Here is a 233,298-nt window from a genome sequence, read left to right as displayed (position 1 = left end):
TACTTTTTTTTGAAGATATAAAACATTACATATTTTTCAAATTAAAAACAAAAAAGGATATTAGAGTTCCAAAATATTACAAAAAAAATGTGAAAAAATATAGGTTTTATAAATATTAAAATATGAAATTAACATTTAAAAAACCATAGGTTTTACAGACGTTATAGTTAGGAATTAGCATTTAAAACACCTTAGAAATTCACCGAAAAAACCATAGGTTTCAGGGACTTTATAAATAGTTGGAGATTTGACTCATAAAAAAAAACAGAGAAATTCGCCCGTTGTAGTTAGTTGAGCTAACTATAACTCGCACGCCCGCAATGCACTAGTGATAACGGCACATATTACATCACTCTTGACATGATCAGTGACATCAATGATGACATCTCAAATGTCATCACTGATGACATCATCCACCTGATAATCTGATGCACATACTGATGGCCTAATATAAACTTTGATACACGCACTCTAAAATACAGACGACTATTTTTGAAACCATACACACAACAATGCCAGACACTACATACCACCCACTATTTCCTAGGTCTACACTCACGTCCACTCACTTATACATGCAGTTACTCATCAATACTGTACTATAATATGCACTCATACACCTATACATACAGTTTACAGTCCTCCACTCATCCATAAAGTTACTCATACACCTAGTCAGTCATGCAAAGAATCAATCACATACCCATTTACTCATGTATACAGTTATACACACCAACTGTGTTATTTATACACACACCACATCACTTATTTATGCAGATACTAACACATACTTACTGTCTTATACAATCACTGATACAAGCAGACATTCTTTCATTCACCCACTCCTTCAAATAACTTACTCTCAAGTAATTTATATACTCCAACTCACATATACTGCCTTAAAACATATGTAGTTACTCACACATATACCAGTGAGATATTCATTCACTCACCAACACACCCATACACACACTAACTCACCCATACAGCCCTTCCCAGATGTACTTTTGAATCCATACAACCAGTGAATCACCCACTCAGACATGTATGCACAGTCATACATCCCCCCCACCCACCCACACAGACACTCAGGCACTCATACAGATACTCAGACAACAAATCAATAACCCATATAGACACTCATGTAGCTACTCACCAACCCATGCAGCCGCTTATACACCAACTGAGACACTAATACAGACTTTCACACAGTTTAGTCACTAACCCATACATTCAGTAGCACATGTTTAATCACTCACTTATACAGTCAGGCACGCACCTACTAAATAATCCATTCAGGGACTTGTAAATTCACTCTTTCTTCAATACTCTTTGGCATAGATGTATATCAAAAATATTTAAACTTTACAGAAACACACATTCACTGGATGATGTCATAAGTGATGTCATCAGTGATGTCATTTGAGATGTCATCAGTGATGTCATCAGTGATGTCACTGACAATGTCATGAGTGATGTAATGTGTGACATCATCACCAGTGCATCGCGGGCGCGCGAGTTATAGTTAGCTCAACTAACTTTAACGAGCGAACTTCTCTGGTTTTATATGAGTCAAATGTCCATTTAAATATAACGTCCCTGAAACCTATGGTTTTTTCAGTGAATTTCTAAGGTTTTTTAAATGCTAATTCCTAACTATAACATCTGTAAAACCTATGGTTTTTTCAGTGAATATATATATATATGTATATATGCGTGAAGCTGCTGATTGACGGTGTGATTAGATATAAATATATATATATATATTCTCCAACAAGGTATCCCACCTTTGAGGACGACGCTTGAATGAACCAGCGGATTCTGTGAATTTAGCAGCAATCCTTTATTCGTGACAACCGGACATGAAAGTGCTCGTAAATTTCATGGCCCTACGCGTTTCGGAGCTCCTGCTCTTTGTTCACGGGCTACTGGCAGTGTTTTGAAAACGGATTGCGCTGATGGAAAACAGTCCTCTATTCTTTGTTGTACCTATTAAGGACTGAGAATGGAGGACAGGAAAGGAGCTCCGAAACGCGTCATCAGTCATCAGTGATGTCATCAGTGATGTCATGAGTGATGTCACTGACCATGTCATGAGTGATGTAATATGTGACATCATCAGCAGTGCATTGCGGGCGCGTGAGTTATAGTTAGCTGAACTAACTATAACGGGGGAATTTCTATGGTTTTGTACGAGTGAAAAGTCCAGCTAACTATAACGCCCCTGAAACCTATGGTTTTTTCAGTGAATTTCAAAGGTTTTTTAAATGCTAATTTCTAGCTATGCCTACAGAGATAGGACATGTGAAGAAAGAAGGAAAAACGGACAGAAAGAAAAAAAAGAAATGCAGAAAGAAGCAACAGAAGTCCTCAAAGATGAAGAAAAGTGCAGGAAAAAGTATAACGTGCAGAAAGAACAAACAGAAGAGCAGAAACAAGCCTTGTTGAAAAATCATCCTGTACCCTCAACTTTTTCAGATGGATACTGGTGGTAACTGAGTCTGACTAACCAGTCCTAGAGCCAGTGCTATGTTAAAAGACACTCAGAATACAGTGAAAACACCTACATACACTAGGGCACACTATGCGTTGGGGTCCCCCTGTGATTAACATGACCTCCTCTGTAAGCCCCTAGTATATAATAGGGCAGGGGATTAAAACTACCTCTTAAAACGCACCACAGGGCGTGTTTGAACACGTCACCTCATGCCCCGTCCCCTCCCTTCCCCACTTTGTAAACACGCCCTGTAGCCGTTTTAAGTTGGGAGATTAAGTCCCCTTGAATCCTGAGGGTCCCTAGGGTCCAACTAGACCACTAGGTACCTCCAGTAAGCGCCACAGAGCTGCGTTGCATGGAGGTGTAAAAAGGGGCGTGGCCTCAGAACTCCTGTCTGCAACGCAGCTCCCTGGCGCATACCGGAGATACCTGTTGCGCTAGTTGGCCCTCAGGGACCCTCAGTATTGAAGGGGAATTAATTCCTCAACTTACAGCTGGCCAGGGGGCGCGTTTGCAGAGAGGTGTAAAAAGTGGCACAGCCTGCACCACCTCTCTGCAACGCAGAGCAGTGGTGCTTACTGGAAGCACCTGGTGGGCTAGTTGGACCCCAGGGTCCCTCAGGATTGAAAGGGAATTATTTCCCCAACTTAAAAACGCGCCACAGGGCGTGTTTGCACACGTCACCTCAGGCCCCGTCCCCTCCCTTCACCACTGTGTAAACGCGCCCTGTGGCCATTCTGAGTTGAGAGATTAAGTCCCCTTGAATCCTAAGGGTCCCTAGGGTCAAACTAGCCCACTAGGTACCTCCAGTAAGTGCCACAGAGCTGCGTTGCATGGAGGTGTAAAAAGGGGCGTGGCCTCAGAACTCCTGTCTGCAACGCAGCTCCCTGGCGCATACCGGAGATACCTGTTGCGCTAGTTGGCCCTCAGGGACCCTCAGTATTGAAGGGGAATTAATTCCTCAACTTACAGCTGGCCAGGGGGCGCGTTTGCAGAGTGCTGCAAGGAGGGGGCGTGGCCTCCGGCGCGATGCCAGTCTTTTTTTTTTTTAGAAGGAGGGCTGTGTGGCCCCCTTTCTTTTTCTAATTTATTAGCCCTGGGGACACCATCCCCCAGGGCCTGCACACTAATTTTTTTTGTTGAAAAAAATTAATTTGGCCCTCCCAAGGCCTTAATCGGCCCCGGAGACCCCAACTCCCGGGTCATGGCCTATTTTTTTTTTTTTATTCTTTAGGAGGGGGGCTGTGTTGCCCCACTGCTCAGGCCACTTATGGCCCCGGGAACCCCATCCCCCGGGGCCGCCTTTGATTTTTATTATTTTAAAAAAATATATATTTATAGAAACACCTAGGACATGCTGGACAAACCGTATGTACCTATCACCATGACGATTTGCGTGATATTCATTAAAAGGCGACTATGCATACAATGAATCCACGTAGAATGTATTCACACCGCTAGTGAAGCTCTGACATGTCTGACACCCTACCGTGCCTAATCCCGGCGCCCCCGCTGGTGGGTACTCTCCAAGTAGACACCCTTGTCGTTTATATATACAAACATGGGTAGCTATTGACGGGCACATTTAATACACATGCACACCAAGCCACTCAAAGGGGATTCGACAAAAATTCGACCAAACTATGCAAGAAACCCCCTCACAGTTAATAAAACACACATCCACCGCCGGATGTGTAATACTTTTTATTTTACTCTCTGGAAAGGGGACAAACCTCACTTGAGAGTCACAGCGTGCTCCTGGCTGAGCCCAATGCTGTGTTACACCCACCAGTGTCCGCCGAGTGCCACAAACCTCTGTGTTGTATTCCACCAGCTAGTGCGTATGCTATGACACTCTCTAGCCCATGTGCACTGTAACACCACCCCGTGAATGTGTCATGCCACACTTGCCTTCGCACGGGTTATATTGCCCCATCTAACGTGCCTTCCTCGATGCCTATGTTAAAAGCACAGCGCTATGCCATACATATTATAATCTGGGATCCATATCTTTGTCACAGTGCATATGCAATGTTACACTACCCAACACATATTTTATATTACAACTTTAGAGACTACTTAGGCTATACAACACTGCCCTGTGCATATTACACTCCAAGGCGCATATCACATAGCAAGTGCTAGTGCCTGTGCTATCTCGCGCTCTCCAATGAATCTGTCATTGCGCACAATGTATTGCATATTATATTTCAAGGCCCGGTTCATCTTATATCACACTTTTTGGTGCATAGTTTATACCATATACTATATCTAGTTTTCATTTTCAATCGTGCTCTCAGGACTATGTTCTATATAACACTGCGTCCACCTACCCTTTTCACGGGCATTACATTTTGCGATGGGGGGTGGAGGGTCAGGGGATGTTTCTGCCAAGTGAGCCCAGAGTCACAGTCCCAAACGTCCTCTTCTTCCTGACTAAAAGTGAGATTATGCTGCATACTTGTTCATATTTTAAGTAGTTCGCACAGACACACATTTTAAAAACAATAAAGTTCCTAATAGCCACCTTCTATGAACAGTTAGCTTGCTGCCCCATCCACCTCCTCCCTATCCTCTGTTGTCTGAATCCATGGACTAGCCTCCTCCCTCCTGCCATGCATGGTCTGATGTGCTGCCACTGCCCTCCATTTAGCATGATGTACCAGTCCACTCCTCCTGCCCTCCATTGCCCAATTTTATGGCCCATCATTGACCTCCTGCTTAGCCTCTGTGCTTAGCTTGCTGCCCCTATTCTCCTTCCCCCTGTCCTCCGATGTCTTTGTGCATGCCCCTGCTCCATCCTTTTTGACCACCATGTTCCATGGACCTGCCACTCCTATCTACTCTGAGTGTTCTGTTGAGCTCCCCTCCCACCTGCCTAGCATTGTCAGATGACTGTAACCTGTCCCTGCCACCTCCACCCTGCCTGTCCATATGCCATGCGCCTATCCCCTTCCTCCTGTCCTTCATTGTCCATTTTACTGCCACACCCTTCTGCCCTCCCTGGTCTGTTGTGCTGCAACTGCTCCTCCTGCCTGCCCCGTGCGGTCTGTTGTGAGGCCCCTTCCCCTGAACTCTCTTGTCTGTGCCCAGGTCCTGACCCTCCTTTCTATCCTCCATGGTCCTTTGTGCATGCCCCTGCACCCTTCTTCTTGCCCATCATAGCCATTGTGCTGCCACTTACCCTCTCGCTTGCCATGCATGGTCTTCTGTGCTGCCATGGCCCCTCCCACCTTCCCTGTGTGGTCAGCTAGCTGCTCCTGACCCCCTCCCACCTTCCCTCCATGGTCTGTGTGTATGCTATCATAGTCTCACTGTTGCTCTCCATGGTGTGTCTTGTTTCTAGTGCCCATCCTGCCTGACCTCCTTGGTCATCTTGCTGCTCCTGCCCTGCCCCCTTGCCCCCAGCCCTCTGTTTCCATGTGCACACCCCTATTCCCTCCCTCCTGGCTTGTCGGTTCCATTGTAATGCCCCTGATCCGTCCCTCCTGCCCTTTATGGTTTGTTATGCTGCAGCTTTCTCTCCTGTCTGTCCATTATGGTCAGCTAGCTACCATTGCCTCTTTCCCCTCTGTTGTCTGTTGTCCATGTGCATGGTCCTGTCCCCTCCTTATTGCTTTCTATGGATTGTTGTGCTGCACTCCCGTCCCGCATGCCCTGTGTGGTGTATTGTGCTGCTGCAAACCCTGATGCCTGCCCTGTAGGGTCAGTTTGGTGCACCTCTCAATGTCCCTCCTGTCCTCTGTTATCCGAGTCCATGTCCCTACCCCAATTCCTCCTGCCTACCATGATCCAATGTACCATACTTGCGAACATTTTGAACTTGGTAAGAGGGAGATTTTGAAATAAAACTGGGGTATTGATTTTCCCCTTTGAGTTACATTGAAAAAGAGAAGATTGTAGACAGGAAACAGATCAAGTAAAGCCCATTTGAGCTTAAAAACATTGGACGTTTCCTGGCTGAAACGGGTCTGTTGGCATGTATGGTTGTATGACCGCTGCCTCTTCCTTCTGCCCACAATGGTCTATTATATTGCCACAGCCTCTCTTGCCAGTCCTGTATTGTTGGTTTGTTGCCCCTGCCCCCCTTTCCACTGCCCTCCATAGTCTGTTGTGCTGCCACTGCCCTTCCTGCCTGCCTAGTGTGGTCAAATTGTTGCCTCTGCACTCTCCTACCTGCCTTCAATTTTCAGAGTCCGTGCCCCTGACCTCTGCCTCTCAACAGTATCCCAATGAACAACTAGATTGCTAACATTCTTTATCTATTACAAAAGTGTGGAACGCCTGACGTCATCTTGATGTAATCAAAACTGTAATGCCTAGAGCATTTCCTTTAGAAATTACATATATGAGAGGGTCTTATTTGCATCAAAATCATGGTTAGTGCTCTAAAAAACTAAAATGAGGTCATATTTTCTGAGTTTTCAAATAGCGACAAAGAACTTTTAAATTATTTGTAATCTTAGTTTTTTTATCCAGTTGACCACTTGATTAAATGTTGCATCCAAGGGGAGAGGGTGTGGTGTTACTTTCAGAGCTGCAGACTTTGCAACTGGGGAACCAGGTTGGAGTTTCTGCTTCAGCTCAACATTCTGTGATTCTGGTCAAATCACTTAATCTCCCCATGTCTACAACCAAAATGAATTTGATCTTGTGTGATGTAACCGATGCTCATGTAAAGCACTCCAATACCTGACAAGTCTGCACTATATAAAACTGCAAATACACAAAAAACAAGTGTTTTGCACACTTCTGTCATTGGGCTACATTTGGGCTACATCTGGGTGATATTTGGGCTACATTTGGGCTACATTTGGGCTCTTTTGTCTCTGGTGGCCATTTTAGGAGATTTATTTGTTATGAAGTTTCCTAATTTCCTCATTTACTGCAGTCTCCTCAGTAGGAAATACTTTCAGTTTTCTACTTTGATTCTATCAAGAAGGTATTCAGATATGTCACACTTTTGCCATAAATTCTGAATGTTAGCACTCTAGTTGCTCATTAGATCACTGTAGTAAATCTACTGCTCACCACGGAAGTCTGCTGCTAGTATTAGAAGTGCATGTTTCAGTCTGCATATCAGAATTTTTGAATGAAATAGAAGAGGATTTGAGAAGTCACTCAAAATGTGCCCTAATTTTTCTTTCTTCAGCACTAATCATAATTTCTATGGCAAAATGAACCCCCTCATTGTGTTCCTTTTTAAATTAAATGTTTTAAGTGTTACCAGTTTATTCCAATCAAGATGGCTTCAGGTGTGCCATACTTTTGTCATAAGTAAGACAGTAAGCGCTCTAGTTGTTCTTAAGAACACTCTGGGACATCCTGTCAATGGGCTATACTTGGGCTACATCTGGGTGATATTTGGGCTACATTTGGGCTCTTTTGTCTCTGGTGGCCATCTTGGGAGATTTATTTGTTATGAAGTTTCCTAATTTCCTCATTTACTACAGTCTCCTCAGTAGGAAATACTTTCAGTTTTTTACTTTGATTCCATCAAGAAGACATTCAGATGTGTCACACATTTTCCATAAATTCTGAATGTTAGCACTCTAGTTGCTCATTAGATCACTGTAGTAAAGCTACTGCTCACCAGGCAAGTCTGCTGCTGGTATTCAAAGTGCATGTTTCAGTCTGCATGTCAGAATTTTTTTATGAAATAAAAGAGGATTTCAGAAGTCAAAATGTGCCCTAGTTTTTCTTTCTGCAGCACTAACCATAATTTATATGGCAAAATTAACCCCCTCATTTTGTTCCTTTGTAAATTAAATGTTTTAAGTGTTACCACTTTATTCCAATCAAGATGGCTTCAGGTGTGCCATACTTTTGTCATAAGTAAGACTGTTAGCGCTCTAGTTGTTCTTTAGAGCACTCTGGGAAGCTGCAGTAGAACACAAAGGAATCAACTGACAGTCTCTGCCCTTGTTGGATGTACATGTTTTACTCAGAATGTCAGACTTCATTCTTACATGACTGAGAAAGATGATGTGAATTTACAGAAAATATGCTCTTAGTTTAGCTTATAGATCACCTTCCAAACCTCTGTGGGAAAAGCATGAGAAAATAGTTTTCTCTCAAACATGGTTCATGATATCACAGCAGAAGGCTTTTTCACATGGTAAAATCACCTTAGAACTAAGGGTGGGCGTAGTGGGCGTAGTGGGGCTACGTGAAGCAGCACGTAGTGTGCCCAAATCTACGCACACTACGCGCTTCGCGTAGCCCCACTACGTGCCACCCACCTCCCGCCCGCCCTTCTTTTAAATAATATCAGCAATATAAAATAAATTAAAGTAAAGCGACTTACCGTAAGCGCGGCGTCTCCGGGGCTCCCTCTTCTTCGTTTCTAATTTCTTCTGACAAATGCGTATGCGCGGACGCCCGCGCATGCGCATTTCTCGCAAGAAATGCGCATGCGCGGGTGTCCGCGCATGCGCATTAGCCAGAAGAAATTAGAAACAGAAAGAGGGAGCCCCGGAGACGCCGCGCTTACGGTAAGTCGCTTTACTTTAATTTATTTTTCATTGCTGATATTATTAAAAGGAGGGCAGGCGGGAGGTGGGTGGCGGGTGGCAAGCAGCTACGCTTCGCCCTCGGCGTGTGCGTAGCGCTGCCCTGCTTCGCCTACTTCGGAAAGTGCGAAGCAGGCAGCGCTACGTACACTACGTGGGCGAAGCGTAGTGCTACGCCCGGGGTTACTTAGAACACACCACAATTCCTAAAATGAGTATGGTACCATCAACAAATGATTTATAATGTAACTAAAGTCTTAAAACCTTCTATTAACTGCAATGCTTTTTAATGAGGTGCTATCATGTATATTGGTCCCAAGATGGCTGCCAACACTTCTTGGATGAAGTACTGACAGCCAATCAGATCTCACGATGAGATGTGTCGTTAGGCTCCGCCCAGATATGTATGTGATTTTACTTTTGATTTTCTCAGGAACTACTGAACAGATTGACACCATATATGCAAAATGCACATCCCTGTGCTGAGGACTACCTCTCTGCCAAATTTCAAGTAATTCTGTTCAGCCGTTCGGGCTGTACCTTGGACTAAAGGTCCCTATGGAAAATTGCATGGGAAAAACGCGTTTTGGGACCCCCCTTTTTTCTCAGCCCCCACTTGACGAATCCCCCCGAGACTTTCAGGGTAGGAGCGGAGCGGAGCACCCCACCTATTTTGAAAGTTTCGCGAGGATTCGTCAACCGGCACCAAAGTTATTCCAAATAGAATGTTGCGGATTTCCTATGGAAACACGGTCCTAACTATAACTATCTACTGGCGACCGCCAGTAGATAATATATATATATATATATGTGTGTGTTATTCAGCGCCAAGATACCCGTAGTGGTGAACGTGCGCTTTACAAATACACGTGTTGTGTTATGTTATGTTATGTGTGTGTGTGTGTGTACCAATAGCATAAAATCTAATTTAAAAAAACATTCTATTATAAATTAAAACATTAAACTATTTAATAATCTTCAAACTTTAATTTCCCACTCCAGTGACTGCAACAGTAGGGAAAGTGTTGGATAGCAAAGAGGTAAAAATTACCATTCCCACTCCAGTAAGTGCAACAGTTGGGAAAGTGTTGGATAGCGGAGGGGTAGAAATTACTATTCCCACTCCAGTGAGTGTAAAAGTAGGGAAAGTGTTGGAAAGCAGAGGGAGAAAAATTACTATTCCAACTCCAGTGAGTGCAAGAGTATGGAAAGTGTTGGATAGCGGTGGGGTAAAAATTACTATTCCCACTCCAGTGAGTGCAACAGTTGGGAAAGTGTTTTCTAGCAGAGGGGTAAAAATTACTTTTCCCACTTCAGTCAGCACAAAATTAAAAACAAACAACATTTTAACAAAAATAAAATATTTAAAAAACAAAATACTTTAAAATATGAACGAAAATTCCTAACGCTAAATAAAAAATCTATATTTTAAACATCTTTATTTTTGCAAACAATATTAATGACTTCTATATTTTTAAAAACGATGTTTCTTACCTTAAATTCGATATTCTTGAACACAATATTCTTGCTGTCAATCCCGATATTTCCAACTCGATATTTGGGTAAGTTGACATTTCCAACTCGATATTCTGTCTCAGCACAGTTTGGACGCATTCTAAAATTTACACTATGTTTTAATTCTGGAAATATGTCAAAATCCATGGGCATTGCGTGGGAACACCCACTGCAATGCACATGGCAAGCCCACCTGATGCAGTGTGAGGTAACGCAGTGACTTTCGCTGCGTGGCCCTACACCTTATGTACGATGCCATGTAAGGCCACGCAGGGTGGTTTTGCGTGACATTGTACATATGCGTCTGCACTCTGCCCGCCAGAGTGTCAAAAAAGGTGACTCTCTGGTGGAGCGCAGGGTTTGCAATTTAGTAAAATACATATTACAAGCCTTTTACTTCTAAAATATCAATGCTTAATTTGTAAAAAAACAAAAATGTACATAGGCCCAAAGTTTTTCTTAAGATCCTGCCATTGGCTGTGACAAAAGCTAGATAACTGATTGTCAACGCTGCTTGGTTTTGATTCCACTTCATGCCTATTTCTTTCACCAGCCTATCTCTTCCTGTCTCTTTAGCACTAACTTGTAAGTCCCGATTCGCTCATGCATTCATCCTTTTTCACAGTTTTCTTATCGTTCTCTTCTTTCATCGTTCTCTTTTCTGCCTTTTCTCTGTTGTACTCATGTCAATATCTGATAATACAAAATAACGTCCGCATACCCAAAAATAAGTGCTGGTGGCCTCTAACCTGCAACCATCACTTCAATGTGAGCAGAGGGAATGTGTAGCTTGGATTAAAACTATTTAAATGTCAGCATGTTACTCATTGCATAATTTAAGCCAGTGGTCGCCGGTTGGGGGCACAGGCACTTATTTTTTGGGGGCCAGCACGTATTCCCCCACATCAGACAATTTCAGAGGCTAGAGGAAAAACGAACAAAACAAAAAGACAGAGGGAAAAAACACCGAAAATCCGTAACCAAGATAGACAGCAGAAACCTTTAAGAGTGAGATACCGTGACAGGGAGTGACTGGTAGTGAATTAAAGAGTCCTGAGGTGGATTTGGGTCTGTGTACCCTTGCTATTCACACTCTGCCATTTTATAGCACCAGCTGCGGTTGTCTAAGCAGAGCTCTGAGCACCGGCACCTATTATTTCACAAATAAAGCACTGATGTTACTATTGTTTCAACATCAGCTTATCTAGCTTTCTGTTAAATAGCTCTAAGACTGTATTAACAGTTTAGTCAAATACACAGAAGGGTGCGGGCCATATAATGGACAAAAGTGTCTGCTTGCGAGTTTGGATGATGGGTTGCTCCTTCACAAATGAAGCGGATATCTCACCTGCCTTATGACAAATGCTTCATAACCTAGGGCACTTGCAATAAGGCAGATGGGATATCTGTCACAATGTGACAGAGTAACCCCTCTGATAAACTCTAAATCAGGCCCAAAATGTTTTAATCCCCACTAAAGAATCTACCCACAAAACTAGATTCAATGATACTTTCAGACCCATCTATGTCTCTTCCTTTCTTCAGTGCATTCCTGAGGACCAATGTTGAAGTCTTCAAGAGCTTTGAGTTTGAATAGCAAATGAATGCTGATATCCTCCTGCTTGTTATTCATCTGTCATCTCCACTCATTACTAGGTAGCTCAATGCAATCCAACATTGTCTAGTCTACAGAAAGCTCACGCTGAATGGACAAGATGTAGAAATAACTATATTGTAATGTTCCCTTTGAGCCAATTCGCCATTCCCTTAATCTCATTGTTTTGTCCCTCAGCATCCACCAGTTTTATCAGCCCAATATGTAGTTTCCTGGTTTGATGTCAACCTTTTCTTTCGGTCTCTTATGAACAAGCAGATGACATCATGTAATCTGCTTGATTCCTTCATCTACTGAGAAACCTTATATCATTCCTGACTTATCTTAGAGCCTCCTTGGCCGTGAGATTCATGTGCTAAGTCTAAGTCTATTGTTTAAGGTTAGCATATGTCTACTCCCTAGTTTTACTAGGGCCTAGTAAATTGGTCATGCCATCTTAAGAAAGCCTGCTTTAGTGGGTTATTTGCATGCGCGTAGGCATAGGTTTATGCTATTTTTCAATCTAAACTTTTCATTGTGAGGCAGGCCACAAGTTAAGAGGGCTTATCATGTAAGGATATGATATTTCCATGATGTATCCTGAAGTGGCATACACACAGAAGCATGAGATCATTATTTGTGAACATCAAGTTGGAATAGTACACGCTCCCATCAAAAACTGAACACAGGTAAAAGTAGTCAATATCTAACTGGATTTTTCCAACAACATCATTTGTTAGGCGATGACAGCATATTTTCTGTTTCTTTTTTTTCAATACCAGAAACTATTCATTGAATCCACGTCCCTATGTATTGCCATCAAGGCGTTGCATGGCTTGCACCTGAAGATGTGTTTGGTATGTCCCCAACAGACTTCTGCGGTCTTCTGCAGCATTTAATCTTGTGATTCCCAAAGCCAAAACAGTAACCGGGGGTTGCAGACATTTTGTAGCTGCACGGCCAGGCTTTGGAATTCCATGCCACCAGAGCTTAAGAAAAAGTCAGAGCTTCTCTCTTTCCGTAAAAACCCTAAAAACTTGGCTGTTAAATAAGTAACATTTCCAGATTTGAGCTCTTTTCCCATTCTCAGTTCTTTTTCCTTTCCTTCTTCCCTCCATGTTAGAGCACTAGCGCCTAGGCACCCTTGGGTACTAGTGATCATTACAAATAAAAATTTCATTTAATTTCATTTAAGATTGGGGTGATTAAAAGTAGGCCTACGGTGGACCGATGACCAAAAAAAGCTATTTTCCTGATATACAAAAATATACTTAATAATGCTACTGATCCTATGCTGGCCCTTAAGGCAAAATGGGAAGCGGAGGTTGAACAATTCAAGGAGGGTGAGTAGGAGGAGGCATTGGGAGCCCCTAAAGAGATTGCAATCATATCCCCTTTCCGACTGGTCGAACTACACATATTGCGCTGATTATATTAATCCCACACTATACTTCTCATCATAGGTAGGACCCAAACAGCGAACTGCTTGCTGGGCTGTGGGGACGAATGGACTTTCACACATATTATTTGGGACTGTCCATGAATAAGACCTTACTGGTCCACCATTAGGGACATGATACACATGACCACAGGATACCAGTTGCCGGTCACAATCAAATGTTGTATATTAAATATTTGGGGAGATGTTCCGCCTCCTCGATACAGTAAAATATGGCTCTTGCTTGGGCTGGGAGTGGCAAAGAGAAATATTGCTCAAAAGTGGGGGGCTCCGGACCACCCCCAAGGCCATAGGATTGGCAAAATAATAAGGACTGGTGCATGATCACCAAGAAGACAATATTCAAAAGCAGGGGGCGCCCCAAGAAATGGGACATGGTATGGTCCGCTTGGAGGACACAGGGTGGGGGAGGAAGTGATTGAGATGGAGACAACTCTGGGGATGAATGAACTACAGACCATGGTACAAAGCATTGACATTTATTGTTTCCAGATGCTGCCATATACACCGTGTGTTTTGGGACTAAGTATGTTTTTCTGATATGTGCCTCTGGAGACAAGATGCTATTTGTTGGTTTATTTATTTTTCTATTCATAACACTTAATAAAAATTATTTTATTTAAGAAAAAAGTCTGACTACGACATTCTGCAATTAGACATTTCAGGGCATTCTTGCTGCTCTGGCATTTATTTTGGAAGCTTTTAATCTACAGTTTTGACCAGTTTTAACTGGAAAACGTCCAACAATATGGTTGGGGACTTGGACTCCTGGAATGTCCGGAGAGAATCAGATTGTAAGACCTATAGTAGTGGATGGTTGGACACTGCTGCAGGTCCAAGCAGCGCAAATGTGGCTTTTTTGTTTTGTGCCCTACCTTTGGCCTTCACTGTGCCATTAAACGTCCATCAGAATGGGTATCATCAAGGACTACATGCATCCTTGTGTGAGACAAAACCCCTCCCCCTCCATTGGCCAGTCTGGAGCTTCACTGACCTTTAGAGCAGAGCGGTTAGTTTTTCAACTAAGGAGTGTACACCCGGATACCTTACCAGACCACTATTTACATAACGGGTAATCCCTTTGGAGACTGCACAAAGCACAAGTTTATTTGATGGGACCACCTTTCACTGGATACGTATAGGGTCCACGGTGGAGCAAGCACGAAAAACCTGGATTTTTCATTAGCAATTTGAAGTCTGCAAAATTAAGGAAAGGCTTGATTTCCTTCACGTTTTTGACATTTTAAGACATGGTTTTCAAATAGCAAGTATTATCTGAGAAAAAGAAAAGGTATGCTAAAGAATCCTTTCAAACTTTAAATACTGAAAGATTTGAAGACAGTGACCATGACTTACAAAATGATGTCATACTATACTGGAATCCACAGGTGTAAATGTATCACTTTTGGGTATTAACAAAGATTCCCAATCAATGGTGCTTTTAACAATATTCACAGTGGCTGCGTTGCCATGAATATTGTGTCATTGAAGTCATAGGGATTGTGAAAACGTCAAGCGTCACACAAAGAACAAGTGTAGCAAATGAGCCACACCCATTCAGCAGGTGACTGATAATGGTGCACTAGGTGTCAAGTGCAACATTTTGGAGCACATTGTCGCAAATAAATGACTATAGCCTGGGTGGCAATGTACTGACATTTACAGAGAGCACGTTTCCCAATCAAATGTCTCTAGAATTGGCCAATAAATTTGAATCAGACATCCAATTTTGCTTCTAGACCTATATGGCCCACAAAGGATCATGTGAGGAATTCGGGTTTTAACCCATATTTAATTTTAACATTGCCCTAGTAACATGTGTTGATTTGTTTTGATCCTCTTACAATCTTTAGTCCCATCACACTTTAGAATTAAAAAAAGTGCCACATTTGTGTTTGCATTGCTGCTGATACATTTTGAAATGCTTGTATAGTTTAATTAGGAGTATTTAAATTGTGTTGTGTTAGAAAACATTTGAAATCCTAAAGCCTTTCCTTTCACAGTCCCTGTACCCCAGCAAGATTGTCACTTACTTTTCCTTACAATATCACATTGCAAAATCGGCTTTGCGGTCAGAGAAAGAAAAGAAAAGTAAAGGCCAATCTCCATGTCACAAGAACAAGCAACAATTTCTCAGAAAATATTGTCTGACGTTTGACCGACGTGTCAGAAGGCATAGCAATTAGGACAAGATGAATAAATAAAGGGCTCTTTATTGCCCACTCACATTCTGAACTCCAGCCTGGTTATTTTGGGGGTACTGCAGCACCTCCTTCATTCCTATATCCAGTGCAATGTTTCCAGGAATACACTAGGAAAGTGGCATCAGTTGCAGCTTTTCAGAAGTAATTCTGGGAGTGTCATGAGACATCTTTTATTTCACCAGTGTGGAGGTACAAAGCAGGGCACTACTCCACATAACTCTGCATTGTAAAAAACATAACCAGTTGAGGATATAAACATTTTTCCCTGAGAAGGACTGTCTTTCTCTACATGCGCACACATTTTGAAGTGCTCTATTTCCCTTCCCTTTCTGGAAGGAGAGCTACACAATCAACCTCTGACAATTTCCAAGGTGAGAAGAGGCATGAGAGGAGTTGTGAATGCCTACAAACTAACACATTTGTAGGCCTTCACAAACTCTAAATGCAATTTATGTCTTAACAACTTCCCATATCTCATCCCTTGCATGGGGTTTACTAATGTATCATTGAACGCTCTCATGGAGTACAATTATGCAGAAGTAAAACCGTTTACACCTGCCTCGTATCCTTTTGTGGAATCAAGAGAGGTGGAAATTGAGCCATTTGCCACATGTAACACTAGGATTGTGACTTTAAATGTCTTTTTGAGTCAGGTCCAGTGTGTGATATGAAAGGTAAAAGGGAAAGATTATGGGACAGTTGTAAACTAGTGGGGATTTAATAACGAGAGAGCTGCGGTTTGGCTGATAAGGATTTAGCTTATACAATATGTGCAATATATTCATGTTTCTTTTATAGAGCTGTGCAAAGCAGTGCATTACTTCGATCAGATTTACCAGTGTTTTTGAAGGCTAGGAGTCATTTTTAAACGTATAACAAACGCATACTGTGAAGGGCATCACACTTAATATGCTTCATTTTGTAGATTTCCTTTCCTTAATAGGTTTTTGCTATGCATTTAAAGAACTTGACTAGACTGTTTCTTCTTCTCTCCACCATATCTTCAAAAATATGCGCACATTTGAGTTATGACTTTCCTACAAGAACTAACAGCTGTATGTGCAAATCATGCATATAAATCAATTACCAAGGCCTATGTACTATAACTGTACCCATTAATTAAGCTATGTCAGATGCTATGAACCATGAAGTTCATTACATCTTTAGCATTCGAGCCATGTTTTATTTGTGAAAATAAATACCCAGTTTGCCTAATAGTTAATGATATAAAATCAAGTTGTTCCAAACATTCTTATATTTCATCCAATTCATGTTTGCAATTTTATGAATAAATCATTCACTGCTTAAAGGGGACCATTTTATATATAGTTACTGGTATGTTAAAATGCACTTGAGAGCGTATTATACGAGACATAGGAGCTTTAAGATTATCACCGTAGCACATACTCCAAAAAGAGATATTTAATGGGGTAAAGGCTGGAAAGACATAAATGCTGTTGAATTTGTCCTGGCTGACTGGAAATGTTGATGATCGTGCTTCTATGATTTATGGGTATAACATTTTCCAGTCATTACATGATTGCGTTTCAGCTTTGTGACATGATTTGCATATGTGAATATCCGAGCAAATTAATTTCTGATGAGTGCTGGATCTGCCTGGATAAAAGGAGCTTGCTTCTTTACAGTGATCCAGCTGCTGCTAACTGCAAAGGTTTTTTTTTTTTAAAGAAAGATGTGTGGTAAGTGTGACTGACTTGAATCACATGCATAATCGGCAGTCTACCCAAGAGCTTAATCGTCAAACTTATCTTTTAATTCATAAACATAAAATACTCTTGTGCTTTTAATTTTAAATATTTTGACCCAAGCTCAAACTTTGCTTTCCCTGATCTGAATTATATGCATAAATATTTTAATTAAATTCTAAAGTTTACCACACTTAAAAATGTAATATTTGTAAGGTTGGTTATATTTCTGTTGAGTCTGTCAAACAGTATTTATCAATATCAAGTAATTGCTGGATTGTATGGATGGACACTGAGCTATTCTATATTCCACAAACCTTTTTTCTTCGATGTATAATATTGCGTGTATTTGTGACAAAATTATGTCAGTCATATAGGACTACACATTCATTCTCTCTGTGTACTTTCGAATGCCCTTGAATACAAAATGAGTTACCAAGCGACCCTACTTCCCTTTCTCCAAACAGGATTCTTTTCAATGTTATTTCCTTTTCCTCAATCCACATTCGAGACTCCCCTTCTCTGCCTCTCTCCAAATCTCTTTTTATAGCTTGACCAGACTTCCATATTTGTACACGAATTTATCCTTTTTACTACATTTGTGCTCCAATAGTCTTGGCAAGGAAGCCCCTTGGTCATGAATGCGTTTCGGTCCAGAAGGGTGGGTCAGTGATGATATTGCCAGGCCTGTAAAATGGCATGATGTAGTGTAAACCTGTGCTATTTGTGTTTGTGGGTACCATCTAACATGATTCCAATATTGCTTAATTGCTTTTTCTGTGTAAAGGTACCATAGCGAGATAGTGTATGTCAGCAAACAGAGCCACTTTTGAACCATTAGCGTAACGAAATTTGAGCCTCCCACCCCCCTGCAAACTACATCGAGGACCCCCCTCTGGATTCAGTCAGTAGCCCTTTTTGCCAGGATACTATGCTGAGAGGGACTCTCCCTGAAGCTTTGAGGCCCCTCCGCAACACAGGGGCTGTGGGGGCCTATGTTACACCACTGTTTTGAACTGGACTGAGAGAATAATTGTTTAATCACAAAGGCTCAAACATTAGGAAGGTGCAGGGAGGCAACAAGGACCCCGGGATAATAGTGAATCTCCATCCTGCCCCTGCCTGCCGGCAGGTACCAATGACTTGGCCTGTGACCACTTTTGGAGTTCAGATTAAAAGATCTCAGGCCGCCTTTTTTTTACAAACAAAACAATTTTCTACCAACATAATTTGAACCCTGTTTGTATTCACATTTGTTACAGGTGAAAGCTATCATTAACAGAGCCTTTGGAGTCACCTAATCATCACTAGTTCGTTCCTGTGCCATCCACAAAACAGAAAAAAACTGTTCCTGAGTGAGATCAAGAATGGCTCCAGGACCCTTCCGTTTCCAGCCCTCTGTCCAGATTGTGGGAGCCTCATTACGGAAGGGCCCCACCTTCTCTCTCCCGCTCCAGGAGCTCTTGTGCAGTGAGCCCATCTGCCTCTAGGATACCTACCTTGCACAGCCCCTGCACCCCAATATCGCATCCTGCAAAGGGCCCGTACTAGGTTGGGCCCACTGCACTTGCGTGGGTGGTTAACAGGTAGGGGGCGCGTGTCAATGACCGTCTCCAGCACCCATGCCACCGCAACTTCTCTATGCATTGCTGCCTTTGATGCTGATGTTTGACTTGTTGTTTTGTTAGAATGCCGTAGGGGACCCATGGATTCCCCGCCAATGATGACCTCACCCACCACAGGCCAGCATAGTTCACCTACTATCTGCCCCCACCTGCTGGGTGCATTGGCACAGCCACACCAGCCAATTCTCCAGAAACATTACGTTACCTTCTTTGGACAGGTGTACACCATCCTACAAGAAAAAACACTCCCCCTTGATGCAAATATGTTGTATTGAAGACAAACTGGCTGTGTTCAGCAGTTTAACTACTTTCTTGTTTAGACATTTTGCAGACTCATTGAGGGCTGCCTCTCCAATTCATTCTCAGAACAATGTGAGACCATGCTATTGTAGCTCACAGGAACCTCCTTGAGAGTCAATGCATCACTGAGACTATCAAGACACACACGTCTTTGCGCCCTATGGTAGTCAAATCATTGTCTCCTAAATGTACAATTACCACCTCTGGGAACGAAAGCTTCAGTGGCAGTAATCTATCCAACGAAGACCTCAGGTCAACTAAACACAGCCATCTTTGCCCGCCAAAGGTTATAATAAATCCAGCCCCTCTGGCATGTGCTGTGTAATGCCCAGCTGCATAATAGTCTTTGCACACTCCACATAGAAATGACCTAACACCAGCCCTTCCATAACACAGATTGTTTCCACGTTGACAAGAGAGTGTGAACAATGAGCCAACCACATCTCTTCAACATGTCTTCCACCTGCCTTGACAGGAGGGTACCACACGAGGAATGGCAAAGGATTGATGACAAATCATCACATGTTCAATATCAAGTACTGCTTGTAACAATCAGACTTTTACCTCCCAATCCTTTGGACTGCTTATTCTCACAGTCCTACACCTGCAGCCACGTGGTTGCCCCGCTCCTAAAGGATTGAGGGCTGTACTCAGCAGGGTCTAACCCTGCCAAAGTCAGAGACATACTGAGGCCTTTGGCGAACTGAAACTTAGTAAGGGGTGTCCCATTCTCATGAATGAACAGAGAGCCTCCGTCGTCTTTGGGCACTGCACCATATAGACCTCCAGGTTCCCCAATGGACAGCACTCATTTCCCTGTGCAGCAGAATATGTTCTATTCTACCCATCTGGTCAATCTTTGAGTGAGTGATGGCTACTGCCAGGGAGCCGTTTGGGCATCCAATTTCCTCCACCGACAAACCACACTGTTTATCTTTCTTACTATTTGCCACTAGCTCTCCTACGCTAAATGCCCCATAGAATGCCAAGCTGCTCTGAAAAGGTGTAGCTTGGCAGGGGAGCTGCACATTCTCTCTAGGCTGGCGATGATTTTCCCCAGTTTTAGCAGGTCTTTGGGATGCCTAACATCTTGTGTGATCCCCTCTAGTCTCTACCAGCCCCTCAGCGCTCTTTGCACAAGGAAAAACATAGTCCCATCTACTATTGAAGAAGGAAAATACTGGGGTGAGCTGCCTAACGTACAACACTATCCTCCCCTCCACACTTAAAGTCCCCAAAAATGCAATTATAGACTTGGGTATAAACAATTTTCCCACCCCATCTTTTCTATGAAATCTATGGCAAGTGCAAAATGCCCCCTCATTATAGGCACACCTTGTCTTGGGCTCTAAACCGTTAGCCACGAGGTCTGATAGGATGGGGCACCAAGCCGTCAGAGTTGGTCCTGGAACAGAGAAGAGAAATCTGCTGCTTCTGGGTGGTGATACCTGAAGCCTGCATCCTAAATCGAGACAGAGCATCTGCTGCATTGTTCAATATTAAACATAAACAAGAAAGGGAGTGAAGAGGTTTTGTAAGTAGTGGACTCACCCTCCTCTGTAAATCATGAAAAAACAAAGAAAGTTCACACTTTACTTGTAGAATAATGCTATCTTTCCTATACCAGTTCTATAGTGGGTGTATAGAAAATTGTTAGTTTTCCTAAAGATGTATAGGAAAACACAATGTTTTGTTAAAATAACCCTCACACACCAAAAGGTCCGTTGGTGGCATCTTCATCATAGGGTTCTTCCCACCCAGCTGCGAGATGGGGCGTGCTGCAACCGACGTTGACGTGGAAGTGCTTATTAGTGAGGTGATAGATACTATGTGTTGGTGTGAGAGTGGAAGGGTCAGAGGGAATAAGGTGAGATAAAAAAATAGATGCCTGTGTGGAAACTAAAATCAAATACTCCCTATAGCTGATATTAGTAAAAACGGGGAGTGGAGTGTGTATGGTATAATGAGCTGTTGCCTCCCAGGTTTACATGTTTCAAAGCCATCCCCTTGGCTTCTCTTCAGGGCCAAAACAGTTGATCCCTGCACCACTCTTAAAAAAAACAATGTGGTCTGCCTGATCAATGTTGCAGTCTTGTGTGCATATTATAAAACATGCACTCATACAATACCCAGTTTGTATATTTTTGTGAGTCAATCTGGAAGGATAAAATAAACATGGTTATCACAGTGAAGTCTTTTAGTAACACTACCACATCACCAAACTTGTGGAAGGTCAAATTAGTGATATATACACTAGTGCATGACTACTCGTAATTCATTCATGTGGGTGCCATGCTGCCCTTGGTTATGACGTACAAGACAATACGAGACAAATACCATAAAACACAAACTCTATAGTGATCCATATCCATGGTAGTTAGATCCATGTATAGTGATCTTGTTCTATCTCCGTGGTGTATATGCGGGAGAAACATAATGCGATTAATTGCCTGAAGAGATACTATATGGGATATAAGTACAAGGACAAATGTAAAACAGAGTGGAGTCAGACGATAGCCCCATGAGTCTGGCTCATGTTCAATATGCTAGGTACATGTTTTTACGTAAAAATTACATTGAGCCTTACACATAGCAGTATGTTTTCTTTTAACAGTCTCAAGATCATCTTACATTTTTCTGCCTGCCGGTTAATGAAGTCTACTACAGTCATGCTATCCAAATGTAATATCATGGGCTGGTTGCGAAACTGGTCTGGCCAGATTGTAAGGGTGACCAGGATGGGAAAGAGTTCCAAGAAACCTATTGCTGCCACCAGACCTGACTACACCCAGTCTTCTTGCTAATGTTGGGCTCAACAATAAGCACCCAGGATGGCTCCAAAACCTATTTGTCTGCGGAGTCTATAAATAAACCTAACTCCCTGGGGTGATGGTGTTTGTGTTTCAAACTGACATTGCCTATGCAATGGACCTGCAAAACAGGGGCCCATGGGTATGACACGTAATGAAAAATTCAGCTGACCCACTACAACCTGCAACGTCACTTTCTTGACTTCAAGACACTTGTTCATGGCCCTTGTAAATGCTCTGACCTTTTCTGAAAGAAACCTGAACACTCCTGCCTATCCAGCTCTATCCTGTGAGATTCAATTGTTGTGAGTGGGCCGAATGTATTCGTTGGTTTTTTCAAAATGGCACACCAAGACCGCTACACCTTCTGCAAGGATTCTGAAACCATACTTAAAACCATACAGTGACTGAGTTGCTGTATGCATTTAACCATGTCACCATTACCTGTCAATTCACTGAGGTGGTGGCAATGACCATAAGGAGCTGTTCATTCATGCTTCTTTAGGCCCCTGTCTTTTGACTTTTTAAACACTTGGACTCAGGGTACTATGGGAGGCCACAGATGGAGCAGCACTGCTTTAACTTGAACGTCCCCGGGGCTCTAGAACATGACTTTTTGTTAAAGACCCACCATATCCCCTTTCTTGCTCCTCCCCCCACGTATCTGGTTGCCCCGTATGCTGCCCAAAATGGCTGACTTGGGGCAGCTTCAATCTCCTGCACCCTCATGAAATGCAACAAAATATTCACTTCAATCTGATTCCCATGCCAAAGTGGACCTGGTAGACTTAATCCTTCTGAATTTCTTATCGTAGTCTCTCGATACCGTCCCCCCAGACTAGTCATGTGTACACACTAATCTGTTCTGGTAGCAAGCATATTGAATGCCCATTGTAGGGAATAACTCACTCATGAGTGTCTAAAAGATTGTGAAACCCTTGACACAATTCAGCAATGTTTCCTCCACCTTTTTCTTGAATTGCAAGTGCCCACAATCCCTAGAATGAGAGCATTCTTTGCACCTCTTACTTTCCTCCCTTTCGGGCAAATCAGAAATTAGTTAACATATTTCTACATAACTTCCTTTCCAAATCTTCTCCTTCACTTCCACCTTCAATTGCCTGCCCAATTGGTCTTGCTCACAATGCACATCCCCCAAACTAAGGCTCAGTAGTGGTGCAACTGTACCTGCGGGCTTAGAATCCTTGGTAGGGGATGGCGCCACAACTGCACCTGTGTAGCCTGCACACACCTCTTGCATTTTGGGAATCTGCAACTACTGGAATCTGCACTCCCTGTGTAGCTACCGCAAACCCTCACCAGCTACTGCAGGTGCGCCACCTAGCCTAGTCTGATGACCTTGCCAATATTGCTCACCTGAATTGTATAGATGGGCCACCAACCTCTTAACCCTCTCAAAGATATAGCTCTCAGCAACTCCAGCTAATGCGCCCTCCATAAGGGTAGAAGATAACATCCCAACGTTTGAAAGCCGTGGCAGCACATTAGCTAAGTTAGCCACCAGATCTGGGTGCCGTGCGGTAATCGCTGGGGTCACCACTACTGCCATGCAGCTATTGCCACTTTGCACAATACTATTATTTGTAGTGGGCAATATCACTGCAGGCTGTCCATGCTGACCATCTACCTTGCTTACTGCGCTGCCCAGGACAACTCCTGGTGTGACCTGCGAACCATGACCACCTTAACTACCTACAACCTGCTTTCTACCCTGCCTTTTTATTGAAGGGAACAATGCTCTTGGAGGTACACCTGGCCGCCTAGGCCTCTCTGCCGGTGCTGCTGGCTCATGTGCCTCCCCCCCTGTGGGGCTGGTGAGTGAAAAAGCGCTAACAAATCATTCATTGCATCCATCCAGTGCATCAGTACCTCCATGTCTACTGCAAAGCGTGGGTTTCTTATCCCACCAGGCACGGTAGCCAGTAATTACAAATGACAATTGCAACAAAATATTACCTCTAGGCAATGCCAGTTGTGTGCAATCCACCATTCACCCTGTCCTGTTTGCTAATCAGGTTAGCTTTAGCCACACAGCCTTCAGTTGTCAAAGCTATCCTTGACTTTAAACACCAAGCCTGAGATACTGTGGGGCTGCAATGCCCACTAAAAACGCCCACCACAGAGACTTGGTCAGTGCCAAAGAGACTAAAGAATGATTGGTGTTGATCCCAGCAACTAGGAAATCACTGCGTGCAAGTGCACAACACAAAACCCCTTACAGAGATGAACTGATTATCTGTATAGTTGCTAATGATTTGCACACTCTCTAGGCTTTAAACATAAAAGAGCACAAACAGCAAGCCAATTGTGGCCCATGGAATGGGCCTCGACCGCCCCATGTGCCCCGACCCCTCAATACAACCTACTGCTGCTGGGCTTCTCGGTGCCCTGCAGTGCTGCCACAATCTGGTCAGGGGAGAAACAAGCACTCGGCCTGTGTGGCTCCCGGAGGGCAGAAATGCGAGGCTGGTTGCAAATTCCGGGTGGGCATCCTGCAGTAAGCCGTTGGTGTTGTGAGGCTGCGACATGGAGTTGAGCACGGATGCCCACTCTACGCTGTGCTGCCCCTTTTAAAGGCAGATCGGAAACTTCCTCTCACCCTAGAAGGGCTATGCACTTTCGGGGAATATGTAGGAGCGGCCACGCTCTGCCAGGCCCGATGCGGCTGTACTTGGGGCCTACAACCTCACTGTCTGCTCTCGGCTGCCCCCGCCATAATGGACAGCTCTCCCAAGTTGGGAGATCCTCGTCGAGTATGAGTGTAACAAATGGATGTATCATGCATAATACAGACTTAAATCACAAAATCCGGACACTTGCCAAATATGGAAAATATTGATCTTTACCACTCTAGCGCTAAGGTTCTACAAATCAGTTTTGTATTCTCTATAAGGCTTGGAGATCTTTTTCGAGATAAATAAATCAGAGGATAGGTCTAATTATGGATAGGCCTTAGAAAATTTAGCCTGAATGGACCTCCAAATATTCAAGGAAATTTCAGGTAACTTGCAAATATTCGTAGTATAGTTAGAACTTCCAAACATACACAGAAACTTGAAGCAGGGTTGAGAAACCAGGTCTGAATCCATACTTTGCTATGCCCTATAAAGGAGGCCAATTGCTTGCATAGATTGCAGGTTTTTTTTCTCCAGTAGAAGGGAAGTGTTTTAAGCCATAACAGAATATTTGCACTACATGCTTGCAGTCTTGCCCACCTGCCACTTTGTTTCCTTGCACGAACAAAGTAAGCAAACTTTATCAATTGCTGCTATATTTATGAAACAGGCAGTTGAATGGGCACAATAAATGGACTACAGTCCAGTCTATATATCTTTAGGCTACAGCCTTTTTTCTATGTTCATGGAAGTAAAGAGTTTGCCGGCAGGCCACGGCGACACATTCATGATGAGTGCAACATTTCTTTCCATTATTTTAATGCTTATTAAAATATGATGCACTTACTCTGTATGTGTCGTCCAAGAATGCAACAGTCTATTGACTTTTGACATGGCCTGTCAACATACCTATATAGCAGTAGTTCTGCATGTATTCTATATATATTTTTTATTTCACATTTTTTATTAACATTTTACAGATTGTAATCATGAATCTGAAAGACAGGTAAAAATTAGTGAAATGGGGTACAGTCGAGGAAAGAATTATAGTATGCCTGTTGGGCATCCTTTTATATAGGGGTGGGCGGAATTTGCGGAATTAACCTTCGCAAATTATCGCGAGAATGTTTAAAATTATCGCAAACAAGCAGAAATATCGCAAAGATGCGGAAGTTTTTTTCCGGCATGTTCGCGAGATTTTCTGCATGGTTGCGGGTCGCCAACTTACCCATGTGGTTGCTTGCGGGCGCGGCCATCTTGTTTTGAGTTGTTCTCGCGGTGCATGATCGCGAGAAGAAAGACGTGATCGCGCGACGCATGACGTCACTGCGGGCGCGAACTGTCGCGAGACAGCGCAAATGGCTAAAAACAATACAACATCTCATGGAGAACGCGACCGGATCAAGAAAACTTGTCGGCGAACGCAGGGATTCAGGTAAGGCGATCGCGCGCGCGCGAGAATGTATCATTTTACAGCGCGAGCAAGAAACAAATTATCGCCAAGCTGCGGAAACCGGAATTTTTGACATTTTCGCGCTCTCCGCGGAACGCAAAAATGTCAAATTATCGCAATTTCCGCGAACGGAACGAAATTTTTGCCCAGGCCTACTTTTATACAAACATTGTAAGAGTTGCCCCTGGTAACAGTAGCAGCAAACAACTTTATTTATTTATGAGATTTTTTGTGCGCAACTAATACCCTAAGGTGTCTAGGCGCAGCGAGATACTCTAGATTACAGCACAGATCGGAGCGCGTTCTCATTGATTAAAAAGCCAGGTCTTCAGTAATTTGCGGAAGTTAATAAGGGTGGGAGCGGTTTTAATGTGCAAAGGAAGTGAATTCCAGAGCACAGGCGTTGTTACCAAGAATCGCCTGTCACCCCAGGTGGCCGTTCTTGTGCGGGGGACAGTCAAAAGATAGCTAGCTGCTGATCTTAGATTCTTTTTGGGGATGTACACCTGAAAAGCCTCTTTTAGAAACTTTGGTCCTGTCTGGTGGATGGCCTTATAGGCTATACAAAGAGCCTTAAATTTGATCCTGCTCTCAACCCTTAACCAATGAAGATGGCGTATGGCTACAGAAGTGGAATGACGCCTAGGGATGTTAAGCAGGATCCGTGCTGCCATGTTTTGGACGGACTGAAGCTTGTTTAAGATGTATTTGTGTGTACCAAGAAAGAGAGCATTTCCATAATCTAATTTTGAAAATACTAGTGTGGTAACTAGTGTTTTTCCTGCGGATACTGGTAAATACGGCAAGAGTTTTTTTATTTTCTTCAGTACAAAGAAAGTAGCCGAAACCACCTTGTTAACGTGGCATCCAAAAGATAACTTATTATCAAAAATCACTCCCAGATTCTGGTTATAACAAAACAGTAAGTAAGAACAAAATAAGTGACAAACTCGATCTCCTAGCGTACACCTGCAAAAGCTATTGTGTGTCTTCCACACTAGGTAATAAGAATGTGTGTGCATGTGTAGGGGAGCACCTATTGTGTGCTACCCACTCAGTATGGGGAGTGGCTTCATCACGTTTCTTCCCCAATATCCCTGATGAGGGTATTGGTTACAAAAACAGTTATGGAACAGTCTGTAGACACTGCCAAAATCATCATCATGGAATAACTAAGGGGTCTGTGGGCACCCACCCCACCACCCTGCTTGGCACTAGTATCTTCCACAACTACTCTTGAACCTACAGGGGTCTCTTGTCTGTCTTAGCCAGTATCTTGAGTAATATGATGATATTGTAGCCTCTACGCCTGTCATGAGACTTGTCACGAAGGACCATTATTTCTGCTCTTGTCCATTTCTGAACATATGACAATCACTGCTTTACATCTTGGGTTGCCTGGTCTTAAGACCATTGCAACAACCTGTTTAGCCATGACAAATCCTGGATCGTACAGGCACATGCATCAAGCACAAAACCGGTCGCAAACGGGCAGATTCTCAGAATCTGCCCCTTTGCGACCGGTATTTTTGCATTTGGGATGCATCATCCCAAATGCAAAAATCGCTATTTAAGGAATCTCAAAATTGGGATTCCTTAAATAGCGATTGCATTTAAGGAATCCCTAATTGAGATTCCTTAAATGCAATGCATTACAGTTTAAAAAATAGCGATTTCGCTATTAGCGTGAGCAAATTACCATGAGGCTGGACCTCATGGTAATTTGCGAAAACTTAGAAAAATGCACTTATTTGCATTTTTCTAAGTTTCATGTTGCCCACACACATGCCCTTAGAGCATGTGTGTATGCAACATTTGTGCAGAGTGAACATACATGGGTGCAATAGGGTGTCATTTTGACACCCTTGCACCATCGAAATTGCAGGAGCAATTTGCGAGTACCTACTGGTACTCGCAAATTGCTCCCGCAATCTCTAATTGGAATGAATGGGAAGACATTCCTTAATTGCGACTCGCAATTTGCTAGTCGCAATTAAGGAATTTGTGGGAATCGCTATTTCTTTAGCGATTCCTACATGCATAGGGTTTTGCTATTCCTTAATTGCGATTCCTTAATAATCGCTATTAAGGAATCACAAAACCCTATGATGTTGCATGTGCCTGTATAACCCTGAAGGTTTGCCTATCGGTCTTTCAGGTCTATGGAATTCAGCTAGAAGGCACAGCAACATATCATGGGGGACTGAATTGCTGGACACTTTCATTGATAACTTTAATACCTGTTATTAAAACTGCATAATCAGTGGACAAGTCCATGCCATATGCATAAAATGAGCCCTCGGTGACTGGCAATGTGGGCAAGCATCCACAGACCTAAGCCTGATGAAAGTAGATCAGTTTAGTATACTTAAACCAGGAGTTCTTGGTAACTGTTTTAGGCTATGACATTATTTTAGCCCATTATTTTCAAAATGTTGCTTGCCCAGTGTCCTCTCCCAGCGCATCCTCATATCACTCAACATTCAGAGCAGAAAAAACGGCATCATAGAGGCGATATATAGCACACCTACTCATACCATGTAACACCATCACCTGGGGTACCGTGTTTGTTGGCAGGTCTACATCACCTTGCCCCCATGTGTTTGGTGCCACCCTCACAAGCACCCCATATGTGGAAGGTGCCTGTTCCCCACTCATCTATAGGAGTATCATATGTGTGCATGGTACCATTTAAGTAAAAATCCCCTACCAACCTCAACTGTGCATCAGTCCAAGGATGATGATTGTGCATTCTGGCCCCCTCCCGAAATTCCGGGAGGAGCCGTAAGGGAAACTCCGGTGCATACCAAGTACGGGACCACAAATGCCTACACAATCACTACCAGCATTGTTGTGCTACTCTATGATAGGGAAAGGACAGGAATGTTCCATATCTAATATTATAAGGTGCATTCCTCTCTTTTCCCTGTGCTGGCGCACAATGTGGTGCCTTGCATCAACACAAGGAACCTGTGCACCATGGTGGATGCGTGCCTGCATTGTAAGCAGGATTGTTTTTGTGCAGGTGCAGGAAGGGACACTTTTCTGCACAAAAATATTCCTTAGAGACATTTTCCTCTTTCTCTGTGTGCTGTAGAATCCAGCACACAAAGAAAGAGCCAGTAACTTAGAGAAATAAAGATATATCTCCTTGTTACACCTCACCTGAGGAGGTATATAATTTTGACGCTTTCCCAGGTCAACCAGTAATAACAAACCTGGGAATCCACCAAAATCTATGGGTGGATGCGTGGGACCACCCATGCTTCACCCATGGAACACCTCCCTGGGGCAGAGTTACACAACGCAGTGATCTGCGCTGTGTTGCGTTCCTCTAGATTTATCAAGACATGCAAGACATGGCCTTTTAATAATGCCCTACTTTTAGATCCAACATTCACGTCCTCCTTTGTTTATTTTTTTAATGAATATTTCCTCTTCAATCACTCAGATACTTTGCCTTTTCATGTGGTTTGGGACGCTTTCAAAGCATCCGCTAAAAATTTTGTTATTAGATTTATCTAAAAAAAAACGTTAAAAGGCACAAGAAACAACCAAAATAAAGAGATTGGAACATTCTTACTACTCTTCCAAATCGAAAGCTTGTTTGTCTGAACTTATAAATGCTAAATTTCAGTTTAACAAAGATACAACTAATAATGCTTCTAACTTTTTGCTGAAGTCTAGTGCAAAATGTTATGGGGGTCAGAACAAAGCTGGAAAATTGCTAGCTAATTATTTGAAGGTTAAACACAACAAACTCAATATAGAATCTATTTATGATAACAACCATACATTGAAGTTCAAAGATGAAGATATCTTAAATAAATTTCTCCAGTTTTACAAAAAACTGTACACGTCTGAAACTCTTTATTCTGATCATTCTATTTCTCAATTCTTTTCTAATATTCAACGCACTTCTGGCACATGCCCAGATCTTTCACTCTTAGAATCTGACCTTACGCAAAATGAGCTTCTTACCGCCTTGCAAACACTCAAAAGAGACAAGGCACCCGGCTCAGATGGTTTCACTGTCGAGTTTTTCACCCACTTTGCACTTTTAATTATTCCCAAATTATATATCCTCATAAATGCTTTTTTAAAATCAGGTGAATCTTCTGGCACTTTTTCAGACGCCCTAATTTGCCTTATACCTAAAGATGGCAAGGATCCACAACATTCTAAAAACTATCGACCCATTTCTTTGTTTAACATCGATTATAAAAAAAAATCAAAGGCCCTTGCCTTGCATTTGGAATCTCAATTACCTGACCTATTAGGAACAGAACAATCTGGTTTCGTCAAGGGACGATTCATTACAGCTAATACTCGTTTATTTTTTGTTATCCTCTCCAAAGCTTCCAATCTTTCACATTCCTTAGCAGCAATAGCCCTGGATGCAGAGAAAACATTTGATAGAGTTTAGTGGCCCTATCTTTTTCATACACTTAAATGGTTTGGCTTTGGCCCAAAAATAATTGGTCTGATATCTATTTTGTATTCTAACCCGAGAGCGGCTGTTGGTGCAAACGGGGGAATATCTTCCTATTTTCCACTTGGTAGAGGTGTCCGACAGAGTTGTCCACTTTCTCCGTTTCTTTTTAATCTTGCCTTAGAACCTTTTTTTGTTAAGAATTCGCCAAAATGATAATATCCATGGTTTTAATTTTAAAGAGACTAACATCAAAATGGCAGCTTATGCTGACGATGTTCTTTTATTTCTCTCACAACCCCAATTCTCTCTCCCCGCCTTTTTGGAGGCGGTTGATTCCTTTGCATCCGTATCTGGATATAAACTATACAGACATAAATGCGAAATTCTACCTTTAACAAAATATACCTTTAAGGCTGACTTTACCGCTTCAGGTTTCGCATGGAGTCCCCAGTTCATTAAGTATTTAGGTCTTCATTTTACTCCCTCAGTTTCAGGAACAATATCACGATGTATGGAAAATTGTACAGAGAGATTGTCTTTGTTAACGACGAAATGGCACCCTTTATACCTGTCTTGGTGGGGTCGCCTGGATACTATAAAGATTATGCCATCTCCTATAATTTTATATAGAATTTCTAATATTCCACTTTCTATTCCCTTAAAATATTTTAAGAAATTCAATTCCATTTTATCCTCCTTTCTATGGAATAATAAGAAATCACGCATGTCTATATCAAAATAGGTCGCCCAAAATCAGAGGGGGGGGTGAATTTCCTTGATTTTCCCACTTACCATAAATCCTTTCTATTGCATCAGGCTTCGAGATGGCTCTCTGAGCCTCTTATAAACTGTCCTCTTTGGGCCACGCTTGAGCAGTCCTTCATTTCCCCATTTTCATTTCAAGAATATCTGTCTTTTACACGTAAGCCGCAATCTGTATCCACTCCTGTAATTAAACATACCTCTAAGATTCTATTATCTGTTTCCTCCTTGCACTCCAATGATTGGACCTCATTTCTCAACTGCACCATATGGCACAATGTTTTCATTTTAATAAATAATAAACCTCTATTTTGGAAATCTTGGAGGAAACGAGGTCTGATTTGGGTACGTCAATTGTATGTCCCGGATGAGATTATATCCATGCTTCATGTGAACCTACCTCTGCAGATAAGCTACGCACTCTTCTAATTAACAACTCTAGGGCTTCTGTCATATATAAATTCTTACATAGTTCACTCATTCCAAGAGAAAAAAATAAAGTAGAGCTATCTTGGGAAAAGGATTGGTCTGTGGAGCTTTAAGACAGAATTTGGCTTAAACTTAAGAAGTCCTCTAGAGCTGCGAACACCACACAGACACTCTTTTTTATTTACAACAGGCTCCTACTTTCCCCATTCATTCTCAATGCAAGACATACTGCACTTTCAGATGTATGTGGGACGTGTTCCTCGTCACTTGCGGATTTATATAATCTACTCTTTACATGTACATTTGTTCACAGTTTTTGGGAAAAGGTATGGTCTCAAATTAATTTGATCTTTGGCTCCCGTCATCCTCTCTCTGTTTCACATATCTTTTTAGGTAGTCTATTCCCTATTTGGGAACATTTTGGTTCTAATGTAAACATTTTAGATTTGTTGTTAGCAGTTGCCTTTCAGCAAATAACTAAGAATTGGAAAGACTTTACTAAATTGTCGTATCAAGCATGGTGGTATGCTGTCTGCTACAATCACAGATTGGACACAACTTTTGTATACCCATTGCATATGGCATCCAAACGTTTGGACCTTTGGTCGCCTGTTACACTGTTTATTGATGCTAGTGCTCAACGCTCTCTGTTTCTCACTCCCCTCCAGCAAGAAGTGACTAAACCTCTGTGACTTCCTTCATATTGATATTTTATGGTTTAACTGTTTCACTTTGTAGTGCGCATATTAACATAGAATGTAATACTCATTTGTTCACCGATTCTTTATATGATATTGTTATTTTTCCTACAAATGGCATGTTTACTTGACTTACATTTTTTATCCTTTGTGTTTATCAAAACTGAATTGCTTTATTATATGTAAATTTTCTTTTTTTTTATTGTCCTTATACTTTCTGTGCTAGTATTTTCTGTTATCTCAATAAACTCACTTTTGAAGTAAAGCCATGCAAGACCACTCAAGGTAACCTTGCCTGGCTTGATAACACTAAGTTAAGAGTTGTATCACTCCTGCACTATAAGGGTGACACAAGTCTTTGATAAATTTGGCCCCAAGACTCTTAGCTGCTTAATGAGTAAACTACCAATGCCAAACCATTATAATGACACAGCCTTTTCTTCTGACCAATGCCGCAAAGCTGAAATCTGGTAGAAGTCAGTCCATTGTCTACAGCACAAAGAAGTGTTTCAAAATCCAAATCTCTGACATGATATTCAAAAAAATGCATGCAGGAATGGCACATTTTGAAAACAGTTTGAACATGTTGACCCAAACAATTTAATCACAGTAGCTTATGGCTGATATATCATATGTAGAAAGAAGGCTTCCATCTGCAAAGTCCCTTAACCTGGCTAGAGTGCAGCCCTCACCTGCTGTAGCGTTTGCTGTCCTATTCTACAGGAATAAGAGCTGAAATGTAAGGCGTTGACTCATGCCCTTTTTAAGGCTCGACATAGCCCTGTTTAACAGATATTTAGACAGAGGCACACCCTCATAGTAAATTTGGAAAGCAGATGCAGAGCTCTAGGGTAGATGCCTACAGATTTGTCCACTTCAGCTACCTGGCATCAAGAGTGTCCCACTAATGTACCGGACTATGGAATCGTTGATACTTCTTGAAAAATGGGAGTGCTAGGAATAAAAAGTCCCTTTTAAGCCAAATGCCATATCTGTGTTGTGTTAGATTTGCTTTGGCTACTAGCTCACTGTTCTGCTTGGGTTTTCGGATCAGATAGAACCTGCTCATCAGAGCCTCACTAACCCAGCCAGAACGTTACCCCCTCCCTAGAACCTATTTACAATCCTGCAACCACATATATCTATCACCTAAGGACAGGGGATTCCTACTATACATACCAAGACCTCTTACAATCGGCGGCCTCGCGATCCCATACGGATCCAGACCTCTCTGCCCATACGACAGTATCACAAGTGGCGGCCTCGCGGTCCCATACGAACCCAGACCTCTCTACCCAGACGGCAGTCTCAGCACAGTCGGCGGCCTCGCGATCCCATACGGATCCAGACCTCTCTGCCCATACGACAGTATCACAAGTGGCGGCCTCGCGGTCCCATATGAACCCAGACCTCTCTACCCAGACGGCAGTCTCAGCACAGTCGGTGGCCTCGCGATCCCATACGGATCCAGACCTCTCTGCCCATACGACGGTATCACAAGTGGCGGCCTCGCGGTCCCATACGAACCCAGACCTCTCTACCCAGACGGCAGTATCACAAGTGGCGGCCTCGCGGTCCCATACGAACCCAGACCTCTCTACCCAGACGGCAGTCTCAGCACAATCGGCGGCCTCGCGATCCCCTACGAATCCAGACCTCTCTGCCCATACGACAGTATCACAATTGGCGGCCTCGCGGTCCCATACGAACCCAGACCTCTCTACCTAGACGGCAGTCTCATACGACAGTTCATCCTATGATTACCATAACATACAAAAAGGGAATCAGTCTCACTATTCATCAGATCACACAAGAATTGCCAGTTCGAGCATAGCCTGTTCTCAGGTTCGAGGGGCTCCTCTTTCCCTTATTCAGTTACCACTTACCTGATCAGGGTTAACATCTGTTCATGTAGCCGCAGCTGACTAGAAGAATAGGCTACCCTCTTATACAAGAACACGCAGCACATGTTGGTTCACTACAAACTGGATACTTTATTACTCATTACATACACAATCACATAACATTACGATATAACACATAACCTGCAAAGAAAAGTGAAAGATTAAGTTGTACACTCTAATAAGAAAGGGTCGACATCACCTTAGTAGTATGTAGCCTGCACTCAGTAGTCATCTAGGTTCCCTTCTCATCTGTGCCTCGGCTCGCCTGGAATCACCCTTCTCCGAGTCACTGGGACCTCTTCCTTATCGGCTACTCTCTCCTCTCTGGCTATTCTGCTAGGAAAGCATCTGTCTCTCGGTTCTTCTCCACCTTCAAGATGGCGTCTGTCTTCCCTGGAATAAGTAGTAGCTTTACTGCTAACGGCTAGATGCCGCCTACGGACTGAACATGTAACTGCCTCAGACTTTCACTAATATAGAGGTGCGTTTCCTCATGGAAAATTCCGGCCCGTAACCTGCCGCCCACCAAATTCTTGTACCTCCCCGTACCAAGGACACGTTCCCAGCCGGCCGGCCTGATGTAGTGTCTTCGGCATGAAGAAAAATACAATCCTTCGATAAGGGCCGGCCTGAACCGGTTCTCTCCAAGCGAATAACACCTCATAACTAAAACATTACGTTTGACCTAGAAGCATCCCAAGCTGCCGGAGCAGAAAGAAAGATGGAGTCTCTCCCGTTTGAGGCCTACCAGGCCTGAATTCAGTACAGCTCCGTGAAATACCCTCACTACAGGACAGGTTATCCCTAATACTAACGAATCTATCCCCTAGGCTATGTGTGCGAGCCCTGATCTATGGGGAAGAGCACAGAATCATGTCGAAGTGCCTAGTAAATAGGCTCCATTCACTACTCTAACCCTTAGACTTGAATGGTAAGAGACTGAAGTCACATTTAATCATCTTTTCCTCACAAGAAGGCCGGGAAAATCGAGCAGAACATTTCACCCTTGACTTCAGTCTATTATACATTCATTAAACGGAACTAATATCTGTGGAAGAATAATATGAAACAAGACTAACTGATCTATGTCTAGTACCAGGTGTGCAGAATTGAAGTAGTGAAGGAATACACTGAATAAAGCAACAGATAGAAATCAAAATGCCGATAGTAATCAGAATACCTCCTAATATTTGACGTAACATATGTAAATCAGGTAACCAATTAAAGAGCCAGTCAAACCAGCCCTGGTCAATGTGTTTTCTAACTTCTTCTGTCAAGTCATGTAATTTGTCAATGTGAGCTTGAATGGATTTTGTATGATCCGACAAGTTAAAACAACAAAGACCCTCAAAATCAGAACAATTGTGTCCATGTTTAAGCAAAAGATAATCAATGGCCGCTCGATTTTGCAAGATAGCCTTACGTTCACCCTGGGCGTCTAATAGCATGTCAGACAGGACTGTAGAAGTATGATTGATGGATTTTACCATCCAGCAGGCCATTTTCCCAATAGATTTGGCATTATAAACTGCCAAAGCAGGAACACCAACAATTGAAATAGCCAGGCTAAGGTATTCAGACTTGGAATATAAATGCAAAGATGAGTCACAATCCTCCTGTAACCTCACTGTATCTCGAATCACACGAGAGTTGGCATTCGGATGTGGAGAAAACATTAGTAAACTCAGTCTAGTAATGGCACAAGGGCCTCCAGAAATATTTGCGGGGATATATGGCCAGGAAGTATTACCACATGAGAAAAGCCATCCGGCAGGTAGTAACATCGTGCGATAGTGACTGGGGGTAACTACCATACTCTTGCAAGTCATGTTATTCTGAACAGAAGTACATGTTTTCGGTGTCCTTTGAAGGCAAAAAGTGTGTTCATGAGCGGTGAATGAAGAGGCACCTTTCAATTTTAAACGCATACATTCAGAAATCGCACTAGGATCACAAGTAAGAAAAAAAACATAAATCACCCTGTGTGATATTATAGGTAACTATTTGGGACTGGATGGGGGGTATCGGGTCTGACAGTACAGTACACAAGGGGCAATACTCATGGGCAGCGAAATCGCCCAGAAGAACATTGGGGCGAGCATTTGATATATTGAAAATATGAGTCAAAGTCTCCAATGAAGCAGGGACAGCAACTAAACAAGTTGCTAGAATATCCGTCACCGATCTCATCGGTGTCAAGCAGAAAGGAGGGGCTTTAGTTACTTTCTTGGCTAATGTAATCCAAAAGTTCGACGACGAATCCCACGCAGCGAAGGAACGCGACACTCGGGTTCTCAACTCAGCCCGGGTTGATGGGATCCCTCCTCTCTCGTCGTACCAGCCCAAAAGGAGTCCAACGCCGACACATCCTGCAGCAACAGTCCAAAGAATGATCTGAAAGAGAATCAAATACAGGCATTATTCATTCTCGTAAGTAACATTTGTCAGCCGGGACTGCTTCCCAGCTATCTTTCCCTGGTCTCATAACTAAAATGGTGTTGTCTTGACCGGTCGCAATGACTTCTGCTTGTTCAGGGGGATTCTTAGGCGACTGCACCCAAACTCTGGCCCCAGGATTATCCGTGGAGCCAAAACCTTTCTGGCCTCGTACAGTTAGCAACGTTGGGGCAGTGCCTTTTGTCATCTCACCACTGAAAACAGGCATTATTAGCAATTGAGCCACTCGGTCAGTTTGATGTATCAGTAAGTCAACCTCACTGCTATTCAGCAGGAGCACCTTAATGTCTCCCTGATAATCACTATCAATGATTCCTCCAAGCACCTGAATGCCTTTTACAGCCAGCCCCGATCTAGGGGCGATTAATCCGAAATTTCCAGTTGGTATATGAACACCAACACCAGTTTCAATGATGACCCGATCCTTACTTTTTATAACGGTGTCATCCATGGCATGCAAGTCTAAACCTGCCGACCCTGGGGTCGCTCTACATGGAGCCAAAGCTCCGGGAGTAATCTCCCAGTACATCACAGTCTCTCTGATTTCATTGGGTTTAGCATCAACATTCGGAGGAAACAAACGCATAAGTGGGGATACAGCATTTAGAAAAGGACGGTTATTTAAAATCAATAACGCTTGAGGCAAAAAGTCTCGCCAATTCTTATACTTGTCATCTGTTAATTTGCGCAATTGGTCTTTCAGCAGGCCATTCAACCTCTCCACAAGACCCGAGGCCTGTGGATAATATGGTATATGAAACACCCATTCAATATTGTTTTCCACACAGAATTCCTGTACCAATCTTCCACGAAAATGGGATGCATTATCCGATTGAATTTGGAATGACACACCATAATACATCATAATCAATTCCAATGTTTTAATAGTATTCAATTGGGTAGCTTGCTTACGGGGAGGGGCCACCAACAGGCCACTGTATGTATCAACAATGGTGCAAACATATTGACAATTCCTACTCATAGGAAGTGGACCAATGTAATCGATCTGCCAAATTTGAGCGGGCAATTTCCCGCGATGTAAATGACCTTTAACAATTTGGGGCACTTTGCGCTGCCTGATATGCTGACAAATGGGACAATGTAGAATAACATTTTTGATTAAATCTAGGGGAATATAAATTCCTCGATCAGCAGCCCACCTGCTAGTGGCTTTCTCTCCAAAGTGTCCTGCTTTCTGGTGGGCCCATTTCGCCAATCCCGCAATATCAGAATCTTGCGTGTCCACCACTGCCTCAGCAATTTTAGATTTCTCATCTGCAATATTATGAAAGAATTTGTCAAGAGAGTCTATCGGGGTATGAGCATCCACATGGAAGATTGTAACAGTACTCTGTGGGAGCATTTCCCAAATCTCCTGCCATAATTCTTTCCCCCACAGTTCTTTTGAATGGATTTTCCAACTATGGGAATGCCAAGTCGGTAACCAAACTGCCAGTCCATTGGCAGTAGACCAAGAATCGGGAAAAATATGACATGTGCCAGGTAACTCTTGTTTCAGAACTTGATAAACAGCATAGAGTTCAGCAAATTGACTGCTCTTACCCTCACCAGTTGTACTCAGCAATTTTTGTGTGATCGGATTATAGGACACTGCCTTCCAATGCCGTTTCGTCCCTATGAACCTTGCTGAACCATCCGTAAACCAGACATGATTTCTGTCCTCTGCGGACAAATCATCAAAAGGTTTACCCCACTTAACAGGAGACTCCTGTACTAAAGGTACGGAACATTCACTCTCAGTCTCAGTTGATGGCGCCCGTGCCACCTGCTCATGCAAAGATGCAACTCCTTTTTGTCCCACACGTGCCCTGTCTTGTATATACCATTTCCATTTAATCACACTCGCCTCTTGAGCGTGTCCAATTCGGTGAGTTTTCGGCGAACTCATAACCCACTGCATAATAGGAATCTCAGGTCGCAAAACTATATCATGTCCCAAAGTCAATTGCTCGGTATCCACCAGAGCCCAATAACATGCAAGTAACTGTTTCTCAAAAGGTGTATAACGCTCACCAGCATCAGGTAACTTTTTGGTCCAGAAACCTAACGGTACTCTACTCTTGCCTTGTTTCTGCCACAAACTCCAATTCGCATAAAGGCCTTGTACAGACACATTCAAATCCACCTCACCATCACCTACAGGCCATAAGTCTAGAGCATGCTGAATTGCTTCTTTTGCCAGACTGAACGCATCTTGCTGTGGTTTACCCCATTCAAATGCATTCTTTTTACGAGTGACCTGGTACAAAGGGGCCAATATTTGACTCAAATGAGGAATATGCTGGCGCCAAAAGCCAAATAAACCAATGAAGCTTTGGGCTTCTTTCCTATTTCTCGGAACTGCAAAATCAAGAATTTTCTGTTTAACCTGAGGAATCACTTCTCGGTGCCCTTCATGCCAATTAATACCCAAAAATTTCACAGCCTGGGACGGACCTTGTAAATTATCCGGGTTGATTTCCCAACCTTTCTCACGCAAGCACTCAATGACTCTATCCAATTGAGTCTGAACTTCCTCTTGTGTTTCGCCTTGGATCAAAATATCATCAATATAGTGACATATCTGAATTTGCGGATGAACCGGTACCTCAGTCAAATGCTCTGCCACCAGCCGGTGACATATCGTAGGACTATGCACATAGCCCTGGGGAAGACTTCTAAACGTCATCTGACGCCCGTTCCACGTAAAACTGAATTGTTCCTGACACTCAGGGGCAATCGGAATCGAAAAGAAAGCATTAGCAATATCAATGGACGCATACCATGTACCTGGATGTTTTTGGATTCTTTCAATTAGGGTAATAATATCCGGTACTGCAACAGTCAAAGGGGGTGTGTGTCTATTCAATTCTCGATAATCAACAGTCATGCGCCAAGAATTATCACTCTTACGTACAGGCCAAACAGGATTATTCCAAGCAGAAGTAACTGGAGTTATAACTCCTGCATCCACCAACTCCTGAATAGTGGTACTAATCTCTTCATGACCACCTGGAATACGATACTGTTTCTGACAAACCACTTTTGTCGCCTGGGGAACTTTTATGGGGGGCATTCTTAAACGACCAACCCGTACAGGCCTGGACGATATATAATGTTTAGTTCCAAATTGGTAACATCCATCATCTAAGTGCAAAGTCATTCCTTTCAAAATATCAATTCCAATTATGAATTCTAAGAGTGGCACCACTAATACAGAGTATTCTTTTCTAGGAATTCTACCTATTCTCATTTCAAGTAAAGTTTGAACTGCGGGAGTTTCCTTTCCACCTAATCCGGTAATTGTAAAAGGCTGACCTTTAAACTTCTTTGATTTTCCATGAATAAGAGTGGCCTCCGCTCCTGTATCTACCAATGCTCGGGCCCTTTGGATATTACGATGTTTCCAATAAATATCAATATCTACATAGGGTCTATTATCTCTGTGAGCCCATCTGTGTACTGGAGCTTGACCTATTTCCTAGTCCTTTTTACTGTGTTCTGTGTACCAGGATAAATCAGGATAAAGACTCTCACGTTTCCCAGGTATCGATACCTCCTGTTCATATCCATTTCCATTACGAAATGGATTACTGTTCTCTGCATTGTACTGCGGGTTTCGATCGGCCAATATGTGTCGATCCTCTCTCCTTCTCAACTCAGGGGATTGATCCCTATCATCTCTACGTCTGCTGTTAACATAATCATTTCTCCCCCTCTCTCTTTCCCCCTCTCTCTCCCTGTCTCTCTCACGACGGGGGGACAAATCACGTACATAACGTCGATCATCACGACGATCAGAGCGCCCACGACGGTCGTCATCACCGCTACCGTCAGAAAAACCACGATCACACTCAGTTGTCCGAACACGCCGGGCACCCTCCTTTCGATCCAAGCCACGTTTGCGAAACATTTCCCACAAACGAGAAGTAGTCTCACCATCAATGTCCTCCTTCCGCACACCATCGGCCATAAGACCAAGAAACATATCACGTCTAGTAAGTTTATTGTCACCAGGAGTACGAGTGTCAGGCCGGGACTGCCGTTCAGGTTTAAACCACTCACCCAACTCACCGAGTTGGCGTACCGATTCCAGCACCACTGATAACATGTTACCAGTCTGATTAATCAATAAAGTCATCATGACCTGCTTATAAGCAACAGGGGAAGAACGAATAATACGATTCCGCACAGAAGATGTCAAGAAACCATCAAGCAACCTGTCAGCAGTATTTAGAAAAATCGCCGTTTTCATCACCTCCTCTTTGAGACGTTGTGCAGCATCGCGCAAAGTATACCACGGTTTGTCATTCACAGGCCAGTCAGACTCAGTAGGATATTTGTGATTACAACCCTCAGTCGCCAATTGAAGCAAAGAAATTTGACCACCAGCATTAAAGTTACGAAAATGATCCTGTACAGTAGAATCCGAACTCAAGGAACAAAACTTCAAACAATCACCAGCTTCCAACATAATGCCAGCAGCGCCCAGTTCATAAAGGCGCACCATCCATGTGAGTAAGGTCTCACCAGCTCGCTGCCGAAATCGCTGCAAAATATCACTAATTTCTTGTTGAGTAAAATCCTCCAAAGAGTCTAAAGCAATACCATTCGGAGCACCGGGAGCCTGCTGCACCTTCCGCCGAAAAACTGGATGCACCGAGACCGCGGGACGAGCATCACAAGGAGCTCGACCAGTACACGTAGAGGAACAATCAGTGGAAGAAGCATCGACCCCGCTCGAAGGACGAGCGCAATCACGGGGTGCACCATCAGAGGCGCAAGAAGCAGACTTACAATCACGGCCGGAGCGAGAGGACTCGCGCTTGGCAGACTCCTCACCCGAGGAAGGAGAATCACTCGAGTTCCAGATATTACCATCCCATTCATCAGGATTCCAATCCAGTCCGGCTTTCGCCACGACCAGACGCACCTTTCGCGTCGAAACCCGACCACGCCGATTCTTGTATTTATAACGAGCAATTCGCACAGCCGCCCTCTCGGCAATAGTTTGGTACGTCTCAAGTTTATCAGCAAGCAACTTATTTTGACATCGCAACAAAGTATGAGCATTCTGAATCTCAACAAAGTTCGCTTCCAAATCCTTATGCAAGTTCTGTAACTTCAACAACCTCTCATGCAGAATTCTGTACGCAGACAGAACAATCCAACCTCTGCGCCCCAAAACGGGAAGCTCATCACCCTTAGATACCGGCGCCTTCTGTAAACAAGTAATCACATTAGCCGGCTCCGCCAGCTCCAAAAAAGAATTCCAATTCTCACTCAAACCAGTAGAATCAGCCCACTCACGGGCTAAGGCTTCATAAGGCGTTGAATCCCAACCGGGAATATCAACGGGCAACTTAAAAGTAGATTTCGATTTTCTAGAAAACATCTCGGAAAAGAAAGAAAAAGGGAAAAAAGAAAAAGAAGAAAAAGAAAAGAAAATAACAAACAATTATATACAAATAATATTCAAACGAAACCACGCACGCACCGAAAGGAAACACGATACAACCACAACGCACACAGGTTTCGTAAACGGTTCGTGACGCCAAATGTTCTGCTTGGGTTTTCGGATCAGATAGAACCTGCTCATCAGAGCCTCACTAACCCAGCCAGAACGTTACCCCCTCCCTAGAACCTATTTACAATCCTGCAACCACATATATCTATCACCTAAGGACAGGGGATTCCTACTATACATACCAAGACCTCTTACAATCGGCGGCCTCGCGATCCCATACGGATCCAGACCTCTCTGCCCATACGACAGTATCACAAGTGGCGGCCTCGCGGTCCCATACGAACCCAGACCTCTCTACCCAGACGGCAGTCTCAGCACAGTCGGCGGCCTCGCGATCCCATACGGATCCAGACCTCTCTGCCCATACGACAGTATCACAAGTGGCGGCCTCGCGGTCCCATATGAACCCAGACCTCTCTACCCAGACGGCAGTCTCAGCACAGTCGGTGGCCTCGCGATCCCATACGGATCCAGACCTCTCTGCCCATACGACGGTATCACAAGTGGCGGCCTCGCGGTCCCATACGAACCCAGACCTCTCTACCCAGACGGCAGTATCACAAGTGGCGGCCTCGCGGTCCCATACGAACCCAGACCTCTCTACCCAGACGGCAGTCTCAGCACAATCGGCGGCCTCGCGATCCCCTACGAATCCAGACCTCTCTTCCCATACGACAGTATCACAATTGGCGGCCTCGCGGTCCCATACGAACCCAGACCTCTCTACCTAGACGGCAGTCTCATACGACAGTTCATCCTATGATTACCATAACATACAAAAAGGGAATCAGTCTCACTATTCATCAGATCACACAAGAATTGCCAGTTCGAGCATAGCCTGTTCTCAGGTTCGAGGGGCTCCTCTTTCCCTTATTCAGTTACCACTTACCTGATCAGGGTTAACATCTGTTCATGTAGCCGCAGCTGACTAGAAGAATAGGCTACCCTCTTATACAAGAACACGCAGCACATGTTGGTTCACTACAAACTGGATACTTTATTACTCATTACATACACAATCACATAACATTACGATATAACACATAACCTGCAAAGAAAAGTGAAAGATTAAGTTGTACACTCTAATAAGAAAGGGTCGACATCACCTTAGTAGTATGTAGCCTGCACTCAGTAGTCATCTAGGTTCCCTTCTCATCTGTGCCTCGGCTCGCCTGGAATCACCCTTCTCCGAGTCACTGGGACCTCTTCCTTATCGGCTACTCTCTCCTCTCTGGCTATTCTGCTAGGAAAGCATCTGTCTCTCGGTTCTTCTCCACCTTCAAGATGGCGTCTGTCTTCCCTGGAATAAGTAGTAGCTTTACTGCTAACGGCTAGATGCCGCCTACGGACTGAACATGTAACTGCCTCAGACTTTCACTAATATAGAGGTGCGTTTCCTCATGGAAAATTCCGGCCCGTAACCTGCCGCCCACCAAATTCTTGTACCTCCCCGTACCAAGGACACGTTCCCAGCCGGCCGGCCTGATGTAGTGTCTTCGGCATGAAGAAAAATACAATCCTTCGATAAGGGCCGGCCTGAACCGGTTCTCTCCAAGCGAATAACACCTCATAACTAAAACATTACGTTTGACCTAGAAGCATCCCAAGCTGCCGGAGCAGAAAGAAAGATGGAGTCTCTCCCGTTTGAGGCCTACCAGGCCTGAATTCAGCACAGCTCCGTGAAATACCCTCACTACAGGACAGGTTATCCCTAATACTAACGAATCTATCCCCTAGGCTATGTGTGCGAGCCCTGATCTATGGGGAAGAGCACAGAATCATGTCGAAGTGCCTAGTAAATAGGCTCCATTCACTACTCTAACCCTTAGACCTGAATGGTAAGAGACTGAAGTCACATTTAATCATCTTTTCCTCACAAGAAGGCCGGGAAAATCGAGCAGCACACTCACTAACCCTAAAAGCACTATAAAATGCCAAGCAGGCTATTGCTTGGAACACCAGTAATGCTTGTGACATGCTGCAGAGAGTGCACCTTAGATATGCACCAATTTGTCTTTGTCAGTCAGTCTCCTAATGTCTAACTGGTCCTCTCCAACCTTCGACAAACAATTAATGCCATTGTGAAATGAAAACTGTGGAAACATTCCAACACCTCCCCTCACCCGAGTTCTCAAAGAAGTCCAAAGCTAACATGATTGCACACATAGGTGGTGACCACTCATCACACTTCATCTGCTACTAAAAACACTACCAAGAGGCTAAATCAAAAATCTTATTCTACTGATGGCTTTCTAAGAAAACCATGCAGTGCTGAAAGCCCTTCCTAATCATTCCTGGTCTTTGGGCCCAGGCTGGCAGCAACACATTCTAGTAAGACACGGCACAATGATTGCAGAGATTGGTGGAGAATAGAATAGCCTCTTCTGCTGTATCTGGGTGGAAATGCCTGAATACTGCATCTTGTCATAATATAAAGCCTTGGTAGCATTATAGAGAGCACCGGGTATGCATGTTGCCATAAATAAACTGTTATTCTTGAGGGTGAGCAGGACAACCTGTTTAAGCTAACCGAGGACATCCTTCAGTTGGCTTCTCGCTGATTGATAAATTCTACCACTGACATACTTTATGACCAAAATATCAGTGAATGAGCCTGGAACTGATTTTCTCAAACATAAACATCACCAGGATAAGAGGTAGCTCCAAAAAAGTGATATTCCTCACCACGCCTAAGGAAAACCATTCATCTAGCCAACACAGCCCACACCATTTTTAACAGGGATAGCTCCAAAACATACATGTCTGGTTGCATCTTAAACCGATCCATGTCCACACTGGTTATCCTAAGGTATGGCCATACTATGCTGCCATTGTACTCTTCAAGTCAGCAGATTCCCAAATGTAATGTCACTTTAGTATACAAGCGGCATCTTGTATATTTGACCTTTAGACTTGACATAGCATGTGAAAAGGCTTCCCAGAGGGATGATGCAAATGGCAAAGTGAAGCTGATCTGCTAAAACCTTAAGCGGGTGCGGTGTTGATGTCTTGCCTCCATAGACATACAGTCTAATTGACAACTAAAACTGTTGAATTTTTTTACTCAGCAAGTTACAGGCTCCATTCAGATTATCAGTTTCAAGGTGCAGGAAACCCAAACAGTAGCCATCATGGTGTTCTTGACGTTCACTGATGCTACCCCCAGAATATCCACGTTAGACATGAATGTGGCCAATGAGTGAGTAACATGGAAAAAAGAAGCAGGCACCCCTTACACCCCCATAGCCTCCCTTAAATGTGCCCCCTTTCCGGCAGAGACTTTAATGACAGTGACAGGGGAAGGCATCCCCCCACAGACATCCACAAGTAAACCCTAATAACTGTTTTACTGAAACACAATAGTACATCAAAGGCATTGAGATATTCTGTTTTGCAAACCGCCTGCACCACACAAACCTTAGGTTTCATCGTAATAAGCCACAACTAACATACTGACAGAAAGTATAGCTTCAGCCACATGGGCTGTTCAATCCATTCTGGTGAACTACACTTCCGACAGGTAAGGTCGACTCAAGGGGGTCATCCACAACCTCAACAATTGGTGGAGGCTACTGCAAATTCTGAACAATAACAATTGAATGCCTGAATGAATGTTTGGGCTTTCGCAGGGATAAATCTTATAAGTATCTTTACCCCGAGGTGAGCTTCATCGGATTTCAATCAGTTCAGCAGAATATGGCGCGGCTTCTACTTTTCCTTGTGGCCCTATGGGGCAGGCTTCCGGCCTCTAGCTCCATTACAAGCAAGAGCCTCGGGACATGATTCAGTGAAGATGCACTGATCCATTCTGACAAGTGACTGATCATGAATCGGTGGTAACGTGTTCCCTCTCTGATTATAGGCATAGCTATACTCAGGTGAAGGCTTCGTTTGGATAGCAACAGGATCAGGCTCAGTCCTCGCCAAAGAAAAGAAGTATCTTTTTCACATAACTTTGCTCTCGTGCAGCACAAATATTTACAACAGCTTGTTTCACACCCGTCTTCCTGGCGAACGTCAAACACGGTGAATGGAAATTAGAGCCCGTATGTTTACTGTGTTAGGCTAACCCTGATGGTATGCTAGGTCTCTACGCTCCGCTGACATCAGTCAGGCGAAGAGATTGCAGTGTTTTGTGACTCAAAGCCATATTTTGTTTTGCACACATGCAAGTGAGAAAAAATATGCAAAATGTTCCTGATTTATGTTGTAACCAAATACTGAGTTTTCCTGAAGTCCCCACATTCCAATGCGATTATTAATTTTGAATCTTGTGTATGTTTCTTTAATATCCACTTTTGTTAGCAATCACTCTTTAGTCAATTGCATCAGTTAATGGTCATCTTTAATTCGGTTTAAATCTTCATCTGAGTACTGTTAGACCATCACACTACTATCATTACTGTTATGTCTTGGTAGGAATCCCAATGCATTTCGGGACTGGCCCTTCATCAGGGTTATCAATCCGTGCAAGTAGTCCATGTCCGACACAGATATAAAGTTAACGTTATACCTGCGCATGATAGTAGTGTGATGGTCTAACACTACTCATATGAAGATTTAAACCGAATAAAAGTTGCCTCTTAACTGAAACAATTTACTACAGTGTGATTACTAGCAAAAGTGGATATTAAAGAAACATACCCAAGATTCGAAATTAATAATCGGAGTGCAAAGAGGGGACGTTGATCCCTTCAGGAAAATTCAATATTTGGTTACAAACGTTTACGCCATCTGGTCAGTGGGCAGTACCCACCTGCACCCAGCACCATACGAAAAGAGCAATTAGACGGTTGACCTTTTCAACATTATAGGAGTGCGGCTTTTCTATCATTCGGAATTCGTATACTTTTCTGACTTATGTTGCGCAGTTGACCCATGCACATGGATTTTGTATTTGTGCAGTTAACAACTGGCACCTGGACTGGTTCGTCAAATTTGCCTGGAAGTTTCTTATTCAGATATTTATGAAAACACGGATGTACTAACCTGAGACCTCTCTCCCGCAACACCTTGTAGGACAAATTACTGGCCAGGGTCAGAGGAAGATACAAAACAGGTAAGGGTGATGTTCCTACCACCAGGAGATTGTGCAGAAAAACGTATGCACTGCATACACCACACATTCTTACTCTACAGGTTTGCTTGCCTTTCTTTTATGAGTGGTGGAAATGGCAAACCAGATTCGCAGAGGGTGTTTTTTAAGGTCTGTCCTTTTAACTGTAGTGCCAACAGGACAACACTCCGTCCAAGTGGCAGGAAAGACTCAACGTGCAGCTAAGTATCAGGTGCAACACCAGCCATCTAATTTCCACATTTAACCGCAGTGCACGAGAAGTGTTACCAACAAGGGCCCACCTGGCGGGAAACATCCTTTACCACGCAACCATTACAACGCGGTATGGTTACATCGTGGTTTTAATAACGCAAGTCGTTACACCGACTTGCACTGGAGGGCGCTGTAGGATAAGGAATAGTGTGAATTACTTTCCAACACCTTCCCTACTGTACGTAGACTGGTGTTGGAATAGTAATTCACACTATTCCTATGTCCAGCGCCCTCCAACGCAAGTCGATGTAACGAGTTGCGTTGTTAAAACCGCGATGTAACATACCGCGTTGTAATGGTACACGTTGTTACATCATACATCCCACCTGGCCAGATCTGGATGGACGGTGAAGCTGGGTGAGGAGATTCCCTGGTAGACGTCTGGAAATTCTGGCCATCCAAACTGGCATGACATCCTCAAGCAGTAGTTTAGAAACTATACAATATATATTCCTACAAAGAGCCTACTACACCCCGCTAGCCCTTAGGAATTGTGGTCCATGGCAAAAGTCAAACCGAGCCAGATGTGGGGTACCAGCGGCAACTTACTTCCCTTGGCCTGGTTGTGGAACAGGGTACTATCCTATTGGTAGGAGGTACTGTAGCTGCATCAGTACTATCCACTTTGTCTACCATTGTGGGCTTTGAGTTACGATTAGACCCTAAAATTGCTCTTCTATGATTGGTGAAGGAGCTTCCCACCACCACACAAAGCAAGCATTAAAAATGCAATAGGTCTCACCTTTAATTACGTTAAAGCCATTTGCTTTGCTATACAATACCATTTGCAAAGCAAATGGCTTTAACTTAATAAAAGGCGATATCTATTGCATCTTTAATGCTTGTTAAAGGAGGCCTCGAAACGGGTCTCTAGCGGGTGGTCTGATTTTTTCCGGACTGCAGTGACAGCAGGCACATGATGTGCGCTGCCCACACTGCTCACTTTTCACTAGTGGAGAAGTTACGGCATGACGTCATGGCAGGTGAGCGTTGTAGGGGGAAGGGAAATCATTTAAAGAGAATCATTTTCTCTCTGGATTCCCCTTCTATTTTTGAAACTCAGTAGCAGCAACATTGTCGTGGTGTCACCAGGGCTTTAAGTGGAAGCTTTTTCAATATTATATACAAGCCATAGTTGCTGCTTATTTATCGTATGCAACTGACAACTATTGACAAAACCAATAGTCCTGACTTGTTTTAGGTATGATGTTACTTGTTGTATCATATACACGGGTGCAATGACAGAAACAGCAAAATAGAAGTCGGGGGACACACTATGCTAAGCACAGATTTTTTGCTTACTGTTTTTAAGACACGCCCTTGATTACATTGGCCACGCCTCTTTGAGTGACACTCCAGGTTTTTCATCCCACTTAAAGCCCTGAGTAGGTCACATTCATAATTTGAGGCAGGGTAGATTAAGTCATTTGGCCAGAATCACAGGATGGTGATCCCACGCAGACACTCAAACCTGGCTCCCCCAGGCTGCTAATTACAAACACAAGCAGGGTTCAAGTCAGCAGCTCTGCCTGCAACGCTACACCCTGGGTAGAGGGAAGGTGCCAGGCAGAATCCATCCACCTCTAGGGGGCCGGCAGAGCAATTTTCGATTGAGAGCCGACACGAATCTTAAAATATAAAATGAAATGCAGCAGACTGCTCAACAGGAGCTCGGGCATGGCAGAACATCAGTTTACTAGGGAGAATCCCAAACTCTGGGAACCAATTACCAGGCATACGCCGGTGAACACAGGCCAGTGAATGTAGCTGGCGCTCGCAGGCTGCAGATTGGAAACTCATGCAGCAACAGGCTCAGAGTTGGGAGCTGTGGCCGAAACTAAACATCTTGAGTGGAGCAAAGGTGACAGGCATAATCCACTTGAGAGCTCGGCTCGTTATGGGCTGGAGGTTCTCTCAGGACTCCGAGCCTGGCTCGAGCTTTCAGTAGCATGCCCAGATGTAGCTCAATCACGGAGATGCGATTGAGGCCTCGGCTTCCGTGTGTTTGGAAGTTCAGAAACTATGTTTTAACTTTCATAGCCAGTGCGGCACTCCTTTTTATGTACACATTGTAAATGAATGCATGATGAGGGCTATCCGTTCCCAACTCCCGTTTCAATGTATACTTCCGTGTTAATGTAAAATATGTAACTTATTAATAAGGAATGTATGATCAGCGTAGCCTCCACTTCCCACTCAAGTTAACCATGAGACGAAAAGGCTTGAGAAGAATTTCTGCAATTTTGATGCTCAGTAGCCAAAGCACTTGAACTGTTAATCCTGTGGGAGAGGCGGGTCTAACATTCAGTGAACGGATGTGCCATTGGGCAGCACATCATTGTGTGCTGGGATTCTCAAGCTCTGTGCCTGTCCCAGAGGGATACATTATCATTTTGTTCAGATGGTCCTGTGACAGAGGCAATGAATCAAAGCCGATACTTCTGTTACAATAATAAAGAAAAAAGTGGGAACATGTAAAGCGAAACATTAAACCAAAGCAGCGCGGCCCTGACATCATAGACAAAAGGCGAGAAAAGAAATACATGAGAAAACAAGATGTGCGGCATCAATATTTATTATGTACGTAAAAAAAAGGAGTTGGCCGAGTCGCGTGGGATAAGACTTGCGGCCACCATTATTTAGCAAGTAAAACAAGAGCGGTATCGCAAAGGCAGCCGCGTGTTTATTTTTGCATTGCGCTTTCACTTTAAGTGAAAGCGGAATGCGAAAATAAACACACAGAGGCAATGAATCAAAGCCGATACTTATGTTACAATAATGAAGAAAAAAAGTGGGAACATGTAAAGAGAAACATTAAACCAAAGCAACGCGGCCCTGACATTATAGACAAAAGGCGAGAAAATAAATACACGAGAAAACAAGATGTGCGGCGGCAATATTTATTATGTAAATTTTAAAAAACGAGTTGGCCGAGTTATGTGGGATAAGACTTGCGGCTGCCATTACTTAGCAAGTAAAACAAGCGCGGTACCGCAAAGGCAGCCGCATGTTTATTTTCGTATCGCGCTTTCACTTTAAGTGAAAGCGCGATGCGAAAATAAACACGCGGCTGAGTTTGCCAGAGCTGAATGAGAAGAAAAAAGTGCATACCGACTAATGGAGGCGTGTGTGTACTTCCGCCGGTAAAAGATCCAATCCTGGTGGGTGGGGCCAAAAGGGGACAGGGTGGCAACCAGGAGGGATTGAAATGCCTCCGGTGCAATCATTGCACTCCCTTTTGCATAATTTGTGATGGCAAATACCCGCACGAATGGAAACTGCGGGTGGAGCTGAGACACGGCTTCGGAATCCGTATTGATTCCAAGAAGCCCTCTGCATGGCGAGGGCAGCGCATGTGCTGCTTTCGCCAGGCCGAGACCTAAAAATTATAACGTTAGCACTTTTGCTAGCTATGAGGATAGTGTCATGCTATTGAGGGTGTAGACAATGCCTGCAATTTAAACAATAGCTTGGCCCTCTCATACACTGCAATGAACATCTCGAATTACATTCCGAATTCATGCCCCCCTCCTCTAGACCTGGAGACATTTGGGGCCCACTAAACATCTACTTATTAATGACTGCAGCTTACACCTGTGAAATGCTACAATACTACACGACAGTACCTAGTTTAGTTCTTACCTGTCATTAATAACTGTAATGCGCCTTGTCCAGCTGTTATCTTTCTCCATATGAATGCATATTATAGACCCCACTGTAGGGGCCTCCACAGATAACAGTGGCCTTGGATTTTCGCTATTTTATCGATTGTCAAACTTCTGTCATATATTCTGTACCTTGAGTTGTATGATTGCCTACTACGTTCCTCCATTTAATTCACACTGTCATGTTGTGGGTGTGTCTCTGTGTTCTGATTGCCTTTGTATCCTTTTCTGGAAAACAATAAACATATCAATAAAAAAAAGTATCAGGTGGAAGCTTGCTAATACTGTTGCACTATTGTTGCAGCAAGAGAGATCAGGCAAGTACAGCTCTTGCACTTACCGTGTGACCCTCCTACAGGCCTCTGAAGTGACGTGGGGCCTTTGTGTTCATGTAGCCTTGTAGCTGTGTGAGTCTTCAATGGCAGATACATATTTTCGGTCTACAATTTCAGCAGGCACACAATTTAGGGTCTCAGTAATAAAGCATTACTGCCTGCTGCAGAGGGTTATACCAGTTATTAAAGGCCCTAAACCTGACTCATAGACCCCAGGCAGATGGGCTATAATAATATTTGAACATTCCACCAGGGAGAAACAAAAAGGCATGCAGTTGAAGGTTGGAGCAGAAGACCTATGACAACCATTACTGGACCACAGCCACTTGATTGTCTTTTACACTACATTGTGTACCAGCTGAAATTTTAGACTGAAGCAATGTCCCTTTTTAACCCTGGAAGTGTTTGACTTCAGGTTTAGTGATAAAAGTTCTGCCTGTCTCCAGCGCCAGAGAATGAACATGAAAAAAACAGGACGAATTTGCATGTCTGTGCAGCGCCTGATCAGGCTTGGCTTGATGCAAACCGAGGTCTAGTCACTCCATGCATGAACCTCAAATTAGATCATTTTCCTGTCTAACCCTTACAACTTTTCCAGCATCTCCTAGTCTTTCTATGACTTTTCTCTTGACATTTGCACACAACAGCTTTAACTCCCTCTCCTCTTACCACTGGGACATAAGTCGCACAGATTGACTTACGCATCTTTTCTGCTTCAAGTCAATGTTTAACATCTCGAAACAAAAATAATCCTCCTATCCCCTCATTAGCATTCGTTGTGCTTTCTGTCATGATCCCTTCCCTGTTACTAGTTCCTGGACCAGCACAGGGGACGGCCTATAGATGGTGAAAGTTGGTTCACACTGGAGCGCAGTCACAGTTTCCCCACAATGCACCCCCAGAATAAAGTGTTGACAGACGATAGAAGGTGTGGCATTGTCAATTCAAGATTCTCTGAAGTCATTCATAAATGCATAAAACCTCATTTAAGTCACTAATATTCTCATTCTAAAAATCCTCAGCTTTAAAAGTAGGTGGTGGGGAGCAGAACAGTCTCTTGTTCTTGCTCCCCACGCATAGGGTCCCCAGGCCGGCTGCGGGCCCATAACGTTCTTTCTTTTCCCACCCACCATCCCCCAAGGCAGGTATTGTTTGTAGGTTGGTTTCCCGGGTTGGGTATTGTGTCAGATTATTTGGCCCCTTTCCTTCCAAAGTATTGGCAGGGGACAAGAGCAGGTTTATCAGCGTTTCTGTAGTAAGGTATAGATAAAACATGGCTTCAAATTTTCTCTCATTTAGATATTGTCGTATTTAGGGTGTCTCTGGTCAGGCGGTAAGGTCATGATTGGTAAGCATAGTCTTTGGTCCTCAACGGTCAGCACCATGTAACTCCAGGGGGTAGTAACAGCCGGTAGGTAGGCTGTCAAGGTGCGTGGGCCGGGGGAGTCATCCTTCCCAGTGGGCCTGGGGTCACCACCGCACGCGCATGCACATTAAGGTGCCACTATGCAGATGTCTGCAGCCCCCACGTAATGGAGTGTAAGGCGCAGGGCGTAGGGGGGGCCCTGGGGAAAGTATCAATCCGATAAGCTGTAACCCCCTGCGCAACCTTATTAGTATACGGGGACCAGGGGAGCTGCCAGTCATTGACTTTGCCGTAGGCTCTAGAGGGGACACGCAGAAAGTAAATAACAGGTATTGATAGATTTACGGCAGGAGTGTTTTGTGTATTAGACTGTGTTAAGGTTAGCCGTGGAATATCTGACTGTCAAAATGTATCTGTACTTTCTGCGTAAAGTTGCTGTATATAATGTTTTAATTTGTTTTTGTAAATGTTAATAAATACGGCCGGGGGGGGGTTACTCCCCCCCCCTAATCCAAAAAGTAATACTAGCTGTGTGGTTTCACAAGTGTTACACTGAAGGGAAGGGAAATGGCATCCATAACCACAGGGTCAGTCGTTAGAGTAGGGGACATGGGTAAGTACCAGACCATAAGTGTCTGGTGTCAGCCATTTTGATAGACGGCATTTTGACTGTTGTCAGCACATCTGGAAGGGGCAGTATCAATCAGCGAAGGAGCCATTCCCTATTGTTTTTTTGTTTTTTTACCAAACTTTGCCCACCACAGGGTTGGTGCCCTTGGTCTGTGCAGCAGCTTCGACTCTGCGAGAATATAGCAACACTGATAGGATACCCAGGCAAGAGCTGCAGGGAGGAGACTACAGCTTGGAAAAGACTGAAAAGAAAGTGATAGCTGGGCACGTCACCCCTTCCCTTCATGGAATCACAATACGACTCCATCCGTTAGCGTGTGCACCAGCAAGAAGGAAGAAGGATCTCTCTGACTTACACCATATATTTCATCAAATAAGGCTATTTTGAAAGGGTGTTTCTTGGTAGTAACAGGCATAAAACTATAAAATATCACACAAATCCCATGTGGATCTGTGGTTTTGTATCATTTTATCATATTTAAGCCTGTGATAAAAAAGTAACACCCTATGGAATGGATTTTCAAATGCCCTTTATTGACAAATTGTGTGCACGTTGTGCGATTAAAAGTAAATCTTATCAAGGCGGTTTTTTTTCCTATTATTTGACGCAAAAATATGTTTGAATGACCAATTTGTTTTTACAGTTGTACAGGAGCAAAGTCCATCTTCTGTCTTTCAGTGAGTCATGCAAGAGGTCTTAGAATACACCACTCAGAGGGGCATGGATTTCGCCCTTTAGTTCCAGTTCTAGCCCAGTCACTGCATACCAAAAGCAAGGTGTGTGGAAAGAGATTCTTTGTGCCAGGCTGATCACCATTTATTTATTTTTGTTGCATATTTATATAGCGCTAACTCGACCCGAAGGTATTGGAGCACTGTACATGAGCACCGTATTTACATTACACATTCAGGCACAGGGAGATTAAGTGATTTGCCCAGAATCACAGGATGTGGACGCGACCTCGAGGCTGTCGCCATCCAAGGCAATGGATCAAAACGATGCCCACTCCATGCTTCTGAACTCAAGGAGAGTGGTACACCAGTCAGTTGTCGGTAGGCATGGTTGAGGAGGCTAGATATGTGGCGCTCCTTCCACTGGACCTGCCCTTTGTGTCGTCCACCCACAAAGATTACCACCACTAAGTGAACTACACTGCTGGTATTGTTTTAATTTCTTAACAGATAACGCAAACGAGGTCATTTCAAATTCAATTAATTGTTCAGAGACTGATTTCAATTGGCTGGTAAACAAAGTCTTGAGTATTAGAAGGTGTTCATTAGTTTTTGTCTGCAAAGCCCTCTTTATTCATCTGTATGTGGAATTTTCATTACAGCATTTTGTAAAATTACGAAATAACCCTCAGCCAAAAGGATGGTAACAAAGCCCTACACGACGAAGGACCAGCGTACCTGAACCACCGCCCTCACATTCCACGTACCTACCACACAACTCTGAACCTCCCAACTTGCTCTCGCCTCCAACCCCAGGATCCACAAGACCAGAACCTATCTCACAGCCAAGACCTGAAACACCCTGCCCCTGCACCTCAGACAATCAGCGTCATTGACCCAATTCAGGAACGACCTCAAGACCTTCTTCTTCAAATGATCCTCCACCCAGTTCGACCAGCAGCCCCCATCAGGGAACCAAAACCAGCCCTGGCAAAGTGCTCGGCCGGCCCCCGGGGGATTGGGGATGCGCCGAGCTATTTGCCAAGGGTAGTTTCAGCCGATTTTGTTACAGGGGCCAATATTGCAACTATGCTGTAAAAACGGCCCTGTAACAAAAACGGCTGCCCAAGGGCCCAAAACCGCCCCCACCCCTGGTGGCCCGCCAGGGAAATGCCCTGTGCCCTCTACAGCGAGTCCGGCCCTGCCCCCTCTCTGAGCGCCTTGAGACCCTCTTGAGTGAGTAGTCATGCTTTACAAGTCCCTGATTGATTGATTGGTTTAACTCTGCTGCAGGAGGTTGCAGAATCCCACAGGTTCCTTGTTGAGGTGAGAAGGGGGGAGAGAGACTGTTGTCCTACAGTTGTTGCTCAGGCCACCTTTTAATCTTTTAAAAATAACTAATGCTATTTGCACATTTTGTTACATTGCACTGTGTTTTTTAAAAAACGTGGGAATCAGTTTCGTCGATCATTTCATAGCGCGGAGCCCATTTTAGACTGGGATCACTCTGATTGGGTCAGCGCTATAGTTGTTTCGTCGCCCACTATAAAACACGCAATGGCGCGACCGCGCACTTGATGAGAAGGGGGGAGAGAGACTGTTGTCCTACAATTGTTGCTCAGGCCACCTTTTAATCTTTTAAAAATAACTAATGCTATTTGCACATTTTGTTACATTGCACTGTGTTTTTAAAAAAACGTGGGAATCAGTTTCGTCGATCATTTCATAGCGCGGAGCCCATTTTAGACTGGGATCACTCTGATTGGGTCAGCGCTATAGTTGTTTCTTCGCCCACTATAAAACACGCAATGGCGCGACCGCACACTTGATGAGAAGGGGGGAGAGAGACTGTTGTCCTACAATTGTTGCTCAGGCCACCTTTTAATCTTTTAAAAATAACTAATGCTATTTGCACATTTTGTTACATTGCACTGTGTTTTTAAAAAAACGTGGGAATCAGTTTAATCGATCATTTCATAGCGCGAAGCCCATTTTAGACTGGGATCACTCTGATTGGGTCAGCGCTATAGTTGTTTCGTCGCCCACTATAAAACATGCAATGGCGCGACCGCGCACTTGATGAGAAGGGGGAGAGAGACTGTTGTCCTACAATTGTTGCTCAGGCCACCTTTTAATCTTTTAAAAATAACTAATGCTATTTGCACATTTTGTTACATTGCACTGTGTTTTTTAAAAAACGTGGGAATCAGTTTCGTCGATCATTTCATAGCGCGGAGCCCATTTTAGACTGGGATCACTCTGATTGGGTCAGCGCTATAGTTGTTTCGTCGCCCACTATAAAACACGCAATGGCGCGACCGCACACTAGATGAGAAGGGGGGAGAGAGACTGTTGTCCTACAATTGTTGCTCAGGCCACCTTTTAATCTTTTAAAAATAACTAATGCTATTTGCACATTTTGTTACATTGCACTGTGTTTTTAAAAAAACGTGGGAATCAGTTTTGTCGATCATTTCATAGCGCGGAGCCCATTTTAGACTGGGATCACTCTGATTGGGTCAGCGCTATAGTTTTCTTGTCGCCCACTATAAAACATGCAATGGCGCGACCGCGCCGCCGGCGCGCCAAAGGCAAGCCCGACTGCGCCCGTCCGCGCCAAGACCGCGGCAAGCGCCATGGGCTCTGTGCATGGTGAAAGAATCAGCTATCAGCATGACAAACTTATGACATTAAACGCTGGTAAGTGCCTGCTGCTGGCCCTATTGCTCGATCATGATACAGTGGGCCCCAATTGCTGCATAACATGTGGCCTGAAAACAGTTTTTAATCCGGTTACAAGCACCATTGATACTCTGAACAATTCTTGCATCTGGCCATTGGCTCACCCCACTGGCAACATTGACTCATTAGCAGTGAACCCAAATTCTGGAAACATTTCAAATAGCGCTAACGAACTGAACTGTGTCTTATTTAATACAAGGTCAATGTCAAAACATAAATATGAACTAGAGCATCTTATATCAGCCACTAGTCCGGACCTGGTTTTTCTCACGGAAATCTGGGCATCCGTCTCCTCTGCTCCAGATTGGAATATCGCTATCCCTCCGGGATACTCACTGGTGCAAGTAGATAGAACAGGAACGGTCGGAGGAGGTATTGCGCTTATCTATCGCTCCCACCTCAAAATTGCTTTCAAACAAGAATCCACACTAGAGACCGAAGCTATGTCCTTTATTGTAAAATTTAATAACTCTGAACTTCTTTCTGGTCTACTGATTTACAGACGACCAGGAGCAAGAGCTCCTTTTACTAAATCCCTACAGACTTTTCTAGAATCTTGTTTTGATACAGCAACGCTTACGGTCTTAGGTGATTTTAATTTCCACTTAGATGACCTAAACAATTCAGACTCAGCTAATCTAATTGATAACATGGCAGGGCATGGGTTGCGGCAAATCATATCACAACCCACTCACTTAGCGGGGCACATATTAGATGGAATCTTCACTAACAACGACAAGATTGAAGTGAAAGATATACAACAAGTCCCGTGGTCGGATCACGCAGTAATATATTTTAAAGTGAACTATTACCTCTCCTCAATTGGACGGAAAGCCTGCCCTCGGCTAGTAAATACCCGTCCTTGGAAGGACATACAAAGTGAGGAATTAGCTGATACCCTGATAAATAGCTTGCCCCACCTGGAGGATAGTAATGGAGGGGCCACTAACTTCGATTCTTGGATTTGCAAGGCAATAGATAAACTAGCCCCAGAGAAATACTCCCAACCTAAAAGATGCTTACTGACCTCACCTTGGTACACAGCAGAATTGAAGCTTGCCAAAATTAAATGTAGGCGGCAGGAACGTCTCTGGAGATCCGGTTACAGTTCTGTACTAAAGAAGGAATATAATCAAACTCTGGAACAATATAAATCTTTAATCAAACAAGCTACAACGACATACTTTACAAACAAGATACAAGAGGCAAAAAATTCCTCTAAGGAACTTTTTAAAATAGTGACCTCCCTTACTAAGAGCCCCAACGATATTATCTTTCGCCCGGATCAAAACTTCGTTGACAATCTTGCCCTTTTCTTTCAACGTATGATTCAAGACGTATATAATGAACTCCAGAAGTCTCAGTCTGATCCTGGGAAGAATATAGGCAACCCTATGGAGGATCCTATATCGCTCAACGGCCTGTCCCAATTCCCTTCTCTTAGTGAAAAACAAGTCAGTGATGTTCTACTTCAAATAAAATCTGTTTCTCCCCTTGATCCCTGCCCTCCTCGTATATTCCATCTGGCCCCTACAGCAATAAGTGCATCTTTGACTCCCCTGTTAAATAAGATCATTAGTTCGGGAGTTTTCCCTTTAAGTTGGAAAAAGGCCTGCATAAGGCCCATTCTTAAAAAATCCTCACTTGACCCACAGGATATTAAACATTACCGTCCTATTTCCATCTAAAATACTAGAAAAAGCTATCAACCGGGAGCTAATGGAATTTATAGACACGAACAGCTCCTTGGACACAACACAACATGGATTCAGAACACGTCACTCAACAGAATCAGCCTTAATAATGGCAACGGAGGAAATCCGTACAGTCATGGATAATGGGGGCAGGGCTATCCTTGTCCTTCTTGATCTAACGGCGGCATTTGACACCGTTAATCATAGAGTATTACTAGAAAGACTGAATCTATTAGGCATTAAAGACTCTGCTCTAGCGCTTCTTCATTCTTTCCTCGATTCCAGATCACAGCAAATCCATTGGAATGGAATTCAGTCTGAAGAATTTTCTCTCCCTTGTGGCGTTCCTCAGGGATCAGCACTATCCCCCACACTGTTCAATCTGTATGTAACACCACTGGCAAACCTAATAAAAGATCATGGGTTAAAGCTAGTATCTTATGCAGACGATACTCAGCTGGTGGTGTCTCTGACGCAAAGTGTCGAAGTCACTGCGGAGAGATTCAGAAACTGCCTCTCCAGTTTGATGAGATGGATGAGCACAAATTTTCTCAAGCTCAACACCGAGAAGACGGAGGTAATTGAATTCGGTCACAAACCGTCTATCTGGAACCACCTCTGGTGGCCACCAGAAGCAGGTATCTGCCCAGTTTCCGCACCCAAAGTGAAGAACCTAGGATTTCTGGTTGTCAAAGACCTTTCATTAACTTTTCAAGTCAACCAGGTTACCTCGACCTGTTTCCTGATGATCAAGATTCTCCGGAAGATACTGCCTTTTATCCCTCTTTCCTTAAGAAAAACTGCAGTGGGGGCTTTAGTCCTGTCCCGTATAGATTATTGCAACGCATTATATTCTGGGATGGTGAGCGACAGCTCTCGAAGCTCCAGTCCTTGCAAAATGCGGCAGTAAGAGTACTGTTAGTTCTCCCGAAACATCATCCCACATCATTAAACATGAGGAGACTCCACTGGCTCCCTGTGCGCAATAGGATACAGTTTAAGACCTTATGCCTTGTACATAAAGCTGTACATGGAGGAGGTGCAGATGATATGAAGTCTCTTTTCCCTCGCTATGCTCCAACTCGCACACTCAGATCCACTAGTATGGGCCTAGTCTGCCTATCGAGATTTAAGAGGGCCCGGTGGGGAGGCAAGGCCTTCTCATTCCAGGCAGCAAGATTATGGAACACTCTACCAACAGAACTACGATTAGGAGCAAATGAGATCCTGTTCAGAAAGGCCTTGAAAACCTGGCTCTTCACAAAATCTTAGACCTTCGCCGCTCACCTCCTTCTTCACAGCGCCAAGACGCCTCGGCATAAGTGCGCTTAATAAATATCTCAGTCAGTCAGTCAGGTGTGTTGTTATCTTGCATCAGACCTTACTTCTGCTTGCTTCTGTGCATCAGCTGCTCACAGGATGCTGATGTGTCATGACTAATGAACAGAGATCCCAATCCAAATCTGACCAATCTGTAGTGAGCTGGTGTAGGGACACTGATGGCTATAATCAAGCCGGAAAGATGAGCCCTTCTGAAGCACCACTGCCCATCCTGCACGCACCAGGAGTCAGCCGTGGAGCGATTTCCTAACTGTAAGCTGGAAGTGGTTGGATGTGAGAAGAACAACATTTGCTGCAAGTAAACCTTGCAACGGTCTTCCATGAGTAATGATGTTTGGCATCAGCTAGGGAAGACAACAACAGTGCCCCCAACTCCTTGCAGCAGCCCATTCAGAATCTGCTTCAAGGGAAGATTTCCTTCACTGAACTACACAGAACGTACACATCTTGCGCCTTTCATTAGATGCTGATCAATAAGCGCTTTATAGAATTCTTTGTCTGTGTTTATGAATGGCTCAATATTATCAGTTCAAGGGTCTTCCACAGATCCATTTTTTTCTTGTCGAAAGCTCTCAAATTCCAAGTGCTTTATAGTTCAGTGAAGGCCCGCTACCCACATGAGCAGAAGAATAGATTTTTGTGGCCTGATGCAGAGTTGTAACGTGGACACTGTTGTGATGAACTGCGTGGTACACCACTTCGCCTGTGCCACAGCAGCTTTTGTATTCCTCACTTTTACACTCACCAAAATGTTACACTTGATGGGCCCGATTCACAGAACTAACTTAAGACAAAATCCTAAACTTACTCCCATTTTCGTATTCACAGAAGGCACTTACTCATTTTGGTATTCACAGAAGACACTTACTCACTTCGGTATTCACAGAAGTTAGGAGTCCTAACTTTAGGACTCCTAAATGCCTTCTGTGAATACCGAAAGTCTTAAAATTAGGATTTTTCTCAGTTTAGGAGTCCTAAAGTTAGGACTCCTAAATTTACTACTACTAAACTGAGAAAAATCCTAAATTTAAGGCTTTCTGTATTCACAGAAGGCATTTAGGAGTCCTAAAGTTAGGAGAACTAACTATACTACTACTAAACTGCGAAAAATCCTAATTTTAAGACTTTCGGTATTCACAGAAGGCATTTAGGAGTCCTAAAGTTAGGACTCCTAACTTCTGTGAATACCGAAATGAGTAAGTGCCTTCTGTGAATACTAAAATGAGTAAGTGCCTTCTGTGAATACCAAAATGAGTAAGTGAAATATGGGTGGCTAATCCTTTTCGAAACCTAAATGATTCCAATACATTAACTCTGAAATTCTTTCGACGCGTGCGATCAGTAGTGAATAAAATGGTGAGTTTCAGACTTGTAGGAAGAAAGCACTCATTTTTATTTTAAATAAGTTGATGCTCAAAATACCCTTCTGCAATGTCTTCGTAACATATCCCAACAAATAGGTAATTCTGAGCATTGCCTGTTGATTTGTTTGTGTATCTTCAAATCTGACATCTCCCTTGTCCTAAAATAACAATGTTGACAACCATACAGGGGGGCTGGGAGCTGTAGCAGCCGAGTTCTGCCACACCTACTGGTTGAACAAATGGGGTTCATGTTTGTGCAAAACTGCAGGGTTACGCAATAACAAGAGGGCAGCGTGTAGCTTAAGAAGACAGCGACATCTGCTGGCATCACTGGAGCAGATTCACTATTGTCTTAATGAAGGACACGTTTTGAAGTGGCGACTATTTTGGAGCCGGGATTCAAGGCAGGGAAGGCAGATTGGCCTCTAAGGGTCTTTGGACTGTAAACAGGATTCATGAACAAGTTCTGACAATGTGCACAGAGGCTCTTCTGGCATTGGTGAAGGCATTCTTGCTGGTGTGACAAAGTGATGTCCAGCATCAGTGTTTGACAGTAACTGTTAGTAACAATACAATTGAACATTTTCACCCTTCAGTCCCTTTGGAATTACGTAATGAGTGCGTTTTTATCATCGTTCCCTACAAGTACTTTTGCAAATCTGATATGTTTTTCTTCCTTTAAACAGATTTATATGAGCTAAAATTGAGCAGCTGATCATCATGTTTTTACTAAACATATTTTGCTTTTCTGGTTCTTCCCTATTCCTTTATGTAAGTAAATACGTTGTGTTCCACTTCTCTTTTCCTTGGTAGGGTTGTAAATCAGTGTTCACAGTCACCTGCTGATTTCACACGTATTCTACCTATGTACAATCGCACATTTTTAATTATGGGCAAAAGAGATTTCAGTAAAAGTGAAGATGATGCGCCCATGAGTTATGAGGAATAAAATACCACCTGCTTAGGTTAAAAGAATAATGCAAGTCACCTCAGAGTTGCACCGGCCTCTTCCTTTATTTAGTTATGGAACTCCTTGGTGATTTTCAATATCCTTTTAAAGTGTAGTATGGGGCACTCCACCCTACCATAGGAATGTATTGACATTTCCCCAAGTCATGACTGTGTGCGCATTGAGCTCGCCTGCTTTGCATTTGGGCACCCACTCTTGTGGAAACTGTAGCATCAACTAGTCACTCGAGAATGCAGAAGTTATACCTATTTCGGGCAAAGTCCGTTCTTCTATGTAACACCTATGCATCCATACCTTGGATGTTTATTCCACAGTGATGTGCACCTGAGTCATTAAGGTAGCTTCACTGACTAATGCTTCCCCTCCATCATATGGACATCACAGGTTCCAATATTGCTGTGTCTACTTAGGGACCAACTCTGATGTGGGCAGTAAGGGCTCCGACCGTTGGTCGGAGCCGTCCTGCCCACATCGAATGTGCTGATCGGATTCCTTTCCGACCAAGCCATTCTGATGGGCTCAGTCGGAACGGAATCTGACTCGGTTTTCCGAATGGCTTACGACAGGCTCGGAGTAGCTGGCCGCCATCCGGAAACCCTTCAGTACTCCCTCAGCTGGAAAGAGCCGGGAAAGAGTACAGGGAAGTTTCACACTGCCTTTTTGTGCCAGTCTTTCCGCCACAAAAAGGCAGTGGGAAACTGTCTTTGGGGGCCCCCTTCAGGGTCCCCCTGGGTTCGAGGCCTAGGGGGCACCTATGGTGCTCCCCTGTGGATCCCTGCAGCCTGTGGCAGGCACCAGGGCGCAGGGATGAGCTGCACCCCAGCTCTATCAATGAGAGCATGCATTCCGTTCGGAATGCATGCTCTCATTGAAAGGTATAGGCATGCAACCGAACAGGGTGCGGTTGCATCATACTTGCAGGTCTGTAACCGGCGACAGGAGGTCGTTCGGTTACAGTTCCTGACCAATGTCGGATGGACTCCGGTCCGTCCGTCATTGGAATCAGGCCCTTTGTATTTCATCCTTCTAAGGTCGCAAAAATGAGTGCTGCTGGGTAATAACGATAGCAATCTTTACTGTGCTTTAAGATTTTCATGAAAAAGCGCTATATTTTGTCAACTGACTATTGGTCCTATAAATCATGCAAGACAGGTATAGTGTACATTAGAATTCTAGGTTTGTGTGCGAATGGGGTCGCATTTGCATGTATCACTCTAAATAACCATTTTCTGCATGTCTCTCTAGGAGACACAGAATACATTTCTCAAAACTGACCTATTAAATATCTTTTATCCTCGTATAAATGATGATAGAGCCCCATATGGGGCACAAATCAGTGTAAAACTGTTACAATTAAATACCATGGAATGAGAGAACATGACTGCACAATTCAACTAAAAAATGGAATGAAATTAGTTCAAACTGAACAGCATGAAAATGTGCATGATAATGAGAGTTCTTCATTTGTGATTTGCCAGATTGAACTAAGTGAAAGATGAAATAAACCAGCTCATTGAACTGAACAACAGCAAACGGACTAAAAGAGTGTGCCTAGGGCAGTGGACACTGTACATGCTTCTTTGAGTTCAGAGTACTAAAAAAAGCAATGAATCTTAAATGCTGACGCAGGTAGCTTCCCAACAAAGATAGGACCAGCGGCAACTTAAATTGGACCACAAACGTGCCAGTGTATGGATGTTGCCAGAACAAGACGGCAACCAGTAAGACATCATCTGTTCCCAGGAGTGCATGCTTGAAATAACATTCACATGTGCGTACACATAAACAGCGTAGGCTTAAAGAAACATTGCAAGGAATTCATCAGAAGAGCAGTGGTAGGTGACCCCTGAACAAGCTCGGCATGTCTCTGGGTGTTCTCGACTTTTTTTTTTTAATTAAGGGAGAGATGTTTACCACTATAATTAAGAAACTAGTGGGTGAATCATCAAACCGGACGTCAAGAAACATTCATTTATCGATCAGTCACTCACATATTTTTGCAATGAGTGTCTCAGACAGAGTCCAGTGACTGTCACTGAAAAACAGAAGCAAAACATGCGATTAACTAACACAGCATTATTTTTTAGCAGAAAGGGGTCCCCTCTGGCACAAAAACTATGCTGCAAGGTAATTTCCTCTTTACATGTGCGCTGCAGGAGGAAAGAACTGGAAGAAAAAAAAATAGTTACCCTAGTTACTGCAACTTCAGGAAGGCACAGGGTTTGGTGCAAATCGATATCTACAAGGCTTTGCAGATAGATTAAGCATCAAAATCCATGGGAACACCCATGAACCACCCATGGAACGCCTCCTTGATGCAAATAAATGCAAGGCAGCACATTGCACAGCATTGCTTACAGTCCAACACAAATCATGATTTGCGCTGGATTGTAAATACCAACCCAACACTTTGCATCAGGTCTGAGTTTAAAAAGTAATGCAAACCTGATGTAAAGGGTTTGTAAATCTGGGTCTCATTACTTGGAGGACATTCTGACAAGTTGGTTTTGGAAAGCTGGAACTTCAGTAGGTGCCAGTTTAATTTATTCAGATTAAGAAGATTTTATTGTAAATAAATATTAGCTTTCATACATTTTCAATTCAGTGGGTTTACTGACTTTGCACTCATGCATGCATGCATCAAGGGTCCAACTGAAGTCTTTTTGTTCTGGGCTTTTTTTAGGCCTAGTTGAAATTTAAGCTATGGCAACATATTTTGCACCGTTTTTTTGCTATGCTTCTTGCGCAAAATTACTGAAATTACCCATTACACCATTGGGCACTCTCATTTGCTTACTTCTTAGTAAATGACTTTTCTTCCCTTTGTTTTTGTTCTGACTTTTTTCTTTTCCGATTTTTAAACGATTCTTTACAAATAAGCTTTGGCACAGCCAATAGCTTGGCACCCTTAATATAGAGGCGAGATTCCCTGTGTGAGTCTATAATTAAGGCTCTGAGGAGCTAATGTAAATGCTATAAATGTGGCATCATTTAATGTGGGCCTCACTTCTAATACAGAGAACACAAACTTTTATTCTCTAGGCCTAGGGACATTATACTTTGCCATCGTTATCAAAATCACACCAATCCTTCCAAAGAGTAATACATCTACAATTTATGCTTGCACCTCAATGATTTTTCATTACAGAAAAAAATCTAATATTAGAGCAGCATTCATTGCCTGCATAACAGGCAATTGTAGAGTGCCTGGAGAAATTGTTCACACCAATCCATATTAATTGTTATACATTTGCTTCTACGGTTTGCAGGTGAAACATTCACGTTAAAGTGAAAAATCTGACAAATGGAAAAACTGTGGCGTGTAATGTTGGACACAAAGAGGGTGGATCATACGACAAACATACCTCTGACTTCTCCCTTTTCCTCATCCTATAGATGGAGCTTCCGATTGACACAGCAGAAAGGCCACTAATGCCCCAACCTGCTATTTTATATATGTGGAGGTTAGTCCTTCCGAAAGCACATGCAGCACACATTCTGCGGCACACATGGAATCTTTTTTTTAACTTTTTGGCAGGTTAATTTGGAGCAGGTGAAAATAGCTGCTGCACGGATTTCATCTTTGTCTCCTTTCTCTGGTCCTAAGCCCCTAGGCCACTCAGAAGTCCCATTGGCATTACTAGATGGAGCATTGGTATTCTGGGGTTTGTGCTAGATTATCTGGGACTGGTGAGATGTTGCTAAGAGTATGAATTTGTTTAAACTGTTTCAAGACTATTCAAAGCAAGTAGGAACTTTATGGATCAGAGTGGTAACTATAGGCTTGATTCAGAACCCTTTCCAAGACAGCTCATCAGAGCCATTCAAAACAGTGCGAGCGATATGAAGTATAATGAGTTGAACTGTTATTTCAAGCAAGCACTTTACAGTTCGCCCATTATAATTGTAAAATTATTTTTAGTGTTGGATTACATTGCTTCTTCTTCTTTAACACTTTTATACTGAAAGTATGTCTGCCGCACTTCTGTGTAATTCTGGAGCACAAGCAGTCAAAGAAAGATTGAGGTAGAGCACAGACTAAAAACAAGCCTAGGTAAAGCAGCACATGTATCTAACCTTTGATTGCTGAACAATAATCTATTGACTTTGTCAATGTTATTTTTTCTCCAGAGGGCCCCCGTGCTTGGAGGCCATCTTATACTTTCTTTATTAAGGCTTAGAAATAGTTATTCCGGGATGGGCACAATGCTTGCACAGTTATGCCCGCAAACATGCATTACGGCCATCTTTATATGGTTTTTCATGAAGCTTAAGAAAAAGCATGTTAAGATGGCTACCTTGCATGTGCCTGAATGTGCACAAGAAGAAACGGTTGATGGATGGAATTCTGGACAATGCAAACATTCACCCCCAGTCACAAGGATCTAGGTTATATTCATCATTCTTTTGCTCACCACACCACCCCAGTTTGGACCCAGCCATATACAAATCAGTCTTGGACCTGTTCCATTTGGAAACAGTCCAGCCCGAACTGTCAAGCCAGGTCCTCCCTGGACCAGAAAGAAGCATCCTGGGACCAGTTTCAGGGCATCACCCTTCATCAGCCAGGCTATCTGGAATCCAGTGGTGTAGTGAGCATGGGACCCACGTGTGGGCATACTCTTCCCACTTAGGGCGACATATGCAAAAGAAACAATTGATGGACAGAATGCTGGACAATGTAAACATTCACCCCCAGTCACAAAGTCAAGACTAATTTGCATATAGCTGGGTCCAAACTGGAAAGGCATGGTGAGCAAAAAAACGATGGATTTAGGCCCAGATCCCTGCACCGGGGTGAATGTATGACATTGTTCTGCATTCTGTCCATTAATTGTTCTTTTTGCATTTGTCATCCTGAGTGGGACGAGTATGCCCAGATGTGGGCCCCATGCTCTTCATGCCACTGGAGTCAAGCTATCTTGTCTGATGAGGGGTGAATTCCCGAAACCGGTCCTAAGATCCTTGTTTCCAGTCCAGTGAGGACCTGGTCTGGCACTTTTGGCTGGACTGTTCCCATTGGGCACAGGGTCAAGACTGATTTGCATATGGCTGGGTCCACACTGGAATGGCATGGTGAGCAACAAAAAAAAGGAATAGGCCCAGTTCTCTGTACTGGGGTAATGTATGATATTGTTCTGCATTCTGTCCATCAATTGTTCATTTTGCATTTGCCCCCCCCCCTGAGTGGGGCGGATATGCCCAGACATGGGTCCCATGCTCTCCATGCCACTGGAGTCCAGCTATCGTAGCTCATGAGGGGTGAAACCCGGAAACCGGTCCTAGGATGCTTGTTTACAGTCCACGGACCTGGCCTGGTACATCGGGCTGGACTGTTCCCATTGGACACAGGGTCAAGACTGATTTGCATATGGCTGGGTCCAAACTGGAATGGCATGGTGAGCAAAAAAGCGATGAGTTTAGGCCCAGATCTCTGTACTGGGGTGATTGTATTACATTGTTCTGCATTCTGTTCATCAATTGATCTTTTTGAATGTGCGCACAGGCACACACACACACACACACAGTCTCTCTCTCTCTCATCTTGGAATGCTCAAACATTCATTCAAATATGGCCACCCATAGATGTATTATTGGCAGATGGTGGACAGAGCATGGTCGGAAAAAGTGGGTGTTGGGGGAGATCTAATTTTTAAATAAAGAATGAGGTGGGAGAACAGTAGGGGAGCAGCTACAATAATAAAGAAAGAGAGCGAGAGAAAGAGGAGAGAGCGGACGCGAGAGAGATTTTTCCTACGTACGCCTCCCCTAGGAAGGCGTATCTTTTTGGCGCATACCCAGGTCTACCACTATTGCTAATTCTGGGAATGCATCAAAAACTGTACATTGGAACTCCCACACAGTGCCCAGGGAATGCTTTCCCAGGGCAGGGTAACACAATGCAGCGATTTGCGCAGTGTTGCATTACTCCTGATTTATGAAGCCACTCAGGGGCACGCAAAGTGACCTTGAGTAGCTTCATAAATCGCATTTTGGGTTTGCGTTGAGCATGTACCACGTCGCGTGGAGTAAGCGCAACGCAAACCCCGTCATAAATATGCCTCGAGTACCTAATGCAAAACCATGTAATACTCCAAGGCTTTCTTTTGCTTTGATTATAACATGTAGAAGTCAGTAAGACTTTCACAAACACTACTCAAAAACAACCACGACAAGAATGGGGTGTTGATGAAACAATACCTAGAAATCACAGCTTTCTTTGAAATTGTAAGTCGAGTAAACAATTATTAGCGACAGGGAAGCATTTTAATTTAAAAGCGCACAAAGTCTCGCTGTGAGAAAATTACATTTTAATATGCGATTAAGCTACACATACCTAATTTCTAATAAAAAAAATAATTTCTTTCTTCGGATGATTTATTGCCTTGGCTGCGTGGGAGCGTTCCTAATCAAACTCTACACTTGAACCGTGGCTTCATATACCGAGATGAAGGCAAACGAAGGGGGTGTGAAATGAATGCAGCAAAAGGGGGAACCTCAGAACAACAGCCTCATGCCTGATGCGCCCTGTTAGCACGGGGAAAGGACAGTGGGTAAATGCCAGCTGCAGAAAAGGCGGGCTATTAAGGTGTGGAACTTCATATCACTCTCAATCTATAAAACTTTTACTGCCCACTCGTATTTGCACAGAGATTACATTTCCGAAGCTCGGTGTCGAAGACACATGCTAATAAGCTCACAACTTTTAATTAAGCAATATGTAAAAGTAGATTCCCATTAAGCTGTGATTTGTGGCGTAGTTCATTACGGTGGGTTCCAGCCACCAGACACTTATTCGATACAAATCAAGCAGCCTGCATATTATCCTGCGTAATGTGAGCATATTTAAGATATTTTATCGCCAGTTCAGAGCATAGGATTAGAACATCCATATTTTTCATAGAACAGGGCCGATGACTAGGCCCTAACAAGCACTGTTTTATTACTACTCGGTGAAGTTAGCCCAGTACTTTGTTTACACACGCACTTATCCATCAGAAGAGAATTCTGCAGGAACGCTGAATTAAATTAGATTCTATTAGATACCATGTAGCTTAAGCAGCAAGTGCAACGCACAGGCCCCAGTATAGGACCGACCGGAAAATGTACGTTAATACCGCAAATTAGTAATAGCACCACAAATTGGTAATAGCGACACTTTTGTGATGTTACAAGGGGCTCTGGAAATATGCAGCAGGGAGGGCCAAATTATGTTGCAGGGTTATGTTAACGATACGCGAGCAAGGCAAATAATGCGGCGTAATGCGTCTCATTTGCACATGACGACTTATGAGGCAAATGTGGCGAATCAATAATTATGCGAAAAACTCCGCAGTAGTACAATGACATAATTTCAGTGGCCCTGGATGTTACCAAAAATGAATAACATGCTGATGTGATGATGTGTGTCTTGAATTTGAAATTGTGGGATCAGCATCAGCTTTTACAGGTAATAACGGGCATCCTGTTATGTGGTATTACTGCATTCACAATGAGGTAATGCCAATTTACATTTAATCACAACAGTCATGTTCATCGTAAATCGTTAATTCCCCATAAACGCTAAGGGCCTGATTACAAGTTTGGCGGTCTTGGAGTGGGCCGCCACGCCAGCGCCTGCTCCAAGCCTGCTAAACTCATAGTCAGTCCATCCGCCGGATTACGAGTTGTAATCCTGGTGGTTGGTCCTGCGGCAATGGTCCCACAGTGGTGCCTTTCCAAGGCTCATAGGAATGCCTTAGAAAGGCACTACCGTAGGAGCGCCGCAGCCCATTCCTGCACTGACAGAGGGCCTGATTATGAGTTTGGCGGTCTTGGAGCGGGCCGCCAAGCCAGCGCCCCACTACAAGACTACGATAGCCGAAGTCAGTTTGTCTGTCAGATTACGAGTTTTAATCCTGGTGGGTGGTCCTGTGGGGGCGGTCACACAGCAGTGCCTTTTTAAGGTTCATAGGAGAGCCTTAGAAAGGCAGCCCAGTAGGAGCACCACAGCCCATTCCTGGACAGACAGAAATATGCAATGTCGTGCATTTCTGTCTGTGTAGTAACACGGGGTGCAAAAATACAGGGGGCACATCATGTGCACAGAGGAAATAGGAGACCCACTATAGGATCCTTAGTTTCCTCACTGCCACACCCTTTTCATGGTGGCTTCATCACCTTGAAAAGGAGGGCATTGAGGAAGCTCGTGATATGCTGGCGGGGCCACAGCGGCACTGCCAGAATATCACTTTCTCAGACCGCTGCACCACTGCCATGGGATCAATGATCCCGTCGTAGCAGCAGTCCAGTGAAGGTCCAACCAATGTACTTGTAATACAGTGGGTGGACCGCCAGACTGGAGGTTCATGAACCGCCAACACAGTTTTGACAATCCCACGGACCGCCAAACTCACAATCGGGCCCAGAAATGCGCAATGATGTCATCAGTGATGTCGTCAGTGATGTCACTGACCATGTCATGAGTGATGTAATATGTGAGGTCATAAGCAGTGCATTACGGGGGCATGAGTTATACTTACAATTAGTTAGTAACAAATAGTTATGTGGTTAGATGGAGTAAGAACTATACTGGGCAGATAATCATTGCTAGAATGGATTGAACACTTCTGCTCTTAAGATAGGAACTGAACACTGCAGTAATGATATATCTGAGTTAATGTTGACGAAGAAGGCCCTGATGAAGTCAGAGGTGATTATTTACCAATCTGACTAAACAGGTGTCGGCTACTGAAGGCTAATGAAGCTGTTCAAGTGATGATACAGTGATTATAAGATCATAATTGTGAACTGAAGAGGTGTGAAGAATTTAGGAAAATAAAGGAACAAAGAAGACAGAAACTCTTTTTGACACGTGGATTGTGTATTTATGTTGGCTGCTCGGGACATTGTATCTATTTAAGAGACTAGGGTTCCCTAGACAAGTTAAGAGTGTTGGTGGCAGCTCTTTCCCTTGGAGCAGAACTGAATCTTAAGAGTAATTGGAAATAATCTAGGTTTGCGCTGGTGCCGAATCTAGCCTGTTTATGACATATTTAACTTTGTATTAGAGGCACTGGTTTTTCCCTGACAACACAAGAGATATTTCACTGGATTGATCTACTATGAATTCTAGGAAGGATAGAGATAAAGTAGGTGAGGATTAGTTTAAGAACCTGAGTGCAGGAGTTGCAGTTAACAAGGCGGTAATTCAGGGTAAAAATGAAACAGAAAGGGGGTTTGAAGATGAAGTTTATTAGATTGGAGAGGCTGAAAAAATCAGAGACCTTAAAGTGGTGTAATGGAGCCACATTAAAACAATATCAGAAACTTGGCATGGTGCCACGTGGCCTTCGCTCAAAGATTTTTCCCACATACGGTGATCTGGAAGATGATCTTCTATCTCAATGGGAAAAATAGCTCATAAATAATTCAAACAATCTCATGAAAATCCTAATAGAAAATGCCAGTAGGAAAGTTGATCAAATAGGACTGATATAAGGCAGAGGTTTCTTCCTTGTGGTTACAGTAAGGAAGTAATTACATAAGCAAGCAACGGATCACACATTTTGGTTCACTCCGATACTCTCAGAGAGAAGAAGACCAAGTGTAAGACTAACCAATCGGAACTTGTGAGATTAATCACTAATTATCACCCTTTCTCCCACTAACTATATAGCATACTGGACAAGCACCGGTCATTGTTGACATCTGACAAAATGATTCAACCATTTGTGAGAGACAGATGAGTTTTACATATAGAAAGGGTAACACATTACAGAACTTGGTGAGTTCCAGCTATCCCACGCAACATACACAGGAAACATGGCTACACAAGAGGAATAAAGGTTCCTATAAGTGTGGATGTTGTAGTATGCACAAACTAGCCCTGGATGGCGTAACTGAGTTCAGTTACAACAAATCACGGAAATATTGGATTTAATTACCACATAGATTATAACACCAAATATGTGGTATATGTAATAATCTGCAAATGTGGCTTGATGGAGGAAGAACTATACTGGGCAGATAACCATCGCTGGAGTGGATTTAACACTTCTGCTCTTAAGATAGGAATTCAACACTGCAGTAATGATATATTCGAGTTAATGTTGACAAAGAGAGTCCTGATGAAGTCAAAGGTGATTATTTACCAATGTGACGAAACACATGTTGGCTACTGAAGACTAATGAAGATGTTCAAGTGATGATACAGTGCTTATAAGAACATATTTGTGAACTGATGAAGTGTCAATAAATTGAGAAAATAAAGGAACAAAGAAGAAAGAAACTATTTTTGACAAGTGTATTGTGTATTTATGCTGCTCGGGACATCGTATTTATTTAAAGGACTGGGGTTCCCCAGACAAGTTAAGAGTGTTGGTGGGCACTCTTTCCCTTGGAGCACCACTGAACCTTGAGAGTAATTGGGAATACTCTAGGTTTGTGCTGGTACCAAACCTAGCCACAGTTTATGACATGTTTAAACTCATATTTTTGTGCTAAGTTTAAAGAAAAACCATCTTTCAGACCTATTTGCCATTTTTGCGGTTATTGGGGACATTGCGATGATGTCATTAACTGTGACAATCGCGCCTTTCCCATAAAGTGGAAACACATATATGCACACACATTACAGTAGTCTACACACTAGAGGTTTAATACTGTACACTTCAAACTCATGTTTTTCTAGTGTATTTCTAGAACAACCATCTCTAAAAACAACTTTTTGCTTTTGCAGTGACTCCGGGGATCGAGATGACGTCGCTTATCTCCAGCCCCATGGTTGCGATGCGAAAGCAGAAAGCAAAAGCATGTATTTCTAGAACAACATCTCTAAAACCTATTTTTTTCTTTTTTGCAGTGACTCCAGATATCGTGATGACATCGCTCATTGCCATCCCCGTGGTTACGATGCGAAAGCAGAAAGCAAAAGCATGGATTTCTAGAACAACCATCTCTAAAACCTATTTTTCTTTTTCGCAGTGACTCCAGAGATCGCGATGACATCGCTCATCGCCATCCCTGCAGTTACGACGTGAAAGCAGAAAGTAAATGCAGGATTTTAATAGCCACTACCACATTCAAAAATTATAACCATATAATTAATTCTAACCATCACAGTAGATAAATGACTATATAAATAACTCTATAAAAACATTTATCAATATCTCTATAACAATGCATACTAATAATTCATTGAAATATTTTTTTATATTTCCACCAATATTCGTGACGACGTTGATAGCAGCGACGTCCCTGCGACTGTACATGCTGCGGCCGCAGTGGCGGTTGCGGCATCAACGCAAATATCACTCGCGCTTAAAAAAATCAATTTTGGCCACATAACTTATGTCACTAACACCGCAATTTCTCAACCATGGGATCAGAGCATCTCAACCCTGACCCCTTATGTGGGCTTTCAACTACATTTTCGGCCCTGGGAACCGTTCCTGATAGCCAAAAAGGTGGCCACAACTTTCTATTCAGGTTGCGACCAGCCAATCACAGCATTCCTATTGGCGCATGCATCCACGATTCATCGCGAAACCAGTGTGAGATATCCGCAGCCAGAGATATCACTATAATTCTAAACTTCCCTTTCTCAAAAACTACTGAATGGATTCATACCAAAAACAAAAGGAACTTCCTTGAACCGACACCTACATCCATGCCAAATTTTGTGTAAGTCCATTTAGCGGTACGGGCTGTAAAGGTGGCAAAAGGTTTCTATGGGAATTAACATTACAAATGCAACCTTATTCCGCACCCCAAATTCTCGGTCCCTACTGCACGGATAACCCCCAAACTTTCCCAATCAATAGTACCCACTGTGACACTTTTTTTGTGTGCAAAATGCAGATTGGTCAAAAAATGTCAAATGTCAAAGTTATAGCAAAATAGCCAATCAAAGGTCCTAACTATAACTACCTACTGGTGACTATACATATATATATATATATATATTCACTGAAAAAAACATAGGTTTCAGGGGCGTTATAGTTAGCTGGACTTTTCACTCATACAAAACCATAGAAATTCCCCCGTTATAGTTAGTTCAGCTAACTATAACTCGCGCGCCCGCAATGCACTGCTGATGACGTCACATATTACATCACTCATGACATGGTCAGTGACATCACTCATGACATCACTGATGACATCTCAAATGACATCACTGATGACATCACTGATGACATCATCCAGTGAATGTGTGTTTTTCTGAAAATTACATATGTTTTATATATGTATATCTCAAGGTCGATGGAAGAATAAATGGGCATACAAGTGTCTAAATGGATGATTTGTTTTTGAAAAATTGATTGTATAACTGACTGATTAAGTGTATCTTCGTGAATACATGGCTTAGTGAGTAATGTTTAAATATGTAAATATCTGTATCAGTCTCTCACTTTGTGTATAGGTGGCTGCATGGGTTGGTGAGTAGCTACATGAGTGTCTATATAGATTATTAGTTGGTTTTTTGAGTATCAGTATAAGTGTCTGATGTCTGTATGGTTCGGTGGGGGTATTACGTAGTGCATAGGTGCATGAATGAGTGACTCACTGTTTGTATGTGTTGAAGACAGCATGTGTGCAGGACTGTATGGGTGGATGAGTGTGTGCATGGGTATGTTAGTGAGCGAATAACTGTCTCAATGGTGTCTCTATGAGTAACTACATATGTTTTAAACTAGTATATGTGACTATTGGTGTATATAAGTGAGTATATGTGAGAGTGAGAGATTGAAAGAGTTCCTGTATGAATAAGTATGTGTTTCTATAAGTGATTGTTAAAAAGACTAAGTATGTGTAAGTTTCTGAAGAAGTAAGTGTGGTGGTGTGTGTATAACTGTATATGCAGGTAAACGGATATTTGATTCTCTATTAGCATGAGTGACTATGTGTGTGAGTAACTTTATGGATGAGTGGCATTGTGTAACAGGATGTATAGGTGTATGAGTACATATGATGAGTGAGTACATGTATGAGTGACTGTATAGGACTGTTGGTGAATGAGTGGATGTGGATGTGGATCTTACAATTACTGAATAGGTTGTTGTAACTGGTATTGGTATGTCCATTGTTTTGGAAATTTTAATTTCTATTTTTGAATGTGTGTATCAAAGGTTATATTAGGGGGAGAGGAGGTCTGCCACTCTATCACAAGGATGATGTCATCAGTGATGTCATGAGTGATGTCACTGACCATGTCATGAGTGATGTAATATGTGACGTCATCAGCAGTGCATTGCGGGCGCGCAAGTTATAGTTAGCTGAACTAACTATAACGGGGGAATTTCTATGGTTTTGTACGAGTGAAAAGTCCAGCTAACTATAACGCCCCTGAAACCTATGGTTTTTTCAGTGAATTTCTAAGGATTTTTAAATGCTAATTTCTAGCTATGCCTACAGAGATAGGAAATGTGAAGAAAGAAGGAAAAACGCACAGAAAGAAAAAAAAGAAATGCAGAAAGAAGCAACAGAAGTCCTCAAAGACGAGGAAAAGTGCAGGAAGAAGTATAACGTGCAGAAAGAACAAACAGAAGAGCAGAAACAAGCCTTGTTGCAAAATCATCCTGTACCCCCAACTTTTTCAGACGGATCCTGGTGGTAACTGAGTCTGACAAACCGGTCCTAGAGCCAGTGCTATGTTAAAAGACACTCAGAATACAGTGAAAACACCTACATACACTAGGGCACACTATGTGTTGGGGTCCCCCTGTGATTAGCATGACCTCCTCTGTAAGCCCCTAGTATATAATAGGGTAGGGGATTAAAACTACCTCTTAAAACGCACAACAGGGCGTGTTTGAACACGTCACCTCATGCCCCGTCCCCTCCCTTTCCCACTGTGTAAACACGCCCTGTAGCCATTTTAAGTTGGGAGATTAAGTCCCCTTGAATCCTGAGGGTCCCTAGGGTCCAACTAGACCACTAGGTACCTCCAGTAAGCGCCACAGAGCTGCGTCGCAGAGAGGTGTAAAAAGTGGCACGGCCTGCACCACCTCTCTGCAACGCAGAGCAGTGGTGCTTACTGGAAGCACCTGGTGGGCTAGTTGGACCCCAGGGTCCCTCAGGATTGAAAGGGAATTATTTCCCCAACTTAAAAACGCGCCACAGGGCCTGTGGGCGTTCTGAGTTGAGAGATTAAGTCCCCTTGAATCCTAAGGGTCCCTAGGGTCAAACTAGCCCACTAGGTACCTCCAGTAAGCGCCACAGAGCTGCGTTGCATGGAGGTGTAAAAAGGGGCATGGCCTCAGAACAACTGTCTGCAACGCAGCTCCCTGGCGTTAACTGTTGGGCTAGTTGGCCCTCAGGGACCCTCAGTATTGAAGGGGAATTAATTCCTCAACTTACAACTGGCCAGGGGGCGCGTTTGCAGAGTGCTGCAAGGAGGGGGCGTGGCCTCCGGCGCGATGCCGGTGTTTTATTTATTTATTTTTAAGAAGGAGGGCTGTGTGGCCCCCTTTCTTTTTCTAATTTATTAGCCCTGGGGACCCCATCCCCCAGGGCCTGCACCCTAATTTTTTTTGTTGAAAAAAATGAATTTGGCCCTCCCAAGGCCTTAATCGGCCCCGGGGACCCCAACCCCCAGGTCATGGCCTTTTTTAAATTTTTTTATTCTTTAGGAGGGGGGCTGTGTTGCCCCCCTCCTCAGGCCACTTATGACCCCGGGGACCCCATCCCCCGGGGCCGGCCTTTGTTTTTTTTTTTTTAAATATATTTATAGAAACACCTAGGACATGCTGGACAAACCGTATGTACCTATCACCATGATGATTTGCGTGATATTCATTAAAAGGCGACTATGCATACAATGAATCCACATAGAATGTATTCACACCGCTAGTGAAGCTCTGACATGTCTGACACCCTACCGTGCCTAATCCCGGCGTCCCCGCTGGTGGGTACTCTCCAAGTAGACACCCTTGTCGTTTATTTATACAAACATGGGTAGCTATTGACGGGCACATTTAATACACATGCACACCAAGCCATTCAAAGGGGATTCGACAAAAATTCGACCAAACTATGCAAGAAACCCCCTCACAGTTAATAAAACACACATCCACAGCCGGATGTGTAATACTTTTTATTTTACTCTCTGGAAAGGAGACAAACCTCACTTGAGAGTCACAGCGTGCTCCTGGCTGAGCCCAATGCTTTGTTACACCCACCAATGCCGTCCGAGTGCCACACACCTCTGTGTTGTATTCCACCAGCTAGTGCGTATGCTATGACACTCTCTAGCCCATGTGCACTGTAACACCACCCCGTGAATATGTCATGCCACACTTGCCTTCGCACGGGTTATATTGCCCCATCTAACGTGCCTTCCTCAATGCCTATGTTATAAAGCACAGCGCTATGCCATACATATTACAATCTGGGATCCATATCTTTGTCACAGTGCATATGCAATGTTACACTACCCAGCTCATATTTTATATTACAACTTTAAAGACTACTTAGGTTACACAACACTGCCCTGTGCATATTACACTCCAAGGAGCATATCACATAGCAAGCGCTAGTGCCTGTGCTATCTCGCGCGCTCCAATGAATCTGTCATTGCGCACAATGTATTGCATATTATATTTCACGCCCCGGTTCATCTTATATCACACTTTTAGGTGCATAGTTTATACCATATACTATATCTAGTTTTCATTTTCAATCGCGCTCTCAGGACTAAGTGCGTCCACCTACCCTTTTCACGGGCATTACATTTTGCGATGGGGGTGGAGGGTCAGGGGAGTTTCTGCCAAGTGAGCCCGGAGTCACAGACCTAAACGTCCTCTTCTTCCTGAATAAAAGTGAGATTATGCTGCATACTTGTTCATATTTTAAGTAGTTCGCACAGACACACATTTTAAAAACAATAAAGTTCCTAATACCCACCTTCTATGAACAGTTAGCTTGCTGCCCCATCCACCTCCTCCATATCCTCTGTTGTCTGAATCCATGGACTAGCCTCCTCCCTCCTGCCATGCATGGTCTGATGTGCTGCCACTGCCCTGCATTTAGCATGATGTACCAGTCCACTCATCCTGCCCTCCATTGCCCAATTCTATGGCCCATCATTGACCTCCTGCTTAGCCTCTGTGCTTTGCTTGCTGCCCCTATTCTCCTTCCCCCTGCCATCCTTTTTGACCACCATGTTCCATGGACCTGCCACTCCTATCTACTCTGAGTGTTCTGTTGAGCTGCCACTCCCCTACCACCTGCCTAGCATTGTCAGATGACTGTAACCTGTCCCTGCCACCTCCACCCTGCCTGTCCACATGCCATGCCCCTATCCCCTTCCTCCTGTCCTCCATGGTCCCTTTTACTGCCACACCCTTCTGCCCTCCCTGGTCTGTTGTGCTGCAACTGCTCCTCCTGCCTGCCCCGTGCAGTCTGTTGTGAGGCCCCTTCCCCTGAACTCTCTTGTCTGTGCCCAGGTCCTGACCCTCCCTTCTATCCTCCATGGTCCTTTGTGCATGCCCCTGCACCCTCCTTCTTGCCCATCATAGCCATTGTGCTGCCACTAACCCTCCCGCTTGCCATGCATGGTCTTCTGTGCTGCCATGGCCCCTCCCACCTTTCCTGTGTGGTCAGCTAGCTGCTCCTGACCCCCTCCCACCTTCCCTCCATGGTCTGTGTGTATGCCATCATAGTCTCACTGTTGCTCTCCATGGTGTGTCTTGTTTCTAGTGCCCATCCTGCCTGACCTCCATGGTCATCTTGCTGCTCCTGCCCTGCCCCCTTGCCCCCAGCCCTCTGTTTCCATGTGCAGACCCCTATTCCCTCCCTCCTGGCTTGTCGGTTCCATTGTAATGCCCCTGATCCATCCCTCCTGCCCCTTATGGTCTGTTATGCTGCAGCTTTCTCTCCTGTCTCTCCATTATGGTCAGCTAGCTACCATTGCCTCTTTCCCCTTTGTTGTCTGTTGTCCATGTGCATGGTCCTGTCCCCTCCCTATTGCTTTCTATGGATTGTTGTGCTGCACTCCCGTCCCACATGCCCTGTGTGGTGTATTGTGCTGCTGCAAACCCTGATGCCTGCCCTGTAGGGTCAGTTTGGTGCACCTCTCAATGTCCCTCCTGTCCTCTGTTATCCGAGTCCATGTCCCTACCCCAATTCCTCCTGCCTACCATGATCCAATGTACCATACTTGCGAACATTTTGAACTTGGTAAGAGGGAGATTTTGAAATAAAACTGGGGTATTGATTTTCACCTTTGAGTTACATTGAAAAAGAGAAGATTGTAGACAGGAAACAGATCAAGTAAAGCCCATTTGAGCTTAAAAACATTGGACGTTTCCAGGCTGAAACGGGTCTGTTGGCATGTATGGTTGTATGACCACTGCCTCTTCCTTCTGCCCACAATGGTCTATTATATTGCCGCAGCCTCTCTTGCCAGTCCTGTATTGTTGGTTTGTTGCCCCTGCCCCCCTTTCCACTGCCCTCCATAGTCTGTTGTGCTGCCACTGCCCTTCCTGCCTGCCTAGTGTGGTCAAATTGTTGCCTCTGCACTCTCCTACCTGCCTTCAATTTTCAGAGTCCGTGCCCCTGGCCTCTGCCTCTCAACAGTATCCCAATGAACAACTAGATTGCTAACATTCTATATTTATTACAAAAGTGTGGAATGCCTGACGTCATCTTGATGTAATCAAAACTGTAATGCCTAGAGCATTTCCTTTAGAAATTACATATATGAGAGGGTCTTATTTGCATCAAAATTATGGTTAGTGCTCTAAAAAACTAAAATGAGGACATATTTTCTGAGTTTTCAAATAGCGACAAAGAACATTTTAAATTATTTGTAATCTTTATGTTCATCCAGTTGACCACTTGATTAAATGGTGCACCTAGGAGAGAGGATGTGGTGTTACTTCCAGAGCTGCAGACTTTGCAAGTGGAGAACCAGGCTGGAGTTTCTGCTTCAGCTCAACATTCTGTGATTCTGGTCAAATCACTTAATCTTCCCATGTCTACAACCAAAATGAATTTGATCTTGTGTGATGTAACCAATGTTCATGTAAAGCACTCCAATAGTCTGCACTATATAAAACTGCAAATACACAAAAAATAAGTGTTTTGCACACTTCTGTCACTGGGCTACATTTGGGCTACATCTGGGTGATATTTGGGCTACATTTGGGCTCTTTTGTCTCTGGTGGCTATTTTAGGAGATTTATTTGTTATGAAGTTTCCTAATTTCCTCATTTACTGCAGTCTCCTCATTAGGAAATGCTTTCAGGTTTTTACTTTGATTCCATCAAGAAGGTATTCAGATATGTCACACATTTGCCAGAAATTCTGAATGTTAGCACTCTAGTTGCTCATTAGATCACTGTAGTAAAGCTACTGCTCACCAGGCAAGTCTGCTGCTGGTATTCAAAGTGCATGTTTCAGTCTGCATTTCAGAATTTTTTTATGAAATAAAAGAGGATTTCAGAAGTCAAAATGTGCCCTAGTGTTTCTTTCTGCAGCACTAATCATAATTTATGTGGCAAAATGAACCCCCTCATTTTGTTCCTTTGTAAATTAAATGTTTTAAGTGTTACCACTTTATTCCAATCAAGATGGCTTCAGGTGTGCCATACTTCTGTCATAAGTAAGACTGTTAGCGCTCTAGTTGTTCTTTAGAGCACTCTGGGAAGCTGCAGTAGAACACAAAGGAATCAACTGACAGTCTCTGCCCTTGTTGGATGTACATGTTTTACTGAGAATGTCAGACTTCATTCTTACATGACTGAGAAAGATAATGTGAATTTACAGAAAATGTGCTCTCAGTTTAGCTTATAGATCACCTTCCAAACCTCTGCAGGGGTGTGGAATTTTCCAAATAATCTAGTTGTCCAAGGGACAAAATGCCACTGAGATCTACATGTCCTGTAAAATCCACTTGTCCCACCTACCCCCGTTCCACATCAAACCTGAGAAGAAGTGTGGCTCAATGATTAGAGCTGCAGACCCTGAGGCAGAGGTCTAGCCTGGGACCAGGGTTCAATTCCCCGGGTCTTGGGCTCAAAAAATTCCACGGACCTGATAATTCTCGCCTCTGTGCCTATTCCAATCATGGAGTCCCACTGTGCAACTCTGGGCAATAGCTTGCTTAATCTCCACAACGGCCCCCACAATGCTAAGGATGCCTGGCCTCTACCTTGGGGGTGCCCAGGAGTGGATGCCTCACAGGGAAAGCCAGGATGGGTTCCATAGCGGTATTCGTACAAGTGCCTTGAGACCCTTGCGGGTGAGTAGTGCGCTATACAAGTATCAAATTTACATTTTTTTCATTTAACCTAAGGGCTCCGGCTGACAGAGAAACATTAATATATTTTTGCTTTATTAAAATCAGTAAACCATTGAATGCTGTGCAATAATAATGCTAAAGGAAAACTTGTCAAGCGATATTATCGCGTCTCTGCCCCCCTGCGCCCCCTCCCCTTAACCCTAACGGCAATTCTTTTATTTCTATTCCCCTTTTTTTCCATTTGTTTTGGCTGTGTATTTATTCCCACAAAATACGTACATTTCAAACCATACATAATGTACTAATTTACCGTCACCCTTGGCTGTGTATTTATTCCCACAAAATACGTACATTTCAAACCATACATAATGTACTAATTTACCGTCACCCTTGTAAAAACGTATGGGTGGGATATAAAAGGTGTCAGCCAGCGTGCCTCCTGCCATTTCCCCCTCACTTTTGCAGCTGGCCAGACGTGAGCCCTACGTTCCTTGCGAATCGGTAAGTTGTATCGAAAAAGAAACAGCAAAGTTGGGAGCTTCCTTTAATAATAAGAATCGTTTTTTCGCCAAATGTACCCTCTTTGCAACATTAATCAATTTTGTAATGTATATGTGTCGGTGTGTTTACGCAGTTATGGACTGAAAGTTAATAGCTCACTATTCTATATTAGGACTTTAAGTTATAAATTGCAAGTCACCAACGGATGTCTCTTTTGAAAGCATTAATCTGCAGATCTGTTCCCATCCTATGCACTCTGTAATCGACTTCGTACATGTTCTTTGCAGCAGGCATATATTTACCCTCTGCACTAACTTCACCGAGGTCACAACCTCAACTATACAAAACACGGATCTCTTTCCAGTATGGTAATTCATCACACAAGTTTCTTACACATTTCTGTGAGGCCTGGTAATTGCCCGCGGAAAGAAACGCTGCAGCGGGTGCTTCGAAAGCTTTTAGTGCTGGCTAAATAATAAGAATCGTTTTTTTCGCCAAATGTACCCTCTTTGAAACATTAATCAATTCAAGCGGGCAAAACTACTTATTTTACCTGAATGCTTATTGCAAGCCTTGTGGCGGCCACGGACCAGTGTTGCCAGATTTTTAGACCCGTCCCAAGCCCAAAGCCGCTCAAATAGAAGCCCAAAATAAGCCCAATCAGACCAGTTCCAGCCCAAAAACCAGCTCAAATTAGCAAGTCTCCAATTAAGCACAAATTGTCATCAGAAACAATTTTAACGACAAATATACATTCTATTCAATATACAGATGGTGGGAGGGTGTTAACTGGGCACCTGCCTTAATGCTATTAATTTTTAAGACCAGTTCTCACTACGACTTCTAAGAGCCCCTGCAGCTCCACTCTGCCTATTGCTTAAAGATTCAGCTCCCCCCCCCCCCCGAAATCAGCTCCAGTTTGTGCGGCAAACAGTGTGCGTCAGTGCGCGCCTTGGCATCAGCGACGTGGTGAAGCACGGAGTGTCAGATCCATGCCAGGACAGTGGTAAACAGACGCACGCGGTGCTGCCAGCAGGTGCGTGCGATGTTGGGTGGCCCCTGCACGACCGTTTTCGAAGCTGGGCTGGCCTACGAACAACTGATATGGTCAGTTTTGGTTTGGGTGTTAAAACACTCTTTACCTATGTCAACTTCCTGGCATCTATCAATATTCATCACTTCCTACAAATAGGGTGACCAACTGGCATGGCTGCAAATTCAGGATGGTGAGTGTAAAAATTCAGGACAAAAATTCAGGGCGGGAGGTCAAAATTCAGGACAAAACATCGGGACAAAAGGTACGTTTTACAGACACATCAAAGGTGGTCGCGTAATAGTGTATCATACACTATTTAGACCATAACATGAACTTAGGCCTAAATCCTCAAACAATTAGTATCGTTTTTAAAGCCACTACCCGAGGGCACATGAGCAAACTTATGTCAAGAAAAAAGAAACTATATATTTGAAACTAATGAAACTCGAGCATAACATCATGGAACTCCAGAGAAAATTAAAACACAACCCAGACAAAAAACAAATCCCTTACCTGGAAAAACTAAAATACAAATGCAACAAAATCTTAACTAATAAAGCTCACTTCATTGTCAATAAAAATAAAGGTAACACATTTTGTGGTCATAAGAAATCTGGAAAATTACTGCCAAGCAAAACTCCCTCTGCCTGAAAATATCATCTATTACCAACAGTCAAGGAACACCATCCACTAAAGAAAAAGACATTTTCCCTCTTTCAAACAATTCTATCTGAAATTTTACTCTAGAAGCACCCACACTACCTATGAAGTGTCTTTACAATATCTCATTAACCTACCTATATTCAAAATAGACAATAAAATCAAAGCCTTTCTAGAGGAACCAATTTCTCAACAACAAAATGTATTAGGCCATAAAGTCTCTTAAAGCAGTGAAAGCACTAGGTCCAAATGGCTTTCCCACCTGCTTATACCACACATGGGGCCCAAATCTAATTCTTCCCTTCAAACACCTTTTTACCCACTTCGCCAACTCTAGTTCAGGTAAAGGTGCAACATGTGAGGCAACTCTAATTGCCATCCCAAAAAACGCAAAAGATCTCACTCACCCCAAAAACTACCCCCATCTCCCTAATAAACACAGATTGCTAAATATATGCTGACATTCTAGCCCTTAGATTTGAACCTATTGTTAAATCAATCATACACCCTTTTGAAACTGGCTTCATCAAAGGCAGATTCAGCTCTGACAACATTAGAACATTTAGCCACGCTATCAAGTGAGCACTCACCCTCACTCACCCTGCGCTATAGCAAGAGACACGTAGAAGCCTTTGATAAGGTCTCATGGTCCTTCCTACATGTGGCCTCCTAACTGCTTTCAGGCTCGGCTCATGCTTTACCAAAATGACACTTGCTCTAGATGACGAGCCCCAAGCCAGATTCAACATAAACAAACATCTTTCCAGCAGCTTCAATAGCTACCAAGTCACAAAAGAGGTTTGCCCCTAACTTGGCCACTATTCTTCATATCTATGGAACCTCTTCTTTTTAGCCTGATGGAATATACTAAGATAGCAGGAATCCACTTGGCTGCTGGTCCTCAAAAAGTTGCGGCATACGTAGGCGACATTTTGATAGTCACAGACCAGACAGAAATAGCCAACCCAAACATTTTGAAAGTGATTAACTATTAAGCTATCATATCTGGCTAGACACTCAATAAGAAGAAAATAGATATTCTTCCTCTCAAAATTCATCCAGATATATATCACAACAAGTAACGTTACACCTACAACAAGCCAGAACCATTTGCTTTGTTAATGGTTGTTAGTTTCATAAAATAAAAATGCAGCAACCATGGCTTAATTGAATATAATATTGAAACTGCACTTTTCTAAAAGGATGAGACGGAAAGAATTCCCTGCCCCAATCTCTCCCTCTGTCTATTGCTTAAAGACTCAGCACCCCTCCCCGAAATGTTTTCTTACACCCCCCCCCCCCAGAAATTTGGCTCTAGTTGCACCTCTGACTCACTCACCTGAGGTCGGGCGGGCGTCGAAGTCCGGACTCAGCAACTGGCCTGAGTGACCACCAGTGGACCACAGTGGGCGGCAGCAGCAGGGACACCACGTGCGTCCGACTCCAATGTCCAGTCCGACTCCTCATGAGGATTGATGAGATGATGCTTCCTAGCTGGCATCCACCGTTGAGCCGAAAGTAAGAGCTCCGTCACTCAGGCTGAGGTCACGCATCGTGACGCACGCACGCAGGGGCTGGCCAAAAAATGATTCCCAGGGCCGTCATTGGTAGCGTTTTCACGCGCTACTGGATTGACGGCCCTGGGGGACCCCCACATTGGCCCGCGCACTCACGCGACGGACTCCTTGTGGTCGGGTGTAGTAAATGCGCATCCAAAATCGGCGCCCGCCCAGGCCAAAAAAATGCGCACAACCATCCAAAACAAGCCCAAAAAGTAGCCCCCCGCCAGGCATGGTTTTTTCCCGCACAACTGGGAAAAAAGTCGCCCAATTGTGCGGGAAATAGCCCAATCTGGCAACATTGCCACGGACTACTGCTTGCAGAGGCTGAGTGACGTTTCACTCCCCCAGCCAATCACTGGCTAGAGCCCAGTCATGGGCTGCTAGCCAATCAGATGCCGCCAAAGGCTCTCTGCAAGTTTCGGATTGGCTGTGAGCCCCAGAGTGCCCACAGCCTGTTGTTTTAATGTAATTAAAACGTGATTAATGTCTACATGTCCTTCGGACATAAATAGACAATAAATCTTCTTGCCCGTCAATATAAACAACATGGTTCGGGCGTAGGGCGATATGATTCCACCACCCCTGCCTCTGTGGGAAAAGTATGAGAAAATAGTTTTCACTCAAACATGGTTTGTGATATCACAGCAGAAGGCTTTTTCACATGGTAAAATCACCTTAGAACACACCACAATTCCTAAAATGAGTATGGACCCTCAACAAATGATTTATAATGTAACTAAAGTCTTAAAACCTTCTATTAACTGCAATGCTTTTAATGAGGTGCTATCATTTATATTGGTCCCAAGATGGCTGCCAACACTTCTTGGATGAAGTACTGACAGCCAATCAGATCTCACGATGAGATGTGTGGTTAGGCTCCGCCCAGATATGCATATGATTTTACTTTTGATTTTCTCAGGAACTACTGAACAGATTGACACCATATATGCAAAAGGCACATGCTTGACCTGAGGACTACCTCTTTGCCAAATTTCAAGTAATTCTGTTCAGCCCTTCGGGCTGTACCTTGGACTAAAGATCCCTATGGAAAATTGCATGGGGAAAACGCGTTTTGGGACCCCCCTTTTTTCTCAGCCCCCGCTTGACGAATCCCCTCGAGACTTTCAGGGTAGGAGCGGAGCGGAGCGCCCCACCTATTTTGAAAATTTCGCGAGGATTCGTCAACCGGCGCCAAAGTTATTCCAAATAGAATGTTGCGGATTTCCTATGGAAACACGGTCCTAACTATAATTATCTACTGGCGACCGCCAGTAGATAATATATATGTATATATATTCACTGAAAAAACCATAGGTTTCAGGCACGTTAAAGTTAGGAATTAGCATTTTAAAAACCTTAGAAATGCACTGAAAAAACCATAGGTTTCAGAGGCGTTATAGTTAGCTGGACTTTTCACTCGTACAAAACCATTGAAATTCCCCCGTTAAAGTTAGTTCAGCTAACTATAACTCACACGCCCGCAATGCACTGCTGATGACGTCACATATTACATCACGCATGACATGGTCAGTGACATCACTCATGACATCACTGATGACATCTCAAATGACATCACTGATGACATCACTGATGACATCATCCAGTGAATGTGCGTTTTTCTGAAAATTACATATGTTTTATATATGTATATCTCAAGGTCGATGGAAGAATAAATGGGTATATAAGTGTCTAAATGGATGATTTATTTTTGAGAAATTGATTGTACAACTGACTGATTAAGTGTATCTTAGTGAATACATGGCTTAGTGAGTAATGCTTAAATATGTAAATATCTGTATCAGTCTCTCACTTTGTGTATAAGTGGCTGCATGGGTTGGTGAGTAGCTACATGAGTGTCTATATAGGTTATTAGTTGGTTTTTTGAGTATCAGTATGAGTGTCTGAGTGTCTGTATGGTTCGGTGGGGGGTATTACGTAGTGCATAGGTGAATGAATGAGTGACTCACTGTTTGTATGTGTTGAAGACAGCATGTGTGCAGGACTGTATGGGTGGATGAGTGTGTGCATGGGTGTGTTAGTGAGTGAATGACTGTCTCAATAGTGTCTTTATGAGTAACTATATATGTTTTAAACTAGTATATGTGACTATTGATGTATATAAGTGAGTATATGTGAGAGTGAGAGATTGAAAGAGTTCCTGTATGAATTAGTATGTGTTTCTATAAGTGATTGTTTAAAAGACTAGGTATGTGTAAGTTTCTGTAGAAGTAAGTGTGGCGATGTGTGTATAACTGTATATGCAAGTAAATGGATGTTTGATTCTTTATTAGCATGAGTGACTATGTGTGTGAGTAACTCTATGGATGAGTGGCGTTGTGTAACAGGATGTATAGGTGTATGAGTACATATTATGAGTGAGTACATGTATGAGTGACTGTATAGGACTGTTGGTGAATGAGTGGATGTGTATGTGGATCTTAGAATTACTGAATAGGTTGTTGTAACTTGTATTGGTATGTCCATTGTTTTGGAAATTAATCAAAGGTTATATTAGGGGGAGAGGAGGTCTGCCACTCTATCACAAGGATGATGTCATCAGTGATGTCATCAGTGATGTCATTTGAGATGTAATCAGTGATGTCATGAGTGATGTCACTGACCATGTTATGAGTGATGTAATAAGTGACTTCATCAGCAGTGCATTGTGGGCGCGTGAGTTATAGTTAGCTGAACTAACTATAACAGGGGAATTTCAATGGTTTTGTACGAGTGAAAAGTCCAGCTAACTATAACGCCCCTAAAACCTATGGTTTTTCAGTGAATTTCTAAGGTTTTTTAAATGCTAATTCAAAACTATAACGTGCCTGAAACCTATGGTTTTTTCAGTGAATTTCAAAGGTTTTTAAATGCTAATTTCTAACTATGCCTACAGAGATAGGACATGTGAAGAAAGAAGAAAAAACGCACAGAAAGAAAAAAAAGAAATGCAGAAAGAAGCAACAGAAGTCCTAAAAGACGAAGAAAAGTGCAGGAAGAAGGATAACGTGCAGAAAGAACAAACAGAAGAGCAGAAAGAAGCCTTGTTGCAAAATCATCCTGTACCCTCAACTTTTTCAGATGGATACTGGTGGTTACTGAGTCTGACTAACCAGTCCTAGAGCCAGTGCTATGTTAAAAGACAATCAGAATACAGTGAAAACACCTACATACACTAGGGAACACTATGCGTTGGGTTCCCCCTGTGATTAGCATGACCTCCTCCGTAAGCCCCTAGTATATAATAGGGCAGGGGATTAAAACTACCTCTTAAAACATGCCACAGGGCTGGTTTGCACACGTCACCTCAGGCCCCGTCCCCTCCCTTCCCCACTGTGTAAACACGCCCTGTAACCGTTTTAAGTTGGGAGATTAAGTCCCCTTGAATCCTGAGGGTCCCTAGGGTCCAACTAGATCACTAGGTACCTCCAGCAAGCACCACAGAGCTGCGTTGCAGAGAGATGTAAAAAGGGGCATGGCCTAGACCACCTCTCTGCAACGCAGTACAGTGGCGCTTACTGGAAGCACCTGGTGGGCTAGTTGGCCCCCAGGGTACCCTCAGGATTCAAGGGGACAGCTACAGCGGCGACATCCGGGATGCGACGGCAGCGGATGCGATGGCGACACGCTTCTTCGGTGTTGCGGGATGCTTCTCGTGATGCGGTGCAATGCGACAGCTACAGTGGCGACACCATTGTTCCGTGATGTAACGGCAGCGGCTGCGACACGCTTCTTCTTCTTGAGTCGCACTTCCAGCTCCTTGCGACACGCAGTCCCTCAGAAGGCCCAAATACAGCTACAGGCACTTCCAAAGAACTCTTGGGGAGCTGGTGGTTGAAGTCTGTTGTCCCTGAGACTTCAGCAGGAGACAAGCTGTTTTCCAAGCCCTTGGAGATCCTTCACAAGTTGAAGGAAAATGCACACAAAGTCCTTTCTCCTTTCTTTGGCAGTCAGGCAACCACTGCAGGCCAATCCCCCAAGCAACACTTCAGCTTAGGGACAGTCTCTCCTCAGTTTCTTCTGGTTCCACTCCTCAGCAAAGGTTTCTTCTTGTTCCCAAAGTGATCGACAATTCTTGGGTTTGGGTCCCAATATTCATACCAAGTTTCTCTTTGTTGTCTGAAGGCAGAGAGGCCTTTGACTAGTCCAAACCAGTTCTGGTCAGTCCTGGAGCACTTTGTTTACATGACTCCTACTTTCCTTTCAGAGAGCAGGGTAGAGACAGCAGACGCACCACTGGAGGTGGAGCCAGCATTGTGGAGGGAAGGCACAGCCCTATTCAGTTCCCAGGTGCAACTCCTCCCTCCCATCTAGATGCAGATCTCTCTATTCACCTCTGGGCTGACTCACCCTGTCTCCTGGAATCCCCCAGCCCTGTCACTCAAACTCCAGACAAGGAATACACAACCTAGCAGAGGCAGGTTTAAATGGTTAGACAAGAAAATACCTACTTTCTAAAAGTGGTATTTTATCATTCTGAGTTCAGGCATACTAAATTCGAATTTCTACCATGTTCCTTGAGTCAGTTAGGATTATAAGATGTAATAATCAAACTGCCCATTCTGGCCTATGGAGAACAGGTAGCCTTGCAATAGTGAAAAACAAAAATGGCTGTGATTCACTATTAGGACATGCCACACACACACCAGGGCGTGTCCTACCTTATACTTACAATGCACCCTGCTCTTGGGCCTACCATAGGGGTGTCTGATATGAAGAAAAGGGAAGGTTTAGGGACTGGCAAGTGGGTGCTCTTGCCCAGTCAGCATAACAGTACCAGACTGCACGCAGGCTGAGCAATGGCAGGCCTTAAACACACTTTTACAGGCTGCTTCTGTGGGTGGCACAACCAGTGCTGCAAGCCCACCAGCAGTATTTGGATTACCAGCCCTGGGCACTCCTGGTGCACTGTACTAGGGTCTGACAGGTAAACCAAATCAGCCAATCATGGAATCACTAATCCATACATCAATTTACCATAGAGAGCATATGCACTTTAGCACTGATCAGCAGTGGTAAAGAGTCATAAAACAGCCAACAACAGGTCAGAATAAATACAGGAGGAAGTCAAAAAGTTCAGGGATGACCCTGCAAAAAGGGCCAAGTCCAACACATATCCACTCACAGACCCATACAGCCACTCAAAACACCCATTCACAAATCCACTCACTCACGTACCCTTAAAACTACTCATGCCTATGCATACACCCATACAGACACTCACACAGCCACTCACAGATCAATACAGCCACCTACATACCCAGTCACTGACCCATACGGCTGCTCACACACTCACTCACAGACCCATACAGCCACTCACATACCCACGATACCACTCACACACCTACTCAGAGGACCATACAGCCACTCACACACCCACTCACCAACCTATACAGCCACTCACATACCCACTCTTTTTTTTTCTCTCAAAGGTTACAGGTTACAGTTAGGAAATACAATTGAGAAATCTTTCAAATTCAGTAAAACAATTGTAACAGGGAAGATATGGCTAGGAGATAACATTAAAAAAAATGAAATTCACTGAAAAAAACAAAGGTTACAGGGATGTTATAATTAGGAAATTGAATTAACAAAATCTTAGATATTCACTGAAAAAACAAAGGTAGCAGGGATGTTATAGTTAGGCTAAGATTTCATCCATGCAAAACCATTGAGACTCAGCAGTTATATCACCTGAGCTAACTTTAACTTATGGCCCCGCAATGTACTGCTTGTGACCTCACATATTACATCACTCATGACATACTTTTTGTGGCTTTCATTGGTACACCCCAGTTAGGCCTGTTTCATGACCAAGACAGTTGCAGTGGGAAAAAGTTTCCTTGCTACACCACTGTTTACTGGCAAGGCATAAATAAATATGTAGATATCAGCGCTCTGAAGCTACTAGAAGAAGCCAGCAAGCGCTTTGCAACACACCTAAAATATGTATGACTGATTTTTTTTCCAATTTGAGTGTTCAATAGGTGAGTGTGTGGAACGGCGGAGGCTGAATGAGACAGGATTGGAGGGAATATATTAGGAGAAAGAGCCATTGCAGCACACATTAGCAAAGTTATGAGGTATTAGAAAAAAGCAAGGAGAGATGGGGGTGACCTAGAAGGGGGAAAAGATGAAAAGCAGAGCAGGGGGCAGAGAAGGGAGAGTGGAGGGAGGCAAAGCTGCTGGTTAGGAAATGTGAGAAGCTAAAGTGTCAGTGAGAGAGGGTTGGTGGAGAGGCAAAGGTGAAAGAATTGTATGACAGAGACAGAAAGAAAGAGGAGAGGCAGAGTCAGCAGAAGAGAGGGGTTAAAACAGAGAAAAATGAGAGCTGGGGAACAGAGAATAAAGGGGAAAAGCGAAGGAAGGTGGGGAGGCAACACTGAAGAAAGTGGGAGAGGAGAAGTGTAGAAAAGAGCGATGGGGCAGAAGAGAGAATCAAGCCTGGTAAGAGTTACAGTGGAGGGGTAAGAGGACAAACAGTATTTAAGGGGAAAGGAAATGATCAGGTGAGAGGTGGGTAGCAAAAGACAAGAAGTGGGTAAGTGAAGGGGTGAAATAAGAAGAAAAGGAGTAGAAGGGGTTTAGGAAAGAACGGAAGAAGGAGAGATGATGGAAAGAGGTAAAAAGAAGTAGGGTGGAAGAGGGAGGAAGGCAGGGTGAGAAACGATAAAAGAAAATGGACAATGGGGTGGGTTTGGGAGGGAGGTAATATGGAGGGCTGAATATGAGAGGCAGTGAGAGAAATGAGGGGGTGGACACAGGGAGACAGATTAGGGAGAGAGAATTGAAGGGGGAAGTAGAGAGCGAGGGAGCGGCGGAAAGGGAAGAAGTGGAAATCAGGGTAGTGACATAAAGGGCAGACAGAGAAGAAAAAATGGAGGGGGTGAAGATAGTAAATGCGAGAGATTCAACATGAGAGAGGAAGGTGGTCAGGGTGGGGAGGGGTGGAATGATCACAGTAAGGAGAAGGCAAAGCGAAGGAATGACAAGAGAAAAAAGGCAAAGAATAGAGGGGGTGTCGTCAGAAAGAAGGGATGAGGAGGGATTGTGGGGTGAATGAGAGGAAAGTTCAGTTGAGAAAGAGGGTGTAGGGCAGCTGAGTTTGGGAATGAGAAGTGCTGGAGTGGAAAAGAAGAGCGCAGGTCCAACCAGGACATGGGAGGAGTGGAGAAGAGTGAGCAGATAGGAGTAAAGGAGGGAAGTAGGCTGACTGTAGGGCGAGAGAAGGGTAGTGAGCTTTATGGAGGGAAGGAGATGAAGAGGGAAGGGATGAAGAGGAGGGCTGTGGGTAGTCTTGATGAAAGGGTGGGATAAAAAATGGGATCTTTCTAAAAAGGAGACAGCAGTGGGAATAATATTAATCCACATTTGTAAAGTGTGAACAATCACCCGTAAGGGTCTCTAGGCCCTGGGGGCCATCGGGAAGATTAAGCAAGCTATTGCCCAGAGTCACATGGTGCCGGGCTAATCTGCCGCCGGCGCAGGGGATCGAAACGTGATCCCCAGATTCCGGTGTCAGTCATCCTGGCCGCGGCGCCACACCTCTTCCCAAAGAGGGAGGGTCAGTGGATAGCGTGGGGGCAGGCTAATGCAGGAGGGAGAGTAGTGGAGGAGGAGAAGGTGGGCTAGTAAGCAAAATGGGAACAGTGTATAAGAAAGAGGAGTACGGAGAGAGGGGACAGACCTGATAGATGTCACAAGAAGGGAAGGGGAGAGAAAGAGGAAAGGAAAGGAAAGCGAAGATCTGGGTGCAGGAGATGAAAGGATGTAGAGAAAAACAGGAATTGAAAGAAAGGGTGTCTAGGTAGGGGACGACATGAGGGTGGTAGAAGAGAAGTAGGGAGTCACAATGATAGCGGAGGTGGTAGAAGGCGAAAGTACATTAGAGGGGAAAGAAGTAGGGGTGTGTAAAGCACTCCAATAACTTTGGGTCGGGTTCACACTATATAAAACTGCAAAAAAAAAGCTAGACGATAACTAAAGAAGAACTTGTAGACATGAAGGGAGAAAGAGGGAAGAGAAGAGTCGGGGAGTGGAGGCTGTCAGCTGTAAATGAATGAAGGTGGGATGGGACGTGTTGGGTAGAGAGGAGAGGAGACGAAGACGTTAAGTGGACAGAGGAGGTGAAAGAAATTTTACAGAATTTAAAAACAAACCTGAGAAAGTGAGTTATTTATTGAGCACTCTATCGGTCTCGAAAAGGCCTCTTGGCGCAGTGGTTGAACTGCGGTTGAAGGAAGAAAATGTACACTATGAAGAGCTACATCAGGGAGAGAAGGGTTGAGTAATGCCAGATGAAAAGTGGGTGGGGTAGGGAAGAGCGGGGACCACACTCAGCTTTAAAGAAAAAAAAAGTTGAAACATAAAGGGCCTGATTAGGAAGTCGGTTGGAGTTGCCTCCGATTGACATCCCTGCGGTTTCGGAACTGACCAGCCTCGGATCAGTGGTCCAAAACAGCAATTACGATGTGCCCACACTTCTCTATGGGAGCTTGTGCGGCGGTCAGAAACCGGCTGCAGCACAAGCTCCCATACAGAAATGGCAGTCACTGTAAATCCCTGCACCATGTGGCACACAGTGCAGTGATTTACAGAACCTCCCAACAAGAGGCTGTGGAAGAAGGGGAGCCCTGCCATGGGCACTCAAAATCGCTTTCTGACAAGCTTTTCATGTCAGAAAATCTGACATGGAAAGCCTGTTGGAAACCGACATCATAATCCCAATGGCAGAAACACTGTCCATACGGGATTATGTGGTGGTTCCGACTAGCCCATTGGCTCCTGTAGCCTGTTGGAAGCCAGTCGGATTAACCGGCCAGTTTCAAATTCGACTGCTGTCATTGTGACATTGCGGTCGGATTTGAAACCTTGGATGTTGGTCAGAAAGCCTCCAACCAGCGGTCGGAGGCTTTCCGACCTACATCCAAATTAGGCTGAAGTTGGCGGCGCGCTCAGCTTTAAAGTTAAAGAAACATCTAAAACATAAGGCACAGTGACCCTGAAGTGGGCATTGCGCTCAGCTTTAAAGTTAAAAAAAAGAAGGCTGATACAATGCGCAGTGTACCTGAAGCAAGCGCCGTGCTCAGCTTTAAAGTAAAAAAATAAAAGCTGAAACAAAGCGCTGTGTCCCTGAAGTGGGCACAGCGCTCAGCTTTAAAGTAAAAAAAATGAAAGTTGAAACATAAAGCGCGGTGTCCCAAAGCTGATGCCGTGCTCAGCTTTAAAGTAAAAAAAAAACTTCAACGGCACGCCTGATGCAGCAAAAGGAGAGGGGGTTGCTTGAATACTAACTTCTGGAGTATGCGACAGATGTGGGGAGGGCTTCTAGCGCAAAGCAGAAGGGAGAAGCCAAACTAAGCAAGCAGTGACTGGGGGAAAGCAACATGTATAGAAAGAGTTCTTGCAAACAGCACATAAAGAATGGTAGCATAGGGAATCTGTAATTGGCCAGTGCTCCTCATATATATCAATATGTACACATACACTTACCTTGCACTGTAAAGGCATGCGTGGTAAAGGGATGTGTAGTAAAGGCATTGCATTATAAAGGCAATGCATGGTAAATGGTGCATGGTAAAGACATTGCACGGTAAGGCCTGCATTGTAACAACTGTTTCCTATTGCCTAGCTAAAAGGTTGACTTCCCGGGTTGTCAATGCATGGGCTGAATTCTTCTATGCAAAAATGTTCTGGGACATAGTTTCCCAGTACAGTGCCTAAGATGTTGTCCTAGAAATATTGGTTTGCTGCCATTCAGTGTCTATCAATACTACTACCACCTCATGGCTTATTTATTTTTGGAGATAGTTTTGCTCTCCAAAGGAATTACTTGTCCTACAAGTTCAATTCCTGGTAGGTCAAAAACATGGTATTCATTTTCAAACAAAAGTCACATGTCATGTGTGTGCTTGCCTTGTGAGTTTCACACCCACTTACTTATTTAGCTTGACTTTCCCAGCCCGCAACAAAAGTACCAAAATGCAAATAGAATGAAATAAAATAAAATATTTCAATATCATTTATTTGTCAAACAAAGGCATGTTAGAATTGAAAAAATGATCATCATTCATTTGGTTTTTATTCAGGTTGAATAGGGATCAAATTCTTTAAAAATATATATAGTTTGAAAAAGACCACTATTTGGTCACACCGCCTAAAATTGTCATTAGCATATCACATAAATAGAATGAGTTCAGTAAAGTGCAGACCACAGATCGCCACTCAGGGACCCAGCACGATGTAAATTGTGATTATTCTTGCTGGGTGTGTAGACCGGACACGAGTTTCCTAAAAACAAATAAAGAAAACACTGTCAACAGTCAACCAATATATTGAAACTACAGACAAAAATAAATTATTGTGCATAAAACCTTCTTTTGCATGGTTATTGTTTGATTGAGTTTTTAATAGGTTTGTCAACCCCTAATAGTAATGATCCAATCCTCCTTTAAAAAAAAAGGAAAAATAAATTTACACTGATTTCATTACATAGGTTGTGCATCACACTATTTTGGACAACAGAGCTGGGCTAAAACATGTTTATGAACTGCAAGTTTAGTTAAGAAACTCACTTTACATGCACACTGCGAGATGAAGAAGTTTCCCATCAGCTTTTGTGGGACATGTATTGTTTTCATTATTAGGAGTGTTCTTTTCAAGACTAATATTATAATTTATAGAACTGATTTATCCTGAATTAGTTTGTTTTTGTAATGAATCGGTTGATTTTCCCATTCTCCCAGGTACATTTATTTTCTAAAGAAAAGGTGATTTGCAAAGTGTTTCAAAGAGAATTTGGGTCAAAGCATTCTTAGTTCACTTTTATGTGTACTAAGTCTATACGGCTGGTCGCTCCTCACCTCCTGCTGCTGCCTGCTGATTACGGACGCCTCCTGCTGCCTGTATCTTCGCGACTGCTCCTGCTGCCTCAAGCTTGCTCCCCCGGTCCTCTGCTTACCCTGCCTCACCGCCGCCGCTGACCTGCTGACTCGGTAGGTGCCCCCTCACTCGCGCTTTCTCCCCCGCCGCTGCCCCGGTTCCGCTTCTTCCTTTCCCGCCGCTGACCCCTGACCCCGCCCCCACTCTGTGCCCATTGGTCTACCGCCTCCCAGCTGACCCCCCCTCCCGGCTCCTTACTTATGACACCCCCTCAGCGACTGAGCGCCGAAGGTGCGCCAAAGGTAAGCCCGTCTGCGCCCGTCCGTGCCTGGCCCGCGCCCAGCACCAGACCCCCTGGCGCCCGCGTCCGCCAACCCCCCCGCAGGACCTACGATGCCGCCACCCTCATCGCACTCAACACCGCCCGAGCTCCCGGGTGCTACCAAGCATCCCCGCGACGCACCCGTGGACCCTTCGCCTGCCGATCCTGCAACTTCTCCTGCCTCCGAACCGGCACCGCACTCATCAAGACGGACAACAGCAACCACCTCAAGTGCATCCTGATCAACACCCGCTCCGTCCACAGACACGCCGTGGAACTCTGGAACCTCCTCGACACCGCATCTCCAGACGTCGCCTTCCTCACTGAAACCTGGATGAACGCCTCCTCAGCCCCCGACATCGCCATAGCCATCCCGGACGGCTACAAGATCATCAGGAAGGATCGCGTCAACCAGATCGGAGGGGGCATCGCCATCGTTCACAAAAGCACCATTCGCATCTCGACTGACTACCCTCAGAGGCACCCTCATCTACAGACCCCCGGGACCACGCGCACAGTTCTGCGAAGACATCGCGGACTTCATCAGCCCTCATGCCCTCCCCTCCACTGACTACATCCTCCTCGGGGACCTCAACTTCCACCTGGAGAACAACAACGACCGCAACACCACCGCCCTGCTGGACAACCTCGCCAACCTCGGACTCAAGCAACTGGTCAACACCCCCACCCACTACGCCGGCCACCCGCTCGACCCCCTCTTCTCATCCAGCAAGCACGTCACCTTCAGCCACTCCACCGGACTTCACTGGACTGACCATATCTGCGTCCACTTCAGCTACAAAAAGAACACGGTCCACCACCACCCGGAGCAGGTTCCCCACAGAAACTGGAGCAAGATCACCGTCGACCAGCTCGCCACCTCCCTCAGCCAGAACCCACCTGTCAGGACAACGGACCCTGACACAGCAGCCCTCGACCTCACGCAGTGGCTGACCTCCTGTGCCAACGACCTCGCCCCACTGAGGAACCCACTCACCAGGCCCAGAAGCAAGAAGGCCCCCTGGTTCACCAACGAACTCAAGGACCCCAAGAAGGCCTGCCGCACCCTCGAGAAGGCCTGGCTCCTCGACAAAACCGCCGACAACATGACCACCCTCAAACTCGCCACCCGCAGACATCACTAGCTCATCCGCACCACCAAGAAGAAATCTCTGAAGGAACGACTGGACAAGAACGCCCATGACAGCAAGGAGCTCTTCAACATCGTCAAGGAGTTCTCCAACCCCAGCACCGGCAACAATGACATCACTCCCTCGCAGGACCTCTGCGACTCCCTCGCCTCGTACTTCCACCGCAAGATCACCGACATCCACAACAGTTTCGGCGCTCCACCCCCGCACCCATCGGTCGAACCTACACACCCCGCCGCCATCCTCCAAACATGGACCGAGGTGACCCCCGAAGAAACGACACGCATGATGAACACCATCCACTCCGGATCCCCGACCGACCCGTGCCCCCACCATGTCTTCAACAAGGCCGCCTCTACCATCGCACCCCACCTCCGAGACATCATCAACACCTCCTTCGACACAGCAACCTTCCCGGAGAGCTGGAAGTATGCCGACCTCAGCGCCCTGCTAAAGAAACCAACAGCGGATCCGACCGTCCTCAAGAACTTCTGCCCCATCTCGCTCCTGCCTTACCCCTCCAAAGTCAGCGAGAAGGTCGTCAACAAGCAACTGGCCACCTTCCTCGAGACTAACGGATCCCTCGACCCATCGCAGTCCGGATTCAGAGCCAACCACAGCACCGAGACCGCCCTCATCGCAGGCACCGACGACATCCGAGCCCTGCTCGACAACGGTGAAACAGCGGCACTCATCCTCCTAGACCTCTCCGCAGCATTTGACACTGTCTGCCACCGCACCCTAGTCCAACGCCTCAACGACACCAGCCTCCAAGGGAAGGCTCTGGACTGGATCATCTCATACCTCTCCGGCAGAACTCAGAGAGTACACCTCCCTCCGTTCCGCTCTGAGGCAACCAAAGTCATCTGCGGAGTCCCGCAAGGATCGTCGCTCAGCCCCACTCTCTTCAACATCTACATGAAACCCCTCGCTGCCATCGCACGCCAACACAACCTCAACATCATTTCCTACGCCGATGACACCCAGCTGATTCTCTCACTCACCAAAGACCCCGACACCGCCAAAGCCAGCCTACACGGAGGGATGAGAGACGTCGCCAAATGGATGAACATCAGCCGCCTGAAATTGAACACGGACAAGACGGAAGTCCTCATCCTGGGACCGTCGCCCTCCGCATGGGATGACTCCTGGTGGCCCCCGGCCCTCGGCACCGCACCCAAGCCAACGGACCACGCACGCAACTTGGGCGTCATCCTGGACTCCTCCCTATCAATGACCAGACAAGTCAACGCCGTCTCCTCATCTTGCGTCCACACCCTCCGAATGCTCCGCAAGATGTTCCGATGGATCCCAACCAAGACCAGGAAGACGGTCACCCAGGCCCTCGTCACCAGCAGACTAGACTACGGAAACACCCTCTATGCCGGTACAACAGCCAAGCTTCAGAAGAGACTTCAGCGTATCCAGAACGCCTCCGCCCGACTCATCCTGGACGTCCCACGACACAGCCACATATCGAGCCACCTGAGAGGCCTGCACTGGCTCCCGGTCAACAAGAGGATCACGTTCAGACTCCTCACCCACGCACACAAATCCCTCCACGACCTGGGCCCAAGGTACCGCAACGACCGCCTGACCTTCTACACGCCCACCCGCCAGCTACGATCCGCGAATCTCGCCCTCGCCATCGTCCCTCGCGTCCAGAGAGCCACCACCAGAGGAAGATCCTTCTCCTACCTGGCGGCCAAGACATGGAACTCCCTGCCCGTCCACCTGCGGCTGACCCAGGACCACCTCGCCTTCAGGAAACAGCTCAAGACCTGGCTGTTTGAGCAGTAGCAGACCCCCTCCCCCAAGCGCCTTGAGACCCTTCCGGGTGAGTAGTGCGCGATATAAATTCCATGATTGGATTGGATTGGATTAAAAGTAAACATTTGGTGCACAAGAGTCCTGAAGATAATCTACATTAAACTACAATGAACACTGTTGCACCTGATATTCTTGCGGGTTTTTGTCTTCCCTAAGATGTTTTGCCTTTTACCTCCTATTTTTGCTGATTCTTTTAGTTTGCCGTAGGACTCTGAGCACTTTACCTCTGCTAACCAGTGCTAAAGTGCATGTGTGTTTACCCTACACATGGTGACATTGGTGTATACCAGATTGCCATATTTGATTCACTAGTAAGTATCTTGTAAAGTGGTGCAACATACCAAGGGTTTGTAAGTCAAATGTTACCAGTGGGCCTGCAGCACTAACTGTGCCACCCACATGAGTAGTTTTTCAAACCGGTCTCAGACTTGCAGTTGCAGGGACTGTGAGTGCAGTTTACTGCTACTTTGACTGGGCATTTAAAACTACTTGCCAAGCTCCAAACTCTCCTTATATTGCATATGAGTCACCCCTAATGTAGGCCCTAAGCAACCCAAAAGGCAGGGTGACATGTAAGTAAAAGGAAGGATATGTGTGTTTAATCTAAATATGTACTGGTAGTGACAAACACCTAAATTTGTTTTTCACTACTGTTAGGCCTACCCCTCTCATAGGTTAGCATTAGGAATTTCTTAAAACAATTTTAAGCTGTAATTCCTGATCATAGTGGAGAATCTATGGAATAGTAATGATAAATCCTCCTCACTGGTGAAGCTGGATTTAACATTTCTGTTTTAGAAATGTCACTTTTAGAAAGTGGATGTTTCTCTGTACGTACTGCTCTGTGTGCCTGACAGCCTGTCTCCAATAAACGTCCTGGGTGGGTGACAGGTACACTTTTAGCATTCCCTCTAGATAACCACAATACAGAAGGATATGTATTTCTGAGTACCTATCTACATGCCTCCGCATTCTGATGGCCCTGTCTGGACATGATGGAGGGGGGGGGGCTAACACTTCACTTGAATAGGCTGTGTCCTGTCCCCACACAAAGGACTGATTACCCCTCACAGATAGCCTGGCTGAAAGGACTGGGTTGCAAGGGATAATTGTGCACTTCAGAGAGCGGCTTTGGAGTCATCGCCACATCAAAGGCACTTTTGGGTACAATTACTGGGTCTCTGACCCCCTAAAATAAGACACTACTGGACTTGTAACTAAGTTCTGCCAGAAGAACTGCTGTGCTGCTTAAAGGACTTGTTAGACCTGGCACCATTGGCGTTGGTCTCCCTTCCATTTTTGGCTGTTGCCTCCTGTGTTTTTGCTGTGTGTTGGACTCCGCTTTGCTGGTCTAGATGCTTTGGGCACTATGCCACTGCTGTTCAGTGCCACAGTGCAAGTGCTCCCTTTGTAAATTGGTGTTATGGATTAGTGATTCCATGATTGGCATATTTGAAATACTTGTCAGACTCTAGTATAGTGCATTGTGTGTGTTCAGGGCCTGTAAATCAAATGCTGCTACTGGGCTGTAACACTGATTGTGCCACCCTCAGAAGCAACCAGTAAAAGGTGTGCATTCTGGGACTGCCATGTCGACTTGGCAAGTTCACTCACTTGCCAGTCCCTAAACCTTCCATTTTCTACATATTAGTCACCCCCTAAGGTAGGGCCAAGGTACCCCTGTGGGCAGGGTGCATTGTATGTGAAAGGTAGTACATGCCCTGATGTGTGTGGCATATCCTGATAGTGAAAAACTGCCAATTTCGTTTTTCACTATTGCAAGGCTACCTGTTCCCATAGGTCAGAATGGGGAGTTTGTTTATAACATCTTATAAACATAACTGGCCCTGGGGCTTAGTATGCCTGAACTAAGAATGTTAAAATGAATCTGTTAGCGAGGGTGATTTTTACATTGTGTGTTTGAAAATACCACTTTTAGAAAGTAGGTATTTTCTTGCCTAGCCATCCAGTGTACCTCTGCTAGGTTTGTGTATTGCATGTCTGGCTTTTGGATGACAGGGGATGGAGAGAGGCAGCGGCTCCAGAAGTCTGATGAGTCAGGGCTTGGCTGAATAGAACTGAGCTGAATTTAGAGTAGGGGGAGTAGATTTCCTTTCACCTGAATGGGCTTCTTCTGCCTTCAACAATGCTGTCTCCACCTCCTGCCAGGAAGCTGCACCAGTGAGGACAGAACTGGTTTTGGTTGGGTACAGACACTCTCTGCCTTCAGAGAACAAATGATTTTGTTGTTTAAAAAGATGGGCCCAGACCCCATACTTTTAGATCACTTCTGGGAATTAAGAGGAACCTTTGCCAGGGAGACTAGCCTGAGAAGCTAAGGAGGAATACTGACCCTGTGTTGTTTGTTGTCTGGGGTTGGCCTGCAGTGGCTACTTACTGCCAGGGAAAGGAGAAAAAGGACTTTGCTGTCTCCTTTGTTACCTGAATGAAGAAAAGATCTCCAAGGGATTGAAACTGAGCTTGCCTCCTGTTCTGAAGTCTCAGGGACACAAAGACTTCAGCACCAGCTCCCTTGAATTTCCTTGCTGGGTATTCCAACCTGCAAAGAGGTGCTTGCTGCTGTTTAGGACCTCTAGAGACTGTTTGTTGCTGGGAGCTGGAAAATTAACCCAACATCGAAGAAGCGTGTTGCATCCTCACTTGTTTCCGATGCATCGCCGAAGAAACCATTGCAGCGCCTGCCGCGGCTCGAGAAATAGCCGTACGACGCATTGGGTGCAACGATCTCCGAAGTCCTGGGTCACCGCACCGATCCCGACGCAAGCCTGCTGTGCGGCTGCACTAAACCACGCATCGTACCGGATAGACGAATAGCATTGAGGCGCCAAGACTGTTGCATCGTTGGGGGACGCAGTAAGAACCCCACGTATCACCTCCTCTCCTGTAAGGAACCGATGCATCACCTCCACTGCGCTGCAGTAAGGAACTGACGCATCACCTCCCCCGAAGCAAGGAACCAATGCATCACCTTCCCTGCGTGTAAAGAACCAACGCATTACCTTCCCTGTAGCCTGTTTTGCGTGACGCATCCAATGTACTTTGTGAGACAAGTGTCACATTTACACTTGCACTGAACTGAAATATTTCTATCATTCTAAAGCCTTATTTGTATTACTGTAGTGTGAATTTTTGTTGTTTGGTCTTGTTTTGGTTTAGATAACGATTACTTATTTTTCTAAACTGGTGTGGTGTCCATTTGTAGTGTTTTCACTGTATTACTGTATGTGTTCACAAATGCTTTACACACTGCCTCTGAGAGAAGCCTGTCTGCTCGTGCCAAGCTACCAAGGGGTGAGCAGGGGTTATTTTAGGAGTGCACCCCCCTTATTCTGACTAGAAGCAAGGATCCCTATTTGGACAAAGGTACCTACTTCTGCCAACTAGAGACCACCATTTCTAACAAGACTCATCTGGGTTGCTGATATGGAAGGGCTGCTTTTCTGCTTGCTGACCTACTGCCTGCTGCTTTCTAACTTTGCTGAAGGAGAGACAGGCTCTGCCTTCAGTCCAAGTGTGCTTCAAGTGCTTGTTGGCTTGCGTCCCGTTGCTTGAGACTCAGTGATATCAAAGTCTATCCTCCTGCTCCTGTACCTGGATAACTGGTAGTGGCACGGATACTTGCAACACAGACTTCAATACGTCGCATATCTGCTTGTAGCAGAACCAGCCCATCGACCCAGTTGACGGAGTAAAATCGGTGCATTTCAGCGGAATCAGCGCATTGCCTCCCGAGATCAACACATCAGACAGCATGTCATCGCGGCTGCAGCTGGGACAGATAGATGCAGCACCTCAATTGCATGGAGCCACTGGCATAGCGCTGAAATCACCTCAACTCTGGCACTCATCTAAGGATCCGACACATCGCCATCAGCGCATAGAGCGTCAACGCATCTCATGATGCGTCTCACTATTGCGACCAGGAAAGGTACTTTATTCACCAGGGCCTGCATGTGTCCTGTAGCCGGCAGACACTCCATGGTGGTTGGCCGAGCATTTGACTTATCCCTGGTCCAGCGCAAACTAAAGTAACCTCTTTAGCGCTACTTGCTTCTAAGGGCTTTACCGCATTGATTCCTTTAAAATTCAATATTTCAGATTCTATAGGTTGGATTCTTGTTTGTTTGGTCTTGTTTAGTTCATAATATAATAATCTATTTTTATAAACCTGGTTGGAGTCTTTCTGTGGTGTATTCATTGTGTTACTGTGTGTGTGTGTATTGCACAAATACTTTACACATTGCCTCGTCAGGTAAGCCTGACTGCTCTGTACCAGGCTACCAGAGGGTGAGCACAGGTTATCTTTCAGTGTGAACTTAGCTTACCCTGCCTAGAGTGGTGGTTCCTGACTGGCCTAGGTCAGCCGACCAGGAATCCCAATTCTAAAATCACAATTGTCATAGGGAGTGCAATATTCAACCAAAAAACTCTGCATTAATCTATCACACAGCAGTTGAAATGTCTCCTGATAACATTACACTCTGCACCACAATACCACATGATGGTGCATCACACAGTTCCTCATCACCTTTCGCTAAACCTCATGATGCATTACCACACAACAGCACCAACCTACATACAAAACACCATACTTAAACACATAATGCCACAAGACCACTCAAAAACCTCACGATACCATACTGTAAATGACTACACTATCCTACACCACATTTGTAACAGACCCCAGAACAGACACATCATTCAGCTTTTTCTCACAATAGCACACAACCCATAACTCTTTCCTCGATATCACACCATTCCACATCACACTATACTTCACAGCCCCAATCACACAATGTCATGTGGCTTATCGTATAATGTCACATCACTCCACATCACACCATACTTTACCATACCACCAAACACCTATTCACTCGATCCAACACAACATTTAGCATAATTTCATAAAATATCTCATCACATTAAGCCACACTGTATAGCTGTACCTCATACCTTGAAGACTATGCCATACCTTTTCAACACATCACACCATCGCACATCATCCCACTCTACCCTAAACCACTTCATCCTACCCAAAATATGTATGACCCAATATTTTAACTGTGCTAAAGCTTAGTGATTGCATGCATAGAATAGATAAATAGATAGAAAGCATTTACCATGGCTAACTGGTGAACAATTTAAAGACAGACAAAAATGCATAGTAAAGAATTGTGTCTTGAAATACACTGTGAATCACTGATCTTACATGCAGTTGTACAGCACTCTACTATCGTTTCTATGGTTTAGTAGCAGTTTCAGAATGTTGGCTAATCATTGACCAAGGTCAAAGGGGCTGATTCACAGAAATAATCTGAGATAAAATCCTAAACTTACTTTACTACTACTAAATGCCTTTTGTGAATACTGAAAGTCGTAAAGTTAGGATTTTGTCTCAGTTTGGCAGTAGTAGGAGACCTAACTTTACTACTACTAAATGCCTTTGTGAATACCAAAAGTAGTACGTTTAGGACTTTATCTCAGATTAGTTCTGTGAATCAGCCCCAAAGTAAATATTTGGTATTGATGTGTTTCATGATCTTTAAAAGTTGCCATTTAGGATAGTGGTTTGCGAGATTGGAACAGACTAATGTATCGTATTGTATTTTTAGATCCATTATGCACAATATTATGCAAGGGGTTTCGTATTTTAAGCACTACTGGTGTGATGGAGATGTTTTGGCTACTAAGGTCTGTTGGATGCATGTATCCTGCCACCACAAAGCTATACATTATTATTTCCATTTGGCAATATGAATTTCCTAAACTGTAAAAAGATTGATCTCTTTTCAGTGTAGTAGCCTGCAATACCAAATAAAACTTGCATACAAATTGTACTTAATTTCCTGCTAAATAAAGATAGGGTGTTTGGAGGGCCCAAGTCTAGACTATTCCTCAAGTTTCATGCAACAAACTGGTTCTGACTGCAGAGCTATCTCTCAGGTTATAGAGAACCCGCCAGCTGAGAAAACAAAGCTGTACTTTGGATTAGGCAGATATTATAGGTCGACGCCTCACACTGCAGAACCATATTTAGGACACACACAGTTTACTGTCACTGGCTTTAGACAAAGCGCTATAGTACAGCTTCTCACCTTCAGAGGTTGATGTTGTCCTCTCGCAAGATCATGATAAGGTTCAGTTGAGACAGTCCCTGCACCAATTCACCCCAAAGCTCCCCTGACTGAATCAGAGCCATGAACATTGTACACGCACTTGATGCTCTTTCTCCTTATCATGCCCCATTTCATCTGATGCTGCAGGCTTTCTTTGCAAACCAGTAAGAAAGTAAACCAGTGGTGTTCCTACTCCACATGAGGCCCCCAGCTCATGACGTCCATCAAAAATAGATAGTACTAGTAGTATAATTATTCATTCAGTTAGAATGTAACCATAAAAGATACACATAATCCCTAAAACATTTTATAAAAACATATGCTTTTTAATATATCGGTTGAGACGCACAATTAAGTGTCTGGATTCCGAAGCCACCACTATAATTGATTACGGATAGGTTAAATCACAAAAAATAAGGGATCTCAGACCTAACAAACACCAATTTCCAATACATTTCAATAATCAGAGGTACAATTTTGTGACTCCCAAATGCATCAGATTAGCGATCATGCTGTATAAAATACACCATAAAACACCCCTTATATACAGAACAAAACAAAGTTAAGGCCATGCCTCCCTTAACTTGAGTGCATAGCTGAGGCAGTTAGCTATGCACATACATTTGTGAATACCTCTGAGCATCATAACGTGTAACATGGAGGGTCTCACTTTTGTACATTTTATTTATAAAAAGGGAGAATTACATTTTATTGGTCAGGTGAAGCAGGAGCAGATCAAAACAAAATGATCAAGGATTTGTACAAGTGAATTGTGACACGCTCAGGAGCCCAGTGTGCCAGGAGCAAACAAGCCCTTAAGAAAACTAATTTGTTGAACAAAAAAATTAAACCTGAACCTTGTTAACAGCTGTCGATGATAAACATTAGTCACCCAAGTGTGGTAAAGTTCTGTAAATGGTCAGTTGCGGCTCCTCCGGTAAGGTGGCTGAGCGTCGACAAGCTGTTTGCAGAGCCGAGCAGTCCTGCGCTCTTTGCATGCTCCTCACCGGCTGCATTACACAGCCTGGTGGGGAACATGCCCAGGCCACAGTCCCCATCTGAGCACCAAGCCATGGAACTCAGACTAATCACAACTCTGCATTACAGTGTTGTTATTGGCTTAAAGGAGGGAGCCTGTGTGCTTCCGTTAGAGAGATGATGTCATGACGATGGACACAGAGGAGAGAAGACTCGAGACATGGCGAGAAGGTACGTGTTTTTTTATTTTATAACACCCGCTGTGACTCCCCCAACCTTCACTCTCGTGCCCTGCCAGCCGCTACAGTAAATGGTACTATTTCAATTATACAGAGGGTGTGTGCAGCAGGTTTCTGCAATGCATCATTTTCCCTAGAGGCAACAACATAAGTGATAAACATGTGTTGAACCCAATCATAGTCTGCTTTAATAATTTTTTTCCAGTGTAGAAAACAGATCCCGGCGGCCCATATTAGTGATCTTCCACTTTATGTAACCAAACCAAAGTATTGCTTTTACATTATCTCAAGAGAGGCAATCCCTAATGATCAATCTGTTCAAGGATGGCTCACTTTTGTTGCACACCGAGATCCATCGTAACAAGGCCCTTAATGCAACTATGTCTGAGATATATTTTAGACCCAGATCTTCATGGACAACAAAAGTTGAGGTGCACTGCGGGACTACCAACAGGAGCCTAGCGAAAACCATACTCCGCAGCCTGAATCATATGACAATCCTTGTACCCCCAGATGTCACTACCATAGGTCGTAGCCAACAGACATTCCACTCTATAATTTTGAAGAAGGGGCTTGATCGGTTTCCTGCTCAGCCTAGCACCTAAGTCGAGTACTACTCCCCATGTATGAGAGCATTTGTCCTTTGGACATGAGAAGGGGATCCCAAGTGTTCCTGGTATCAAGGGGAATACCCAGATCATTTAAAAGTGGATACCTGAACAAATGTATGCTTGTTTCAATTAAAAGCTTTTTGTGTGATGGGCTTACGCCCAATGGCCATCACTTATGATTTTGTATGATTTATGGAAAGATCTAAGTGATCCATAATGTCAAAAAAAATGTAAGGCAAGAGTTACATCCTTACCGCTATAGTCAAATTGAGGATGGCATCATCTGTGTAAAGCAGAACTAGTATCGCATACTGACCTACTTGAGGCACATCACAATTCTTCTTGGTTAGCACCTACTCAAGGTGAATAATATAGATGATGAACAAAAAAGGAGAGAGAATGCAGCGCTGCCTGAAACCATGGAAAATTGGAATCTTGAACAACAGCTATCCATACCAAACCTGACAGATGAAGACATATCCTTATGCAAATCCCCCAAATAGGACACAAACACTGGATTTACCCCTAAATACAACATCATAGCCCATAGCTTAGTGGGTTTACATGATTGAATGCAGAGCAGTAGCGACCCGTGAAGGGAGTTCCGCGGGGCGGTGAGGAGGGGCAGAGGAGGGGCAGGGTGGGAGGTAGTAAACACCGGAATATGGAGGATCGGAGGTAAGTAAGTAAACAATTAATTAAAAAATCAAATTTTTATCAATCAAGGAAATGGGCCTGTAACATCTCAGGTCAGCTCGATCACCCTCTTTAAATACGGCGACAAATATGGACTGTGCCCTAAAACTAGGCAGGTTGTGTTTCAAGGCAGCATTTTAAACAGTAGATAACAAAGGTTCCCAGATATGAGGGTCCATCCTAAAGAGATGAACTGGGACTCCATCAGGGCCTGGAGCCTTGTTTCCAGCCAATCGCAAAATGGCCCCTTTTGCCTCAGCAACCGAAAAAGAGATATTCGGCTTTGTCATAGTAGGCAGAGTAGGGAAATCTAACCCTGGCTCCAACGAGTATATCTGTGAGAAATGGTCAAACAATCTTTCTTCACCAATCACAAATATCAGGAAAGACCTGACCTCTGCCCCTAAAAAAGGGCCGTTAACAACCCACCAAATTATTGTACTATCATTAATGTCAGATACACATGTTAATTGATCCCAAGCCTTGTCCTTTTGGGACTCTTTCCTTTTCTTCGTAGCCGTAGTATACTGGCTATTTAGTAAACGCACCTCCACTCCATCCCTTGGGATGCATTTAAAGGCCTTCTTTGAATCCTGATGCACTTTAGTGCATGCCTGATCAAACCAAAATTCTCCCCTGATGTAGGTCTGAGGTCTACTATTTAGAGGAAGGGCAGCCCTAATATCTGCACAAGGTTTAGTAATAGCCCTCAAAACATCTTTAGGCTCAGAAACAGGACTTAAGCAGCATTTTAACTCATGGCTACTCTGACACAACAAATTTCCAAGAAATGTCTCAGTGATTAATTTAGTCCATTTCAGCCACCTGCCTTGATCCAAAGGGGCAAGGTGGAGGGAGGCAGGTTCTGAGATAGACATCTTAAAGGTAAGATTGATGGATTATGATCACTCCAGCCATTCTCCAATACCCTATAATCAAACAAAAAATATAACAAGGATGAGAAAATTAAAATGTAATCCACAATTGTTTTGTTCCCCATTCCGACATAAGTAGGAGTCTCCATAGAGCTTGGTATAAATAGATTTACCTGTTCCCCTTGATGTGAGTGGTCAAAGTGGGCAATGAAAGGATTCTCCCCCAGAGATGAATCTTGACAGACTTGCAAATTTGTTTACATTGTTGAAGATTAAAGTCACCTATATTACTATTGGAGCGAAAGAAATAGAGCTTGATCCATGTTCCAGGGGGCGTGTCTTCAAATTCTCAATGACAAAACCTATGGAAGTAATAATCTCAGAACAGGGGGATTGCCATTTGAGTTGTAAATATTTAGAACAAGAAGACTTGATTTGTCGCGGAGGGTGAGCAAAACAGCTCCTGAATCATGGTAGTTCTTCTTCAACTCATCCATTAAACAATCCAAAGATAATGACATTAGAGTACACCGCCCACCCCTTGCATGGCCCAAAAGCGAGGGTGTAGCTGGACAAAAGAAATGAGCAAAATGGTCCAAAACTGTAGTGTTTCTAACTGACCAAGGTTCTTGAAATGCCAGGATGAAATTAAATGAAATTTGGATTTATAACGTGCGCTAATACCCGGAGGTGCCATATTTAACGAAATGTAACCAATTTTGATCATTAACCTTCTCCTCAAGCCCAGCTATATTCCAGGACAAAAAGCTGAGCTGATCAGGAACAGCATCTCCTTTAGGGGGGAAAATCCCCCATCTCTTGTGAGCTATTACTTTCAGAGCGTCCAAAAGAAGGTAGTCCATCCACTTCTTCCACTGTAGAGAGGACTTCAAAGTTGTTTGATAAAGGGAGAGACGTAGCTTTTGCAGTGGCAAACACAGAGTAAATTACATACTGGCTCTTGTCCCTCAAAGATGGAGTGGGTTTTAATATGCTTGGATTAAGGGCAGGGCCGAACCCCAACATTCTCATTCGAGTTAAACTTTACCGTAAGGGGGGGCATGTTTACCAGGCCCGTAACTTAAGGTGTACAATCAGGGGGGCGATCCAGTTGACCATTGTTAGGTAGAGGTACACTTGGAGGTTCCCTACAAGAAGGGACTAAGGGACCACCACTCACCCCTTTCAGGGCAGGCATGAATGGTGGTTCAACTTTAGTCGATTCCTGGAAATTAGCAGTGGAATAAAACTTCTCTATCCTTGCTACCCCTAAACTATGATGTTATTTAAAATCAGTATTAGCTCTAGATATGGGCTGGGCAAAAATGGGAGCCACAGTTCTAAGCCCTGTATGACAATTAACCTGGGATCCGCTGTTTTGACACATAGGCTGATGTATTTGACGTGTTGGATGATTACAAATCTGGTGCGAAAACATTTTCTCATGCCCTTATTAAAATAAAAGAAATTAGACACCTTTATATTTAAAGCAGAGATAGCATACTTCAGTTCTCAGGCTACCCACAATAGCTTTAATATTGTCTAGACATGAAGTGTTAGATACCAAGTCATGAGCTGTAGGCTGTTCCTTTCCCGTGTGCAAACCAATGATGGTGTGGGACAGTTAGTAATGGATGTCACAGTCATAATAATGGGCAGGATAACCACACTGGGATCCAAGTGTATCTGCCTACTAATAGGAGCCAATTGATTTGTCTGATCACCACAGGAGACAATGGGGGTTCGGCCCATCCCACCAATGTATGCTGTGGATGTGCTGGTAAAAGGGTGGAAGAACCGGAGCCAGCATCATTTGTTTTCCCCTTGTAAAATTGAGTTAACTTTGTTTTGGGGACCTTTGAAGACTGCATATCGGTCAGGTGGCTTCCTCTGCTAAGGATGTCCTCCATTTCCCCAATTAGATAGTCAATTTCCTGAAAGCTACAGTTATCAGCCATGTATCTACGAGCTGTCTTGACATGTTTCCCCACACCCAAAGAACCCTCAGTAGCCTTCCTTTTTCCCACAGCAAGGTTAAAAGACAATATCCAAGGCACCGAATGAATAAGACAGGGCTTATCAGTCACAACAAAGGGGCCAACACAAGCAAAGAAAGTCAACTAAAAGTCTCAGTTTTAGAGCCCCCTGGGTTTTAAAACAATGAATGCCAGTCTTCCACTAAGTGATTCAACACTACCTGGATGAGGAGCCAAAGGGGCAGCCCTTCCCTTCTTCTTCCTGGCACTGGCGGGCGTAGTACTTGCCGCCCTTGGCCCTGGCACGGCCTGTGGACATCCTGCACAGCACGATTTCTTCAGCGCATTGGGGTGTGGCAAACTCCTCCCCCTGCAAAAGCTGCCAGACATCTTGGGACACATAGTACGGAGCGGCACAAATGCGGATCCACAAGCATTGGTGTGTGCATCCCATAGCTTCTCAATATTAAAACGGTTCAACACAAAGTAGGACTCCCAAGAACCCTTGCACGAAGAATACATGTTGACCTCATAGCACTGCATTGGAGTTTGAGTTTCACTTCCTTGTTTAGTGCCCTTATTTTCTCACAAGTATTCATGTTTTTAATAGCAATCCATGTTTTACTATACATTTTGGTATTAATCAAATGAAGTTCCACAGTTGATGTACAGAGAACAAGAGATTTCAGAACAATGATTTACTCATGTTCAGATCAGGTGAAGTACACAATTAAAATCTAATGCTTCACCCCAAAGTGAAAACATTTTGGATCACTGTATCAGATTTTAAATATGTTCACTTCACCTGATTTGAACAGGTACACAAACACAAAACCACACACAAACACACTTGCTTGCACTGGGCAAAGTAGCTATTTGAAGGATGGAACCCAACACTTTTCCAGGTATAAAGTGGGAGCGAGAACATAAAGATCCAGGTTGATTTGGGACTAGGGTTCCAGTGTAGCAGTCCTTCAGTGGATGCAACTTTGCTAAAAGTGCTCGATAAAGAAGGTGGGCAATGAAATCCATACAAATACCACAAGCATTACTCCTGAAATAGTGGTAAATTGATGGTCGCTGCTGCATACATGTCCATAAGACAAAACTGATGAGGATGGCTAGCTCTCAGCCTTGGATCCCCAGCAGAGATTTACCATTACCTTCACTGATAATATCCAGCAGCAGGCCATAGTTGAGAGAGAGGAGCAGTTGTCCCATGGACAGCCTGTGGGGAATGAGGGATACGAGTCAATACGAAATATGTGTAAGGAATCCAAGACTACCCCATGCACAGACCAGCATAGCACTGCGGGAGCTACAGCAGCAGCCACAGGCCAAAGGTGAAAGACATCTGATCCAGGAGACCCAATCACCAGACGCCCTCGCACTTCCCCTCAGAATTTCTGAGGCATACCAAGATAAACCCCTTTGAACTCCCATCCAACCCCCAAACCAAAGAAGGGGGAAGAGCCTACCAGGTACAGGAGCATAAAGTGAAGGGCAGGAGTGCACTGTCAGGAGAGGATTAGAGAAGGGAGCCTTAGATGTGACCTTCTGGACATATTCCACCAGGATCAGAAAATGGCTCTGGCATCACCACCCCAAATTTTATTCAATGATATGCAAAAAGATGTGACCACGGGCTAGAGGTAAGCCCTCTCGGCTACAGACGGGAGCTTCAGGTGCAGGGGTCAGTGAAGAGCAGAGAGTCATGCTGCAAAACAATGAACAGACAGCATCAAAATGATGCATACATGTAATGTGATCTAGATGAACCAAGGGTTTGGGCTGGGTTCCCGATGTAGAAGACGGGGAAGGAATAGTTATGAAGAAAAGACTGAAAATCCCAATCTCCTGACACCCCCGAAAAATGTCATCTAATATTCGAACCATTTGAAAACTTCCACAATAAGGGCCCTAACTCCTAGTTTTGTGTCTCTTTCCATCTGAGGGTTAGTCTAGTATGAAAACATTTTTGGTGTCAAAAAATTACCAAAACTGTGTGAGAAATAGGAAGTCTTTCGGGAACCATCAGCAGAAGCCTGTCGGATTGTGCTACTAAACAGTTTAATATATCATTATTGGCACTTACCTATGCCGGTAGTGAAAAGCACCCCTTCCTAGATGTACTATGGAGTGCAGGTTGGTGAGCTTTATTTGTAACGTCTTCTGCACTAACCCCTACAATGATGTGTGTAAGGTACCCTGGATAAGAGCGTTTACACCTCACTCTCTAACTCAAAGCTAGGTGAAGGCCTACCAGTGGTCAATGGGTTCAATAGCTGGGCCTGTACAACTAGGTTTAGAATCCCCTTCCAGGTGCAGGAATAACACTGAGGACAGCTGACTTCCGTTGCAGAGGTCGAAGTCACAAAGGGGTTCAGGTAGCTGCCAGGACAACCCGTTTAAACAGCAGTCTGGAGAGGAACAAGTTACAAACCAAGCTGGAAATCGTAGATTCTGAGGTCTGTGTGGCACCAGGTGCTGGTAGCAGGGAAGGGAAATTGACATCAGGTAATAGAGGGGTGTGAATGAGTTGAGGGAGCCCTAAATCGAGTAATCTGCAAAAATGACCTATTTCAAACCGATAGATAAATATCTTGTGGCACATAGAAATGTTCAAGAAAATATATTGGATTGCCTACGAGTCTGAAGGGGTCTAAGCACGATTCATGCTGAATGTTTACATAAACGGTGCATGTTGTTGTAAATATAGATATGAAGAAGAATAGAAATTGATATTTTTGAGAAAGTCCCAAGTTGACCTGTTCCTTCAAATATTCAAAAGGTCATGCAGTTATAAACGGATCTGTTGTGCTGAAAAATTATCAAGGGATTCTTGACAGGGTGGTTAAAAGTGACTAATGCATCAACAATGTTGCAATCAATCTTCACCCGCGCTCTACTAAGACTGCAGTGATCATATTTTGAGTGATAGCTAACCCACCTCTCCAAGTACCATCTGAGACATTCAAGAACCTATTAACAATGGCCCAGCAAGCAAGAGGACACAGGGAAACAAGGGCCCTGGTAGGTTAAAGAGCACGAACAGTTAACTAATAACTAGATAATTATAATATGTTAGCTCAAATCAGAAGAGTAACCAGTTGAAGCCTCTGTGACTTAAGAAGAATGCTGGTTAAGGAATCAGTGAGATGCCAGCTTGGATTTCTGAGGAAATGGTTGCTTCCTTATTCTTGACAAAATAACCCATGTCCTCACACTGTAATGGAATAAATGAGAATGTCAAGATGCTGATGGAGCGGAAAAGTGGAATTCCTGAATTATCCTGAAAGTGGCAGTGATCAGGTTAGTTGTAGAGAGTATCTGATTTCAAAAGTACTATTTCCTTCTTCTGTGAAAGGTTCTTTATGGACCATTAGGGGGCTTTAGAAAGCAATTCAAGCATCTGGGGGAAGATAACCCTTCCTTTGTCTCTCACGTTAGATGAAGTGGAGTCTAGACTTAATTGTTCCCATGCTGTACCATTTAATTATAATTTTCTCCAGAGTGCACCGCAGAATTCAGCATATCGTGCATCAAATGCTACCATCGCAAAATTTATCTAGGAGAACGGAGGCATAAAAAGATCAAAATGTATAGAACCTTAGAACATGATCTAGAGATGTGGGATAAAAAATGGTAGGTGCTCCTTCTGCTCACTTCTGCTTTCTGAAGGGTGCACTAGGGCCATCTTTTTGAAGACAGAGTTTCAGCTGCCTCCAATATCAGAAACACCACTTTTTTTTTTTAAAGCAAAGGTACTGGCAGACCTGCTTTTCAAGTTAGATTTGGTGGTCTCCCGCCATTAATGCGGGGTTCTTCTGTGAGTACCATGTCACAGACTAGCATGTCTGCAGGGAGTTGTCTCTGTCATGCTGAGAGAAAACTGTCAGGAAGTTAGAGATACTTGTAATGTGGGTCCTGGAAATGTGGTTCTGTTGAAATAGACTTTAAACTACGAGGACTGTGGCTTCTGGAGTAGAGTTCTGAGGGTCAGCTCATGATGAAAGAAATAGAGAGGGTGAATAATGCATGGCTAGTCATGATGGGTGAAGTAGAGGGGATTACACTTGAGTTGCGGTGTCGAAGGAGGGAGTCTGGAACACCCACCTTAGAGGCTCTTTGCTACATGGCTGCTCTTGTGGTACAGATGGGAACTGAAAGGAAATTGGGGGGAAGCACGAATGCAACTATTGGGAAGGCTGTATGTAGCGGGTCAACTTATGCTAATATGGTAGCTGTGTTTAATTTGCTACTCTGACAGCTCAGGGTTCTGCCAGCAGAACTCTTAATGTGGCTTTAGGTATCTTGAAGGATTGTTTTTTTTTTTTAACTTTATTAAAAAAAAAATCCAAGTGCAGTCAAGCAGGCAATACAGTTGAAATATTCAAGTATACATCTTGGATCATTATGCGCAAAGGCACACACAAAAAAAGGAATACAAAATTATATATTACATCACAATATATGTAAGTGAAACTATCATCCTGTAGGTGATGGGGCCTATGGTCCTGCAGGAGGCCTGGAGCTTGGTGGCCACTCCACATTGTGTCTCAACGTACCCATGGCAGGCATTATCCACCTATGGACCTTCTACGGTGTTCTGGACCTGGTCACTTTGCCCATCCAGCTTATCCTCCGAGGCCGACTGCCGTATTAGGTATTCTTGAAGTGGCCCCCAGATATTCTTGGGTCTACAGCGGGATGGGATTAAAGCATTGTAATTGTCAGATTGTGTGGAGCAATAAACTAAGTCTGTGCACCACTCAGTTACTTTAGGTATTAGCCCATGCATCCAGCGCATGGCCACTCTGCGCTTAGCTAGTAATAAACAAATAGCGCCAATTTATGGGATGACTTTGGGAAATCCTCATTGTAACCCAGTAAAGCTACCAGGGGAGTCTCTGGGATCGGAATCTCTAGCCTCACTGTTATTGTGTGAAACACTTCCCTCCAGAATACGCGGATACCCGGTCAGTCACACGCTAGGTGTGTGAATCCGGCCCCCTGGGACCCGCAATGCGGGCACCTATCTTCCTCCCTAGGGCCATATCAGCGCAATCGGACTGGGGTATAATAGACCCTATGCAGGTATTTGTAATGCACCAACCTGTGCTTCCCGTTCTGTGAGATGGACTTCGCGTTGGTATAGCAATGTGCCCATTGTGCCTCTGTGATGGTGACCCCCGTTCTGCCACTATTCCTGTATCTTGTCCAGGGCTTGTGTGTCACGTTGTTTGATAAGTGTGTATAGTGCCGTGATGCCACCCTTCGGGGTGTTAACCCAAAGGAGATAAGTAAGAGAGCGCATTTCCTCAAGCTCCAATAACACATCTCCCAGTTTGTCCTTAAGTGCCTGCCGCACCCTATGGTATTGAAATGCATCTAAGGATGGTAGTCTGGGGGCATGCCCAATTGCCTGGACCCATGTTTTGACTTTCTGATCTGCAAAAAAATCCCATCAGCGTTATCTTCAGCCCTGTCTTCCCTGATCGGAGCTCAGTCACACCACTCCACGGGCAAATTAGGGGAATAGTTCAATGTGAGTCGTTGTGTCCATGCCGCTTTATGTAGGTGTCCCCTTGTACAGCCGGTCGGATCTATTACTCCCGTTCTACCCCGGGGCCCACCCAGCAGTGTTGCAGCTAAAGCAGTAGGGCTGACTTTGGCGCTTTCTATGAATAGCGGTGGGAGACTTTGGGTCCCATGGATCCATTAAAGGGCATGCAGTAGCTGCGCGGCCGTATAATACTTTTCTAGGTATGGCGCATTGAGTCCCCCTTCTGCATATGGCCTGGTCAGTATCTCCCATTTAATTTGAGGTTGCTTCCAGGCCAGGCAAGCCGTATCATCAGTGTGCGCAGAGTACAAAAGAACGACCTAGGTAAAAGGATGGGGATGTGTACAAATAGAAAGAGAAACCAGGGAAGTATGATCATTTTCATTAACGCAATGCGACCCACAAGGGATAGGGGGAGTTTAATCCATTTCTCTATGGTCTCCGATAGTTTCTGTGTTGCTCGGTTATAGTTTGCTCTCACTACCACATACAGGTCATTGTGGACCTGGATCCCCAGGTCGCGCATGGGCTCTTCGGTCAATACCATGGATAGTTAGTAACTATAGGGGTGGTTGTCGGTCGTCGGCGTCAGTAGGAACATCATTGACTTGTGCCAATTTATGTGCAGTCCTAAATGTTGACTAAATCGCTCCACTTCGTGGAGCATAGGGTTCAAATTCGCATCTGGGTTGCGTATATATAGCAAGGTGTTGTCTGCATATGCTGCAATATCAAAGTTATATTGCAGAGACTGAATGCCTCTGTGGGAGTGATATTCCCGCATGCCACCAGCGAGGGACTAGGCCACCAGGGCATACAAGAGTGGGACAGGGGGCAACCCTGCCTAGTACCCCTTGTAATTGCTATTGGCTGGGTAAAAGTCCCATTGACCCTCCCGAGCGCCGTTGGGTTGGTGTAGAAAACCTCGACCAGTTTCAGAAACACCTCGCCCACCCCACTTTCCTCAACACTGCATATAAAAATCGCCACTCAACGGAATCAAATGCTTTTTCTACATCAATAAAAAGGGCGGCAGCGCTGATTTTCGGGTCTATGCGTTTAATCGTATCAGAAAGAGTTCTCAGGTTACATGCTAGGGAACGGCCAGGAACAAACCCAGTCTGCTCCTGACCTACAGATCTGGGCAGCAGGGGAGACAGTATGTTGGCAAGTATTTTCACTAACAGCTTGGCGTCTGTATTTAGCAGTGAGATTGGCATGTATGAGGAGCACTGGTTTGGTTGTTTCCCTGGCTTCAGCAGAGTAATCTAAATGGCTTCGTACATGGAAGGCGGCATTATACCATCCTGCGCCATCTCTTCAAAAAAGATTAATTAGATGTGGTACTAGTCGATCTTGAAATGTTTTGTAAAAGGCCACCGTCAGTCCATCGGACCCGGGACCTTTTCATTGGGCATATCTTTGAGAGCGGATATAATTTCTGTTGGGCGGAAGGGGGCCAGGAGTCTCTCCCTATCTGAGTTGTTAAACAATCGCATCGCTATATACTCCAGGTACTCTTCGTCTGATTTGGTCAAGGTGGAGTTTTGTGAGGTGTATAGTTGGTTATAATATGATCGGAAGCCCTCCGCTATCCCGTGGGTATCCTGCATCAACTCCCCCTTTTCACTGTAAACGTGTGCAATATCTGTATCACTTCTAGAGGGACGCGTCAGGTTCTGCCAGCATGGCGCTCGCCCTATCTACCTCAGCATGCGCCCTAGCTGTAGCATATTTACCTAGCTCTGTTATCTCGGAGCTAGCGAGTTCGTCAAAGTCTGCCGTCCGAGCCCTGATTTGTGATAACATTTTGGGATCTCAATTTTCTTGAAATTGCGTCTCCAGGTTTTTCAGATCTTTTTCTGCCTCTTCCAGTTGCGAGCAAATCGATCTGAGAACCCCTGAGTGTTTAGAGATGGTTATGCCGCGAATGTAAATGTTTCTCAGATAGTGCTCATCTTAGGAACACTCCCAATGTTACTGGCAAAAAACTCGGCTATCGCCTTCTCTAGCTCATCTTTGAATACTGGGTCTAATGAAGAAAATTGTGGGAATCGCCAGATATTTTCCCCTCAGGGCATATTACTGAGTGATAACATTAAAAGGACTGGCGAGTGATCCGAATAGGTGCGCAGGAGATGCTTACAATCTACAATGAAATACAACAGTGAATGTCAGATGAACCAGTAGTCTATCCTGGTGTGTGTATCATACGCTGAGTAGTAGTGCATGTATCCCCTGCCCTTGGGCAACAGATGTCTCCATGCATCTACGAGGTTCTCGGTTTCTGCTATGGCGGCAATGGCGGTGGTAGCCATGGGTGGACGCCTGGGAGGACCCTTCGAACAATCTAACTCTGGACTTTGTATGCAATTGAAGTCGCCGCCCCACAACTGAGGTGCATGGGAGAGCCTAGCGATTTGTTATGTAGAGAGTGATACAATAGCGGGTCATCGTGATTGGGCCCATATACACCAACCAGGATTACATTGAGACTATTTTTGCGGTTACTTGCTATGACATATCTACCGCCGGGATCCACCTCAACTCCATGAATCTGCAAGCCGGAGCTTTTACATACCCAGATCAACAGCCCCCTTGCATGTGATGGAAAACCAGATGCCACACACATGCCCCTCATGCGCTTCTGTGTTAGCCCCGTGTTGGGCGTCAAATGGGTCTCTTGCAGTATGGCCACATCCACTTGTTGCCTATTTAAGTAAGCCGCCACTTTTCAAATCTCCCTGTAATCATTAAGGCCCCGCACATTCCAGGACATGAAATTTAGTTGTGTGTTAGTAGTCACGTGATTTTCCATTATCATAGTTGCCCCTTAGCGTGATGTTAAATATGTACCTCCCATAGCACCATTTGCAGGTTGTGCGCCAGCAGACTAAAAATGACCCCTGCATGTTGACTGCGTAACTAAACATCCCCAACGCCCCCACACACGGCATGTCCCGAAACATTCAGCATGGCTCACTTTAAACATTGTAACCGTACCCCGAATTTCAACAAGAAAGGAAAAACATGTAAAAACAAGAAAGCAAATGATGGAAATTATTATAATAACCCCAGTTGTGAAACGCACGCAGGGGGCGATGGCTGACCGCCTGCTAACCACTCCCTGTCATTGCCTACGCCTTCGTTGGAGAATATACCATCCAAGCTATTTAAGTCATAGCCCATTTACAGTGATGGATGAACCTTCCTTTTTGTGGAGTCACTGTCTATTAAACAGGATAGTGAGGACTTATTCCACTGGCGGGCTTGTTCAGTCCAAAGTGCGGCCCATACCCAGCCACAGGTACCAGGCTGTGATGCAGCAATACGTCTTTGTTTCCTGTGAAGTCACTAATACACACCCTGTGGGTGACGTTGCCACTGTCTTGAAGGATTGTTAGCACAAAACACTAAGGCCCAGATTTAATAAGGGCTTGCATCACCATTGCGTCACGCAAGGTGACCCAAGGTAATGCAAGCCTTTAATTTAGATTTACTATGCTACGCAAAGCCACTTTGGATGCATCTGTGTGACTTAGTAAATCTGGAGTAATGCAAGGCAGCTCAAATCACTGCCTTGTGTTAGTCTTCACTGGGAAGGTGTTGCCTCGATGGAATGTGGGTGTTCCCATGCATTCACCCATAGTTTTTGGCACATTCTGAGATTTACTAAGACTAGTAAACCTGAGAATGCATCGAAATACTATGCCTTCCCAGTTGAGGCATAACGAGGAGAATTATGTTTATTTCGCCTTGTTATTTCCTCTTTCCATGTTTGCTGCATTCTGTAGCGCACAGAGAAATAGGAAAATACCTCTGAGCATTGCTTTTGTGCAGGAAGGTGTGGCCCTTCCTACAAAAAAATTGAATCCAGCCAGTGACAGAGGCACCCTTGCACCATGGCACACGCGTGCCTGTGATAGAGATCAGGGTGTATATAATATCCCTACTTCCACGGATAGAGTAATCTCACAGTTACACGCACATACATTCTTCATACACTAGGGCCCATTTCACTAACATACGCTCAAATACTCTACCAGCAATAACCTGTGGAAAGAAAAACTCCTAAACACCCTGCATCTATATCAGGTCGATAAGATCTGGTTATTGAGACTGCCCTTAAACATAATCTAAACAATCTATACAATAATAATCAAAATAGGATACTCAATAATTGACAAGAAATAATAACCAACACCATATTCAAAATTATATTGCTTTATCTAAAATTAGTCAAAGAAATCAATCAGAATAAATCATTTTTCTCATAGTTACCTATTCTAGCTAAATGTCAGAACGGGTCAGGACAAGTCTCTCGGTAAAGTCTCTCAAGACGAAGTCCTCTCAGCAACGATCTTCACCAACGTAGATTCGGAACGCGGCAAAGGCAAATGGCAAGTGGCAAAAACCCTCTCTAGGCTAACAATTCTTATAGTAAATCAGACAAAGGAAAATATAATTTGTATTGACTTCTTCCGTCAAACCTCTGAGCAAAGCGAGAAGGAAAGGATGTAGCATCGCTACATTTGAAAATCTCCGCTCAGGAAAAATCACAAAATAAACATAACGGAACAGGAACCAAAAAATACATTTGTATCTTGTAGTTTCCACGTCTCCTCGGCAATGAGATCATAATTCAGAGTCTTTCTTTAAAGCTCCTTTGTTTCCCAAAGCTGCCAAGGACGCTTCATTTCATTTGGAGATCGTCCAAAACTGCTGCTGTCCTCACGGAAAGTTTTAACCAGGCAAAGCAAGGACTGTGGTCAGCTGACTTCAGGACCATATTCAGCAAGGCTCTCTCTCGTCACAGTTTTCTACTCGAGGCCAGGCTTTACATATCGGCCATCTTTATTTAGGCCACAATAGGCCACAATAGACCATCTTAATTAAAAGAAACAAAAAACAACGTTACCACAGCATAGTGATTGAACAGTGTTAACCCCACTAATACCCTTATGTGTATGCAATTATCTAGCTCTTGCAACATAGAAAAACATTAGTTCGAAAAGCGTTTTGTGCTTAAAAAATAAACAACACACAGCAATCTTTAAACATGTAAACACGCACATTATTATTAAACAGCACACTTATGCATTCCCACGTGTAATTCTCTCTTGTTAAAACAAACGAGTTGATTAGTATAAACACTTACACAAGACAAATAATTAATAATTAATAATTAATAAATTAATATAACAAATAGACATGCCAGAGCTTCAAAACCCAGTTAATTTTCAAACTGAAAACTCTGCTCTAGCAATCCCCCCTTTGGTGATTTTATCACCAAATAAACCCCAAAAAAAATTAGTGAAAATTTAGTCCCATTTTAGGAGAAATCGGAAATGTCTTTTCCTCCTTACACAACACTACACACCAGTCACTCTTTCATCATCCCTCTTTGTTTCCAAATAAACACTCTCCCTCAATTCTTCTAATTCAATTTCTTGTGGTTCTCTTTTCAACCTTTTATTTTTCTTTTCTTTATTCAATTTCTTCTTCCCTCCCCTGTTTTTACAACACACACACACTAATCTCAGTATCAATAAAGCAATAATTATACAAGTTAAAGGAAACAATATTCTACCTATAATAGTACTACCTATTTTTGCAATAAAATCTTTAACAGCTATCACCTTATTAGCTATATTAGTCCATAAACTCTCAGCTTCAAGTGGCACTAATTCTTCATGCAAATCAGTAATATTTTTGATATAGACCTTCAGGTCTTTGCTTTCGTCTGGAATGTAAGTGCAACAATGTTGAACTTTCAGCATTCCACAAACTCCACCCTCCTTGGCCAATAAAATATCAAGGGCAAGTCGATTTTGCATTGACATGGCACGTACGGCACTTAATTCCGTATTCACTAAAAGAAACCCTCCAGCGGTATTTGTCGATAAGCGATCCACCACTGTTGACAGTTTCCGAATTCCATAAGCATTTAAAGAAATTCCCACTGCTGGAATTAAAACCCCAAAAATATCACCCACTATTTCAGACCAAGTTTCTCTCTTGAAACGCATTAGTAAATTAATATGTTCTACATCTCTTATTTTATCTATATGGAAAATCTTTGGAAAGACCAGGCCCACATAACACGTGCCATACCAATGGTCAGGCAACTTGTAATAAGCCTTGTTCCCACAAACATAATACACTCCTGGAAAGACTGTATCGTCTCCACCTCTGAAACCCCAACCTGTTGCAATGAAGTATGTATCATGGCACTCACTAGTCCCAACAAAATATGTATCATATTGGGATTTCCTCCTTGTAATGCATAGCTTACCCTTCTGTGGTACATCTAGAGCTAAAGTTGGACTAGCCCCATTTCTCAATTCTTTTCTCATCTCAATGTCCCAAATTGTCTCACTCACTTTATATTTCCCTGCTTTCTCATGCATGTTCAATCTCCTTTCCTCTACCATATCCAGGAAAGCTTTCTCCTCTTCTCTCAAACTGCAAGTTAAATTATTCTTAAAAATGTAATCTAATGTTAATCCTTTCTCTTCAATAAAAATTTCACCAAAAGTGTTAGCTTCTTTAGCTGGATTCAGCTCTTTGTTCATTGGCAAATGCCTCAAAATACTATCTCTGTTAGACATTTTATAATCTATTTTCCCTAACAAATAGAAAACACTACTTAGTATACTACATGAAATACCATATGTAGCTGGCAAATGATGATAAGTAACACCCTCTGAAACGGATGCAGGTAATTGCATACAAACGTAGCAATCCCTAACTTCCATTGTTTTCACATATTCATACAACAACTTCGAAAAAACATTACTAGAAAAATTATTAATTGACCTATCTTTGTGTATGTAAGTATTACTAATTCTAGTCGGAACTACTTTTTGCAAATTCTTCTCTATATCTGTCATATTTTCTGTATGCATCTCAAATGTAACTTTAAAAGTAACTAATAAAACTAAAACTCCCCACAGTAGCATTAATAATCCAGTACAGCAGCAGCACATTCTACACCATCTTTTAAAGAAGGCACATCTACTTTGATTATCCTCTATGTTAGCCATTTTACTACTTTGACCTTGTCTTTTGACTTTAGCCTCTACTACTCCACTACTTTATACTTTGGATTACTTCAGACAACTGAATTTCAGACTTTTTCTTTTCACTTTTCCTCCAAGTGATTTCTCAGTTCACTCAATTTGGATATTCATCAGTTTTCACTCCTTCTTCTTCAGTAACATCAAATTGTATCAGATCATCAACAACATCTTGTGCATCTGACTCATCTCCAATGTCAGTCAAGATAATTTTTAAGATTCCTTCTTTTTCCTCAACCACTTTTCTCAAGATCCCCTCCGGATTATCTCGAGTCACTGTTTCTTCTTCTCCTTCTTCAGACAGTGCCACATAAGACCATTCCGGTGATCTGTACTTTTGGTTGGGTCTTCTTATTCTTTTTATTTCCTCAGGTTCTCTTGATTCTTCTTGCTCCTTTCTTTTTACTTCATTTTGACTCGATACTTCATTCACTTGTTCAGCTTTTGATGTATTTGTTCTTATTACTCTGTATCTCAATCTCTTTACTCTGTTGTTAGGCCAACGATCTCCTTTTATCACCTTTTTCGGCCTAATTTCTTTATTATTTCCTTCTCCAATCCAAGTTCTCTTTCTCAGAACTCGACCCTCTGTTTGTTTATTCTCACTCTCATCCAATTCTGTTTCAAGTGCCTTCTGTTTTCGTTTTCTAGCAGTTTTCTTTTCTTCCACAGTTTCTTTCACCACTATTTGAGACTTCCCTACTCCTGTCCCTCCTCGGGTCTCCAACACGCAATCTTCTTGCTGTCTACTTGTCCCTTCACCTAGCTTGTCAAGAATGTTCCCTACACCTCCTCGGGGGTCTTCCGCAATCTGTCCCTCTCTTTCTTTTTCTGACCCTGTTTCTTCAGGTATAATCTCAAGTGGTTCTTCAGTCTCCTCCTCTTCTGATTCAGGAGTAATCTCTGTGGAATTGCTCTTTTCTTTTCTTTTTTCTTCACTGCTTTTTGAAATTTCAGGCTCTCTTACAGAATCTGATCTCCTTTCTGAGACTCCCAATGGTTCTCTTGGAGCTTTTTCTGCTTCTTTTCTTACTGGTTCTGGGTCTTCATCATCACTGGAATCCGATTCTTCAAAGTACTCTTTACCAGTTCCCTCTTTTGGGTTTGGAACTCTCAGAGTATGACTCGCATGCACCCAGTTTTTCACACCAGCACACTTCACTGCAGTTGTCGTAGTTAGAATGACTTGTCTCGGCCTTCCCCACCTTGGAACTAAGCAATTTCTTCTTCTGTGCACCTTAATCCTCACCCAGTCTCCTGGACTCAGATCATGAGCTTGCTTCTTCTCAAGTGTGGTAGCTTCTTCTCCAACCTGGTGAAACACAGAATGAACTGCGTCAGCCAGGCCTTTACAGTAATCCAAAATCATGTCATCAGTTATTGTCATCAACTTATTGACAGGTACAAATGCATGGCGCATTGCACGTCCCATGATTATTTTGTGCGGACTTAAACCAGTAGTTCTATCTGGAGTAGATCTAATAGTCATTAGCACTAGAGGCAAGACGTCCGGCCATTTCATGCCAGTGGCTAAGCACATTTTACCAATCCTGTTTTTGATTGTGCCATTTATCTGCTCAACCACACCAGAAGCCTCTGGTCTGTATGCACAATGTAGCTTCTGCTGTATGCTTAATGCTTCACAAATCAAACCCATGAGTTCATTATAGAAGTGTCCACCTCTATCAGACTCAATCGTTACTGGAAACCCGTACCTAGGAATCAACTCCCTTAACAGTAATTTTGCCTCTGTTACTCCATCATTTCTCCTAGTCGGATAAGCTTCAACCCATCTTGAAAACAAACAGACTACCACTAGAACATACCTCAGTCTGTTTACTTGGGGCATTTCAATGAAATCAATCTGCATTCTTGTAAAAGGACCTCCTTCTCTGCCTATTGTTCCCAGACTCACCACTGTCTTTTTCCCAGTGTTAAATTGCTGACAAATCAAACACCTTTGACAGATGCTCTCTGCAATTGTCCTGAACTTTGAATTGTACCAGGTCTGCTTGAACGACCTAATCATCGCATCCCTCCCCAAATGTCCCTGGCCATGATACATCCTTGCCATTGACGACAAAATGGAGTTTGGCATTACTGGTCTGCCATCCCTATAGACCCAAACATGGTCTGTTTCTCTTGGGGCACATCCTGCCTTAATCCAATCTTTTTTCTCTTCCTCTCCTGCCTCATCCTGCAACTGCTTCACTTCATCCCATGTCTCTAAGGCATTAGTAAACATCACAGAGCAAAAAGACATTTCCCCCTCTCGTTCCCTATTAATAGACTGATTGGATTTCGCACAGTATTGAGCAATGTCATTCGCATAACGGTTTCCAACCGTTATAAAATCCTCCCCTTGTCCATGGGCAGCACACTTTACAACTGCTAACTCCTTAGGCAGCTGTATCGCCTCAAGTAATTTCCCAGTCACTTCAGCATTCTTTATTGGAGTTCCACTCGATGTCAAGAAACCTCTTTGTAGCCAAAGCTGGCCAAAATCATGCACCACTCCAAATCCATACTGACTATCAGTCATCACAGTCGTCCTCAAATCTTTCCCAATTTCACAAGCTTTTGTCAATGCCACCAATTCAGCAACTTGTGCAGATTTCACTCCTTTCAATGGTGATGCTTCCATAACCTCTGAAACTTTGCACACCACATATGCTGCACATAGCACACCATCATCATTTCTCAGGCATGAACCATCCACAAACAACACATGATCACTCTCATGTAAGGGAAGATCCCTTATGTCTGGTCTCGGTTTTGTACAGTACTCAAGCACATCCAAACAATCATGATCATCTTCTGTTTTCACACCCACATTTTCAATATCCGGCAAAAGTGTCGCTGGATTCACATTTACACATCTTTCAAGAGTCACATTCGATGCTCCTAGAATCACTTTCTCATATTTAGTCAACCGACTATGTGACATGTACTGAGTTCTGCTTCTTGTCAAAAGAATTGCCACATTGTGAGGTACAAATACCCTTACAGGATATCCCATTATGATTCCCTCACTCTGTTCCAGACTCCTGCATGTTGCAGACACAGATTTCAGACAACCTGGTAAACCCACAGCTACAGGATCAAGTGTCGATGAGAAGTACGCAATAGGCCTTCTCAGTAATCCATGCTTCTGAATTAACACTGAAAGTGCACATCCATTTCTCTCACTGCAGTACAATTCAAACTCCTTTTCGTAGTCAGGCATACCCAAAGCTGGAGCCTCACACATTCTATTTTTAAGCTCTTCAAATGCTGCCATTTGTTCTCCATCTAGTTCCAATGGGTCTGTCATCTCACTTTTTGTCAGTTTAATCAGTGGCTTTGTTATCAGCGAAAAATTAATTATCCACTGACGACAATAACCTACCATTCCCAGGAACATTCTCACTTCTCTCTGGGTCTTTGGGGCTTTCATTTCCCTGATGATTCTGATTCTGTCATCAGTCACTTTTCTCAGACCTTTTTCAATATTGTGTCCAAGATAATGCACCTCTTTCTTGCAAAATTGCAATTTGGCTGGAGATACCTTTAACCCTCCATCTGCCATATGATTCAGTAAAGCTATGGTATCTACTTCACAAGCTTCTCGTGTCTTTGATGCCACAAGTAGGTCATCAATATATTGTACTAGTACTGAATTTTCAGGCATGATCAAACTCTCCAACGATTTTTTCAACAACTGATTGAATATCGAAGGACTCTCTGTATACCCCTGTGGGATTCGACACCATGCTAAAATACGCTGGCCAAACCTAAATGCAAAAATCGGCTGGCTATCATGATGCAATGGAATTGAAAAGAACGCATGACACAAATCAATCACTGTATACCACTCAGCATCATGTGGAATCTGATACAGGATCACTGATGGATTTGGCACAATAGGACAACATGCCACCACAATTTGATTAACTTTTCTCAAATCCTGTACGATCCTAAATTTCCCATTAGGCTTCTTTAGCCCCATTATCGGTGAATTACACGGACTACTCAGTAGTTCTCTCAGGACTCCCTGCTGAATCATTTTCTCAATTATAGGAGTTATTCCTTCAATTATTTCTGGTGTCATTTTGTACTGAGGAATGTTAGGATATGTAATTCCCTCTTTCACTGCAATTTTCACTGGATCTACATTATTCATCAATCCCACATCCTCTCCAGTAAAATCCCAAACTGTCCTTTTCACTGTGTCCCTCAGCTCTCGAGGCAAATCCTCTGGATCAAACACAGCAAATGCACCAATTAACTCACTTTCCCTATTTTCTAGAGTCACTCGGTACAAAACATCCTCATCTGGTGTTTCAAAAGCTATTCCATCCGGTGTACAAAAAATTGTGCAGTTCATCTTGCACAACAGATCCCTACCTAACAGGTTCACTGGACTCGTGTCACAGACAATAAATCTGTGCATGTCTGAAAATTTCCCTATCTGTACTCTTACTGGTTCCGTAAGACGTGTTCTGATTTGTGTATTGGCTACACCAACTACTTGGATTGCTTCATCCGAGAGAGGAAGATTTCTAACATCTGTTGACCTAACAGTTGATCTTGTCGCACCTGTGTCTACTAAAAAAGTAACACTCTCTTCATTTATTTTCCCATCTACAAATGGTCCTGCCTGGTCTATTTCTAGAGTTGCACCAAGTATGCACTCTTCCTCCTCTCTTCGGGACCGTCAATAATCACCCTCAGATTCACTCCCTTCATTCTTTAACAAGTACTGTTGTACCTGATTAGAACGCTTTGGTTTGTTTACCTGTTCATCATTGTAGAATCCTGAATCCTGATTATACTTTTGTGCTCCTCTATTCTGCGGCAAGGACGGTTTTGGCTCTTGACTCTGCTGTCTCACAACTTTCTGCTGTTGCTGCTGTTGATTTTTCCCCTCGTTCTGCACCTGTTGATTCAAGGAATTTCCCTCATTATTCACTAATGGTGGATTGGTACACTCCGATCTCCAATGCCCCAATTGGCCACAGTTGTGACAAGGAAACTTCTTTTTTGCTTCCTCAAGATTCCCCTTTCCTTTCCCTGCATATCTAGGTCTATTCCTTGCATTATTTCCTGGATTATTCGCCTGTTCCATCAACTGTGCTTCCTGTCTTTCTGCAACTTTCACTTGTGCCCACATTGCTTTCTCTTTCAGCTTTCTTTGTTTTGCTTCAATTTCATCACTGAAGTATTTAGCATGTCTCAGAATCTCATCTATCTTCTTACTCTGCCAATCCACTGTGTGCTCACGAATTCTCTCACCAATTTCAGGTCTCAGGCCATATACAAATCTGTATACAAAATGACTCAAATCTTTGTCACCCAGGTGTTCATCTCCACTGAATTGTTTAAACGCCAGTATCAGCCTCTCGTAAAAAGCATGAACTGATTCTTTTGCTTCCTGTTGTGTTCTATCTATTTTTACCCAGTCTGTCTCTTTTGCAGGTACTTTACTCTTCAGGTATACCATCACCTGATCATACTTTCTCATTACCTCTGGATCTGGTGCTCCTGTTCTTGGATCTCTTGGATATTCCTCAGTAGGCCAACTCACAACTATTTTACACTCAGTCCACAAGTCAGCTGGAACAATTATATCAAACAGACTATTCAGGTCAATCCACAGCACTTTTGACAATTTCACAAACCTATCTACCTGCCTATACCACTCGACGGGCTTTTCTCTCAATCGAGGGAAATCATTCGTAAATGATAAAATATCCTGTCTGGTCCATGGAACATATACATATCCTCCTCCAGGTATTTCTCTCATAGGATAATTATCCACTGGTTTCTCTTTTTCTCTCACTGGAAAAGCTGAATAAGTTGTTTTATCTTCAGATTCCTCTCTTTTCTTATACCACCTATCCTTCCATTTTTCTACATCTCCCCATCTTCGCAATAATGCAACCATTTCTTTAATCTGTCCTGTTCTACCAGTTGCATTCAAATTTTCAATATCTTTTTCTGAAAAATCCATCCTGTAGGTTTTTTGCAAAGCTTTCACTTTATCAATGTCAACTCCCTGCTCATTCGCTATTGCTCTTAACCTGTCATGTGTATTTCTCGCTCTCCAGGTAATGTTTTTACACATGAACATTAATTCACCATCATGATGACTTTTAAGAATTTCTGTTGGAACTGTCCCTGTAACAAGCTCTTCTAATTCTACACGTAACCTAGCCACATCAATTGCTTGTGAATCTTTATCCTTTTTCTGAAGAACTTTCATCCAATCATTCAAATCTTCAGCTGTTATTGCAGTAGTTTTTCTCACTGGAACCACTCTCTTTTGCGGTTCTAAAATTGGCATCCCTGAACAACTAGCTTCACTAGCATCTAATATTTCACTACATGTGTCATGTCTGGATTGTCTCAGGTCACTACTTTCTGTCCTTTTTCCTGAATCTCCTGAAGGACCAACTGAACTTATCAAATTATTCCCAACATATGGAATCACCAAACCATTTTCACCAATTCTCTGCTTGTCAAACACAGGCATAACTGGACCTATTGTTACAGGCACCGTAACAGCTTCCAGATTCTTCGTTAACTCCCTAATCTTTTCAGTCAGCTCTGTTGTAGTTCTGGCTAATTCTCTTGCATTTTCGTCACCACTTCGATTCACTTTCTCCCTGAAAGAATTACCATTTCTTGATTCAGATGTCACATTTTCTGTCTCAATGATACAAACTGTATCTCTTATTGGAGAAACAACTGGTGTACTCTCATCTGGTTCTGGTCTATATGGAGGTGGTCTTTTGTAAATCATGTCATTCAAGACCTCATCCCCATATTCATTAACTCCATATCTTCTCATTTCTGATTCAGGAACCCTCTCTGCTCCTTCTTCAACTGTTCTCATTGGATATAATCCCTCTGACATACTAGCATCTCGCCACCTTTTCATTCGATCATGATGAGTCTCACGATCATGTCTCCTCCCAAACATGTACCTGTACTGTCCTCCAGATCTCTGTTTTTCTCGCTCATGTACTTCCTCTTCCCATTCCACTAAAGCCTCAAACTGTGTAGGTCTTGGTTTCGGGTCAAGACATAACATCTTTTCCCGTAAATTTCTCAACACGGCCAAATTAAATGAACCATGTTCTGGAAATGCTAAAACACCATCCTCTTTGGTATACCTAACCCAATTCTCCAACCATATACAGGTATGATACCCATATCTTACAGCCATGTAGGATGCAGGTGTTTTCGGTGGAGGTAACAATTCACCCTCTCTCGTCTTAACATCTTTATCCTTGTTAAACCACTTTTTAATTTTTCCAAAGAATGTTTAATTCTTTTTCTCTTCTTGGTAATACATTTTAGTTTTTACCAAAACTTCTACTCTTTTCCCGTATTATAAATATACAATACAGATTTTCAACCAATAACAGCGCGACTCACACTAACGCACCAATCCTAGAACGTCTACGTCACTAGAATAGCTCTTTCAATCCTTGCGCGGCTCACACCAACGCACCAATCCCAGCGCGAACACTATTCTGATCTATTATCCAATCAGAGCGCGGTCTTCCTGACGTCAGCAGTCGCTGCAGTCGCTTGTCTCCTGTCTCCTGTCACTCGTCTACCCCTCCTTTACAAAATCTTTTCAGTAGACTTCGTGTCAAAATTTATTAGTTACAACATATAAACATCTCCATTGTCTGCTTCGCTAACCACAGAATAATAAAAGAAATCTATTTCACAAGAACCATCAAACTTTCATACATCTCTTAACTGTTTCCTCCAGGACTTATCCAAAGAGTCTCACAATCAATTAAATGTATATACATTCACGCACATTCATACAAGAAAATATAGTACATACACACAGAATCCTGCTTCCCGAGAACAGCGAACAATCTGCTCCACTACAGAATTATAACACACGTTAAACCAAAGCAGCTTACCCTGCCCAGTTCCTCAAACAAGCTCAGAGAATACCTATTACTCCTCCCGCGATAAGCTTTAACGGTAAACCTTACGGATCCCTGGGACTTAAGACCAGAGTTTCACAGATACCCTTCACTACCATACACACTCCTTATATACCAGAAATATATTCTAATAGTAACATACAATAATGTCACTGATTCCGAACTCAGACAATGTGAATTTTCCTGCATACATACAGGACCAACAATCCCGTCTTTCCCGAGAGCAGCATATACTTCCCTCTGCCCTACTACGGAACTGCTACCAGCTTCCAAGTTCCAGAAGCACTACATATAACTCAACATGACAACTCCAACATATAGTATTAGTACATATACCAACATCAATAATCAATAATCAATATGTAATCTAATCAAGACAATCATCAATAACCATCCTCTGCTACCAGGAAATTGATAGAGATCAGGGTGTATATAATATCCCTACTTCCACGGATAGAGTAATCTCACAGTTACACGCACATACATTCTTCATACACTAGGGCCCATTTCACTAACATACGCTCAAATACTCTACCAGCAATAACCTGTGGAAAGAAAAACTCCTAAACACCCTGCATCTATATCAGGTCGATAAGATCTGGTTATTGAGACTGCCCTTAAACATAATCTAAACAATCTATACAATAATAATCAAAATAGGATACTCAATAATTGACAAGAAATAATAACCAACACCATATTCAAAATTATATTGCTTTATCTAAAATTAGTCAAAGAAATCAATCAGAATAAATCATTTTTCTCATAGTTACCTATTCTAGCTAAATGTCAGAACGGGTCAGGACAAGTCTCTCGGTAAAGTCTCTCAAGACGAAGTCCTCTCAGCAACGATCTTCACCAACGTAGATTCGGAATGCGGCAAAGGCAAATGGCAAGTGGCAAAAACCCTCTCTAGGCTAACAATTCTTATAGTAAATCAGACAAAGGAAAATATAATTTGTATTGACTTCTTCCGTCAAACCTCTGAGCAAAGCGAGAAGGAAAGGATGTAGCATCGCTACATTTGAAAATCTCCGCTCAGGAAAAATCACAAAATAAACATAACGGAACAGGAACCAAAAAATACATTTGTATCTTGTAGTTTCCACGTCTCCTCGGCAATGAGATCATAATTCAGAGTCTTTCTTTAAAGCTCCTTTGTTTCCCAAAGCTGCCAAGGACGCTTCATTTCATTTGGAGATCGCCCAAAACTGCTGCTGTCCTCACGGAAAGTTTTAACCAGGCAAAGCAAGGACTGTGGTCAGCTGACTTCAGGACCATATTCAGCAAGGCTCTCTCTCGTCACAGTTTTCTACTCGAGGCCAGGCTTTACATATCGGCCATCTTTATTTAGGCCACAATAGGCCACAATAGACCATCTTAATTAAAAGAAACAAAAAACAACGTTACCACAGCATAGTGATTGAACAGTGTTAACCCCACTAATACCCTTATGTGTATGCATTTATCTAGCTCTTGCAACATAGAAAAACATTAGTTCGAAAAGCGTTTTGTGCTTAAAAAATAAACAACACACAGCAATCTTTAAACATGTAAACACGCACATTATTATTAAACAGCACACTTATGCATTCCCACGTGTAATTCTCTCTTGTTAAAACAAACGAGTTGATTAGTATAAACACTTACACAAGACAAATAATTAATAATTAATAATTAATAAATTAATATAACAAATAGACATGCCAGAGCTTCAAAACCCAGTTAATTTTCAAACTGAAAACTCTGCTCTAGCACCTGTACAGGTGCTTGGCAGAAACAAGTGCACCAGCGCAGAGGGAGAGCAGGAATGCGCCATTTGTTAGTAAATATGGGGACATTCCTGCCCTCTTCATTTGATGCAGTTCAGCAAGGTGTCTTACTGACTTGCATGGTGCCAAAGGTTAGTAAATCAGTCCCCAAAGTGTACTCCAGAAAGAATGGACATTTGTCATATTAAATAGTATATCAGTAAAAGTAGTTGTAGTGGAAGCCTGTGCTCAGTTCATTGCAAGTGCGTCTGCGCCTTCGAGTTTGCCACTGGCTAGGTGCTAGGGCCTACCAAATTCATCCAACGAAAGACAATATTTCCAGATGTGAAAACGTGGTTGACATCACTTTCTAATACTGTGGTGACATTATAAAGTGCTACCAGTGATAGCTCAACCAACTAGAATGCCTTTTCTCCTCCATAAGAAGAAAACAAGACATTACTAATATTGATTATTAGTTTGGAGCCACCCTTTAGAATGAAAACTCGTGGATGCAATTTGTGCGTTTTAATTAACTGATCCATTTGGTTAAGCATTTGCTACTTTACAAAGGTTGAGTGTTAACTAAATAATCTCAATAGTTTTGCCTGAGCCCGTGCTTTTTAGTTCATCATTTTCTTGCCAAGTCCACAAATTCCAGAATCTCGTGTTATGTAGCTCTCATCATACCCCTATATGTCAACATGATGTAAGCAAAACTGATTAAATAGTGTACAATTCGTTTGTCTAGACAAGTATTAATGAGAAAAATTGACAGGCTGGTTCAAGTTGAAAATTGTTTCTGCATGCTAGGCTGAAAATGTCAATCTTCACGAGACACTCCTTACTCATTCTTAGCACGTAAATCATGACCTCACTAACAGTAGTCAGTGTGACTCCTGATTCTTTTGACTCTTTTGACTCCTGACTTCTCCTACCTATTCACTTTACAGATGACTGATTACACAATCGCATGTTCCACTGACACCTAACTCCTGAACAGGCTCTTCTCCAGTAATTCATGACTGCAATGAAATCTATGGACACTATTCCCCGACTTTAATCTCCCTCCTTCACTTTCTGTCTTCATGCACTCTAGGCTTCGGTTTGCTGAATCCACTAATTCAGAGATAATTTTCCTGACAACTTTCCTGACCTACTATCCTCACTCCATTGACTTCTGATTCTACAAATTCATAATTCATCCTTATCATAACCAAAGTTGATATGATGCTATGTACTGTCTTGCACAAGTGGGTGAAAGTGATGTGGAGCAATGTTTACTAAAAGTGGCTTGCTTCCCATTTCACGCCCTGCACTGTTACTTCTTTCGTGCCCTTCACTGACGCACCAATAGGCTTTCAAGAGCCAGACACAGTGTGTGTGATGTCTATCATACATGTTGTACTGGAAGCCAAACCTTCCAGTACAAAATACAATGCCCAGACAATTTCAATAACAATCCACACATTGGACATGGACTGTACAGCGCTATGTGCGGAATGTTTGGAGAAATGTATTTTGTCTCCAAGGTAGCACCTGTTACAATGAGTTGTTATTTTATTAAGCAACCACCAATCTGACTTTCATAGTAGATCCGGCTTTGTGTCAAAAACTATGAGTGATTGCGCTGTACAAACAAGTTCCACCCAAGTGACGTCCCTTTGATGCAAATTGAAGCAGATCACTGCAAAACGCTATTCGCACAAGAAAGTGCACTGCTTTGTTTCACTTTGCTTAAATTGGCATTGGCTCAACCCTAAATCAATCTTTCCATAGTTTGCAGAGTTTCATTTGTTTTAAAGTCATATTTTAAACATCTTTTGAGTACATATGTAACACCTGAAATTGTATTCCATCTTTCCGGACTCTTCCAGAGGCATTTGCAAATTTTTATTAGTTCAAGCACAAAGCTTTGCCTTCATTCTGATATAAAGTGGGTGTTCTGATACCAAATGATCACAAACACATTGAGTCCTTTTTTTCTCGAATACAAGCACTGTGGTGATCCTGTCACCATTCAAAAAGTCAGACCTAAAGTGTATAACCTTTGTTATTGTTTTTTGTAATTCCCTCTTCACTTCTGTCGACCATTTACCTCCTATTCCCCGTTAGCTTCTAAAAGTTGAGTTAAATGATAGATAAAATGCAGAACAGCCTGAGCTAAAAGCTGATATTTAAAGATCTTCACAAATGAGTGTGTGAAAAAGTTTCAACCAGGTCTTCTCCCCTGTCTGGTTAACTCTAATACCTCAACATGGTATGGAAGACACTATATAAATACCAACACAGTGCAAAACAATCCTTATATCAATAGGTTCACTAAGGCAACTAAGGGCTTGATTTTGGGGTCTCAGCAGATGGTTTACTCCTTCACAACGGTGACAGATATCCCATTCGCCGAAATAGAAGTCTTTTAGGATATAATGGGATTTATATTTCAGCTGACAGGATATTCATCACCATTGTGACAGAGTAACCCATCCGCCAAGATCTAAATCAGGCCCCACGTATGCAAACAAATGTGTTAGACCTGTCATTCTTAGGGTGGTCTTCCTCCAAACATTTTGCTTTTGACCTCCATGTTTTGCTGAATCTTTTTTTTTGCCCTTAAGACTCTGAGCACTTTACAGCTGCTGACCAGTGCTAAAGTGCATGTGCTTCTTCCCTACACATGTGTGTAATTGGTGCATACATGATTGGCATATTTAATTTACCTATTAGTCCCTCGTAAAGTGGTAAAGCATATGCCCAGGGCCTGTAAGTTAAATGTTACCAGTGGGCTTGCAGTAGTAATTGTGTCACCCACAGAAGTAGTCTTTCAAACACTTCTCAGGCCTGTCATTACAGTGCCTGTGTGTGCAGTTTACTGTCACTTCGACTTGGAATTTAAAACTACTTGCCAAGCCTTAAACTCCCCTTTTACTACAGATAAGTCACCTCTAAGGTTGGCCCTAGGTAGCCCTATGCCCTATGGTCAGCGTGCTATGTAAGTAAAAGGTAGAACATGCACTTTTATGTTTTGCATGTCCTGTTAGTGACAAACAGCTATATTTGTTTTTCACTACTGTGTGGCCTACTCCTCTCATAGGTTAGCATTGGGAATTCCCTCATACCCTTTTAAGTGGTAATTCCTGATTGGAAAGGAGTAGGTACTTCATGTTTTATATTTTTGGAATGGTAATGATAAATCCTCCTTACTCGTAAAGTTGGATTTAGCATTACTGTTTTAGAAATGCCACTTTTAGAAAGTGGACATTTCTCTGCACTTACCTCTCTGTGTGCCTTGAATCCTGTCTCCAATACACATTCGGAGAGGGTGACAGCTAGACTTTGTGCATTCCCTCTAGACAGTCACAAACACAGAAAGGATAGGTGTGTCTGAGTACCCATCTACATGCATCTGCTATCTGATGGCCCTGCCTGGGCAGGATGGAAGGGAGGGGCTAACACTTAGGTAGTGTCCTGTCTCCACACAAAGGGCTGATTTACCTCCCCCCCCCCCATCGACAGCCTGGCAGGCAGGGCTGGATTGAAAGGAGGACCTATGCACTTCAAGGAGCTGATTTGAAGTCACCCCCACATCAAAGGCACCTTTGCGTATAAGTTCTGGATTTCTGACCCCATAAAATCAGATATTACTGGACCTATTACTGAAGCTTTGCCAGAAGAACCGCTGTGTTGCTTAAAGGACTGAACTAGACAGCTGATCTGGAAGTCTTGCTTTTCTGCTTGTTGCCCTGCTGCCTGCTGCTCTCAGCCTTTGCTGAAGGAGAGATGGACTCTGTCCTCACTCCAAGAGTGCTCCTGGGGCTTGTTGGCTTGCATCCTGTTGCTGGAGACTCAGGGATATCAAAGTCTCTACACCTGCTCCTGTGCCTGGCTCAATGGAGGTGACCCAGATACTTGCAACACAGACTTCAACACATCTCCTGTCTGCAGGAAGCAGAACCGGTGCATGGACCTGGTTACAAGAGTAAAATTGCATATCGCAGCCTTTGCCTCCCTGGATCGATGCATCGGACAGCATGTCACTGCCGCTACAGTTGGGAGAGATTGACGCATCCCTTCAACTGCATGGAGAAACCCGGAACATCGCTCATATCACTTCAACTCTGGCACCCATCTACGGGACTGACACGTCAGCATCAGAGCGTGGCGCATTGATGCATCTCACAACACATCTCGCTGTTGCAACCATTTCAAGTCCTTTGGTCTCTGGGGCATGTGTGGATCCTGTAGCCGGCTGGTGCTCCATAAAGTCCGTCCAAACTTTGCCTTTGCCCCGGTCCAGCGCAGTCTCAAGTAACCCCAAGAGCGCTATTTCTTCTAAGTTCTACTTTTACATTTATTCTTTTTAAATTCAATATCTCAACTTCTATACATTGGATATTTGTCTCTTTGGTCTTGTTTTGTTCATAATATGCAAATCTATACCTAAACCTGTGTGGAGTCTTTTGTCGGTTTATTTATTGTGTTACTATGTGTGTGCATTACACAAATACTTTACACATTGCCTCTTTAGATAATCCTGACTGCCCTGTGCTAAGCTACATAAGGGTGAGCACAGGCTATCTTTTAGTGTGTACTTAGCCTACCCAGCTTTAAGTGGTATTCTTGCCTGGCCTAGGTGCATACCTCAACCAACCAGGAATTCCAGTCCTAACAATATGAATTCTGAGTTAGAATCCCAAACAACTTTGCATACTTCACAGCTTTCCGTGATGTGGCAGTGGAATCTATAATACACAACTGTTGTGGCATGTGGGAGGCACGATTCAGAGTGTAATGAGGGTATGATGATCAGCATAGCACCAGGGTGGGCTCTCACCTGCTCACTAGCTCCATCAACACGGAAACAGTAACTGCAGGTTTTGTTATGCTTCCAAAAGTGCTAGTGGCTGTCACAATATTCCTGGGATTGGCATGTTGAATTTTGTTCAGCATGAGATGTAGTGTTCCATTTCAGCTGTATTTACTTTAAAACAGAAAACCCTGCTCAGTTTTGCATAGGCCAATGCAAGGGTGACACTCCCTTTTCGTGCTAGAAACCAAAAGAAGAGCAAAGGTATATCCAGGCACTGCGTTCTCACAAAGGCTGGCATAAGATAGCAATGCCTGCACCAATAAACACAGCAAGGCACACCTGTATGAGCTCTAAGGTACAGAGGGCTCACATACCCATCTACCTGCATCATGTTTAGACTGGTTTTAATGCACATTCATATGCATGTTTTTCTCAATCCCAACATACACATTTAAAAAAGTAATGTTCCATCAGTAATGTTCAGAGATTATAACGTACACAATTCAGGCTCGCCCTGTATCTTCCTCCACAGTAAAGTGTCATCCACTTTCATATGCTGCTGTCTTGCAAGCGATAATAGACAGAAACATCGGGCCCGATTCACAGAACTAACTTAAGACAAAATCCTAAACTTCCTACCATTTTGGTATTTACAGAAGTCACTTACTCATTTTGGTATTCACAGAAGGCACTTACTCATTTCGGTATTCACAGAAGTTAGGAGTCCTAACTTTAGGACTCCTAAATGCCTTCTGTGAATACTGAAAGTCTTAAAGTTAGGATTTTTCTCAGTTTAGGAGTCCTAAAGTTAGGAGTCCTAACTTTACTACTCCTAAACTGAGAAAAATCCTAACTTTAAGACTTTCGGTATTCACAGAAGGCATTTAGGAGTCCCAAAGTTCGGACTCCTAACTTCTGTGAATACCGAAATGAGTAATGCCTTCTGTGAATACCAAAATGGTAGTACGTTTAAGATTTTGTCTTAAGTTAGTTCTGTGAATCAGGCCCATCCTCCCCAACTTACAACAATTCAGGTCTTTTCACTATCGACTTTTTTGCTGTATGATAGAAACCTTTACAGGAAACCCGTGTTTTCATTGCTCTGATGTCAAAGCAATGAAAAAACGAGTTTTGTTTTTCACTGCTTTGAAATCAGAATGGAGTTGACCCTTGTGCTCTGCTGGATGCTGAGGCACTGGCTCTTCTGCGTCTCCAGACTTTAGTGATGCTCCGGAATGACGGTTCAGGATCTGCCTAGTCGCCCTCCTTCATCTGCCTCTCTTGGGTCTCTGAAGACCTGAGGAAGGAGTGGGAATGTAGGGGGAGTCTTGCAGACCAGTGCGCATTCTGTCACATGACAGGGGATTGCTGTCCCTGTTCTCTCTGAGCTGTTGCCAGCTAGGCAGAGCCTCTCTGCTCTCGGACTGACCCTTTGACAGTGTTTGTTCCTCTCTGATACAGGTTATTCAAACTCTCTTACTTTTCTCCTCATTTGCTGCTGCACTTTTCCGAGTCATCTTCTGGAATACACTAAATCTCAATTTCATGCCGTTCCAAACTCCTGTGTTGATTTTCTTTTTTTCACTTCAGCATCACTCAAACATTTCTTTAACTGCATCACTTACCTCATTAGTATCATCTATCTTTGAATTTGGTTTCATGTTTGTTGTAGTGAAATGCGTTAATTCTCTAGCATGCATGCATTCTCCAGTACTCCAATGAGTCTTTGCTCTGCGTCTCTGTTTCTCTTAACGTTTCATCCTTGTCCTTCCTCGAGCTACTGAGCGTTCTCTTGTTTACCTAAATTGTGGAATGAACTGCCTGTGCATTTTAGGGGTTTATCAAACCTTGATTAGTTAAAAGGATTATTGGGCTCACATTTTCTGTATATATCTAACAAACCGTGATGTTTTTTTTTATCATGCGACTAAAAATTTTATTCTTTTGGACACTTGGAGCCCCTTCACTAAAGTAATCTGAGACAAAATCCTAACTTTACGACTTTTGGTATTCACAAAGGGCAATTAGGAGTAGTAAAGTTAAGATTCCTAACTTTACTACTCCTATATGCCCTTTGTGAATACCGAAAGTCATAAAGTTAGGAGTTTGTCTCAGATTACTTTTGTGAATCGGGCCCTTGATTTCTGTGCTTTGGACCACAGTGTTATAATACATAAAATAAATAAACAGGGCCCTGTATGAAGCCTCTAAAAGTCCATTTGAAGGGCATAGGGAGTCAAATAGCCCTTGCTCGAGTGTAGCATGCATACGTTTTCTGGGTTTACATTGGTCTATAGACAAGGCACTTCATGGGAATCAGTAGCCAAATGCAATCGTACAACAGAGCTGGCACAGGTAACAGAGAGCACACCTTTCCATTCACATAGGCCTGGTCAACTCAAACCGTGCCGTCCCTACTTCTACAGAGGTTGCAGGGAAAGAAAACAACATGGTCCTCTGATGCAGCCCCAGCTCGTACATAACAGGCCTAACAGTTAGGGCCGGGTCTAGGGCGGTGCCACCGGTGGGACCGCACCGGGCACTGACTTCTGGCGGGGCGTCGTGTTTGCAAGTATATAATGGTTTGCTGCCGCGTTCCTGGCCTCCTGCAATTTTCAGGCAACAAAACAAATGTCAAGATAACTCAGGTGAATGATGTACTTCCTAGAGAAAGATCAGAGGTTTTTCTAGTGGAAGTTTTGACTTGTGGTAATATAGAGCAGTGGATTAATATGCCTGCTGCTAAGAACATGCCACATGCAGATGAAAAAGTGCATATAATGTAAATAGCTCAATGGGTTATTGCTTTTGTCTGACAGATCCTTTTGTTACTTGCAGTTTACAAGTAAAAATACTAACATAGAATGTGAGCTATTAACCGTCATCAAACAGCTGCATGCAAACTACTAGGTATAGATTAGAGCATTATGATTTTCTTTCCAGTCTTTCAGTATCCTAATCTTGGAAAAAGGGTTTATTTGGATAGAAATCCATGTTGATTATTAAAGAGAACGCCCAACCATGGTGTTACGTTTCAAAATCTGAGTTTCTGCTTCTCCAGACCAAGTACTATTCAACTATACTGTCTAACAGTATGGATGCCATGTGACTCCAACATCTTGTAGTCCTCTGTCTTATGTAACATTTCCTATACACTGATTTACACACCTATGATTGATTGTCTCTGTGTACTGTGTGTGATGTAAAGTGTTCTGACACTCTACAATGGTATGAGGGGCGAAGTAATCTGTGGCAGGTGTGGCCATTGGGGGTGCCAACAAACATTGTTGCACTGGGCACAACCAGTGCTAAAGCTGGCATTGCACAACACAATTAGCAACAATTAGCCACTCATATTCCTTTGCGCGCGCTGCATCGCAAAATGCAAAGAACAAATAAAGGAGAGGTAGCACTCGTCCTGAGCAGGACCAGTAAGAGAGTGCAACCACAGCACCAGCAAAAATGCCATATAGATCACAGGATATGAAACACCCAAACTCAGATTGACAGCAGAGTGATGAACAATGACAACAAATCTCATATCTACTTGTCGTTTTAAGAACTATTAAGATATATATTTTCGTCTTCTCTGAAAAAAAGCTTCTGTTGTATGTGCAGTTATACAAGTCGTGAAAATGTGGCAAGACGTGAGTCTCTATATATACCTGTAAAAGCCGTCTTTAAGGACATCTTGCTCTGAAGCTTTGACATATATCTTTGATTTTAGAGAAGCCTCCTTGAACTGTAATTTGTCTGTCTGGTTCACTTTTTTAAGGCATCGGGAACTTTATGGAGGGAAAAAATGAAAGAGAAAATCCATACTTACCACTTAAGATAGCAAACAAGTAAGCGAAAATCATTCCCTGAATAGGAGCAAAGGCAATATTCTGACAAACTGCAAGGATTCAATCATCTTCTTCGAAATTTTCACTAGGCCCTATTCTGAGAAAGGCAATTATGAAAAGGTTGATATATTTGTACACCTGTGTCAGACTAGTGAACTAGATCGCAGTTCTATTCAATCAAAAGCATTGTTACGCAACATTGGCAGGGACTTAAGGACTCAATGAACTCATATTAATAGTCACCAATTACTTGATGATTTCTTAATGTGACAGTTGCTGAATTTTATTTGGGAGGATGCAGGACATTGTTTGTATAATGTGCAACGTCTCAAGCACCCCATTAAAAGATGGTTAAAGCTGTGATGTCTGCCACAAAACAAGGAGACAACAGTCCAAGATCAAGAGCACTCTTTGCAGCTCTCTCCCACTGGACCTCCGTTTGTGCTTTCTGTAGAAGAGCACATAAGGAAGATTGTTCCACAATGTCCTAAATTCTCTACCTGAATCGTGTCTTCCCTTCACCGCCAAGGATTCACCACATAACTTTAGATCTGCCATCGTTTAGCAACTTGAGCGATTTTATTTCCTGCTTGTACACTCAGTCAGCAAATGGTCTCACACACTCAAGAACTGAACTCTAGGCCAATTGTTTTGTATATAAAAATATATACTTGTTTTATTTTAGAACCACAAGTAGGTATCAAAACACTTTCTCAGAATGAGATGCTTTACTTAAATACTTTCAATAAGCAATAGACTTTTTGAAATGCAATAGTTACAGTTGTTGCAATAGGCAACACAAGTTAACCACAATTATAACATTGAACTCAATGGGAATTTTAAAGTAAACATAATATCAATTACTTTGCATAGGTTTTTCTTACTCAGGGCTGAATCCTAGATTCAGTCCTGCTGCATCTCCTGTAAACCGTTGAAAGAAATCATTTTTGTTACACAGGCGATTTTTAAGGAATATTTGTATGTTTCAAAAATCGACACTTAGAAGAATTTCTGGCAAAAAAACAGGCAATGTTAGTTATCCTATGGAGGAAAGTTTGGTTATCGGTATATCACAGATGTTATTGCTTTGCAGTGTCAGTGCTGGGCACAAAGATCCAACACTGGGATCTCTCCTGATAACAGGTGAGTAATTTCGTTTTCGTTGATCGGGTGATTTTTAGTGAATATTTAAAAGTTTGAAAACTGGACACTTTGAAGAAATTCCAAGTGAAAACCAGTCAATGTTACCCTATGGAGAAAAAGTGAGTTATCGGCTTTTAGATAAGTACTCGACTGGCAGAGTTAAGGTTCTGGGCATAGACTCAGGGGTCTCCCATGGTCAGGTAGGTACAGTTGTTACACCCTCAGCGGCACAGGGGCAGCTGGGTGCAGAGAGAGTAGGCCCAATGTTAGCCTATGACGGGTAGGGGACCTTTGGTTGGTGGCTGCTTGCAGGCAGACCACGCGGCTGTGGGAGCTGAGCTCCTGGTCACTTATATAGGGCAAGGAGAATAGAACAGAAGCTGAACTTCCAGGGGCACTCGGGCGGCTGGGTGCAGAATGCTTTCGAGCCGTCGGGCACTCAATGTATTTCAATGGGAAAGCTGCAAGACGAACAAAGGCTGCAAGCTCGGGGACGGAGATTCTTGAGGTGCGACCACCAGTTCGAGAGGTAAGTTGGGAAGCTGTAGGCTAGGTAGGCACCCAGGAGCTGGGAACAGGGGGCAGCAGGGCGCCGGGTGCAGGGGTGTCTTTTGGCATCGGGAAATCTTACCCTCTGCTGGTCGCGGTTGGGGGGGTCACTGGTTGTGAGGTTGCAGGTGTCGTCAGAAGCATTGAGGTGGGTCCTTGGGTGCTGGATTCTTGGTCACAGTCGCCGGGGGAATGTCCTCATGGTCTTTGTTCACTCAGGCACAGGCCGGGCTCGGCGGGTGCAGAGTGTGCTGGATTCGTGGTTCCTGGCTTGGCACAAGGGGTTGTTGCTTTTTTTAGCAGAACCACTGATCGTGGGAGTCCCAGTCTTTTAGAGGAGCAAGGCAGTCAGGTCCTCTGGGGTTTTTGAGGTTGCTGACCACTGGAGTCACTGGGATTTAGCAGGAGGAGGTTCAAAGGTCGACAGGCCTGTAGGGCTGGGGCCAAGTCAGTTGGTGTCATCCTCTTGTTAGCAGCTGCACGGCAGGTCTTCTTTCTTCTTGTTCTTCTGAGTAGTTCCAGAATTGGGATCTGAGGAAGGAAGGTTCAAGGTGCCCCTAAATATTACATTTAGGGGCATTACAGGTAGGTAAAGGTCAGGGACCAATGGGTCCCTTCCCTGGGGTGGGTACACCCCCTATCCTGCCACTCTCCAGTGGGAGGGGTGCAGGAGCCTAGTCCTTATTGGGTAGGGCTCCCCATTCTCAAGATGGCTAGAGTCCGGAGTGGTGCTTCACCTCGCCTCCCCCACCTGAGTGGTGGGGTTGGCAGAGGCTGGCACACCCCCTTCCCTCACTTGGGTTTTCCCGCCGATCTTCCTGCCAGAGTGGGGGTTAGAACTGGTGGGGGCCAGTTGCTGAGTACAGCAAGTGGCCTGGAGAAGCTCACAAAGGCGGCATGCCTTTGAAGCTTCCCCTGCCCATCCTGGGGGAGGAGACCTAGCACCTCGCCCAGGATGTGCATTGTTGCAGACCCACGAGAGCAGATGGCTCTCTACCCAGGGGTCCAGCAACATGTCTGCTGGGTGGCAGCCTAGGCAGCCTCTCAATCAGGATGCTGGTTGTTGGTTAGTTTCAGGGGGCATCTCTAAGATGCCCTCTGTCGTGCATTTTACATTAAATCCCACACTGGCATCAGTGTGGGTTTAATGTGCTGAGAAGTTTGATATCAAACTTCTCAGTCTTCAGTGTAGCCATCATGGTGCTGTGTAGTTCGTGATGACGATCTCCCAGCACCATATACTCTTAATGGCAGCACTGTAGGGGTACAGGGCTCATGCACCTGTACCCACACCACTGGCATAGGGCACCCAGCTGGAGGGGTGACTAAGGTGGGCCAGGGCAGTGTGTTTGTGGGCATGGCACACAGGGATGTGTGCCATGTCGACTCTCTGTTTTGTTCTGCACCAAGACACTCAGCCTGCAAAGACAGTGTGTGTGTCAGGGTACAGGGTCTCTAAGGGTGGCAAAATAGGTGCTGCTGCCCTTGGGGGCCTTCTCTGTTCACAGGGCCCTGGGTACCTAGGGTACCATTTGCCAGGGGCTGGCCAGAGATGCCAATTGGTTTTAGGCTTCAATGCAGTTTTAGGGAAGGAACACAGGCCCTGGGCACCTGATTGGCAGGAGCCCAGGGCACACTCAGTCAAATTACATCAGCAATTCAGCAAAAAGTGAGGGCATACCATGCAAGAAAGATGGCACACTGCTGCCAACAGTCCAGTTGCACTCCACCCATGATGCCGCCTCTGCCTGTCCAGTAATACTGGAAGAGTGTGCTCCTGTGACAAGCATCAAAGTACTTACTCCCTCGTGTGAATCCCCATTCCAGTGCTTCTTTCCTTAGCTGTCTTGCTTCACAGCGGAGTGGGTCCACCTTCTGCTCGGGTGCGGGGCGGAAGGTCTTTCCACTCTCAGTCTGCACTGTTTTGCTGTGACTTCCTGTGACCTTCATTTCTTTCTTGCAGCGGTCCTACATGCACTGCACTTGTTTTCTTTATTGATATGTTGTGCTGTATGTAGGAGGGTTCTCGCTGTTTCTTTAAATCAGAATGTATCTGCGTGCTCTTAAAATGGCAATAGATAATCACATTGAGTCCCTGGTGTTTCGTAATGAGATGCTTCACAACAATTCAATAAGCCTAAGTGAAATACATTCAATCCAGTCTATGGATGTATGCATTATCAGATCAAACATTTCAGCATATGTTTTTTTTTTTAGACCTGGCATCCTTGGCCTGGTTTTCCCTGACTTTTTGCCTTCTGACTTCCTGTTTTTCTGACATCATTTTTGCTGGTTTGATCCAGTGTTTTGTGGGCCCACACTTAATTTTACTATGTATTCATTTACCTTCTATTTCTTGTGCGCAGTCATTTACTCAATGGTCGTCTGATGGACCTTTTTTATTGCACTGAGGGGTAGGGATTGTTAGGGTGCTCACTCATCATCCATTCAATTAACAGTGCATTCTCTTTGGCTACACAATGAGGACCAGTAATCGGTAGCCAAGTTCAAGGGTGTTTATTACCAATTTGTAATTAGATTCAAATAAATCACTCTCATGACCATGATATAGAAATATAGTTTTGCAACAGGAAGACCAAGTCTCCAAAAGAAACTAAGCTGAATCAATATGAAACATACGAGAAGCTTCCTAAATACGATGCATGCTAGCAACAGTTATACTTGATGATCAGAAAACAATCTCAAATTGTCCCTCCTATATGTCAGAGAATCTAAAAAATTTAAGAGTTCCATGTCAGCATTAAGGTCAAGGCAATTTGGGCTTCAGTAAGACAAGTCTTAGCATATCAGAAGGTCGGTCTAGAGTCTTAAAGGGAAACAGAGTAAGTCTCAGCCTAAGCCACACTTAGGACAAGGTCAACTGGGATCATTGAGGTCTAAGCCTCAATAAAACACCACTTAAAGGGCAGGGAGTAATAATGGAAGGGTTCTGCAAGGGGCTCAAAGGAAATTCTGCATTGGGTTGCAGAATGGTTCGGTGTGGAATCCACAAGAGGCAGCAGAGGAAGGTTCAACAAAGTCCCAGGAATGAAATTAGGAAGGGGCTCCTCTCCTTTCCCCAGCTGCTGATAGGTTATAGTCCATGAAATCCACAGGTGACGCACACTTAGGCGCATTATCATAAGCAGTCCATTGTCCATAGTAGCTATACATTGCAAGTTGCAACAGAGGAGAAAAATCCCAAACTGGACATGGGAATGCTACATCATTAACACGTCAATGTTGAATAGCCTATTGTTAGAATTCAGTTCTTGTCATTAAAGTGTTTTCTCAGGCAGTGTATCTATTTCTGTTAGAAGAAATGTATCTATTCTAAACTAGCAATGCATAAAAACACCTGCAAAAAGTCAAGTCAGAGGAAAGAACAGTACAAAGGCTTTATGAAATACAGTAAGTAGAAATACAGGCCTTTAGAGTAAATGCTAATTTAAGGCATTAAATCAATGATACACATTTAATATGCGTGTGCACCTTTAAATGTATACAAGAATAATTCACTTAGTACTTTTAGTTCAAGTGCCATTAGCATATAGTGAATAATCATATTACACAATAATAGGTATGACTGAGAACCACTTTTGAAAGTACATATGTGTAACAATAATGCATATATTGATAAACATTTATCGTTTGACCTATGTGAGGATCCTACACAGATAAGGATAGTTATGAGCTAATATTGATATCCCTAACAGTTACACAGACCATATAGCACACGTTATGAATCTTGAGTAACAGTTCAGCGGTACAGTGAAGAAGATGGTTTAGCATAAATCTTTTAGTGGTAACGAAGCTCATACATTTTGTTATTATATGTTAATCACTTTATTAATCAAGACCAGATGGTTACTTCTAGTTCATTTATACTAAAACACATTTCTTTTTTAGTGAATACTGTTCCTAAATTAAACATCAGAATGACTTCTTTCGACACTAGTAAACATTTGATGTGAAAAACTGCAATTCTACAGTAAAGACTCTCTGTAATAACATTGTCAGATGCAACGTGTGCAGACATCATGGTAGCACGTAAGAGTCATGCGCAAAGTGCACGTTCACTTTGTGTGTCAGAAATTATTCTTGTTAGACTTCTGTGATGTGTAAAGAATGGACATCTTTGCGCTGCACAAATGTCTTTAGGATTCTGGGAACTCTACCACTGCTAACCAGTGCTAAAATGCATATGCTCTGCACTCTAAACCTTATAACAATGGTTTATCCACAATCTGTATATTCAATTTACTTGGAAGTCTCTAGTAAAGTGCACTATATGTGCCCAAGATCTGTAAATAAAATGCTACTAGTGGGCCTGCTCCACTGATTGTGCCACCCACTCAGTAGCCCTTTAAACATGGCTTAAGCCCTGCCATTGCAGAGCATGTGTGTGCAGTTTTAAACTGCTATTTTGACCTGGCAAGTAGGGAAATCACCCTTTTTATTACATGTATGTCACCCCTAAGATAGGCCCTAGGTAGGACCATGGACAGGGTGCAGTGTATTTAAAAGGTAGGACATGTACCTTTTAGTTTTACATGTCCTGGTAGTGAATTACTCCTAAATTGTTTTTTCACTACTGCAAGGCCTATCTCTCCCATAGGTTAACATTGGGGCTGCCTTAAACACTTATAACGTTTAATTTCCAATTCGGAGCAGAAATTTGGAGTTTGGTATTCTGGACTCTCAATTTGCAATCACAACTTATGGTGAATTCGGATTTTAAATTGTAAGTCTGAAAATGCCACTTTAAAAAAGTTGACATTTTCTTACTTTAACCATTCTGTGCCTCTGCATGTCTCTGAATACATGTTTGAGTGGGTGGCAGCTGGACTTTGTGCATTCCCTCTAGACAATCACACAAAGGGAGCTGGCATGTGACATTTGCATCCTGATTGCCCATCACCAGGCTGATGGGCCTTCCTGAGGTACATTGGGAGGGAGAAGCTGACACGTGTACCTGAATTGGGCTGTGACTGTGGAGTAGCATAACTTTGGCTCCATCCTTTTACGTTTGGCTAGGCCATATATATATATAAAAATGGCCTTACATACTCATGTGATGCAGTAACACTGATGAGATATGGTGCACCACAAATGTAGAAAGTGCATCTATTGTGTGCTATGATATATCTGTGTGTGCATATTAACGTTTTTCCTTTTGAGAATCATCTGGATTGCTGATATTAATTTTCTATAGGTTTAGATTGGAAGGTGGTGCACTAAAATCGATTTAATGCAGTGCATTCGCAAGGGATTCGTGAGAAAGAATCGTATTTTTGGTTAATAAAAATGTATTGGTATACTGTTCCACATATGAGGGTGCAGTAAAAGATAGTTGAATCCTTTATTAAAGATTTCATTTATCGGATTATATGTAGGTTGCAGAACTAATATGCAGTTAAAGTGAAATGTTTAGTTAGCACGATTGTGAGCTTTAGGCTTGCAGTCAAGACATTAAATACTAACGTGAAAGTTGTTTTTCTTCAAGTTTCTCTCTTCTGCAGGTGCAGACCAAAGACATTAGTTGATTAGTTAAAAGCACTGAGATAGTGAGGCGAGGAAGAACTGGCAAGGTGGAATGATTTTATTGAAGAACAAAGGGCATGTTATCAGTTGGTTCTTTCTTGAGAACTGGAAAAGAACTGTGATATATATGAAGCAATATTTTTTTAATGTTCTTTATGCATTTTAATTAGTGAATACACCTTGGGGTGTCAGATTCCCTTTTAGACTTGGAGAGATACAGATCTCTCATGACATCACTGATTGTGTGGCTTCAAGCTATACATGACTCTTTACTTGTAGAATGTCTACCGAGGTTCAATGCTGACGCCTTTCTTGCTTCCTTGATTCAATAGGGTTCCCCTATCCTAAGGTTAGTGTAGGGTTTAGTAAATACTACAAATCTTTTGCATGTGTGGTTAGAAGGATCAAAACCATTCTTCTAGTCATCAAATTATTTTTCTTATCTTCTGTATCGCTGCTTCTGAGATCCTTATATGTTCTTTGCTGTTGAGGAATAATTTTCTAATACACTTTGGTCTCCCTCTGGTTATTTTATACTTTTTTACTATGTTTTTGAGATTGATATCTATCAGCCTAGCTTTGAGTTTGTAATAACCCTTTTAACTTCAAGTTACTGATTCAGAGTTTGTTTGCATGTTCCTCATGATCACACTGTATTTTAATATCTAAATTGTTATTATCCCCTTTTACTCTCAGGCTACTAAAAAGGTCTATTGACCAGAATCGAATTAGAAGGACTGGCCCAGAGCGTTCTCAGATGGTAGCATACTGAGAATGGTTAGTACCTGGAGTAGAGAGGTTAGAAAACAGTTACTTTAGATTAGTCCAAATCCAATCTCAGTCTCTAGAGCCTATGTTTCAACTTGGAGAATTGGTATTGGTGATGTTCCAGTAGTGTGATTTTTAATGGTGGAGGAGTGAGTATCAATAGCATTGTGTATAAAGGGCTTATACTTAGCTTGCAATGTTTGTGGCAATCATGTGTTTTCTCGCGGAGATTGCATGATATGATGTGGTAAGTTGATGATGTGAGTGTAGTGATTATTGTGGAAACATTGTTATCAGGTCCGACAAGGGCTAAGATCCTGGGATGATATTAAAAATGTGTAGAAGACACTGAATTGTAATTGTCTGCTGAGGTTTTGTGTGGTTTGTCGAGAGATGTCATTGACATCTCAATCAAGATAGGGATGTTTATCTTTGTGTGAAAGTGAGGTATGATTAGTGTGGCGTCCTTTTGCCCATAGGAAAGCTGCACTGATCAGGGTGTCTTGATATTTGTTGCTATTGCATTTTATGTAGTTGCGAGCGTGTTGCTGAAAAGAGTGTGTGCGTGAAAATTGTAAAAGAGAGTGAGCTGCTGTAAAGATTGTTGTCACAGTCTGTCGCTTTGGGGTAGGTTGTTTGGTGTGAAGCTGCACTGTTATTGGCTATCTACCAATAATGATGGTTGATGATTTCGAACAAGATTTTTAAGTAAAATGTTGATTTTGTGTTGAAACAAACAGATTTTTATCAAAAATGAAATGTTTTAAAGGTGTATAAGATTTGTTTAGAGGTGATGTTCAGATGCCTCTTAGATTGGAGAAAGAAATACCACCCAAAGATTCTGTTTGACATTTTATGGTGATAAATGCAGGGTTACACAGCATAAGATTACTGAGAAAGAAGGTGCACTGGTGTTTCCACATTAAGGTACATTTAATCTGAGAATTATTGAAAATTTAAGGAGAATTCTATTTGAAATTAAACCACAACCTAGACCCACATAATTTGAAGTGCTTAACGCCTGGGAACATTTGGCTCATGGCAGAGAAAATGAGAGATATCAGGGGCGAGTAAAAAGGCAGTGTGTACTTATGCAGATGCAAGGTGAGATGCAGAGCAGAAAAGATGGAGAACTGATATGATAGAAGAAGCAACATTACACCCATTATTGCAAATCATAGAAGGGAAAAGAGGGACCAAAAAGAGAAAGAGGGAAAAAAACAAGAGAATCTGGAGAGAAAGAAGAAAACAGTGATAGTGATACCAGTGACAGGCCTTTAGACATATTAATGTCCAAACCACCATGTCCGTATAATGAGATTTGAATAGAGGGAGTTGGGAGCGGAGCTGCAGGTGTGAATATCGAATTGCCTACTACACCAGAAATGATGAGCGCTGGTATGATAGGGATTTCTCCTGTGCAGACGGACCAGAGCGTGATGCAGACTATTACACTGAATCAAAACGTGATGAGAGGGAATGCAGGGACTTGCGTTCCTGGGTCCTCTACTGTTTGAACAGTCCAGGATGCACTTACAATTGCAGTTACCATAGGACCAGTGATTTCTATATATATAACTGGTTCTTTGGGGAAATGGGTTTCAAATATCAGCTGTTCTCTTCTCAACAACAGGCATCAGAAATTAACCCCATGAGTCGTAACGTGGGAGAATTTGTCTCTTTAAGTACGATCAATGCAAGTTCTCCTTGCGGTGCAAGTGCAGACCCATCTGTGCATCAGACTGGATTTGGACCTACAAAGTCATTCTGGGATTTACCAGATCTGGGTTTACTTATTTGGGAACCACCATTCAATATGCAGAGTAGCACACCTAAAGTAAAGGGAGTATCTAAAGCCCCTGAGATACATCCTGGTATTAATGTTCAGGAACTGGAAGACTTTTTGAAAGTTCCTAATGCTACATTGAAAGAAAGTGGGATAGCGGAAGTGAGTCAGGGAACTCTTCAGTCTACCTTGAAAGAAAACTTGGTGGATGTGTGAAAATTCAACTTGAAATTGGATGAAATGATAAGTGGATTGTATAGAAACACATCATCAGAGTGAACTTTTGTTGATGAGTAAAGATGCTACTAGGAGAGCAAGGCAAGCGCATGACAAATTATCTGAATTGGCTCAGAATTAGATTTAGAGCGGACAAAAGCTTTACAGAAAAGCCACTGGACTGATCAGGATTTAGAACATGTGAGAATCAGGGAATTACCTCACAGTATCCGAATTTGAATTGAACTAGGAAAGAAAACGACGGGAGAACCACATTTTCCCACAGGGAGGAGACTAGAACCACAAAGTTTCCTCTATGGGAGGTACCTAGTGAAAGCTACATATATATACCTTGGAGTGGGAGTGATCTTGCATCATTAACAAATGAGTTCCCCAAATTAAGAGAGAACCCTGTAGAGTGGTGTAAGCAAGTTGAGAAGTTTGTGAAAATTTCATAGGTTTTGTGGACTGATTTGAATACCTTGTTTGATATTGTGGTTCCAAGTGATATGCGGACGGCTTGAAAAATAGTCATGAGTGGCCCAAGAGAGAGCTGATGAGAGATCCTGAGACTAATGGTCCTTCAGGTATAGTGATGGCAAAGTATGATCAGGTGATGACGTGGTTGAAGTCTAAGATGCCACCCCAAGATATTGACTGGGTCAAGATTGATTGGACGAACCAGGAACTGAAAGAGATGATCCATGCATACTATGATAGATTGTTACAGGCATTTAAACAGTATAGTGGAATGGAAACACTGAAGCCTAAAGATATGTGACATTTTATGACCGGATAGAGGCCTGAGATTAGTATGATTATTCAACAGCACTTGATGTGTTGGCAGAATATGTCGGTTGACAAAGTTTTGCGATATGCTAAATATTGCAAAGGTGAGATTGAAATGAGATGGAAGAAATTAATGGAAAAATTGATGTGGGTACAAATGAAGGCCACTCAGAGAAAATCCAACATTTGTAGAGAATGCACCTCTGATGCAGGGAGTTTATCAGCAGGTAGCTCTGGTGATGCAGGATCAAGGTGAATTTCAGACACAAGGCAGAGGCCGGGGTGTCCCTATTGATCCGAGTACCAGAACTGATGTAGCTACATTGAAGAAGTCTAATCCATGTCACTACTGCAATAGGCTGGGGCACTGGAAGCGAGAATGTCGACGTAACCCCGCAAATCAGTGTCAAAATCCAGGGTTTGTACCACCTCAGAATAGTAATTCCATGCAGCAACAGAATGTACCCAAACCTAGATCTCAGAATCTCAATGTGCCACAAGCCCCAGTGATGCAGGTTCCCCAACTTCCAATGCCACAGTAAGCTGCTAATATTACCCACTTTTGCCTGTTTGCTTTGCTTCGTCCACCCTGCTGGACTGGAGACCGGGGGACTACATGCTCCAGCATTCCTCGTGGCACGCAGCCGCTCACGTCACCACACTGTGCCAGGCACACTACAAAATTGACCACGGGCTCCCACAGCACGGGACCCGCTTTTGCCTGTTTGCTTCTTGAACCCTGCTAGACCGGAGACCGGGGGGACCACAAGCTCTAGCATTCCTCGTGGCGCACAGCCGCTAACATCATCGACCTCCGCCAGGAGGCGCTAATAAATCAGCCGTGGTCTCCTGCAGCACGGGATCCGCTTTTGCCTGATTGCTTGTTCCACCCTGCTGGACCGGAGACTGGAGGGACCACAAGCTCCAGCATTCCTCACGGCGCGCAACCGCTAGCGTCACCGCACAGCGCCAGGAGGTGCTACAAAATCGGCCACGGTCTCCCGGGGCGCGGGACCCGCTTTTGCCTGTTTGCTTCTTCCACCCTGCTGGACCGGAGACCCAGGGAACCACGAGCTCCAGCATTCCTCGCACTGCACAGCCGCTAATGTCACCGCACTGCGCCAGGAGGTGCAAATTCGGCCACGGGCTCTCGCAGCGCGTGACGCACGCTAGTGTGACTGAGCTGCGCCTGGGCACAGCCTAGGCCAAGGACGGACCCATCTGTGCCCATCCGAGGCCGGATGAGGCTGGGCTGGGCCTGGTCCCTAGGCTTCATCTCCTAGTGAGGGACGGTCATTGGAACATTAATACCTGCACCTGTGGTATAAGAACAGCCAAGAGGCACCACGAAAGGAGTAATCCCGTCTATTTTTCCCTCCGCTTGATTTGGCTTGTGTGTCTGACGGGTCTCTATTTCCCCATATAAGATATAAGATCCAATAATAACATCATAAGCAATATGGGTAAATGGAAGGCGGGGGTGTGAAGCCATTGACTGAGCAGCCCATCAAACGAACTACAATAGACACCTTTTTAGCACAAGCACTTGGGGCTCTGAACAAATAAATTGATTTGGCAGAACGGCGTATGTCGCTCACTAGAACAGGCCAAACCAGAGATTCACAATTGGTAACATCTACCAAGGGGACAGCCGAGGGGACAGCCAATATAGGCAGCATTCATGGTTCCCAGAGCGCTGGATGCTCAAGTGTAGTTGTGGGCGATATATTGACACTAACTGTACCAGATCGGGGCCCACTCCTGATGCCTCAGGACTTTTATCCTTACAAGCCACAAAAACTTCTCAAGTAAGCCTGCAGCCAAATGTAAAAGAAAGACGCAAGCTTATATATCTGCTGTCTCAAAAAGCCCTGAGGAAATGATCCTGTTGGGAGGAGGGGAACAAGAGATTGGCTCGAACAATATAGGTCCAAGCAATATAGAGAATCAAATAAGTGGCACCTTTCTTGGATAAATTAACAATGGTTGTTAGTAGTTTATTAAACCCACTTAGAGAAAGGTTGTCCAAAGTAGAGGAGGACCTGAAAAAGGTTGCCGATCAGAGCCAACGTATTTGAATCATGTGCCACAAATAACAAGTACATGTATGAGTAGTAATATAGGCCGTACATCCACCCATGTTGTAACCTTAAATTACCCGAGACAAGAGAGGTAGACGTATATGGATACACAAGAGCCTCTAAGTAAACCTACCAGTAATTGCGATCCAAACATAAACCAGTCAACTATAAATAAAGAAACCTATAATATCAATGTGTCCGCCCAAGAGATACTCACTGTTAACCTGCCACCTGCTAGCTGCCCGTGTGTGTTGCAGTGTTAGTTAATGTACCCCCCTTGAAGCCCCAGTGCTATTGAAACAACGGAATGTTTTAAAAATAAGGTAGTCCACTGGCTAAATTCTAGGCACTTATTCACTCCAAAAAGAGCACAAGAACTTGTGTTTACCAGAAGAGTAGGGTGGATTGGACCACTGGAAAAAGATTTGTCTGGTGATTGTGTAATAATTAATTTTAGTAGCCCAAGAACAGCTGGCATTATCCATAATGCGACTGGGGCACCAAATATAGATATACAGACAATGGGTATACTCCCCCTAGGGTATTTCTACTGCCATTTGAGGAGATGGGAACAGCGTCAAAGGGGTGTACCCAATATTCAGAGATGGAGGAACACTACAAGTTAATTTCCACAACATGTTCAGGATTTTGCTGCCCCTAATAGATACGAAACGCTGAGTAGGCTAGATGATAATGATTAACTCAACCAAGCCCATGTTGAGGACCCAAAGAGTTATCAGAAAGGGTCGCCTATTTTGTCTCATATAGATAGTCAGCCAAATAAACCAGGGCCCAGGGTAGGCACAACCACAATAGAGGCCTCCTCCATGGGTGGGTGGGTTGAAACTTTGGCATCTGAGGCAGTGGAGGTATGAGAGGTACCTGATAAAGATCCCCTTAGAGTCAGTGCAATAGATACTGGGCTGATAGAACAACTCCCTAGGGAAGGGTAAGAATTCACAACCTGGAATGTGAATGGGCTGAAAAATAAGGTTGAGAATATTGACTGGGTCAATTTTATATCCAGTTATGATATTATATGCCTACCAGAAACCTGGTGCATAAATTCCGTACATGTTGATGGATATTCCTCCTATTTTTTTACCAGCCGTTGGTTCACAAGCAGGTCGAGCAAAAGGGGGTCTACAGACACTTATTTCTAATAACATTTTTGTAAGGGTTAAAAAAGTTACATTAATGGAACCTCATGCACAGATCTTATGGCTAAGTAAAAAGGGAGGGACAGATCTTATCTTAGTAACTTTTTATACTAACATTTTTGATTTGACACGTATTAACATGGCTACAGCCCTTGACCAGGCACCGGAAATATTTTTAGCTTTAATTAGCACTGATATTGTTCTACTGTGGGCAGGAGATTTTAATATACATCCATGTGATATGCCCAATACTCAAGTATGCAGCCGCAACCATGGTGACGGGGAGATAACTGATTACTTTTGCCATAATGAGTATGGAGAAGCTCTGAACCAGATGATATCAAAATATGATCTCCACCTACTTAGAGGAGGCTGTGGACCCAATGGGGTCACATTTCCAACTTTTATAGGGAGAAATATGTACTTTATAATTGATCATATACTAGTGTCTACCTCGGATATATTAAGGTGTGGCAATCCTATCATTGTTCCCTCTATTTTAAGTGACCACAATCTACTCGCCCTATCTTTTCTTTTTTGGGGCTGAAGTATTTTATTTAGCTGACCATATCACTCCTTTTAGGACTAATGCTATCAGAATAAAGTGGATAGGTGTTGATCCAAGTAGGATATTGCAGCAAATAATAACACACAATCAGCGAAAAATAGCTTACTGTCTTCAGGATGAGATCTCCCCAAATACAGTAATCAGATATTTTAATTGTATTACCAAGCTTATTAAATCACTTTTAACTAGGCAGATTGATAAAATACCCAAAAATAAAAAAGGGTGGTTCGACGGTACCTGCACAAAAGCATTACAGGTGCTAAAGTATGCACTGTCAAAAACACAGCGAGACACACTGGCGATTAAATCCCTAAGACAAGAGTATAAAATAGCCTTAGTGGCACGGAAAAAGGAATTACAGGAAGAAGCATGGGCAAATTTGATCATTTGATTAGTAACCAGGAACAATAAACTTTTCTGGGATACAGTAAATGCCCCATTTCTAACGAATGATGAAATCCCAGAGTTTTGCTCCTTTATTTTGGCAGATAAATGGGTGACTCCTGTAGGCCTCCAAAGATTGATGAATTGTTTTTCAGATTTCATGAAACAAAGGAGGATGGTAATTAATAAACTGAAAACATTCACCATGATTTGTGGGGCCAAACAGAAATCCTGTAAAACCTGTTTTATTGATAGAACCTCAATATACACAGTAAAATCCTTCTGCTACCTTGGTAACCCATTTCTCAGGAAATGGTACATGAACCCAACACATTGTAAAAACAAGAGCAAAAATGAGTAGGGCCAAACAAGGGATTTTTAAATTTGCTGCTGAATTACGTAATCGACTAATCAAGGAGATGGTAACTATTTAAAAAGCTAAAGGAGTAAGTACGGCCATATATGGGGCGGGTTTTTGGGGCTACACCAATAGCATGGCCCTGCAAACAGAAGAAAACTGCTTCTTTTAAACGCCTGCTGTTTCAACCATCATCTGTATCAAACACCATTGTACACCAGGAGGTGGGGTTGCAATTTTTAGGGGATACCTTGATGGCAGGGCCGCTGTTATCTTTGGTATCAATCTAGAGACGGGAGAAGACGGCTTTTACTAGGTCAATTATTTTAGACTGTTTAAATTTGGATGATGCTCTGAAAATTCCTTGGTTGTTTTATATCAATACCACATTGGGGAACTTGTTCAATATGTCTGTATGGTCGGACCCTGAAAAATATTGACCATTACAAAGAAAGAGATCAAAGATTCCTTTTTGCTACAAAGACAGAATCTCGTAGCAAAATCAGATTCAAATAAACCGACCATGGTCTTATATAAATCTTTTATGTCAGAAAAGGGAGTAAACAGCTATTTGCCACATGTGACTTATGCACTGCATCGTTTCATTTGACTGAGCTTGAGATGTGGTATTGCACACTATTCTGTCGCATTTCCTAAAATGAAATCACGTCCCTCAGATTCGATACCATGTCTGTGTGACAATAAGAGCAAACAAAGCACGCTGCACTTTCTATTAATTTGTAAATTTTATTGTCATTTTAGATGTTTTTATCTTAAGCCTCTGTTTGTTGCCCATAATATTAGGTCCCACAAAATTGCAATGAAATTTCTGGTTACTCTACAGGATCCACTAACATGCTATAATGTTGCTCTGTTCTTTCTGAAATCGATTAATGCAAGGAAAAGCATTGTGCTATAAATTAGAAATTAATTGTGTTAACAAATTGGTATTATTAAATGTACTTTATTGTGTGTACGTTTATGGCTGTTTCATTTTTAATAGCTGAATAAAGATTTTTCCAATTGAATACTAGATTTTCTTCAAATCAGTTTCCAAATTTGAACCAGAATGTTTTCCAGAGTAATAATCCTTACCAACAATTTCCCATGTTAAAGACAAGTGAAAATTTAGCATCGATCAATCTTCCTCACAGTGCCTGAGGGGAGAGGAAGATTGCATGCTTTGCTGAAGTAAATGGCTACAATGAATCATTTTTGGTTGATACTGGTGCTACCCGTTCTACTGAGAGATCAGTGGAAGTTCCAGACGTACCTCTCTCAGGAAGAACTATCAAGTTTTTGGAGTTGCTAATCAACAAATGAAAAACCCCATTACTGAGGATGTCCCTGTAAAGATCGGAAGTTTTTAGGAAAAACATCAATTTGTGGTCTGTGATTCAAGTCCTGTGATTTTGTTAGGACTTGATTTGTTGTGCAAGTTGGATTGCACTTTATACTTTACCCCAAAGGAAAAGAATTCCAAACACATGATGAGGTCATTGCCTTTAAGTTGGTAAATCAGAATCTAATTATTGGAATGTATACAATGATGATGACAGAAGACTTGCCTTTAGATCTCAGAGATTCTGTGAGATCAGAAGTTTGTGATTTTTCAGGAAAGAATATTAGAGTCATTAAAGGAGTTGAGCCTGTCTGTATACAAATAAAACTGAATATGGATTATTCCAGAACACCGCTGTGTAAATTGACTCCTGACATGACTTCTGGAATAACTCCAGTGATTGTGACAATGATTCAACAAGGTATACTGGAAGAAATCATGTAGAGTCCATGTAACTCACCATCATGGGCCTGCAGAAGCCTAGCTGTAAGTACCACATATTGCAGGACCTTCGCAAAATCAATAATATTGGGAATCCTTGTTCTCTCATGGTACCGAATCCAGATGTAATAGTGTTCCAAATTCCATGTGAGGCTGAGTGGTTTACTATTATTGATTTGTGCCAGGCATTCTTCTCCATACCTTTGCATGAGGACACTTTGCCTTTAAGCTTGGTAACCATGTTTTGGCATGGTGCCGAGTACCACAAGAGTATACAGTGAGCCATTCCATCTTTAATTACATACTTAAGAAAAGTTTGGAGGCTTTGGTTATACCCTGTAACTCTGTCCAGGTCCAGTATATTGACGACCTGCTGGTTGCACCAAATACACAGGAAGCAAACAAAACCGACTTTATTGCATTACTAAACCACTTGGCTGAGAATGGACATAAGGTGTCTCAGAAAATGTTGCAGTACTGTTCGACAGAAGTCCTATATCTTGGTAATCACATTGAGAAAGGTTTGAGAAGGGTGTCATAAGGGATAATTTCAGCGGTCATGTAAATGAATCCGCCAACAACAGAAAGAAGTCAGGATATTTTTGGAAATGGTGGGCTACTGTCATCAGTGGATACCCTACTTTTCCTAAGTGGCCAAGCCGTTAAAATCGTTGACACACAAGAATGTGTCGGAACCGGTGCCTTGGGGCAATGGCTGTCTGGTTGCCTTCCTAGAATGAAAAGAATGCCCCCACACTACGAATGCCTGATTACAACAAAGCGTTTTTGCTTTTCTGCAGTGACACAGAGGGCTGAGCTCTTTCAGTGGTAATACAGAGCAATGGAAGTGCCCGAAGTCCAGCTGCCTATTTTTCAGCCAAGATAGGTCCAGTTGCTTTAGCAATTTCCTGGCTGTCTTAAACGGTGGTGACGACAGGTGTCAGAATCGAAAGGTGCAAAAGAATAGCAATGGGTCATCCCTTGACTGTGTATTTTCCTCATTTTGTCAAAATCTTATTAACTAGAACAAGGGCAAGACACCTCATTAACACCCACCTGACCCGGTTTCAGCAACTCATACTGGCAGCCGAGAACGTGTCCCTAAAGGGTGTGATGTTTTGAATCATGCCACTTTTCTGCCCCTCCATGAGAATGACAATGATGATGGTGAAGTGGAGCATTACTGTCTCGATGTTATTGAAATATGCATCAAGACGAGACCAGATATGCAAGATGAACCACTACCTGAATCTGATTACGTACTGTTTGTGAATAGCTGATGTTTAGGAGGTCACAGAGGAAATGTGAGAGCTGCTGTTGCAGTTTATACTGTTTCAGGAGTAGTGGAAGCTGCTGGACTTCAAGAAGTAGTCTCTGCATAAGTGGCTGAGTTGATTGCTATATTTCAGATCGACTATAGGTGACTATATTTACAGACAGTCAGTACAGCTTTGGTGTGGTGCATGACTGTGGATAGTTATGCTCCCATAGCGGATGTATGACATCATCAAGATCCCCTATTTGTAATGGTGAGAAGCTGGGAAAACTGTTAGAGGCTTTGAAATTGCCTGTGCAAGTTAAGGTTGTGAAATGTCCCATACATTACAAGGGAGATCACTATGTGACAGTCTGCAACAGATATGCTGACAAAGTCACAATGTACTGTGCTTACAATGCTTGTACATTTAATGGTGAGTATGCAAATGAAGGAACAGATGAGACCAATTGTAAGCGTTTGCTCACAGCACCTGATACTTGGGAGGACTTTAAGAGGTTACAGGAAGAGGTGTCACATGCAAAACAGCACAGTTGGGTAAACACAGGTTGTGTAAAAGAGTTGTGGTTGAAATATGGGTTTCAGGAGATGGCCAACCTGTGTTGCTATAGAGTTTATTGCCGCCAATGGCTAGACATTACCATGGTCTGACTCATATTGGAAGGGTTATAATGGTCAGATGGTTTTGCCAAAAAATGAATGAATCCAAAGTTCAGTTTGATGGCGGAAGCATTATGTCATAGATGTGTTGAGTGCCGACAGAATAATGTAGAGAAAAGAACCGCAGTCACATTGAGCCACATAGGGAGGTCAGGTGGTACTTTCAACAGGATGCAGATGGATTTTATTGAGATGCCTGTGTGCAACGGGCTGAGATATGTGTGCGTTGTTGTGTGTATATTTTCATGATGGGTTAAGGCATATCCCATAAGTAGCAATGTTGTTGTTGAGGGAATTGATACCAAGGTGTGGCTTCCCGACTTATTTGGAATCAGACAGAGGCCCGCACTTCCAGAAGTGTTAAGGGTGCAGTGTGCTGCCTTACAGGTTGAACAGAGACAGCATTGTAGTTAGCAACTTGAGGCTTCATGTCTGGTGGAGCAAGTCAATGGGACACTGAAATTAAGAGTTGCCAATGTATGTGCTTCTACATCTTTGAAGTGGCTGGATGCTTCGCCCTTGGTGTTGATGAGTCTGCGCAGCACACTCGATTGTAGGACAGGACTGTCTTCCTATGAGATCATCATGGGAAAGGCAATGAGATTGCCAGCTGTACCTGCAAATGCTCTTGTAATTATTTCTGATGGATTGTATGATGTCTTGCTTTCTGTGTCTCATCAGATTGAAGCTGCTACACCTGCCCCACACCAGGAACAGGGCTACAACCTAAGTCCAGGAGACTGAGTGGCGGTGAAGAAGAACAGATGGAAGTCGTGCTTGAAGCGTCATTGTCGAAGGCCATATAAAGTCATACTTGTAACTACAACTGCTTTGAAGTGCAGAGGTCCTTCCCAATTGGATCAATGCTGCCCATACTAGCAGGGTTCCATGTCCCCTTGATAAAATAACCGCTCCCTATGTTCCACCCAAGGTTTAGATTACTACAAAGTAATGGAAGCTAATACTAGTAGGCGTAGATACATCATAGTAGGCATACTAATGGCTTTAGTATTAGTTGTAGTGCTTATAGGGTTATATTCGACTACAGATAGCTCAGTGGAATTTAAGTCTACTGTTGCCTCTATGATGTCATGTTCTTCTGATAGCAACATGCAGTTGTGAGGGTGTTTAAGAAATTACATACAGATGTATCAAGAGGGGATTATACCACAAATGTTTATTTTAGACTGCTTTATAAGTATATAGATCTGATGAATGCTAGTAGTTGTTATGTTTGTACTCAGTTATACGCTTCTGCTTCAGAGGGAATTCATTATCACCAGCTCCCTCTGACATATGGTATTTCTTATAGTCTCCTATTAAGTATATTTTATGGAGAAGGTAGCTTTCAATCCTATTTTTCGAAATATGATGTGGTCCTCCCACAAGTTCCTCTTATCAATAAGAATCCTTATTTTAAAGGGGCAGAGATTGCAGGAAAATATTTTGTATCCCTTAAATGATTATATACTGTGTATGCACACACACATAATTTGATTTGTTTGATGTCAGATGTGGAAAATACTTTTTTGTATTTGGTGGAGGATAGATGAAGAGACCTAAAATCTCAGACTGAAACTAACAATGATCTCAAAAATCACAAGTGGAGTAGTGAAGACATTGAACATCAGGAAAAAGGAAATTTACCTGCCTTAGTTTTAGATTGGAAACAAAAGGGAAAGTGTTCTACACATGTTGATCAGTGTTACATAGATCCATTATTTTTAAAGGAAGAGTGCATGTGTACATACTTTTGAAGCGAGAGGAAAAATTCTTGTTTCCTTAAGGGATTTGATCCTGTGATACCTGGAGTCTATTTTATTTGTGGACTAAATGCATATTTCAATTTGCCACATTAATTTGGCACGGTACCTGGTATTTTGGCATAGTTTCAACGAAGATTTATCATGTGGAACATTTTAATGATACTGTATGGTAAGAACAATTCAGCACTAAATGAGGTATTAGTGCAGCAAAAGTAGTAGAATACATTTTTGGTGTGAAAATCCCGTCCTTAGGGGTGATTCTGAATGACCTCAAAATTAGACAGCTGTCTACAATAGTGGGCAAATTGGCTACTAGTACCGCAAATTCCATATTGTAAATACTGAGATGATTACGATAAGGTCTATGGTCTTGCAGAACTGACTTACGTTAGATGTTTTACTCACAAAAGAGGGCAGAGTCTGTCGGATATTAAACGTTTAGCAATGCTGTAATCATATCCCAGATGAAAGTAAGGACCTGGAAAAATATATTAAGATTCTATACAGGCTGATTAAGGATTTGAAAGAGTTGGAAGTGACAGGTGCTCGGGAAGCTATTGGAAATGGGTTTGCTTTGAAAAGGCAGATGGTTTGGAAGCTTGGGAAGTGGAGTTTTCGATGCCATTTTAAAACCCCATTTGCTTATCACCCTTTGTGCGACATTCCTATATCTTATTTTTAAGGGATATCAGCATGCACAAGTGAGGCAGGGAGTGAAGAGTAAGAGAGCAGATGTGGATTTAGAAGAAGGTAGGAAGCACCTGGAGTAATTCAGATGAAAGATGCTCAAGACCACTAGGTGTTTATAGGTCTAGTCTAATAATGATCTGATTGCAATCTGTGATGGCTTGATTGCCATCAGAGGGGGATTGGGGTAGCATCATTTTGGCTCCATCCTTTTACGTTTGGTTAGGCCAGATATACATTTACATTTGACCTTATGTACTTGTGTGATGCAATAATACTAATGAGATGTGATGCACCAAAGATATATAAAGTGCATCAATTGTGTGTTATGACATATATATGTGTGAACATATTAAAATTTTTCCTTTTCAGAAACATCTGGATGGCTGATATTAACGTCCAGTAGGTTTAGATTGTAAGGTGGTGCGTGAAAATCTATTCAATGCAGTGCATTTACCAGGGATTAATGAGTACAAATCAAATGTGTGTTTAATGCTCTTTTTATAAATTCTGACTAGTTGCTGTTTTTGGTTAATGTAAATGTTTTGGTATATTGCGCCAAATAAAAGTACAGTATAAAATAATTGATTTCTTTATTAAAGATTTCACAATGTTTAGTTGGTGCAATTGTGGGCCTTAAGCTTGCAGTCGAGACAGTTAATACTAACATGAAAGTTGTTCTCTGCATGTTTCTCTCTTCTGCAGGTGCAGACCAAAGGCATTTGTTACTTATTAAAAAGCATTGTATTTCGGAGATAGCGAGGTGAGAAAGAACTAGCAAGGTTGATTAATTTTAATAAAGAGCAAAGGAAGTGTTACCAATTGGTACTATCAGACCAAGGGAGGAATCCAAGGATGCCTTGGAAGCAGCGATTGGAATATGGGAGTAGTGTTCAAGGTGCCAACTTGTTTCTTGTGACTGGAAAAGCACTTTGATATGTATGAGGTCATGTTTCTTGAATGTTCTTTGTGCATTTTAATTAGTGAACACACCTTGAGGTTATTCAGATTCCCTTTTAGACTTGGACAGGTACAGACCTCTCTCGACATCTCTGATAGTGTGACTTCATGCTATACATTACTCTTTACTTGTAGAACATCTACAGAGGTTCAATGCTGACACCTTTCTTGCTTACTTGATTCATTAAAATTTCCCCTATCCTTAGGTAAGTGTAGAGTTTAGTAGATACTGCAAATAGTTTCCATGTATAGGTAGAAGGATTGAAACCATTTTTCTAGTCATCAAATCCTTTTCTTTATTTTCTGTTTTGTTGCTATTGAGATCCTTATATGTTCTTTGCTGTTGAGGACAAATATTGTAAGGCGCTTTGTATTTGTAATAAACTTTTAACTTCAATTTACTGATTTAGACTTTTATTGTATGTGCATCATGATCACACTGTACTTTGGGTCTAAATTGTTGTTAACCCCTTTTCCTCTGAGGCTAATAAAACGATCCATTGTCCAGAATCGAATTGGAAGGACTAGCCCAGAGCGATCTCAGCTGTCCCCACACAAAAAGCTGCATACCCCCCTGTAGTATGTCTGGAGCCAGGGCAGGAAAGGCAGGGACCTTAGGATCTTCAAAGGGCTCTTTGATGTCTCCCCCACTTCAGAGGCACATTTGGATACAAGTACTGGACCCCTGACACCACCAAATCAGAACTCTACCAGAACCAAGGACATTCTGCCTGGAAGAAGGACTGCTGTACTGTAGGAGGGACTGCTGCTTTGCTACCTGCTCTGCTGTGGTAGCCTGCTCCTGCTGCTTCTTGCTTGGGAGTGAGAAGGGCTGGATGTGTTCTCTACATCCTTGAACCCAAGATTCTCCAAGGGCTTTCTGGCTTGCCTCCTGCTTACTGAAGTTTCAGGGACACAAAATACTTCTTGCAACACTCCTGGTACTGCTGGACTCTGCCATCTGTGAGTCCCACCCTTGCCTAAGGTGCCCCCTTGAGTCCTGGGCCTTAGAAATGGATTCTGCAGTTGTTTTCTGCAAAAACTGACACATCACCCGCTGATGCAGAGGCTGTTTGAGAACAGCAGTTCCACAGCCTGCGCGGCCCCACGACGATGCTCTGCATGGCTCGATGACAACACATTGCCTGCCTTTTAACAGAACTCAACAGTGACCCGACTGCACAGAAAAGATTGACGTATCGTGCCCTCAGTGTCGAAACTTTCCTCCATAAGGTACATTTTAAGCGGACCCTGCATCTGTTCTATAGCCAGCCTACCCTCCATCGCAGTCTGCCTCAACTTTTAATTTGTACAGGTCCCTAGTGACCTCATGTAACGTTTTGACCGTTAGTGACTTCTGAGCACTGTTTTTGCATTTAACCTTTAAAAATTCATATCTTGATTTCTACTTATTGAATATTTGTTATTTTGGTCTTGTTTTACTCTGATAGTTTATATTTTTCTAAATTGGTGGGGAGTCTTTTTGTAGTGTTCTCACTGAATTACAATAATTAAAGTGTGCACACATACTTTACACATTGCCTTACTGCCTAACTGCTCTGTGCCAAGCTACCAGAAGGTGAGCACAGGTTATATATGTTGTGTATCTGACTTACCCTGACTAGGATTGTAGCTCTTGCTTGGTCATTGTGTTTGCTCTGCCAAATAGAAACCTTATTTTCTAACATATTTGTATTTAAATACTCCAGTAACATAGCATGATTTAGATGGGTCTAGCATCCTTGATCAGGTCTTTACTTTATTAATGTTAGCAGTTGTGTGGTCCGGATGTGTGTGTGTCCTTGTCCTTGTGTCATGCATTTGTGCTCAATGTTTGATGAATGCTCAATGTTGGAGGGGTTTCTCATCTCTTTCCATCTGTACTGCCCTTGTGTGTTCTATTGGTGTGCGTGTCTTGGTTGTTTTACATATCTGGAGGGTTCTATTTGCTTCTTCCGACCTACACTGTATTTGTGTGCTTCATTGGTGCATGGATATCATTTAATTTACTGTCTTATACTACATTTCTGATCTCTCAGCTTCTTTGCATCTGCACTGCACTACACCTGTCTTCTCTATTGGTGTTTGTCTCCTTGTGTTCTAAATTGGTCTTTGGGTCTCTCTACTTCTTCCAAGTAGCGCTCCACTTGTGTACTCCATTGTACACAATGACATAAGCAAATTAGTTTAGTCTGTCTCTTTCCCTTCATCTTCTGCCAGATTGCCCCTTGTCCTTGTCTTGACTCCTCCGTGGGGCAAAGAAGTCTCTATTCACTGCACCTGATATGCAGGGCAGGAGACAGACAGATGGATATTGACTTACAGAGCTGGTAAGATTTATTTTCCACATAAGGTCCTAATCTTTTCTATTGTACCCTGAAGCCCTTTTGGAATGGGGAGGGTGTATAGAAAATACATTTGGTGGTGGTGATTTTAAATGGAATTTGGATTATAATGCAGCGTTCATTACACAAGGTCAGTGATGAGATATTCCAGCATTAGAAAAGTGGGCCCCTATTGGTTTGGAAGTCAGAATCCTAGCTTCAACAAATGTTTATTTCGATCTTGTTTGGTGTTGAGAAGAACAGCATGATACCCAAATTTCCATCCCTGTTGATTCTTGTACCTGCCTGGAGAATACAGCCCCAGAACAAATGTGGAGCAATTTCATATGCTTGATATTAGCCTCAGGCCAGTGCAAGGACCAGAAGAACCTTGATTCAGATCTATCAACACTGGTTGTACAGCAGGACCCAACAGGGCTTGTGAAGTTGAAGGAGAGAGTGACTGCAACTCGGTCAAGAATATAAAGATGAGCTGCTACAACAAATAAGAGGAGAGAGAGTGGCTGTCCGACTAGGAGACAACAGGAGAGGGTGGGGATAAGAAGTCCCTACAATACAAATAGCGTCATGTAATAGTAAAGAGAAACTATTTTCATAATGTTAATGGATTATTTTGACACATGACTATATTTAGCATCATATGAAGACTGAATTGGTAAAGCTACAGAATGTGGTGCTATATCCCATCCACATCTAGCAGATCTGGAAGGGCAGAACATCTAGACACCTAGACTTATTATATCACATGAAAAATTAGGCAGAGCACCTAGCACGCATCCAATACAGTGCAGATGCATTATGTAGATGGGTATCACAAAACTCACAACAGCACTCCCCTTTCCTCACTAAAACAGAGACTCAACACAAAATAGCTCCCTGCACACAAAGCCTACAAACTCAGATGTTCCATTTAGTTGAGTGTCAACAAATTCACAATAGCCTACACAATGATAAATAACAAACACAACTGTCCACATCTCCCTTTGCTGCACATGAAAATGCAGAGCCATGCAGATTAGACTAGAATTTAGAATTTGTTGTGCACACAAATGCAGAGCAATGCATAAGAGCCATGCATAACAGAATATTACACGTAAAGTACATTGGATGAGAAAACTGGACATACTACAACCTAAGGGTTTGAACGATCACATTGTGATGCCAAGCTTCCTAGAAGAATAATACAATAAATGTTTCCATATTTTTGCATGCACTCGCAACATTTTAGGTTTGACAAGCAAAATGATGATTTTACTATTCTATTATTGTTTTGCATGTAAGTGTCCACTTTCTCATAAGTCAGTGATTATTTTCATTTTCTCAGTTTAGCATTTTATTTAGTTAGAATTAGTGTATAACATTTTGAGCTTTTTGGCCATACTTTGCACATGGTATTTAACACCTTAGGACACTTCCCAATTTACTAGATCCATCTACTTCTTGTTCTCACCTTTGTGTTGGTGATGTCATACTCTGACCTTTTGGATCAGTCCAAATGATATTCTGCAGCACAAAGAAAGAGGAAAATGCCTCTAATGTGTCTTTTCTTGCACAAAAGCAATCCAGGACAAGGTAAACCCAGAATTTGGACGATGCGCTTATGACACTTCATCTCCAATAGAGTTCTTTCCATGGTGAACTGGGTGTCGCTGGTGATTTGGCTTGCCATATCGTAGCAATAGGAGCAAAAATAGTATCCCTGCAACAAGTGCTAAAAGGAGCGGCAGTCCGCCAAACACAGAGTGCAGGAAGTTTGGAAAAATTCCGAGGACTGCTTGAAAAGGTGCTAACAGTCCTGCACACACGTTCTTAAATACATGTACAATACCGCTCGTATCAGACATGTTTAAAATACAACCTAACAGTTCTGAGAAATGCACAAGGCAGTTTGTATACAAAAGGGTATGTATCTCCGCAGAAGTCCTTGCAACTTGGAGGTCATAGGTTTCTTTGGCAGAGGTCAAAGGCACAGTTTTTTGTAAAAGAATGGCTTTCATTCTGCTTAGAGTATCAATTCATATAGAAGAGATATTGAGTGAAGGCCATAAAGGCGACTCCCTGACTATGTTTACTTGTGGAAACAAGACTTGCATACAGCAAGTGACCCTGGATGTAACTGTTACTAGATATGAGATACCTGGCAGCATGCCACAGCAGCTGTGATCATTCAACATAATGTAACTCCCATTTGAAAGTTGACCAAAGATTGGATTAATTACTGCTGCCGATGAACCGTGCAGGTGGCAGGATAAGTTTGTAGTGGACCCGTCACAGGCCCCGTGTAAGTTAATACCCTGACAAAGGAGAGAACCGCTTAGTGCATGTTCACAGTTTTCTCCGCTAAGAAACACTTCACGTCCCCCACTCCAACATCGATGTGTGTATGGAAAATCACAGGATGTCTTGATGTATTCTTTACACAACCTTTCATATTTGCCTGCTGGTATATTTTTTAGGCAATACTGAAAATGGAAAGTCGTAACAGGCAGAGTAATCTTGCCTTGTATGATCCACTCAGTAGCTGGTTTTTCTGCCACTGTGAATGGTAATTTGTCCAGTTTTTCAATGCTCAGCACCATATAGTCTGCTCCCCTTTGTGCCATTTTGATCTGTTTATCAGTGAGATTGAATTCTGAAAACAGTGACGTAGTATTGATTAATCGCCAAGGCACATAGCCAGAGCGCAGGTTTTGAAGCATCCAGCTTAATAGCATGATAGAACGTAGCTATGACTGACCATGTTGCAACATGACCAAGTCTGGTTCCATGATGTCTATGACAGAGGATACAATGCTATCCAAAGAATATATCCTGGACGACAGAGTCGTTAACCCATTGTCTACTACAGAGAGAGATTTCTCTAAATTAATACGATCAATTTCTCGTATTCGTTCTGCAGTCTCTGCTTGGGTGACCTTCTATGCTTCATTATAAGCAGCGTAGATACCGGCATATATGAAACGTTTTTGACGCGGTTTTCTTGGTTCTAGCAAGAATTCCCTAAGGTCTGTGTCTTCTTGAAGTAAAGTTAAGTGTTGTTTTACATCCTCTAGTGTAGCTTTCTGTAGCCAATCAAGGCAAAGTTTCCCTACACTGTAAGTTGTTACTACCCCCGGATGCTGTCTTTGGACATAACGTGGGTCTGGCCTATGAAAGGTAAAACCTTGTGTTTTGTTCAGGAATCTATCTTGACAGTTGTTTGTGTCTAAGGGCCAGAGCAACCATTTTTTCCATTCAGGATCTGATCTGTTGTGATGCAAAATAGTATGTACGTCGACCTCCCCCTGTGTAGTGCTTTCACTTGTAGGTGCAGGTATAGATGGAGTGTTCATGTCTTTTAGCTTGGCTATTCCAAGGCATGATGTTTGTTGGATAGTGTCGTTCAAAAACATAGTTTGCTCAGGGACGATACAGGCTCTAAACAAAGCTTCTATTCCCTGTACTTGCCAATCTTTAGTACCCCAGACAGTTTTCGTCTCAGTGTTGTCTTTCCAAAAGTCGTAACCCTGTCTAGACAGTTGGGTAATAAAATCTGTAGAATAAATCTGTTTTGTATTTGTTAACATAGTTTTCATTCCTGTCTTATTGACATTCTTAAAGTAAAATATCTATCCATTTGAGATATTAAACCCTGAAAAATATGGAAATTTCATTGCAAATGTTTTCGAGCTACCCTTTGGTGGCGTAGGACAATGTTCCCATTGATTATACATAATTAAATTTCTAGGTGTTGCAGATTTATGCAAGAAATGCTGACCATAGTGGTTATAACAATACAGTTGTTCATAGTCTGATGAACCTTTTAAATATTCATTATTAGTAAATGCAGTTGACATTTCTAGATCAGACATCATATTATTAATAGTCTCGAAGTCCCAATCATCAGAAAAGGTACTGGAGGTAATAAAGTCTCTTAATGAAATTTTAAATAAATGTGGAATCTTCAAAAGCTCTGATGGGCCAAAAATGTCATATTCGGTTATGTTCCAAACTATACCATCAGGTATAGGAATCGCTGTGATGTTCACTGCTGACAAGTCTCTTGCTTCACGATGGGATGATTTGTGTGGCTGGAGAAGTAAGTTAACTCTTTTACTTGCTGTGTCCATTTGAATATATCTTCCATTAATCAGCATACCCAGAGTTATTACCAGAGCTAACCAAAGTAGAAAGAATAATATTCACAAAACAATACATAGTTCAATCCATGGTGAAACCAGATAAGTCTTTTCCAGTAGATGAAAACAGTCTGTTGCTTGTTCTTTGAAAGTTCTTTGAGCTGGCTTCGTTTCAGGCTCGCTGGGATCCTCAGAAAATGTATCAAAGTTCATGAAATAGCCAGAAGAAGTTCTGTCAATGGTTGGAATTGCATCAGGATTTGTTGAATTCACTGGAACCAGTTGATCACTTGTTACTTCGTTGTAAATAGGTGTATCTGGACGAACTGTTATTTGGGTCTCAAGAGGTACAAGGTCCATAGCATTGTTGCTTAGTCCTCTATTTCGTACTGTCGAATCTTCAAAGGTGATGAGTCTCTCAGTTTGAACCTCTTGGATTGTAGCTAGAGGAGTGCGTCTGCTACATTGGCGGAGTCCACTTGGCCTACTGTTCAGTATTGGCCACATAGTGTGGTTTGATCTGGTCGATGGACACAAATCTTTTATCCTTTTTACCAGCAAGGGGTGGCAAAAGTACTGTTCTTGATCCGTGGATTGCTAGGACAGGTACTGGTTACCTGTGAGAAGGCCCAAATTCCTTCTTGTCCGCGATCTTTTCTCTGACTAGATCCCCAAGCTTTGGGATCCAGACAGACCTTGCTGGGACGGCCGGATTTTTCTCAGTGGTGGTTGGCTTCAGGATCACGTTGCGTTGTTGTGTTCTTAAATCATTTAAGTCCTGTAAAACAGCCAAACGATCTTTGATATCAAATTTTTGTTTTCCACCACTGTGCCTTTCATATCTAAGTCCTTAACCAACATTCTAGTCCCAAACAGGACCTCATATGAAGTGACACCCCCTAGAGAACTTCTTGGCAAATTGTTTAATGCGCGCTGGACCCCATATGAATGTTTGATCCACCCATCACCCGAACCTAATACACTAGCTGTTATAGACTGCTTTATGTCCCGGTTTTTTCTTTCCACAACAGAATTTCCCTCAGGATGAAATGGAGAAGAATACCGCAATGCTACGCCCAGACTGGCCATGGCTTCTTTGTAAGCACTAGAGCTAAATGCAGGGCCATGGTCAGAATGTAGTTTGCCTATTGCTTATCTGCCGATAAAGACTCGCAAACCTTTTATAACAGTTTGAGCGTCAGCCGAGCGCTAAGGCCACATTCATTGGAACCTAGACTTAGTGTTTCTGGGACTACATTTGACCAAGAGGACGCCTGCACATAGATAATCTAATGCTGTCTAATATGGTGTCTGAACTGGCTGGCTATGTTATAGTCAGGTATCTGGTGGCATTCTGTACTGCGATCTCTATTGCAGTCTATGGAGTTATTGATGAAGATATGAATCAGTGTATTCATTCCGGGCCATCAGTACATCTCTTTAAGTTCTAAAATAGTTTATGAGATCCCCTGATGTATCATACCCTCTCCCAGATGCGCTTTGTAAATAAAGTTGCTTGACGTTCCCTGTTTGGAATTACTCTATCCCCCACTCCAGGGATTCGAGCAAACGGAACGCCATTCGCATCAATTATATATGAGTTTTTGAGTGGAAACTTATTAGGTAATGCCGCACCGCTGCCTTTTCTTGATGCATTGACAGCCAGCATTATTTCGCTGTCTATTTTCGTTTTTGAACGAGTGATTGCAGCTATGGAAGCCATTTGCACAGCCCCTTTCGCGGCTTCATCAGCCAATGAATTTCCTTCAACGTGAACGCCATCACGTTGGTGACTCAGCGTGGTTATCATGTGAGTGTTCTGTAGTCCGTTTCGCAACTGATCTACTTGTTCCCAAAGCAATTTGTGCTTGATTGTGCCACCTTTTGCATTTTTGAATCCATTTTGAATCCAATTCTGTAAATATTCATTGTAAAATTGAACACAGTAAAAAGAATCGCACACTATCAGTGTGGGGAATTCACGATCTGTATTTTCAAGTGCCATCTTAAATGCTTGTTGTTCAGCTCGCTGAGATGTATAATCTCCTAGAGATTGTGTTTTTGTGACCATTGGTGTGAATTTGCCATCTCGCATGCGACCTTTAACGATAGCACACGCTGCACTGTAAGATTGTTTACTCCCCGTAGCGGGCTGTGCAGATCCGTCAGTATAAATATAAATTTGTATTGGTCAAGAGGGAGCATTTAAGTAGGCAGAGGACATTCGTGTTCATATTGCATGAATGCTTGTGTTTTTAAATATGGATCAAAAACGTATTCAACATCAGTTGCAGCAAGAGAATTAAACCCATTGTATCCATCTTGGATGTAAAGCTTTTGCATTTGGAATGATAGCCTTTGTGACTGCCTCTAAGGCTGGTACAGGAGTCACGACCATAATGCGTTTCCCCTGTGCTAGGGCTCTTTCTTTTGCTACAGATGTTTGAACTGCTGTCAGAATTTTTTCTGTAGAAGTGAATTTCATTTCTGCTTGTGTATACAAGTGGGATTTGTATGCAATGGGTACTTTTTCACCTTCATTAAAAGTTAAGTAGGTGAACCCGCATTGACCCAGAATTATTCGGATCACTAAGTTGCGTATGTTTGCGTGTGTTTGCAAGTAGTTTGTTGCTAACATGCCTGTTTGAAGTGAACACAAAATTTCTGTGTGTTTTTGTGTCCAATGTGTGATTTTAAAATCAGGTTTGATTAATTCGTAGAGAGGTTTAACCCTTTCTGCGTAGTTTAAAATGTAAGTTCTTCCAAAATTCAGGAAACCTAGAATCGGCTATAAATTTTTCAGCGTTTTTGGAGGTTGGAGCAACGCACACTTTTCTAAAAAGTTGGCTGCCAGGCTTTTACCTTCACTTGATAGTTCATATCCTAGGAAAAGGACGTTGAGGTGGGCAATTCTTGACTTTTTAAAGTTGAATTTGTAACCCTCTGAGGCGAAGCCCAATATTATGGTGCTTACCCTGTTCAAGTGCTTATCCAGGTCATCGTCTGTCAGATAGATATCATCGACATATGACAATGCTTCGTCATCATAAGTTTGTAGTAACTCTGTTACTCTTGCTGAGAATAACCCCGGGCTGTTTTTGAATCCCTGGGGCAGTCGACAAAATTGACCCTGAGTCCCCATTATTGAGAAAGCGGTCAAATATCAGAATTCTGGTGCAATATTTTGACAAAAGAAACCATTTGAAATATCTAATGTGGTTTTATATTTTTTACGCACAATGTTATTCATTAATGCAGTACTTTGTGCATTTTGCACTGCAAATGTTTTGCAACAAGAATTTAAGTGTCTGGTATTGTCTGGTTTGGAGACAGGAAACAAAGGATTGTTCATTGATGAGGTGCATGTTTTAATCACCTCCTGATATTCAAGTTGATCTAAGCTCTCCCTGACCTGTTTTTTAGCTTCTTGCTTAACTGGGTACTGCCTTTGTGCAGTTGGTTGATTTTTTAACTGGATTTTATGGTGAGGTGAGTCCTCATCCCATCCTACATGATTTTTATGCAGTGCTGGGGCTTGGGCTACTGCCCATTTTCTGGCTAATGTATATTTTAAATGAACTGAAATATGGTTGGAGAAGGCAGGCATAATTATGGCCTCGCCATGTGGGAACTCCCTAACAAACTCTGGTGGCCAGTCCTGTTCTGCTAGAAGTATATCGTAACCCTTTGAAAGATGCTCCCAAAAGAGTTCTTTCACTTTTCTTGGTATGTCTCCCTCCATTCGGAGTGTTATTTCATATAACCTATGTGGAGAACTAACCCTGGTGTCTACATTCTCAACTTGTATGTCTTCATTCAAGTCCACTGTCTCCAGACGTCCCTTCAGGTTCTGGCGAGCTATTGAAACTTCTGCTGCACTGTCCAGCATGGTCTGGGCCCACTCTCCGTTCCTGAGTTGGGTTCTCAGTATTCTCGGCATGTCTGATCTTCAGACCTGCTACCTTTTTCTTGGAGAATTGAGGTTTAGCTTTATTTTTCTGAACGTGTTGATCGTCTTTGGACTTCACACGTTCTTCCTTGTTTTCTGACCGTCCTCTTCTTTCGGATGTCTGTGATGATATCTGAAAGGTATGAGAGGAACGTGTATCATTATCTTGATATCTGTCAGGTTTTTTCAAATTATCCCTATTCCTGAGGTTGTACCTCCTTTTAGAGGGCTCCTTCTGTGGAGGAGACCTGCCTCGGGAATGAGAACGCTTCTCTTTGGAATTCTGTTTACTATTTTCCCACTTCTTTTGTCTCATGTGTTTTTGTGTAGATAGCAGAAAAGACTGTGCCCCAAGAGGTGCAGTCTTCCAGATGTGGTGTGATCCCCATTGGTAAACAGATTGTTAGAATTCTGTGTTTCTCATAAGGGCTAGTATTAGGAAATACTGATTCGATTTGAGTAATTTTTTGAGCTATCCAGAATGGAATTTGTTCATGTTTTGTAGGCATTTTACCCATGACTGCATGTAAAGTATGTGGAGTAATTTTTAGTGTATTCCCCTGATGAGGGGCTGGATTTTAATAATATAATAATAATAATAATAATAATATGAAATTTATAATGCGCTCAGCTTACCCAGGGGCGTCCCGGCGCAACAGACCAGAGGGGAGACTCAGCTAATCACTACTGTGGAAACAAGTGGGTCTTAAGAAGTTTCCTAAATGGTAGGATCTTGGGCTCTGAGCGAATCCTGAGGGGCAGAGAGTTCCAAAGAGACGCCACCTGCACCGAGAAACGCCTACCCCCAGAACGAGCTTTTCTTACTCTGGCTGACTGCAGAAGGTGTTTTTGGTCCGAGCGCAGCAGACGTGGGGGTTTATAGGGACGGGCCATATTAGCAAGGATAGGGGGGCCTTTGCCATGTAGAATTTTATGGGCAGTACATAGCGCCTTAAATTTCACCCGCTCCTTCACGGGGAGCCAGTGAAGCGCTCTGAGGGCAGGAGCAGCAGACTGCCTTCTGGGAACATCCATAAGGATTCTCGCAGCTGCGTTTTGCACCTGTTGGAGAGTTTTGAAGGTCGCTTCGGGGGCACCGAGAAACAGCGCATTCCCATAATCGAGCCTCGATAGAATTAGGCCACGTATCAACAGCTTCCTTGCTGGATCAGGAAGCAAAGGTAGCACCTTTCGGGCTGATTTTAGTAAGCCAAAGCAAACCCCTGCGGTCTTCCTGGCATGAGTCCTGAAGGACAGATCTTCTTCCAACCATACTCCCAAGGACTTGATCTCCTTCTTGGGGGATGGTGGGTCACCAAGAGACCGGGGCCAACCGGTCGCAATAATGGAGGGACTGGGATTGCCCAGGAGCATCAGCTCGGTTTTACCTCCATTGAGCTTTAAGGCAGAGATAGACATCCAACGATAAACATTGGCGAGGCAGTCGTGTAAAACCTCAGGTTGTTCCGCCAGCTGAGTGAGGCCGACCACCAGCTGAGTATCATCAGCATAGCTGATGATCTTCACCCCCGAGGGGGCGACCACTCTTTCAAGTGGAGTCATATATATATTAAATAGAGTAGGGCTCAGCGATGAGCCCTGCGGGACTCCACATTGAAGAGGGATTATGGCAGATTGCTCTGACCCCTCCCAGACTTGGTAGAAACGGTCAGATAGAAAAGATCCCAACCATTTCAGGGCCGTCCCTGAGACACCTACCTCTGACAGACGTTGGAGGAGCACTTGATGACTCACAGTGTCAAAGGCAGCACTCAAGTCCAGGAGGATCACTGCCACTGACCCTCCTGTATCTAGAGTGCTCCTTGCCTCCTCCACTACTGCCAGCAAGGCAGTGTCTGTTCCATGGCCGGGACGGAAACCAGTCTGGGAGTCTCCTAGCAGGTGGTTAGACTCAAGATGGTGAGAGAGCTGACGGTTAACCAGCTTCTCTGCAATTTTTGAGAAACCAGGCAGAAGTGAAATTGGCCTAAAGTTGGTCAAGTTGGATGAGTCCATTCCTGGCTTTTTCAATAAGGCCTTCACCACGGCCTTTTTCCATCTCTGGGGCACTATGCCCTGCGTAAGTGAAAGGTTCAAGAGGTCAGTCAGAGGAGTTGACAAGATGTTAGCCACGAGTTTAAGATGTTTTATGGGGACTGGGTCACTCGGGGAGCCACTCTTCATCTCTAACAGGACTTTTATGACCTCCTCTTCCGAAAAGGGGCCAAAAGACGCTAGCTCAATCAGGCAACTTGTAGGACTAGCAACCGATTCATCGCTTTGAGGGATAGTAGGCAAGGAGGATAATGTTTTCTCTATTTTAGAGTGGAAGAAGCTGGCCAGTTCCTCACATTTTTCTTTGGGATTATCGTGCAACACTGGAGGGACCGGGGCTTTCAGAAGTTCCTTGAAGATTTTAAACGATTCTCCTGAAGAATTGCTTGCTCTCTCAATCCGGTCGCTAAAGAAAGTCTTTTTAGCGTCCTTCAGTGCGCTTTTATATTTCCTTAGTTCCCTTTTATAATTGGCCCGGCTTTCTTCCGTCCGCTCTCTCCTCCAGGCACGTTCAAGCCTTTTACAAGAGGTTCTGATGCACCCAAGTTCGGGGGTATACCAGGGGGCAGAGCCAATTCTTCTCTCCCTGACAAGCCTTCTTTTATTTGGGATCAGTAAGTCCAGAGAGTTGGTAAGCCATTTGCCCAAGAGCTGGTCAGCAGTGTTGGGGTCATCTGTGAGGTGAGGACAGGTTCTAGATAGCTCTTCCGCCCAACTGTCCACCGGGAGCTTCGACCAAAGTCGTTCCACAGTATGTTGTCTAGGAGCGGGGTCTCTGCGGTTCCCCAGCAGCCAGCTAAACGGAACAAGATGGTGATCAGTCCAGGGGAGAGCCAACATCTGGAGAGCCTGCAAGTTCACAGAGTTAGCAAAAACTGCATCAAGCTGATGGCCTCTGTTATGGGTAGCTCCCGTATTAACAAGATGAAGGTCCAGTGCACCAAGCGAGCTTACAAGCTCCCTTGCCACTACGTCATTGGGGTCGTCAAAATGAAAATTGAAGTCCCCAAGGGTGACAAAGTAGGACGAGGCAGCAGCCGGATTTTGAATTGTTAATGGTGGTTGGACTGTGAAAGTCTGCATGACATATTGAACCAATTGTCTATAAATTTTGATTAGCTCCTTGAGTTGAGCGAGTAGATCCACATCTGACATTTCTTCAATGTCAGGATGAGGTGTGTAGTCGGCTAAAATCGGCCATGTTACTCCTGGTCTACCTAGTGGACCGAGCCTGGTAATGTGATTGTAATGTTTTAGGGCCCCTTTCAACCAGAGCTCGTGCTCCTGGTATGTGAGTGGAATTTCAATATCCTTGAAATGAATATATTCCTCAGGTGGTTCATCTTCTTTGTAGAAGTGAAACAAGTGTGGTACTGGATTTGATTCTGGGAATACTATCCATGAGTAGAATACCTCTGTCTGGTGAGATTCATGTGCCTTTATCACAAAAACTGCTCTACCACCTCTTGGTGTTAGACCATGTTTTATAAGTTTTAGAGTGATGGCTCTCCTTAAATTTGGATGGATGTTTATAGCATCCTCGTCGGTTTCTTGAAAACCTGTGCGATTAAAATCTGCTGCGACTTGGTCGGCTACAGCCCCACCAGCATCTGTGTTTGTGCCGTTTTCCGACATGTTGAAATGAAAAATGCAGAGCAAATTTCAAGGGAATAAAGATAAGGTGCGCAATATTTTGGAACACTGTATCCTTTCAACGTTGAACAAAACCAAACGGCTAATACATAGGACTTTCGTCCTACTCAGCTATGGCGGATATTATCCCTACCCACTCCAGACGTCTTATGGAGTTTTATGAGTAGAGGGTCTCTGAGAAAAGTACAACTGAGTTACTTCAGTATCTAGCGTTAAATTAGTGGCTTACCAAACCGTTGGGTGCCATGTAGTGTAGTTCCTATATCCCTGATAGGCTCTGCGCATTGGAATAACATACACTATAGATTTGACATAGGACTAAGGTCAGTATGTCTCTATTGAGTATATTAAACTTAATTACTTTTGTGTGCCAGCTAACTCAGAGGTCACTAGAAACTTCTCGAATATACAAGAAGGGATTAGTCTCTGACAACCACATAAACATGACAACTTTGTTTCCCTTTAGAATCGGAACAGTCTCAGAATCGTGGAAACAATAGATAACAGTTTCTCACAGTCTATCGTGCATGCTTCGTTTCTACAGAGTTGCACAGAAATAGGGAGACGGGCGTTTGAATAAAAGGGTTTATTGAACAGACTTATTTCTCATGCAAGAGATATGAATTGCTACAATCGTAAGACAGACTGCGAAGTACAATATGTACGAGGTTAGCAGTAAGATAAAATAATACTGCAATAGCATGGTTTGAAGCTATGACATATATTAATCAAAATACATACATAAATAACATAATGCTAAAATGTGATACTCATCTGATGCTTCTAAATTGTTCTACCCCAGTGTACCTCACCTAAGTGCAGTACGAGGTTTGAAGTAGGTGCTACTTCGTTTAGCAAAGAGTTGCCAAAAGTTTCTCTAAGTTCTAGTCAGCTCTATACCTGAGAGTGAGAGTGGTTGGAATCTCTTTTCTGGACTCGATAGTCTAACCCCCGGCAAGGGAAGTCAGAGAGCACTGGAGCTGAATTCTCTGCGAGGAGGATGGCAGTGTCAGGTCAGTGCATCAGGCTGGAACTCGATCTCCTTCCGAACTTGCCATGGCAAACCGTGTAGTCTGGGTTGGATCGAATCCTCCGGGAGCCGCAATTTGCCAGGGCAAGTGCTGGTATATTTATACTTTGGAGGTGTCTAGGAATGCCAGTATTGACATAAAAGTCGGGCAGAGGAACGTCATGAATGAGACCCTAAGGAATAGATGTTCATGCATACTTAATGAGTTCATGGAAAAATCAATTTTCAAGCTGAGGGAAATTCCTAAAGGCTTAAGGGTCTGGTTTTCCAAGAAATCATTGTGATGTGGATGGACGGATGTAGGTGTCCATGCCTGTATTTGGTTTGTACGGACAATGTCTAAATAAGGGATGGATTTCTATGTCCAAATAAGGGCAATGTGAATTGTACCTATATAAGGGCATAAATTGGGAAACCTATATATGGAATCTAAATCTGCACACAACAGCAGGTGCCTCACTGCAAGCTGAGGATGAGACCCTGCCACAAAAAGCACAGGAGCAAGATTGAAAATGCCTTAACACTGAGTTACTGAGATTCTTTCAGTAAGCCTTCCACTTAGCCCGCTGAAGAGCTCATATCAATGAAAGAAGGTTCTAGTATTTCTAGTACACCCTAATGTCCTCATAGTGGTCGAGAAGAGAAGAAAATGTCCATTTAGCAGCTTTGTGTCTCTATCAGGCGGAGCAGACCCCTTCCCCTGTCTGTTACCATTTATTATCCATACATCAGACTTTGGGATTTGAAGAAGGCAAAACACCGGTCCCCTCTGCAGAACCATGACGAAGGTCATCAATTGCGACTATCATGTCTCAAAGCCAGATTGAAGTCTGGTGGTCCGTTAAATGCAACCCTTTTGGGACCGATCATATGTTAATATATATTCCCTATACACATATCCGCTGACTCGTGTGGCTTTTGTGGCTGGACCCCAGTCTTCCATAGTGGCAGTAGTGCTGATCAGTGCTGCTGGTGTTCCTAGGGTCAGACTGGCTTATAGGACAATCAGTCAGTGCATGTAAGGCTGGACTGACAGGTCAGCGTGTAGGCTATTTTTTGGCTGTTTCTGGGCCTGTTTTATGATCTCGCTGGTCGGAATTTGCTGTACATCTCCCTGCTATTAGTGCAAACAATGCATGCAGCTAACTCAAATCCATGCAATCTTCCATACCTTGCAAAACACTTATACATGTGTGTCCTTACAAGTTCAATACTGCCCCAAATTTACATACATGGATTACATCTTGAGCTAGCTGACTACCTAATAGCAAACACTTTTATTTTGATGCTTGGGCCTATTTTCTGTTCCAGTCTGCCGTTGGGTGTCCCTCCAACATGCACCACATGCCACTGGGACAGAATGTGAAGCTCTGCAGTATTCCTTCTTGGGCACCAGGTATGTCTTGTAATAAGGAGATTAAAACATGTTATTGGTGGGTCTCACTGTGCCTTGGTGCTGGAAGCCATACATGGTGTCAGGCAAGAATGGATATAGTCAGTGAGACCTTACATAGGGCCCTAAAGGGTGAGCACGTTGTGCGACCCATAAACCTGGAATTGACAGGATTGAGAACAGCATTCATGCTGAGAGAAGGAGGTAGCATGCCCCTTCCAGGGAAGAACCAGCAGATGGGCTAGAAGCTCCCACTGACCTTGGGTAAACCTCTGTAATTAAAAAAATATTACACTTATATCATTAATATAGTGTTAGCTTTATATATGCAGTTATCTTCTCTCTAAGTTGCACATATACGTTTAGATTCAAGAAAATGATTGTAAAAAGAGTCAGATATTTTCTACTTTAGGATTGTTTTGACATTTGGAACAAAGTTCAAGTTTTAAGGGATTCACAAATAGCCATACTCATCAAAAAGTGTGATAACCATACATTTCCAAGAGTACTCACATGTGTAATGTTTGTGCATGAAGCATTTCCCCCAAGTAGAAAAACCTTCTTACATAAATCTTTTTCCGGTGGAGGAATTATTTTTTGATGTCGAGAAATCGCTTCTCTTAAACGGCCCTTGCATATAATAATCCACATTTGTAAAGTGAAAGCAATCACCCGTAAGGGTCTCTAGGCGCAGGGGGCCGTTGGGAAGATTAAGCAAGCTATTGCCCAGAGTCACATGGTGGTGGGCTAATCTGCCTCCGGCGCCGGGGATCGAACCATGATCCCTAGATTCCCGAGTCAGTCACCCTGGCCACGGCGCCAGTGTTCCCTCCTCATTCCCACCCTGGAAACATGCCTCATCCTAGCTTAGACAGGAGCAAATATATTGCATTTCCTGACTGGGAACTACCTATCACGGGCATAGGAACATCACAAATGTACACGTTTATGTCTGGTCCTCTTTTATGCATGCTGACATCCCCAGGAGAGTCCAAAATCCTTCACCAAGTCTAAAGATGGAAGTGCACCCAAGGATGCTTGCCAAAAGGCATGGACAGAGACCTACACCAAAGTATCAGGTGCTCAATCCCACATTCGTTGCAGCCACCTTCATCAAAGAGTCACTGCAGCATGTTCCACTCCACAGTCCTTTTAGAAAGCTCCATGTGACGTTCCATGCAGCAACCCCATTTCACAGTCCTACAGCCAGTTCAGTTCCACAGTTCCTATGGAGTGCTCTGTATTAGTGGCTCTACAACCTGCTCCATGCCACAGGGTCACCCACTATGCCGGCTCCTTTCCACACATATTACAACACTCTGCATCTAGTACATTCTGTAGCCAGACAGCAGTAGCACACTGAATATAGGTAAGCATGCAGCATTGGTTCTGCTGCCTGGGAGGCAGAGGAAAGTGGCCCCAGGAAATTCCTTCACCCTTATATCCCCTTGCCACACAAATCTGTGTCTGTAAATGTCCCCACCCATCATGGTCTACACCCAATGTTAGAGGCTCCACCCATACACTTTCAACCCATCAATGTTAACCAGTCCTGCAGAAAAGGAGAGGGCAAGATTGCCAAGCTCACACTATGGAGTTTGCATCCATTTCGACTCAAGTGACATACATGAAGCATTAAATGTCCATGAATCTGAAATCCCAAAACTTTAGCGGTAATGTGTTGTGACTCTCCATTACCCTCCCACCCCTTCATTCCTATGCTAATGGTTTAAGCACTCACATACTCAACAGAGAAAACATCCCCTCTACTGCTTTGTTGCAACTTGTGCCATTGAATGAAGAACTCATTTGTTAATCCTGTAGTGGTGATCTGAAAAGTTGTGTCTTAAACTTATTTAAAAGAATGTACTGGGTTTGTATCAGGAGCTAGTGGGCCCCTCTCAAACACGGTGTGCATTCAGAAACAATGGAAACCATACAATCCATGCTAAAATCTATTTACAAGTCCAAATTTCGGGTGTTTGCGTTTGAAAAATACTGTTAGTCTGTTGTCCAAACAAGCATGTGAGCAAGTGTTCATTTCGGCTGCACTGCTGCCAGTATACTTGACGGCTCTACGATACAGGCATGTGGTACTCACTTTCACCATACAGTAAGCCGAAACGCACGTTCCCGAAATGATAAATTCTGAGCCATCAATCAGGAAAAGCATAATTCAGAAAAACATATTCTTGTCACTTCTCCAGACACAGGTAACCCTTAACCACCTATATGATGTGAGTGTTTACATTCTTTACAGCTCACAACATCCCAGGGCGATGGTGGTTTGTGAAGAGTATGTTTTCTGAGATTTGCTAGAATCCTTCCAGGACAGGTATGCCATGCTGGTCCAGGAGGGGGGGATGTATGCTGGATTGTCAGACCATCAACTGATTTTCTATGTAGATTCTCTATGTGTACATTAATATTAGGTGGGTATCATTAATATCTGGCATGAACCCAGTCCTGATGAACATTCACTACACATCTTTCTAGTCCCACGCTTGAGTGGGTTTCCAATGCTACTACAATATTTAATCATAATGAATAGCGACAAAGTCTGTCAAGATACAGGCAGGCAGCATTATTTTCTCTTTTCAGCTATGCCTGGTTCTACAAATTCACAGACTAAAGATGCACTGCTTCCCCTTGTCTCCTTTGCTCCAGGCGGATGATGCCCAGTCCAGCTAATGGCATTCCTGTTGGGTGCAATGTGCTGTACCTTTTCAGCCCTCTCAATGCCTGCATGAGGCCACACCCATCTCTCTCCAACAAATGGACTCCCAGTGGTTTCGCTTCTTCTAGGCAGGTGAGAATAAAAATAATCGTATTTACCTCATCTCCTTGAGTTATTCCTTCTTTTCAAATGCTTTGTCACTGCTGAGGTTCCCTGTGTACCGTCCATCACATTAACATGTTCCTGGACTGCTGAGATCACGTCATTATGCAAATGGTCGACTCCTTCAATGCCTCCAAATACCTGTGAAAGGAATATACAAGATGCAGACACACTTAATCAATCATGCATAGTTTGTTGAAATGAAAGGGGCGAGCGAGTTGTTATAGGAGCTTTATTCATAACAGTTTCTTTGATTTTTATTTTGTGATGCATTTTTATGATTTGCAAAAGACCCATTTGCACAGGTATATAGGTATATGGAACTCAAGAAAACGTTTAATTTGTGTGTACATGTCTATATTTATATTCACTGAAAAAACCATAGGTTTCACACATGTTATAGTTAGCGGAAATTTTACTGATAAAAAACCAATGAAATTCCCCCGTTATAGTTAGTGCAGGAAACTATAACTCACGCGACCGCAATCCTCTGCTGATGCTAATACTGTATTTAGACACTTATTTGCCCATGTCTTCTTCCATAAATTTTTAGCTATACATATATTACAAATATTTTTTTTTCATAAAGACACATATGTCATCAGCAGAAGATTGCGGTCGCGTGAGTTATAGTTTCCTGCACTAACTATAACGGGGGAATTTCATTGGTTTTTTATCAGTAAAATTTCCGCTAACTATAACATGTGTGAAACCTATGGTTTTTTCAGTGAATTTGCAAGGTTTTTTAAATGCTAATTCCTAACTATAACGTGTGTGAAACCTATGGTTTTTTCAGTGAATTTGTACGGTTTTTTAAATGCTAAGTTACTTTACGCCATTCGTGGCGTGCGCGCCCCCTTAACGCAGTTCGTTCCGTGCGCGCGCGGTGCGCTTCGCGCACCGCGCGCCCACTTTACGCAGTTAGTGCCGTGCACGCACGGTGGGCACGCGGTGCGCTATGCGCACCACGTGCCCATGTTACGCTAGATGGGCCATGTACGCACGATGCGCTTCGCGCACCGTGCGCACATGGAGGACATATTATGCGCTTCCTTGTGATAGGTAATCTGTTGAAATTTTTTTGGGAAATGCTGTGCTCTTTTATGCCATGCACAAATGGTGGCCTTCGGCCACCATTTGCACACGGGGTGGAGAGAGTGGGTTTTTGTTTTTTTAATAATTTTTTACCGTACGCGTACGGTAAGCGTACGGTAAGCGTAATCGGCGAAATTTTCGAAAAATAAAAAATTACCGTTTTTTGCCTTGGGGGATCTTTGAAGACTCAACTAACATGGTTATGTGCATGGGCGCTGTCTAAACAGCCCCTTTATATGTTTTTGGCATTTGTTTATCAGCTCCCCCCTCAGAGTGCGAGAGAGAAAATGGCGGCCGCCGCTTCCTGGTTTCGACCGATTCGAATGTTTACTAAGATCTAAGGGCCAATCAGAATCGCGCTCGCGCATGCCACCGTACGCGTACGGTAAGCGTACCGTAAGCGCACCGTAAGCTGGCTCAGATATATATATTGATTTAAAGGCTATTTTCTCAGAATCTACTGAACAGATTTACACCAAACCTACAAAAGGCACTTCCTTGACCTGAGGACTACCTCTCTGCCAAATTTCAAGTAATTCTGTTCAGCCGTTCGGGCTGTAGCTGTGTCTAAAGGTCCTATGGAAAAATGCATGGGAAAAACGCGTTTTGGGACCCCCCTTTTATCTCAGCCCCCGCTTGACGAATCCCCCCGAGACTTTCAGGGTAGGAGCGGAGCGTAGCGCCCCACCTATTTTGAAAAATTCGCGAGGATTCGTCAACCGGCGCCGAAGTTATTCAAAATAGAATGTTGCGGATTTCCTATGGAAACGTGGTCCTAACTATAACTACCTACTGGCGACCGCCAGTAGGTAATATATATATATATCAAAAAGTTGCTATGCTTCTTCCGCCCACCCCCACACCTGTGGTAGTTGGAGCGCGATGCCGGTGAAAGTTTCCAGCCCTAATTTCACATAAAGAGACCAAATAAGCGCTCACTCGGGGGATCAGTTGTCGAACTGAGATTTAATACCAGTTACGCGTTTCGGAGAACTGAGTTAACAAGGATACTCGGTTCTCCGAAACCCGTAACTGGTATTAAATCTCAGCTCGACAAATGATCACCTGAGTGAGCGCTTATTTGGTCATTTTTTAAGTGATATATATATATATATATATACGTTGGTCTTAAAAGAGAGTTTTTTTGTTCATCACCATGTTAAGCCAATTTATATTTTAGAACCCAGACTGTTCGATGAACTGGAAAAAAAGCATGGTAGTGAAGTAGTACTATACGAAATTTAGCCACAATTACATTTTATGTGAAATATTGTATCTCATTATTTGGTGACAAATACCTTCCGGAAGCATAAAAATGATCATGACAAAACTACGAAAGCAAAGATATTGTTCTAGTAGACAAGTTGACCGATGGATTATTTTTCTTTAACCAAGGTATCCTAAATATTATAGCATAATTATTAAATGAAGAAATGTCAAGATGATTCACTTCAGTTTGAGCTCCACAAGAGAACTGCAATGACAAAGAGGCCAAGCCAACCACACATGAAGTGAGTGGAGAACCATCAACTCTTCAGAGGGCATATCAACAACAACCGGCGATAATTATCGCTAAGCGCACTTAGCGCTAGGATAATTATCGCCGGCTAGCGTTGATTTTTATCGCTGAGATAGCGTGCTATTAGCAACGCTTATCTCAATAGCGATAAAAATCCTCAGGCTAAGTGGCTAACGTGAGGTTATCGCTGGAAACCCAGCGATAATCTCACGTTAGCTTGTTGATAGGGACAGACAAACTTAGCCATGATATCCACCTTCCATAGGATATCATGGCTAAGTCAGAAAAACACCAGACGTAAAAAAGCAGCGTTAACCGCGGTTAGCGCTGCTTTTTTTGTCTCTAACAGGGTTACCGATATTCTTGATAATAGGAGAAATGTCGCTTAGCGACATTTCTCCTATTATTTTACTCTGGAACGCCCCCTTTGCATCTCATTAGAGATGCAAGGGGAAGTGTAGAGTAAATGGGTGCTAACATGCAAATTTGCATGTTAGCACCCTGTTGTTGATAGAGTGCTAGGTTTATCTCTGCTTTTTTGGCTTTTAAAGCCAAAAAAGCAGAGATAAACCCCTTGTTGATATGCCCCCAGGTCACTTAGGGGCATATCAACAAGGGCTTTATCTCTGCTTTTTTGGCTTTAAAAGCCAAAAAAGGAGAGATAAAACTAGCGCCCTATCAACAACAGGGTGCTAACATGCAAATTTTCATGTTAGCACCCTTTTACTCTACGCTTCCCCTTGCATCTCTAATGAGATGCAAAGGGGGCGTTCCAGAGTAAAATAATAGGAGAAATGTCGCTAAGCGACATTTCTCCTATTATCAAGAATGTCGCTAACCCTGTTAGAGACTAAAAAAGCAGCGCTAACCGCGGTTAACGCTGCTTTTTTACATCTGGTATTTTTCCGACTTAGCCATGATATCCTATGGAAGGAGGATATCATGGCTAAGTTTGCCTGTCCCTATCAACAAGGTAACGTGTGATTATCGCTGGGTTTCCAGCGATAATCTCACGTTAGCCTGTTAGCGTGAGGATTTTTATCGCTATTGAGATAAGCGTTGCTAATAGCACGCTATCTCAGCGATAAAAATTTACGCTAGCCGGCGATAATTATCCTAGCGCAAAGTGCGCTTAGAGATAATTATCGCGGTTGTTGTTGATATGCCCCCAAATTTGAGTGAACATTGGGGCAAATTTACAAGCCCTTTGCGCCACTTTTGCATCACTTTTAACATGGGAAAAGTGACGCAAAAGTGTCGCAAGGGGCTTTTAAATTTGCCCCATTATTTTTAGAGGCCCAGTTCAAATCAATTAACATACCACTGGTGCTATTAATCCGCAATGCATTTGTCTTAAGAGCTTTTCCTTCCATTTAGTGATTTGTAAACAGAACAATTGTTTGTCAGCTCTGTTCATAGAGGATGCAACATAAGGAATTTTATTGGGGCAAATCTGAATCATACATCCAGCATCACCACGATGTAGACACAACCAGTCCTAACACTGGCTTTTATTTTTATTTTCTATCAAAGGGTGGTACGCACCCCAACAGGCCTAGGTTTTTCTGGCGCCAATGTGTTCTCCAGAACATCCGGTAGACAAAATTAAGAAACGCAAATAATATTAGAATAACTTCTTTGGAACTTCCTTCTTTCTTTTTGTATTTCCTGTGATTGGTTTTCAATTAACATCACTAAATCAATGATTTCAGAAAACGAAGTAGGATGAAGAGAACAAAACAACTTGTCTTTAATCTTTTCAATCAAACTGTGTCAAAAATGTTCTTGTGATTTCTTTCACCCTAAGTAGTTTCAGGTACTAATTGATGATCTCGAGTCATAAAAGTCAAAACATTCATTTGAACCATGCTGAATATCAAAATATTAGACATTGTGGAAATTTAGCTTGCAAACTGAACATTATCTGCGCCATCTTGCCTCTCCCCAGCGCCACGCACAGCAAATGCACGGCCGCCATTTTAGGCACCCCACTCTCTCCCCGCTCATTCTCGATCACCAGCGCTTCCCCCTGGCGCTGCGAACATCCCCCCGCGCGCCGGCCACCCCCGCTCTCTCATACACGGGCCATAAACCCTCTCCTTCAGCGCGACCCTGCTACGGAACCACATCCGACCGACATCCCATACATGGTCATGCCGCACCTTTGATAACCCCCTTCCTCTGCGCCCCATTGTCCGAACTGGTCCCAGGCCATCACCTAGCCCTACGGATGCAGTTTATTGCCCCTACTGTAAGGGAAACACCCCACATCAAAGGGATTACAGTGGATCAAAGCCCCTACCCCCTGAGACCCGGCCGGTCGCACACACCCCCGGGAATTGGCGGAATTCCCTGCTGCGCGATAGCCATCTCCCACTGCGGGTAGGGTGGGAACCTCTACTGTAACTATGTGTGGGATCGGATCTGAGCCGGGGCTTCAGGGGATGTTCTTTCATGCATCAAGAGAATCTCAAGAATGTACTATGTGTAATAAAGCAATAAACCGGTGTATAAGAGACCAGGTCTCAGAGATGCGGTTAGAGCACCTCGTGACGATACCTTGCTGTCTGATCTGATGTGTTCTGCTCCGACGGAATAAAACTTTGTTTCCTGCCTTCCAGTCTCCGGCGCCTGCCTCTTTCATTGGTAAATTATCGAGTGGTATGAGAGGCGATTACCGCCGGGCAAATACTTGAAAGGTTATCGACTGAAACTGCCGCTACCATTTAACAATTGGCGTCCCAAACGTGGGGCCCATCAGCGACACGTGGATCCAGTGGGAGAGGTCCCGACGACAGAGTGAACGACTGCAACGATCGGGAGAGCTCCTGCCCAATAGACCCTCGTCTGGCAGCCGATCATCCGAACTTCACTGGTTCCGAGCAGACCTCTCTCGAGTGATCTACGGTCCTGACTGGGAACCATCAGGAGTGCCGCGGCAAATACGGAGAGTAGAGGACGATCGGGCGCTGGAGGCGGAAGACGAGAAACTGTCCACGCGGTCCGGGTAAGGTCGTGATACACGACAAATTGCAAAATAATTGATTGATTGTCCGAAGCTTTTTTGAATACTAGTATTGCTCATTGATTGTGCTCATTGATTGTTCTCTTTGAGATATTCGCTGTCTACAAACGGGGAGGAGTAGAAATACTCTCTCTCTCTCCCTTTGCAGATAGTGAAGGGTAGGTAACGCAGACTTTTGTCCCCGTTGAAACCCGTCGTGCCTATCTTTATCTCCCCACTGATTGATTGTCCGAACATTGATTGTTTTGAAGAATAGTGCTCTTTGAGATATTCTCTGTTTGCAAATAACGTAGAATAGAAATATTCTGTCTAGTCTTTGCAAATAGTGAAGGGTAGGTAATGCTGACTTTTGTCCCCGTTGAAACCCGTCATGCCTATCTTTATCTCCCATTGATTGATTGATTGATTGATTGTCCGAACACTAGTTGTTCAATATTGGTTCTTTGGAGGTATTCTCTGCTTACAAATAACGAAGAATAGAGATATTCTGTCTAGTCTTTGCAAGCAGTGAAAAGATAGGTAGTGCTGACTTTTGTCCCCGTTGAAACCCGTCATGCCTATCTTCTCCCCACTGATTGGTAGTTGGTTCTGCCCGGACCGCTTATTAGAGGTGAACCATCCGGCTCCACTGGAGGGCACCCCTAATAAGGACATGTTCACTAAATATGGACTAGTCGCCGTAGCTTATACCAAGCTATGGCATAAATATACAAAGAAGGACCCCGAGAGTCAGTGGCCACTGATGGGATCCTTCGACGACCATAAGATAGAAGTGCTAGAAATAGCCCTGCGTAGCAATAAGACCACGCCTACTATGCTTGACAGTATTGGCATGTGGCGCAAAGAAGCAACGCAACGGAAAAAGAGGGAAGAAGTAAAAGCAGAAAAGGAATTACGAAAGGCAGCTCACCTTGCCGCTAGAAAGTTAGAAGAAGAAATAAAGGAGAGAAGGGAAACTAAACTAAGACAGGAGCCCGAAACATCAGGACAGTACGCTGTTAGGACCCCTTCTTTGCTCTACCCTGAGTTGTCCTCCAAGCAGCGAACGAATGACAAATTACTGTTAGGTCCCCCGATCATTTACATGCCCCCTCCATATGCACCCTCCCAGTCAGTAGTGCAACACCCACAACCCCCGAACACGAGCGAAAGCAGTACAGGGGCCTCGGTCCTCACGGCCTCCGCGCCGGCCGAGCCTCCTGCGCTGAACACAACGTCGGCTATAACGTTAGACGACCCAGAGATGAGAAAGAAAGAGTCCACCAGAATGAATCGATTAACGAAGGATGAACGAGCAGGAATTGATAAGATAGTAGGGACACTGGTGGAGCGAAAGGAAAGTGAGGAGTATATAACAGACGTGTATAACTCGTATGCCGACAGCCGCAGACGACACTTTGTCGTACGGCTCTGTTATCACGCCCTGAATGCATATGAGGATAGATACCACGATAAAGGTCCCGAAGGCTTAGCGGCCCTATATAGGAAGGTAGACATCGGAGAAGAAAGAGAGGGCGACGTGACGAACCTCTTTACTCGTACACTCGAGGTCTACCGACACTTTAGAGAACATAGGCAGACCACCAATGCAGAAACCCCCATAGCGACTAAGCCCCAGGAAGGAAGGGCTGAGGCCATGATGCCCATCAAAGAAGCTGCCCCCTACTGGGTCCCCCCACGAGGTCAGGGAACGCATGACGACATCAACCACCAAGATGCGAAGGGGAGGGTTGTATATAACTGGGTCTACCAGCCGTGGGACCGGCAAGATATTTTGACCTTTAGAAAAACTCTACCCGACTTGAGAAAGAACCCGACTGCCTTCTACACTGAACTGGGTACAGCCTTAGGTTCTACGATTATGACTTTAGCAGATATCGACTTGTTCTTTGGGCTATGTCTGCCGGCTGATGTGTGGAAACAAATCCGGAAAGTTGACCACGCTGAGCCGTTCGGATATACCTGGGTACAACTCGATACCATAGATAAGCAGCGAGAACCAGGACAGAAACCCCCAAAAGCCATATTAGAGCTCCCGGACAAGATTGTACTAAAACTGAAGACTCTAATCCCAGAAAGAAAGGTAGACTGGTCGATAGTAACGGCTTGCCGCCAGAAACCCCAGGAGGATGTGTCTGAATACTTCTCACGATTCGAGACTGTGTTTTCCGATTACAGTGGCCAAGACATGACCACCGCAACCGGACATCACCTCTTTGTCCAGAATTATGTGAAGGGTCTGTCACAAGAAATTTCCCAGAAACTACAGACCAGCGAGAGTAGTTGGGCAGCCTCCAAACCCGCAGCAATTCTCCAGATGGCCCAATACTACGAAAATCAGAAAAACGAGAACGATAGGGCATCAGAGAAGAAGAAAAAGGAACTGAAGGAGAGGGTAATGATAGCGCAGTTGCAAGGGGTGACCATAGGAAGGGAACCCCCGAAAGAGAATTACCACCCAACCGCCCCTAGAAAGCTACCCCCTAGAGACCATACACCTGCACCCTACAACGGACGGAGAGACTTAGATGGGAACCAATGTGCGTTCTGTAGAGGGTTCGGACACTGGAAATCCCAGTGCCCGGTCCTTCTGGAACTAAACAAAAATAGGGATCCCAGAGACACAGCATATGACCCCAGAAACAGAGGACATGGACGAGGGCACACGAACGACGCAACCAACGTCAGGCCAGGCAAACCAAACACCTTTGACCGCCCCCGACAAAACCAGTGTCAGCAGTCCGACTATGAAAGCACCCATGACTTCGCATAGGACCGCCGGGGGCAAGGGAGGGATCCAGTCGAACTCCGTGTTGACCAGCAAGGCCCTTACGTCACTGCTAAGGTCTTGGGCACAAAATCTCCATTCCTGGTAGACACTGGGGCGACACGTAGTGCGTTATCCAAACGACTGATCCCTAGGGCACCCTTGTCTGGCTCACATGTAACCTCAATAGGCTTCGATGGAACGCCCTCCACTAACCCCTTATCAGCACCAATCTCCTTTGACTTAGAAGATAACACCACTGACACGACCTTTCTGCTCTCCTCCAACACCCCCGATGCTATTATGGGACTTGATTTGCTAAAACATTTTCGAGCTACCATCAGATGCTCCCCAGACGGAGTTCGAGTCATCCTACACGATAACCCAGATCTGTCCAGACCCTGTCACACACGGCGTATGCTCTCTATAACCGATGCTGACATGTCCCTACTCGACACATTACCTTCACATCTATGGGCTAAAACCGACTCAGATGTAGGGCGCATGGTGATTGACCCAGTACATATAACCGTCCGACCAGACGCAGTACTCCCAAAGCTTCCACAGTATCGGATATCACCCGAAGGCGAGAAGGCATTGGTGGAAATCATCGAGTCCCTAGTCGAGGCAGGAGTGGTAGAAGAAGTAGTCAGTAATGTTTGCAACAGCCCTATCCTACCCATTGTAAAGAAGCAAGGCGAGGGACATGAGAAAGCCTACCGTTTCATTGTTGATTTACGAGAGGTTAACAAAGTAGTCGTACCCCAGTACCCCGTGGTCTCAGACATCACCACCATCCTCACCCTGATTCCATCCACTGCCACCACCTTTACTGTTATTGATCTCAAAAACGCCTTCTTCTCCATCCCCATCCACCCAGACAGCCGTTACCTCTTCGGCTTCACCCTAAAAGCCCGTTCATACAGATTCTGTAGGGCACCCCAAGGCTACACTGAGAGTCCCAGCATTTATAGCCAAGCCCTCAAGAGACAGCTAGATGCAGTCCAACTACCCGATGGAGTGGTGTTGATACAGTACGTCGATGACATTCTTTTGGCGGCCGACACCACTCCACTTGCCATCACAGCCACCATTCACCTCCTCCGCTTCCTTGCGGAGAACGGTCACAAGGTCTCCAGAAAGAAATTGCAACTCTGCCAGCCCCAAGTAACGTATCTAGGCCACCTACTATCCAGGGACGGGAGGAAACTTACCCCTGACCGAATTCAGACCATCCTAGAAACCCCTGTTCCCAAAACTCAGAAGCAAGTGAGGTCCCTAGTAGGCCTCACCTCCTTTTGTCGACAGTGGTTGCCAAACTTCAGTCTCATCGTAAAACCTCTGCTTTCCCTGCTGGCTAAAGATGTCCCCTTCCCCCTCCCCTGGACACCCGAATGTCAATCCTCCTTCAAAGAATTACGAGACGCCCTCTGTTCGGCCCCAGTCCTAGGAACCCCAGACTACACTAAACCTTTCTCCCTCTACACCCACGAAAGGGAGGGATGTGCGTTGTCTGTCCTAACCCAGTCCATAGGCCCTAAACAACGCCCTTGTGCCTACTTCTCTGCCACTCTTGACCCTGTAGCCAGAGCTTTGCCCGCATGCCTTCGAGCAGTAGCCGCCGCGGCTATCTCTATCCGGCAAAGCGAGGGGATCGTACTCTCAAACCCCCTCACGGTACTGGTACCCCATGCGGTTGACACCCTCCTGAACCAGACCAAGACTCAACACCTGACTAGCGCACGACTAACCGGTTACGAACTGACTCTGCTTGCCCCCCACATCACATTGAAACGATGCACCACTCTGAATCCAGCTACCCTACTACCTCTCCCTGACACTGATCCCAATGCGTCCCCTATACACGACTGTGTGACCCTCACCGACGAACAGACCAAGAGTAGGGTCGACCTCCGAGATACTGCCTTCCCGGACCCTGACGGAGAACTGTGGGTGGATGGCTCATGCATCAAGCTCCCCGATGGCACCACCTCAGCTGCCTATGCAGTCACCACAGCCCGAACAGTTGTTGAGACTGCCCGCATCACACAGCGATCCGCACAGGCGGCGGAACTAATCGCTCTCACACGAGCCTGCATCCTGGCAGCAGGGACAACCGCAAACATCTACACAGACAGTCAGTACGCCTTCGGGGTAGTTCACCACTTTGGGCTCTTATGGAAAGAGAGGGGATTCTTGACTTCTCATGGCACACCCATCCTGCATGGAGATCTAGTCTCTGCCCTGACCGAAGCGGTCCTCCTCCCCACACGGCTGGCTGTGATCAAATGCCAAGCACACAAGAAAGTGACAGACATTATAGGACAGGGAAATGCACTAGCTGACATTACTGCCCGAACCACAGCCGAGAATAGGTCCACGACCCGTATGTACGTGACCAGGTCACAAGCTGAGAAGTGGAAGGATGCTGGGGAAATGATTAGGGACATCCAATTAGCCAGTACACCACACGAGTTAGCTGAATGGGCACGGGTGGGATTGAAGGACGATGATGGTTGCTGGCGGACTAAGGACTCGAACAAATGGTTGCTACCAGACTCATACTTGATCCCCATGCTGACCATGGCACACTCCCCCGCACATATAGGGTCTGCCCCCATGATCAAACTCGTCTCCAAAGTCTGGCACAACGACAAGATCCCAGACTCGGCCAAACGTCTGGTCCAACAATGCCTAGTATGCCTCCAACACAACCCTGGGAAAGGAACTGCTGTACCCCGGGGAGGGTTCGGGGTCCCCAATCACCCTTTTGTACAAATGGACTATGTCCAGTTAGAAAGGTGCCAAGGTTTGAAGTACGTACTTGTCGTTGTGTGTGCCTTCAGCAAGTGGGTGGAAGCCTACCCAACCCACGACAACACCGCTATGACTACTGCAAAAGTACTACTGAAGGAATTCTTCCCCCGATACGGCCTTTGTCGAATTTTGTGGAGCGACAACGGCCCCCACTTCGTAGCCGAAGTTATCCAACTCATCTTAAAGGGGTTGGGTGTAAAACAGAAATTCCATGCGGTCTTCCATCCCCAATCTGCAGGCCTGGTTGAGCGACACAATGCCACATTGAAGCTTAAGATAGCAAAAATAGTCGCCACCACAGGACTAAGATGGCCAGACGCTCTCCCACTAGCATTGCTATCAATGCGTTCCACCCCCACCAAACACCACTTAACCCCCTACGAGGTCGTCTTTGGGCGGCCCATGAACCTTTGGACTGCACCAAAACCAACATCCATCCACGACGTCCCGGACGTCCTCATGTCTGACTATTTGTATAACCTAACTAAGACGTTGTCTGTTATCCATCAGCAGGTGCTGCACGCCATTCCCGATGTTTCCAGGGGCCCGGGACACGACATCCAACCCGGTGACTTCGTCTTAGTGCGTAACTTCCAGCGCACCAAGAGTCTGGAGCCCCGGTGGACGGGCCCCCTGCAAGTCCTGATCACCACCCGAACAGCTCTTCGAGTGGAGGGGAAACGCAATTGGCTGCATGCACACCACTGCAAGAAGGTATCACCGACCCTGACAACCACGGACAACATCACCGCCCAAGAAGAACTTCGGGACAAAGACCGACCATCCCTGAGCCGCTGCCCAGATACAGAGACGCTCGAGTTAGTAAGATATCCTGATCCCACCGTGCCATCCAAGGAAGGGTATAACTTGCGACGAAAGGAGAGAACTCCGGCTAAGCAGACCACAGGCTAAGTGGAAATCTCAGAGCGGTAGCCTAGTCACCTCAAAGGCCACCGGGAGAGAAACTAAGCGAAGTCTGTGGTTCTGCCCGCTACCGAGTCTCTTGAAGGTGATGGAAGCGCCCGACATGAAGATGATGGAAGCAACCGGACGTCCGAAGATCCACTACAAAAACCCAAAGACTGACCGAATGCACAACTTCAAGACTATCGCACTTTTCATTACCCTTCTCTTTTGCCTTCTCCTCGTGGTCACCTTCTGGATCATGGAGGAGGGCACACCCGCTCATAAGATATTGCTGACCACCGTTCAACCTACCACCACGAAAGAACACCATCTGATCTCGCTTTCACCCCAGCTCCGAGAAAGGCGTAAGGAGTTCTGGAATAACTCTTTTGTGCAGTTGCTCCACCAACACAATCTTGCTGCCAACGCCACCAATTGCTGGATCTGTGGATTGCTGCCACATGCCACTGGACACTCTATCCCTTTCATCCCTTCACCTTTTTCTGTCTATGGTTCCTGCCTCGCCTGGCTAATCCTCCTGCAAGAAAGCTACAAGGACAATGCCACTTCCGGCAGAACCATGTCACACTTCTACCATGGGTTCTGGCTGAACAAAACTGGAAAAACTTCTGCCCTCTTCTGCCCTCTGAGATCGAACACTTCCTTTCACATGGACATCCCTGCCAAAGAACGAGTTGAAATGCAGGTGTTCAACAACCCAGCCAGACCCACCTTCTCTTACCTCCGGAAACGGACGGCCGCCACCCTAACAGTGTCCCTGTCCGTCATCAACATCACTGGATTTGTGTGCATCGAAGGCCTGGGGACGCAGCTGGTGGGCCACAGCTCCTGCCTCATCACCCAAACATTGGACTCAGTTGACCCACCCTCCTTTGTTGCCTCCCGAATATGTACTTCGTCTGTGGTACTAAGGCCTACACCTGGCTTCCGAAAGGTTGGGGAGGCACCTGCTACATCGCCTTTGTCCTTCCTCCGACATATGTGGCTCCAGCAAACCACCACCGACAGAAGCGGGCCAAAGACATTGTGCAAGCCGACTCCGCCGGGGCACAGTTCATGGACGCAGTGAAAGGCCTTGTTCCACTCTGGGGTCCAATGGCAAACAGCCGTGCCATCCGCCACTTAACCCAGGCAGTCGAGACGGCGATGAACATTACAGCTGGCGCCCTCGCCAACAACACCGCTGAGCTTCAGGCCGTCCGCCTGGTGGCTCTTCAGAACCGCCTCGTTCTAGATGTGGTTCTGGCTGATCGTGGAGGAGCATGCCGCATCATTGGGTCCAGCTGTTGTACCTACGTACCGGATAACTCACCCTCAGTCTACAAAGCAATTGAACACCTCCACAGACTGTCCACAGAGGTCCATCAAGAGCAAGAAGAATGGTCACTGGGGAGTTGGTTTTGGGACACTATTAAAGGTTGGGGATGGAGGCTGTTTTCATTTATCCTCATACCAATCGTGATACTATGTGGATGTTGCTTGGGGATTCAGTGTCTGCCACCTTTGTGTTCGCTTTTTATGAACTGCATCTGCCCTAAGACTTTGGACTTTGAAACAGAGCAAATGAAAGCTCTGAATGAGGTGGAGGTACGGGGTATTATGGGGATAGATCCAAACTAGGCAAGCTGACGAGATATGTTAAAAGGGAGGACTGTGGAAATTTAGCTTGCAAACTGAACATTATCTGCACCATCTTGCCTCTCCCCAGCGCCACGCACAGCGAATGCACGGCCGCCATTTTAGGCACCCCACTCTCTCCCCGCTCATTCTCGATCACCAGCGCTTCCCCCTGGCGCTGCGAACATCCCCCCGCGCGCCGGCCACCCCCGCTCTCTCATACACGGGCCATAAACCCTCTCCTTCAGCGCGACCCTGCTACGGAACCACATCCCACCGACATCCCATACATGGTCATGCCGCACCTTTGATAACCCCCTTCCTCTGCGCCCCATTGTCCGAACTGGTCCCAGGCCATCACCTAGCCCTACGGATGCAGTTTATTGCCCCTACTGTAAGGGAAACACCCCACATCAAAGGGATTACAGTGGATCAAAGCCCCTACCCCCTGAGACCCGGCCGGTCGCACACACCCCCGGGAATTGCGCGATAGCCATCTCCCACTGCGGGTAGGGTGGGAACCTCTACTGTAACTATGTGTGGGATCGGATCTGAGCCGGGGCTTCAGGGGATGTTCTTTCATGCATCAAGAGAATCTCAAGAATGTACTATGTGTAATAAAGCAATAAACCGGTGTATAAGAGACCAGGTCTCAGAGATGCGGTTAGAGCACCTCGTGACGATACCTTGCTGTCTGATCTGATGTGTTCTGCTCCGACGGAATAAAACTTTGTTTCCTGCCTTCCAGTCTCCGGCGCCTGCCTCTTTCATTGGTAAATTATCGAGTTGTATGAGAGGCGATTACCGCCGGGCAAATACTTGAAAGGTTATCGACTGAAACTGCCGCTACCATTTAACAACCTTTCCAAGGTGTTTTTATATGCATGTAAAAATATATCATAATTCTCTAAGCCAGCAAATGGAGTAATTGCTAGAGAAGACGGGTAGGCAATGTGAGGTCCAGTAAGGCAACCAATCAAGTAACACATCTTTACTCTGCCTCAATTGAACCGAGCAGAACAGAAATCAAATGAACTTTAAGAGATTCCAAATATTCTTTCAAATTCACCATGCCCCAAAAAAATGTGGAGCACTTGAAGGAGGCCCTGGAATATTTGTAGACCTTAGTATGAAGATCTACCTTAAAGCAGAATTTTCAAGATGTAGTTGTTATAAACCTTGTGCTTGGTCCTTAGAGGTTTCTATATCATAAGCAAACCTATGGAGCTGTTGCACCACAATCTGTAAAAAGCTGTGCAGGTCTGTCAAGTTGCATTCTTGATTGCCAGTGGAAAGGGTGACTCCTCCTTGTAGTCACAGTGCCACTGTGCACATAATATCACACTTGAAGGTGTCAAGCACCTCCTAAAGAGGGTAACAAGCAGTAGTGGGTTGTACGGGCAGTAGTTTTGGAACGGGGTGGGGAGGAAGAGGTGGTTTAAAAATAAAGGTAAAATCCACTTACCTGCAAGCCGCCTCCTCTCCTCCATCCAACGCAAGGAACCAAGAAACAGGAAGCCCACAGGATCCCAGACTTCCCTAGCGAATCACAATGCTGCTGTCACCACCATGATAGCAGCATTGTGATTGGTCTGAGTGCGTGACTCAGGCCTCCAACAGGGAGTTGCAGGCTGTGCATGTTCTCCACCCAGGCTGTAAAATACAGCCAGTTGGAGAAAATGCTAAGTGTGCATGACTGTTTGGCCGGCCCAAGATGTCCAGCCGAACAATAATGCACACTTAGAAAGTGCCCACCACTCCTCCCCTTGCTCTGTTGGCAGCCCAGCACGACCCTGCACCCAAAGCCAGGGCAGAAAAATACAATTATAATAACATGGTGTTACTATCATTTTATTTTTCCTGTGGGGCGAAGCCACCGATGGTTCCAAGTGTGAGGGAAGTCCGCTGAGGCAAAAAAAACCTGTGGTAATCTTGTAGCTCTTGGTTGAACATACAGATTAATGCAGACGTAGATGATCAAGACACCAAATTCTCCCTGATGTCAGATAAAAGAAAAGAGCCAAGCTAAAACAGCCAACAGGACATCCAAATTGAAATTCTGGCTGCAAGGAACAAACATCAGGGACAAAAATACTGAGGGCCGGATTATGACTACGGGGTCCTGTGGACTGCTGAAGCCATGGTGGCAGTGTGGGCACTGCTGGACCAGCTGTCTGACTGCCCTATTACAACTTGGGCTGTCGGACCATCACTGCACCACCACAACCACCAGGGATCTGAGATCCCTGGCAGTCTTGAGGATGCAATATGCTTGGCGGGATCACTGCGGTCCCACCAAGCATATTACGAGTTTCCTCTCTGCCACGGTTTTCATTGCGTTTCCTACTTCATGAAAACCATGTTGGAGAGGAAACAAAAGGGGCTCTACAAGGTCCCCTGGTGCCTCAGGGCCATGTTGTGTGCATGCATCAAAGTACCTGCAGGCCATGGACTGGTGCATTCCACGCTGTGCAGGTACTGCAGGTACTGTCTTTCATAGGTACCACGTGAGACTGTCAAAGAACCACTCGCCAGTGACTTTAAAAGTCATAAAGTGGCGGGAGGTGTGAATACAGGTTTGGCGGTGTGGGAGCAGGGCGGAGGTGTGGTGGTCCTGCTCCCACACCACCAAACTCGTAATTGGCCCTAAGTGTGTGATGAGCATTATGAATAATAAGAGAACAAATGGCTTGCTTCACAGCGATCTCTTGCTAATGCCTTCCTTGTATATGGTTCAAGTTGGAGCTGATTTTGAAGAAAAAGATACAACTTTATCTTGGATTGAGAAGCCAACACAGTAATCCCAGGATAGACTACCATCTTGAAAAGGACATTCAAAAGGACTGGACAAGCTCCTTTCTTCCATACATAGGGCTCATTATGAGTCTGGCTGTCCATGGACCGACAGATTCATGGGAGCGCAGCGGTGGCGGCGGTCACCTGACCGCCCTATTACGATTAGAGTGGTCAGATTACCAAGCATATTACTAGTTTTCTCTCCGTCATGGTTTTCATGGCAGTTCCTCCTCCACGAAAATCCTGGTGGAGAAAAAACAAAGTGTGCCTCTGCACCATGGGGTGCATGCAGGGAGGGCACAACATGTGCCTCCCTGTGTGCATGCACCCCAGTTTCTTTCAGTCCATGCTGTGCAGGAACTGTTTTTAGCATTCCTTCCTGTGTTTCACCTGCTGTCGCTCCACTCACCAGGGTGCCGCTTCCGGTGAAGGTGAGTCTCGTATCAATGTCAAATTCATGGCCTGGTCCTGGCCGCGTAAGGATGAAGCACACTCTGTGGAGTTTGTATTCAGACGCGTATAAATGTCAGAAATTTAAGAGCTGGAGAGGCAGTTCATTCATTAAAAATTCTAACGACATAGAAGAGGACTCACATTAGGTCACATATCCTAATTCTCATGGCGGCCATCTGACGGATTTCTAACCCTACAAGGGATTTGGTGGGTAAAACGACCTTACTTGAATTTCAGTGCCAATGGGGTCATTTTCTATGGAGTCAAGATGCTGCTGTGAAGGGGAGAGCTGGAGAAAGGGATCCACGTGGGTGACTGAAGGGAAGAAAAGGAAATGGGTGAGTATGCACCCCAAACCCTCCAATTCCACCAACTCAAATCAGGTGATCTCACTGCCGCCGTCTGCTCATCGAAAACCCAACTCATAATTCGGATGGTGGTGAAACTTCTCTGTAATGCCCTATGACAGCTGATTTCCCCTGACTGATGACGCGGTGGTCAATGAATGGCTGTCGGTGTTGGCAGTGCTCAGGCGGTCTTCCGAACAGCAATCCAACAACATCATAATACGGAGGGCGGACAGCCTAGTAATCAACGGTGCATCTGACGCAGAAGTGGGACAGCAAAATCGAAATCAGGCCCTTCGATTAAATATTTTTACCTGTACTATTTACCTGTACAATTATTTTCCAGGATAGTCTGGATATCACAATATTTTTATAATGATATTAAAGTAAAACAATACTTCTGAAAAAATATTAAAGTCGAACTTCCACAGACAACACATGAGAAATTACAAAATGGGTCTAGGGATTCTATGACAATAGCACTAGCATTTGACATGGAATGACAGTAGTTCCATGAGGAAGGAACATTGACAAGACGTTACAGGGGTGAAAAAATGGAAGCATAGTAGAAAGTTAAAAAAGGCTTAAAACAAACCTAAATTATGAACTCAACCACAGTTGTCTAAAACAACTTCCCCAGTTATTAAGAAAAGGTGGCTCTTTAGACCCTATTAACTAAGGTAAATGTATATTTGTAGATTTATTCTTGCACGTAGGAGCAATTCTAAATGTTTGTGCTATTCCCCATTTTCGAGTGTACATTTATAGTTAGGTGTAGAATCACATGTGCTCCACTCTCTAAAACAAGGGGGTGGACACATCTACAAAACGATTTATGAGTGCAAAGTTACTACTAGTGATTTTTCACACATAGGAAGGGATCACCACTGAGTCAGAGATTTCCTTATGGTACAGTATAGGGAAAACAATGGTGCTCATGAATTTACTAAAATAAATACAAGAAATATGTTAACATAAAATAAAATTGTAAATATATTTACAACAATTATAAATAATCAAACTAATATAATAAAATGTTACAGCACATTAACCCATCAAATTAAGTTGTATTTAAATATGTATTAACAATATAATAATGTATTCTATAAATATTATTTTTAGATGAAATCTATAAGAAATTCCATTTACACTAGTAGATTATTTTTTAATTAACAGTTACTAAATATAATTCAAATTTTTTGAAAAAAGTTCAAAAGTTGGGTACAATAAACTTTTAGAAGTATGTTAATTATTATTTTGATAAATTAGCAAATATTTAATATTTGATATAATATGACTTTTCAACACAAAACATAATTGTACATATATTTAATAATAATGTAAAAATATGATAGGTAATTTAGCATTATTTTTCTGCGGGTTTTGCTTTAAGTCCCTGCTTCAATTATTTTCTGTGAAAGTGTTACCGTACTTGTGAGTGGCCATGTGCGGTGGCAGGCATACTCCATGGATGAATTTGAGTACCTTTAAAACTTTTGTGTCCTTTTGCACTTTAGTGTTATTTGAAAATAGTAATCGGCTTACTTGTTTGGGGTCAGGTTTGTATTAGCACACCCATCCATAGACTACACAGTACCCCTCTCTAAACCCTTCCTTACTCCTCCCCAAGCACCTTTTTTTTTATTAAGAATTACCCTTTTTCCAACAGCTCCCATGGTTCCTTCCACATTTGCTACAAAAAATATACTTTTGTGTGTGGAATTTTCCTCGACCGTGGCAAAGAGCTCTGCATTGAAAAGACAGGAGAGGCTGAGCCGGCGATTTTAGCTCATGGGTCAGTGAATAGCATTTTGTGGTACATGAGTAACACTAATGAAGTACTACTTCATGTACTACAAAATGCAGTTTGTGAATAAACCCATTTATGTACTGGTGTGCATGTTACTCCAACTTTAAAATAACGAACTTAAAGAGCAAGCAATACAATTTCACTTTGATTCTGAAATGGAAAAAGTAAAATATTTCAAAATGGTAACTTCAAGTTGTATCCATAATGATTAAGGATATAATATTGCAATAACAACCCAAATTGCAGCTTTGAAAAACCAGCTCAGCAGCAGTCACTTTATAATTAATCAACCGTTTACTAAAGTTCACATTCTAGTTACTGCAGTGTAATTATAAAATGAGAAAAATAATTGATGCATTTTATCAATTTGCGTAGCTCCAGGTTCTTTTCAGAAGGTTATTTTCTGTTCAGGTGAAATAAGTTAACACTGTTTAGGCAATTATCCTTTGACTTAGCAGTTTTAACTGCTGACTCTAATAAATGTATTTGATGGATTAATAGAAATTTAGAGGGATTAAGGAGTTCAGAATGGATTTCCCTGTAAGAATGTGCAGAGTTTTATGCTTTCACATTGAAGTCAACCACAATATGAAGAAAGCCAAAAATGTCATAGCAGAAATATTTGTATTATTTTACCTGTGTTTTGCTCATGATTTCTGGCAATGTCGATTAATCACATTAAAACTTTAATCTTCAAGAAGAAAGCACACTTAAGAGCATATTTACAAGCCCCTATCGCCAACAAGCCCCTATCGCCACCACATTGTGTTGGCGATAGGGCCTTTGCCTTATTTACTAGGCAGCGTTAAGCCACTTAATGTGGCTTAACACTGCCTTGTAAATAAAGCACCCTTTCACGCTGTGTTTAGCTTGAAAGAGGTGGTCAATGGGTGTTGCGGTGGGCGTTCCACCGCAACACCTATTGATTTTGACGCTGTCCCCTATTTACAAGGGTGGTGTAAACAGGAGGCAGTTCAAAATAACGACCAGGGAAAACCTAGTCTTCAACAGGTGAAACGAGGAGAAATGCTTTATTTCTCCTCGTTTTTGCTATTTTCATGTGTGCTGCCTTGTGCAGCACACATAGAAAAGGCAAATTGCCAATGATTCTTTTTGTGCAGGAAGGTGATCCTTCCCACACATAAACAATTCCCAAAAAATGATGTTTGTTCAACTTCTATGTGTGCTGCATTAAGCAGCACACATAAAAGTTTCAAATCGCCATGAATTATTGTTTATGTGCCGGAAGGGAGACCTTTGTTGACATAAACAATAATTTCCCACAACACAGATACCCTTGCACCACCTGCGTTGGCTCTAGGAAGCTAAACTCAGTGCCAGCACTAGGGGAAACGCTGGGGTGAGCCGCATTCTTGTGAATAAGGTGCATCCCTGTAGTTTTAGACTGGAGAAGCGTGGTGTTAGCAATGTTTGCTTAACGCCACACTTCTGATGCCGGGACGAGTGACCGCGTCCATCAATAGCACTAACGATGAAGGTGTGAGCAACAGAGGTGCTTACATTGGGGAAAAATAGTGAAAATGGCACAGACTCCCATAACTAATTGAGAGCTGGTATGCGGGCCCTTGGCTCTCATTAGTCACTCTTTCTTAAATAGAAAAGTCCAGGGAAAGTGAATGCAGACCCTATATGCCCTAATGAATTTGCCGCTATTCTAAAAAGGCAATTAAACATGTTGACCATTCCTGAATGTGGTTATACGACATGACTGTGTTTTTAACCTTGGGATAATTCACGCAATGAAATAAAGAAGTTGAAGTATATACGTGAGTTAGACCTAATTTTATTTGAGACTTCACAGGTCTCTTTGTATTGTTTTGGGGTCTTGCTTATTTTCTTTTTTCACACTAAACTTTTCACACTTTCTTAATTTGGAAACAATAAGTTCTTTTTATGAGAAAGATATCAATGATGATAAAATCGTGAGCAAACTGGTGAGTACCTGCCAGCAGCTCCTCTGGTGTTGCACACGTGAGATACTTTCTCATTTTTTTCACAATTTTTTCACAATTTTTTCATACTTTTTCTATACATTTCCTGCACCTTATCACTTTTATGAGTTACCATTTTGGTGCTGGTTGAGTGACTTTAATTTGTGGCTGGTTTTTTCACAAATTGGGAATTATTAAATATTAAGTTGCATGGCACAGGGGATTCAATGATAGTTGATGATAAGAACTACTGACGTAGGAGAAATAGATTTATACATTACCCTACAAGCAATCCTACGTATTCATATATATATATAAACATTTTTCGGATAGTGCCTGTTTTTTGCCAGGTCTTTGTTGTTGAATTATGAATTGAGTGGAGGGTGGCCTGGCATTTGTTTTCCCTCTATAACTCCTTGTTGAATTACATTTCCAGATCTACCAAGACCTGTAAACCTGGTAATGCATCAAAATGCTATCCCTTCCCAGATGAGGCATAACAAGGAGAGATCTGTTTATTTCTCCTAGTGTTTTCTCTTTCTACTTGTGCTGTATTCTGCAGCATGCATAGAAAGCCTCAGAGGCTTATTTTTGTGCCGGATGGTGATCTTCCTGCAAAAAGCAATCCTTCCTGCGATGCAGGCGCCCTTGCACTATGACACAAGGGGGTCTGCATTTGCTGCTAGGCAATATAGTCAGATGTGTGCCAGGACAGGAATATGCTATATATTAATAATTATGGTGTATTCCTGCCCTTTCTCTTTTATGCAGTGCAGTAAGATGTCTTGCTGTATTGCGTTGAGTGAAATATTGATAAATCTGCCCCTAAATGTTAGATTTCAACTTTTAATCCCAGTTGGGTTTTTCTTGCTAGAAATCTCAGTGTAGTGTGTGATATAGTGAAAAGCTATTTACAGACCATATCATATCTAAATATATTTTTTCTTTTTCTTTTTACAGTTAAAATAAATGAATGATCATATTAACTTTTTTATGTCGCATTTACTAAGAGATGTTTGTGTTTCTAAGCCCTGTTGATTACAGCTGCTCTTAAAACCCAATTCAGTCTCACTTAAGGAATATACCTCAAAGGTATTGAAGGCTGAGTTGACCATGCTATGAGTTACAATCATAACATGTAAATCACATGAAATGTCTGAAGGGACTGCTAAACTTAATAAGTAGTTTGGACATGGGACAAATATCATGCAGTCATCTGTATTTTACTATCTCATGTTGATAAACTAATGATCTGTTTAATCTGTGGGAGTTACAGACTTAAGTGATACCAACACAAAAAGTCATTGTCACATGCTTAAAAAAATGCCTTTTGTTAAAAAAGTGTTGATGACATTAGAAAGGAGGTGCAAGCAATGAAAGAAGAATGATAATATTTTGAATGGCAATTTCCAAAGATATAAAAGAAGTTGATTCGGATTTAATCAATTTCATGCTTACCTTCTTGGGAGAACATTTAAATTTGCAAGAAGATATGATTACATTCTATATCAAGAAGATATTCATATGTCTAACCCATCTTCTATTTTACTGAATGTGGAGAATAGTAGAATTGATCAGGAGAACTTTTGTGATTTTCAGATGAAATCAGTGTTTTTTAGGTGAAGTTCCTGATTTCAGGCTGGGAAACTGAGCAATTACAATAGTTGAGCAAGACGCAAAATGGTCAGTGGGGGTATATTTGAAACAGCACCTATAGCTTGGAAAAGGATGGTCACTTTATCTGCAACCTCACAACCCCTTCGGAGACTAACTTAGAACCATAAACCAAACTTTTTCATCAAAAACCCTGACCTTGTCGTCCAACTAAGAAGGTTGCATTTGCCAATTTAAGTACTGAATTGTGTAAATGTGTCAAATTGTTTATTCTGTTCACTGATCCTCATCCTAATGTCCCCCCACTCTTGCAGATAATTTTGTGTTCCCTAGAACTAAACAATTATGTTCTGTATATGGGTACTGTGCACATTCACAGTTATTTTTTTGTTTGATTTAATTCATTAAATTATATTTAACTCCTAGGTAGCCATTGGTTTGCTACAAAGGCCTAGATGTACTAAGAATTGAGTCATAAAAAGAGGATGCAATTTGGGCACGACTTTCTGCAGATCAATTCTAATTTTGCGAATTGACCTGTCTGTTATTGACCTGTCTATAATTAGCTAGGTTTGCAGGATCACCATTCACAATGGGTTGCAATTCGACCTAACTCATTACTATTCATGAGGTGGGTCTCACAATTTGCGAATCACTGGGATTAGATTCCATCACAGGAATGCTGGCCTACTGAGGACATCAGACCACTATGCCTGTTGTTAGAAATTAGGTCACTGGTTGACTGGGGTGTGAGCTCTGGTCAAGCAGCAATCACAATCCTAGTCAGGGTAAGGCACAAGCAAACCCTAAATTTACCTGTGCTCAACCCACCGGCAGCTTGGCACAGAGCAATCAGATTAAACTTAGAAGCAATGTGTGAAGTATTTGTGCAACATTTCAAACAGTAAAAAAGTTAAGCTTGGGGAGCCAGTGAAGCTTCTTAAGCTGTGGTGAGATGTGAGTGTGGCATGGGAGGCTGAGAGTGATTCTGGCCACGGAGTTCTGAATGGTCTGCAGCCTTCTGGTAAGGTTTTGTTCATCATGGCCTAGAGGGTGTTCCCATAGTCCAGCTTGCTTGCGACCAGGGCGTGCAAGACACTTTTGTGGGTGCTGTTTGGGAGTCATTTGAAAATCTTCCTCAACATCTTAATAATATAGAAGTATTAGGCGTTGATGGCATTGACTTGGGCGGTCATTTCAAGTATGCAGTCTATGACGATGCCAAGGATCTCGGCATGGGTGATGGGGTTGTATGTCAGTCCTAGCTCTGTTGACCACCAGGTGGAGTCCCACAGAAAAGTGCTCTTCTTGAAGATCATGATTTGGGTCTTGTAGGTGTTTAGCTTCAGACAGTTCATCTTCATCCAGTGGATGATTTCAGTCATGCAGGCATTGAACTTGCTCCAGGTGCTGGGAGTCTTGTTCATGAGGGCGAGGGTGAGTTGTGACCTGTTGGTGTAGGAAAGGACGTTGATGTTGTGAGACTGGATGATAATGGTTAGAGTTATCATGTATGCCTTGAAGAGGGTAGGTCTCGGGGAGGATCCTTGTGGAATTTCACAAATGAGGTTGTTAGCATCCCAGGTGTACTGTGCCAGGCTGACTGACTAGGTCTTTCCACTCAGGAAGGGAGCTGGTCCATCAGAGTGCATGTCCTTGGATTCTGATTTCGTGAAGGTGTTGAATAAGGATGGAGTGAGAGACTATGGTAAAGGTTAGTGAGAGGTACAAGAGGATGATGGCTTCCATATCTCCTCTGTTCAGAGTCATGTAGATGTCATTCATGGTGGGGATGAGGGCAGTTTCTGAGTTGTGGTGTTGAGGAGGTGGTGGTCATTAAGATATTCAGTGAGGCATCTTTTGATGATTTTTTGATGATTTTGGCTCGGAATGGGAGCTCGGTCTGTACTTGTAGAGCATTTAGTCAGTAATGGTAGGATAAGTCCACATTTGCAAGCATCTGAAAAGGTTGCAGAAAAGGTGGAGGCATTCAGAATGATTATGAGCATGGTACTGATGGGTTGTAGTCCTCTAGAGTAGGTGTGGTAGAGGCATGGGTCAGATGGAACCTCTGAGTTAATGGACTTCCTGGTGGTGGCAGATTCTTGTGGGGCGATGATGGGCCATGTGGTAAATTGGAGGGAGTTTGGTGAGGTCTGTTGGGTCCGGTTGCAGGTTGAAGTTGCTGTAAATGGCAGTGATTTTCTTGAAGAAGAATTGAGAGAGACTGTTGCAGAGGTGCTGCTGGGAATGATTGAGTTGGAGGAGGCCACTGGTGAGGTGGAATCCCTCACAATAGTGAAGATTTCATTGCTTCTGTTGGTGCTGGCATCAAGCATCCCACCAGAGCTCTGTGTTGGGTGGTCAGGATCATTTGGTGGTAGCATCTCAGGGTGGATTTGAGCATGATTCTGTCTGTATTGTACTGGCTCATTCTCCATTTGCACTGCAGTTGTTTGCAGTATCATTTCATCAATCTAAGTTTCTCCATGTACTAACTGGCCGGGCGTCTAGATCTTGTTGTATTGCTGTGTTTTAGGGGGGCATGGAGTCGGAGCAGGAGGCAATCCAATTGTTGATATTCTTGATGGCTTTTTGGAGGCTGGTGCTGTGTTCCTGTCAGTGCATATTGAGAGTTAAGTTTCAGTTCTTGTCAGAGATGCTGTTCCAGTTTCGGCAGGCTGGTTTCGCAGTGGTTCATGTGCATTGGACCATGATGGAGATGCTGAACTTGACATGGGTGTGGTCTGTCAAGGAGGCTGGTGTGGGGTTGCTGACTCTGATGTTGTCGGAGATGGTGAAGATGGGGTCCAGGATATGTCTGTTAACATGGGTAGGTTCTTTATTTGTTGGTAGAGGCTCTGGCTTCCAAGGTCTTCAATGAGTGTTTTTACAGTTGGCGTCGGCATGGTCTTCCCGATAAAAGTTCAGGTTTCCGGTTAGGATGTAATTGCTAGTGTCAAAGGCATGTAGTGCGACTGAGTCCGGGTTAGGTCTATGAAGTTGCTGCACAGACCCAATGCTCTGTAGATGAGAGTGCCAAATTGGAGGAAGTTGGCTGTGACAATGAACAAGAGCAACAGGTTTTCAATGTTGAATCATGATGTGTCTGTGGAGGTGGTGAAGCTGATGATGTTCTTGTGTATGATGGTGATTTTGCCTTCAAGCTTATGAAGTTTGTCTTGCCAGGCAATCTTGTAGTCAGGGGCATTGGCTGTGACAATGTCAGGTGATGTAGGATTCAGCCAGGTTTCTGTGAGGAAAAGTAGGTGCAGGGGTGTTGTCATGAAGCAGGTCCCGTATCTCGGTGTTGTGTTTAGTTAGTGAACGGGTGTTTAGGAGCATGCATGCATGTGCATCTACTCCAGAGGTACCTTGGTGTCATTAGAGGTGAGCTCAACAAAATTGGTCTCATAATGCTTTTTGACGTTATCGATCAACACTTTCCTGTTTTTCTCAACACCAAGACGTTGCAGCAAAATTACTTTTCAAGTGCCTTCTTCTCCAAGGTTTGGAACATGTGCTCTCTTCAGTGGTCCAAAGACTTGCTTATCAGGGATCTTTTCCTGAACTACCTCTCCCATTGTGGGGATCCACCCATCAGCAGCTTTAGTGACTTAATCTTCAGTGGTAACAGAGTAATAGTTCTTCACATTGGACAATTTATTTCTAGTTCCTTGAACAGTCTATAACAGATTTAACCCTGAAAGAAGGTCAGGTGCTTTGATTTTTGAGTCTGCCACATTCCAAGGGAAATCAATTTCATGCACATAGATTTGTACTCCAAAGAGTAATTCATATGGGGTGTGACCACATAATACTTATCTAGGCAAATCATTTAATGCTCTCTGAACCCCATACAGGCTATGTAACAATGTCAATCCTGTAGCCAATACCCTTGCAGTCAGGGCTTGCTTAAGTGTGCCATAAGCTCACATTTATGGTGGTTGCACAATCAATTTATCAATCTGGATTTGGACAGCACAGCTAATCACAAGTGAGTGCATCCAGGCGCTGCTGATGGCAGTACAAGTAATGTTGTATGTCACTCTAAACCTTCCTTTTAAATGTAAATAAGTCACCCCTATGGAGGACTTGTAGTCCACAAGGCAGGATGCATGGTATTTAAATGTAGGAAATGTAGAAATGTATTATTAACATACAGTGACCAACATCCAAAAGCTAATTTTCACTGTGGCAGTCCTAGCTGCCCTATATACTAGGATACAGATCAAAATCCTAATACTGTAAATTGGAAATGGGACTATATAGAAAAAAAATATCAAACAAGTATTTGTAATTAAAAATCCAATTCCATGGTAAAGCCTACTCCCCATAGTCAAAGGAGCCAAATTCAAACTCCTCACCCACACTTTTAAGGCACCATATAACACTAGCCCACCATACCGCAACAATCGCATCTACTTTCACAAACATTCCAGACACCTCAGCGCGTCCACATTCTACTTGTACACATCCCACACACACAGAAAACTAATTCCGGTAGTCAAGTCTTCTCCTATATTGCTCCTAAAGCGTGGAACCACCTACCACTGCACATAAGAGCCTCCTCCTCACTTCTTGAATTCTGCAATAAGTTGAAGACCTGGCCTTTCGAGTAGTCCCACTATGCCCTAGATTTTTTTAGACTCACCTGCTCAGCACCAGGATACCCTCCTGGGTTATAGTGTGCTCTACAAACATTCATAACATAACCATCAATCAATCGGGATTGATAAAGCGGGGCTAATCATCCAATAGGATATCAAGACACTTTCAGGTCCCGGAGGCTTATTTGAATCGCCAGGTCTTGAGGTCTTTTCAGAATTCCGAAAGTGAGATGATGGTCTGGAGTTACAAAGGGTCGCTGTTTCAGGTCTCGGTGGGAGAGGGAGTTTAGGAAAAAATCCCTGATAAACATAATATAAAACAGTGCTGCTTCCTGCAGTTCAGGAATTGCACCAAATTCTTCTTATCACAGAGCAAAGAGAGAATATCACTGCAATCGGGTGCTGAACAGTGTTATATGGGAAAGGGCTCCTTATCAAATTATGGATGCAACACACATTATTCAAATCCCTTATGTCTTAAAAATCTCCTGAGATAACACTATAATTCCTGGCCCTTCTGCAAAATAATGAAACACAAATACTGTTAAAGAATTAATGAATGGTTTGAATTCATATGCTTCACAGGATAATGAAGATCCCTATTTAAACACAGAAAATCATCAATAGGTGTTTCCCATCACTATGGATAACATTACAGCCCTAAGGAGATATATAATTGCACACAGTGGGGGCATTTTTGGACTCTTCCTATAAATAGTCCTAAAAACATCCAGAGGAAGTTTCCCTATTTGATGTCAAGTCTGATACATCTGCTGTGTATTATACTTACAAACCAGAAAAATTGGAAAGGATCCTGATAATAAATCACAGGGTCATTTATTACACACAGTTCACTGATTCATTTGCAGAAGAAGGTTATGCATATTGAAAAAAAAGTATAAATGAGAAATAGTGTATTGGCTAGGTTTTGGTAAATTTAGGGGACTGAGACCATGATTAGGGCATGCATTATTCCCAGAGAAATAATATTTCAACACAAGAAAGTGCAGCAGACAAAGTCCATGAGATTTGGTTTTTTAAGGATCTAAAGGCTTAATCAATTTCAAAGATAAATTTGACACATTTTACAGATTATCAATGGGATGAAAATGTTACTGATAATGATTTAACTAAAATGGTGTGAGAAGAGACATATAACTTATCTATGGTTGGTTCAGATGGAATAGCCACATAGCCAAGAGATATTGGTGTAAGTATGCACAGATGTCTATCCAAAGCTGCTGGTCCATTGACCTGAGCATCAATATACAATATATTCCTTTATGATTGTAACTATTTAACTGTGTTGATTGTTGGCAAATTGTGCCAGAGCTGGCTGTCTCATTGCAGCATTAATGTAATGAAAGAACAGCTGTCAAAGCTTAGTGAGGACATAGAATTAAGTAATTTTCTTCATGCACCACATCGTGTAAACATATGAAATGTGCTGCTATAAAAGAAGAGCAGATTTATTCTGAAAGATAAGATTCAGAAAAACATGAGAAACTGACAGAGAAAAATGCAAAGCACATTCAAAATTTTCGACAATGGTTTTCAAACACCAATCTCAGCCATCATCTCTTCTGCTCGCATTTTTAAAAAAGATTATTTGAATCTCTTGCAACAAGGGCAGGCTCAAATTTGGGCAATCACAGAATTGAACTAAGCATTTCAAAGTCTGAAAATGAATAAAGTACTCATAAAGTAATCAGTCATGATTTTCCCTATACTTTGACCTCAAAACAGCAATAGCAAAGAAGGCATGGCACACTTTTGTATCAATAGACCCCACCAGGTAGGTCGCTCCCCCTCCGCACAGCACCGCCTGTGTGTCCCTGCCCCAGCTGCCACTGCTGCTAAGGAAGTTTGATGCCCTCAACCACCCGCAGGCCACCACCTGCACCTCATCCCTGGTGGCCAGTGGTAGGCCGTAGGTTTGTTCATCTTCCGCTCTATTGTTTTATTGTATTGCCTGTATTTCATTGTTGTGTCTGTGACTGCTGTTGTTCTGTTTTCCCCCGCTGCCTGTTGGTGGTCCGTGCCCGTTTTCCTCCCTCTGTTCCCCTCGCTGTCCCCGTGTCTCTGCCCGGTTTTTCCTTCTGTACTCCTCGCTGCCCCCGTGTCTCTGCCTGGTTTTTCCTTCTGTACCCCTCGCTGCCCCTGTGTCTCTGCCCGGTTTTTCCTTCTGTACCCCTCGCTGCCCCGTGCCTCTCCGCCCGTTTTTGCCTTCTGTTTCTCAGCTGCCCCTGTATTTCTGTGCCCTCTTGCCTTCTGTGGCACTCGTTTTTCCTGTATTTCTCTGCCCTTTTTGCCTCTGTGCCACTCGTTTTTCCTGTATTTCTGTGCCCTCTTGCCTTCTGTGCCACTCGTTTTTCCTGTATTTCTCTGCCCTTTTTGTCTTCTGTGCCACTCGTTTTTCCTGTATTTCTCTGCTCTTTTTGCCTTCTGTAACACTAGTTTTTCCTGTATTTCTCTGCCCTTTTTGCCTTCTGTGACACTAGTTTTTCCTGTATTTCCCTGCCCTTTTTGCCTTCTGTGACACTCGTTAGGTCTCGCCTGATCCAGCGCTTGCGCTGATCTGGCTGAGACATTTTGTATACATGCTTTTCAAAGTGCTGCCGTGGCCTAAAGCTTCAGTGCACGTGAACGTGCACGTGCGCAGCCCCATGTGTCTTTCCAATCGCGATCACTTTCACTTTCGCGGCCGCATTGCCAAAGCTTGTTTTGTTGCTGCTTAGGAAAATACATTTTCCATGAAATACCCAACTCTGATAGCCTGGAACGCTGTTGATTCATTACCGCAATACTCGTTGCGCGTCTCAGAATGAAATATCGAAGCCAAGATAGAAACCACTGCAATCAATAGCTGTTTGAGTCCAGCTGAGGTTGTAACAGCGCTATTCATATTACAATTTTCTGCGCATCAACTGTCCAAACACCACAAGCAAAGCTGTAACCCAATCATCTAATCAGCTGTTTACTTCTAAAAGCTAACGCCTCCAGGAAGAACGATTTAGCCATTCCTTATTCTATGACGTAAGCTTTCCACACATGCATGTGTTTGTGTATGTACTAAATATCACAAAACACACAATTATGAAACGTGCATTCTGCGGAAATGAACCACCAGTAATTAGAAGAACCTTCCGCGCGCCTGTAACAAGTCCCGCTTGTCACGGGAGGTGCGCGGTGTCTTGGTCTGAAAAGTGCAGCGCCGTGTTTGGCGCAGTAGGGTTGTTTCTGCGCTATTCTGAATGCTTCACGCCATACACCAGGCACTTACCAGAGTAACAAGAACCGTATACTCTCTCTACATCCTAGAGGTTATCCGGGCACCTCCATCTGAGACCAGACCCAAAGAAGTGTCGTGTCGCACTTCTGTATGTTCCCGTTAACATTACTAATAACGAGGCTTGGAATTCCCGAGGGACAACATGGCTGCCTTGGTTAATAAAGGTGCTCTTGAACTGAAAGGGCAAACAATATACAGGAACGCAATGCACCTGGGACACATGAAGGACATTTACATTAGTCAAGTTTTGCAATAAGCTCCTTTGACTATGCATGTTTTAAAAAAACGTAGCCACTGGAATTTCGTGAAACTTATTCATGCGTTTGCATATGTAGAGCTCCCATGGACTCGTGCCTGGGAGTGATTGCACCTGTTGAATGTATTTCTGTAATGCGCATTCACCAAACAATAGGATCAGTCATAAAAATGAGTTTTTCGTCACTAAATATTGGCCTGGCGACGAGGCCACGAGCTATAAGCATCTTTCGTTCCTGTTTCCATGCACGGACCGAGCAGGAACATTTGAAACGCTCTGCACTATGGAAACAAAGACTCGTTTACTAGGAACAGCCATCCTGGGGTTTACAGGTTTGTTTTACATCACGCGTGCTACTGTGCCGCTATCTTTCGGAGGGAGGCCTTCGGACCACGGGGGACCTTCATTTGAGGGATTCCCTGATGCCGCTTAAAATAGCCAATGTGGTTGGCTTCTGAATTTGTAAACAGAGAAGTCGAGGCTTTGAACTGCCAGGTGACTGAGTACCACAACAAGGGGATTCAAATATAACCGCAAAAAAAAAAAAAATGCCTTTAAAAAGAACGGTATTCCCCAAGTGCGATGTAAGTGATCGCAACAGAAGGGTCCCGAATAATTGCTATTGTGACAATACTTGCTCTGTAAACCGAAATAAATTGAACTGCCAAAGTAAACAAAGCGAACTTGTGTCTGCCTTGCAGGAGGATAAATGTCATGGCATGCAGAAGAATGACAAACTTTAGTAAGTCAGTATAATTAACTGCCAACGCACATCTATTATATATTGTTTTACATTTCAGAGTTGGAAGTCTTAAGTATGTAAGCCATGGACACTATCCGTGCCCATTACATGTGCAAGGAAGCGCCATATCTCCAGGTACTCATAGAGCTAGGCCATTCATTGAAGCCACAATCCACTGTGTGAGGTTGTGTCTTGTATCGCCTCAGTTGAAGCAATTGTCATAAACTTCCACATGCGTTTTTATGCGTGTATCTAGTTACGTATTTGCATTTATTTAATTGGTAAACACTGCCTGGGGGCGTAACTCTCCCTTTGTAGCGCTAATGGCTGCATCGATGGCAGTTCTTGTCAGTCACATATCGCCATCAGGTCTCGCCTTTGGGGCCTAATAAGTGTTTTGCCATGCAAAAGTTAATGTTGTTGCACCAAGGATATTGTGCTGCATAACTAAATACTTATAAGGTCCCAAAAGCGAGACCTATTGGCTATGCCAATGCTTGTTTTTCCTGTGTTTCCCAGCCCTTTTTGCCTTCTGTGACACTTGTTTTTCCTGTATTTCTGTGCCCTCTTGCCTTCTATGACACTCGTTTTTCCTGTATTTCTCTGCCCCTTTTGCCTTCTGTGACTCTCGTTTTACCTGTATTTCTCTGCCCCTTCTGCCTTCTGCGCTACTCGTTTTGCCTGTATTTCTCTGCCCTTTTTGCCTTCTGTGACACTCGTTTTTCCTGTATTTCTCTGCCCATTTTGCCTTCTGTGCCACTCGTTTTCCTGCATTTCTGTGCCCTCTTGCCCTCTGTGACACTTGTTTTCCCTCATTTTTTGTGCCCTTTTGCCTTCTGTTCACTTCATCGTCCCTCACCGCCCCTGCTGCTGCATCCCCTGCGGCCCTGCCCCCCTGACTGCCCACTGCCCATTCGCTGCCCCCAACTCCCACCTCCCAGCTGCTCCTCCCTCCCACCTCCCCATATATGCCGGCCGCTGCGCGGCCGCGCCCCTGGCGTGCCAAAGGCATGCCTAAGGCAAGCCCGTCTGCGCCCGTCCGCGCCTGGACCGTGCCCAGCCCAAGAACCCCTGGCCCCCGCACCCGCCACAACGACCACCGCCAGTACAATGCCAGCACTCTGCACGCTTTCAACTCTGGACAGACACCCACCTGCTTCAAGGCCGCCCCGAAATGCACACATGGTCCCTTCACCTCCAGGAACTGCAGCTACACCAGCCTCAGACCCGACGAACTACACACCAAGGAAGACCCCAACCACCTCCGATGCATACTACTGAACACCCGCTCCGCATGCAAACACGCCATCGAGCTCACGGACCTGCTCAACACAACATCCCTGGACGTCGCCTTCCTGACAGAGACCTGGCTGAACGACTCCTCCGCACCTGACATCACCATAGCCACCCCAGACAGCTACAAGATCACCCGCAGAGACCGCACCAACGGAGTCGGAGGAGGAATCGCCATCGTCCACAAGAACAGCATCAGGGTCTCGACTAGCACCGACAACGCGCTCAGCACCGCCGAACACATGCATTTCCAGATTCACACAGACCCTAACTCCACCCTTAGCGTCTACCGACCACCCGGACCCCATCCCCAGTTCAGCGACTCCATCGCTGACTTCATCTGCACGCACGCCCTGACCTCCACCGACTACATTCTCCTCGGAGACCTGAACTTTCACCTTGAGAACAACAATGACAACAACTCAACAACCCTGATCAATAACCTCACCAACCTCAGACTGAAGCAACTCGTCACAACACCCACCCACTCCGCCGGCCACACGTTCGAACCCGTCTTCTCCCCAAGCCCGCACGTCTCCGTCAGCCACACCACCAAACTCCTCTGGACCGACCACCGCTGCATCCACTTCGCCTTTCAGAAACCCACCACACACCACTGCACCCAACAGATCCCCCGCTGCTGCTGGAGCAAATCACCGAAGACCAACTACATGCAAACCTCGCTCTCAGCCCACCCACCGAGCCCTCCAACGCTGACGACGCTGCACACAGCCTCAGATGCTGGATCGAGAACTGCGCCAACACCATCGCCCCGCTGAAGAAACCCCCCCACAGAGACATCAGCAAGAGGGCCAGCTGGTTCACCCCAGAACTCCTTGCCTCCAAGCAAGCCTGCCGGAAACTAGAGAAGGAATGGCACAGTGAACAAACTACGGACAGCCACACAGCACACAAGGACGCCATCCGCAACCACCACCACCTCATCAGGGCGGCCAAGAGGACCTCCTTCAAAGACCGCCTCGACAACAATGCACACAATACCAAGGAGCTCTTCAACATCGTGATGGAACTCTCCAAGCCCAACTCCAACACCAATGACATCCCACCGTCGCAAGCCCTGTGCGACTCCCTCGCCATCTTCTTCCACCGCAAGCTAGCATACATCCACGACAGCTTCAACACCCAGACAGCCCCAACAGACAGCAACACAACAGACCCTCCGCACACCATCGACCACGACCCCCTGCTAGCCTGGGCCAGCGTGAGCGCCAATGACACCATCAAGACCATGAGCACAATCCACTCCGGCTCTCCGTCAGACCCATTCCCGCACCACGTCTTCAACAAAGTAAGCAGCTCCATCGCACCCCACCAGTGCAACGTCATCAACCTCTCCCTCGAGACCGTGACCTTCCCAGAGAGCTGGAAACACGCCGAGATAAACGCCCTACTCAAAAAACCTAAGGCAGATCAAGAGACCTCAAGAACTTCCAGCCCATCTCTCTGCTCCCCTTCCCAGCCAAGGTCATCGAGAAAATCGTCAACAGACAGCTAACCCGTTACCTCGAAGAAATCAGAATCCTGGACCCTTCCCAGTCAGGGTTCCGCAGCAACCACAGCACCAAGACTGCCCTCATCGCCGCCACCGATGACATCAGGACCCTGCTGGACAATGGTGAGACCGCAGCACTCATCCTCCTAGACCTCTCTGCTGCCTTCGACACCGTCTGCCACCGCACACTATTCGCATGCCTCCACGCCGCAGGGATCCGAGACAAGGCTCTGGAATGGACCACCTTCTTCCTCTCCGGCAGAACCCAGAGCATCCGACTCCCCCCATTCCGTTCCAAAGCCTCCAAAATCATCTGTGGCATACCCCAGGGATCCTCCCTCAGCCCGACACTGTTCAACATTTACATGGCCCCGCTCGCACACGTCACCCGACAGCACGACCTCAACATAATCTCCTATGCAGACGACACTCAACTGATCCTCTCCCTCACCAAGGACTCTATCACCGCCAAAGCCAACCTCCATGAAGGAATGAAGGCCGTCGCCGACTGGATGAAGATCAGCCGCCTGAAGCTGAACTCGGACAAGACGAAGGTCCTCATCCTCGGCTCCAAACCCTCAGCCCGGGATGACTCCTGGTGGGCGACGGCACTGGGGGCAGCCCCGACACCCACTGACCATGCACACAACCTGGGAATCATCCTCGACTCAACGCTCTCAATGACCAAGCAAGACAACGCCATCTCCTCCTCCTGCTTCAACACCCTCCGCATGCTCTGCAAGATCTACAGATGGATCCCGTTAGATACAAGAAAGACAGTCACTCAGGCCCTCGTCAGCAGCAGACTCTACTACGGAAACGCCCTCTACGTGGGAGCCCCAACCAAGCTCATCAAATGACTACAACGCATACAAAACGCCTCAGGGCGACTGATCCTCGACTTGAGAAACCTGCACTGGCTCCCCGTCAACAAGAGGATATCCTTCAAGCTCCTCATCCACGCACACAAAGCACTCCACAAGACCGTCCCAGTCTACCTCAACAGACGGCTCACCTTCTACATCCCCAACTGCCAGCTATGCTCCGCCGACCGCGCATCTGAAGCACAACCACCGGTGGGAGATCCTTCTCCCACCTCGCCGCCAAGACATGGAACACCCTCCCACTGAGCCTACGACAGACCCAAGACCTGCTGACCTTCAGGAGGATACTCAAGACCTGGCTGTTCGATCATTAGTGCCCCCCCCAGCACCTTGAGACCCTCGCGCGTATGTAGTGCGCTTTACAAATGATTGATTGATTGATAAAGAGCACTCGAGTTTCTCTATCAGAAGATCACCATCTATGTGGTTCCTAACTGGAGTAATCTCCTTGACAATCACTGCTTTTCATTTTTATGATTGTCTAAGAGACACATCCTTGGGTTGGTATGAAAAAAATACGTAGTGCCTTTCTTCGTTGTGTTCCTTGGCCAAAAGTAGACATAATAAATGTGTGCTAAATTAAACAAGATTGTTGTGATTCTGACACAGAAAGAGGTGTCTTTAACCTCTACAACAGAAACATTTGCTCTATCGCTGTTCAAAACTCAGCAGCTTCTGAAGATCCAGTTCCAGACATATTTTGCCTATTTGTCTCACACCATCTTACATGCATCAGGTACAACAGGCATAGTCCATGTTTTTAAATCCATCTGCTCTGGCCCTATTGACTGGTATTAAGACTATTTGCGCATTAGTCTTCCTTTTTCAGTACAATGCTTTCCAATCTGTTTGGTAGAATCTCATCTACACTTCTGATACTTGTTTGTGCAATTTTTATTTTTTTTCTAGTTAAGAAATAAAGACAGCATAAATGCCTATGTGGATAATAGTGAATTATCTCAAACCGAACGACAATATTGTGAAGCAATAGTGTTACACTTTAGAGAAAACATTTTCAAGCTTCCATGGTGAGATCTATTTTCTGTTGCTTGATATTATTAAACAGTTCATCTGGACATACCACTGGAACAACCGCCAATAATGTCCCTTGACATTTGGGACTTTTTTAGCCACCCAGAGTGCATCAGGCATGCTGCACTGCAATGCAGTTGCCCATTGTTAATGAAGCTATCTATGACAATTCACCAAAGCCATCACCTTGGTCATCACCACCCATGCCGACCCTGGTAAGCGCCAGACCGCCAACAGTGTTGGTATTTTCAGATTCATTTGGTGTCCTTTTGCTGAATGCTTCAGATTCATCTTCAACATTGCCAATGACACCACTCCCACCTGTGGTTACAACATCCTCATTAGTTTGTGGTAATTATGGTATAACTTCACTAAATTCATGAATTTGCACCAAAGTCTGAAAAAGTTTGCACTGTTCCTCTTTATTGCAGAAGAATCATCATCATTCTTACCTGAATATTGTCTTTTTAGTGTTGCAAGCTTGAAAATTATTCATCTGTTTTGATAGCAAAGTGAACCCAAATAAAACAATGAGAAGCTGCTTTTTTTATTTTTTAAATACAACTTTTTAGTCCAGTTTAGTGTTTTCTATTCCTTTTTAGGTTTAGTTTCTGGACTCTTTCTACCCAGTGCAAAAATGGAAATAGAAAGAAGATATTATTAATATTAAGTTTGTATAGCGCCTGAATCACCCCCGAAGGGGTATCTCTGCGCTCGTGGACAGACGTGAGAGTACTGGCTCTATGAGGAGTGTCTAGAACAGAAATGTTTTCAAGGACTTTCTAAATTGAAGATGGTCCGAACACTGCCTCAGTGTAATAGGGAGCAAGTTCCAGTGCTGGGGAGCGAGATAAGCAAAAGCTTTGCCCCCTGCCCTTGACTTGTTAATCCGTGGAACTTTGAGGAGGGATTTGGAGCTAGATCGAAGGTCTCTAAGGGGATTATAATGGTTGAATTTCTCCGCAAGGTATGCTGGGCCATTAACAAACACCGCCCTATGAACGATGCAGCAAACCTTGAATTTTATTTGTTTATGCACCGGAAGCCAATGAAGCTGCTGAAGCAGCGTAATCAAAGGTGATCTGTAAGGGAAGTTTAACACCAGCCGAGCCGCTGTATTTTGGACTACCTGTAAGCGGTCCAATGAGGCCTCATTAGCCAAGACCAGCAGAGCAATACAGTAGTCGAGTCGACTCTAAACTAGCGTCTGAATGAGAGTTTTCCGTGTATAGTCTGGAAATAAAGGAAATACTCGTCTCAGCAGACTCAGCACATGAAAACAGGAGCTCACCTTGTGGGCCACCTGCTCTTCCATGTTCAAGCTCTGCACAGTGCGAACCACTGAGTTTTTACTGATGCCTTTGGGCACCCAGCTCCCCTGGCCACCACTTTGGTGTCCACAGCAATGCGGCCTCTCCGAAGAGCATAATCTCAGACTTCCCGGCATTTAATTGTAGAAAGTTGTACACATCCACTGAGATATTGCTAGCATGCTGGAAGAGAAGGTGGTCTGGACCGTAGCATAGTATTTGTTGAAAGAGAATATAAGCTGGGTATCATCCGCATATGATATTGGCATGAACCCATATGTCCTCTGGAGATCGGCCAAGGGAGCAACCAAGATATTACATAGGGTGGTGCTTAGGCAAAGCCCTGGGGTACTCCCTTGGTCAGCTTCTTGGTCTTGCACCGATAAGGTTCCAGGTTAACTGTCTGGGAACGATCTGAGAGGAAACTAGTCATCCACCGCAGGGCCTCTCCTTTTATCTCAGATTCCTCTAGTCTCCTGAGCAAAATCTGGTGGTCGACCATGTCGAATGCCGCTGAGAGATCTAACAACACCAGTAGAGTGGATTGCCCTCTGTCTAGTGCTAGCCTGATGTTGTCCATGACAGCCATCAGGGCTGTCTCCTTGCTATGTTGAGGCCTAAAGCCTGATTGCGACACATCCAGGCTGCCTGACGCTTCGACATGAGCTGACAGATGTTTATTAATAGGCTTTTCCAAGATTTTGCTCAGTAGCGGTAGGAGGGATAATGGTTGCAAATTCGAGAGATCTTTCATGGAGGCCTTGGTGTTTTTGCGGAATGGGATGACCTGTGCTACCTTCCATTCTGATGGTAAATGACCTTCCTTTAACGATGCGTTCAGGAGGGAGCAAATAGGAGCAGACAGTTGTTTGGCGAGACAGGCGGAGATTTTGGCTAGTATAACATCGAGTGGGGAACCTGATTTCACAGTATGAAATAAGGTTTCCACTTATTCACTAGTCAAGGGGGTAAAGCTCGTCAAGGGCTTCTCCGTCTTGCAGGGAAGTTGGTCATAGGTCATGACCGACTTTGTGTTACCAGCCGTAATGATCTTATTATAAATAAGGTCAATTTTCTGCTCAAAATATTCTGCTATAGTGTCGCATAGAGCTTGAGATGGAGGTTCTTCCAGATCACACGCTTTGGGGTTTGTGAAAGATTTAAGGATCTGGAATAAGGCTTTGGAGGCATTCCCTGCCAGAGTTAACTGCTGGGCAATGAAAGATTTCCGGGCTATTTTTAGGTTTTTATGATACTGAGCAAGAGACGTCCTATATTTTTCTTTGTCCCTTGTGTTGTGGGTCCGTCTCCACCGCCTCTCAAGATTTTTACAATGGCCTTTTCCAGTGCGTAATTCAGTTGTAAACCGAGCTGCTTGAGCCTGCCTTGGCTTTCCAGTGGAGGTTTTTAGAGGAGCGAATTGATCCATTTAGCCAAAGCAGTGAGGCGGGCTAATCCCTCCTCTACCTTTTCATGTTCTCCATCCCATGATGCTGGAAAAGTAGCTGAAAAAGTCTTAGGGGTGATTTTGTGCCACTGTCTAAACAAACGTTTGGAATCTAGGCCAGTTTTTTCCTGTCCTCTGGGTCCCTGAATCTGAAAATCAACGAATGCATGGTCTGACCAACTAACAGGTCGTGGAATTTCACAAATAATATGGGGCGAGTTAGTGAAAATAATATCCAAAGTATGGCCAGCTATATGAGTTGGACCTTCATTGATCTTGGTTATGTTTGATGCTGCGAGGTCAGCCAGGAGAGCCGCCGCCTCCGCATTCTCCACGCACTCGCTGTGCACATTGAAATCTCCAAGTAGGAGAACAGTTTGGGTGGAAATGACATGCGGTGCTATCAATTCCTCAAGCTGAAGCGGGAAATCCGCAATGGGGCCCGGAGGACGGTATACTAAAGCTCCCTTCCAGCTATGCTGTGGAGTACAATCTATCCGCAAAACTAGAATTTCGTTTTTTTCGTTGCTGCGTTGCTCCAAAATGGTAACTGTGGCCCTATCACTGTAGACAATAGCTATCCCTCCACCCACTTTGTGCTGTCTATCCAGTCTTTGAATCTTGTAGCCCTCTGGGAGTGCTATAGTGATAGCAGCGGTAGAACCGGGTTTTAACCATGTCTCAGTCAAGGAGCCTAAATCCAGTTTCTCCGAATGAGCAGATCCCATATTTCTATTGCATGTTTCGGAAGTGATCTGACATTGCCAAGAAAGCCTTTCCACTCTTGTCTGGGCGATGTGTGGACTTTACTTAACTTATCCACTTTCTCTTTAAGAACGTATGTGGTTTCTATAGCTATATCAGCATGGCCAAGTGCAGAGCAGCCACCCGACTTGATTGCCTCATGGTCCATATCAATTCTCTGAAACCTGCATACTCTGCATGCAAAAGGACCCTCTAGATAGCTAAAGCTCTCCACATGTTTATGTAAATTGCACCCGAATTCTAAGTGCTCTCTTAACTTTAGTAGGTCACTGCTGGTATATAATATCTTGGTGCCTGCTTCTTGCTCTGGGATCAAAAGGGCAGGGGTCCTGGTTCCTGGCGATGGAAGGGCACGGACGGGCACGAATGGGCTTGCCTTTGGCGCTCCAACGGCACGCCCGCTGCGCGAGTCTGCTGCGCGTTACACTCTGCATCCAGTTTTGTAGGGGAGGCCACGCTACAACTGGAAGTAGCCTAACACTCCCTCCAATCAATCGGGATAGTCCCGCATTGGACCGGGGAGGGCTACCAGCAAGATAAGGCCAGGAAATCTATAATTGAATGGCAATTCTATTTGCCGAAGAGCTCGCAAAAATAAAGCCTGTGCGTTGCAGGGTGAGTAATTAACATTTTAAAATATGCACAAAACACAAAATATAACTATTTAAAACATGAAATGCTTTAAAAAAGTGCGGCAGAGTATGCATAGCAGCAGCTCACTCACGCGCGTCTGCCAATATATTAGCCAAGTTTTTTCATTTCTCATTGTGCATAAATACATTCATATAGATTGATAGCGTAGACTTCATTATTATTTTGGGGATGTTATAATCCTCACATATATGTTGTAATATAGTTATCCCCCTTTCAAATTATATATGTTCATTTATTTAGGTTTATGTTTCATACATAAATGCACATGTATTAACGTAGTTATTCATTGAAACATTGCGACATTGTCATTCATCTTGCTTGAATATGTGTTGCATAGTTTGGAATGCTTTTTAAATAATGAACAAGGATTCATAGAAGTTGACATCTTAATTTCCCAGTTATCGATTTAAACAGTAAGCAATGTAAGTAAGTGCAAGGGATGCTGCTGCTGTTTATTCTGCTGGGCACTGCTTGGGGGCCTGCCTTCTTTTTTCGCCTTCATTCCCTGCTGGGACCATAGTCCCAGGGAAATATCGTCACTTGCTGCTCACGCTGCTGCCCGCACCTGTGTAATCTTCATCGCCCTGGGGATGACTATTAGCCCCAGGGTGCAACGCTCCTAAGGTCCAGGTGCCGCTAACGTGGGAGAGGCACTGAACCATCACTTCCCCCGCGGCGCTTGATGGGCATGGGCGGCGCCCGGGCAAAAGGGCGGGCCCGTCCTTGCCCGTCATTGCCAGGAAGAGGCAGGGCAGGGCCAACTTTCTTGGCTCTGTGCTCCCAGGACACCTCTATTGTGAGTTCATTATAAATTCCTTCCTGGCAGTAATTACGTGGGTCTTTACCTCATTTGCTAAATTGATAACAACACGCTGGAGTTTTCTATTTTGGGCCCAAACAGTGCAATTTCTGTAGCACTTTCTTTGGTACAATTTTTCCAAACTTTTTGGTTTTATGATACGCCTGCCGGTTGCATACATTGATCCAAAAGATTGAATAAAGTATTGTATTTCAAATTATTTTATAGTGTTACTGTTTAGTTTTTATTTTGTCATTTTGTACTGTGTGTAACACAAATTTTTTACTTAATGGGTAAAAGAAAATCAGCCATGAATGAGGGGGGTGGAGGGACTGGTGGCCATTGCCCGAAGGCCACCAGATGCAAACTGGCCCACAAACCAGTGGTATCCAATGGCGTTTTAGATTGTATTGATCACCTTCCATACAAATGCGAGGAAATTTTGACCCCTGTTACTCCCCCCGAGTCTCTAGGCACTTTATATCCCTGTGTGGAGGTAATGAATTCCAGTATTGTATCCTCCTCGGCCACTGCCCTCCAAAATTCCAACCCTTCTCATATTTCTCCTCCTGCGTGAGAGAGACATTTACCATCTATATTTGTAAAGCGGAACACATGCAGCAATAGGAACCCTCTGCTAGACACTCAAACTAATCCTGATGATAGTGCCATTATAGTTCCACCTTAAGCATTGGAGAATAAGGCACCATCCACAGTTATTGACACTCCCAATTCTATAGATAAAACCATAGGTATTACAGAATTTATTGACCATATCAACTCAATAACTGACTCCAATATTGTTCTGACAAACAGGTTTCTCCCTTTACAGAATATAGACCATGACACATGAAATAGAGCAGTAGAATCAGGGTATACAACATCTATAGAGAGTGCTCAGAAAGAAAGAACAAGTGAAAGGATAAGTGATCATAGGGCTAAGGATACTCTAGATGTATTTCCCAAAGGGAATCAGGTTTTGGTTTCAACTGTATTAGGTCTAAGGACTGACGTTACCTCACTTAAGACTCTTATAGCAGCACTTGTTGACCACGTTAAGCTCCTCCAAGAGAATTGTACTCTTTAAACATCCCACGCTAAGCCTAGGATATGTGGTGCATCAGGATTATCCACCTATGTAAATCCCATAGTCCCTTTAATGTCTATTCCAACACGCCCTCCTGGTTCTACTTTTAATAAGAATAGTCTGCTTCTTCAAGATAGACCACTAACTCCCAATGGCACAAAAATGAGTCATAGCCAGCACCAGGCTCAAGATCAGTGTGGGAGGATTTATATGGCCAATGTGCCTAAATACACCTCACCTACATGTTATGAAGATAAAGCTTCTTTGACTAATAATGTTATACATTGGATTCATACAGTAAGAGGGTGTGGATCAGTTATCTGAGAGGATATTCTTTGGGCCAAAAGACTAGTGGTTCCCTCCTCTAATAAGGATTGTATTGAGCTACTGTTTAAAGATGAGAACATCGCCCACAACCTTGTAGCCCGAGGCTAGATGTTGCTCCCCGATGACAATTAGTATTCAAATCAAATATAGCCCTCGATTTTCAGGTCAGTCACAAAACACTGGCATTGTCACCCTAATGATTCCACACTTGCCACTGTTGAGTGACTGTCCTGTGGAAAAGCTTGGCCTTTAACTAGTCTTAAGTGAAATACAGAGAGAGGTTCTGACGAAGGCTTTCTTGAGTGCTTACCAACAGGCGTTGATATCACTAAAGATGGTCTTTGTCCACCACAGGAAGTAGCCATGGACCTGTATTTAAGCTGTAATCTGGAAGGGAGCTGCTATATGCACTTACCAACAGGAGGCTCTGCAACAGTGCTTAGGTTGATCTCTTGGAATATTGCTGGTGTGAGGTCCAAAATGATACTTGCGCACTGGGTACAATACATAGAACAATACAACATATGTATCATGCAGGAAAACTGGTCGACCACTCCAGTTTTTATACCGGGGTACGTGACTTATTATTTCCAGCACTTACAAAAAAACATGGTTGGCCCGCCAGGAGGCTAGCGATCTAGATTAAAATTGTTCTTCATTTGACCATACATGAGATCGTAGCCCAGATATTCTAGCCATCCACTTAAGGGGCCAAAATGGTGCTGATCTAGATATTTTTAACGTCTACGCCAGAGGTTCTAAAAATGGTAATAGGTCCCCCACCATACAACGGCTGGAAGATTGTTTGGAAGGGAGAGAGGCTACTGACCCACTGATAATAGCTGTTGACTTTAATGTTACTTATGAACCACTAGACATAGAGGATATAGCGGACTGTGGTAAAATTGATGAGTTATGGTGTGTTCCAAGGCTTGATCTACCTCCTATTAACAAATGGACATGCACAGCATTGCAGCTTAATGCATTGTTGCTTGAATATGGGCTTAGGGCAGCAAATGGGCAGACAAAGTCAGATAGGATGGGGGTGAATACTTTCAATGGGACAGCTTCTATTAGTCGTATCGACTATTTCCTTTTAGATGTCAAGCTGTGGAATCGGGTCTTGCACATGGTGGTTGGAGTGACCACCGATAGTGATCATAACTCTCTTGAGCTTACAATGCTTTCATTGTGGCCTTCGGTCCAACCTGCACCAAGTATACAACTTACAACTAGAGAAATCTATCCCACGAATACCAACAGGTGAATAAAATGGGAGAGAGTTGCCATTGATCCGGAAAAAAATGTTAAAATAAAGAATGAATTATTAGAAAGTTATAGCAAGTTGGAAAGTATAATTGAGCAACAGGATGAGCTACCCATGCTCATGGAGTGTCACTCAGCATTTTTCAAAGAGTTGACGTCTTATTTTTCCATGGCCCATCGGCCTGAGGGCAAGCCTAAAACAAATAGAGCTGACTGTAGGGCTCTAAGATCAAAACTAGCTATCGCCATTAGAGCAGACATCTTGCCAGATTTAAGAGAAGCAAGGAGAATTTACAAAGCAGCATTAATTAAGGCGAAAAAGGCTTGGGAGGAAGACCGTTGGCTACAGATCAGTGATACATGTACGGGGAAAGAATCCCGTCACCTCTGGCTTCTTGTGACAAGGGTGGGGGGTAGAAAAACGAAATCTATTATCCAATAATATTTCCATATCTACTTGGTATGACCACTTTTCTGCGGTATATACTGGCTCAAGGGATACGGCTGAAGATGTCTTCTCTATTGACCACAGCACCCATCAGACCTCGAGTCTATTTTCCTCAACCGATATTATACCTAGTATTAAATTGCTTGTAAGGTATAAGGCCCCGGGGCCCAATGGCATCCCTGGGGATCTCTTTTTAAGCGATATTCCTAATTGTTCCTAATACGTTTTGGCTTTGGCAAATGGTATTGCTGCAGGGGCTCCTATTCCACCTTTTTGAAAGGGAGCCGAGGTAATCCCAGTTTCTAAGAAAGGCGATCACTCTCTAGCCACGAACTACAGGCCTATTAGTTTGATAGATAGTGCACAGAAAGTCTTCTCTCGGGTACTCCTAGTAAAATTTTTCGCATGGATGAAGAAGGAAGTCATTCTGTCCCCTTTCCAGGCGGGATTCAGAAAGAGGACTAGTATCATTGATCAGGTCTTCCGTTTTAGTTTATTGGCCTGGAAAACAGTATGTATTGAAAAAGCGGGCCTATATATTGGATTTATAGATTTGAAGTCTGCTTTCGATCTAATCCCCAGGGGCAAGTTGTGGTGGGTCTTACAGAAGCTGGGTCTTCCCCCAGAGCTCCTGGCATTGGTCGTCCGACTTCATGAGGGCAACTATGCCAGGGTCCGCTGGGGAAACCAGGGACAAATGTTTGAGCCAATTAAGGTGGAAAGGGGGCTCAGACAGGTGTGCGTGCCGGTCCTTACTTGGTTTTCACTATTTATCGATGGTGTTGTCCGATATTTATCAGATGTGCCAGCGGATGCCCCGGTACTGGGGGTAGTAAAGGTTACCACTCACCTGTTTGCGGACAATACTATGATAGTGTCCAAAACGCCGAGTGGTTTGCAATTGCTCTTGAATCGATTCAAAGCATTTTGTGATCAAAGAGGCGTCGAGGTTAATACCTCAAAAACAAAAAAACAAAACTTTTATTAATGAGCCCTCACAAAACATTCAAGGGGAAAATACTACTGGGGAGGATACCGCTAGAGAGAGTGGCTACTTTCGAATATCTGGGTATAACCCTATCAGAGAAAATGTCATGGAATGACCACATCTCAAAGCAGAACCTCCAGCAGAGACAAACCACTGGGACGCTGATTCAGGAACTCAGATCCTGCCAAACCAGACCAATTGCAACCCCCTTGCAGATTTATGAGCAAAAGGTAGTGAGTTCTGCCCTTTACGGGGCAGAACTCTGGGGATTTGGAAATGCTGAAAGTTTGCTTATCACAGAGAACAAATTTCTAAGATCTTTATGTTCACTCCCCCAGAGCACGCCACTCCATCCATTGTGATTAGATATGGGTAGTAACACGATTGTGGACAAAGCAGGTTGTGTCCCTTACTATTTTGGCTGAGACTTAGGCAAACCCCAGATCTGAGCCATTATATGGCAGCACTTGATGAGGTTTACAAACTTGATCGCTTTAAAAAGATTAGGTGGCTTAATGAAGTGAGAGCATTATTAACTGACAGGTTTGGGGAGCTCCTGGGAAAGTAGTGACATAGGCCAATTGCCCAGCAAAGAAGTGGTTAAGACCCAGTATTGGAGGAGGGTGGCGCACTCTTTTATTGCACAATCAACAGTGGGTCACCTTACAATGGAATTCATGGAATTTAAAATCCAAAGCACCCGTGAGGCCTACTTGGATTTTATTACTAACCCGCGGGATAGAAAACTTTATATACAGTTCAGTTTAGGCTGCCTTCCCGTGAATTAATTCACAGCTGCTTGGCGGCAGCCCTAGTCCACTACACAGTATTGTCCAAGCTGTGCCGCAGAGATCGAGACAATTGGCCACATCTTCTTTGCTTGTCCTCTTTATAACTATCCAAGGCATCAGTGGTTATCCCCAGTTTGTAGATTATTAGGAACCCGTTGCCACCAGGAGGCACTCCGAATCCTCAAATCAGATTGCAGGCCATCTGTAGCATGTGGTGTTGCAAAATATTTGGGTAAAATGTGCATTATACGAAGGTTTAAGTGTAAAATGCGATAGTCTCTTTTTGAAACTGCCGCAAATAAGTTATGTTATGTTTTGTAATACCCGTGCATTGCTAAAATATTTAAACCGTCTGAATTCTGATAATCTTTGCATCTTTTTCAATGTGACTGATGTTTTAAAAATTTTAACAAGATTTTATTCTCTTAGAATATGTTTTATCATATTAGCGATAGTCCAATGTGCTTTTTTTAATACATGTGTACTGCTTAATGACGTCTAATTTTATGTACAACCTTGGATTAATGTATTGCAAGCACTTGCAGTTTAATGGTTATAAAGACCGAATAAAGTTATAATGATAGAGAGCAAGGTTAGAGGGGCTTTGCTACTAATTATTTTGTCATAAAATGCTCAACAATGTCAAGAGAGAATATATCAATTGGAATAAAGCATTGTTAGATAGAGAGGAATTTCACTCCAGGGATACAAGACTGAGGGTCATACAGTGCCCATTAAGAACATTCCATACTGAAGGCTAAAGGGAGGGCACATTAAGCCCTTTGCTCGACTTATCTAACAACTCAAAGACATTACCACTATGATGCAGAGAGAAGAGCAGCAACTGCTCTTTGTTCGTAGAACATTAGTTCTATTGCTCAGAAAAGGTTTGCTGGTGTGAATCATCTATGAAACACAAGTCCTTTGGTGCTAGATGTAGCTAAGTTAGCTGAAAGAAAGTGGGAATTTGAGATATTAATGAAAAGAAGTTATATAATACTGCCGTGTTACAATTGTTAGATTGTTTTCCCTTCTGACACATAGTGCTACTGTCTTGTTTATTTTTATAATAATTACTATTCACATAGTATGCTCTGGGAAAGGATTTCGATTTTAATAAATCTCAAAAATGCATTCCTAGCTTTCTACAGTTCTTGAGTGTACCTACTCATGATGAAACAGGGTTTGGGTTCCACTAACTCTTGCTGTGGAATTCCACAGGACTGATCATTATCTAGAATGCATCTCATTCAAGTAATGCTCAGGGGGTTGTGGGGCAGTTGCATGCAGTCCACTGGGGTCTCTGCCTTAAACTCGCATATTGACTAAGTGCTTAGTGTCAAAGGATCTAGAAATCCCACTTCTAGGCAGTGTTTTGTAGAGAAATCTAGAAAATGTATCATCTACTTTGCCATGATTTGAATCGACTCTATCTGTTTCTGCTCGTTCTTTTCTCGTTGGTTATTTTTACTATACCTCTGTCTCATCTCACACGCTACTCTAAATATATATGTGCATATGTTTATATTCCCAGGTACTATTTCCCCCAAAGTACATAACCCTGCTGCCCTTTGGGCTGGTCCACACTGAATTACACAATACAATAAGCAAGTAACTTGGTCCCATCACTTTCCTTTGACTATTACACTGGCTGTCCACCATTTTTTATTTAAATTTTGTCTGAAACAGCACATTAAGTGGTTCACGTTGTCACTTATAGCTGGTAATTTCAAAATTAAACCAGTCTGCTTACTAATGTCTGAACTGTCTATCACTTTGTGAATTGCATCTCAAATTAAATAAACATGATTTTACTAATTTAATGTCATTCAGAGAAAGTTGTTTGTATCTTCAATTTGCATTTTCAAAAAACAGCATAAATGTCATCTGTTCAAAATAACAGGCTGTCGTGTAGTTCCTAGGAATCCCCCAGTACCTGTGTGTTTTGGATGACCTAAACTGAGGTCTTGGTGTACCAACCGCTTTCGGACACACCCACAGGATATGTCAGCCGTTGGATCAGCTAGCTCTACAGTGCCCCTACCACCCCCCTATATTCTACAGTGGTGTAGGTAGTCTCTGGCAACCTCTGAACATGACAGCCATGATTCCTCAGGGATAGTGTAAAACACTACAGTACGTTTCGCTCAGACGCTCATGCTTGCTTTCTCTCAGAAAATACACAGGTTGGTGATTAGGATGTTTCACTAAGTATAGGTCCAGCGACAGCCTTGTGTACCAATATAGTAAATAGTAGAAACATTTCTACCATAGTGCTAATAAGATGAACATTAGTAATTCAGATAAAAACAGTGGCACTTGCATATTCCTAAAATGCTCGCCCTAAGTAATTTGCCTAAATGTACCTAGCCTAGAGTGAAGCATGTATATGCGTATAGCTATGTGCATTTGTAGCCAAGAAACCCCTAGGCACGAACCAGCCCCCTCACCTGATGGTTTAGAACGAAGGACCCCATCTCTGCATCGAGGATGACACCCCGCAAAGGATGTCAGACCGCTGCTTGTCAAAGATTCAGCATGAAGGACCCCGTCTCAGCTTGGAAGGAATTCTCCTCTAATTTGGAGGGGGGAGGGAGGGTCATTTATACTCCAGGGTTTTTTCTAGAATCAATATGTTTTCAAAACAATCATAAATATTTCGAAAACAATCCTACATGTTTCGAAAACAATCGTACATGTTTCGAAAACAATCATACATGTTTTCAAAACAATCACCAATGCTTTTCTAAAAGAGTATGATCATGCACAGCTGGCTGAAAAAAAGTGGTGACCCTTATACAGAATAACTCTGCAATGCAGGGGACATGTTTATGTACGTTAGGTACATTGATTATGATAGAATACTTAGAGTCTGGTGTTGAAG

At 43.6% G+C, this 233,298-nt stretch overlaps 1 long non-coding RNA gene across 1 annotated transcript; it reads right to left on the bottom strand.

Annotated features, from left to right (window-relative positions):
* Positions 1 to 95,662: 95,662 nt before the first annotated feature.
* On the bottom strand, positions 95,663 to 232,983 carry LOC146823036 (uncharacterized). The gene is made up of 3 exons (XR_014962123.1): positions 232,865 to 232,983; positions 184,168 to 184,312; positions 95,663 to 95,902 (listed from the first exon to the last, which is right to left on the bottom strand). It is a non-coding gene; the product is annotated as an uncharacterized LOC146823036 (long non-coding RNA).
* Positions 232,984 to 233,298: the final 315 nt, after the last annotated feature.

The sequence above is a fragment of the Triturus cristatus genome, chromosome 5_2 (assembly GCF_964204655.1).
Source record: "Triturus cristatus chromosome 5_2, aTriCri1.1, whole genome shotgun sequence".
Taxonomy (NCBI): Eukaryota; Metazoa; Chordata; class Amphibia; order Caudata; family Salamandridae; genus Triturus; species Triturus cristatus.
This window is presented reverse-complemented; position numbering and strand designations above follow the sequence as displayed.